Genomic DNA, 252,634 nt, shown 5'->3' with positions numbered 1-252,634 from the left:
AGAGGTCATGACTGCATATGCTGCGACCCAGTGACCTGACTCCAGTGGGTTAGATAATGACGGCCTGGGGGAGTGATGGGCTGTACCAGCAAAGTTGTTACTGACACTAACAGGGTGACAGTGGAGACGGCAGGCTTGGGTGACATAACCGAAATCAGCAGCACAGTGACGACTCGAGCCCGGAGCCGCGGAGCGTCGGCTCAGAACTGACGGGACTCAGTCTACGTCGCTTTGACTGCACGTCAATTACACTGAGTTTGATGAAGTCAAACTCAACTTGGCATCAAGTCTGATTTCAACACACATATTGTGGTTTTAGATGTCATGAGAAAGAAATCTGGCAAAAAAACTAAAAAATCTGTATGAGATTTCTCCAGACAGGTTTACATTCGCTGCTGCACGAAGCCAAACTGTGAAGTGGTTCGATTATTACACCAGAGGGTGCAGAGGTCAGTCTGAATGAGGGTAGAGGTTGGCCAACAGGGAAACTGAAACTCAGAGTATGAGTATGGAAAACGCTGACATGTCAGAATGATGGAAAAACTGAATGTGATGTTTCTCAGGAAATCATAAATCTGTTAAGAAGAGGCGGTTTAGCACTTTTAAATTGCTACTACATAAGAAAATTCTGTTGAATTCAGTTTATTTAAATACCACCAATTGGCAAAAAAAATACAAATCACTTGTACTGATCATGCATGTAGCAGCAGTGGACAGGAAATACCTGGAAGGAACCTCCAGCAGAAGCTGGCCCAGAACAGCTGGCCAGCTGCCATAAAGTCAACTGAGACAGAGCAGAATATACAAAAAGACAGAAGAACTGATGTAGGAGTATTTTCAAAGTCTTTAAAAGTAAAAAGTTAATAGTAGGACAGGCAGAATGTTTAGTGGAGAGAAAAAAACCAACAGAATATTCAGCATAAAGTTAAAATTTCAAATTGCAACAAGTATTGCAAATTGGGGAGTAGTAGAAGAAGAAAGTGAGGAAAAATGGTCAGCTTGTCCTCCAGAAGCCAAAGCCTTTAGCAGGACAATTACTGAGACAGCTCAAGATAAACAGGAAGATAAAAACAAAGATGATTGTTCTCTCTGCACTGCAAAAATACCTTTGTAAGGTTTCTGCAACATGGTGGTAAATATGCGCACACATAAGGACGTTATTCTTGTGTGTGTAGCATGAAATCTATAAAATGAAAGAGATATATATGTGTCTTGTCCTCGTGCTGGTGGACTGGTCTGTCTCCACCAGGTGATTTTTCTGTAATTCTCGGTACCAAACCCAGTTATGTGTCTTCAGTCTGGAGGATAAATCTTCAAAAAATTGACATAAAGTAAATGGATGCAACAAATCAGGCTTACAGCAGAATAAAGCAGCCAGTTTACTGAAGAACAAACCAGTTCGTGTACTGACGAGACCACATGCAGCAACAAGACAAAGAGGAGCTGAGGGAGTTTATGACAAAAGGAAATCAACTGGGTGGCTGCTGAACCAGATGCTGGTGGTGACAAACGCAAACAGCAGGACCGTAAATAAGGGACTGTGCTGCCAAAACAAACAGGAAATGACTGAGCACAAAATGAGAGCAAGAGTAAAGAGAAACCCAGAGAATCGAACTCCAAGCTGGAGCTTCGAACCCGAAGCTCCACACAACAAGTGTTGTGACCACAACAAAAGCAAGCAGCTTTTGGCACATAAAGTTAGGAGTTTATACATGGAGGATTAACTATGACCAAATCAAAAGTGAAGCATGAAACCAAATTACAGCGTGTTTAGAACATGCTCAGTTTTATAGGCGACAAACTCTGTTTTTCTTGACGGTAATTGTTCAGAAGCTGAATGAGATGTGGACTTTTCCTCTTGTGGTGCAATGAGACTTCACCCTACAAGTAACTATATTCTTACAATCCACTACAAATGTATCTGCAGTCTTTTTCACATTTTGTCATGTCACAACACAATCTTCTGTGTATTTTTGGCAATTTATGTAACAGAGCAACACATAATGGTGCAATTTTGTGAAAGGAAAGAGAAATTATATAAAAGTTGGCATCAACTGGAGCTGTGGACATCTGTAGCACCTCCATAGTTACTCTTTGGACTGTTTCTCTGGGTAATATGTTGGTACATCTGTCTGCTATTTGTTGTTATATTTGTGGTTGTGCAGTAATCTTTCCATTTCCTGGTGATTGTTTAAACACTCCTCTGTGAGATGCTGCAAGCTTGGAATATTGTTTTATTCCCAGTCTTCTCCCTGGCCTTTGGTCTTCCAGGAAAAGAGCTTCAATGATTTCTGTTTGTTCAGTGCTGATCCCAAACAAACCTCCTGAGGCATTCACAAATTTACACCGGGAATTAAATTACACACAAGTGGAAACTGTTACTAACTGGATAAAAAAGTACATTCAATAAATAAATGCTTCTAGTCACATTGACCACTCAAAAGTGCTTCAATCCAGCCACAAACACAATCACTTCAATTATAGTTCATATGAATGTAGCCACGTCATCTATCACTGGGATGCAAACACACATGGGGACATAAATGACTGACAGTGTGTTTTAAGTATCAGATTAAAGGGAGTGAAATACAAATGCAAGCCACTCTCTTCAGATTTTCGTCAGTCTTCCTAATTTGGAAGTTTATGTGATAGACATTGACGTTTCTGGCTGTAAAGAGGAATAGGTAGAAATATCTTTGCCACGCACTGTAAACGTGACAATTTTCAAAGCACCATAAGCAACAAAAAAACTGTTTCACACAGGATTTGTAAAGTATGCTTTTTAACTACGACTAATGAAAACATTTCCAGCTCCGCTTTGCTTCTGACATGACCTACACTACCTGGAAACGTTCTGCTCACCGCTTGAAGTTCACAGCCGCTGATCGGCGTACTCCAAGGTTGGAGCCTGAGGTGAATAATTAACCCCTAATTCTGCTGCTTTCCTCTGCAGGTGAAAGCTGCTTAGATAAAATGACCTATGCGTGCGTCATACTGAATTTCCACATCTTGCGGTTGCTGGCAAAACTCTCTCAGCAGCAGTGTGAGGGGTTTGAGAGGACCTGTTGTTTCAGAAAAACTTGTTTCATTTTCTCTTTAGGGAGAGCTGAGATCCAAGCTGGGCTTCCAGACTGAACGGAGACGATCGTGGTCAAAATAAGAAAATAAAAACAATGACAATGTTAGTACTATTTTAATGTCGAAAGAAAATTACATATAAAAAGAACCATTATCGAAGCATGTTTCAGTAGCCAGACAAAACTTTCTGATCTGTTTGTAATATAATGGAGCAGAAGAAAGTTTAGAATCTAACTGGGAGTTTTCTGTGTGCAGCTCCCATTTTGTGCAGTCTGTTTACGTGCACGTTACACCGAAATGTTAAATCCTCCTGCAGCTCACTAAACTACAACTCTGTGTAAAATGTCTTGAGTCATCCCTCATTGTAATTCATCTTTACTTTCAACTCTAAAGCTTCAAAGCTTTTATTCCTGATAGACTCTATTAGTTTGGCTTTGGTTGCCGCAGGCTTGGACTGAAAACTGGACACATTTTCCTCATTCTGCTTTTACTTCCATTACATTTGTATTGTCTTACTGAATTTCTTCCCATAGAAAGTACTCCTGACCCAGTGCTTATTTGTTTATCTGTGCTTTCTTCCTGTCCTCTCAGCCTCCAGTCAGTCATGAGAAATGGCTGATCATTTTTGTCTCAGGTTCCGATGGAGGCGACCTTTTGTTAAAATTTAGTTGTTCCTCATATATTTGCTCGACGTGAGGAGATTCTGCAAAATCAACATCCAAATGCAATCAAATGTCTCCCTTTAATACAGTTTGTATTAATTGAGATTTTATGATTAGCTGAATCCGACTGGGATGTATTAAAACCGGATTGTAAGGTAAGATTTCAGATTTCTTCTTTTGTTGTTCTGTCACACTTAAATGTTGTCAGCATAAACTGAATTGTGTTATTATACACAGATAGACAGAGAAAACACAAATGTGGTTTGGCTGAAGGTAAAATAATGGTGATTTTTCTTTTGTACCATCAGAACTTCAAAATGAAATAAAAACATTTAAAGAGTACCTGCCTGGTAGAACAAATAAGAAGCAGAGTTATTAACATTTCTATGGCTTTGGGACTCCAGAGAACCACCATGCTGACGAAAACAAGGAACAGTGGTAAAACTTCCCAGGAGTGGAAAATTGCTCCCAGAATGCATCACCAGACGGTCACCAAAAAACTCAAAATAACAACTACAGCAAGCTACACTTGCCTAAGTTAAGGTCAAGGTTCATGGGCAAAAATTGCACTGAAGAATCCCAAGACCATACCTGCTGTAGTTTCAAAACAACATGAAGTCCTGAATTGACCCAAAAAGTTCTTGACAATTCCCAAAACATTTGGCAAAAATATTCTGTGGACTGAAAAGACAAGTTATACTTTTTAGAAAGTGTTCATACCATTTACATCTGGAAAACTAAAACTTACACAGTATTTTTAAAATAAAATAATCAAACATGGTGGTGGTGGTATGATACTCTGGTGAGTATCTGCTTTATTAACTGGAATTTACTTTAACTGATAGAAATATGAATCTGCTCTCAATCACAATATTCTTAAGACGAGTAAAGTAGTCTAACATAGCTCATCAAGGCGACGCCTCTGTGATTCAGACCTTCTCAACAACTCAGCTTTCTTGGTTTTGTTCAGCGTTATGAACACTGGAGGAAACGACCAAACGAGATCAGCATCATCCCAGGACAAGATCGAGATGTCCTGTGAGGTAAAGAGGACAGGCGAGGACATCCAAGGACAGCGGGGGACTGTGACATCAACGGTTCCTCTGTGTGACGCGTTTGGACTGTGACTAGTTTGGCCCCAGTGGAGAGGCTGTGGTAAATAATGGAGTTGATGGTTGCAGTTTCTATCAGCTCCATGTGAAGTCAGCGTTCTGTGACACTGGAGCTGTTATTTGACACGATTCCTCGTCAGGAAATGATGCGAGATGACAAGCAGATCACAGGCTGTCAGAGGATGATGATGCTCTAATTTCACAGGTTCCGGGTTAACACAGGATGCTGTGAAAATGCAGGTAGCACTGATTCATCAACACTGAAGAATCCAAGACAAAGATTGTAATATTTCTATTTTTTAATTGGCAGATTTTTTTCTGTTTTTCTGTTGTTTTTTTTTTTTTTTGCCTTTGCTGCTATTTGACTATTTTGTCTTCTTACAACTTGCTGTTTTTGTAACTTAAAAAAAATATTATTTCTTTAGTTGTGTCTTCAGTCAGCACTTACTATCTGACTCTTTTCAGTTTACATCAATTAATGATAAATTGGACTTTTGGAGCTACAGTGCTTTGAGAACGTATTTGTTCCATTCCACCTAAATGTTTCAGATATTAAAACAAATTTTAATAACAGACAAGAATAACATTAATAAATACAAAAGCAGTTTTATAATGAGGATTTCCTTTGTTAACGGGCTGTTGAAAGTCATGTAAAAGCAACTTTTTACAGGACGTGCAGGGAGCTGGTTTAGTGAACCAACTCCTCCCTAAGATCAGTAGCTGTTAGCAATCAGTAGCTATTAGCAAGCAGTAGCTGTTAGCAATCAGTAGCTATTAGCAATCAGTAGCTGTTAGCGATCAGTAGCTATTAGCAATCAGTAGCTGTTAGCGATCAGTAGCTATTAGCAATCAGTAGCTATTAGCAATCAGTAGCTGTTAGCGATCAGTAGCTATTAGCAATCAGTAGCTGTTAGCGATCAGTAGCATATCATATACACACAGTTTTAGTGATCTTAATTATAATGATTTTCCACTTACAGTTCATAAAAAAATATTTTTAAAATTAGAATATTACGTCAAACCAATAAATAAAACCATTTTTAAAACCAGAATGAAAAGGTTTAAGATCTGTTTAAAGGTTGTTGTTTTCAAAAGGCACAAATGAGACTCATCAGATATATTCTAATTTGCTGAATATGACTGTAATAGTTAAATCATGAACACTAACCTTGACTTACTGAGGCTTTCTGTCACTGATGCAGTTATGGAGCAATCTTGGGAGGCCGGCCACTTCCAGGAAGGTTTATCACCGAGTACCGAAGTTTGAAGAACCGTTTCGTAACATTTCACAGAACAACGGATGTCAGTGACTTAGTTTTTCCTCTGGCCTTGAGGGAAAAAAGCAAATAAGAAGAATTGAAGATAATTTTGTCAACTTCATGTTGGCAGACTTTTACTTTTTCTTCACAACATTGCATTTACTGTTTTAATTTCTTTAATTATAATGGGTTCTGCTGGTTACTTAAAAGCAAACCTCTATTAGCTGTTTATGTTCATTAACAAGTCAGCATTAGCACTGTAGCACAGCTAGGGGCTGCAGGAAGTTAGGAAATTAGCTTTTTTTTAAAAAAAGAGTAACCTTTTGTCTGAATTATCATTGGATGGAAATGGATAGAAAAAGTCAAGGCAAGCAGTTTCTTACTCTCAAAATGTACTTTTAAAAAACAAAATTATTATGCTCAAATACCCATGAAGAAGAACTGCCTTTATTGTCTGATTGTCATGAATAAAGTTGATTCAGGAAGCTTGCAGTTTAGTTATGCAAAAAAATACAAAAGAAAAATAGAAAAACAAAGAGATGATTGAATGTGAAACAATAAGACTACAATTACAATAAAATCTCATCAATTAATAGGACTTGGGCATGATGCATTTTAAATGGATTATGGTGAGGCATTATGTGTTTCTCTCCCAAGGGTCTCTTCAAAGCTTTTCATATTTGTAAAATGAAATGAGATTATTTAAATAAAATTTTTTGAACCACTTTTCTCTCCCAGACTCACATTGAATCGCAGAAAGGCTTTCAGCAGTAATTTGACGAAAAAAATGAAAAACAGCTGCTGACTGAATTGCATTAAATATGCCTGAAGTGCAGGGCTCGGTTCATACAAGGAGATGTGAGTTTTTTAAATATCACTCAGATTTGTCCGTTTCTGCTGTCCGTTTCTCTTTGGTGTGACGATGCTGCCCTCTTGTGGTTCAAATAGACACTCCATCCTGTTTCGGGATTCGTGAACGTATGATCAATTTTAAAAACCTAATTTTTCATCCACCGTGTGCTGTTCACTTGACAAAGCTTGCTTCCAACATACATTACCTGTAGGTTAAAATAACTCAAAGCAACACATGCTGTCATGGTCCAAAGAAATTCAAGAACAAGTCAGAAACAAACCCAGTCTTTATTTTTTTGTGTTTATTTTTTGACTATACTTAATTCAACTGAAAAATAACAAATTCGCGCAAAAAAATAGCTTAAAAGTGAAGCAATACATTTCACACTCAAACACTTCCGTTATTCTCTTTGCTAAAGTTTTACCACCAGATGGCGACATTACATCCATCAAGAAAAAACAACTTAAACATTACCGAGGCAAATAGAGTAAAAGGAATACAAATATTGCAACAAAACGGGAAGGAACGGTACAATATCTATTTAAACACCCTAATCATTGTTAATTAATGATGAAAAAAAGTTGAAGAGTGTCTACTGTATCATTAATGTTTTACATATTACAAGATTTGACCCCTGCAAATCCCTTAACTGATCCCGACAGAAATAACATCAACTCCTTAGCTCATGTAAATACTTTAAATAATCTGTGTATACCTAAACTATATAAAACAAATCACACTATAAATTTTCATCAGCAATTTTTCTACAAACTTTTCATAAAAGTAACATAAAACTGAAGTGCAGAAAGTTGTCTTAATCATATTCTAACCATTGAATGTTTTTAAGGTATTTACATCTACTGCAATGTTGAAAAACAAAACAAAATGACTAAATGAAGCATAATTCCTCACAATATTTTCATTTTATTGAGCTGGCTTTCTTTTTAAACAACCTAACTAAGGAGGTGAAATCCTCCAAACAACTCGCTGCCTGCCTGCGTGAGGGCGAACACGAGGATTATGGGTGATCCTGTCCCTCATGTGTGGTGATGAAGTTCAGGAGGTCGATCGCCGTCACAACGCCAAACCCGTTCCGCCTCGGACAAACTGAACCCGCCGCATCGTCTGCACAGAAACGTCTCACTGATAAGCAAACTTCCCTCATAAAATCTCTTTCAGTGAAACATTAAGATGTGATGTACAGGTAGGCCAAAAATTATTCATACACCTGGCAGTTTTAAATTTAAAAAGTTCAAATTATTTTCGTTCAACGAAGGACGTTGTTTTTGACAGGAAATGAGGCAAGCAACCATCAAAGGATTTTACAGAAAACAACGTGAGAGGAGAATTCATTAAAAGAAAAAAACAAACAGTTTTTATCCTGTTTTTTAATGTCAAGTGAAAAATCCTTGATAGCCTCCCAATAACTGCCTCTCTGAAATTCAAGTTTCGATTCTGTTTTACATCAGTCAAATGGAAACATGTTGGTCAGATTATAGTGCTACTTTCAACCTAATGCTTTTACTGACCTCAAGCAAATTAGATTTTACTTTAAAATCTATTTAAACAGATTAAAATGATGACAGATGGTCAAATAATCAAAAATATTCATCTATTCCCAAGCATTTCCAGTTATAGGCAATAGTGGATTTTAAACACACAAAAAGTCTAATTTTGAATGAATTTTTTTTCCACAAAGTTGCAAAGGTGTAGTATTTGTAGAATTATGTAGAAAACATACCGTAGTCGTGCCAGTAAGTGGACACAACGTAGAGAACTTAAGCTTTCAAACATGCTGGTTTGTTTTATGCCATTGTGAAGATGAAACAACTAAAAATATTCTTACGCTGGGTCTGATCATCCACCACCAGGGCAAAGTTTTGAGTTTTGAGGATGCAGGATAACTTCCCCAGGTCGTCCGTCAGGCGCACCTAAAAGCAAACATGTTATAATAAACATGTTAGCCGTCCATGATCTAGAGGATTCAGTGTCTCCACCACCAGTCTGACCTGTCTGAAGTCCTTGAAGAGCACCATGCTGACTGGATCCGATAGTTTGACTTTTCCATCCTGCACACTGGAAAGAATGGTTCCCAGAGTGACCATGCCCATGATCTCACTGCAGAACCACATGAATCAAGAAATACTCAAATAAAATACTTTTTTCTTTCTTTGAAAAGACGAATCAAGTTGGAGACAGTTTCATAAAAGACACAACTTGATTCTAATGTCCTCTGTGCTATTAAACGATGAAATACCCTAGGATTTAATACAATTTGATAAAATAATTCCAGTCAAATAAAATCTATGCAACATACCCAGATTCACTGACGACTGGAGCCTGGTCAAAAGCCTTCTCTTTCAGGATCTTGATGACTTTTTGGCAGGGCAGTGAAGGAGCAAAGGTGAGCGGAGTGGAAAGGTGTAAACTGTGGACTGTCACGTTCCACCACCTTCAACAGAAATATATTTAAACATCCAGCTGTCCCATTGCAACCAAACGGGAGAGATTTTGTTTTTTCACTCTTACCAGGGCTTGATCTCATTCGGACTCTCCAGGAAACCTTTCTCACACATCCACTGATCGCACAGGAACTTCGACCTAGAGATTAAATCCTGCAGGTAGTTTTTTTTTTCCCCCATTCTCGAGCTAATAAACTACAAGTTTAGTATTTACCGGACAGTAGATTGAACCACATTTATCATCATGATCCAGGTTATCCCACAAAACCTTTCATCATCTTTTTTTTATTCTACTTTACTAATTTGTGCCTTACAATAAATAGTAAATTACCACCTTAACATGCAAAATGTATTTTCTTTCTTATTAGTAGTACACATTTTTGCAATAAGTACAGCGTCAATGGACCAGTTAAATATTAAGGTGTTTATTGTAATTTAAAAGAAAAAGGACAGAGTCATCATGACTAAACAAACTCATATTTAACTTAAACTCTGAACTGTTCTCTTACATTGTAAAGCTTTACAAGAAAGGGATCAATTAGTGAAAGCCGTCCCCAAAATGATGGGAAATACCAAAATGTTGAGCATCAATTCTTAGCTATGAATGCAAACAAAACCTTTAGTGACATCTAGTGGCAAAAATTGCAACCAATAAAGGCTTCCTTGCTCATTACTTTTTCCCATCTGTGTCAAATACTGTGAGAGTTTGAAGATTGAAAACAAACTGAGAAACTTCAAAACCAGAATCAGATTTAAACTGTTTAGATATATTCTTGACACAAAACCACTCTAAAAATAAACAATTAGAACTTTAAAAATACAGATGTGAATTAATATTCACTTTATCTCCGGTTTAACAGACTGTGGGAGATGATAATAGAAGTCCTATTTTAGAGTCTTGGCTATTATAACATTGTTTATTCTCTTACATGTAGTTGCGAACCGAGTCTGGCAGGATGACCACGCAGCGCTGTCCCTCCTCCAGCTGCCGAGCCATTTTCACTGCTGCCGCCATCGCTGAGCCAGAACTCCCACCTGCATCATCAACAAATTTAACTATTAATGCAAAGCAACACAAAAAGTCTTTAAAAAAAAACTAGCATGCTAAGCTGAACAGTGGTCAGAACTCACCACAGAGGAGGCCTTCCTCTCTTATTAGTTTGCGTGCCATGTTAAATGTTTCCTTATCACTGGCTTTGTACCACTGGTGGACAAGCTGGAGGTTTGATGAAGAGAAAAATGAAGTTGTATTTTAGCTGAAAACAAATTAAATTTCCAAATTCACACCAGCACTCACGGATCTGTCCAACACCATGGGGATGAAGTCATATCCAATGCCCTCAACCTCGAAATGGGCACTTTGATGCTCATCTGAGTGAACCAGCATAGAGCCCTCAGGATCAACACCGATTATCTGCAAATTACAAAGGAAGCTCTTACAGACTTGTAAAAGTGTGTTTCCTAGGAAATCTTTTTTATTATTTGTGGTTAACAATGATAAAATCAAAGCAGCGTTCATTGGTAAATCATTATTGAGTGGGTTTGTGTGGGTTTAAGGTAGATCTTGCCTTGACATTGGGGCACTTCTCCTTCAGCTTTCGAGCTATACCTGTGAGCGTACCACCGGTCCCTGCTCCAGCTACAACCATGTCCAGTTTACCTGAAAGGAATATCACATTTCTCTCCAAGTAATTACCTGTCACTTAAAAACATGTTTTCATGTAAAAAAAATCTGCAGGGTTAGGAATTTTTGTTAATCTGTGATTTATATTTGGTGCTAGCTTGTTAGCTTGTTTAAAAGCTAGTCCTTCTTTTCTTCTGTTCTTTTCACACTGCATGGAGGAACTGTAGGGCAACATGCTAGTACTAGTCTTGATGCTATCATTATTATTTTAGCTTGTTTTACCTTTTTAGCTAATTTTAGCTTTCACATAGGTTTTTCACACTGCATGGAGGATGTTACTGTGCAGGTCAACATGCTAGCTTTCACCTAGGCTAGCATTTTGTCTAGCATTTTGACTACGCTAAAGCTAGCTTCAGGTTTTTTTTTAGCTAATTTTAGCTTATTAATTGCTGGTGGGATTTTTGCATTGACTGTAAGTTTTCACTCCTCTTTTACAGTTTTTATTTGCGTTTTGCAGGCTTTTTCTTTATTCAGCTGCTTCTGCCTGTTTCTTACATTTCTGAAAGTCTTCTGCAGTTGACCTCGAATGCTTCTTCAATTTTCACTAAAAATATGAAACATACAGCATTCACACTGCATTTTCACAGGAAATACACATTTTTCTAGTTAGATTTGTTATCTATAAGAGTGAATTCAACAATTAAATTTCAGTATAAGAAAATATTCAAGTTCAGGAAATGCATAAAATTTTTAAACTTATTAAAACTGGCTTGCTTAAGCTACAACAAATTACCGGTAGTTATATTTTCTTAATTTATCAAAATCTCATTTATGAGTTTAACTGGAGAAGAGTAGATTCAAATTTAATGAAATGGATCATAAAATTTCTGGACATAGTTTCTAAACACAGGACTACTTATTAATTTTTAAAACTAGCAATGCAACGACACAAAAACGTTTAGTCTTTTAGATGCTTTTTTCAATTCTGCAAAAAAGTATGAGCTGAAGTCTTAGTTAGAAAAAGTGAAAAGCTGGTAGAAGCATACTCTTCTCAGGCTTTCAGCTGTGAAGCAAAACATAATTAGAATATATATATCTATATAGATATAAACTTAGGGGAATACGTAAAAAAACAATAGTAGGTTTGACTTACTTTCTGATAAGATCCCACAAAAGTATTTGAACCCTGAACATGTAACTTTGTAAGACCTAAAAAGATCATTTCAGTTGTGTGTCTGCTGCATCTATTCTGAAATGGACTGGGCAAATAAAGTCGTTAAATGTTACACTGACATGTGCACGTTTCACAATAAACATATTTCAAAATAAAAGAAAAACAAACCTTCACACTGCTCCAGTATTTCCTCAGCTGTTGTATCGTAGTGAGCCAGGGGGTTGCTGGCATTACGATACTGGTCCAGGATGTGCGAGTTGGGAATCTCACTCTTTAGTCTCCAAGCTGTCCGTATGTGAGACTCCGGCGAGTCAAAAGCTGCAGATGAAGGAGTGCGAACAATTTCTGCCCCGAGAGCCTTCAGCACATCTACCTGCAACACAGGGGAAGATCAGCTGCATGCGCTGAGCGACAGTCTGCTTACGAATAACTTAATGCAGGAAACACTTACTTTCTCCATACTCATCTTCTCAGGCATCGCAATGATGCAGCGGTAGCCTTTCACAGCCGCTATGAGAGCAAGTCCGATTCCTAGAAGTAGACAGAACTGGTGGCTGACGCACGTCAAGTGTTAAAATCCCAGTTAGGTAAAGGATTTGTTTAGCCGGACGTACCTGTGTTACCGGAGGTGGGCTCAATGATCGTGTCCCCTGGTTTGAGGATCCCGGCTTCCTCGGCGTCCTCTACCATCCGCATAGTGATTCTGTCTTTAATGCTGCCTCCTGCGTTGAAAAACTCACACTTGGCAACTAAACCAGGAGACATAAAAATAATAATGTGAAACATTCTGTCATTTTCACTTTTTTTTATCCCAAATATTAAAGACGTCGGATTGTGAAACTGATGCGTCAACGCTGTGATTTCCTCATTACTAAGACATAGCAGAAATCCGCAGTGCTTCAACGTTGTTCTCAACAAGAGAACTAAAAATTTTCTTTTTAAAGGTGAAAATAAAATGTTTTTATTTTTTAGGAGGCATTGAAATAAAGCTGTATGAACAATTACAGTTTTAAAAGAATTAAGAGAAGGGGTAACATAAAACCATGGATTTTGATTAACCTTTTAATAAGAAACAGATTAAAAAATAAAATTTGCGATACTATTCTTTTAATGTATTTAATGTGTATTTTGTGGTTTTATGTGTTTTTAATGTATATTACTCCCATTCCCTGTCTTTTTTTCTGTAATCTGTGTAATAAGTTGCTATGCAAATAAACTGCCTTGCCTTACTGACCCAAATAAATCCCACTTGGAAAAGTTGCTAAGATTTTTACTTTTTCAAAACTTTCCCTTAATGAATGTCTTTTGAATTGAAACACCTTAATAAGATTTGTAAAGATGGGGCATCCTTATCTCCTTGTTTTATTTACACAGCTCTGGAAAAAAAATGAAGGGCCCACTGCACTCATTGGTTTTTCCACCTAATAAGTATTGTTGTTTCTAAATGAATATTAACTTGTTTTCTTTACATTATTTGAGGTCTGAAAGCCAGTACTTCATAGAATAAAAGAACAATGTTCATTTTACTCAACCTATAAAAAAAGTTAAATCAGAGAAACTGATCATTTTAAGTGGTCTCTTATTTTTTTCCAGAGATGTACATTTTCTTTTGTTTTAGCTAAACATTTAATTTCGTTTCTTTTAGTTTCCTCCCCAAGGCTCCAGGCATCAAAGCAGAGAGAGCTAATAAAAGAACAGCTTAATCTTCAAATCTAAATTTTTCACTTGAAGTTTGGTTGTGGCATCAACAAAGGCCAACAGATAACCCGGCAGGACATCTCCATTTGGTAAATATCACGCTCAATGCGTCCCTCAAACCGCTGCATGCACCAGCCAACTGCAATCTTCGTGACATGCACAAATTCGGGGTCAGATGCAGCGAAGCATCCAGTGCATGTGTATATAATTGCTCTGCAGCCATTCAGTTCAGTCAAAGAAGCATTGTAAAGGGACGGAAAGCAGATAATGCCTGTATTGTTCTGTTCGTTTTCTGGTGGTCTTCTTTTGGAGGAGGGTTTTTATTCTGGGTTAGGTGTTGCCGGGGCTCTCAGCTCACATGATTACATTTAAGCTGCAGAATGCATGCAGGCGGGCGAGCAAGTCTGAAAACTACAACTTTTGTTAATGTGCAAACAAACTCTGTGAGAATCTACTTGAATCTCAAGAGCTTTTGAGTGCCGCCCGAGCAGCTCAGGCCTCAGATAAATTAATTCTTGGTGAATAATTTGGAAATTCATCACAGTTAATATAATGATGACCCAACAATGTCATTATGACTAGTATATGACGGATGAGATAAGCTCTGATTCAATCTTCATACAGAAAAATACAGCTTCATGTCTAACAGTTCTCTCTCACCAGTTGAGTTGTTTCATGAATTTCATTAAAAATATCAGCAGCTGGTTGTAAGGAAAGGAGATTTATTTTAATTGGTCCCAAAGGCAGCAAACAAGTATTTCTTAGGAGGTTTAACGTAAAGCTCTTGCACCACATATGTCACACAGTATTCTATCTCATAGATAGGATTAACGCAGCACATAGGTCTGAAATGTAATGAAAAGCTACATGGTTTATCTTTTTTTTAGTTTAAATTGTGCCATCCATCTGTATTTAGTTCTTTGTAGACCCACTTCTCATTACAACTACAGCTTTAAGTCTTTAGGGACCAAAAAGGCCAAAAGGTTTGGTACAGAGCACCTACATCCAAGAGTTTCTGAGCTAAATATGTATTAGTGATCCCACCTGAGCCACGGATTTCTGCAGCTGCTCCAGACTTACCATGGGTCTCTTTAGTGGTCTTCAACATGCTGTTTGATCACTTATCAAACCTTCACAGATAAGATTAAATTGCACTCAGATGGCCTCTTTTTGCTTGCGAGATAACCTCTGAAGGCTTTGGATTATATCTAGGTGTTATAAGGAGTGTGGGTTGGAATGCACACCCAACCTTTTAGGTTTTTATTCACTAAAAACCGGAAAAACTTGTATCGTTTATTTCCTTTTCACATTTTTAAGGTATTGTGTGTTGGTTTATCACATAAAATCCTCAATGAAGATTTTGTTTGTAAAGTTCAAGGAGGGGTGAAAATTTTTGCACAGTGATATAAAATCTTCTATTTTTTGGCAAATTGTGAGGCAGCAGAGAAGATTCTCTACCAAGCATCCTGAATGTTTTCAGGTTTCACGTTGCGTTTAGTTTGTGGGTATGTTTTTCCTCTATTGGCCCAAGAAACAAAGAGCCTTTCATTTTCACCTTTCTCTCCATTGGACCTCACCACATCCTTAAACAAAACCCCTACAGTACCAGCACCCAGTTTAAGGCCATGATACGAGTGATACTCGATGTGTAAGAGGTAAGCAGGAAGCTAACAGGATGACTGTGTTGTCAGCAACTCCAAAAGCATCTTCATGTATTGTTTCAACTTCGAAGTGACTCTCTGAAAGTCACACAGGTACACTAAGTGGCGTTTCTCAAAAGGTTGGTGAAGAAATTTGTCTTTTGCTGTGAAATGGAGCATTTCCCACTCAGTTATCTCCATAAACTTAAATAGACTCTAAGGTATTTAGATTTTATTGGATTACTCATTTGTTTTGTGGTGGTAAAAGTTTCAGGTTGCATGTGGATCCAATGACATCTCTGCCGTCCTCCCAATATTTAGTGGGCCTCAAAACCCTTTCTAAAAGCTGATCTGACTCCTATGCGATTGTGTCATGTTGTACTCACACATTTCACACTTTAACCCAAACTCCTTTGGGATTTTGTTCAGGCGGACCAGAGGTGTGTATCCAATGTGTCCCAGGATGTTTGGGAGGATTCTTGGAGGTTTAATGCTGCAGCGAACAGAAGACAAATGACTCTACACCGTGTTCCAAATTATTATGCAAGTGATATTTTCTCAGATTTTCTTAAATGGTCAATGCAAATGATGGTCAGTAGAATTTTCAAGTCATGAGCTATTACAGTATAAATCAAATTTTACTGAACAAAGCTCCCCATGAGAACAGTAGTTTAAAAAAAAAACCCTCAAAGGTTCTGGTTAGGGGCCCAATAGTAGGTTCATGCACCACAAGCCTCTGGAGGATCCTCCACCTTGAGGTTCCAGCAGCTTCAAATAACTGTTTGCTGCTTTGTAAGGGCATTTTGACAGCTGCTCTCTTAATCCGATGAATTTGTCTAACAGAAACCTTCCTCATTATGTCTTCATCTGTACAAACCCATCTTTGTTCTGAATCAGTCATAAATCTCTTCACAGTACGATGATAACACTTCAGTTTTCATGAACTATTAATGTTTTCATACCTTGTCATACTGCACTACACTATCTGATGATTTTCGACAGCAGAGATTCTTTCCCTTTCCCATATTGCTTGAAACCTGTGGCCTGCTTAATAATGTGGAACATCCTTCTTAAGTTATTTCCTTCAATTGAGCTCACCAGACAAACTAATCAAGCCAGCTCTCTGAAATTAATTAAAGGAATTCAAAGAGTCCTGACACACAATACCATCTATACATTTAATAGCACAAGAAAACATTTAATCTTTATGACACTTAAATCCAATTTGCATAATAATTTGGAACACGGTGTAATAACAAGGTTGACAGTTTTCATCACAGTGTACCATTAATATATTTCATTTATGGATGCTGGGATGAGGACAAACAGGAGTTGCAAGACTGTAGAGCCTCACCTAAAACAACAGATTTCACATTTATCAGTATTGTTTTGTATCATTGTCTTCTTCTCATGAAAATATTAACTTAAGACAAGAATGTGGCTTTATTCTCACACCTTTATATTCCTGACACCTTAAAAAAAAAATAAATAAATAAAGCAAATCGTCTCCTCTTTAATAGGCTATTTTTGTTTTGGTGTGACTCTTACCGTGGTGGTTGGCTGTGAGGAGACTCTGACATCGGTGTGCCCAGCCTCCAGGTGCACCTGCTGGGTAAATCAGGACGAATCCACTTTATCTGAGCAGCCGTCTCTTCTGCCTTTTCCTCTTTTGCACCGTTTTCTTCAGACGTTTGGTGGGATTTGTCCTCATCGTCGTTGCAGTCATCTCCTCTGAGAGCAGACGACTTGTGCGCAGTTGGGGAAATTTCAACAACTCCGTCCACGGGACACTTCTTCTCTGCATACAGCAAGTTTCTTTCGTCTGTGCCTGGAGTTTGATCATCTTTCAAGCATTTGCTTCCAGACACAGAAGGCATGGCTCGCCTGCAGCAGAACGTTGCATTAAACTTTAAAATGCAACAGAACATACTTTAAACTTTATGGCCAAAATTAAACTCATCTTAAACTAACAACTTCATGTTACAGTCAGTAAATCAGAATTATTTTTGCATTTGAAGCTGCACCTTTAATGCAGTGTATTTTATACATATTTGTATAAAATACACATATGTAGCATTTGAGGTAAAGAAGACGGTGTGAACAGTTTATCCAGTTTTTAAAGCAGGTAGTTTCTCTCTACATCAACCTTACAGGTTTTAAACATCTAATTAAACGGGGAGAACACAATTCAACCAAATTGCACAAGTTTTAGATAAAGTCTCAGTAAATTCTGCTGCATCATTTGTTTTCCAGTGAAGCAGTGAAAGAGGATACTCACAGGAGGCTGGGCACGACTGACACACTTCCAAAGGCTGCTCCACACAAAAGAGGATCCTTCCCAGACTTTGTGTGTGTGGGGGGGCTTGGGGGCTGCATGCAGGGGACCAAACCACTGATGGGGGGAATGCAAGTTTTCTGCATTTCAACACTTTACACCCTCTATTAAAGAAGGAGATTTTAAAGAATACTGCTGCATTGTGCAGGACGATTTCACTCAAAGTGGGAAACTGAGGTAAAAATCTCTTGGCTGCTTAGATTCAGGGGGCTCCTGACTCCCTGTTCCCCCCTCCAGCATTTCCACTCATGTGGCACCATGAAGCAAAAACTTTGCAAACAATAGTTTTGATTTCGAGGATCTCAAATCTTTCTGAATTTATGCCTCTTTTGGAATCAATTTACAGCTTAGAATATTAAATATTGGTTTGCCACTCATAAATAATCTCAGATTTGGAAAATACATTTTTAATACTAAGTTTTAGTTTTTCTTCAGTTTATGTTTTATTTTTCTGTGAATTCCAAAGGTATTTTATTTCAGGTTTATATATGACAACAAAGGTTCATGTTTGCCAAGTTTAACATCATCATCTTATGAGAATGTTGTGTATTTTGGACTGAATTGTAATAATCCCTCCCCCAGTTGCAGTTTGTTTATCATGCTGTTATACCAGCAACCTCTACAAAATTGTTTTAACAAATATTTGTCCATTTCAGTGGCTGGAATCCCACCACGCTTCACCACTGCGCTGAGAGCCAATTGGAGTCTCTGCAGATAAGAAGATGGACATTCGCCATGGACCTGAAGCGTGTTTAAAAAGTTTCCAAACAATTGGGAAGTGGACCCGCAAAAATAAGTCCTTGACTAATTGATTAGCGTGAGATTAAATCAAGATCAGTGAAATACCTGAATGTCTTTGATTACCAGTCACATCAAATAAAATGAGGACAATGTCTGAATTTATGAGACGTGTAATCATTTCCACACATGAATCAGCCATAAGCATCCGAGTGTGTAGAAAAGTTTATGTGGTGGTTTAGATAAATAATCCCAACTCAATGCAAATAAAGTTGTGAGGCTGATCGAGTGATCTGAAGCAGAGCCACTGAATACAAACGCTCCAAATCAAAACTGGACATCAGGGTGTTGGTCATTTCCAGATGCATCTCAACATATTTGAATTATTGAAAAATTAATTTATTCACTATTTCAATAAATCTCAAGGATTTATTTCTGCTAATTTTGAGAATTGGATTAGTGAATAAGACCAAAACACATTTTTAAGAAGGAATGTTATGGTCAACACAATTATGCCCAAAATTAGTCCAGCAGGCGGTCGATGAAACCTACAAAGAGGGAAAAAAGGACATTGATAAAGAATCTGGCTGTTCGCAAAGTGCTGTATGGAGGGATATTAATGGAAAGTTGTGTGGAAGGAAAACATGGGGTAGAAAAAGAGGACAAAGTAAAAAGAAAAAATATGAGCACAGCCAATCAAACGTTCTCAACAAATTATGAACTTAGACAAAAAACACAAAAACTTGTGTTTTGTTACAGAATGAATGAGTCAGCACACGTCCTTTTTGAGTACAAACTTTAAATTTAATGAGGTGAAACGTATTTTCACAAATCTTGAAAACCTGCTGCCTTGTAATAAATCCAAATGAGGCAGGGTACAAACTAAAAAAAAAAAGAAAAGCAAAAACAAAAAAACAACACAGTGATGGATTCAGGGATGGAGAGTTGAGTGGTCGATGCTTGTGGCTCAGAATCGTCCTGAACGCTCTCTGTCTCTGGACCGACGCCGCTCATGGTTACGGCCTCCTCCTCCTCCTCCTCCTCCACCACCACCTCCTCCGCGGCCTCTGTCCCGGTCTCTGGATCGGGACCGAGACCGGTGGCGGCTGCACGTGTAAAGAAGAAGCAGAGGAAAAAGCGTCAATCAAAACAACTTCACAGAGAGGCAGGTAACGTGTCTTAATATGGAAGAGAAGTTTTCACCCCTTCCTGCGGCGTCCATAGAGCTCTCTCCTGAGTTCACGCGAGATTGGTTTCAGATGCATGAAGTTACAGAAACCTCCACGAGTGCATTCCCTGCAAAGAGAGGGACGGCCACTTAAAATGAACACCTAAAAAATAAACAACTTTGCGATATTATTAAGTGAAAACATACACTAAGAACAACAGATGGTAGAAATGGGGTTATACTATTTAAGCAAAAACACAAAAACACTCAAAGCACCTAACTGCACTGCTGAATGTTGATGTCCTGTTTCTTAGAGATGTGCTCCTGCTCCAACACAGCTGATTCAAATGATGAATCAGCTGTGTTCATCATTGCTGATTGAAATGTAAATTAATCAGCAATGTTTGTGTTTAGTCAACTTGGAACAAAAAGTTGTTCTAAGTGGATTAACACTGGGAACAACTTTTTGCTGAATTAAAATTGTTCGACCAACCATCCTGAGCAATGCATCATCACCATTGAGGACCGTGAGGTCGACTCATTATGGCCTGTTTTCTGATTAATCAAGCAAGGCTGGAAGCTAAAGATGACAGAGCATTTGCATTTGTAGTCTATAAAAAATTTCATGCTGGTTTTGTGAACTCACAGGACTTTCAAGGAAAAGATAAAGACTCTTCTGGTTATAGAATATTTGATATTACTTTATTTTATTTAGCCAGAAGTTAATGTTTTTTTCATAATCAAAATCTAACATTATGAATTATGTGAGGGGGTAAGTTTTCAAAATGTTAATTAATTTTGTATTTTAGGCCGGCAGGTTGTAAAACCTCTAAATCTTATGGTGCAGGAAGCACAAGTTGTGGCCCAATGCAAGAAATTAACTTACCAGAAGGATTGTTTTGATGTCTGTAATGTTGCAGACCCGTTTTTAGGCTCTGCTGGGTCATGCAGGACTCACCCCATCTCATACTGGCGACAGCAGGCCTCTCTGAAGTCTGTGACGGGAGAGAGCTCCGCGTGGATCGGCTGCCCGTTGAACCATCGATTGTTCAAGTCGATTACAGCCTTCTCAGCATCCTCCTCATTACGGAACTATAATACAATCAAAGGAGATATTAATTAAAAAAAAAAAACAACAAACAAAAAAAACAACATGTTTGAGTCAAATGAACCTTCACAGCAGTGCAAAGACAACAGTACGTGTTCATTTTAGAACAATTTTCACCTTCACATAAACATTTCCCACAAGATGGTCCCCAAGGTTGTCACAAACGTTCATTTCCTCCACTTCTCCGTATTTTTCTTCCATCTCTGTGAAGACTTCCTGCAGTGGCAGGAAACAAGAAATTACGAGTTAAATTTTGAGCTCTACGTTTATGGGTTTATGATTAATAAATGTTTCTAAAACTTTGCAAAGAATATGAGTCACCAGTTACCTCAAAGAACTCATCATAGTGCTCCTGCATCTCCATGTCGCTGACGGTACCTGGTTGTTTCAACAGAGAGTACTAAATAAAAATTGATTATTGAAACTATATTTACTACATGTGAGCAGAAAACCTCTCGCATGTGGAAAATAATCACCTCTGGTGATATTTTTGCAAACCAGCACTTGTTGCTGAACAAAATACATCATTATTTCAAACTAGATACAGTTTGTTGTTATGTCTGTAAGCTTAACTTGTATTACAAAAATAAAATCAACTTTCAAATCCAGAGTTTTACCAGCTTTGGGTTAATTTGGTTAAAAGCAGAATCAGATAAAATTATTACATTTTAAGAGTCTGTTTTAAACCTTGGGAGAGAAAACACAATGTCCAGCATTCACTGAAAACAACATTACAGTTAAATACGGGCTCACACCAAACATTTTCAGCATGAATAAAATGTACTGTTAATTCCCGGGCATTTAATGTCGTTTAATATCTTACAGAAAGATGGATGACACAAAAAAACCTCAGATACTTTTACTGCATTTTAATTTTTTACTTACAGGTTAAGCCATCCAAAGACTGAGCGCTGTTCTGAGGGTTCCTGTAAATATTCAGCAGGGCAATTGTCTGAAAAACAAACAAACAAAAAAAGAAAATCACATTTAAATACCGTACATAAAGCCAAACATCAAACTACAAGAAATGCTTTTTACTTAAGTGATGTCTTTCAGAGCAAAATCTAACTGTGTAATATTATTATCGTAATACAGAATTAACAAAATAGAAAAGTTTCCCCTCATCCTTCATGTAGTTTTTCTCACTGCTGATTTTAGGCCATTAGTTGGTCTTTATTTAATGTTGTCAAATTATAAGCTTTGGGTTTTTTTGTTGTCAAGCCACCATCTGATCCTATACTGTTACGTTATTACTGGTATTTCACATTGAAAAATGTATGTTCTGTTACAAGTGTCTCAACTTCATGCTGTATATGTGGAAGAATGTCAGTAAGAGGCATTTACCTGGCTAAATGTTGGCTTGTTGTGTAATCTGGAGCAGCGGTCGCCATGTCGGCAGGCACCAATTTTAAAGTAAAACGAACAGTTGACTCTGGAAAGAATAAAGCAAAAACAATAAAGTTAAACAAAACACAAGAGTTCTACAGAAGATAACACAAATTAAATATACATATACAGTTAAGACTTTATTGTAATATAGTTTAATTGCTATTTTTGTAACATGAAGACACTAAATTATGAGAGAACAAAATAAAAAAAAATAAAAAAATGGATGCATCTACCTGCTTCATTTTATAAGGATAACTGTTACCTTATTTTTAGGTCATTAGTATAACAACAAGGTACTGCACATTTATGCAATAGTACATTATAGGAAGTACTTTTCTGGAATAAGTGTCCAAATATGGAAACAAATGGCTCAGACATGGTTCATATTTTAAACAACAGCGATTGCAGTTACAGGTCATTTTAGTCTTATTTTACGTTTCCATTCATACTTTTGAGGACTAACTGCTCAAATTGATTTCGTAAATACTAGTTTTACTCAATTTAATAGAAGTAACCACTGTATTCAAAAACAAACTACTAATTTATCCATCATTTTTTTGCTTTCCGAGGCTCTTTGAGGCAGTTTAACAACAACAAAAGAAGATTTTAATGATTTATTATTTTTTATGTTTACTATAAAGACCCGGGAAAAAAATAACCAATATTTTTGATTTACAAAAATAAAGACGATAATTACAATTAGTAGTTTTTAGGTGCGTAGAGAATGTTAGTGAGAGGTTACGATAATGTATAAAAAGCTAACCACGAGCATCACGTTTTTTCTGCTACAAACAAAGAAATGCTTGACGTTAGCACTACGGGACCTAGTAGCTTGAGTAAAACCAGTCTTAATGCTAAATTAAATCATTTTTATTAGTCAATAAAAGATTGTGATTTCTAAACACCACTTTTCATTTACCATCTCATTCAGACCAAAAGCTAACTGTCGCGTTGCGACGAAATTTAGCATGCTAGCGCTAGTAGCCACGGCTAATATATTACTACGCCTTTTCAATAAGAACTGGGTGAGTTTTGCATTGATATTCAAAGCTATTCTCATTTTAAAAACTTGGACGATGAAAATACATATTAGTTAACCAAGCACTTATTAATCACTTACTTATCTTTTTCTGTCCCAAAAATGGACGCCAGGTATTCTGCCATCTTGGCTCGCCTGGCTATTCAAATCAGGCTACATTGACTAGTACATTTCCGGCAGGACTTCTTCACAATAAAAGCACGTTGACTGTCAACATTCGATTTTCACAACAAAACGACATTTAAAGAAACAGCATACTGAAAAAGATAATATCAATGATTGAATCATAATGTGAGATGTATTTTGTAGTTTACCTCGATGTGTCTATGTACTTTTTATTTAACCCAATGTTGTTTCTACTTTAATCCAACCACCGTTACCTATTTTTACTGATTATGGAAAGGGGCAACAACAGCTAGTTACACAGTTAAATTTTCTTGCGTAACCTTCAAGAAAAAAAATACTTTTAGCTGTATTTTTTACTGAACTATTATATATCATTCTACTTGAGTTGTTTATTTATTTATTTTTTATATAAGTACAATTCTGGACACTGTAAACTACAGTATACATTATTGTCATTGGAAGTACTTTATTCTGATCTACAAACAGATTACCCACTGTAAGTATTAGTTTCATAAGTTTTAAAATGAAAAGTTAACTTGGAGAAGTGCTTCTTCTGCATTAATTTGTCATATAATTAATGATTATATGTAATTGTATTATTATTTTCATTTTCATCTTTAAAATACCAAAATCTGCACACAGCTTTATATTTTTGTCTAACATGACTTCAAAATACCAAATCAGATGTTATGATCCGTTACTCAGAAATTAAAAAGATCTTTTAGGATTTTTTTTTTTACTTTCACTTGAAGAATTTCTTGGATGGTTTACTTTGTATTTGAGTGTGAATATGTTGAAGTAGTGCTACTCTTGAAAACAACTTCTGAATACATTAACCACCCCTGTTCATAGACTGCTTTTTCTATCCTTTTTTATTTTTATTTTACGTTATTCTTTAAATTGATTGTGCTTTCCAAATTTCTGATGTACATTTAAGCTGAGCATTAGCAATAACATGAACAGGATTGATTAGTTAGTGGATGTGCATACATGTTCCAACTCAAAATAGACATTCCAGGAATGGAGAATACTATGAAAATAAAAATAAATAGATGTTAACACATAAAAAACTGATACACATTTATTTCAATTTTAAAAGTGAGTATTTACATGATTCACTGGGAAAAAAGAGCCATATATTCATATAGGAATCCATAAAGATATACTCAGGTGGCGGCCTGACATTTACAGCTTAAAAGAAGTGAAACATCCAAATATCTCTAGTTCAATATGCAACATGGTCAACAGAAACTAAACCTTGCTTGTTGGTTGTACTACCTTTTTTGGCAGAACAAGTGTTACATGGTGCATGTGTAGATACTCTATATATCATTGGAATGGACTTGTAGGATCATACAAGTGCTCTGGTGTTGCTTTTTAAATGTATTGTGCTTTGTTTACATAGGTTTTCATGTTCCAAGAGATGAAGTAAAAATGATTCTTTCTCATGCTTCCAAGAGAGACAAGTGAAAGTCAGGCATTCAAGATAGTCATGTTTTTTTTTATTTCATGCTTCTATTAGAGACTTAATGTATGAATTTTTGAGTTTATCTTTAGTTCATAGATATTATAGTGTTTTAGACTCTTACAACACCAACTGATATGAGGTATTCCTCCTGTTTCTGGAAACTAATAGTACTTTACATTTTAAAATGGCAGATTCAACCATCATCTAATTTAGCAGTATTGTCAGGGTGGCGGTGTCATCATGCTGTTCATCAGAATGAACAGGTGGTCAGGTGATTTGATGGGAAGATGGATGGAGCTAAATGCAGGCCTATCCTGTAAGAAAACATGAAAATGGGAAGAGATAAACTTTCCAGATGAACAACTCCCTAAACACACATTCAGAACAGTAATGGTGTTAAGATCAATGTTTTAGAATAGACCAGTCAAACCCCTCCTGTCTTTGGATGTGCAAAGCTGATAGAGACATAACAAAAACACATGCAGCTCGAACTGCAGAAATAGGTTCTACTAAATAATTTACTCAGTGAGACTGAATCCATATGCATTGCGTATTTGTTTTAGCTTTCAGAAACCCGTCCTCTCTTTCCTCAAAACAATTGTGCAAAATAAAATCCCAATATATAACATTCATTGGTGTGGTTGTTACATGACAATATTTGAATGGGCTAAAGAAGACTCTTGTGAAGCTCTTTATAATGCATAATTATTACACATAAGCTAAGCCAGACAAAAGCATATGTCTCTTTTAACTACCTGTATTTTGTTTGCAAGTTTTGAGCTCAGTATTACCAGTTAGTCTCCGCCCCTCGTTTCTGTAGCTGTGTTGTTGGCCCAAAAACTTGAAGATACGACACGACCTGGTGAATTTTGGACTTCTGATTATTAAAAGTTAGAACTTTAAAAGGTACTGATATTCGCAAAAAGTTTATCTGTTCGGATGAGTTTTTTGTAACATGTGAGTGTAATGATAGATGGCTCCGTTTAGTCGTGCCCTGACTCTTCCCGCTATTTTACAGCTGAATTAGCAAAGCTAACCCTGTTAGCTGCTGAAAGTATAGTGAGGGTAGTGGGAAGAGGCCGCCCACCTTCCAGGCAAGCACTATTCGGGTAACTAGCACAGCCCTACCGACGCTGGGTAAACTCAGACTACCACAGACAGCTGGTGTTGAGCTTTTGTCGTCCTGGGAACACAGAAAGCGTTGAAACGAAACGCTAGCTGTTAGCCGAAGGTAAAGCTGAGCCGCCGCTGACCCCCTCCAAACAGACAGTAGGTACTCATGTCGATAAAATTAAACGAATTTTAGTTTATACTTCCGCATTTCATGACAAACTGCTCCTAATTTAATAAAATCGGTAACATCACGATGGATTTTAGGCAATAGTTTTCCTGTAAAAAAGCGGTCTGTGTTGTTGATCCGAGCGGCGGATCTCGGAAGTCTTGTAACGCTGTAAACCTTTAGCCAGGATTTCCGGCTCCTTTTCATTTGCCCTATGCTGTTTTGTTTCCGTTTATTCTATTTCCGTTTTAAAAGTTTTCTACATCCAGAGTTATAGTGTCGTTTAACGTAGCCGCGCTGAAGTTGTAACCCTTCCGGCGTTTTTAATTTATTTCAAACGTAGTTTAGCACTGGAGGCAGCGGAGGATGGACGGTTGTGTAATGGACTGCCTCGCCCCGCGCTGCTGTTTTGTAGCTAACTTGTCCAACACAGGCCTGCTCCAATGTGGCCACACGTGTAGCCTGCTATCTGAAATAGACTTTTGTACATTCTTATTGCACTTAATTGGGGCTAATAGTTATGTTTAGATAGTGTTTTTTTGTTCGAGGCCTAACAGTTGGCCCTGAACCCCACAGCCTCGACCTCGCCTTAGCTAACGATGGCCAGGAGTGAAGTGTCCCAGGCGGCCAATGAGGAGGCGAGACCCAGAGGCCCTTTTAGCAAGGAAAAAATTTAGCTGCTCATATAATTATGTTGTTAACGTGTGAAAAGTTGAGGTTTGAGAGGTCGTTCTCTGTTTAAGCTGTCAGCTTTTACATATATTATACTTCAACTAATGGTGCAAAACTTCAACTAATGGTGTTTTAATTAATCTTCCAAACCTTTCAGATTTTATTAATTGAATTTAAATTGTATTCTACTCTGTAGCTGCTTTTGAAGTAAGATTTCTCTATTCATGCCTTTTGCCATGAGATAAAGTACAAATAAAATCAAAGCAAACAAATGAACAATCTCAGTACAATTTTGAATACCTGAGTTTTATGTATAAATTTTGAAGAAGCTTTAATTTGCAAAAGGATATTCACTGTTTTAAGAAACCTCTTAACTGGAAAATGAATTTTTCAAAGCCAGGAATGTGTAGTTACCACAGATAAATGCATTTCCATAGGAGTAATCACACAGGATGAAGATAGAGTCAAAGATTGGTCGTTATTGTAGTGACAAAAACTGTAAAATTATTTTTTTACACGTCTACGTATCATTGCATAAATTCTAAATCAAAACTAAATTTTGTAAAAAAAAAACAAAACAAAAAAAACTGGTAAACTTTGTAGGTAAACTGGTAAACTTTAATACTTTATAATAAAGTAGTAAATCTATACATTTTGTTGTTTGTTATAGATTAGGTATAAGTCAATGAGTGTTACACAGCTTGATAGCTAGGGTCTCTACAGGGCTAACAAAATTTATTTAGGAAGTCTTGAATTTAATCATAGCTGTTTTTTGTCTTAAAAAGTCTTAAATGAGCCCAGATTTCCCATTCAAGATCTTTAATTATATTTAATTGTAGACCATAAAATTCTACATTTGTACATTCTGTTCTTATTTAATTAACTTTTTTTGTTTTGAAAAATATTGCAGCATTAATTTGTTCCACATGCTGTAATTGCGGCTAAAGAATTTGGCCGTCGTTACTCTGATAAAACTTCAAGGTTCTTGATATAGGGCAATAAACATTCTTGTTGGAAGGACATTAGGCTTTCTGATAAAACCCTGAATAAATTACTTCTCCTAGATTTGGCCTAAAACAGTTTCTACAGACAAATCAAATGAACGCATTCTTGTTTAATATTATCGACGTGGCCCTTTATCATAAAGTATTGCATATTTTTGCTTGATTTCAGAGAGCAGTCTGCTTGAATCCATTATAAAAGCTAATGCACACATAGTTTGAAGGCACTGAAGCTTAATCAATTATAAGTTCTGGAGTCACATGCAATAGTAGAAAAACAAACCTCAGTAACTTTTTTCTTTTCAGCCAGCTTACCTCTTATGCAGAGCAATATGTGGAGGAGGGGCATTTCACCTCCTTTTCAAATGACTTGAATCCACAAAAGCTGCATGATGAAAGTTTTTGATGGTTTTTAAACCTTGTTATACCTTCATACAATTAAACCCTCCATAGACGTCCTACTCAGAACTGGGTGCAATAAGAACTAAAAGTATCACCCTCATATAGTAAATTGCCAGTAATATGATATAGGGAGAGCTATTATGGGAATCACTAGAGGGCACCATAGTTCAACATAAAGAATTGTTTCAAATGTGAATCTAAATGATGTTGCTGAAAAATTTAATGCTAAAAATTACTTATTGTTGTTCCCTAAAATGGGGTTTGTCATAGTACTGTATAGCTTGTTTTTGAAATGTATGAATCAGTTGATTTTAAAATAAATTCTCTTGTAAAAATCAACTTTGTGATAGTTGATTTTTACAACTATCGCTCTTTTTTAGTTTTGATTTGATCATTTTTGTGTTAAACCTTTAAGTGAAATGAAGCTGAGTAGAACGTATTCTCTCTGTCTTCAAGGGATCTGCAACTCAAGATGTCTAAAAGCGAGACAGAAGAGTTGATAGAAATCGAGATTGATGAACGGGAGAAACAGGCCTGCCTAGAAGAAGGGTAAGCTAAAAGATCACTTAAAACTTGTGCAGAGCCTACATGTTTTCATTCTCATTGACTTGCATTTGCAGCATTGAGGAGCAGACCATCACAGCTTCTGATTTGATTCAGCAAGATATTGACATCAATGAGCCCATTGGCAATCTGAAGAAGCTTTTGGAGCCTCGCGTCCAATTCTGTCTGGATGGATTTGACATCTGCTTACAAGACATTCAGGTAAGAATGGTGTGGGATTAGATCGTCTCATATTTTGAAGCAAATATTTTGTACTTATTTGTTATTTTTTGTTTTTCAGCTTCACCCGGATCACAGCCTCTTCGATCAGGGGGTAAAGACGGACGGCACAGTGCAACTCAGCCTGCAGATCGTTGCCAAACCAGGTACTAGTTCAGCCAGAAGTGTTGAACATGAGTGTTCTAAAACCCAAATTTCACTAAATCACAATGTGTGGCATTTGTCTTTGCCCAGGGGAGGAAAAGCTGAACATCCTGGAAATAGTGAAGCCGGTAGAAACAGTAGAAGTTGTGATTGACCCGGATGCGGCGGGAGAAGATGGGTCGTTGGTGGAGGAGGGACAGCTCATCGCAGTAGAGCGGTCCTCCCTGTCCGATGAGACGTCGGAGCAGGTGACACGCTGGGCCGCAGCGCTGGAAGGTTACCGCAAGGAGCAGGTTCGGCTTGGAATACCGTACGGTGAGAAACGCCTTCACTAAAACCTTTAATCTCACGAGCCATGGCTGTAAGGATCCTAACGCCCCTGCTCTTCCCCAGATCCTTTGCTCTGGACAGCTGACCAGGTGATCCACTGGGCTGTGTGGGTCATGAAGGAATTCAACATCGATGAGATGGAGATCGGCAGCATCCACATCCCTGGCCGAGAGCTCTGCAGTTTCAGCCAAGAGGAGTTCCTTCAGAAAGTGCCAAACGGAGAGATACTGTGGAGCCACCTGGAGCTGCTGCGCAAATGTACGTCACAACAAGCCTCTGTTAGCTCTAAATACTGGAAGGTTTGTCCATTGTTTGCTAAATATTCGCCTCTATAAAGAGAGTAATTCTTTATATTTATGTCAGACGTGTTGGCCAGTCAGGACCAGTCGGGCGGGGACGCCACTGTCACTATAGATCAACGTAAGTGTTACAAGTGATCCAGTTACACTTACCTGAGTTTGGTTACCTGAGAAAATAAATAATAATAATAACTCATAAATATATTAGCTGCACTGTGTCTGATCACTTGTTTGTCTCTGTAGCTGTTCAGATAATTCCAGCTCAAGTGAGCACGCCCACTGCTATAAAAGTACTGAAACACAACCGGGGCCCCAGAGCGCCCAGAATTTCAGGAGAGGAGCGCAGTTCCCCCGGCAACCGCACAGGTAACGTCTCACACAAACTTCAACATGTATATAGTTTCGTTTCCCATTGAGGAGTTACATCAATAAACTTATACGTTTCTATATTACTGAACTACGTTCTACAGATAATGCCATTAATTGGCTTTATTACTGGCCCTCATATAGAAATGATTGTTGCTAATTTCAAAGACTCATTTTATTATTTCCTCTATGATGGCCGCTCTGTCTCCATGGTTTCCAGGTAACAACGGTCAGATCCAGCTGTGGCAATTCCTGCTAGAGCTGCTGACGGATAAAGATGCAAGAGACTGCATTTCCTGGGTCGGAGAGGAGGGAGAGTTCAAGCTGAACCAGCCGGAGCTCGTGGCGCAGAAATGGGGCCAACGCAAAAACAAGCCGACGATGAACTACGAGAAGCTCAGCAGAGCACTGAGGTCTGATTCTCCTCATTTATTTCATGTTTTTCTTTTTTTAGATGCCCTGGGTTATTTTAGATGTATTTTACCTTGAACTTTAGGGGACTTCCAGGAATTGAACTTTAACCTTGGTGTCAAATTGATGCAGAAGTATATGGCTTACTTACGTAACAATATTTGAGGAAAGAAAAGGGTTTTCCACAGCTGAACCCTGAAGGTCTGGTAAAGACAGGATAAATCATAGGAGCGTCCGAGAGGCCTGCCGTGACTCAGGCGGGAGAGTCTACTGTCGGAACAGATAGTAATGATGCAATCCACAAATCTGAGCTTCATGCAAGAAAGGCAAGGGTTTTGCCTCAAATCATACGGGGCACACAAAAAAAATAAATGCGGCGCTCTTCTTATATGTGACTAAAACGTTTTGCCTTGTATGAAAAGGTTATGTGTAGAGCAGGGGTCTGCAACATGCAGATCCACCCCTCACTGTGGCCCAAAAATGCTAAAGATCTTAGCTTTATTTCAAATGTAAAGGTAACCAAAAATGTTGCAGTTTTTCTCAAATAAGTTATTTTTCAGCAATTAAACCTCGGGGTTGTAATGGTTGCTGACTCAGGTTGAGGAAAGTTAGCAGATTCCCCTTAAATATTCCCCCTTCAGCATCATGCTTTGAGGAAGCATTTTCTCCACCACGGCCAGGCACGCTTAGATTAACGCATATTTCTTCTGTTTACTCTTCTGCGGATGTGACGGAGCCTCGCAAAGCAGGTGAAGATGACTCCAGTAAATCTATTGGACAAGTTAGACTTGTTTAACCCCTTTACAATTTTCCTATGAGTAAAAGTGAATCTTAAGGAAAGGAGTGATTGTGATTGAAGTATCACCTGAAACTCTCACGTGGTTTGTTGAGTAAATGTCTTGGCACAGTTTACTGATTTCAGATAATAGATGAGGGTTTTACTTTAGCGAAGCCCATCCCAGCTGCTAATAAATAAGTTTAAAAAAACCCACAGTGCTTGTTTTTATATTGGAGTGGAAACTTTTCCACTTCAGTGGGCAGGAGTATCTTTACTGTTTACATAGGGTAAAGGTGATATTACTCCAGTGAACAAAGTCATACACAGTGCCTTAAAGCTGCACTATGTAACTTTAATAAAAAGTGTTTTACATATATTTTTAAAACTGTCACTATGTTGTGACAGTATAAATAAAGCTCCTCCACTTCCTATCACTACTTTTGCAGAACCTAATAATCCAGGAGCACTATAAGAAATATGTAAAACATATATATATTTTTTTTAAAATAAAAGTTATATACCGCAGCTTTAAAAATAGAGTGGAGATGCACACTGTGTTTTTTTTTTTACTGATGATCAACTTTGCCTGTTGCGGTTCAGGTACTACTACGACGGGGACATGATCAGCAAAGTGCAGGGCAAGCGCTTCGTCTACAAGTTTGTGTGCGACCTGAGGACTCTGATTGGCTATAGCGCCGCCGAGCTCAACAACCTGGTGACGGAGTGCGAGCAGAAGAAACTGGCTCGCATTCAGATGCACGGCCTCGGACAGCCCATCACCACAGTCACGCTGGCCACCACACTAGACAAGGACAGCTGAAGGAGGCCGGGGCGCTGGCTGGAAATCATGCATCCCTTTAGACACAAAGCTGATCCCCGATCAGTGTGGATTAAAAACTTTGTTGTACACACAGTTAAATTCAGCTTAGACTGAGGCAGGTGATGTTTTCTTTTAGCTTTTCACTAACTCTACCCAACAGAGGCAAGCTCAGGATGAGGAAAGAATGTGTTTATAATTACAGATTGTCGTGTGCATGGCTGAATGAGTGACTGAAACTGCTATTAGAGGCTTGGTGTTGTGCGCTTCTTGTCTGTAATCCACTGTATATACAAATATGTCGTGTTTTTTGATAGCCACGAAGGCAAGTGTATTTTCATAAGACCCATTTTGTATTTTATTTAGTGCGTTTCCCTGAAGTGCTGGACCCTTTTTTTGTCCACTAGAGGGGAATAAAGTGACAAACATTTTCTATCAGCTTTGTGTGAACTGTAAGTCTTTTCCAGATAAGCCCACCCCCACTTATGCCCCACAAAATAATAAAAAAAAAAAACAGCCAGTCATATGTACATTCAAAATTTATTTATGGAATGGGGGATTGTAGAAAGCTTTTCTGAGTTTAAGCAAATGTTTCAAACCACACGCAAAAGGAAGCTCACTAAAACAATGAAGGGGGGGAAAAAGCATTTAATTAAACATTCACCTGATTTAAGAGCTTCAGTTGGTGTCTGTACATTTGCAGAGGTGATATGTGTTGTATTTTGATAATAATGCAATATATGCATGTCACATTCATGGTAACTATTATAATAACTTAAGGGGAGCTGAACACGTCTTTCGCTTTGAGGAGCATTACAACAGATATGCAAGGAAAGAAACATTACAGCACTGTACATGTATACACAGCAGATGTAGAAAAATAGAAAGGGTTGATTTGGTGAAGGAATGTTTGTGGTGTAAATACAGAACCGTCTAGAGAACATCTGAGCACTTACCAGTAAGTACTACCCTAAGTAATGTCTGATTAACAACTCCTGCTCTGTACAATATTGCTGCCAGATCTGAAACCAAAAGGGTTGATGTGAGGAGTTGGGGGATTTTTAGACGAGGACAAAAGAGCAGACAACTGGAAACCATCACTTCAGTGGCTCAACAACCCCAGATGCTCCGTCGGCCTAGTATTTACAATCAAGATATTAGTTAAATCAGGAATGATATGCTTTACTAAAAACAAAAACAGCTTTCTAAAGCTGGACATGAAAGGGATAGCTCAGGATCCAGGAGCGAGGTTCTGTTCCAGGTTAGAAACAGATAATATCTTACTTGCAGTATTTTGCTGTTTTTACTGTTTGTGTCTTCATTTAGTATCAATCCAGGTGATTTGATCATCGAGGCTTAAAGCAACTCCAAAACTTTAAATACATCAACAGCATAAAAAGAATAGTGCAAAATGTTGATTGTTAAACTGCCTCACTTTTCTGACCAGAAAAGCTTTTACACGTTCCATTCTCAGTACGTGTTTCACACAGGAAGGTCAATGGTGGCGCACCGCCTCCAATATCCACCTCTGAGGTAAATAATCAATCGCTTTTGTAGAAATACCCACCGACTGCAAATGTGACTACGGCTCAAATATGTACGGTGTACATAAATAAAAATAGTCAAATACATGATTTTCTCACAGAAGGTTTAAAAGCATAGAAACATATTTTACTGTTGAATTAAATTGAATTTTTACTCTCCTAATATTACAGATGCAGAGCTGCAAGAGGTCCTGCAACACATAAGCAGCTCAATGTTTCTCCTTGCTGCTGCGCCTGAACCTCTGTTCGTATTAGTCAATTTAAAGAGTAAAACTTGATATTTTCATGCTTTTTATTCAGATTTCTTCTGAGACCTTTGCTGTGCGTGTAACAATGCTGATCCTGAAGTTGTACGCATGATTCACACGAAGCATGACGGGTTAGAGCGAGGTGAACACTAAATTATCTACAGCAGGTAAGACACTAACTGCTTATGATCTTTCCACAGAACCTCGCTGTAAAATCCTGGACTACCCCTTCAATCTTTGTTCTGAAGCAAAAGAAGACATCACAAAGTGCGGCGACAGTCGGCATCAAAATCAATATTTGGTGATAATAGTCAGGCTTCGGAAATGACGAGTGCATAGAAACGCAAACAGTAACACAATCTTCTTCCTTTCAGATTCTAGTAGACTTCATATTTTACACGAGAAGAGAGCATTTGGCCCATGCAGCTAACGCAACAGTGAAGCATGGAAATGAGCGGATTTCAATTAAAGCAAGTCTGTGCGACGACAAAGCAGAACATATTCTCAATACTTTTTTTTTTTCTTTTTCTCCTTCATATCACGAGATCACAAATTTGACACTGGAAATATGCAATCCTGCTAAAATATCTAGAGGGAGGTCCGCTCTCAGGACGTCCGCATACTTCAATAATGCCATGCACTACATTTACTTACAGCTAATCTCTGGCTTATTATATTACACATGAAAAAAACAAAACATTAAATATCATCAGCTTTTAATATATTTTGATTGAGGATATATTTTTTCTTTGTTTTCTGCTTTTTTATGCAAAACCTACCTGAAACACTTCAGTCGTGCGGCGAGGAGCTCTAAAAGCCCCGACCTGTTATCTGAGTGCAGATGATGATATCATATAAACACAAAGGTATTTCCTGTACAAACACCACGAGGAGTTGTGATTGGCTGAAACGTGCAGGTAAACCAGGGTACCTTTGTCTGCTTGAGTGGGAGTGGGGGGAGGGGGGGGGTATTGATTCTGTACAATCAAGCAAGAAAAAAACAAAGATTAAAAAGATATTCGTTCCATGCCAGCATCCTTTGGCCCAAACCCCTGACTGAGACATGCAAAAGATTGATCTTTTCTGTTTGAAACGTTAAAAACCGGCTTTGACAGCCGACCTCGTGGTCCCTGCAGGGGCTGAGGGCAAGGGATCAGAATGGAAGAGAGCGCGACGGTGACCGTGTGGAGCCGGGCGGAGCACACCTGAAGGAAACGTCAGCCAGCGGCCCTTCAGTTTTGCATCTGCTCGAAGAATTTGTAGGTCGGGTTCTCGTAGCCGTTCTGCTGCATCTTGGCCAGATGACGCTCCTCGGGAGTCACTGCTGCGTCCACCTTCAACAACAACAACAACAACAACAACAAAAAAACAAAGAAAAAAAAGGGAGTTTACGAAGGAGGAACTTCATAGAATATCACATCATGTAGGTTTTAGCCTTTTACCTCAATTACACCGTGATGGATGGAGGTGTATTGCTTCTTTCTCAGCATCACCAAAGTAATGACAATGACTGTCGCTATGACGACCCCTCCAACCATAAGCCCGATGATGGCGCCCTTGTTGGACCCCACGTCCTCAGCAAAAAACACCTACAGATGAGATGTGTCAGTCATTTATCGGTACAATGGGACTGACTGCTACAAACATACAACATGTTGTAGCATTTAAACACCTTCCTTGTATTTGCTAAAGTGACATTTAAAAAGTCTTTACGATATGGATGCGTTGTCGCAATCGTTGCTATCATAGGATATATAAAAACTTTTGCCAAAAAAATAAAGATTTTTTTTAAGTAACAATAGTTTCTACCCCTTTATTCATTTATTGGGTTTAATTTTTCTGAGCTCCATTTTTCCAGTATATGTACTTTAGAAAGTGCATTTCCAAAGTAAAGGAAATGCACTTTCCAAAGTGCATTTCTAGAGTAGGTCATTTCTACTCTGGGAGGCAGGAATGACCTGTTTGCGATCCCTACCAGTTTTTGATGGTAAACCTCGTATCCAGCGCTCTGCCTCTCTTCGGTGTCCATCCGCACCTCTGGCATCTCTTCTGGTTTCAAGGCAGAAACTGAAATCAGACACATCAGTTTTACTTGAAAACAGAACGTTTCACTAAAAGTGTTTTGTCGCGGACCTGCTTACAGAACCCCCACCCCCACCCCCACCCACAAAGCAACAACATAATGATTGACAAGGATGGTTTTATAGTTTTAAAGTGAAAAAAGAATCCTTCAAGCCCAGAAGTAAATTTTTTTCTAGTCTCAAGATATGAATGCAGTAAGGCCACATAATCAGGTACTTTCCTGAACACCAGGTACTTTCCTGAACACCAGGTACTTTCCTGAACACCAGGTACTTTCTTGAACACCAGGTATTTTTCTGAACAAACAACGTGACGAACTTGATTGGCTGGAATGTACACATAAATATGACACTTTGGTCCGACGGGTCTGAGTGGAAACTATCTCCAAACAAATTAAAAAGGATCTGAAAGACTTGCCTCCAAGTCAGTTGTGTTTCTTTTGTTTTTAGAATGTCTAGTAAAAACACAGTGAGAAACAGAGACAGAAAATAAAATCCAATCTCATCAGTTTTTATTGGGGAAACTGCGGATAATAGACATTTTAAATATAACATGCTTCTTTATGCTTGCACATTGTACCCACCAGCATTTTACAACAACAAAAAAATAAACATTTTAGTTATGCAACGTGTTGCATGATCAAATTAGGGTGTGGAGTTTAGTAAACTGTAAAGGTTTACTGCACTGTAAACTATTGCACCTGCAGATACAGTTTATATCTACAGATTTCTTTCAATTTTGGGAAGATAAGAATTACATGTATCTGTGAAACAGCAGTTCATCAAAAAGTTGTTGAGATATTTTAGTTTATGACAGGTGAACAAATCCCTAAAATAATGATTGGTAAAATATTTACGTGTTTTGAACCTTTTTTTTTTCTTTTTTTTTGACATAAGCTACTTTTGGCATCAAATATATATACTGTATATAAAGAGAAATTAAAAAGGGTGTTGCAAACATAGATACATACCAGGGCGTGTCGGGAGTCCTCTGTCTGGATTGGGACGAGCATCGACAGGCTCAACTGCAGAGAAAAACAGAAAAACAATGTTGAATTGGACTAAACTGAACTTCTGATAGCTGTTGTGGCTTCACTACTGTCTGTGACTTTATGCAATTCGCAGCCTCAGGGAATCATGTGGTTTGTAACAATTACAACCTGCATTCATGAATGCGACTTGCAACTCTAAATTAAAGGCGCGTCGTGTGGTATGTTGTGCTACTGACTCTGGGTTTTCCATAATAAAAAAAAAGTTTTACAAAGACACTGAAAGCATAAGAGAGTCGGCAATGGCGACGGCCGCTCAAACAGTTGCTTGTGTGGGAGAGAGCGGCAGAAATGACAAGTAATGACACCTAAAGTTCAACTAACTGAGACATTATACTAACACCCGAGCAAACCATGTAATACTAATGAAATGTGCTGCTAATATAATGCTGCTCTTCAAAGATGCTGAATTTTAATGTAGTCCAATTGGGACAAGTGCTTACTGTAAAAGATTGGCTTCAGGGACATAAAAATCCTGTTAAGTACATTTAATCTAATGTTGTTTTTTAAAAATTATTAAAGAAGTTTACCATTAAAAGTTTTACTTCAACTAGACCCCTTTACGTTAAGCATTACCATGGTTCTCAGTGTTTGGCTGGTTGAAGCTCTCCGGGTGAATGAAGCCCAGTCCGTCCAGGCCGGGTTCCATCGGAGCAGAGCTGTAGGCCTGATCTGGCATCAGCGCGTCGTTGCCATAGCTCACCCTGCCATCCACCTGCAAACACACAGGGACATTAATCAGAATGCGTAAGAGTGAAAGGCTTTCCAAATCTGATGAGTTGTCCCCAAAAGATTGAATCACAAGAATGATTGATGGCCTTAAGAGCCAAAAATTACACAAAAACACCGAATAAATTCTCCTAAATCTGTGATCCCACAGTCTGATAGATTTGTTTGGGGCTCAGCTTATATTTTTGTGCACCCACCACGTCAGCATTTAAGTTTCTTTGTGCTTCGTGACTTTGTCCCAACTGTCATATTGTTTGGCTTTAACGCTATTTATACATGCAGGAGGCATATGTGAGTGGGAGCAGCCTGACTCACCCGCCCGTCGCTCTGCAGGGAAGAGACTTGCTGAGACAGCTCAGACTGGACTCTCTGCACTATAATCGCTGGAAGGGAAAGAAACAGAGTGAGCATGGAAGGCAGAGACAGTGGGATAAGTGGGTAAGTGAGTAAAAGTAGCTAGCTCAGTTAGCATGGTGGCGCCATGCTAACGGAACCAAACTTATGGTTGCCTTACAGCAGGTGATACGATGTACAATGACCTAAATTAAGATTCTTTCATCCTGACCATTTGTCAATGTAACATCAATATTTAAAAAGACATAATGCCTTATTGTTGCTGCAGGGTTAGCATGACCTCTTCGCTCTCCAGAGAAAACGTCTAATAAATTAGTAATAGCAATGAGAATCTAACATTGGATTCATTCTCTGTCCTTACCAAATCTCCCACACGCATCACATATTGCGCGCCTGATTCATCCACCGCCTGAAACTTTCACAAACCTCCTCGCAAAGTGACTAATCCACCCATGTGGAGCACAGTGTTGTCTCAATGTCTTTTTGCGGCAAGTTAACCCCATACTGTGGCACAATTTTAACACGGTTGAACTCTAAATTGTCTGACTGTCACTTCACTATTATTATATTGGACTCCAATTGATTAAGCACAGGGAACCAGCATAATCCTGTATCAGTGAGAGCAGAATTTGTTGTTTTCTGGTTGTACAGCGAAAAGATAATGTTACCTAAGTTGGTACCTAATCCCTTCCAAATCAGATAAACTCTCTCGCTCAAGTATTTATATACCTTGGGCTTTATTTTTTACATCTTATTACAACCACAATGTAACTAAAACCACAGAGTCAATACTTGATACTCGTCTGTAGCTGCAAGTCATTTGGGGTTTACTTCGACCGACTTGACTCATCTAGAAGCTGATTTCTTCCTCCCAAATTAGCTCAAACTCGATGAGATTGGATTGAATTGGTTTTGAGACTTTGACTAGGCCGTTTGAACACAAGAATGTGTTGATCTTATCCATTCCATTGTAATGCTGACTGTCTGAACGTGACCAGCTTCAATTTCCCTGCAGAAGAAATCTTCACCACAGCATAATTCTGCCACCATTGTGTTTCATGGTTCAGTATTTTGAACAGAGGCAAAAAAAATGTTAACGTTGCTTTCTTCTGACCGGAGCAGCCTTCGGTTTGTGGTGTCTCCTTCAAATAGAGGTCCGTGGGCTTCGTTTCAACAAAAAGGAAAGTCTTTTCATAAAAGCCTAATTTGTGGCCTGTGTGACTGACATTTGTCCAGTTGAGCTGTGGATGTCTACAGCCTGTCATGTCTTGGTGCTTTGACAGCGATGTTGTAGTCTTAATGTTTTCAGATTATGGACTGTGGTATATTTATCTGTAAAAACCTTTAAAAAGAAGGTATCTAATTCACAGCTACTTCCTACATTGTATTTCTATCACCTAAAATCTTTTCTTTGTTTGCTTGGGATTAGCATCATGTCAAACCAAAACAAGAGTATTTAAGGATTAGGCTTGTGTGTCATTTTGGCTCACAGCTAATTACTGCAAACACTCAGTAAAAAAAAAAGTGTTCTCCAAATAAATCTCTTTAAGTGCAGAGAATTTGTGTGACAAAGTGAGTCCAAACGCCGCCATTAAGAACACTTACCAACTTGTTTTTGGATCTCAGTAGCCACACTGGGCACCTTGTAGAGCAGACCTAGAGACTGATTCATCCTCTCATCAATCACACGAAGGTGAGTCAGAACCTAAAGGTCAAGAGGTGAAAAGAGAGGTCAGAGTCAAAACTCCAAACCATGTTTTCCACCGGAAAAAAGCAAGTGGTTGTGGTGTATAGGTTTCAGCACCTGAGGGCGGATCTGAGCAGCCTTCTTTGGGTCGACGGTGCGGACGTGTTCGTAGTGTTTCAGTGTGTGCTGCCGGTCCTTCTGTTCTGCACGGACGTACTTCTTCAGCAGGCTCAGCACCTGTCGGGGCTGTCGGTGACACCAGTTATTAAACATGTACGTGTTTATTGCCAGTTTTTGTTTATTAGGGTACAAACGGAAACTCTACACTCTGATGAAATGTCTTTTAAAAAGTGTTCACATTCCTGAGACTTTTACACATATTATCACATTACAACCACAGACCTCAGTTCATTTAATTGGGATTTTATGAAATAAGAACAAATTTCATACTAATAAGAACTAAGAACTAATAATAATACATAATTGGACATACAGTCTTAGTTGCAACAAATGGAAACCTAAACAGGTTTCGCAGACACATTCCCTGTCTCTGCTAAAAAGAAATATTCCCACAGCATAACGCGGCCACCAACGTGTGAGATGGTGTTTCTGAGCGACAACGTATCTTTACTTTCAGTCACACATAATGATTTGCTTGTAAATTATGATATTTCATTTTTGGCCTCATCTAACCTGAGGATCCTCTTCCATATGCTTCCCATCCTAAAACCAATTGATTTCATGGGATTTCAATTAAGAGTACACAAATGCACGCCACACTTTTGAGATAGTCACTACTATGATGATGCACGACATTTGTTTTGGTCCATCAAATAAATTCCAAATAAAACATGCGGACGTTTGTGGTTGTGAGATGAGTCGGTGCAGAGAGATTAAAGACGAGCGATTCCTTTTACAGGCAGGTGTAATTAAAATGTGATTCTGCGGGTGTGGCGAGAAAGTGCAGACGTACCCGTGGAGGATTAGCCTGAAGGGCGCTGAGATAATTTTCCAGAGCCAGGCGCCTGCGGCTGTTGAGCAGGGCCTCCACGCGGGCCATGTGCGTCTCCACCAGCTGCTGCCGCTCCTCTGCAGCCTCCTGCTCCAGGGCTTCCACCTTCTCCTGGAAGTGCTGCATGCATGACACATTTCAAAACCCAGTCGGTTGGCGTCAGAGTTTCTGCAGGTTTCACCAACTCAAATTTAAGACCCTTTAAGATATTTTTACGGCCATTATGAATTGAATTTTAGACCCATACCTCCACAGAAATGAACAGATTTTGTCCAGCCAACTGCCGATAAATTTGCACTTACCCATGATAGATGCAAAAAAGCTAGGTAGCTAGTAAGGGTATATTAGCTGATAGTAAGTGGTAGCTTAAATCGCATTGAGTCACAGGAAGTAGGGCTGCATCAATAAATCGGCCAAGGTTTCCTTAATTCTGGGAGATCGGTGATCAGCTTATATGTGAAGCCGATCAAATCTACCTCCACAAAGGTCTAACATGTTTTGTTCTATTGTGAGAAAGGTTTGACTGACGGTTGACAACTCAGTGGCTTTCTTTCTATGTTTAGCAACACAAAAACATTTCACACGAAAACATCAATATTGGCAAAAAACGGAATTGGCAAGTCAGGGTTTTAAAGATTAATAATCGGCCAGAAAACTGCAAACCAATTTTGCCTGACAGAAAAGTCCCACAACACATAAAGAAATACAACCAACATACAAGATTAAATAGTCCTCTTAAAACAAAATGTAAGACCTGGGAATAAGCTAGAAAAGGCTAACTTACTTTTTTTAATATGAGTTTAAAACATTTTAAGGCTTTAATTTTGGATACTTGAATTTAAGACTTTTACAGGATGCATGGACAGCCTGGTGTGATGCCAGAAGAATGTACATTTTTAACTGGGGATAAATCCCCTTTAAAGTTTAGATGAGAACAACTTCTTTACAGTCCATTTCCTTTCGTGCGTCTGCAACTTTGCTTTCATTTCACTGAAACAAACACTTGGGTCCCACCTGAATTACAGCTTTCTTGTCCGAACGAGGAAGGTTCTTCACTTGTCTCTCCGCCTCCTCCCACTCCCTCATCACCTGAGAGTCAAACAATTTACGATCACATTCCTTGGCACCGGAATAAACCGTGCGATGGTGTTTTGGATGTGTAGTCACACACCTGAGACATTTTCTCACGGTGTTTGGCTTCCAGGCTTTCTTTGGCTTTTCGGAAATCCGTGTGCTCGTTGTCGTCCCCGGGTGATTCAAGGTACTGATCCACCGCATCCGGAGGACTGGGCGCTATGGTGGGCACTGAATGGGGGGGAAATGAGAGGAATGAATCCAGAGTGGACTTTATACTGTATACAAAAGATGGTGAGGGAAGTTAGGGGAAAAAAGTATAATTTATCTTCACTGATAAGCAATTAGTCACATAAAAGCAGTCATGTACACATCTTGAAGTATTTCACAATCTAGCAATTGACACGAAGGCTAAAAAGAAAACATCTTTGGGTCTCTGCAGACAAGCTGCAACACCCTGACTCAAGATCAGGACAAACTGCAACAACAGTTCTGTCACTCACAACTTCTTTGAGCTATGAGCCCTCAGCCGACACAAACAGAGAGAGAGAGAGAATAACAACAGTAAACTCTGCAGAACAAAGCATGCAGTCACACGAGTCGAAACACATGCAGACGCAGTCCAGGCTTCTTTGTCTTCATGCCGGAAGAAGAGTTAGTAATTTAGGTCAGCAATAATTACACGAGATGGATTTAAATATAAATTGTGACTGTCAAAAGGGCTCTATCCTTGACTGACTCACTGCTTCCTTTTCACGCAACATCTTAGCACTGTTCTCCGACTTTAGAGTTCAAATGTCACCAGCCCAGTTGCTGACTGTGTTTTATAGAAAAATGGTTGTAAAATAATACAGTTGGTAAAAGACATTCACATTCACATTCACAATGAAAAATGAACATCGCCCTCCAGTCTGGAACACCCAGACACAGAAACATGAGGGGAAACAAAAATTCAACCTTTTACATGGCTTTATGGGAGATGTAAAGAGGATGTGGTCCAATTATATTGCGTTTGGAAGGTTTTATGAAAATTCTACATGTGATCACAAGTTCTAGACATTGTACAAATAATCCCATAAAACTGAAGAGACATTTCCAGTACTTCTTTTTGAATAATCATGTTACAGTGAATTACAGAAATTTTCTTTTTCCAAGTCGTGATATTTTGTGATCCTGTCGGGTGAAGTTATTTCCACATTTTCAATCCAATAGCATTCCAAGACTGAACAATAGGCTTAAATATATATGTCTGGGTAAAAAAAAATTACGGAAAAAAGTAAATATTTGTAAACTGTTTTGTTTGAAAGAAAGATGTTGTAATTTTTTAATTCTGAGTCTTACAGAGAGTCTTCAGGGTGAAGGGGAATAATAAAAACAGCAGCTGAAACAGCAGTCAAATTTTATGAATGATACATTTTATACAGCAGCCAAAACAGCTAAGTTTTGCTTTAAGTTTTTACCTACACATCATCATCTGGAACTGTATGCAAGTAAGTTACGAGTCAAACAATCAACAAGTCAAAAAGCAAACAAACTAGCATTATCCTAGTTCTTCAAACTAATGAAAATAATGCATTGCTGGAAAAACTGGCAAGGAAAACAAGGGAGATTCCAGCAGGAGGAGTGTCTGCTGAGTCAACAAGTGTAATGTGATGATATGTGGTGTCTTATTTCACCACACTTATATATACACAGTGTTGATTTTATGAACTTAAATGACATATTGGCCTAGTTCTAAGAATTAGCAAATGCTTAAATTACGTTTCCTAATATGTGGAATAAATTAAGGAAAAGTAAGGAAATTATCATTTCTTTTTTTAATTTGAACTGTACAAAGGAGTGGGTCAATCAAACACAAATTGTAAGATGAACAAACATTGACTGTGGTTTTTTTTTGTTTTGTTTTTTTTTTAATACAAATTTTGACAATTATGGGAAAATTAAAAACGTCTCATTTAACGGGATGAGAATCACGTGTCGCTACCTGTAAAATTTCAAAATTCCAACTGTACTACAAGATTAAGATTAATCCCCTTAGATTAGTTGGGATAAAAGAAAAAGAATGCAGAAAAGCATGATGGATGATGGCATTTCATGCTCAAGACAAGACAAGACTATACACAGTCAGAGCTCTGAGTGGTTAGGAGGCGTCAGAGCGACTATAGAGTATGCAAATAAGAGGAAATAAACGGTCAGCAGCGGTAGCCTGAGGACAGGGATCAGGCTGGTGAGGTGGACACTTCGTGGTCCAGCTCCAGTCAGGAAGGACTTACACGAGCTGCTACACACAGCCAGGCAGTACTCCTCCGAATTAAAGTTATTCCTGTTGCCCCCGCAGCCCCCGAAAAGGAAGGGAGCACAGCGGCCCTTTTTGGGGACGAAGTACCAACGTTCCAGCATGGCGTGACACGGGCCTGAATCGGCGCGGGCCCAGCATACCGCTGAGGTTACGTACACACACACACACACACACCCACGCACGCACACGCAGGCACATTGGAACAAACGTCAAAGCAGGAATGGAGCTTCTGAATGTGATGGAAAACGTCAAAATGAAATAAAGTGGATCAACACGAAGGAGGCATCCAGTCTCACGTCCTACCTCGCACAACTTCCTCAACAGATTCAGTAGTGGTCGTGGTGGTGGTCGTCATGGCGACGCTGACGCTGCGCTCATCGCTATCCTGCTCATCGACGTCGTCGTCGTCTTCCTCGTCATCTTCATCGCCGTCTCCGTCCTCGTCCCTTTCAAAGGCTTCTTCTTCCTCGTCCTCGTCTTCCTCGTCCTCTGTGGCAACCGGTTGCGTGTCCACTGGGCGGGTCATGCTGCCGACAGAGGAGCCGGGTCAGTGTTTGTATGGGCAGACGGATGCAGATGTGTGCAGGTGAGTGGCGATAGGATGTACCTGTTGTCAGAATATTCGTTCTCAGCTGCGCCCCACCAGACGTCAGACTCCTCCTCATTTTGTTCGGCGCTGTCCGACTTGCGCTCTTCCTCCACCGGGCAGCAGACAAACTCTACACCTCGGAAACGATCAATGCCGCACGGCAACAGCATCCCGTAGTCATGGAGATTCATTGAGCGGTCTCCACAAGACTGAATAAAAGAAGTCTACATTTAGTGAACTGCATACAAACAGTCTCCAAAAGCTACACCACATAACCTTGAATTAAGGTTTCTGCAGCTTTACCGATTCAAATTTAAGACTTTCTAAGACTTTTTTAAAGACCATTATGAATGGAATTTAAGACCTGTATCGCCAAAGAAATCTATTACTTCATCCAGCTAGCTGGGTAAATTTGTACTCACCCATGACAGCGGCAAAAGAGCTAACTAGGGAGCTAGCAGGGGTACATTAGCAACAAGTCACATAATGCAATGAAGGTGCCTGACAGAAATGTCCCATGAGAAAAATACATAGAATAAATGAGATTAAATAGTCCATTCGAGACAAAATTTAAGACATATTAAGGGCCAACTTATATTCTTCTAATGTATTTAAGACATTTTAAGGCCTTAATTTTAGATACATGAATTGAAGACTTTTTAAGGATGTGTGGACACCTTGTGGAATCATTCTAAAAGCTAGTCGTTGTGACACTTAAAGCCTGCATAAGGTTATAATTCCAACATTTATTAAGAAACTCAGTAAGTGACATACAATAGAACGTAAAATTATTTTAAAAAGATGAGGGGCACACATATCAGCAAGACAGTGGCAAAGAAAGTCTGAAACTGATAAAAGTTACAGGCTGGATGAAAAAAAGCAAAACAATATAAGATAAGTGAAGACAAACTGTGTGAAGCCAGGCAGCGCCTGCTATCCACCCTCACCTCCTTGGCTACAGTGTGCCAGTGCAGGTGACTCTCACACTTGTTCATTTGCTCCTGGTGCAGAAACTTGCACTTGTCGGGAACCAGCAGGGCGTCGCTGACAAACTCCCCGACTGCAACACAATCATGAGGTTACTGTTGGACACTCATCTCTTCAAACGTTATCCCTCAGCTGCAGCATCCCAGCTGCTTACCCAGGCAGCGGTACGGCAACACGATGTGTGTGTAACTCCGGCAGTGCTTGCGACCCGTCTTGCACCAGTTTGGAATGCGGGTGGGTTGGTTGGACTCTACAACATTTGTGATCTGTAGATCTGGGTACACCTGATAAAAGACAACAAGTTTTCAACATTTTATATGGCATTATCTGTATTGTTGTTCTTTAGGTGGGGTCTCTGTTCATCCTTGTCTGTTCCCAATCTATCTGCAGTGACATTCTGTCTCAGTACCTCTTGGCAGTACTGCAGGATGCCCTCCTTGGTGCCAATGCAGCTCTTGGTGCGAGATGGGTCAGACTCCCATTTCCCAGTCTGTACGTTGATGTGCATGTTCAACTTCCCACAGAACATGGCCACCTGAGGCTCAGTTAGTAAACCCACAGAGTCATCCATGGGCACCTGAATGAGAAAGACGGCAGCAGTGAAAAATGTTAAAGCTTCTGTCAGTTTACCACTGAGAATTAATAAGTATCAACACTTTGAGCTGCAATAAGCTGGTTGCTAAGTGCTCACACCATTCAACCTTTTGATTCAATTTCCTAATTTCGCATTCCTGCAGACACACCTGCCATTATATGTGGAGAATAATCCGAGCAGGATTTTCTTGAGATTTGCTTATTTGTATTCTATAACTGAAGCCAGAATTTGCAGACAATAAAACCTATTGGAATGGCCTAACCAGAATGTAACAAAAGATTTTTCAGAGAATGAAGAATGATAGATAGTCCGATCATTTTGGAGATCTTTTGCAAGTTAGAGTGGGCAAATATTACCAAGTAAAGAAGAGAACTGGATGCTTAAACTGAATCAAAGGGTGCGTCAAGAAAGCCTTAGTGTAATGATTTACAAGGTTTTAAACTAGATTATTGTACATTTTCTATTTTTTCATAAGCTTACATTTTACAGACTTTTTTTTTTCCAGCTGAATTGTACAGATAGATATTTATCAGTAGAAATGGAAGAAATAAGTGTCTCAGCCAAGAAAATTAAGCCCTTTGTTCTTTGGAACCAAGAGATAAAACCAAATCAAGGGAAGATGGTATTTTTTTTATAGCTATCTTAGAACCTTCAACAATAGAGAGAGTGAAAGTAGACAACAACAAAGCAGCACTGCTCCACAGAGCTTTAGCAGACAGCAGCGAACAAAAAGGACAATCACCACAACCATGAGTAAATAAACTAATCTATCCATTTACAGACCACTAGATATGTGCAATGATTGTGTTCCTTTTGAGAGTTACTTTCCAGACCTTACAAAGCTTACAAAGCTGCCAATGTTTTGCCAGACTGGTGCCACAATCTGGCAAAACATTCCTAACTATGTGTGAAATAAAAGTTGAAGTCCTCTGCCTGAAAGAATCAGCACAATATTTCCCTTCTGCAAAACATCGTTTTTCTCTGAAGTTCTAATCTAACATGAAAGGCAAGTTGCATCACTGAATCGGATGTGTGGTTCAATTTCATATTTTACAGTTTATATTTGTTTTCAGCTGCCAGTAACTCCAGCATTCAATGCTAAGCTGTTTTGTTGTATTCCGTACAGCATAATAGCTTTCAAGAAAGAGTCCTCTAAAGCATAGGTAAACACTAAAATGTAATGTCAACAAAATTCTCTTGCCTTTTCTGCACAAATACAACTTGTCAGACTGGCTTTTGCATACAGCCAAACAACAAACGTGGCGGTTTGGGAGCAGCAACAACAGCCTTTGAAAGTTGAAGAAGTCATGTTCAGTAACTGCTTTCACTGTGTTTGTGGTGGTTTTCCACTGGGTGCCTTCTAAAAATATAAAAAATAATAAGCCAATCATTAAAATGAAGTGGTGCAGCTGGATTACAAAAATCAAAACACATTCCTGAGCTTAGCTGCCAAAGAACATCTATAAATGTTGTATAATGGTAACGATGAAAATTAAAAACAGTAACAACTCTTCTTGAGTCACACCATATAAGGTGTTCATCCCTTTTTTGTGTTTTTTAAAAAAAAAAAAAAAAAAACTTTTTTAAGACATTCTTGCTGTGAGCTTTTTCAGAAGAGTGATTTATTTTTCTTTCATTGGTCTTTGTTAGCTGTTGAACTGCTCTGAGTTATCCAAGCATAAAAGCTAAGTTGAAGATGCGGGTACTTTATCTGTACAAATACACAAAACACATTTGTTCAAATGCATTTGTAAAAGTTATTAAAAATACCATGGGGACACAGTTTGATACACATTAAATGGCATTTAAATGGCCATCAACAACAGGATCTTTAGATGGTTCAGCACAGAAGCTTCAGCAGATTATTAACTGAGTGGTGATGAAAACTGTTCTTAACTGTTTATCTTCCGTTCATACTATTACTTTCAGGTCTGACTTGCTTGATTTTAACAGTTGCACAACATTATGTTATCAGAATGAGGCCTCAGACTTCACTGATAAAATTACAACAAAGAAAATAACTAAGACTAAGAAAAAGCGTTCAGGAAGCTTGGGACTAACAGGTACCGAGGTATGGATTTCTCACATCGTGGAAATCATCTAGTATTTTTTTAATAAAAAGTTATTACTTTTCTTTAATAAAACTGAAAAGTAAAAACTACTTCTAATTACTCCTGGCTATAAGGATTAAATGCAATATTAATTCATTTATTTTTTTCTTGGGAACCTGACATGCTTCGGCACAATGCTAATTGACACTTGTGGCTGGTTGATTAGCTGGGCTACCTGCTCTGGTAGCATGTACAGTGCTGGCTAATTAACAGACATGCTGCTAACTGTAGCTTTAAGATGGTGCTACCTTAGCGGCCTTTGGTTGGCCTTTTCTTCACCCGCAGTGATATTATCGCTTGCAATAAATACACAAATACTTGGTAAAATGGTGTTTTAGGTTAATCTGAAACATAGTGTTTTATTCAGGTACTAGAAATAAAGTTGAGTTTAATATTTTCATCTTAAGATTTCTGAAGCTGTTTGGCAATGAAACAACTTAAGTTTAGTTTTTAAATCACTTTAACAAATTATCATACTTCCCTACTAAAAGAATTTTTAGTGCATTAAACAATAATCATCACAAACTAATCTGTCAAACTGGCATAGAGACACTGAGTGCATGGTGCTCACATGCAGTTAGCAGTCCAGTTAATATAGTCTTAGCAATTCTTTGCAATGCTGATATTTCATACTGTAATGCTGTAATAACAATAAGTCTGTAATATAATGTGCAGCCTCACTATGGAGACACTTTAAAATGTTCTGTCCTCCTGATATTTTTTGTTATTTTTGTGAATTAAAATTATGGCTTCAATTAGGTTTTGATAAAGCTTTTGTTTTTCTCTACAGCTTCACATTTACTAAACTCTTGCATTAACATAGTAATACGTATGCAGATGTTGGACTTAAGTGGAGAGATTATTAATAAATATTTTAACCAACAATAAATAATTTCATGTTTTAAAGAACGCTTTTGCTCCTTAGAGGAGATAGGCTTGATCTTGCACATGTAACGAATAAACTTGCTATATAACCTCAGATGTTTGCAGTGCGTACATGTGCACCTTGGTACATTAAAAGGTGAACTCCTTGCTGAATATCAAAAGAAAGAACAATAAAATGGTGAGTTTTTAGAATGAAAATTTTTAATTGTGCTTTAATTAAGGGCAGGCATTTTATATTGAGTGACATTTATGTTTGGTGGGTGGAGATAAAAGAAAATCTTAAACTTCACTCCAGAATAGTGAGAGTTTGAGACAATAAATGTGTATTACTGAAAAATTACAACAGCAATGCCATGTTAACGTCTAGTAATGTACGGTTTAGGCAGGCAGGCCTGAGCAGAGCAGCATCTCTGGTCCAGCACAGCAGCAGCAGCAGCAGCACGGGAGCTACAGGCGCCATCTTGCTGAGTGAAACTAATCGGTCTGCATCTTTTTTTTTCCATTCTGCTCAGCAGTTTACCACTAGCCCGCAGCTATCTCACAATAGCTTAGGTAAAACCCTTCATGCTGTATATAGTAACAGCTGGATATTTCCAAATAAAAGTGAAACGTCCGTCGTGTCGTGTAACCTTCAAAAGAGCAAACTGACGTAGAAATCTTGTTTTTGTCCTAGCAGGAGCCCAAGCTGTTATTAAAGTTTATAGAATAAAGCTAGCAGACGTTAGCTGACTTGACTCCTGCATTTGAATCTGTTTGGGAAAAATAACATTTATTAAGGAGTATTTGTGAGCGGATTCCAAAATATTTGGAACCAGATTAAAAACATCCAACACGGCAACAAAGCCCTAGCTGTCAATCACTGACATCTAACGGTAGGCCTGGACATTGATGTGACTGTTTATCCTACGCAGTAAAACTGTGTGGTCTAACAGGCCTGTTATCTATATGAGCTCCTGAAAAAAAGATTTGAATGCTTAGAAGAAATCATTTTGTAAGCTTAAACATAAGTGGATACCGTTTATTTGTATAGTAAACCGTGTTACATCTGTCAAATAAATAAGACAGCCTGTATTTTTTATCTTTTTGTACAGATCTACGGTTTAGCCGTTACATCTATATTATCGCCGTTATATTAATGCGCCACATCGGTTTGCTCCGTGTTCCACCGTTTCTATCGACAGGCCCGCCGCAGCCTATCGGAGCCTGGGAACAGCTCGCCAACACCCCGCCACAGGCTGCGGTTTCTCCGCTATATGCTCACCTCATATGAAAGCGTCAAGGTCGCCACCAGTAAGAGCAGAAACGCCGTGTGCTCCCCCATACCGGCCTCCTGATATCTAGCACCACCGTCGTGATCACGGATTGTGTCGCTTGGATTAAAAGAGAAACGTTTAAAGAGATTTAAACGTGTCAGCCGAGGCTCTCCGATCCTCGTGATTCTTCCTTGTTTCTCCCGGAGGTGGCGGTGGTGTAAAGCTGGAGATTGTGTTGGGATTGGAGCAGGGAGGGAGGCGGGGGGCTGCATTACATTGTGTGTGTGCGTGTGTGTGTGTGTGATGCCAAGTATCTGAGCAATAACCTTTAATCTGCAGAACATTTTACAGTGAAAACATTATTGTTTAATTTTGGAAGGACTTTTATGTAGATTTAAAACGAATGATGGAGACCACCCTCAGAGAAGCCAGTCAGTGAATAACCGATCGGTGTATTTTTACATAATGAAAGATTTAGAGTTTGAACGAGCAGTTTAATATGGAGCCCCAAGCGTAGTGTGTAGAAAATAAATAAAGTTAAGTGCACTACAGACGTATTGCTTTTGTATAAATAAATAAATAAATAAATCTCTCGCTTTCCCAACTTTTCTAGCTATGAACCAAATTCTTGGGATGATAAGATTCTTGGGATGATAAACTTTGACTTTTCTCCAAACTTCCTCAGACCGACAGCTTTATAATTGACTTTATGCGAACCTAACACGTTAAAACGGATACACAAGGATTGGTTTCGAAATCAAACTCTATCTGGAAATCATACCTGTACTTGCGGCATTATAAACCAACCGAACACCGAGCTAATGCAAATTTATCACATTTTGCTGTTAAATTGAACCCTTCATCATGTCTAAAAAACAATTTTGATAGATCAAAAGACTGAGAACCTGGTCTTGCATAACCTCGCCCCCTCTGCGGTTACAGGGAAGGATACGGGATTCACTTTCGATAGTCCTGTTCGGGTAATGTTTTTTTCTCTCTAGCTTTCACTTACTTAAAAGTGGGAGTTCTTGAACTTCAGAGATCAGTGTGCAGAATGCTGCATCTGAGAAGGATTTGACTTTCCAACCTCAAACCAGGAGCGCTCTCAAAAACGAAAACTGATTGGTCCAAATAACTAGATTTTAAAGGGGCAAAAAATGGGACTCCATCATGCGCCACTTTTTCTTGTCGTAATATTGGGTAAGTTAAAAAAAAATTTATATAAACATTCTTATTCTACAAGACATTTATTTTTTACTTTTATATGTTCCATCTGATTTTATGAAACAACATTTTATAGGAATAATTTTCACAGACAGACTTATTTTGCAGTCTACTATTGCTTTATAATATTTGTGTTTATGCAACTGTCACTCTAAGAGTGCCAAGTAATTTAGCATTCTTTAAATTATATTATAATTGATGAATGTGATCTAACAGTTCCATTTTGTTCTATTTACAGGGTCTTTCTTACAAACGACACAAGGTTAGTTTTTTTGTAATAAACTATTAAGAATTAATTCTATTGTTTGTGAAAGTGACTTTAAATTGGATTAAGAGTTTTGCAGTGCTATAGTTCTATATGCAATGCCACAGTTTATACTGTTAAACATAGCACATCAAAGAAACAGCAAACTGTCCATCCTTTCACTCAAACAAGGTTTTGAAATGTCAGAGAGAGTTTGAGTTCATACCAGGATAGACTTTAGTAGATGTATGTTATTGGCTTGACAGTTAATCTTAGTTTTATATTTTTATGCAGGTCATTTAAACCAAACCTTTACTCATGGCATGTCAGCATGGATTAAGTTGCATGCAGTTACAAATTGTGTTCCTGTTTACGTACCTTCAACTCCAAATCGACGATTCCGTTTGGTTTCCTTCTCACTGCTCTCCAACAGGAGTGCAAACAAAGAAAAATAGGATGTGTCTGTAAATTTGCTTTAGTTAAACAAATAAAAAAGGGCCACATTCAAAGACAAATATTGTTCAATTGATAACAACGCTCTTGATAACAAGTATTTTTTTTTTAAATCCAGTTATACATCAGTTAATGTTATACCGAACACCAAGAAGAGATTCTAACCACATGGTGATGATGAAAAGAGGGTTATTTTTCAACAATTCTGTCAGAAAAAAGACCAAGAAAACAAAAGCAAATGTTTTGGTGTTTTCTTATTAAAAGATTGAATAAATGTTTAATTTTGCTCCGAAAAATATGAAGTGTGTGTTTTGCAGAACTGACTATTTGGACTAATCATTGTGTCTTTCCTATTTTAGATGAAACAGCCATTACTGTTGAAAGCTGTCAATATACTGATGTTCTTCTGGAATGCAACTGCTCAGATCTGAGAGGTGAATTTAAGTGGCAAAAAGATAAAGCAATTTATCTAAATGGCAGCCCTACAGAGAGCTACAAACACAGGATTAAAACGTTTCTAAATGAAAGCTCCACAAACTGCTCTATCCTTCTGAAGAACATCACAGAAGAGGACGGTGGCGAATACCTGTGTATTTTAGATGGAAGAGTATATACCAGAAAGTCTGTGACGTTACGTAAGTTATAATTCTTTACCATTTATTTTGACCGATATTGAGTTTTCTTATGTTTTGTATTTTTGGTTTAGCTACTTTCTTTGCCAGGGCAATGATAAATGATGTTGAAATGTTTGCTTGGTAAAACATCGACATTGTTGCCCAGACTAAATTTTTTAACAACCTTTCTATTCTCTTTGCAGAAGTCAACACGAACTCAACAGAATGCCAAGGTTAGTTCTTGTAATAAATGGTCTCAAAGGTTGTGACTGATATGATTCATTGCTGATGCCAGATTAAAATCCTTTCCAATATTAAGCCCATATTTTAGCCCATAACAGGGAGATCTCAGAGAAATAGAATACTGTGAACAAGTTCAATGGCGCCGACTCTGAGTTTTGAGTGTTTATTATCTGTAAGCTACGATCCTCAAAGTTCCACGCAATAAAAGCTTAAAATAATTCACTCTATTTGTAGGGAAATTTGGATAAATATGAGTTTCACTTTCAGAAACAAAAGTGAAAGGATATGAAATTATTGAACTTTCTCACTATATTCCCATTTACTTGTGATATACGTGTATGTTATACAATTTCAAAATAAAGTGTTGATTGTTTTGAGTAAAAAACACAGTCATAAAATTGCAAAGACTATTTGTTATGTAGATAATTTTTACTCATCTTATTTCCTCCTGCCAGACTCATCAGTTATAGCTCTTGGACCAAGAGAAACTCACAAAGGTCCTTCCACAGGCCGTCGAGAGGTGTATTTTGCATTCATCATCATACCTGCACTTCTGCTGCTTGGCTGCATTTTTGCTGTTTTACGGTGAGTGTTGCAGAGTTCCAAATTAACTAGCTTTTAAAAGTCTTCACTTTTTAATTAATTATGTCCATTTGTATTTTCTATGCATACCGTAAACAAAATGCAAAACTTTATAAACTAAGAATCTGCCCTGGTCTTCACATGCTACCAAATGTCTGGTCTACAGCTGCTGAATCTCAGATCTAAGCATACACAGCAGCAAAGCATTGTAATGGAAAGATTCAGGACACTGATACTAGAAAATGATAAAATAAAATAAAAATAAAAAACATATTTAATGTTACAGAATATTTGTTGTAAACTTAGTTTGTTCTGCAATTTTTATTGAATTTCTATGATTATTTTAAATTGCTCTTTCTAAATTAGGATTTTCATTAATCTATTTTGAGAAATTGAGCAAAACAGTGAACATCCAATTTTTGGTTAGATTGTTAAAAAGGACAGTTTCATAAATGCACAATTGTAAGATTGCACTTACAACTGTCAGGCAAATGTAGCCTGTGCTTTGGTAATACCTGAGACATTCAGCATTTTGAGAAAGCAGAGAGCTGCTGAGAACGTATGAGTGATATTGAGGCTCTAGCTGGACACCATGCAATGGTGTAAAATGTTAATGTAGATAAGTAAAATAAAAAAGTGAAATGTGTTAAAAACAATCAGAATTGTGGTATGACTACATTTTGTGGACAAGTCAGCATGATTGAGGAGCTGTACGATGTGAACTTGTTAATCTACAGTTTCACTTTGTTTTTGTCAAAGTAAAACTGAAAAACAATTCAGTTTTCATACTTATCTATCAACAGAAAACAAAAAAGGAACCAGCTACCTAATGAACAAGAACCAGCTGGAGGCTGCCTCTTTGCAACATCTGAACACCTGGTTCAGATGTTCTGATGGGAAGCTCTGATCTCCCTCAAATCAGTCAAATGTTATTTGGACCTGGAACTTAAATCCACTCACACTGTCTGAAGATAGCAGTGATAAGGAATGCTGGCAGCCACCCCTCATTCTTGCTCTCTGCTACAGACCAGACATGGACCAAGAATAAGAAAGGTGACCTCCTTTGTGCTGAGCCTCCAGACTGCCCTGATTTTGATCTGACCTATTATCATCAGGATGTGTCTTAACAAGCGCCATCAAAAAGACTGCAGACGTGACTATTTTTAAGCTGTCTTATAAGCTTCCTACACTTTGTTGTAGCTAAACACCTGACAACGGGTTTGTTTTTTGGTGTTTTTGAATTCTCTTGGGAACAATAGCAGGAACATTTGTAAACTTTAAAAAATCGCCAGCCAGAATGTGCAGCTCTTTCATTTTATTTTACATGGAGCTGAGCTCTTATAATAATGTTTGCTTTAGCTGGATGTAGAAACTAAGTCTGATCATTGTAATTAAAATGTATATAATCAAGAGGAATGCAAAGCAACTCTATCTCCATTTGATCAGAATTATTCCATTTCACTTAGACTTAATTTCTATCTGTATAAATGTGCAAATGTGTAACAAATATTTTTAGGCATCATGTAGATATTGGGTGATTAATGTTTCTTTCTTTCCGCAGATGTAATCATATGTAGCGACATATCTTTGTTCTTTGTTAACGGACATTAACATTTGTTTCTGTCTACGCTTTCTTAGCCTATATTAGGCTGATGTACATAAGATATTGGTTGTTTTTCCTTTCAGTTGAAAGTATGTAACGTTTGTAGGACATTGAAGAGGTTTGATACCTACTGCCAAAGAAAATCACTTCTATTTTTTTATATTTTTAAAGAGGATTTTGAACAATAGGAGCTGGACTCCAATAAAACGGCACTGAGAAAATAAGATACTAAAATGTTTCCTCTGGTGGGCTTCATCAGGGTCAACCAAGACAAACTGCTAATTCAAGCTATGGATTATTTTTTTTTTTTTTAAAGGAAGTACGTTAGACAAAATGTGAATAAAAGGTCAGAGTCAACAAAATATTTAAAGGAAAAGCTCATAATGACTCTTCCTCTTCAGAAGCAAAGGAAAATGACCTTTTGTCCCTGGAATCCTCTCTACCAATTGTCTTTTGTTTTTGCTTTCCTGTTTTCAAGTTAATGTTCAAATGGATATAACTGAGGAAAGGTGCTAATTAAGATCTAGTTAGATTGAATGTAACAATGTTCAGTTCACCGAGGGGATGCAGCTAGCAGCTAAAGAAATATACTGTGATTCCCTCTCCCTAAAATGTGGTCAGACTGTCTACTGTACACTTCCTTTGTAATTTGGGATTTGAAACACTGATGTACAAAATGTATTTATAAAAAAGATTTTCAAACAAAACTTAATAGAAAAATGTTGTTGGTTGGTCTTATTTCCTTTTATAAGCTTTCATTTCCTTTATATATAACACCAAAAATGCTTTGAGACCTGACTCGCTTCCTTTATTACATAGAACAAGAAACAAGATCAGCAAATTGTACTTACGTCTCCAAAGAAATTATTCTGCTACAAAAGAGTTTCACAGATTTATTATACTGAGACAAATGATACATACTCAGATCTTATTCTTACACCCTCTAATATAATCCATCATAAATCATATATATAGTAAATACAATTTATTTGTTAGTGATTTATTCTGTGAAGGCGTCAGAGGAACCAAGCAGACGGGTCTGGAAGAAAGATTTGGAAAAGATGGTAAAAGAAGGTCAGGACTTCAATGAGAAGCATATTAAACCTTTTGGTCTACATTGTGAATATTGTGTGTTGGAAAAGATATAAAACAACATCTCTCGCTTTGGACATGTGAGAAAACTGTTCAACCTGTCATCTAAAACTGGAATGAAAAAGTGCAGCTCTTAGAATTAAAATATACCAGAAAAAAAAGAAACTCATAATGTATGGTCATTACACCTAAAGCGAAGAATTTCAAGCCTTTATTTCTTCAAATTGCAATAATTATAATTTATAGAGAATGGCTGTAAAGTGAAACCTGTAGTATCTTTATGTTGCAGTAGCATCCCCAAACTGAGACCTTCATGCTTTGAGTGACCCACACATCCCACAGCTACAGTCCACCCTTAAATTTATCTGTATCATGTATTCCAGTTAGTAAATTGAGTTTCTGAAATAAATGAACTTAATATAGCAATAGTCTAATTTAGTATATATGACTGCAAATGTGCTTATTTATTAAACATGCAACTCTACTTTGAGTGTGATAACTAGGACTTTACTGATTTCGGTGTTTGGAGTCTCATTTAGGTTTCCATTTCAACCTCCTCTGTTTTTCATTTATTTCAACTTTCCTACTTCAGTTTATCTATATATTACGTAATTTATTCATCTCCGTGTGTTATCTTACAATAGTATTGTTTTCCCGGTATTTCTGTTGTGTTTCTCATTTATGTGTCTAATACTTCACAAATACAAATCCAAAAAGTGTGGAGTGCATTTGTATTCAGCTGTTCTGAATCAATAAGCTGCAGCCACACCTTAACGTTTTTACAAGCTTTTCTCATCAGGAAAGAAATATTTCTGCCCACTTACCTTAAATAATAACTCAAGCCCAGTCAGATCAGATAGGTTTATAGTCAGTTCTTAACACGCAATATAAATCATGTGAATGCACTTTGATGTAAAACATTTCTTTGTAGCTTCTTGTTTTGGGAAGGTGAATCATAGGATTATCTTGCATTTATTACCGTCCATCTTGCTATAAACTCTGAGCAGTAGGAAGTGAAACTTTTCCCTTGTTTACTGCATGTAGGTCAAACTTTTTCTAACTGTGGTATCTTTTTACTGGAGCATTTCTGTGTTTTACTCTTGGCAATCTGTATTACGGTAAACATCGGCATCTTTTCTGACCAATGCTGTCTTCGTCCGGCCTGTCATCTTAGATTGGCAGCCATTTTTTGGTTGCAGTCACGTTGTATGTTGATTCCAGTTTCAGATGACAGGTTGAACAGTTCACTCTCATATCCCCACAGCGAGGGATATTGTTTCATGTCTTGTCCGACACACAATGCTCACAATACAGGGCAAAAGGTTCAACATGCTTCTCATTGGACCGGAACACATTTTTTTTACACACTTCTCCACAACTTTCTCCATGACCCGTCTGCTGTGTTCCTTAGTCCTCTTGATGCAGTTTGTTCTGTAACAAAACTCTAAGATCTTCACTGGAAACTGTAATTAATGGAGAGAGTAAATCACAAACTAATTCACAAGGTTTACTTTTTACTTTATTAATAATGCTTGTGCTTTATTGTTTTTCAGGGCATAAGAAACAAGCATTATTAATAAAGTAAAAAGTAAACCTTGTGAATTAGTTTGTAGAAAGTATTTCAGGGCTAAAATTTTCATTGGCTCCTAAGGCAAAAGAAGAGTCATGTGTTTTCTTATTTTTCATTCCACACTTGGTTGGCCATGACCTTTGATTTCCTTTTTTATTTACTTCCTCAAAAAATGCTACATTATCTGACTGAGGAGTTTTTCTTGGATGACCCCGATGAAACCCACCATCAGAAGCATTCTAGTATCTTTTTTTTCACAGTTTTATTGGAGTCTAGCGTTGTTCAATATTCTCCCTAAAAATATTAACATTAACATTAACAATATTATTAAGTTTGGCGGTAAAGAGATCAAACCTCTTGAATGTCTTACAAAAGATATATACTCTCAGTTAAAAGAAAATTGAATACCTATATACATCAACCTTATGAAATGTAGAGCTAAGAAAGACTAGAAAAAAATCAATGTTATTTTTCATTAAACAAAAAAATATGTGGTACTCCATATGATGACATGCATGAAAACAAATAACCCAATTTGTTACAAATGTACATATGGAAATTAAGTCACTGTGACAAAAGTGATAAATCTGATCAAATGAAAATAGATTAGTCTCCTGAAAATGTACATTTTAAATACAGTGATCAGAAATAGTTTTTACATCTAGGTGAAGTGAACAATATGGTGTCAACTCAGATTATTGCTGTAAAACAAAGAGCTGCACATTCTGAGCCAGTAAGTCGATTTTTCTCAGAGATCAACAACCTGTCACAAAATCAAAAAGCAAACACAATGAGCCACTCAAAGAGACATTAGGTGTTGAGCAACAGGATGCTGGTTGAGAGCTTGTTGTGTCAGCAGTCCTTTGGTCGGGCTTGTTAAGACACATTCTGATAATGACAGATCAGTTCAGGATCATGAGAGTCTGGAAAGACTGACTGTCAACTAGCTTTCTTGGCCAGTGGCAAGAAAGAGAGTTTCTGCCTTTTACCAACGTGATTCACCTAATCTGTTAGTGGTCATATTCTGTATCTGATTTGATTTATAATAAGTTACACTGAATCGTAACAGAACAATTATAAAACACCTGATATTTAGCACCAAATCCAAACATGGAGTGTTTGGGTTTGGAGGATGTGACATAAGTGCTATTGACTCGGGTATGATGACAACTCTCCTAGAAACAAAAGTTGACATATCATCTTACTTCACCTCTTTCCACTATAGCTTCTGCCTTTGTTTTCTGTCAAAAGAGAAATCTGAAAAGGTAAATGATGCTGTTTATTAATAACAGGTTTCAGTGTTGCATAAACACTGCCATCAGTTGAACTGGATTAACTACTAACGAAGTGTGGCAATAACAAATTTTTGCAGCTCAAAGGGCATTGTAGTTCATTTTTACAGCTACGTTACAATTTTTAGTTATAAATTATGTTTGTAACTTGGGTATTCATGTTTGTTCAATAAATTAAACAAACTTTTTGTTTTAACTTCTCTAAAAATTTAATTATCTATCATATTTAGAAACAACGTTTAAAATAAAAATTCAATTAAAAAAAATAATATGAAGAGCAAACTAAGGGTGCAAAGGATTTTTTACTAATAACAGAAAATATTTTTTCTATATTTATGTTTAAAATAATAAAAATAGGTTGCTGATGTTTTGTTTTCATTTTGTACAAAATTTACATCATTTTATGATGTGTTGGGTAACTTTAAATTTTTTCTTTTCATTTTTTTCATTAGAATTTCTACATGTTTTGTAAATCTGGGATGCTTTGACTAGACAATAATTATTAAAGACATTAGGATTGATATGGAAATATCATAAAAGCAATTCTGACTAGTCAAACTTACAGTTCGAGATATTTTCTAAGTTAGTTTTGTCTAGTCATTGTTTGCATACACGATATCTGTAATTTATATTTCACTAGTCAAATCTTATATTATTTTTTATATGTCCTATATTAAAATACATCTAAGATATCTTTAATATTGACGAAATTTTCAGATATCTTTTTAGGAATTATGGCTACTCACGAAATCTGCAATGGACCAAATGGATTTACAAATTAATTGTAAATCTTACATCATTTATACGTGTCAGAATTTGTTTACAGATATCTCAATTAGGTATTTTGTCTAACTAAAATATAATATATTACAGCTATAATATAGTTAACAATTAACTAATAATAGTTTATAGTTATAGTTTTATAATTATATAAATAATTAACTCTTATTAACCAATTTCACTTTTCTGGAATTTGTGGTTAAATTGATTGTATGTTTAACGGCTTGCCTTACCCCGTGTAGTTTCTCTTTTGCGTCATCTCCGTGTCTCCATAGTATGTTTTCAAGGGGGCGGCTATTCGATTAGCATGGAGGTAGTAACTGAAAAACGAAGCTAAAAGTCCAAATGTCTGCGGTTTAACAAGTTGGGACAAGGCATTTATGGCAAAGGTAAGACAGTTAGGATCACAGAAATGTCAAGTTGTTGTCACTAAGAGGGGGAAAAAAACCCCAGGATGGTAAATGATAATGCTAATGAAACAGTTAGCTTGGTTGAATGGAAGTAAATATGGGTTTATTACCTTAAACGTGAGGTTGAATGTTTTTAGATTATGCATTTGTACCAATGGGGGTCCACTAGTTACGTTTTTAAAACAAGCGTCATAGCAAGCAACTACATAAAAAGGCTGTTTTGACAGCGACTGACATCTGAAAGCACTTATCATCGAGGCTTTTATTATGTTACATCAAAACATATTTAACATTAAATGTGTGAAGCTTTTGAACTGTTAGGCGGTCTAATGCCAGTTTTGTTTCCAATACATAATGCAAGTATCTCAAGTCATCAGTCTGGAAAAGTATGGAAGTTTATAGCCATCATTTATCCTTTTATCCATCTACATGCATTATGTGGTTTCTACAGAATCTGCCATCATTCATTCATGTAGTTTTGGCTATGATCCATCTCTCCATCCGCTCATCTGTCCATCTGTCAATTAAATCACTTTTTCAACAATTCATCCATCCATGGATCTAAAAATCGGGCATAAAAGAGAGGAGGCACTATGAATTTTGGAAATTTGAAGAATGAATGTCAAATGAATGTCAAAAATGTTTCAGAGCCAGACACCAGCTGGTAATTTGGTATCAGTTGGATAAAATAGCTGTTGGCTATTTAATATTTGTTCTCCAGATTTGGAATTTTGTGTCATTCCTAGATTTCTTTTTATTTGAAGTATGCGTAATCATCCTGCGCTTCATCAGGCAACAAAGAATTAAAGATTAATTTTGACTGTATGAATTATTGAGGTGACAGCTTGAAATAGTTGAGTTAAACTTTGACCCTACAAATATTAGAGCACATTGATGATGTGGATTCAGTCATTCAGAGTGTGACAGTAATCAGTTCTGAAATAAAAGAATAAATAAGATAGAGAAACAAGGAAAGTTAATCAAAGTCTTTGACCATGAGTCTATTTTTAAGTTGATGCTTAAAATGTTCCTTTTTGATTGCGTTTGTAGTTATGTGTGTACTGTAATATATTGATTAAGTGTATTATCCTTCAACTATGTTAGCTTGGTCTAGTAAATTTTCCTTTGGATTGGTTGTTTTCTATCAGGTGTCTCTGGCTGATTCTTTATTTTATCTCTTATATAAATGTTTCAGGACTGACTGACTTCAAACCAGCAGAACACTGAACAATGGGCCAGAGAAGGAAAGTTGGATCTACGAACACTCCCTCATCTCAGAGTGAATCTGCAGACGCTTCCAAGGTCCACAGCCGGAAGCACAACATTTGCATGGTGTCAGACTTTTTCTATCCAAATATGGGAGGAGTAGAAAGTCATATTTACCAGCTGTCTCAGTGTCTGATCGAAAAGGGACACAAGGTGGTAATCGCCACGCATGCCTATGGCAATAGGAAAGGTGTCCGGTACCTGACCAACGGCCTGAAGGTCTACTACCTGCCTCTGCAGGTGATGTACAACCAGTCCACAGCCACCACCTGCTTCCACAGCCTCCCTCTGCTGCGCTGTGTTTTTGTCAGGGAGCGCATCACCGTGGTGCACGCACACAGCTCCTTCTCTGCTATGGCCCACGATGCACTGTTCCACGCCAAGACATTGGGCCTGAACACGGTACGTGACCTGACGTCTTGGATGTGTGTTGGTTCATCAGCTGCAGCTCATTTATTGTTAAAACTAAAATAAAAGAATAAAAGAATCAAACAGCAGTTTTTAGTGTCATCAAAGTCTAAGATAATCACAAAAGAAACATAAAATATGTAACAAGCTTTTTAAAGGAAAATTACAGTAATTGTACTCTTGATACAACGAAGCATATGATCTATTAATTCTGTCTGTTTCTACAAGAGCTGGACTTTAGCTCCTTTCTGGTCATTTTATTGAAGTTTTGGTCTTTTCAGTATCTTACCTTTTCTCTGGACAATCTAGATATCATGTATCTTAGGGTACTTTCACACCTGATAGTCTGGTAGACTTGGTTCCATTGGTGTCCAAATTTGCAACATTTGTTACATTTTCAGGTGGTTCAGACTGCACTGTTTCAAATTAACTAAACCCTTTGAAAAACCTGTTTGTTCCCGTCCTCACCTGTGGTGGCGCTTCAGAAACAACCACTGAAGCAAACAACATGAAAACCTATGAAGAAGACACCGATAAGAACTTCTTTCTTCACGAATGTACACAAATGGAGTGATGTCAGATTTTAGTGGCCGCCGTCTCTTTTGTCTTTGGTAAAAGACCACAAGATATTTACTCCACTAGCGCTAGAGACACACACTTGTTCTGGTTGTATTTACCCAGAATGCCCTGCGCTTATAGTCCACATCTTGTTTTTGGCACGGTCTCTGGTCCTCTTGGCATCCACATATGGATTCGAACTGCACCAGAGTTCACTTCAACCAAACAGACCTGGGAATTTAGGCTAACCAGAGTTTGCGAACTAGAGTTCAATTGTGCATTCTCACTCGCCCAAGTAAAACAGACTTTATTGGTAAATGAACCAGAGTTTGATTAAAGCGGACCAAACAGGGCCTTAGGGTGTGAATGCACCCTAAGTTAGTGATCTACATTCACTGAGGAATATCAAGGGACACTGCTGTTTACAGTAACTGACATTGGTAACTAACATAAAATGCTGAAACATTTTCTTTGTTTTAAAGAAATAATACATTCTTTCTCTCCCACAAAATAAAATGTATCCTCTTCTGCTAATATCAATAATGCATCTTTAATGTTTGCTGGAAGGCTGTAGTTTTGATTCCAGGAAATTGTAATATTTAAGAGAAATCAGAATCTGACCAAACTCTTCTCATCGCTGTTATAAACATTAAAGCCTTTTATTCTCTTCAGGTGTTCACTGACCACTCTCTCTTCGGCTTTGCTGACGTCAGTTCCGTGTTGACCAACAAGCTCCTGACCGTGTCACTGTGTGACACCAACCACATCGTGTGCGTCTCGTACACCAGTAAGGAGAACACGGTTCTACGGGCAGCACTCAACCCAGAGATTGTGTCCGTTATCCCCAACGCCGTCGACCCCACAGATTTCACCCCAGACCCTTCACAGCGTCCACCCGACCGGATCACAATTGTTGTCATCAGCCGGCTTGTCTACCGTAAAGGTACAGCTATACTGAGGGTCTTCTTTGGGTTATTTCTGCCTTCTTTGCTGCTTACAGTCTATAAGAGGCTTTGTGAGCCAAAACTCAGTTAAAGACAGTCAGAAAGTAGCTGACTTGTCTCAATATAAACTCATCTGACGCCTTAATTGGGACTTGAAAATTAAAAAGTGGCCAAAATGACTGGCACCTCAAAATTACTGCCATGTTCTACTTTGGCTCTGTCTTATTCCATTAGTTTGCAACTACAAATGGTTGCAAACTATTAAAAAAATTAGAGGTGCTGAACATCTACACAAAGCTTCTAAAATAAATGCATAAAATTTATTAAAACCTGCTTATAGCAATGAGGAATAATAAACGTTAGGCTTCCGTACTCCTGGTTTCTTTCTGCATGCGTGGGTTCTCTCCGGGTTCTCCGGGTTCCTCCCACATTCCAAAAACATGACTGTCAGATTAATTGGTCTCTCTAAATTCTCCCTTTGTGTGTGAATGGTTGTGTGTCCTGTATGTTTCTGTGTTGCCCTTCGGTCTAAAGGTTGTCTTTGTTTTTGAAGTGCATGGGTACGTGTGTGATGCAACACAACTATGCCTTATACAAGATAGTAAAATAACATTTATTGAAGGGTTTGTCAGGTCACCCTTCAGTAAGGGGAATTTTGATCTGTGTGTCAACAGCCTGGAACTCTTTCAAGAAATTAGTGATCTGTGGCACCATTTCAAGTCTTGTTGCATGGAAATAAATATGCGTGGGGTGTCCTGACTTGTGAGGACATTAATGTCACCAGGTGTTCGAGTGAGAATAAACCTTTTGACTTGCGCAATCCAAAAGTAAAGAAAATCTTCGAGCACGGGATAGATTCTCTCAAAAAACTTGTCTTACATTGACCGTAGCTGTAGCTGTAGATGTAGATGCAGCTACATCTTAATTTTCTCACTAATAAAGACAAAATAGGGGGAAATAATTGTATTCTATTTGTCCTTTGTGAGCAAAATATAAGTTCAGCTTTTTAAAAATATTCCTTGTAAGTGATAACACCTGCCACAACTTTTGAGCTATTTTCTCTCATAATTTATCGACTCGCCTGCATTTAATTCTTATATGGGTCATATAGACGCCTCTCATTCAATAATGTCAATTTGATTTAAACTAACTTATTTTATTATGCTGTGATAAACAGTTGAAGTACGTCCACAACATGCTAACCAATGTTACATATATATATGTATATTCATATTGTGTGTTGTGTATGTGTATATAACCTGCACTTTAACTCGAGTCAAGCACGGTCTCAATCTCGTAGTAATCTGTTGATGACAATGACAAATAAATCTTATCTTATCTTAATGTTAAAACAGCAAGACAAATGTGGGAAACCATGGTAACCAGTGAGCATTTAAATGTCGGTCCGGTTCTTGCTGCAGTCGAGTTGCACACGCATGACACATAACCCCTTTATTCTGATACCTTTAATGTGAACATAAATGTATTAATGCAGATTAATGTTGATGTTAGGGACTCAAATCACAGTGTGTGTGGACTGACAAATATGGGTATTGGCAGAAATTTAAATGAAGAAATCAAGAATGGAAACCCAAAATCCAGGATCAGAGAATCTCAAAATAAAACTGGTTCTTCTGCCCGACAGCATTATACAACAAAGGACAAATTCTGCCCTACACATTCTCACTCACCTTTGCTAATTGTTGGCACTTCCTGACTGTTTCACAATCTTATAATGCCACGTCACCCACTACTTTTACAAGAAATATGTAAGTGAACAGGCTTATCAAAGTGCCTTTCATTGTATTAATTATTACCCTAATTTGTTGCTGCCAACGGTATATTTCATTAAAGAGTCATATTCGATCTGCTATCTCCACGTTTCTCTCTAATCAAGTTGATGTTTAATAATAATTAACCTTTGTTTAATGTTTAATGTTTGGTTGATTTTCTTTAAACTAAGAAACATAAAAGTGGTGAAAGCACTTTCACTAATTGCGAACCTACACTGGCATTAACAGCCGTAAAAACATACATGCCTTTGTGTTCCAACTCAAACTTGACATTTTGAATCTTTATCTTTCATCGGTGATGATGAATCAGATTGTGTTGGTGTTGGAATACAAAACATCCATGAATTTTGAAGACGCTTCGTCTCAACTACCACATCAAGCACTTGTGCAAGAACTGACTTGTGAATCAACATTAGTCTTTCTCTAGAGGTCTAAAAAAAAACACCCCATGTGTTAAAACTTAAATATATAAACAACGTATTTTCCGTGCCATCCTGTCAAAACATGTAGGACCCGTTCTGCTCTGTTGCCAAGAGCTTGTACTTGATTGGAGCGTTGAACCTGATCCAAAATCAACTCAAGTCCACTCAAAGGTGTTCATATCCCTTGATCTTTTTCAACTGTTCTATGAAGACATTGGAGATTTGCTACAGAACATTAATGAACGAACACCATTGTGAAACCTAAACCCACATGAAATAGGTCAATGATGAGATGGGGAGAGGTTTAATTAACAGGTTTGGATATTTCACAGAGCTCTGCTCAGTGAGCAGTCTGAGGATTCAAATGATGTACTTTTTACTGGAAACCCAGCTAGATGTATCTGTCCACCTTAACCAGGGCGTCCATGCATCCTTAAATAGAGTATCTAAAATTAAGGGCTTAAAATGTCTGAAATTCATTAGAAAAGGGTACATTGGCCTTAGATATGTTAATCACAAGTCTTAGGTTTTGTTGTAGCAATGCTGTTTAATGTCTAACGTGTATTATTATTTTTTTTTACCTTGCAGGACTTTTCTATTAGAAAAAAGTTGCTTGCAGACATCGTCATTGAGTTTTGCCACTCAACGCAGCTAGTTACCCCCTAACTAGCAGCTAATATTACCTTGCTAGCTCATTTTTAATTTTTTTATTTTTTTAAGTTTGGTACTATGTTAAGACTGTAGCAATCTATATACAGTCAGAAGAGCACATCCGCTGCCAAGAGCGTCAAGCATATTCCAGAAATATGAGTTCTGTTAAGTTTGATTGTAATACATCAGGACCAGGAGTGAGATTAAAAATAGTAAAGTTTTGAAATGGGCAACGCTGGAGCAGCTGCAGAGATTTGCAGCTCAGGTGGAAGAAAGATTACACTTTGGATTGTTCCACCTTACAGAAATCTGGCATTTATAGAAGAGAGGCAAAACAAAATGAGAGATTATTGTTGTAGAGCCTTTATTTCTGTTAAATATGATGAGTTTTACTTGTATCTAATGAAAACATGATATTAAAGATTAGGATATTATAAATAACAATTTTTTGCCACAGAAATGTGGGCTAAATTAAAAGTATATTTCATATCTACTTAAAGGTTCTTATTTTCAAAGCATTCTATTTATCTGACAAATGAGCCTCATGAGAAAACATATAGTAATTCACTGAATGTCTACCTTAAAAATAATATTATATGCTGAAAGTAGAGGGCTGGTTAGCTTTAACTGAGTTCATGTTCTGTATCCATATTCAGGAATTGACCTGCTCAGTGGAATAATCCCAGAACTTTGCCTCAAACATCCCGATCTGCATTTCTTAATTGGCGGCGAGGGACCGAAGAGACTCGTGCTGGAGGAAGTGAGAGAAAAATACCAACTTCATGACAGGTACTGCTGGACGGTTACAAGTTCTGATATCATCCAGGGACAAGAGTTCACTTAGTTTTGTCTGTTAAGTCAGTTTGCATTAAAATCAATTCCTAGGAACATCTCTCCTAAAAATGATAAGTGCTACTTCTTTTAGAAGCAACACTTTATCTCCTGGTTAGACCTGCTCTGTCAGTGCGACTCAATACAGTTTGAGCTTAAATCTGTCAATGCTTTTTGGCATTTAATCAAGATAAGCATTTTCCCAGAACGGCTTTTGAGTTTTTCTTGGCATGTCTTGGTGAGACGGATCGTAAGTCCATTCATGGTCCTCGTCAAATTCGTCTGAATTCTGTTACCGTTTTCCTGCAGGGTACGTCTGCTCGGTGCCCTGGAACATAAAGACGTGCGAGGCGTCTTGGTTCAAGGTCACATCTTCCTCAACACGTCGTTGACCGAGGCCTTCTGCATGGCCATCGTGGAGGGAGCCAGCTGCGGCCTTCAGGTGTGCTCTCACTCAAAAGCTTTTTCAGGGTTATTTTAAATCGGAAGGATTTGCCAATAATGATCCCAAAGTCAGACTAAACAAGAAGTGGTTTCTCTTTCAAAAGAAAATGGAATCCCTAAAAGAAAACGCAATTCCATGTTTGATGAAAAAAGCAGTTTTGTGTAGTCTTGTCCTTTAGTCTGTTTCACTTTTGTTTTTAGTGTGGTTGTGTTGGCACGTTTCCCATCATTGTGCTCCACTCTGGTCAGGTGATGCAACAATTAACGCAATAATTCATGTGAGCACACAATGCAAGTTGAAAATGAATGTTTTATTGCTCTCCATAAGGACATCACCTTGCTGCTCAACTTTAGTGAAATATAGAAAATATCAGAAAGTAAAAATAATAGAATCTTTAAAGATTTAAAGAGAAAAAAATAAGCGATTTCTAATCTGCTTCAGCCAGGTTCAGTCATAAGCTACACTCGCATAGATAAATACTAAAATTATCATTAGAGTACAATTTCTTTTGTGTGTGTGGGGATGTGCAAGTAACAGGAAGTGCAGTTATGTTCAGATTAATAGCAATCCAACACGAATAACCAGATCAGTTATTGTTTTTGGGAGAAATTCCATTTCTACAGGGTTAATCACTTACTAATAAGTGTAGTAAAGTGATAGAAAACCAACAGATTCAACAGTTGTGACGTGGTCTGGCTCATCCTGTCTAACTGGATTCTTTTAGTGAAGTGGTGCTCATTTAAAAACAAAAGATGTGTGGAGTTTAATCAGTAATGTGATTCGTGTTGTGGAAAAAAACAGGCGCCAGTCTGATGATCTGCCTCATTTACTTTATCTGTCTCCGGAGTAAATTGGGTCGTTCCACGTTTTACTTTGAAGAAGCCTGATTTAAAAAGTCGACTAGAGGTAATTAGATGTAGGCGAGTGCAGAAAAAAATTACGGTTGCCCTGCTGAAACGATCTCTGCAGTTTTAAAATAGCGGCCAAAACCAGGAAGATGGCAGTGAGATCAAAACGCACAAAAACGTAGCAAAAATGGCAAAAACTCAACTGCTGGTTTTGCGACAAAGTGATTCAATACGGTGTGCTGTTGTCTAATGTGTTCTGTAACAATTGTAAGTGACACCAGGCCGTCCACAAATGGCTCCTGCAAATCCCATTCATGATGGAAAAAAACTGCATCATCATCCTGGACTGGAATAACTGGTCTGGTCTACATGTTCCCGTAGACCCGACCCTGGAAGCAGCTGTTATTACCCAATATTAGTTTAATAATAAGCTGTAAATATGTTTTCAGTCAATGCAGTATCTATTTCAGCTTGTAAAGAAACATTAACACATAGTTTCTAAACAGTGCTATTAGGCCTGTCGCGATAAACGAGAAATCGATTAATCATACGATAAATTAAAACTATCTACGTAGGGCTGTCGCGATAAACGAGAAATCGATTAATCGTATGATAAATTAAAACTATCTAGTCATTTTAATTATCGCCGTTATCGTCTCTTCCAGCCTTTTTCTCTTTCTGTTGATGACGCTAAATGAAAAAAGGCTCAACTCCGGTGCTCTCCACTGACCCTCCCTTCCTCATATCCGTAGTGTAATGCCCAGCGCACACGACACCATCTTAGTGCTGTCAGTCGATTGTCGGCCCATTTTCAAAATCTGAGATCACACATTAGCCGACAGAAATCCTAGGTATAACGGTTCCATCGGGTTCGATGTGCCGTGTGATGTCCAACAGTGGGCACAACATAATGGCTACAAGTCTAGCTAACTAATTTTAAAACTAGGCATTAATCAATGCTTTACTACAATCTATCAGCAACGCATGTGGCTCTAGTGTCAGCGTAACGTCCTGACTGAATGAAAATCATTACAACCGATTTTAACGAAGAACAGCTGAAAAGTTACCGGGTTCATCAACGTAGCGATTTTGCTCCAACTCCTCCCCTTGTCATTTCTATATTCTTTGCACCAAATGTTTTATAAACATTAATGTTGTTTCCACATATCTTCTCCAATGTCCGTTGGACTTCAGGTTGCGCCGTGTCAGCTGTTTGGGATTCCCCTCGGTAATTTCCCCTCAGAAAGCGCGGAGCAGAATCCGGCTTTCTGATTGGCTACCTGTCACATTCAACAGGCTGCGTTAACAATCCCAGTGGGGAAAACCCCTGAATTAGATCGGAGCGGCCACAACGATCTAGCGTAACAGGATGATGACAAGAGACAATCTTAGAACTTTTATTGTTCTAAGATTGTCTCTTGTCATCATCCTGTAGTGTGTGGTGTGTTACGCTAGATCGTTGTGGCCGCTCCGATCTAATTCAGGGGTTTTCCCCACTGGGATCGTTACCGCAGCCTGGTGAATGACAATCTTAGAATAATAAAAGTTCTAAGATTGTCATAAGGGGAAAATGTAGGTGTGAACTAAGGTGTAGTGTGAACTATTGCATCAGGTAGTCGATGTGCCCATCTTCTCTATTTAAATCTAATGATTACTGAAGGGCAATATGGTAAACAGACTTCATAATCTGCACTCTTTTGGTTAATGCAGTATTTATTTACACTTTGGCTTTATGTTATTTTGTTTTTATTCAAGTACATTTTTGTTAATGGAGACTGAGAATCAATTTTATTTTTATTTTTGGTTGTTTTGTTTATTTTGTTTATCAATTCCAGTGTTGGGTGTTCTTTTTAAAATAAAGTGCATCTATCTTTGGCAGGAAATCGCATGCATTATTACGTAATTTCCATTAAATCAGTGTAAAAAGGTTTTCAAACAATACTATCGTCTATCGCAATAGTTTTTTGAGACAATTAATCGTTGAGCAAAATTTGCTATCGTGACAGGCCTAAGTGCTATAAATACTAATAATTTGTGCATGGAATTAGAATCTATTTTCAGCTTGATCCAAAATTTTAAACGCTGATATTATTTTGAATATGAGTGTATGTAATGATTTAACGAAGCAGCAACATAAATGATTGCACATCTCAACAATCAGCTATTCAGTAACAGTGAAGGTCAGCTGTGCATATCCAAACACCGGAAACTGGATTATGCAAACGGACATTTACGTCAGACTATCAGGGAGTGTTAGAAGAATTCTTTTATTTAGGTTTATCTACTTATACATTTATTTTGAAAGGTTGTTTTCATATTATTATTCTGTGTGATTTTTACTTAGCTTCTTACTTAGTTTATTTTCTTTGTAGTACATCATTAACTGTTTTTAGGATGTTTGTCTGGAGGCTAGAAACATTTACACATTCCTGTGTCCTCAGCTGATTTGATCAATCTACTATACATTCTTATCTTTTTAGCTACTGTGGTCCTTGGCTGATTGTTTTATTAGCTTCCTGTGAAACTGATTGGTAATGGTCAGCCTCGTGTCCTTGTAAGGGCATGTCAACAGAAGGTTCCAGATCATCCTGTAGTTAAGGTCTTTGATTCATTGTGTGAAAAAGCCAACCTCCTTCTTTGTAATCATAATAAAAGGCAGCTGGGGACTGAGAGCAGACGGAGTTAACCACAGAGAGTGTTTGACGGCGGTTCTCCGCGTCTGGCTCAGCTTCCCTTTGTGTCTCTGGTTGATTCCTTGCAGGTTAGGAACTAAAATAGACCCAACAGGGAGTAATAGTCTGACGGCAATACCAGAGGAAATGAGCCGTTTGGTGGCCAATCTCTAACATGGGATTGTTTATCATCTGGCGTTGCAGATGATAAATGTTGCCATTATAGCACTTATCTTTTAAGTCCCATGTTTTAAGTATTGCAAAAACTGTCTCTAGAGCATCCGGTGACTCATTCAGATTGACTTAAAACTGTTCACTAAGCAGCAGTGGACATATTGCTCAATCAAGAGGTCGCCATACTTTTAACTGAAAAGCTGATCTAGAGGAAGGAAATCAAGACGCATGTGTTGCAATAAAATGACAATTTATTGGAAATCTATTAGAGACTTGTTCTGTTTTATTATGCTGGGTTATTTTGATAGTTCTTCTGTCTTTCTTGTAATGTGACATTTTTTTGTGAAGTTACCACTAAAACCTCCATGTATTTCATTGGGTTATTATGCGACAGACCAACACAAAGTGGTGCATGATTGTAAAGAAGAATTTAAAGGATAATTATTTTTTGTTTATAATTTAAATTAATTTCTGAAAGCTGTAATGTTTGTGTTCAGTATTTTTGCAGAAGTAAACCTCATTTCTCGTGTAGCTGCAGATCTTTTGGGTTATGTCTCTGCCAGCTCTAGACTTACTATATAGACTTGACATTTTCACCATTCTTCTTTGCAAAATAGCTGAAACCCAGTAGGATTGGATGGGGACCATTTTACACATGACGTTTTACCACAGATTCTTAATTAGATCTAGCTTTAGACTTTGACTGGGCCATGCTTCGGTAGGTTTACAGATGAGTTGTACTTGCTCCACTGATGATGGTTCACCTATGTCCTCTAATAAGGCTGTAAGGCAGGTGTGTCAAACTCATTTTCATTTTGGGCCACGTCTACATTATGGATGTGCTCCAAGGGCAAAATGTTGCAGAATGTATTGAGAAAACTTTCCATTAAACTGCTAAAACGTTACAGTTTTCTCTGTGATCGATTAGCGCTTCTTAAAACATAGCAATTTCTAGTGTCTTTTTAAATTGGTGTAATTTGAATCTGTGCAAATAAAAACTGAATTGACGGATAAAGTAATATTTAAGTACACAACTGTTATCTTACAGTTTAATTTATATGGCCCTTTAATATTGAGAGGGTCAGTTTTGGACGGTGAACCCTGAGTGTGACACATGTGCTCTAAGGCAGTGTTTCCCAGTTCCAGTCCTCGGGGCCCCCCTGCCTGCATGTTTTAGATGTGCCTCTATACCAGAAGAGCTGATTCAAATGACTGCATGACATCTTCTGCAGCCACCAGGTGCTACAGGAGCCTGTTAATCACCCAAAGATTCAATCCAGGTGTGTGGCAGAAGGGAAACACCTAAAACATGCAGGCATGGGGGCCCCGAGGACTGGAATTGGGAAACCCTGCAGGCCTCCAGGCATTTCCACTCCGATTACACACAGGAGAACCCTGTTCACCAATTACACAACATTTACATAAAAAGTGGTTCCTCTTGATTTTTATTTAGAACTGTTACAGTAAAGGAGGTTATGACATCTGCTCCGTTTTTCCACTGTATTAGTGTGACGATATATGATACCAAGAAACCACTTTGACTCGTCCGAGGTATTGACATGTCTGACTCGATGAGATCCTGAACATGTTTCTTTTCCGTTAGGTGGTGAGCACTCGTGTGGGTGGAATTCCTGAGGTGTTACCCGAGGATTTGATCACACTGTGTGAGCCGACCGTTCGCTCCTTGTGTGCCGGTTTGGAAAAGGTCATTTCCGAGCACAGGTCAGGCTCGGTGCCCTCACCCGCCTCCATCCATTCTCGGGTGAAAAACCTCTACACATGGAAAAATGTGGCCGAGAGGACTGAAAAGGTAAGGCTGTAAAATAACGCAACGTCCTCTGGGAAATTCCAAGTAAAGATAAATGAGTCTTTGCAGAAAGTGGCACGCACGCTAGCTTGTTTTAGGTTGGTTCTTGTTAGAACTTGACATGAATGCGTGCAGCTGTTGACACATTTGCAGACATGCAAGTAATCATTTGTTTTAGCAGTAACATAATTTCACCCCTTCCAAAAAAAAAATTTTAAATCTTTTTTAACACATCTTTACCAAGGGTCCCAATAAATGTGGACATTTCTGGATAATACGGCAAGAAAACAAAATTGGGTCAAATTGAGATTCTAAAGATTGAAATTCAGTTGATTCAGAGCCAAATCCTAAGAGAAAGTAGACGGCTGTAGCCATAACAAAGTGGAAGTAAAGATTTGTTGGACTGGGAGTTCTTTCATCACACGCATTCGTTCATAACTTCTGAGACTATACTTCATCATATCTGGCATATCATATCAGATATGTTTTGTTTGTACAAACAACAGGTAAAGGAAAAAATAAAAACCATGTTGTAACCAATGGGCATAAAATCCATGAAATTATTTACGAATATGTTTTACAATATAATTTCACTACAAGGACATTTTCCTGGATAAGACACATTGAGACGTCACATTTATTAATTTTTTCATCCCTTAAGAAACACGATATTTTTTGAAGATAATCGGGTTATAATGATCCAAAATGACTTTTGCTTTCTTGTAAGTACAAAGGTTTCCTGGAATTATGCATGTGCCAACAATGCTGCCTTTTGTAATGAAAACTCACACTTTACAAGACAAACGGAGCCGTCTGAGTCACAACTTTCCACTCTGGGTGGCTGGCTCTGTTTTTCCAACATGATTATGATGAGTGGATGATCTCATTTCGCATGCCTACTGTTTATGTTCTCCTTTCTGTACGTGTGATTGTTTATATAGCTCACTGACAGATAAAGGTAAATGCTCTACAGTAACTGTCACTGTTCCCTTTGACCCCCCAGGTGTATGACAGAGTAGCGGGAGAAGAGGTGCTTCCACTGGACAGGAGGTTACGGAGACTCAGGTCTCACTGCGGCCCTGTTGCAGGCTCCATTTTCGCCATTTTTGCCGTGCTGGACTTCCTGTTCCTGCTGCTCCTGCAGTGGTTGGCACCCGACCGGCACATGGACATGGCTGTGGATGCCACAGGCCCAAACGGGCTGTGGAAGGAGAATAGGAAGGATAGTTATGCTGGTTGCTAATGTGCCATGAAGCGAGTAGCGGAAACAAAAACTTCTTATCTTCATCTCTTGTTGCCATGTTGCAGGAATCCAGCCGACGTTGTTGGGACAGCTACTGAATTCTGGAATGTGCTCAGGAGAATCCTTAACGGTGTTTACATTTTATTAACAAAAGGGAGTTTGTGTTAAAGGTGTTTTGGCACTTTTTAAAAGATTTATACAGCCATGTGCTTCAGTGGAAAAAAGTCATTTGTTTCGTTATACTTTCTTTTCAAATTTAAAGAAGTATAAAGAAACTTCTTTTAACATTAATTTAAACTGGTCTTGGTTTGTAGTTCTGAATTTTTTGGGGTGGTATATTTTCAGAATTTATATATTTACAACTCCGCAGCTTGACAGTTTATTTCTAATCTTTATTTTCATTCCTCTGTTGTCTGCTTTTTTACGTATTTGTTGAAACCGTCACTATGTCATCACACTGTGGTACGAAACAGATAATCTGAAAAAAATCGTGCTCCTCTGTCTTCTCCCAGTGCTCCTAGTGATGAGTACAAACAGCCAATCAGAGCCAGGAGGCAGGCCTTAGCGCCATCAATCACAAATTAGTGTGGCGCAACTCATCCTCTCTCTGTGACCCTCTGCTGCGCTGCTGCTAGCAGAGCCTGTTATGAATGCTCAGTATAGTCAGCATGGTCACTGATGATGGTGGCTTAATGGTTTTCCTGTAGCTGTAAGTTGTTTCTCCCCCATTAGCACGTTTAGCAGTGAGCACGAGGTTGATTGACAGCGCTAAGACCCTCCTTCTGTTTCGAAATGTTTGTTATTGATCATGTAGCTCCAGGAAGAGGTGCAGGAGTTTGATCTTTTCGCAGATTATCTTTCTCATAACCTACCACCACGACTTGGTGAAATCATATTATTTATAATAGTTATATACTGCAGCTTTGGTAACAATTTAGTTGACGGGTTGTGAATAAAACTGTCATGACACCGTCATTAAACTTTAAAAATTTTGTAACTTTATATTATTAAAGCTAACGTTAAGTCAGTAATACTTTTATAACATTTATGTCAGATCATGATTTCTTGGTTAATGACAAGTTGTCATAACAAAGATATTTTCAATAATGTCAACTTTGTATTAAAAGTGTCATGATTTACTGACAACAGTCAAACATTCATAAAGACTTCCTCATGTTCATGACAGGTGTTATGTAATGTTTATGACGGTGTCATGACAGTCTTATTCACAACCCGTCAAATAAAATGTTACCGCAGCTTTAGCTCATCTTTAGCCACATACTGCCCAAGAACTGCACACTGGTCTTAAAATGAGCACAAAAAAGCAGGGAGAGTCCAAAGGAAACTGTTGATGAATGTTCAAATAGTCTTGGTCAAACTACTGACCAAGACTGCTGTAAAAACTTGAGACAGAAATCTGACTCTCTGGAAAAGAAGCATAAAGAACTCAGATTTTAAACTTTTGCACATTGCCATTATTGCACAAAAAGAAAGGGGAATGGAAAACACATTTAAATATGCAAAGAACAAAAAAAAAAGCTGCAGTATATTGTATTCTGTTACTGGTGGAACTTGTATGATTTATAAAATTTACTTTTATAAAAAAGCTTCGTCATGAGAAGGATTTTTTTTTGTTCATTTGACCTAAAAACAGTCTCGGAAATAAAAGTACTTTTACATTTAAAAACTGTTGCTACCTGTCTTGTTTTATTTTTATTTATTTTTTTTAAGTTCAAAGATGCTGTGCCAGATGAATGCATAAAGTTAAAACAGTAACCTGAAAGAAAGCCTAAATTTGATGATCATTATTGATGCGTAAAAGCAATAAAAGAGGGTGAAACATACACAGGCACTAATACTTTTAATAAGCGCTGTAGGTTAGAAAGCTACATCCCAGGCTTTAAATCAATCAATCAATCTGATAATGCTCAGATCATTCAAGAAGGTCAAGGTAACTCTGGAGGAGCTGCAGAAATCCACAGCTCCAGTAGGAGAATTTGTGCAACTGTCAGTCATGCACTTCATCCGAACTTCTACTTGCAGTTTCCCTCAAACCAGGAGAAGATGTCGAGGAAAGTAGACGTCAATTTTACGGCCCAAAAACAAACCACTAAAAGTGTGGCGTATAACTGATTCTGCACATCATCATGAGCGAACCACGCCCATAATGAGTAGTTACAACTTAGTGGTTGTAGCTTCATGCCGTGGGGATGATTTTCTTCAGCAGGCACACAGAAGCTGCTCAAAGTTAAACTGATGTGCTGGGCAGCAAGGCCCGAACGGACCAGCTCTCCACCCAATCTGTGATTATTTTTGCAAGGCCTTCTACATCTGGTTGTGTAGATTCGTTAACTAATATTGTCAAGCCAATAATATAAAAACATCACTTTCTCATTTTACTGAAATACCAAGAATTCAAAGAATCTTTTTGTTGACCCCCACTCCCAAAACCTTCACAGCGTAACAGAGTTGCAAGAGTGTATCAGCTCCCCTCATTGTGCCTATCGACCCCCCAGACTATACACATATGTTAATCTCTTCATGTGCACATGTAGAAGTTTGTCTTCGCTGATTTTTACTGTGGCAGCTGGAAAGAACGTAGTTACTTCGTGTCACCTGGACGGGCTTTTCTTTAGCCAAGCAAAACAATGGGGGATATTTTCCACTGAGTTCAGGACTTAAAAGCTTTCATTGCTTGACAATTACAATCTCAAAAGACTTGTCAGTCACTGTGGGGTTGCTGCTTGTTGTGTTTACAGACCGTCTTGTTTTTTTTGTCACAGATATGTGCTCAGACAGAACTCCCCTCCACGAGGCGGCCTATCAAGGCCGTCTCCTTCACCTCAAGACTCTCATGGCTCAGGTAAAAAAACAGTTCTGTACTAGGAATTATCTTTCAACGACTAGATGGATTGGAAAAAGATGACAAATTTATACTTTTGCCTGCCGGACTTCCAGGTAAACACTCTCACCCTGGATGGAGTCTCCTCTCTTCATGAGGCATGGCTCACAGGTCGCTACGCCTGTGCCAAAGTCCTTTTAGATGATTTTGTGTAAATGTAGAATTGGGTCCAGTCACAAGACTACAAACACTCCTAATTACCGGGATTGACATAACAGATTGGTTCTTTTAATAATGAATTTGAACAGTTCATTTTGTTGATATTGGGTTAACAAATTATAGAGAAACAAAAGTAGAGGAACCACTTTTGCTTCTTGCCTCAGTCTCGACTTCTAAGTATGGACTGCAATGTTTAATGGGGTTGTGTTCGGGATCCGTGTAGAACTTCATTGTTACCCATTGTAAAGTCAGTTTATTGTGGAGGATTTCGGATCATTGTCTTGTTGCTCTTACCTGGGGTCAAGTTTCGACCATACCTGCTGATTTGAGGCTGACGAACTTGGTGTTAGCCATCTTTTTTCATTCATTTATCCACTTAAACCAGTAAAACCAGAGATGAAATGAGGTTGAACTATGTAAACATGTCAATTTCAGTCAAGCTTGTTTATTTTTCTTGGTCTGTAAACTCAAAGTTTGTGTTGACATTAAATTCACTTCAGCACAATCATTTCATGCAATGACAAATGTAAACTTTGATGGATGGTGAACCTCTTGTGCGTCTTTATCCAGTTAGGGTTCCAACAAAAACACACATCAGCAAAAATCTGTGACAGGCTACCAAGTTTCGGAAAAAACCTTCCCAACCCTAAAATCCGTGTTTGAAGTCTGTATTCCTGCCAGGAAATTAATCAGGCGCTTTAAATGACCTTTATCACTTCTTTCAAGATGAGTGATCTTGTGTAAATGTAGAGTTGGGTCCAGTCACAACACTACAAACACTCCTGATTACTGGGATTGACACAACAGTTTGGCTCTTTTAATAATGAGCCAGCTTCTGTTACGGCGGAAGCTTGTAAATGGCTGCAGATGGCTCACAGTGCAAGTTTGTAAGGGAGAAGTATTTGTAAGGGAGTAGGTTTTTAGCGTTCAGCATCTGCACATATTTTTGAACTTGTGTGAAAAAACGACAAGCCATGACAGGTTTAAACTTTTGCATCCTATTCTTATCAGTTCATCTGGAGCCAAAACAATTTTTGTTTAAATGATCAAAATTCCAATTTAATCGCATTCGTGCCTATGGTGGCTGTAAGAAAACTGTACCTGTTTCAAGAATTTATTTTAAGACCCAAAATGGTTCTTCCTGTAAATATTTTTCACCTGCTTTTCAAACACACACACACAGAGTGTATTCAGTTCATCTCAAACATTTGAAGGTTTCATAAACACGCTTTCAAAACAACAAAAGTCCATCTGCACATAAACGATGGAAGTGGAAGTATTTATTTGTATTTTTATTATTTAATATGTTTCTGGTCAAAGAAAGATGCGTTTAAGTACAACAAAGTTTTTCTCTTTCATCCAAACGCTTAAAATTCAGAATGTTCAAGTATCTTCAAATGTCTTATCATTTTCTGGATTTAAATAATAAATACTGTAACTTTGGGTGAAACTTTCGGGAATTCTGGTAAATAGATTTCTTTTCCCTTGCCAGGCTCAGGCACTGTCAGCAGATGGCGCTACACCTCTCATTAACTCCTGCAGCAGTGGAAATGTAGCTTGTGTCAGACTCCTCTTATAGCACGGAGCCTCCTTCCACACCAACCACCAGCTGGCTTCACCCATCCACGAAGCCGCTAAAGAAGGTGTGTGGGTGTTAAAAGCGATGAGCATAAAGGTGCGATTTGTTTTAGCGCAGGTTTGTGAGACCGTGTCTCTTTCTGTCCAGGTCACAGAGAGTGTCTGGAGCTGCTGCTGCTGCTGTCGAGCGGAGCCCAGATTGATTTTTGAGATACCAGGCGTGGATCTTATCTTATACCCCGCTGTACGCCGCCTGCAGGGCTCCGGCAGCGGAGTGTGTGGAGCTGCTGCTGCGTTCAGGTACCTGAAGAAACTGAGTAACGAGGAGGAACCGTTTGCAAGGCCTCACAAGTTTACTTTTTAGCTTCTCGCTCATGTAAGCTTGACTTACGGTCAAAATTCAGTGGGAAAAAAAAAAAATTAAGACAAAAAAGTTTATGTTGGATTGTAATCTATAAGGAATAAGCCTGGATGACTTTAATGAGTCTCTGACGTCAGCAAGCATGTGGCAGACAACAGTGGTAATGAACCTCTCTTTTTGCCAGGAAGAAATATATATTTACTAGGTGTGAGACTTTAACACGTTCATTTTGATTCATTAATTACATTGATCGTAATCATATTTTTAAAACTTATAAATGTCACTCAAGAAGAAATTCCACATTATTATAATGTGGGTGCTTGTAAGTACAAATTTGAGGAAAGAAATTCATTTAATTCAGTTTGGAATAAGACTTTCACATAACAAAATGTGCAGTGCTGTGAATACTTTCTAAATTCACTCAATGTACACAGTGAGCTCAAATAATTGATTACTGCTATAGCTCCATACATTACCGCTTATAGAGCAGAGACACTCACTGCTAATGACTTAGCTTTTGGCTAGGAGTACTTTTATGAGGAAATTCAAACTAGCACATCCTCCTTTTTAAAGGGATGATACTATGTATTTCCCAGGCACATAGTGCCATTTTATAGCCCAATCAAATAACTACGTTACCTTCAGTTGTTATAAAAATCCTGTATGTCAAACATGATTTAAAAGAAATTTGACTTTGAAATGCGTCACCTTGAAATTGGTGACAAATTCAGCAATTTCAAGGTGACACTTCTCTTGAAGAATTGAGAATAAATTGTTGAATTCGAAGCATTTGCTCAGTCAACATCAAAATTTCTTCTCTGACTTTAACCATTATTGTTTTGAAAAAAACAGTTTAAAAAGATTTTCGACACAGATATTGTTTCTGTTCCACTACCGGCTTGTTTGTTTTAAAAAATTCAATTCTGTGGGATTTCACAAAATTCACTTGTGATTTATGAATTGCTGACAGGAGCTCAGAGGTCATGTTTGTGTGTTTATGACAGAAATGTCCTGTAAAAAGAGGCAGTAATGGTAGTTTTTGTAATCGTTTGTCTAGGTAAGAGAAACAAATGTACACAGGGTTAGAAGATAACATAAGGAAACACTCAGATAAATGAGCAAGTCTTACATCCTGAATAATTTGAGTTGACATGATCATTCGGAAAAAAAAGAAAATGTTAGTTAATAGGAGGAATATTGTTAGTTATCTCATTTTGACATATTTTAATAAAAACAAGGACTATTGTCTGATTTCTCGATTAAATTAAGTGCAATTTTGCATTCCTCCCCTTCCCCCGAAGACAATGACGTATTTCTGCCAAATTGAGAAAACTGTTGTGAAATGAATCCCTGAAGAAGACAACTCTCTGCGGCCGTCCAACAAAACTTCACATTCAGTCGTGGCTTTGGTTCCCGCTGCTGCCGGAGTGATTTTCAGCCGTTATGTCGTCTAATAGTCCGGCCACCCTCCATCCTTTTCCATGGAAACAGAAAGCAGTGCTTCACAGTTCACAGTAGTGTACATTTCAAAGCTTTTCCAGAGCTGTCTGATGTAACGAGAAACCCTTTAACGTTGTATTTATAGCTCTAATTAGAATGTCAATGTTTTTACTCCATCATTACTTACTGTACATGCTTTAATTTTCTCAACACAAAGGGTTGGGAGGGTTGCCCGTACTTCAGATTGATTTTATTTCGTCTTCATCCTGATATTGATAGACATATTTCTGTTTGTGTACATGTAGGTGCCGACGTTGGCTCTGGATGTGGGCAGATCAGCCCTTTGCATGCTGCGGTTTGTGCTGGAGAAGCAGACATTGTTAAACTTCTCCTGGACTTCGGGGCAGACCGAGCCAGCAGGAATGCAGAGGGAAAAACTCCTCTCGATCTGTCGGCACCAAACAACGCGGTTCGATTTGCTCTGGAGACGAGAGGTGTGTGGAACGATCTGCTTGCCGTTATGAACTCCCTGAGAATTAAGCTTAAACATGGTTTTCTCTGTCACTGTTTTAGCTCCCTGCTCTCTGTCTGAGCTTTGCCCTTTCTGCATTCGCCGCAGTCTTGGGCGACCTCGTCTTCGCAGAACCTCCAGCCTCTTCCTTCCTCACAGTATCAGGAACTTCCTCCTCCACAAATGACACTTCTGTTTGCTACATAGACCTCCAATCATCGATTGTCCGTGTAAAATAGTTACAAAGGAATAATATTCTCAAGACTACAACTGCACATTTGTATATTTTAGGACAAAATTGCTCTTAAAATCATATTTGATATTTAAGCTGTACTCACAGGTTGCATTTTAAATGACTCAGACTTAGTATGTTCGTACTTCGAGTAAATCTGTCTGTTTAACATCCATCTCTTTACAAAACCTTTAAAAGGTGAACACAGCCAGTTGCATATCTGCATGTTCCCTCTTTTCTTCTGTGTTGAACTGTTTTCTGAAACCTTTGTGGCTCCGCAGGGAGCTGTCTGAATGTCAGATAAATCACAGTCTGTTTTCGCTGGAGAGAAGAAGCCTGATAAAATGGAATAAAGATTTTGCTGAGTTTTTAAAATCGTGAGGCTTTTAGCGTTATGTTATATCTGCAGTGCGGCATTTTTGTAACACAGGTTCGTTAAACACCTGATTCATCCCTAGATTGTTGCCCAAGGAAGGACGTAATCCGTTTAGATAAAAAAAACAGCTTTATTCCTACAATTTGTTTTCTTAAAATGTTTCACAGCTGCCTTTGGCTTCAGTATAACCTTCTGTCAGCATACCAGATGCCTCAACTGACTGCTGCGGTACACACATGCTGTTTTCAAATTGTACTCGTCTCAACCATAAACCAAATTAAAAATGGTAAACATAAAGGTCAAGATCATGACAAAAGTAATGAACCATGTCTGGATTCAGCAGAATACTGTGAATTTCATGTACTTGTACTATCTTACCTTTAAGAACACAATCAAAGATGTCTAATAAGTCATAATTAGTCTTTATTTCTCACAATATCTGTTTAATTTTGTCATGTTTTCATGCAGATAAAAGTGTGAAATTAGCTTAGAAGATACAGCAGGAAGGAAGGAGGGTTTGAACAAAGTCAGGACCCGTATTCCCAATGACTCCTAACCCTGAAAGTACTTCCTTACACATAATTTTTTATATATATATATATATATATATATATATATATATATATATATATATATATATATAAAGATATATATATATATATATATATATATATATATATATATATATATATATATATATATATATATATATATATCACCAGAAGAGGTTCAATGGATTTGTAGTGATGAACAGAAATTTGTTTTTCCTAATTTTGTAGGTAAAGAGGGTGACTCAGTACATCAGCCCTAAACCCAAAAGAGCTTTGAAAACATGCAATCCAATTCTAAGAGTAAAGTTCATTTCTCACAAGAACCAAAAACTCAAGTAAAGTCTCAAAGTTGTTTCTTTTGCTTCTGTGAATCAACTGAAACCCAGCAGTTTGGGGTATCGATGCCATACAAAATCTTGACTGCATTGCGTCGGTGGAGTGAAACAGATGCAATCCGTTCCTGTTCTCTGCTTATTAAATGCACTGCTGCTGTAGTCTTGGTAACAGGCAGCTCCATTTATTAAGAAATAACATTAGATCTAATTAAACATGGGAGGGGGGTCTCGAGTGAGATTCAGTACGACACAAATAAGTGTTATTTTTACAGTGCTGGACTGTGAAGGAGTAATCTGATTGAGAAAAGTCACAGTCAGGTCTAGAGATGTGGATTTAGTGCTCAGATCAAATTGACCAGATTTACAGCATCCCAAAGTATTCACACTCATTAAGCATTTTCCCCATTTTGTCTCATTTCAACTACAAACTTCAATATATCTCAAAAGGATTGTGGGAAACCTATTAACATATAATTTTTTTCACAATTATGCGGAAAAATGCAATCACATTTCACAACTTTTACTCTGACATCTCTAAGTAAAATTAAGTTAAACTAACTGGCTTCAAAAACCAGCTGCTTATCTATTACGAGTGTACAGAAAAGCAGCCAAGAAGCCCGTGGTAACTCCAGAGGAGCAGCATAGATTCATTGGTCAGGTGGAGGCAGGGCGGTTTCTGATATAGGTGACCGGGGCAAGACCCTATAGCGCCTTTAGGGTCTTTCCTCCTTCTTCCCCCCTCCTCCCTCGGTTGTCAAATCAGGTTAGTGGTCAACCAAACCCTCTGAAAATATAGCTACCTTGTGTGGATGTTACAGAAAGAGTCATAATGTGATAAACAGTTTTTTACTTTAAAAAAAAGTCTGTTTCACTTAGCTTAGAAGATACAGCAGGTAGTTTACGCTCATGCGTTAATTTACCCTTCTCAGTGTCTGACAGGAGGGACGCCCGTAGAGGTGGGTAAATTTTGCCCTGTGTATTGACCTGAAGGCATTCCGTCCGGCTAAACTGTGGAACAGATTGTTCCCATCCCCCCTCCCACACACACACACACACACAATTGCAGAAGTTTGTGAAATTATGTTAGCTATAAACAGGGCACTTGTTTATAGTTAATAGGTAGAGTGCCAGACCAAAACAACAACAACAACAACAAAAAAGCAGATGTAAACCGCACTTTTCATAATTGCGTTTGTTAAACATCCATTGACTTCCAATGTCCATTATGTTGTTATTATATTACCTGAAATTTCTGACTCTAGCCTGGTAAAAAATGTGAAAACGAACAACACGTGTTCATACATTTTCAAGGCTCTCTATTCATTGAACTATATTTAAATGATGGATGTGGGGAGAAACAACGGCCTCAGCTTTCTGCTCCGCGTTACACTAAACATCCTCCAGCAGTGATACTGATTGCTAACAGCTACTGATCTTAGGTAGGATTTTGTTCACGCAACCAACTCCCTAAGGCGCAGGTTGCTACAATTGATAGTAGCCACACAGGCACACCCGCTAGAACAAGGGTGGGCAATCCTGGTCCTCGATGGCCGGTGTCCTGCAAATCAAAGATGTGTGTGAGAAATTCAGAACACCTGGGGGCATTGCTCTCATTATATCTGGTACCACCATCTTGCTAATGTGTGTGTATTTTATTTTATTATTTTTTCAGATTTACACCTCTCTCAACAAAGATTTACAAACAGAAACAAAACCCAGACTGAGGCTTGTAAAGGGGTGAAGCGTGAGCCGTGTTTGGACGCTCTGTGTTTGGTGGCTGGTGTTGCTCAAGGGGAATTAATTTCCAAATGCCACTCTGAAAGGTCACCTCAGCAGAGACCTGAAAAATACTGTCCGGGCAGATTTGAATTGACAAGGCTTTAGCTAAATAGCGGAGAAAAAACCCCCTCAACCTTCAGAAGAACTGCCTGAAAGAGATGTATGCTGCTTTGCTATGTGTTCTTCTATTTCTGTAACCTTTGCTGGAGTCCCGATTAAAGCAAGAAGACCTGTATTTCATTGGTGGATGAAATCAATTTGGGGGTTTTGTTTGCCTTTCGCAGCGAGGTTGCCCTGAAGTTACAAGAAGATGGTCCGACCAGTCAATGTCTGTCATTTTTACTCTTGAGAGTGATTCAACACTTTACTTTACAAATCCATTCAGATGTGCTCCTCTGCGGGAGAAGATAAGACAAACAGCCTGAAGGACTGTCTTGTGTAAAAAATCAATTCAGCTAAAAGCTTATTTAAAAAAAAAAGAAGTAATTATTCCTGTATCACAGAGACAGCATCACAGTGAGTCTCTTAAAGTAAGATGAAGTACAGACAAATTTGACAGAAACATCTTTATAGATTTTAAAATTGGTCTTACTCTAATGGCATACATTTGATATGTATATTTTTTTAATCCTGTGAATAACAGAAGGTTTTTACAAGCGCAGGCTGAACTGCTGCAGGATGGACGACTTGTCACCATTTGTTTGGTGTTCATGGACAAAATCTCAACACAGCGGCAGAGAGGAGGGCGTCTGGTTTGGGAACCGGCAGGCCCCATGTTTGGATTTTGCACACAGTGTTGTTCTGTTGGCATCGGTTCAGGCATCTGCTCAGGGAAACTTCTGGGCACGTCTCTGTAGGTGTTTACTCTTCGTGTCCCATTTGAAGCCGACTGAGAACTGGAAATACCCTGGAAATACCCTGGAATCTCCAGAATATATCCTCAAAATGCAGGCAGTGAGTTCATGTTAAGCCTGTAGATTCAGTTCAATTAATCAGTCTTTAATGTTTTCTGTGTGCTCTGTTTTTTTTTGTTTTTTTTTTTTAAGTTTGTCTTGCATTTCCTCTAAACTTACAAACTTCAGCTAAACAGCAAAGACCAAGCAAGATCAGATTTAATTAATTCTGCAGGTGCATAAAAACATAAATGCAAGATTTGACATGCATTTTCCCACAATTAAAGTCTATATCTTCTTTTTTTCCTTATTTCTTTCATTCTTTAAATTAGATTTCTCATTTGCAAGATTACATTTAAAAGGCACAATCAAGTCCATCATCTACAACCATGACTGTGGTCTGTAGATCAGAGCAAAAACAAAAAAGTCCCCACAGGAGATTAAGATAATTATCTGTAGACATGTAGATGTCAGTCAGTGCATAAGAGAGATAATGTATTCCTGCAGCATTAAAGGTCTTCTGTAGTGGAAATGAGGAAGTAAAAACAAACTTTCTGAGCTGGATGTCAAGTCAACCAAACTTAATGTTGCTCATTAATGACAAAAAACCCCCAAAAACTATTATAACTTAAATGTGCATTGAGCCAGAATGATCAAAACAAAGCCTGTTCTACTAAAAAAAATTAATAATAAAAAAAAATTAAACGTTTCAGTTTACTGTCAATTTGTAAAGCTACATGAATTTGACTATCTGGCTATAAAAAACTAAGAAAATCTTCAGTTTTCATGAGCAGCAATACAGCAACCCTCAACAGAGTTCATGTTGATACACTGTTGGCGCCAAAAAAAGGGCTTTAAAATTATATGAGATTTAGGAAACTCCATCTGCACAAAACAGTGCAGATGATGGTAATACCAGTCCCCTCCGCCCCCCATCAACTAAACAAACTCCCTCAAAGTCTGACGTCTGCAGACACAGATGGCTCTTTTAAATCAGGATGATTTTTATAGCTTTATAGCTGCATTTCAGTAAACGGCTCCTTTTTTGTCTTAAAGTTGCGCTTTCAAATCTCCCTTTTAGAAATAACACTCAACGTCTTAATATTTTAAATGTATTTTAAATGTTTCTCTTATCTCTGTTCCTTTGTTTTCTGTGAAGCACCTTCTGTTGCCTGTCATATAAACGTTGCTTTACAAATAATCATCTCTTGTCTAAGGAATAAAATTTTGGTGCATGTAACATCACCTGAGCAATGAAAACCTCAAAATGCCTCAGGTTAGTTATTCATGCTCTTTACTAAGTGACATATTTCTGCAGCTGTTAGTGTGTCCTTTCACAAGTGGAAGACATTATTTCCAGACTACTAACTATAAATGAATTAATTTAATATCCGGTTTTAGATATTGTTCTCCTTTCAGAAAAATTGGACACATAACCATTTAGAGAGAATTTCCTAAATTGTTTCCACCTCTTTGCCTCATCCTTAAGTTGTAAAACATGTTCAGTAAGTCGGATCATAGAGTTTAAATTTGTCACTATATAATTTATGTGGATGGTTTTTGCAAGACCCATATGTTTTTTTTTGGATGTTGAATAATCAACATATATGTCAAAAATGTTTTGTAGTTTCTTTTTTTATTTTGCGTCAAATGAAAAAGGACTACAATGTGACAATTTAAACAATGACAATAACAATACTCCACAGAAGTAAAGCCAACAAAGACATCATAAACTCCATCACAGTTAGGTCCAAAATGGTCCAACAGTTTTGTTTTTTTTTAACACAGAACATTTAATAATTAATAACAACGTCTCAGGTGCAAAGAAGAAAGAGATTTCCCTGTTTTTGTTTTTAATTGAGATGTTTTAACTCATGGAAAATCTTTTATTTTGTTCATGATAAAACAACCGTTAATTAATCAACTCTGGATCTTGAAAATGTCCCCACACCAATATATTAACCCATATTTAAAAATATAGATTACCATTCACTTAATACGAGCTGCTTAGAAAAGATGCTCCACGTCGTTTTTGGGACGTGTAAACTGTAAGCAACCGCAGCGGATGAAATGGTTTAAAACACGGGTCAAAAAAAACTGTCAACGAAGCTCCAGCAAGGCCAAAGCTGAAAATCCACTTTTGGCTTTTTAAGCGACCACTACATCAAACCAAAACATGCAGAATAAAGGAACAATTTGTCTGGCTTATCAATATGAGAGCAATAAACACCCCTTTATTTGCATTATTTAAACCTCTTGCAAAACCACAAATGGCACAAACAGTGCTGTTGGATTTAAGTTTATATGTAACATTCAAAGAATACCGCCAACAAAAATGATCCATTCCCACCATGGACTAGTTCACCAACCAGTACCTAACATCAGCTTTACTGACGTTACTTTCCTTTTCCGACAAACTGAGAATAATTTACCAACTCATCCAAGAGAACCAAAGGTAGCAGAGTCCTTGTAAAGCACATGTTGTGTTTGATTGGGGGAAACGGGACTCCTTCAGACGGAGGTCACGTTTACACTCGTGCTGCTTTGACTGTACAGTCGTCTGGGAGAGCTGCAGCACAGCAGCTGGTTCCTGAAGTGCTTGCTGAAGCTCTTGCTCATCAAGTAAAGCGCAAAGGGATTCACGCAGGAGTTGGTGAAGGCCAGGATGCGAGCACACACGCTGGCGATGAAGTGAGCCAGCGACGTGTCCACCTGGTCGTAGTGGTAGGAGCGGTAGAGGTAGATGACGTGACTGGGGAGCCAGCAGAGAGCAAACAGGCCGACGAACACCAGCACGGTTTTGGCCAGACGCTTCCTGGACTTGATCTGACAGTAGAAGAAGAAGAAGAAGAAGAAGGAGAAGAAATTACACTAGAGCGTCTTCAGTAATTGTGTTACCACTTTAGCTTTAATTGGTTGTCATGAAATATTTGCCTACACACTGATATCCAAGTGAGGCACACCTGTCACTCAGCGGAAAATTGGAGCAATTTATTTTAATTGTTCACATTGGATGAATTTCAGAGAAAATTGCCAAATTATACATCTGAAAATCAAGCAAAGGAGAGCATCTGACCATTTTTAAAGGATGAAATCGTAGTTTATTGAAAACGGCCTACACAAATCCCAGAGTTTGACCTACATCACTGGAGAAGCCCTGCTGAAAGGGCTGCATTATTTAACCCTGGTTTTGAAGCCAACAAGAATAAATTGTTCTCCTAACATTGCACTAAAAATAGTTGTCAGACGAGACTATAAGGGAACTTTTTAGCCTTCATGAAAAAACAGGATGTTAAATAAGATGCTACATTAAGGTGCACATCACCCAGGAAGCAACATTTCCATGTTGAAACATGGCGCCGGCAGCATCATGCAATCAGCAGGAATGGTTGGAGTTGATGGGAAGATCGATGGAGATCACAAAAGCAGAAGTTATTTTTAGCATGAGACTCGGGTGGAGTTGAACTTTCTAGCCGGAAAATGTACCTGAAAATGACAAATAAAATGGTGTAAGCGTATTTATGTGTTAGAAAACACAACAGAGGATCTGGACTTGAAGCTCAATGCTCACAGATGTTCTCCACCAAAACTGACTGAGCTTGAACATTTTTGCGAAGGTGAATGTGCAAAACTTGCCTTATGTAGATCAACAAAGTAGAGACAAACCCAAACAGACTTGCAGATGTAATTATAGTGAAAGGTGGTTCTTTCCATACTTTCTCTCTCTTTTTTTTTTTGCTTAAGATAACATTTAAAAACCATTTATCCTTTCCTTCCCTCTTCAGCATTATGCTTTGCTTTGGGATGGTTTGTGATGGATACAATGCTCCCAGTCTATATTTGCCATGTGCACACAGGCAAGGAATCTGATTCTGATTCCACTTTGCTCTCAGAAAAAAAAGCATTAAGAATATAAACTGATTTTAAAAAAAACTCCCTAGATACCAGCGGGGGGCATCTTGTATTCTCGGATACAAGTTGCTGAACTGAGCTTCCTCCGCAGAGCGGCTGGGTCTCTCCCTCAGAGAAAGAGTGAGGAGCTCGAAGTGGAGCTGCTGCTCCTCCACACTGAAAGGAGCCAACTGAGGTGAAAATAATAAGACATTTTTTTCTTCCAGAAATACTTAGCTAGTAGCTATTTGTTCTTTATAGTCTGGACTAACACCGAACAAAGTCTTGGAGATTTTCAATTAACTTGGAAACAAGACAACTACCGGAGGGAAGAAAATCTTCTTTACACCTCCTTTGAGATCAACTCTTCAGACATCATCACTTCTTTGTATAATCCATAGACAATCAAGAGCGTAAAGAGCAAAGCAGGCTAACCGTGAACCTTCTGGACTGAGAGGATTGCGAAGCAACCAGAGCAACTGGAAGACTCTGACAGAGACAATCTGTGGTATAGAAACACTGGCAGGCTGGTTTTCATGATTATTTCTAACAGATCATTTCCTCTTTATGTGATTTGCACAAGGAAATTAGACACAAAATAACCGTCATTCCCTGCAGGTGCCTTAGCATATTTTAATTGGTTTTATATAGAATATGTTTGTTGCCACGTCCATATAACAGCTAAAAACAGTCAAAGAGGTGTTTTTTTTAAAGGAAATTATCTGAGTTTCTTTTTGGTAAAATAGCATAGTGGTGCACCTTTCCTTTTTTACATCGATGTTCACTCTGTCTAACTTTTGCTTTCTTTGTTTGAGCAGCCTTCCTTTTCTATCGAGGGAGAAATTTGTATTCATCCATCAGATGCTGCTGCTGCAGCCAATATCAAAAACAATTACTGTTGTTTTGGGGGCAAAGCCTCTTGTCTGCAGTAAAGCGAAGAATGTTACTTTAAGTATTCAGTGAAGAAGCTCCACTCCAGACACGGCCTCAGACTCAACAATCAAAGAATAAAACTTGCAGTTGTATATTTTATGAAGGTAAATGTGCTGATAGTTGCTTCTTGTAGAAATGAGGGAGGATGAGACAATATGAAGTTGTGTTGCTGTTTGATAGAATGATAAATATCTTCTGCAATTTAACAGTAAGGTTTAACAGCAACCTCGTGTTTATATTAAATCCCAATAAAGATGTTCTTTAAAAATTTATCCTTATGGCAGCAGCACAATCTTGCACTCAAGGTTGCTAAGCTCTCTAGAGATTGTATGGATTTGTCTTTACATTTTTTTTCCAGGCCTGGATGAGTTTGAAAAATGTGTTTTACGCATTTGGTTTTATATGTGTGTTTATTTTTACTGTACTTTATTTCTTGGTGAGTGTAAAAAATGATTTAGTATTGATTTATAATAAATTGATGTGCTTTGCCTTTGATGTGATTCATTGCATTTTGAGATGTTAGTCTTCAGTTTATTGTCTTTTCACGGTCAATAAAAAGCCATTTGACCTCCCGCTTGATCCTTAAACAACATAAATTCAAACTTTTGCATTTGGACTAAAATGCCAAATTGCTATTTATTTTTTTCCAGCTTACTCAAACAAAATTCTTAAATTGTCTTTCAAATGGTCTGCATTTTGTCCAGGGCAATCTATTCTCTATTTTGAAAGTTACAAGATTTTTAGAGTTTGAAATGAAGTTTAGAGAAATCAACCCCTTTGATTTGAGTTAATTTGTAAAGTGATAAATTCTGGTCACTTTCTTTTTTCTTTGAAAATCCTCCAATATTACCGATTAATAATTTCTATAAAGTAAACAGAACAGAAACATTTCTAAAGCTGGTACTTTTCTTTTACTCTTGTATAACAAGAGCTGCAAAGTTTTTGGAAGAATTGGGTCCTTTAGTAACATCCTATTTATACCCAAAGGAAGCAAAGACATTGTTTTCTGATTAAAACTTTAGAGAAAATCTGATCAGCTGCGAAAGAGCATTGATTTGAAGAGCACTTTAGTTTTGTTCTGAAACATTGATAGAGGTACAAATAATTGTGTCAAATTCAATTTAATTTGATTGTTTAACTAACAGGATAAATGTACTCAAATTAAATATTGGATTTCTTTTCAGTAAGGGGTTTTGCTGCAGCAAAAAAGGTGACTTTGTTTTGAGGGTTTTAAACAAGAGCTTTAGTTTTTGCTGCTTTCAGTGTTTATTGTATTTTTGTTTCATTGATGTGTCAGCTTCATCTTTTTTTTTATTCTACCAAATGCCATTTATTTCAGTTTTCCAATCATCTTGCAATTGTGTTCTATTCTCGTCTTAATTCTCGTCTTTTTAATATTTTTTTAAATCTGTAGTAGGTCCTTTTTGAACAAACTTTTCTTTATAAGTCTTCATCAGTGGTGTGAACAACTTCGTGAGAGTTTTGTGTGAAATTGTGTCCTGTGTATTTGTTTCTTTGTGTCATGTAGATCACTTTTTACCTCTGAGAGATGAATATTTTTGTCAATGTTTTTTGCAGTTTGTCTCAAGTCTTTGTTGTGCACAAGAGAGTTTTACGTCATCCTAAATATCTGATGAGTTACAAATAAACACGGCCATTTACTAAAGTTTCCCTGCGGCGTCCCGATCCACACCTGTTTGTGGAGATGCAGGTGTCCCTCTGCAGAGATGTCTGCTGAGCTGCGGATCAGGCTGCGAGCGATGAAGCAGTAGTAAACAGAAATGATGAGCAGAGGGATGACGTAGAAGACGAGGAAGGAGGCAGTGGAGTGGATCTTCGGATGCAGCTCTCCGGCGTGCGGGTAGGGGGCGCACGTCACAAACGTCACGTTGGTGTAGCTGGTGGTGAAGGTGTGCAGGTCGGAGAAGACGGCCTCGGGAATGGCCAGGGTGACAGAGAGCAACCAGATGGTGCCCACGCGCAGGCCGATGCTCAGAGTGGCGCTCGATCTGTTGATGTCCAGCGGTTTGACGATAGCTTTGAACCTGAGAAACGAAGACCAGGTTTTGGCTGTCAGCTTTTTCTCAAAATCAGACAGATTCCTGACCTTGAACTGAAAGGAGTTGAAAATTTACCCTGAAACTAAAAGTCAAGAGAACAGTCAATAAGAGTTAGCAATCAGTTAAATCCAGATTTTGGTTTATTGGTCCAATTTCGATGATTGTTACAGTAAAAGAAACATCCAACAACAACAAAAACCAACACCCTTGGTATAGTGCAAAACCTAGTTTTATTCTACTAATAAAGCTGTATTGGTCTCAGGGGGCTAATAAATTAGTTCCAAGTTTTCACTTCAACCTAAATTGGAAAAGCAGCAAAGGAAAATTACTTCAAAGAGCAGAACCATCTGAATCTGTCAGCTTTCACCCCACAATAAAACTGAAGAGACTCCATTTTGTGGTTGAAATGTTGCCATGTACAGTAATAAAAGCGGCTCGTGATTCTCCTCTGGCAATTGCCACATTTCCAGGTGGCTGATATAAAAACCCACTTTGAGGACATTTTTTCTATGTCCTCTGTGGCTTCACTGCTTGGTCCCTTAAGGTTTTCTCATCATAAAGTGGAAGAGATTGGGAACAACACCTACTCAGACACAAATTGGTCGGCCACATAAAATAACAGCGCGACATCAGAGGATGCTGTTGTGCATCATGACGAGAGGTTAACAAGTTTCTGCCGGACAATAACTGCCGGACTCCAAACTTCACGTATTCTTTTGATCCAAGCTGTTTGTGTGCGTTGAAGTCTTCATGTAATCAGGTCCAAAAGCAGGAGGAGGTTTTTAGATTTAAGCATAACTCAATCAAACATTAGCATGAAGCTGGCAGTTCGAGTCATGTAGAAAAAGAGCTCATTTGTAAAAAGCTAACTTCACAACAGAGGGAATCAAAGCAAGCTTTGAATGACAGGAACAGTAGGCTATCTACACTGCATGTGGAGATCATCTGATTAATCCTGACTGCTGGTGAATGTCCAATCCAAACACACCTGCCTAACTCTGATATTTCCTCTTCTCAGAAGAACAAGATGGCAGTAGAATAAGGCTGAAAACTCTAAAAGCTTTTGACATGTTATTGCACTTTATCTCCACTAAAAGTGAAGATAGAAACATCTCTCTGTCATGATAGCTCTATGTGTTCACTCTCTCTATATATATATGTATATATGAGCTCCACAATCGACAAATCATCTCTGCACTTAAAACTTCAAAGCTCTACCGACCTTAGTTTTCAATACTAAAAAGAAAAAGGTTTTTCTTCTTCTCTTTGTAAATGAATGCTGTGTCTCTGGACTAAAGAATCAAAACAAAACAACAACCCACATAAGATTGCTTTTGCAATACTTGCAGGTGTTTAGGTGGCTGTGCTTGGAATTTCTTCTTTAATCTTTTCAAAGAATTACACCATGGATTATCAGTTACATTGGTCTAGCAAATTGACATTTATTTAATAATCTTGAAGCAGTATGCATATTAAATTGTTGGTGTTTTGTGATAGGAATAAAAAAACCCTTTTGAAATTATAAAAATAGATACAGTAAATAAAATGTTGTTTTTAAAAAAAATCCTGGGCTGGTTGATGGATTCCTTTTGTTGTGTAGTAAAACTGACCTTTTCCAAAATGAATCCAATTTTATACAAACATTTGGTTTCAGTAAGTGGCTGTTTCAGCGTAACATGTGAATGTTTTTGTGTTTCTCAAACAAACTGTATAGCATGGAAATAGCTGCACTTTCAACATAAACTGCTACAAATTTTGAATTAGATTTTTCTATAATAAGACTGAAAAGTTTATGAACCTTTATTTTATTTTTAATGCCAGTTTATTTGGTATTTAGACATCAGTGTGCTAAAACAGACGTTTTTGCACAGTTTCTGGGAGCAGAAGGAAAGCCTTTTGGATGATTGCTTCCCTGGAGGATCAGTCTGAAGGTTTATGGATCTTCTCAAACAATTTTTAATGAAACAAAATGATTCTGACAGAGACCTGTATTTGCTCCCAATGGCATACTGAGAACTTTTCCAGCTATCCACAGTAATATAAATGAATAAACTATGGAAATACTTGTGTTTCATAGAAATCTTCGTCTTGATCTATGAGGTGATGTTCTGGAAGCAGAGCAATGTTGAAATATTTGATCTAAATACTATTTTTCCTGTGTAACAGAGAATGGAGCATGTTAAAAAGACTAGCATTTCAGATTAATTTTGGGCCTTGCACTGCTGGAGGTCCGTTCCAGTTAGAATTTTGCAAAGCGTGATAAAAAAATGAAATAATAAAAAAAAGAAATTGCATGTATTATTTGCCTGGGAGATTGCTGCTCGGCTTGGCTGCTAAAACAATGAATAACTCCGCTGAACAAAATCAAAACGGTACCAGAGCAGCGGTAATCAGAGGGAGGAATCCCAGGCAGCACTTGTGTCTTTGGGCAAATAGATTTATCAGCCTAGATCTGGAGAACTGCTCATCAAAACTAATCCTGTGAATGTCTAAAATAGTGCAGGTATGCTGCAGTATTCTAACAGAATTAGTTTTACTGAGGTCTACATTTATATATTCTATTTATTTAAATAGAATCCCGATTCAGTCCAATTTGAACTGAAACTGAACATTTCACTGAAACGTTAAGGACATTACGTAGGTTAAATGCTTTGTGTTGACAGCATTGCAAAATGTTAGAATGACTGGCCAGGGAAAGAAATGGTCTTTAATGAGGAAGTGTCAGAGTTCAAAAACTGCATTGCTCTATTTATGATTAATAGTCGCTACCATTTACCTGTCAGGGTCTGCAGAGGAAGATGAAACTGTAAAATCTGCAAATCTACTGCAGAACCAACGAGGAAAGACGGAGGCTTGGTGGTTCATCCTATTATCCACCACTGATGCTAACCCCACCCTCCTTGTTTTTAGCGTTATAATATTAGATATGTTCAGGAGAGGAAAGGATAGACCTTGGTATGGTGCAACATTTCAGCTTTTTAGCTTGTGTTTCATCAACTTTATTATATTTGATATTCTCTGTGGACCGTTTTAAAGCTTGGTCTGTTTTCCTGATTGTTTTTCAAAGTTGTGGATTCAAATCAACATTTACATGTATTTTTTTATGTACTTAATCAGTTTTCTGTCTGTTTTATGTATCGGCTTATTAGAACAAGACAATCAGAATAGTGAATTGTGACAAGTTAATTTCACATTTTCCTGAATAGTTGTCTAGACAGTAACTTGCCCTTGGCTAATTTTTAATTATTGTCCCAGTAAGGCTCTTCTATTAACAAAGCAGTTTGATAATGAAGCTTCACTTTTTGAGAATGTAGTCATGCCAAAAAAAAAAAAGATACCGGATGAAAAGACTGTAAATTTAAAAGTGTGGACACTTTGTGAGACTGAATAATATTTTCTAACATAATAAATGATTTGACTTTTATTTGTAATATAATATAATATAATATAATATAATATAATATAATATAATATAATATAATATAATATAATATAATATAATATAATATAATATAATATAATATAATATAATATAGTATAATATAATATAATATAATATAATATAATATAATATAATATAATATAATATAATATAATATAATATAATATAATATATTTTCAGCCTAAGCAACATCCCCAGTTAAACCTCAACATGCTTTAGTCTGGCAATTGGTCGCCTTCAAAACTTTCTGCCGGCGCTCTTGCAAATGTAGTGGATTAATATTATACAGTGTGCTGTGTTATATATAAATAGGGCTGCGAACAGCTTAATTTAAACATAGCGATGTGTAAAAATGACATTTACAAGTTGAAACAGCCCATATCGCGGCTCCGTTCTGCGCGGCAGGTTACCGGTCAGCGGAGAGCGCAGTCAGGGTGAACACGGAGACCCCCACGGAGGTGAGCTGGATGAAGGGGATCAGCTTGCAGCCGACGCGCCCGAACAGCCACTCGTCCACCAGGTAGCGGCTGGCGTCCACCGGGGCGCAGGTCACCAGCAACACCAGGTCCCCCAGAGCCAGGCTGGACAGGAACAGGTTGGGCACCGTGCGCATGGACTTCACCAGCAGACACGTCTTCATCAGAGTGATATTCCCGACCAGACCCACCAGGATGATGAGCCCGTAAACGGCTGCGATTGCGATGCCGGGGAGCCAGACGGCGTACTGGTAACGCTCCGCGCTGGAGTCCCAGAGCACTTTGGAGACATTGAGAAGCAAAGCTTCGCTGTCCTCCAGCGATGTAGTCAACCGATCCTCCAGGGACATCGCGGCTTGAGAGTGAAGGACACAGACTGATGAACTGCTGATGGTTTTCCGGCAGCTTTATAAACTATTTGCCCTCCTACAGGGTCGTGCGTCACTCCATGGAGCATGGGATGGATACTGGAGGGATGGAGCTAAGAAATTTGTACTTGTATGAAAAGAACTGAATAAATTTAAATCGCAGTTTTCTCTATAGATAGACTGAAAGAGAAAAATACTGTTTACAAGTTCAAATGGTGAACTTGTACCTTGCAAAAATAGTTTTGCAAGGTAGTGTATGCGCCAGATATATAAACATGTATAAACGTTCAAGGCTGAAGGAGCATTTTTAGCCTTTCCTATATTGTAATTATTTTATTTTTTTTGCTCCTTCTGAGCCTCTGAGAATTCCAATTTCCTCTAATGCAGCTGTGAAGAATACTTTATCTTACATTTAAACAGTGAACGGAAGCAGCCAAAAATCTCTCTGTTGTATTCATGTATATAGTTGTTTTGCGCAGACAGGGATACATAAAAAGTCAAATCCAAGATAAAAAAAATATACATTTTGTTTTTTTAGTTTTTTTATCTCGGACACACAAGCAAGACGTTAGGGCCACTTTGACTGTGTAGCTGTTGATTCAACTAACTCTCTCTGGTGTAACTCTATCTGGTTGATTGTCCCTTTGAATTAAAGATTTTTATTTCATAAAAAGTGTGTGGAACAGCAAGACTACTTTTAGGTTCATCTACCTAAGCATTCTCAAACTGAAAAAGGAGAGAGAGACAAGTGAGTTTTAGATTTACTTGCAAGCAGAATGGACAGGAGCGTGCTTCAGTTACAGTCTCCTACCCACTCTAAAACAGCTCCTGTTAGACCCTTTCTTTTTATTTCCTTGGGGCGGTCCTAGTTACATAGCCCATTTGGTTATCTTGAGTTAATAACATAGCATAGCTGCTTCTTCTGTTCTCATGAGTCACCGGTGTGTTGCACCTACCAGCTGCCGTAATGTAGAGTGTAAAGTTCAGAGTTCTTGTTTACTTCCTTCTGTAGAAATGATGCAGGAACTGATGATCCCACAGATCCCACTTGTGGTCTCACGCACAGTTCCTCTGAATATGGTTCATAAACTTCAACCCATAACCATCCATTGTTTATTCTGCCATGTCAGTTATCACTCTTGCTGCAGACCATCTGGTATCAGCTCCCAATTTTGACGTCTTCCTGCAAGCATCTCTCACAAGGCACACATTCCAGAAGCAAACAGACATACAGTATTTATATTTGTAATTAATTTAAACCTATCAATTCCCCCCTGTAATTACAAATAAAATACTCAAATTCATAAAGCACTTCTTTTTATATGTTCAGTTGACAGATCAAATAAAAAAAAAACTTTAACCATTATCACATTCAAAGTAAAACGCTAGGTAAAACACATATAAGCATTTACTGTTTAAAATATTTTTCCAACAAGCAGGGGTACATTTGGGCTCTGCTATTTTCCAATAGGGACATTTCTTTTATTTTTATTGAAGAACACAGATTTTGAATGAGACAATATCCACATGATGCCAGAACAGCTGAGCAGCTGAAAAACTGCAATGACAAAGCAGAATCAGAGAAAATCAAGATGCAATGTTTTCCGAGGCATCTTCATCCGTCACGTTCCACTCTGCGTCTGAGTGGATTTTCCACTGCTCATTTCCAACTGTGGCTGCGATCATGTCGGAATAAATGTGAAACCGCTTCACTAAGCAATCACACACGTCTTCATAGCCAACAGTCTATAGGGTCATTCTGTGTGTAGAAAGCAATGAGCCAACTTGTCATATACAGTCTTATCTTCTGCCTGTCCAGTTTTCCTCATTTCTGCTGATTAATTGGTGGATGTGATCCATTCAATTTGTGTTTCTATCATTATAATTATACACCTCCAACAAATGGAAAACACAGGAACCCTGTAGCCACCTGCTTCATAAACATATTAACAAGGTTCAAAGTTTTCTTTTAATGTTAAGGATATGCAGATCTTTAATCATTAGCTTGTTCTTATTTCTGCTTTTATCTCAGCTTTATTTTAAACAGATCTTGCAATAAAAACCCAAAACAACCCAAACAGGATCAAATGTAGTTGGATAAATCACATTTTAGCGTAAATCAAACATTGAATATCAGTGTGAATTAACAGTCCAGTCTAAATTACCTTTATAGAATAAATTAGATCTTACTGGTTGTTTATCTAAAACCTGAGTGCTATAAAACTGATGTGTAACTTAGCCAAATCCTGATATTTTGTCTAAAGCTCATCTGTTTTCTTCAAAAAATTTCTTAATCCATTCTTATTCTATTATATTAGCGCTCTGGAGATGGCTTGCACAATATTTTTCACGTACAGTTCCTCTGTCTGTGGTTCATAAACTTCAACCCATGACCATCCATTGTTTATTCTGCCACATCAGTTATCACTCTTGCTGCAGACCATCTGCACCAAAGATAAAATTTCTACGAGTTTTATCTTTTCCGACTTTAAAATATGATAAAATGAGTCATTTAAATAATGCTCACTTCTGTTTTAATCAGCGAGAACCCTCAAAAAACAGAATGGTGGTGGACATAAAAATTGGTTTGGTTAGCCATTCATTATTTGTGCCTTTATTTCTTTATCCCATCCAAAGTTAATTATGTTTCAGCCCTAAAGTCAGACTTCGGTGCGCTCTTCTATTCTTCACGCACCAGTTCTTTTGTTCAGAGAGGCTATTAAACAAAATATGCTCAGGAAAAATAAAATTAACGTGCAAATTTGTTTCTCACACTTAATGCCAGGTAAGTAAGCATCTCATTATGTGGAGGGGGAAAAAAAGCAAAGGAAAAATTATTAAGCACCAGAAAGTTGCAGTTTTCAAATTCTCAAAATAACTGGAATTCTAAACTAAATTCAGAAAAAGTCAGAACTGCAAGTTCTGATTAATTGAAAACAATGAATAGTGATTATTGGCTCAGTGTTTCCTTGTAATTTCACTTTATGTCTGAGGTGATTACGTTTTAATAATACAACCCAAGGTGTCTGTTACTGATGTCAGCCATCTGAGCTTTTGTTTCTTTGTTATCTTTGAAAATGCAATTTCTGTTGACTCCCTTAGCCAAGGAGAAGCTATTGCATTTTATAAGGACAACACAGCTGAAACTTTTAATCAAATGTACTCTTCCAGTTCCCATTTATCATTTAACTCAGTGGATGAGTTGGAAGAAAACTCCCATTCTAAAAATTCAGACACCATAGATTCCAGTGCTCCCATTAAAGTGAAAGCTGTGTTTGGTAGAAAGATGTTTCCGTGGGTAAACGCTCCACTAGTAAGAAATTGTTGGACCTACAGCCATGAAGAATGAACAACAGGAAACTGGTTTAAGGACTTTAAATCACACAATCCACTGCATTAAAGTACTTCCAGACGATGCATGTTATTCTCCAGGGACATATGAAAACATAAAATCAGGTGATGCATCCTGGAAATGTAGCAGCTGAAGAACATTTCCAGGACTAATGTCCCAGCAAGATCTAGAGAAACTCATCTAGGTATTTTTCTTTAGTCATGCTGATTGCTGCAGCAGTGTCCTCACAGTCTGTCCAAAACATTTAACCCTCCGCCATCCAGAGCACAGCTGCTGGTGTCCTCAGTAAAACCAGGAAGATGGAGCACATCACTCAAGTTTTAAAGTGCTTACACTGGCTCCCTGCAGCTCAGAGAAAAGACATCAGTTAGTTTATGTCAGTGAATGGCAGAGGTCCAAAATACATAAAAGATCTGCTGCTGTTGTATCAACTTTCCAAACCTCTGGTTCTTATCTGCTCTGCGTCCCCAAAACCAGAACCAAACGCCGAGAAGCAGCATTCAGTTTCTATGCAGCACTTCCACAAACTTCCATAAAACTGCAAAACAGCTGGAACACTGAGTTCCAAAGTGAGGCTCAGGGGCCATTTGTGGTCCTCTGAAGGATTTTGTGTGGCCCCCTGACCTCAATGCAAGCACAGGTGGTTGAAGAAGATGGACACTTTTTCATCTCGTAGAGCAACATATTTATAAATATAAGTATTTTACAGATAATTAACATTGTCTTTAAAAAAATATGAGGCACAAAAAACAGATTCCCATTTATTAGCAACTTTTCTGCAATCATTTTATCTTCGGAGTCACCAGAACCACAACTATCGACCTCAAACTCAAACTTCAGTCAGCCCGAAAAAGAAAATAATCAACCCCCAAAAGTTAAAAACTTGGTGCCTGTCTTATAATAACGTAACTGTGCAAAACCTTTTTTATGTTTTCTATCTATACTAATTTCAAATTTAATTTAGATTACTATTGAGCTGATAAATCTTAAGAAAAAATAACTAAAAATCTTTAAATACTTTTTGTGGCCTGAAAGTGGTTCCAACTTGACAATTTTGGCTGTTGTGGCAAAAAGTTTGGACCCCACTGTTATAAATCAAGACTAAAACCCACCTATTTGAAGCTGCCTTTATAATATCTGGAACATTGATTAATATATTTGATGATGATTATTCTTGATTATTTTCATGATGGTGTTTGACAAAAATGTAATGTTTGTGGTTTGCCTCGTAATTGGAGGACAATTTTTAACTAAGGTAAAACAAAATCACTAATTATCAGCAAAGATTTCTGTAAATTTCCATTTACAGAAAGAAGTGCTACTTTAACTTTGTTCATGTGAACTTATGCATTTTTAAAATTAAAACGTCTCCATGGACGCAATTATTCATTATCCGGTATTGAACCAACCAGAGTGCAGAGTTAGACAAACGTCAAATGGGAGCCAAACTTTACATGAAAAGACTCTGCTGACTCGATGCACCATATTGTAACATGCAAGTCTGCACGTCCTTATGGACAGGCAGGAAAGTCTGAAATTTTATAATCAATTATATGTTGTATAGCCTTCGATATGATTCAGTTCGGAAAAAAAGATATCCAGCAGAAACAGCTACACACCCACACACACACACACACACACACACTAAGAACAATCCGTAGAGCCTAATTAGTGCTGTGGAAGGACGCTAGACTACCTGAAGTGACCCTACACATGCTGCATCCAAAAAGGCCCTGAACTGGATGTGAACCCAGGATATTCTTACTTCCATCTGAACTAACTACTGTCATGAGGCCTTCAGCTCGCTCACAATGAAAATACAAATCTCTAACCAGCTGCCAAACACCTTCTTCTTTCACCGGTCGTGTGCATGAGATGCCGTAAATAAGCTGGACTGAAAATGAATCAAAGAAGCCAGAAGAAAATGATGCAAAAATAAATACGCAGTCGCTAAACAAGTATTCACCTTCTTGGATGTTTTACCATTTGAATTGCCTGGAAACATCAATTATAATCAATATAATTAGGCATTTTGGATAATTCTTCATCAGACTGAGGTGTGGGCTTTGACTGGGCCACTCCACAGTTGTCTTCAATCCGTTTCTGTGTAGCTTTAGCTGGAGGCTTCAGGTCATTATTTTGCTGGCACATAAATATTTATTTATTACTCAACAGAAACCACTGAGCTTCTTTAATCACCTTCTTTGTGTCTGCCATTTTGGTTATTCTTTGGTCAATTTAAATGATGGCCCTTTGGGCTCCAAACGACTGTTCATTTCTTATCATCTGTAGCTTCATGTCTTAGTTTGACTTGGAAAAACCCCCAGATAATTTGTATGAAAATAAATCTTTTTGCATTTTGTATGTGTGTCTGTCTAATTGTATATTTTTGTTCTGAATACCTGCGTTTGTTGCTCTGAAACTGAATCGAACTAAATTATGTGCAGGTTGGCATTCCAAAAACTTATATGCTTCAGGGTGGATGGGCTGATGCAGGTTAGCTCTTTCTCACTCCGTTTCCTAAAATAAAATCACATTTTCCTGCCTCGTGGAGATATTTAAAATGCCAAAGGGTTCACGCAGTCTTTCAGAATTTATTTTTTTAGGAAATGTTTGGGTGACCTGTTTAAAGTGCAACTTGACTCTCCTGCTCTGAAAATGAAAGGTTCAGCCCCCAAGGAGCCTGAACTGAATGAAGTGGGTTTGCAAAATAATGAAGGCATTCAACCACTCAGTTTATTTTAAAACACACACGTCTGGATGCACATGAAACAATTTTTTTTTTAATTCTCATTGAACTCTCCTCAAAATATCATTTCATAGAGGCCAAAATCTTCACTGAACCTGAAATTTTTACTAAGCAACAGTAAAAAGCCTGAAAACAAAGTCAGAGCAACGAGGACGAATCTTAAAGGATCTTGTCTGGACTCTTGCTTTCAAGCAGTTCTCCTCTCCAACAGGTGTCATGGCATTTTGCCTGCTGGTTGTTGTCATCTTCTATCAGATCAACTTGTCACTTTGGAGGATGTCCAGAGGACTTGGCAAAGTCAGGCTCGCAGAAGCCTCAGAATGGCTCCAGTTCTGCTTCAGAGCACATATTCACACAGGGAAACGTGGGGTTGAAATGGAGGCTTCTCTTACTATTTGAGTTCAGGTTTTAGAAAAATCACCAAAAATATTTTAGATGTGAATTTCTCAGGAAACTAACATGATTATAATTGTATTCAGACTGTATTCTACAAGTCCTTGAGAGATTTTTCTGGGTATTTTAGCTTTGCCCTACAAAATACTCTACATGTTTACTGAGTGTGTGAATTTGTAATCTGTAGCATCTTTCTATAATCATTAGAACTAATTGTAAACATGTGTAAAAACTCTAACATAAACCTATTTATTATTGTAATCACATTCAGAAAGTATCAAACTTTAAAAATACCAATGTTAAATGCAGATCAGAGTGAAGTCAAGTTTATTTGTACAGCATAATTCATAAGTCTTTCACAGAATAAACACATTGTACAATAACCAATTATGAAACGTCAAAGGCCGTCATCAAAATAATTATCACCAGATATAATGATCATTGTTTGAGTTATTATGAATCAAAGGCAACTAAGCAGGCGAGTTTTTAATCTTGATTTTAAGGAACTCAGTGCCTCAGAGCGCTTGATCGTTGTCAATAAACCTTTTAACTGGTGAACCCCAGTATTTTTAAATTATTTTGCTGATGAATGGAAAGGTTGGAGACTGCCATGTAATTCTGCAGTAGTGTTTACCAACGCATCTACTCACTTACTGAAAAAGAGTAAAGCTGATTAAAAGTTTCAGCTGTGCTGTCCTTAGGAGAGAGTTTTGCAATAGCATCTCTTTGGCTTAGTGAGTCAACAGAGATTGTACTTTCAAAGATAACAGAGAGAGGATTAGATAGGGCGACATCAATTTGATGTCGCCCTATCTAATCAGTAGCAGTGTAAATATTTACACTGCTGCTGACTATCATGTCCAGACTGAGTCCTCCATTGTGTGTTGCTTGTGTAAAGCGTTGAGTCAAACCAAAGTTTTGAAGTATATCGCGCAGTTTTTTCCCCCGTCAGCATAGATGCTGAAGCCTCCCACATTTATTAAACAGCCATAATCAATGGAAATAACAGATAGAAGGTCACTGAGGTCATCTTAAAAAATGCCACATATTTTGGGTTTTATATAAAGTTAGAATCAGAGCTCGTTTCTGGCCTTTTAACTCAATTGATTCCCAGAAAAGAGTCAAACCTGCACCTTTTTGCAGTTTAGTGACTCATAATAAAATAAGGTGGCAACCCCTCCCCTGCGCTTATACTTTCTGTTCAAATGCACAAAAAGTGGCCTTCTGCTGTCACTCAGTTTCCACTTGGGCAGCATGTCAGGAAAACAGTGAAGGCTTTATCCATCACGACTGACAACAGACTCAAGCACACGGCTAACACCGAGGCTGTGTTCAGGAAAGGAATGAGTCAACGTTACTTCTTGAGGAAGCTGACATGCTTTAATGTTTGCAACAAGACGTTGGAGATCTTCCAACAGTCTGTTGTCTCCAGCACCATCGTTTTTGCGGCTGTTTTGTGTGGGAGCAGCATCGGGGCCAGAAACACCCACAGACTGAACGAGATCATCGGGAGAGCTGGCTCTGTGATCGGGCTCAGGCTGGAGATATTTGAGACTCTGGTGGAAGGAAAAACACCGAACAAACTATTAAGCATGAAATTCAAATATTGACCTCTTTTGTGTGTTTGCTTCATTCTTTTGTTCTGTGGCCTCATGAAACAACACATGGTCATTTTGGTCCAAAACCACAGCTGCTGAAGACTATTTCAAGTTGGAGAAGATCTGCAGTAAAAGTCACGTTTCTTCTGCTGTTAAAACTGAAAATGGATCTTTGAGCAGAGGAATGAATCATAACATATCACTGCAAAAGTATAAAATCTTAGCAACTAGTTTTGGTTTAGTTTCTAATGTCTTAATACACTTGAAATGGCACAAACTAACTTAAAAGTTATTTTTTCAACAGGATATAAAGGCTTGTTTTAAGTAAATAATTCATTAACATTGATGAAAAAGTACTTGTTCTATTAGCAGATAAACAGGAAAAATGTTTTGATACCATTAAATCATCTGCCAATGGAACAAGACTGTTTTCATCAATATTAAGGAATTATTTACTTAAAACAAGCCTTTATATCTTTCTGAAAATGTATTTATGAGTTTGTTTTACCTGATTTCAAGTTTACTAAGATATTTGCTCTAGAAACTAGACCAGAAAATACTTGATGAGATTTTGTGTTTTTGCAGTGATGGCAAAATCGATACCTAAATGGTTTACCAGACAAAAAATTTACAATTTTCCATGTCTGCTTTCAATGAGGATACATTTATTTGATTGCATTTTAACCATTTTTAGCTGGTATACCAGTGAATGTGCACTGCGCTGTGTATTCGTCATGGAAGAAATAAATGTGTTCTGACTCACCAATTGTATGCTGAAGAAATGACGACCATCTGTTTGGTTGCTTTACCTTATATGTCAACTCTACAACGACTGCTGAGATGCTCTTGTTTTCTCCAGGCCATCATCAAGATGTTCTGGCTTTATCTCTTTGCCAGACGCAGAGCAGTGATTCATTCTCTTTCTTCTAATGATTCACATTAATGGCTGCTTTTTTTTGGTCCACTGTAACCGTTTCTCTCCAGCTTCACTCTTGATGACGGCAAATATTTGTCGTTTCTGTCTGTAGATCTCACATTTTTAGATTTCCATTGGAGATTAAGAACCTACATTCCTACTTCTGATACATTTTTGTCTTTCTTTACAATCTATTTTCTGCCTTGACAATGACATCTTTATTTGTCTACCCTATAATTTTCTTTTTTTTTTTGTGTCCTTTTTATTTTCTTTGCACTTGCTCCATATTTCAGTCTCAGCTGTTTGGGACGAGCCAACATTTGCTGCCACAACTTTCATGCTGAATGACCTTCTTGAAGGGAATTGATGGAGCTTTTTGAGGCTTTAACGGACAGCTCTCCTGCTGGGGTTGTGTTTCCTGCCAATCAGCCAGCTGAAACAGCCCATTAATGTCTGTAAGCACTCTCCCTTTTACTTCGGTCTCATTTAGTCGGACTTGTCCAAGCTTTTCATTCAGCACCGCAAAATGGAAAAATAATTACTTAAATGCTATCATTACTAAAGAGAAAGTGTAACAGAGAACTGTGAGCCGATAAATCCATTAGCTTTGTGTGATGCGAACATTTTACTGAGACGTTGACTTTTTACTGTTGTGGTATTCCCAGCACATCTTCTGTTTTTTGGGGGTTTTTTTGTTTGTTTTTTGTCCCAATGCATTATTAAAATAAGAAAATCACAATTCCATGCTTGTACAATGTTTCCCTGCCTCTTCAGTGCCCTACATGCATAATATAATGTCAAGGTACCCTGAACTTTTTAACATTTGTCATGCATGTCCCCCGAAAGCCAAATGTCCTCAACTCGATTATATTTCAAGCACTATGCCAACACAAAGAAAACTTTTTTGGTTAAAAAAAATAGATAGAAAAATGTCACTGTTAGTGACAGAGAATATTTTATAACACTATTGTACCAGTAGAAACTCTAACAGGTGTCCTTCGTTGCTTGTCATGTATTTTGCTCCCTATAGATTATTTTGCTTTCCAGGCTTTGCTGTAGAGAAACAAATCCCCCAGCATCATTCTGCTACCACTATGCTTCATCTGTGAGGATTGTTTTTCTCAAATCTAGTGAGATTTGAGAAAAAACTCACCAGAAGCCAGTGTACCTCATTCTACAGTTTGTTGTCAATATCAATGTCAATTCATATTGACAACAAGAGCTTTTGTGTTTCAATTCCTCGTGTAAAATTATGGAACAAGTTAAATGAGTGTTAACCTCTTACACCCTAAGCGAGCCGAGGTCACATGTCAGCTGGACCCACCGGTGGGTCCGTTGGGTTCTAGAGGTTAAAACAAAGTCAAAATTTAATACAATTTAAAAGGAAATATAAAGAGGTCATTATCACAAGATATAGAAATATGGGTGAGAGTTAGAGTTAGTGTGTGTGTAAAATGAGGCTAATGCATATGAGTGTGTGGGTATATATTTAGACATATGTAGACCCAGGTAAAATGGAAACTTAATTAACCTATGCTTATTTTTTATTTTCTTTACTTGATTTAACAATGAGGGTCTATTTAAAATATGGTAAGAGTTCATGAGTTTCTTACTTCATCCGACTCCTTTTCTAGCACTCTAAGATCACTGTGGTACAAAAATATGTCTTTTGCATTGCTTGTTCATGTGTGTGATTTTATACTTCTATCGTGTTTGAAATAAAATAAATAAATAAATAAAACTTACATAGCACATAAAAACAAGAGATTTTGGCCAAAGTGCTCCATCACTCGTTTGTTTTTGGATTTTATTTTGTAACCTGACTCTGCTTTAAGCTTCTCCACAACGTTTTCCCGGCTTCTATTCTGTCTTCCTCTGTTTTCTCCAATGTTCTCTAACAAACCTCTTTCCCAGAACAGCTGAATTTACACTGGCATTAAGTTACACACAGATGCACTGTGTTTAATAATAAGGAGATTTGGGCAGCGGCATCAGACTCTGTTTATCTATTGTTGATTTTGAAATACCTGAATGAATTATCTTCATTTGGCGTTTCTGTCTTTTTTTTTGTGGTTCCTCCTCCCATGTTTTCATCTGCACCCACATTTTTTAAAGCCTCTTGCATATCAAGCTGGAGAAATGTACAGGCTTTATTTTCTGCAACGTTAGATGGGACCAGTTTAGTCCCACATCATTTTCTCATATAAATGCAAATTGAGTTTTCTTCTCCTTCTTTTCTTTTATCTCTCCAGATAAAACGGAAAAAAAAACACGCATGTCCGTGCATGACTCCAACTATTTTAATTTGCCCGACTCTTCTGTTGGCTGCATCTGAGAACTTTTACTCAAAAATGCCAAAAAAAGAAAAATATTTTGGAATAAAAATAAAATCTTCTAACTTGTCCGTAATTTGAGTCTGAGAAAAGAGCAGCTTTAAAGTAAGACTGTAAGGTGACTTTTATCTAAACACATAAACAGAGACACGACTCAAAAACACAGATGCTGATCCACTGCTGCTTTCTTTTTTTTTTTCAATAATAACCAGAACTGCAGCTCTTGCTCACATTTTCATAAATACCCTAAAAAGTCTTAACTTTCTTGAAATCGCTTTGCTTCAAGTTACATTTTTGGAGCTGAGAAATTGCACTTAGCCTTGAAATATTAATTACCTCAGTATTCACACGGCAACCTTTGCCGACACCTCTGTATCAGCGTGGCATTCATCCTCTCCTTTTGTATCCGTGTCTTTTCAAACAGAAGCTGCTTTCAAATTAAAATATTCAAAGCGTCTCTTACAATCACAGCCTTGACTCAGATAGATTTGTGTTGGAAATGGCACAATGAGGCAAAGTTCTGATGCATACGTGAGATGTCTGTCTCCTTCAACAAGAGAATATTTGTTGATTTGCAGTTGACAGAAATTTTTTTTAGTTATTTTTGCTTTATTTATCACTCCGCATGTCTGACCTCAATGGGGAAGCAGAAAACATGAAGCATTTGATGAAATTAGGGAGCTGGGAGCCTCGACGCTGCAACATGTAGGGGAAAAATGAAACTTTAGGTCTTTACATAAAACTCTATGAACTGGTGGGATATGGTGGTGGCAGCATCATGCCAAAAGATTTGAGGCTGCCATAACCAAAACAGTGGTTTTGGCTTAATACAGTTTCATGGCACACTTTTCATATTTCAGCTTTTCCCCTGCACATTTTTTAAGCTGTATATTTTTTTTGTGTATCACACAAAATGCATCAAAATCTGTGATTACAACAGGGAAGCATACAATTTCTTGAATTTTTAAAAAGAATTTTAATTAAAGACAAACATCGGATGAGAAAGACCAGATAATGTAGCTATGAGAAAACCTGGACCTTCTAATAAATATGACATATAGAGAACCTCTGATGCTTGAAAGAAGTGTCATGGTGGCAGCAGCAGGAGAAAAATTAGGTCTAAAAACTACAAGTCATTTCAATCCTTCAGACAAAAATGACACAAATACACTTGAAACAAGGCTCTAGTAATCAGTACAAAAGGCTGTTTAAAATCCAATCTCATTAAAATGCAAATTTATGATGAGAAGCTCTTATTTTATTCCACAATTTTTTGCCTCACTGTCATCTAAGATTTAGGTTACATCCTTGGTGAGAACATCTTGTCTGGGAACTTAATGTGTCGCCTAGCTGGTCCTTGGATGCCACAGTAGATGTTCTATAATAGCTCGAACTTAATTTTTGCTTCCAATTTAATTTTGTGACAGATGCAAATGTAGATTCACTGGTTGAAGTCACAGCTACAAGAATTACATAAAAAAAAATCCAAGAGGAATATGATCAGAATAAATTCATTCAGTTTAGTTTGAATTCAGAAGGTAACTAACTAAATTCAGTCCAGTTGTTTCATTTTAAACCAAGTTTCAATCAGTTTTATTTTAATATCGAGCCAATTCATAACTAATATCACAAATGCAAGGACATGATGAGGCTCAAATACCTGGCACTTCTAATTAGAATCAAATTTTGGTCTAAATTTGCTTTCAATCAAGGCAACGCCTTCTAATCCAATCACGTGCAATTACATAGAGGCCAATTAAATAGCAGCACAGTAACAATCTGCTTGTCCTTCTCTTAAAAACGGTTTGCTCTTGTTTATCTGGGATATTACTTGCTTTTTTAAATGGTTGTTATTGTTTATAAGTTTGATGAAAGAGCTTAGGAAATGTGCTCTTCACTATTCAAAATTCAGCTAGGCATCCTTCACTTCAAAGGCTGAGTAAATGAGATCAGATCAAAACGAAACAAAACCAAGTTAAACTGGAGAGCAACTCAACTTTTAACATTGTGGGAAAAGAGGGGATGACCTCAGCCATTTCAGATCTGTTTCCGTTATCCAGCTTGAGCATATTAATTATTATTATTGTTTTTAATATTAAACTCAATAGGTTAGGTTAGCTTTTTTGATACAGCTTCAGAAATACGCGGGAAAGGTTGCTTCTAATAAAAACTTGTATTTGATGTTTCTGATTAATTTTTCTGTGGTTACTTTTGTTTTCAGATTGTTTTGTGTTTGCAGTTTTCAGAGCTAACAAATTACACAAAAGTATAGTTTTATATGACTGTAACCCACCACACACAATGAGAACAATATCTGCGCCTTTTAAGAAAGAAACCGGCAGTTTTTCTTCAGCACCATGGACAGTAGCTGGTTGAGACTGTAGGCCTCTGGCGCCACCTGCTGGAAATAATTATTTTTGATGGACTGATTTAAGATTAAGGTTACCGTAGATATATATTGTAAAACAGGAAATATACACAGATTAAACCTTAAAAAAGGAGAATATTGTAACAACAAATGAGAAATAATGAAAGGGTGATCTACTGAAACTGAATATTTTATTTTTTATGAGAACAAAATTAACAGGCTCTTTCAGCATAGATCAAAACCAAATGGAGAATTATTCGCTGACACACACACACCAGATAAAGAACATCAAGTTAAAAATAAATACACAGGGATTTTTTTTTTTTTAATCTGGTTAGTGAAAATAAATTATTCATGAGTGGTTTAAATAAGGACAAGTTTTAATTTATGGACTATTTCAAGGCTTTAGAACTCAACTAAAAAGTTACAGTAAAGTTTTACTGAGAAAAACAGCAGATAGGAGACTACTTGACAAACAAGTAGAAATTAAAATCTGCTATACATACACCTAAAAAGAGATAAGAAAAAAAAATCTTCACTTCCTTTTGTCAAACTCTCATTTGACTATGAAATTGGTTGACTGAAACGGCTGCAGAAGTAAATTATGTTGAATCCAATAGAGAACAAAGTGCTGGAGGATACTCCAGCTGCTGCAGTAGAAAAATAAAGTCAGACTAAAGGTTTCAGACAGATGAAAAGGCGAACAGATGATAAAACAGGACGACAACAACAGCTGCCAGGGAAACCCACAGTTCATCATATTAAGTGCTTCATTAAGTGCTCTGGTCTGATTTGTTGGTTTGTTTACTTGTTGGATATGCAAGGATGTGCAATATGTGTTTTTATTGATCAATATGTGTATTTAGATTTTATTGTAGTACTAGTGTTCAACATTGCTGTTTGGAGTGTATTTAATTTATCATTTTTAGTACACGGTGTCCAAGTTAAATCTCCCATATGGGGACAGTAAAGCATAGAGCTATCATTTATCTGTCAATAATGCATTATGCACAAGTAACTTGTAATTGAATTAAAAAAGAAAGAATGTGTTTATCTAAAAACAGAATTAGTGTGAGATGCTAAAAAGAGAAGGGATGAAAAGAAAAATACTGAAAATCTACAATGAAGGTAAATTATATTCTAAAAATAGATTGTGTTTAATGCACAAGCAAAGTTAACCAAAAGGATTTTAAAAGGATTTTTGGTTGATACGCTATAAAATTTGTCTTTAGAGATTAACATGCTTTAATAATAGATAGATGGTCCAAACATCTTTGGGGCATTTTGTCACCTTCTGTCACCTTCAGCCACTTGTTTTTGCTTCCTGTAAGCCTTGTCACAAACTGCTATCAGGACGTCAAATGACTTTGTGGTCGATTGCTTTCTTAGTATTATTCTCCTGTATAGGCCAGATTTCAAGAGAGCAGAAGTTACCCTGATCACATCTGAGCTGCGGATCTCTAGTTCACATCCATAATTCAATCCATCAGGAAGTATATTCTGTTCCAGAGATACTGTTCGTCTTCTTGCTGTTCCTCTATTTAATAATCTCCTCACCCATCAATGTAGATGGATTTCTGTCTTTCGAAACATGCTGTTGTGCCACAGTCTTCATTTCCATGCTGTTTGCTCACTAATGTTCTCAAACAAATCTACACAGCCCTCACTGAGCAGCTAGATTTGTTTTAATTAAGTACTTTAATTACTCGCAAATGGACAGTCTGGAGATAACTGGTTGCACTGGATTTTATTTAGATGCACCAGAGTAAATGGGGAATAGAATTAAAATGCGGCAAACATGTGAAAAAACATGCACATTTTCCTTCCAGAATATTCCAAAGTATCACGAATAAACATGGCTTCGTGTAAACCATCTCCATCTCCACCTGTGTGTTGGTGGAGCTCTTGGAGGCGGACCACCTGCACGTCCCATCATCCATCCATCACTGCTCCCATCCAATCAGCTGCGGCCTGATGGGACCTGCTGCGCAGTCAAACTGTTTTTCTTCTCTCATCCTTGGATACCTTGAGAAGGGAGCACAGACCTGCCTGTTTTCCGTGGCCGTGCCGCTTCTGGTACCCCGACCTGGGCCTGATGGAGAACACCCGCTGCTTCGCGAACCGCTTCTCCGACTACGGAGGCGCGCTGCTGCCGGGCCAGAGCGCCGAGGCCGTCCTCCCAGCCGTCGTTGCCAAAATTGACAGGATCCTAAAAAAGATCCCGGTCGACATCAGCGACTGCGATGGAGGGCTGTACGACGGGCCAGCCGGAGTCGCTTATATGCTGTACCACGTCAGCGAGTGTCCGCTGTTCTCCGAGCAGCGGGACGTCTACCTGAAGACGGCCAAGCAGATCATCGACGTCTCGGTGAGGTACGCGGACGCGGAGCCTGACCAAAACATGCGAGCCGCCTTTCTGCTCGGCGGGGCGGGCATCTACGCCGTGGCCGCGATGATATACAAGTCCCTGGGCTTGGCGGATTTTGTAAAGCCGCTGACCAAGTTTCGGAACCTGTGGGAGGTGTGTGCGCCCATCAATTTCCTGGAGTGCGGCTCGGACGAGCTGTTTGTGGGGAGGGCGGGCTACCTGTGCGCCGCTCTGGTCCTGAAGCAGAAGCTGGGCTTTGAGGTGAGGCAGACACCCCGGGATGGCGCGATTTTCACCAAGCAATCCTGATAATAAACTTATTAATATGCCTTATTTCACCGTGACTGACCGCTAATATCACACGCAGACCTGGAAACATAGACGACCTCAGCTTTTGCTGTTTAATTTATTCCATCAAAAGTTTATGAATTATATTTTTAAATGAGAAATCATTTCCTTCAAGCTGTAGTAGAATAATAGAAAACTGTCTAATGAATTGAAAGTGTGGTGTTTTATAAAGATGGCAATAAGGATGTTAACACGAATCTTCAGTTTGTGATGTTATTAATTTTCTGACAAACAACAGGCTGTCCCTGGGATAAAGATCGAATTGCCCCAACTCGTCATTTGGGACAAGAACATTTTATATTATTAATGTTTGCAGCACATTAGTGATACAACATTTTATAAGCGTATATTTAAATCAACCATGTCATTTCTCTTGCTTCTGGATGTCAACGGTCAGCTCTAGGTTTGATGCCGACCACACATCTTTGAGTGACATGATTTATGTCGTGTAAGTCATGTGATTTAGTTTGTCACTCTTTCAAATAAAGACAATTGTAAAATGATTTTAATTTATCCTCTTCCAAATGACCTGATGAGGCAATACGGACAAATTCAACCCATGTGTCATAATCTGTGATTGCAGAAAAAGCAGTGTCAATGCTGTGAAACACAATTTTCCACACAAAAACAACGTTAACATATAGAAACAGAAGACACCCAAATGGACCCAAATACTAAATTGTGCAAAAAGAGAATTTTGCATAATAGGTCGACTCCCTTTAAATGTTATATTCCCCTTTGGGATCAGTTACATATTTTTAAATTTGAATTAAATTTAAATGGGAAACGTGAAGACGAAAGAAGAAATTCATAAGTTGGCAAATGCCTTTTGATGGTCATGTATCTTTTACAACATTGTGCTACATTTGTTTACTTGTTCTGAGTTATTATGGCACTGCACAGGTGGACAATGTGACACAAAGTCTCTTGTGGCTGAAGAGTGAGATAAATGGTCTCAAATGACTTACATGACCTTTGTTGCTGACATAATAGATACCTGATGTAATGAATGATCTCAATTAATGCAATATTTGTAAATGATGCTGCATTCTAGAGTAAAATAAAGCTGTAATTAATCACAGTCATACAATCTGGGGATCCTTCTAGATGCAGTTTCTTGGTTGTGATTTTCAGTTTTTAAACAAGAAAATGACTAAAACCAAAATATTCAAGTTTAAGCTTTAAGATGAGTCCATAAGACACTTTGTGACATCAGTGTATGTGCATTTGTCTCATTCATAGAGTGACTGGATGCTCTGCATTAGTATAAAACAGACAGCAGTTTATAACACCCCGTCTCACAGTTGTTCCTTTTTGTGTGACTTTTTCACATCATCACACCAAAATTCCCAACAAGATAAACACAAACGCGTGAACAGAGAGACGAGGAAGAGGCTGTATCACCTCTTTTACTCCCCCTCCAGCCTGACACTACAAGACATAGTATACCTTTGACATCCTTGACAGTTTGCTACCTCAGGTGACCTCAGGCGCTCTTTTGTTTCTGGCCTTACCAGCAAACTATGAGTCAGTAATGGTGCATCTCTCCCAGACCAAATTTGACTTCAGTCTGTTTTATTAATCACTCTTGTGTCTCAGAAAGTCACATTGCATTCTGTGGTTTGCTGGCAGAAAGAAAACAAAACATTTTTAGTCCTTTTACAGATTTTGAATACAAATTAATCCAGCAAATTATTAAAGATGTCTTTGTTATGCAGATAACTTAAGTGTTTTTCATTTTACAGATCTTGAGCAAAGATCAGATCAAATCTATTTGCCAAGCCATCATCGAGTCAGGAAAACAATACGCCAGGAGGAAGAGGAAGCCTTTCCTTCTGATGTATTCATACTATGGAACAGAATATCTTGGTAAGAATATCTGGAACAGCACTGTGCAAAATTCTCAAATCATCCCTCGTTTCTTTATATTGTTCCTCCAAAGTCATCAGGGTTTCGTGCAGTTTTTTTGTTTTTAAAACGATCCTCAGATGATCTACTTATCAGGATCAACAGTGAAAACTTTGAACAGTCCCAATTGTTTAATCCATTAGGACTGCGTAAAGGTTTGAAAGGTTTTTCAGCCTGATCTGGTTACACAGTATCTGGACTCTGACTTAAACAGGGTGCTGTTCTGGTGCAGTTTTATTTTTTTATAGATGGTCTCACATTTTCCTCAATCGATGGTAGATTGTATGATAGTGAATGTGTCACCAAACCATGATTCTTCCATCCTCCATAGCTTGGAATTACGTTGTTTTCCTGGAAAGGTGTATTTGGTTTATGCTAAACACGTCGTCTGGTCTGGTCTACAAATAATAACTTTTTTGATTCATATAAAGAACAACATTTTTCTAGAAGTTTGGTTCTTTTTCTACATTCTGCCATTTTGCCTAAATGTTTTAGAGCAAATATTTTCTAAGAAAGTTGCACATCTCTAGTCGTTTTCTGGTCAACAAATAAAGTTAAAATTGGTATCAAATGTCCAAATGTGTTATAAGAAGGGTGTCCAAATATTTTACACATGACTTAGTCTGGATCTCTCTCTGGCTCCAGAGTTGTTGTGCTAACATGTATGAAGCTAACTGTGCTTTTCTTGACTGCATCCGATGAAGAGAAGCATCAGGGCTGGAGATCCTCAGTAACTTTCAGGCCAGCACAGAGTTCGTCGTAAGCATAGCCCTGCTGGTCACCTCTGCATGGTTTCAGCGCCGATGGAAGATAACAGAGTTAAGAAAAAATAAAAGTTTTTAAAGATCTGCATGAGTTAAACTTTGCCTGCCCTAAAACATTTGCTCACTGTTTACTGCGAAGTCTCAGATATGAAAGAAGATTGTAGCGTTTGACGTTTCCCAGAGAGCTGTGGTTACCCTGCATGCATTTAGTGGTCCTGATGACTTTGGGATTCACATGAATTAGATCCACTTCTCACCGGTCTGTTCTGATTTAGCATGGGGGAGTGATTTGTTTTGGCTCAGATGGTTGTCGCAGTTTGTAGGTCAGCAATATTTGATTTTTATACTTAGCGCTGTTGATTAAAGAAAAAAAATGAGTAAGGAAAAGTAAGGCTGATCTATACTGAAAATAAATGCTATTATAACTATATAACTTCAGTCAATTAGCCGTGTGTACTTGCTAAACACTGTGGTAAATTTGCCCATTAAACTGCTTGGAGTCACAATGAAAATGGTTTTTTTTAGACAACAACACAGAGCATTTGCTGCATGTTTTCCCCTTCTGTCTTCCTGTCAAACTGCTGTTCAAAAAAAGCTAATTTTTGAGAAAAAATAAAAATCCACCACCATATTTATAAATAATTCTGGGCATAATTGTATAATTAATTGTGAGTACAAACTTGAAATATCAAACAAATACACTTTGTCTACTGAAGATGTTGTGTCAAGTACTCTCCCTTTACTAGTTGACATTTTTAGTGCTTTGGTTCTTTTCACCTTCAGTCAGTTTGTATGTGGTACCTCCTGTTTTTGACGTCAAAGCCAGACGTGTTTCACTCTTCAAAGTTCTTTCTTTGCAGCCAGGTAGAGCAAGGTCAGTGAATCACAAGAGCCAAAGGGAAGCCTCCATGCAGTCTGTTTTTGCTCGTATCTTTCAGGGTTGTGCCTGTTTGTTTGCCCGGCATGGCGTCGGCCTGCATGGCTGGTTTTGTTTGGCGAATGTTTTTGACCCGCTCCTCGCCCTGCTTCCTGTCAGGTGCAGCCCACGGCCTCTCTTCAGTGCTGCAGATGCTGCTCAGCTACCAGGATGTCCTCAGCGGGCCGGAGAAGGACCTGGTGTGGCAGAGCATTGACTTCCTCATGACTCAGGAGCAGAACTGCAACTGGCCGGCAGAGCTGGGAGCAATCATCGAGAGGGAAAACGAGCTGGTGCACTGGTGCCACGGCGCCCCAGGTACAACCACTGGTACTGATGCCCAGTATCACATTCCCTGTTACTATAATGTTTCCACTTCATCCTGCAGGCGTGGCGTATCTTTTCGCAAAAGCCTATCTGATCAATAAGAAGCCACAGTATCTGGACACGTGCATCCGCAGTGGGGAGCTCGTTTGGCAGAAAGGCCTGCTGAAGAAAGGACCTGGCATTTGTCACGGGGTTGCAGGCAGCGCTTATGTCTTCCTCCTGCTTTATCGCCTCACAGGCAATTCCAAATACCTCTACCGTGCCCAAAGGCAAGCAATCGTTTCTCCTCTTTCCCACTGGTGTGAAGTCTACAGGCTAGAAATATCAGAAATTCATGAGTCGTGTCCCAAGTTGCCAGTAAAATTTATTTCTCCAATATGTTGGGAACTGATTGTACCACATTTCAACTCATAGTGCAAAATAGCAAAACTTTCTTTTTCCCTGGCTTTCATTTTAGTTTTCACAACACAGATTAATGAACTGAAGGTTTTAAAATCACATAATTATGTATTATATATATATATATGTAATTACATATATAAGTTAAAATTTTATATAAATCTCCAATGTCCAGAAAATGAAATGCATATAATTAGGAGTAGTCTCAACATCTTAGTCAAATCAGTTTAACAGATCTTTACTTTTCCATCTGATTTTTTTTATGTGTTCAAACAAAACTGTTTGCTGTAAAGACAATAATGTGTCAGTGGTAGTTTGTAAAAATAAAAAATCAAATACATTTCCTTAAATTTCATTTACTGCCAATCTATCTATCACACGATGATGGGTGGAGATGAGCACTATAACTTAAATTTGTTGATGACACCAAAACATTTCCAAATTCACTGCTCAAGAGTGAGTTTGAGCATTCTTCTACCGTTCAAATTGTCTGTTTCTTAAACGATGTTGGAGTCAATTTTATCTCCATTCATTCCAATTTCTGTAGCTTTGCTCTTGAATTTAAGCCCTTGTTTCATTTTAAGATTATCTATTTATGCTTCCTTCAGTCTCACAAAGTCTGCCAAGACCAAAATGCTTAATAACAGCCTCTCACTATGATCCGTCCACCTCGGAACTGAACTGTGGATATTTTAGATAATGTTTCTCTTTGTCCTAAAGTGCAGTGATAGCTAAAGAAGTAAATTCTGGTTCTGTCACACTATATTCTCAGTAGGTTGTCCAAACACTCTAAATGAGTTTGAAATTGATTCTTTCTTCAGCAGCAGTGTCATGGAGGTTATTGTGGTCGAGCATATCAATTATTAACCAATTCTAATTTGAAATTTGTCTGAGGTTGCCTGTGTTTGGTTGTCAGGTGATGGACAACTTGTCGGATTTTTCCTTTGACTCCTCTGTGAGAAAATAGTACGTATAAAAGAAGAACACTTCTGGATTCTGGCTTTAATATTTCACTCTGCAACACTCAGAGTTTACCAAATATTTCTGTAACCAATGCCATCAGCATGGTTTTCAACAAGGCTGCAAAGGTCTTGAAATAGCTCTTTATGGGGCGTGCTGTGGTGGAGTAGGGGATAGCATGACCCACATTTGGTGGCCTTGAGTCCTCGACGCGGCCGTCACAGGTTTGATTCCCGGACCCGGTGAAATTTGCCGCATATCTTTCCCCTTTCCTGTCAGCCTACTTTTCTATAAGGGACACTAGAGCCCACAAAAGACCCGCTGGAGGGCAGAAAAACAAACACACAAAAAAGAAATAGCTCTTCATATTTAGCCATACCGATATGTTTTGTGTTATTCCTGGTGAGGAGAAATCTTTTTGTAGGTCATCTGTTAGAAAAACACCAGCTGGATCACTGTCTAAATATAGACAGATTTCATTGATTTTCTTGGCTTCCTGTGACTTTTTGTATCTCCTTTTATTCATGTGTACTTCCTCCACTTTTTACCCATAGTATTTAAACTAATTTGTGTCGTTTTCCTTGTGTGTGAGGAACACGTGGTATTGTGGTTTACATTTCATGTCAGTAGGATCAATTAGAATGTATATTTACTATGAAAAAAGTGTTCTTGTGTTTGTTTTCCCTGGTAAAGTAAATCTGAAAGACACTTATATTACTCATCATTTCATCATCCATCTCTTTCTGTGTTCTTCTCTTTGTCCCACAGGTTTTCAGAGTTTATCTTCACCGAGGAGTTTAAGGCGGGCTCCCTCTCGGTCACCAGCATCTACAGCCTGTTCGAGGGCCTTTCCGGGACCGTTTGCTTCCTGGTCGATCTCCTGCAACCAGACCAGTCAGAGTTCCCTCTGTTCAGCGTGTTTGTGTGAACGGATCCAGCATCGCACTGTTTCCTGACCAGAACAAAAGTTAGCATTTTTACACTTGACGCAGTAACATGCACTGTAAAACAAGGACAGTGTGTGAGTGGGTTTCAGTTGGAATAAAACATTTGATGCAGTAGCAGAGAAAGTTTTTGCTTTGCGTGGACGTACACCTTGCAGGCTTTATCAGAATCACCACTAACATTTTCTGTTTCACTTCAGTCAGCTAAAATGAGGCCTCACAGCCACTTAAACCTGAGATACATATTTATAAGTTTCCTTTGGATTTCCCTTATCCACAGAGTCTAATAGAATCTCCTCAGGTTTGCTTTAGCATTAAAAAATAACAGCAGCTAACGTGCATAAAAGAAAACAAATTTGCTCAATTTGTGAGTAAATATAGTTCAAATGTTCTGAAAAATGTATAGCTGCAAAATATATTATTAAACATATTTACATGAGTGAAAAAAACAATTAAATCAATCCGTAAACACCAGCAGCATGTACATTTTGCTAAAGGAACGGTAGTTAGTGGCTAGCACAGCTGCAGCGCTAACGCAAGTTTGCATATAAACAGAAACAAAAGCTATTTGTTTTTATTCCTAAGGCGTCTCTGTCAGTGATAAAACATTTCCGTTGCTCCTGGTGGCATAAAATTGCTGGTAAATTGCTAGCCACTACAACGATAGCACTAGCTAGGCTATTAATAAACTACTCAGCTGAAAACCACTCAAAAACCCCAATAACATTTTTAATAATTATTATTGTCTCTTGTAATTATCTTTCAAAACCCCATTCAGAGTTTTAACTAAAAAGGAAAAGAAAAATTTAAAGTGTGTGTACCCTTAATCTCAGGACAGAGATAAACATGTGCACTACCGACAGTCTAAAGTAAATGAAATCACAACTAAGTCACGCATACGCTCAAATATATATATATAAAAAAACATGAGTCACATAATGCCTTTGAAGTATACACCAGCTAAGCATCACGCAATGCAGTTAATTTAAGTCTTTAGGGACATAATCTCTCAATTTGCTGTTGTCAAAACCTTAAATATTTAATGAATAAAAAAGTGGTTTAATGACACCAAGCTTTCAGAGTTACTGATATATGCTAGAGGTACAGCTGGTAAATGTTGAGATTAATATCTGTTCATTGTTGTAACAGTTTCCCTTTGTTCCGTTTCACTTGTGTGGCTGCTGTTTATGGTGCTTGCAGCTCTGTCGGCCACCGTCTCGGGACTTTGAAATTGTAAGACTTTGAAATTTGTTTCACCCTGTGGAAAATGAAAACAATCTGTTCTAGGCTGTAACTTTGTGATGAGAAAAGAACAAAAAGAAAAGTCTGGTTTTCTTCTTATTTTTCTTCTAAGTAAATTCCAGAAGTGACTTTTTTCCAAGCTGTGTTACCGTCAATAATTGATGTCTTTTAGTTGTCATAATGTGGCCTTAGAAAAATCATTATCATTAAGTCGAAAAATACAAATGGAAGATGCTTTGGCCAGCATTTACTGTGTGAACAAGTGGCTCACGTTATTAAAAGAAAAAAAAAAAGGCCTGTAAACAACAGCAATCCAAAGCAGTTTCTGATGCTACATGTGCCTGTCGCTCCATATTTCTAAGCTACATGAGTGAATGAATGTTGTTGCAACTACAGTCTAATCCACAGGATTATTAAGTGTCCAGATCACAAAATAAATTAACAAAAGGAGATGGATGCTTTGCTTTATTCTGGCAACACATAATCTTGAACACAATGACATGCTGTATATGTGCTAAAGCATATAAAAGCGTGGTTTTGTCAAAATATGTTTCTGTAATGTTCATTGAATAAAAATATGAATGGCTCTTTAAAACAGAAGTTGAATCTGAATAATTTTGTTCACTTTAAGCAAGTTAATTGTTCCTTTCTTTTATAATTTTGGGTGAAGTAGAACCATATTATGGTGATCAGCAATGTGTCTCCATGGGTCTGATTAGTTTCCATGGTAACCATCGGTTGTATTGGACGACAGGAGGGAAACAACCTTTATTGTCCTGCAAAGGTGAAATTCAGGGTTAGTGTTGGATGGGGGTTTTCACCGCAGTTTCTGTTACATTGTTGTATATCATAAATGCTTGTTTAGTTATTAACAAATATTTCTGAGAATATAGACATTTAGTAATCATAGTTAAGGCATAATTTTATAACTAATGCTATCCGTATTAAGCATCTGTAGATCCCGATGAGTCGTTCTATAAAGATTTGACACCTAGAAGGCAGATCCATTAAGGCTGGAATCCATTATTTTCCTCTTTTCTCTCTTCTGTTTCCCCAAGTCCACATACAACTTTCTGAGGACAGCCCAGATCTGCCTGGATGAAACTACACAGAAATGTTCAGCTTTGAAATTATTTTTGTAGCTTTCTTATTTACCAAACTGGTTGAACAAATTCGGTATGAGTTGCAAGACTGACAATATATATTAAAAAATTGTTTTTACGTAAAATTTATCAGTACTAACAGCTTCTACAGAGGGCCTAAGATATAAAGCTATTACCAATAAATATTCACAGAGTCAGATCAATAAAAAGTTGACAAGCAGTTGAGTAAAGCAGGAGTAAAGTCATCAAAAAACACCAAACACAGACATGCCAAGGACATGATGAGACGCTTAATGAAGAAACTGACTTCATTTCACAAACTATAGTTTTGGTAAAACTATAGTTTCAGTGTAGTTGAAACTAGCATGACCAAATACCTCAGAAAATCTTTGGCAAAAGCAGAGACACCAAGATCCAAAGATTCAAAAGAGCTGAAGGTCGCTATTACAGCAATCTGGGGTTCAGCATCAGCTGATCATGCCTTCATGCCTCATACTAATCATAAAGTAAATATTTCTGCAACACAACTGCTGTTACTGGTCTTATGTAATAGTCCTATTCACTTTTTTTTTTTTTATAATCTGGGTTATTGGTTTTCAAGCTCTGTAAATCAGTATAACTCTGAACAATGCGTCTACCAAATCATCTTCACTGTTTGTACCTAATTACCAAACTCAATTAATTTGCTCGAGTTGTTGAAAAGCAGACATCACTGCATATCATCGCATCAACCTCGGTGTCACACAGCGCCCCCTGCCGTAACTCTTTGGTATAACCTCGGCTGAGGACGCATCTCCTTCCTCAGTTCGCTGATTAGCAGCTGCTGAGGCGGCGTTCCCGTATGCTGGCTCGACGCCGTCCGCACGGCTCGGTGGTTCCCGTAATGGACGCGAGGACCCGGGGCGAAGCAGCGCGCCGCATCCCCCCGGATGGCGGAGTGGAGTGAGTGAGGATGCGCTTTCCCAGCTCCATCTTTGTGTCAGTGTCTCTGTTCACGGCCGAGACCACGGCAGCGCTGTACCTCAGCACCACGTACCGCTCCGCCGGAGACCAGATCTGGCAAGGTCTCACCCTCCTCTTCACGCTCGTCCCGTCCGTCCTGGTGCAGCTGACCCTCACCTTCATCCACCGGGACCTGAGCCGAGACAGACCCCTCATCCTGCTGCTGCACATCCTGCAGCTCGGTCCCATTGTCAGGTCAGCGCTGGTGGCATGTTTGCCTGTGGAGATTCAGTGGGTTCCTCCAGCTGTGCGCCGTGTCAGGCGGGGACATGTCCCCTTCAGTGGCGTGTGTGGGCGTGCGTGTAGGGGTGTGTGCGTGTTTGAATCGTCTCTAAGCTGCTTCAGTTTGGATCTAGTTGCTGAAAATGCTCTGCGCACACGTTGTTGTTGCCTGCATCCCCTCTCCGCTTTTGTCTGGTTGTCCTCATGTTGATGCAGTACGATGCATGTGAGTGTCATTTTGATCGGAAGTAAACATCTGATCAATAGAGCCATCGATAAATTCCACATTCCCCGTGACATTTGACAGCTAAGTCTTCACACCTTCATCAAAATCGCCCACTCAGTGTCTGATCCATGTCTGAAAATAGATCAATTCAGCACCACGAAGCTCAGCAATGATGAAGGAACCATTAAACCAAACCTGCATCTCTGCGGTCTGACTGGACCATCTAGTTATAGGAACATGAGACTAATCTTGTTTTTAGAAAAAACCTCCCTGTTGTCCACACACCCCCACCCCAACTCTGTGATCAATGTGCAAACAGCAGTAGATCTACTTTGGTGTAAAACCGACTCACCCCTCTAATATCTATAGGTTGCACTGTGACAGCTGACTTGGCTGATTTGCAGAGCCACTAAAAGTATTTTGCATCTGCTTTGGTTATCTGTGTTTAAGCGTCTTCAGTGGCTTTTAAAAGTAAGACCTTTTCACATTTTTAATGGTACAAACAAGATTATAATTTTGTGGGATTTTATGTAGAATGCCAACACTAAACAGTCTTCAAACGTGAAAGAAAAAGATATACAGCACAGCTTTTCATTTTGTTTTTACAGTTAAAAATCGAAAACAGTTGTTTTTAGTCCCCAAATGAGTTCATACTGTGGAGAACCAACTTTTGTTCTTCACAAAACAACAGGTTCTGTGTAGAACAAAAGTTACACAAAACTTTACAGTGTTGACAAGCTGCTATAAATCCATTCTGAATTTGATAGATTGTGAAATGTTCAAATCCTGGGAAAATATTACAAAAGCTACTTTTATTACACAATACAGACCACAGGTTTGAGATCTTTATTTGTAAAACCACTCATAACTCTACTTCCCATTTGTGGGGTTACTTTATGTGCACTTTATGATCTATTGCATGAAATTGTCGTGAAAAGCATGAAAGTTAGTGACGTAAAGTGACAAAACGTTGAGGAGATGAAAGGTTATGACTGTTTTTATAAGACGTTGTAACAACCTGAAATGCTACCAAATTCTAAACTTACCACATATTATGAGTTTAAAAAGTAACCTATTCATCTGCAAAGTTTTCCAGCTTTCGAACTATTCTTAACCATCTTTAAAATGCCAATTTACATTTTGTTGAATTCTATTTTAATTAATGATTAACTCATTTTGGGGCTTTAACTACTGTTCCCAAATAAGTAGTTTTTTAGCTTGTATTTGTTCATTAGTTTTCTAAATTTACAGAGGAGAACAGTCATAGCTTTTAATTTACCATAATCATGAAATATAAAACAATACTGCCCCGCCCCCACTTGTTGCTGATCAACCGAGAGAAGGCTACTACACGAGGATAATGCGTTTATTGTAGATGTTTCACAGTCATGTTGTGTACAATAAACTTGTGTAGAACACCAATCCTTCTTAAGGTACATGTTTGCTTTTGTTTTTAGTTTTTATTTTCAGTAATGGGGATAAAAAGGTAGTTTTACTTGTGGTTTCTCTACCAGCCCACTCTGACTTGTGCTCTCTATCTATGTTGGTGTTTGCACTAGACAGCGAATATGGTGCAGTAAATAAACAAACTTTACAAAGTTATAAAACAACTGGCTAAATGTAACTATTGTTACCACAAATGGTACACAACTCAAAACTGAATGTGCAGAATAAAATTTAATCTAAAAAAAAAAAAAAAAGTGCAGCAGAAGCATCTTAAGCTTTTTTTAACGTTTAGTTTCTGCTTTTTAAAATGTTCATTTTTGAGAAGAACATTTCTTTTCTTTTTTTTTTTTTTTTTACCCACCAGGGGTCCTTTTTGTGGGCTCTAGTGTCCCTTTTTTTCATAGTAGGCTGACAGGAAAGGGGGAAGGAGAGGAGGGAAGACATGCAGCAAATGTCGTCGTGTCCGGGAATGGAACCCGCAACGGCCGCGTCAAGGACTGAAGGCCTCCAAACGTGGGGCGCGCCAACCTCTACGCCACCGGAGCACGTCCCAGAAGAACATTTCTTTATAGAAAATCTTTTCCCATTTTCCAGAATTGCAGCCTCTTTTGAAAACATTTGTTTTATGACATACCTGTGTCTGCACAGACAATGCCTTTACCCTTTAACTGCCACCCCAAATACTATCACATGCAGGTCAATGGGTCCAGCGTCCCCATGGCAGTAAAAATTTAATGTTGGGAAGATATTGGAGAATGAGGAGAAATATTAGTTTTTCAGGGCTTCCTAATCATTGTGTTGTACTCTTAAAGCTGAGTTGTGAACATATGGGAGTTGTAGAGCCCTAAATTACATTAGTTTCATCTAGCAGCTCTGAAACCGACACTGTTTGCAGTCAAACCTCTGAAGTATTTGTGGGGTTATGACTCTACATCTGGAGAAACTCTCTGTGTGATTTAGGAATCAACACGGCTGTGTTGATGACTCGGTGACAACCTGTTTTGCTCTCACGTTGTTTCCCAGTAGCAGTCTCTGTCCCCTCCAGTGCTCATTGAGTCATTACTCTTCAGACATTTACATCTTGCCTGGGTGAAGCACGGTTCTAAGAATAGCGCATGTCACTGCAGGCTGCTTATCACCGACAGCACAAGCAGAGAGGGGAATGTCTATCTCCGCTGCGAACAACCAAAGCGCGTTTTCTTGTCTTATCCAGACACAACAACGCTGAAATTATCTTCACCATTTTAACTCTGTCACTGCAGCTGTGACACCAACAGTTGTTGGGCTGGACTCATAAAATGGCCTTTTCTGTTCTGTGAATTATTTCTAATTAGTTTTCTTTCTTCACAAATGTTAATTTCGTCTTTTAGATGCTACATACAAAAATTCGCTTAAGTTCATCTTGATAGTGCAGAAGTCAGATAAAATCATTTCAGTACAAGGTTCGCAATCTGTTTACATTTTTCCTCTTGGAGCTTTAATCAGTTTTTAAGCCCTTCGTAGCACAAAGTCCACAATTAAAGGAAGTTAGTAAGGAAAGTGAGCAGAGGGACAAAAGTTGCACCGGAAGATCACCTTCACAAACCAACTGTAGAAGCTGCATTTACAGCAAAGTGACTTTGACTTAGAGTTGACTGTAAACGTGATCCTGACCAAAATATCTTTTTAAAGTCAGATTCAGGTCATGAGGATATCTGAAGGACAGCGTCTTTATTCACATCAGTTCAGAGGCATAACAGTGCTAGTTCCTTTTACGCCGGACAGGATTACAACTTAAGATATTGCGATAAACGATAATAATATTGTTGTTTTGAGACCGTTTTCAATAGAAAGGTAGCGGCATGAGAATGTACATGTTCTGAAAGATCAATACACTTTAGATTCTAACATACATACAACATTGGAACTGGAAGATATTTTAAATATCCCAAACAAATAAATAAAACAACAACAATAAAAAAACAATTAAAATGAATTATAAAGTCTCTGTAAACAAAATTGTTCCTTCAAAAAAGGGCTTGATGAGACCAAAACACCAGACTGAAGTATTTTGTCAGCCAGTTTTTGGTAGAAAGAGAAAAACAATAAATTATGAAAACAGAAATTCTTGAGCTTGCTTTAATTTATCATGCGATTAATTGATTTATTGTTTATTGTGACATGCTTGGGTCCTTTCTTATTTTTCCCTCATGTACTTCCCTTCTTCATCGTGTTCAATACTCTTGAGAAACTTGAACATTTTTTATTTTATGATGAATGTGAAGCACTTGGAGCTCCTTGTAACGTTGAATCTGAAAAAAGAAAGTTAAACTTTTAAATGAATGTGTGGAACCCTTGTAGAACCACAACAAGCTGAAACCCTCTTCCAATCCGAATGCTTTAAGTGCTCCAGTCGTGTGTCTGATTTTCCTGCCGTGTTTTTGAACAGATAAACATTTGGTCTCTCTGTAGGCCTGTGGCTTAAATCCTGACGTCCTGCTGTTTCACTGGCTGCTGATCAGCGCCACTCGACCGTCAGCTCGTTTCCCCGCGTTCTGCTCTTCAGAGTCTTTAGTATTGCATTGGAAATTTACTGACTCTCCCTCACACTGATGGCTCTTTTGACCTCCATAATGACAAACTAGTAAGTGCTGATGTAAATGACCGTAGTGGTAACGTTACCTCAGGCTTATTGAGCCTCTGCAGCATCTCAGTGCTGCAGCGTTTCACTATGTCTGTTGTGGGGAAACACTAATCAGCACTGTTGGTGTATATATTCATCATAAAAAATGTGAATTACTATATTATTAAACATAAGTAAAAATATTATCAACTCTGGCCAATGTTACAATTTTTGATTGATTTTTTAAAAAGTATTGATTGATCTCAAAACAGCTCAAAGTGTTGTGTTAACTTCAACTTCTAAAGATACACTGTCAATTTGGAACCATGCGAATATTGTAAGTGAATAATTTAACACTGAAACAGATAAGCCTGCTATAATAAGTAGCAGATCAATTTATCATATGATAAATTAAAAATGTAAAGCATTAATAATAAGTACTGCTTGAAGAAAGTGTTAAAAGTATAAATTTAAATATTTTCCTCATGAAATACTTTTAGTGTAAGATAAGGCAGAACAAAATTCAACATCCGTTTAAATGGTTTACGAATTGTTATTGTTCAAGCTTCTAATACTTTCTAAACCATTAGTAAGCAGTCAAAATCGAGCTATAAGAAAATTTTCACTACTTGATTGGAGGATCATTAATTGGTCCAAAGTCGTCACTCACAGCTTCTTTTTCACCCTTTAAATGCGAACGCTATGCAGAAATGCTCAGGTCTGTACAGTCATGCAGCTTTCAGCTCCTTCACAAGAACGGTGAAAATCTGTAACCAGTTGCCAAAGACTTCCTTCATTCACCATTCTTGTGCACGAGATGCTGCAAATAATCTGAATGAACTAAAGCAGAGAAGAAAATGTAAAAATAAGAATACATGTAAGCAGAAAATGAAGCGTAATCAATCCATGATAAATTCTCAGAAGTGAAAGTGAGAAAAAAATAATATCTAGCAGTTATGAAGCAGCCGACGTTTTCTCCAAAAACAAACCTTTACTATATGAACTCAAAGTTGCCTGAATATTTAGCTTCTGCTGAATCACTGAACTAATATTTAGTTATATAACCACAATTTCTCAAAACTGCTTCTCGTCTGTGTTGCAAATATTTAAATTGCTTCTTTTAGGAAGTGATTTCAACCCTGACCTCACAAGTTTTCTAAGAGATTTGACGGACCACTCTATAACATAAATATCATTGAAACACTTATTTCAAGGGAATTTCCTCCTCAGCATAAGGCAGCATGGACATAATTCCAGTCTATTAATGGTTTATAAAGTGTTCAAAACTTCAATAACCAAACATTCTCCTTTCTCTTTCATCTGAAGGGAAGCTGCATACCTGAGGAACATTTTTTTTCTATAAAAGGTTTCACAGATGACAGTACATACAGCAGGAACCAAGTAATATTTATAGACAGTAATGATATGCAACAGACTGAGTAATTCAGCATTAGTTTGTCATTGCCTCTGCTCTCTGCTGCTCCAGGTGTCTGGAGGCGTTCTGCATCTACGGCAGCGTGGGCCAAGTGGAGGAGCCCTATGTCAGCATCACCAGGAAGAAGCAGATGCCCCGCGAGGGTCAGTCGGAGGAAGTGGAACGGCAGGTGGGTCAGGCCGAGGGGAAGCTGTTCACACACCGAGCCGCGTTCTCCCGCACCTCTGTGATCCAGGCCTTCCTGGGATCGGCTCCGCAGCTCACCCTGCAGCTCTACATCTGCGTGCTGCAGCAGGAGGTGTCCATCGGAAGAGGTGAGGAAGAGGAGTAGGTGTGTGGAGGAGGAATTAGTTCAAGTCTGTCGCAAGTGTGCTACAGTGTGGGCTGAGCTGGATGTTGAGTCCAAGTGGAGTTATGTAACAACCCCACTGGTACAGATGATGAAAATGCTGCTTTTCTCTCTTAAATGCCTTTCAGGTGAAAACCTTGGAGCAGGGGTGTCAAACTCCAGTCCTTGAGGGCCGCTGTCCTGCAGTTTTTAATGTGCCACAGGTACAAAACACTGGAATGAAGTGGCTTAATTACCTGCTCCTTGTGTAGATCAGTTCTCCAAAGCCTTGCTAATGACTTAATTATTCTATTAAGGTGTGGTGCAGCAGAGGCACATATAAGAGTTGCAGGACTGCGGCCCTTCAGGACTGGAGATTGACACCGTCCCTTAGAGAGTCAGACTATAACTCATAGTGTTCAGACACAAACTGTACATGGTACTTTGTCTCTGACGTTGAGTCCTACACTTTTAACAGATTTTACCTTCCTCTTTTTCTCCCTCTCTCTGTAAGGCACACTGATGGTGATCTCCCTTCTGTCCATTGTGTATGGAGCGCTGCGCTGCAACATCCTGGCAATTAAGCTCAAATACGATGACTACGAGGTGGACATCCGACCCATGGCTTACCTCTGCATCTTCCTGTGGAGAGGCTTCGAGATCGCCACGCGTGTGGTCGTCCTAGTTCTGTTCAGCTCCGTCCTGCAGCTCTGGGTCCTGCCTGTGGTTTTCCTGAATTTTTCGGTTTTCTTCTTCTACCCCTGGATCCTCTTCTGGCAGAGTCACTCACCGTTCCCCGAGAACATAGAGAAGACCCTCACCAGGGTGGGGACCACCATTGTGCTGTGCCTGCTGACGTTTCTTTACGCAGGCATCAACATGTTCTGCTGGTCGGCCGTGCAGGTGAAGCTGAACGACCAGGACCTCATCAACAAGTCCCAGAACTGGTATCGCATGGCCGTGTACTACATGGTGCGATTTGTGGAGAACGCCTCGCTGCTCCTGCTGTGGTATATGCACAAAACGGACTTCTACGAGTTCATCTTCGCGCCTCTGCTGGTGCTGCAGCTGCTGCTGGCCTACGCCATGGCCATCTTCTTCATGCTGGTCTTCTACCAGTTCTGCCATCCGTGCCGGAGGCTCTTCTCCTCCAGCATGACGCAGGGCCTCTGGGATTGCTCGTCCGTCCTCTGCGTCTTGTGTACCTCTGCTTCCCCTCACAACAGGCCAATGGGGAGGGCGGTACTGGAGACATCTGTCCACCAAGAACCATCCAATGACCAAGTTCCCGACACATCCAGCAACAGCGCAGACGACGTGCAAAACGACACCACATATGATGTTCTCAATGACACGATCTATGACGCTCCTAATGTGGAAAACAGCATCAGAGGTGGAGTCAACGGGGATGTAAGCCACACAGTGTCCTGCAACGTCTGAAGCATCACAACGGTCCCAATGTGCCATTCAGCAAACTTTTCGTAACCTTTAAAGTGCCACATCTGTCCCTCTGTTGGTCTTACAGCCCTCTGATCTCATATTTCAATGTCTGCTTTTAAAAAAAGACAAATATAGATTCATTGTGGCTACAAACAAACAAATATGATGATAGCTCATATTTCCAGGCAGCACCTTCCTTCCTGCAGCATTTAGGCCATGCTGTGTGGGGATAACCTAGAGCCAACGCATTTAATCTGATTGTATTAGTGTCCCGTTTTGGCATGGATGCATGCAGATGTCCAACCTCAGATGAGGTGCAACAGCTTTTAAGAAGAAAACTCGCCAGTTTTATGGCTGCAAGCAATCAGCTTTTTTTTACTCCTCCCATAATAGCTTTACGGTTATCACACACTGCTTCTGTGATGTGCTCATTCTTGATGGTGAGATGTTTCACATGCTATAGTAAAGCGTAAAGCACAGGCATTTCCAAGAAGCATTAATATGTATTTTGCACGTTTACATAAGAAAATGTCTTTTTACTCAACTGTCGAGCAGCCATAGTGACGTGAAATGCTTTTTGTCTCATCACTTTGGATATTCAGAGTGCACAAAATAGACTAATTGTACAAACGAAAAATCACAAAAAGTTGTTTGTTTTCAATCTTAAATGTAACTTTACATTGGAGAGAATCAGTGTCTTTGCACCGTATCTGCAAAGGAATTGCCAGAATGCTTCTGTTCGTACAAATACGCAGCCTTTAATGCCAAAAAATAAAACATTCTGAGACACTTGAAGTGTTGCATAAGATAAATGCCTAGTTAAAAATAAATCTAGATTTATATGTGAAGACTGCACCCGTTTTGTTTTCATGCTGTGCTGACATCTAGTGGTCAATTACTCAAACTACATATATATATATACAGTTTGATATATATATATATATATATATATTGCTTTAAGTAAAAGAAAAAATTTACACACACTAGTAAAATATGGACAATGGCATTTATTTACTGAACATCAATAGTTCTGAAGCTGCTTTCAAGGAATTTAACCCAGAAAATGAGAAAAAACCTCTGAACTACATGCACAGAACAAATAACATCAATATAAACTAATAGAAAACACTATAGTAAATTAACATTTACAAAAACAAGACTTTTTCTTCTACATCTTTTTGCAAAATCAGAATTTGAGCTGAATGTTTTATGAGACATCATGACGTTTAGCATTTTCTAAGTATAAATAAGAAAGTACAACTATTGCAAAGAGGCTTGAGCCCAATTAATGTTTCAGACCGTCATTTATTTTGACTGAAAATAAATTCTACCAGCCCGGTTTTCTGAAAATAACTTTCATCCACACGGACACCAGTTCACATACGCAGAGCTGCCCGAGGGCAGAAATTGAGTCCTGGGAGGATTTCGTCTCATGACCTGGTGTCACTTTGATCTCGGCTTCGGAGCTGACGGCGCTTGGAGGGAGAGCGTCTGCAGCTCGGCGCCGCTGTCACATCGCCACAGCAAACACACTGACCACACAGTACATGGTGCGGTTCTCCCACCGGACCGTGCAGCTTCCTGAAAATGCAATAACAAAAAAACCAGCCGTTTAATGGAATATATCCTATTTTAATTACAAAACTTTTGCCTTTAAACAGAAACAAATGCTTAGATGGCTACAGAAAATAGCAACGTTAACTAAGCAGTCTAACTGCAATCAATGCAAGAAGTTTGTGAGACAATGTGTTTTTTGATGTAGTTTGTTTCAAATTATACAATTTGAGGTGAAATCAAAGAAAAGAGAGAAGAGAACAGCTTGTTTGAACATGGCTGGTTTACTTCCATCCTTAAGAACTTGTTATTGATCATGAATCACACAAATTTAGCATTGCTTCTTAATTCTCATGGCACAACTTTTTACTGAAATAACTGTTAGCTTAATGCTTTGGAATTAGTTTGGTTGGTTTTGGTCTATGATTTCAAAGATACTCAAATAAATCATCAGCAGGTGGTTTTAGCACTTAGTGCCACACAAGCCGGCTCTACTGTCTCCTACCGTCTGTAGTGGTGTCCCAGTAGCAGGAATTGGCTGTGTGAAGACCTGCACCGCTCTTCTGCATGATGGTACAATTCACTGAATCACAACAAACAGTGTTACACATATGCACATTACACCTTATGTATTTAACCGACTACAAGCTTTCTACATCATTACATGTGAATAATGCAAATGGTGGCTCACCGATGTATTTGAAGGGGCGACCCTGCTTCACCAGGTGAGTCAGTGAATGCTCAACGATGTTGGCGGTCCACTGGTTCACCTTGTTGTGGTTATAGTCTGTTCCACCAATCACTCCTTCGATACACTGAGGCAAAGCAACAACCAGGGGGATTTTCACATATGTACTGCATTCGAATAAAGTTTGATACTCATAATTTTAAGGTGTAAAATCTTACCTCCTTCACCAAAACACTTGTCTCGTCAGTGTTGAAGTTGCCCTGCGGGATTGTTTTGAAAGAAACAATGAAAGGAAACATGAAGTTGGTTTTACAGAACAGCAAACCACTCTTTTTTTATTTTATTTAGTAGTATAGGTTGAATGCCATATCAACTATACTATTACTGAAACAAAGTCAAAAAACAGCACTGTACAGTACAGTTAATTCAGTTTATATGGAATTTATTTTCTCTTTGCTTCATTAGCAGTTGTTAGACTTTGTAGAAGAGAAAGAGAAAACTGATGACAATCTTTAAATAACAACTTGACCCATAGAAATAATTCACAAGGTCTATAAACAGCCAGACATGTTAAAATAATCTAAAATGAAACAAAAATTAATAAAAAAAAAAAATCCAGATTAATTTATTATTATGATTTTGACACAACACAAAGGTTAAGTTGGCTTTAAAATTAGCAAAACATTGGTCATCTGAGTTTAAAAATCCCATGTTAGATTTGAATTTTATACTACAGATTAGGGTATTACTTAAGGCGACATTTTTTTTATGATTCAACCACAGATCAACCTTAAACCCTGATTTGACACCGTTAAGAGGCCAAAAAGGCACAGAAATAACTGCTTTGTTCTGAGTATAAATGCAACATCAAGTGATTTATTTTCAGTTTAGTTATACATTACCCTGTCTGTATTATTTAATTAAATCATTTGGCAGTATATGTATGGCCCATCAGTTAATACACCTGTGACTGTCTTTTTTAAATATCGTAGATGTTAAACAAAGAGAAAATGATGCTGAGAGAGTAACCACACCCATCAGCTAACTGACTGCGCTAACAGCTAACTGCTTTGACAAACGGACACGGATTTAAAACGTTAACCGTAGAGCTTTTTATAAATGTAAAAGAATAAAAAATAACTTCACATCATCCCCAGAGGTGTACTCCTCCATCCCTGTCAGCATACAAAACACCGCCTGTCTCTTCTCTTTGGGATGATCCCTGGTGATTGCTGTTTTTCCTGTTGAAACGCTTCTTCTACTTCTTTATGAGAAGTTTACACCGAGTGTTGGCGCCGCCTACTGGTCTGAATTATTAGTGCGTCGTGGGCTGCATAGGTGTCAGGGATTTGTAAACTCCGTTATGTCTCTTTTTTCAGTGGAGTGAGACTCTGGCTATGGAAAAAAAAGTTTATAATATATATAAGTTAATTTAATTTGCAGTTCTGGATTCTTACTTTTGAGTCTGATCAAATGACCACCTTTTTAAGGGAATCTTCCAAATCTATATCACATGAAATCATTTTGTAATTGCTCCTATGCCTGAGGATCCTTTAGAGACACACATTTTAACAGCAAGTATTGGAAATGAAGCACCAAGATCTTTTTCAGTGTCTTTAATTAAAATTTTCATCTTATTTTTTATTTTATTTTTATTTTTTTAAATAAACGTTCCATTTAAAGTGCCTCAGTTTGTTCTGAAATATCTCTTTTAGGACAACCATTTAGCTAGGAATAGAATAGAATAGAATAGAATAGAATAGAATAGAATAGAATAGAATAGAATAGAATAGAATAGAATAGAATAGAATAGAATAGAATAGAATAGAATAGAATTATCCTTTGCTGAGTGCATATACAAGATGAGAGAAATGATGCTTCTTCACTATCATTCAGTGCTTGCATAGTGTTAGATATTGCTGCAAAGGTATTGACTGAATGAATTCAATAGGCTTTCTTTCCCAACTTTCTACCATTTGGCACAATAAACGTAATCTGACTGTATTTTATAACCAGGAAAATATAGAATGTTTGTAATTGAATTTATGTATGATTTGATATGTTTCTAAACGTAAACTGGACCTGTTTGTCTCATGAAAGTGCCTTGCAATGGAATTGGTGGTAAATTAGAGTCCAATTAATAAACTGAATTGAAAAGAATGGAAACACTTTGTATGAATTTTCTGATTTGCCATTATTATAAGAAAAAAACAACTATTTCCAAAACATAAGCAAAAACAAATATATTTAACCACAAATCAATAGGCACACCATTTAGTTACAACAAGATGTCTTTGATTTTTTTTTTTTTACATATATACATGTTCAAACATTTTTAGTTTTTTTAAATGCTATTTATAATTTATAAAGAATCATGATTCAAGAGGATTGCAAATATTTTTTTCTTTTTATCTAAATTCTTACTGTTTTCAGTAAATAATGATTAAACAATATGTATTAACAAACTATCTATCTATCTATCTATCTATCTATCTATCTATCTATCTATCTATCTATCTATCTATCTATCTATCTATCTATCTATCTATCTATCTATCTATCTATCTATCTATCTATCTATCTATCTATCTATCTATCTATCTATCTATCTATCTATCTATCTGTCAGAGAATAAAGTAAATTTAGGACAATAACAGTGAGAAGCCAATTTTTCATCAGCTGTTCCGCGATATGTGAATGTAATTCAATAAGAGCAGCTTTGAGAGAAGTGCATTAGATCACGGAGCTCTCAAACAAGGTTATTTCTTATGTACCACAGAGGCAAACGAGATCAATATCTGTTGATTTCATCTGTGTCTCACAGCGCTGTTTATCTAAACTGACCAGTGTTTCATCCGGATCTCCAGTCCCCACGGTCACTGTGCGGCTGGCAGCTCCACTGAAACAAAACCAGACTCCCAGCGGATGGCAGCAGGGAAATCCACGGTACATAATGTGGGCTGTGACAATGAGGAGATTCCCACAGCTCTGCAGCGATCTGCTGCTCTGAGCGAAATTATCTACGGATTCATTCATAAAGTCCGCAAACATGGGAATAAAATTGTCGCATTGGCAGAAGAAGAAGAAGAAGAGGAAGAAGAAGAAGAGGAAGGGGGTTGGGGGGGGGGGGGACACACACACACACACACACACACATCTGTGGGGTTGTGTGCGTGCCCCTCACACGCACGCACACACACTGACACGCACACCACGCCCCCTCCTGTCGGGAACACCCTGGCGGTGGATCTCTGCCTTCAGACGGCGCTGAGACGCACCGACAGGCGGACACACTCGGCGCGATTCCCGGACTGATTTCCTCAGCCTGCCCCGCTCCTCTGCTGGAGAATCCCCGCAGCCGCCAGGTAAGGCTCCCCTCTGCGGGTCAGCCCAGTGCAATTTTTATTTTTATTATCAGGTTTCTTGTGGCCAGCCGCTGTCGCCGGTTTGCAGGTTCTGGTTTGTTCTTTCTTTCTTTTCGTTTTTTGAGTGATTTCTTGTTTTGGGTAGAGGAGGAAAGGAAGGGAGGGGGTGCTTTCCGTCCATCATCACGACCTCGGTGGACCGGGAACACATTACTGGGAGCAGACAGCCCACTTCCCCTGCAAAGTTAGGCGCGTTTAGGCAGGTGCAATGCAGCAGGAAAGCTCTTTTTCCTGCTTTCAGCCGCCTCCACTGGCTTCGAGAACAGAGGAACCAATGCATTAGTACAATACTGATCCGTAGCACTTTAACTTCTTCCACGCAGGGAGATGGAGGTGATTACATCAAATGATAAAAGTGGGTTTAAATGCCAGGACAAGAAGAAGTGAGCACTATAGAAGGTGTATGTCTGCTTGTTTGATGCTGACCCTGCTCATGGGTTCTCCAGGATGTCCCGGCTCTCCTCAGGGGTGAATGGTGTTTCTGGAAAAGGTCACATGTACATGCTGCTGCTGCTGCTGCTGCAGGGTTAGATGACACAATGCACTGAGGAAGACACAGGCTGACCTCATTCCAATTCACAGGTTTTTGGTTCAAATCGGCAGATATGATGATGTGAGATGGGAGGTGATGCAGATGTTTGTGGACTAATTGTTCTTGATTGAAGCCCCTGCATATGATCAAAAAGATCAGGATTTTACGTTAGGTCAAGCTGAATATTTAGTTAATGTATTTTGTGTGCAACAAAACACTTATCCCGTTAAAAAGACGAGGCGATTTGTTACCTTCAGAGCCAGAATTAATCCAGATTTACTGAGAAAGGATGCAGAACTGTTGAGTTTTTGTTGTTGTTGTTGTTGTTTTTGAGTATATCTTTCTTACTTTCACCTCTGATCTCATCACTAAAATTAAAACATTTTTTCTCCACTTGTAGTTTAAGGAGTTGTGAATTACTCTAGATGGTTTTTATATATACAGCCTTTTGGCATCAAGCATTGATCTGTATCCAGTCTGAGCTGCCATGATGAAGTAAAAATATTACAAAGATATAGTCAGCTTTTCCAAGTAGCTATTTTGCTTGTCAGATGCATTTGGCTGCTGGCCTAAGTGGGTACTTACACTGAGTGAGTAGCTACAGAAAACATGTTACTGCAGTAAGCAAAGTGTGTATGGTTATAGCTCACGCTCAGTCAGACTGGATGGAGAGCTTGTGTGAACAGTTTTCAGGTGCTGCCACCTATTCTCATTTGGATTTGGGTCTGGACTTTGACTGGGCCATTATAACACTTGAATATGCTTTAATCTAAACCTAATCTAACCTCTCTCCTTGTCTTGAGTGTTTTGCAGCCTTTAACAGACCACTCATGCTCCCGTCATTGTTGACTGCAGCTTCCTTGTTCGCACTAGAGGAAAATAAACCCACAGCATGATGCTGCTTTGGCTGGTTATATATTATTATGACCTAACTTTGTTCTGTTACCTTTCTAGATGCCATTTGCTTACAAGATTTCATTCTAAGACCTTTGATGCTGACATGAATCTACAAATAATTCACTATTTAGGTGAAAACTGGTTGCACTTGATTTTATTAGGGGCATAAGATTGAACACATTATGCACACAATGCTTTTTCTATTTTTTATTGATGAATAAACATTTAAAAAACATTGTTTCCTTAGCTTTATCACATTAAAGATAAGCTCTTTAGAAAAACTAAAAACCTTTCACTTGCAATGTAACAAAGTATGAAGAAGTTTAAGGATATGAATACTTTTTTATGCCACTGGACTTAAAGTGCTGTCATAATATTGTGTGGCATTACTCTGATAACGATAAAAGTGACGATAATAAGAACTATTTATTACTCCTTTTTACATAAAGAACCATGATTTGTATCACTAAACTGCTCACAGTAACAGCATTTAATCATATTTTCAAATGTATTGACATGTAATGATATTATCATCGAACAAACAGCGGTGAAAATACCAAAGCTAACAATTCCCACAGATAGCCTTGGTGGTTTTAAACATCATCATGACAACAATAAATGAAAATATGACGTAGTAAATGATAAACGAGCTGATAAATATCCACTCTTTTTGTGTAAAGTCCTTGTTTTTCTGGTTCAAATGATCTCTGCTAAAATTTACGCTGCAGTGAATTTCACAAGCAAGAAGCCAGGGCTCGGTTTAAGATATCCTATTATACTGTAATTTGTCACAGTGGCACTCCTCCAAATTGGTTCATTTGGCTTCCATAAGCAAAAAAGATGCCGTATCTGCTGAGGCTGTTTTTATCATTGTCACAGGAATACCTCCCTAATGATAACTGAGCCTTTGCACAGCACTCAGGCTGGAGGCAGGGGGAGAGAGGGTGGGGGGAACAAATGGATGAGTAAAGCAGCATAGAAAGCCAGCGAATGCAGGGATTCCCTAATTTCTCTCCATGCAGCCAGCAAGGCTCAGGCAGTAGAGCGAAAAGAAACCCCTGGGGAGAGCAGTCACACAGCATTAGAGGGCTGCATCTCCACGATGAGGCAACAGAGAACGGAGCCCCTTCAGCACCACAACGTGCGCTGACAGATAGAGACGCAGTGTTATAGCAGAGGTTTCAGGCTGCAGCTCACCCTGTCAGACTGATGCTGTGTCACAGGTAATCCAGGCGACGGAGCTGTCCGTCACGTCAAAAGTCACTTATGCTTTCTGTTATCTGAGCAGCCATAACAAAATCTCTTTTGTTTACATACAAACAGTATATTAAGGTGTATATACGAAGGAAATCTGAGATGCACCTCCCTGCACATGCATGGCACAACATAAACTTAAGATTGACTTCTGTTTATTTCTCAGTAGCAACATTTTCCCAGAAAATTAAAAGAAAAAAATAATTGAATTGAATTAGCTGGTAGTCCAGTTTAACCTCTAGCAGTATCTCAGCTCAGAATCTAAAGTTGAATTGAATATGTTTTAGGCGTTGGATCAGGATTTTGATTCACTTTGTGCTCCATTGTTTTGTGAACTGGTGAATAATTTGTGTTTTAAATGTGCATCTGTTTTCACGTCTGAGATACATGTGCAGCAGCCTCTAACACATGAGAATGATCTGCTAAGAGACAGATTAGATCCAGATTAAATCTGCTGATAGCCTGAGCTTCTGTATCCGTGCTAATCAGAGCTGCTGTGCTGAATAAGCTCTGCTCCCCGGAGTGCAGTGTTTTGTGGGGTTTCCCTCCCTGCCTCCCACTCACTCTGAAGCCGTTCCCGTCCATCGCTTCACAAAGTGTGCTGCATGCCGATTTTACATGCAGCCTAAAGCTCCATTTGGGCTCAGAAATACATCACACCTCCTTTGAGCCTGGGCCGCAGCGAGGCAATCAGTGGGAAACCTATCGACACGACACCCATACTCATACTGCTGCTAAAAGAGGAGAAAAACCCCCAAAAAACTAAAAGCAGAAATGCAGTTTGGAGAAAGAAATGGTTTGGTTGAGTAACAGATTGCAGTGATGTCAGAGGGCTCTGCTTTCCTTTTGCCCTCCTTGGACCTGGAATATGAGGACATTTACCTCTATAGGTGCTTCAAGCAGCAGATATTAAACAGCCGATAGTAAAATCCTAAGTACGTCCAGATATATATATCACATGAAAAATATTTCTAAATGTAACTTTTGGTACTTTATTGCCGTTGGATGCCTACCAGGATGTGGTGAGTGGAAAAGTCAACACAACTCTGGTGCACTTCAACAAGACATTAATTATGTTTTCTGTGGATTTGAGATGCAGTAATGTCACGTCTAGTCAAGAAATGTTTTTGGAGAGATGAAAAGGTGCAGTAATAACAACAATGAATGTGAGAAATAGTTTTAAAATACACCACATGCAAAACATTACAATGAATGAAGCCATGCCCAAACAGCCTAATAAATACAATTATGTTACATCAGACTAAAGGAATATTTTCTTTGAAGACAAAAATATATGTTTAACATTAAATCATACAAAAATGCTGTTTCAAAAAGTCATATTACAAAAAATTATTATTTGGAAAAATTACAATGATATGCAATTTAAATAACAATTGATACACATTTTCAGATTCTCTCTTTATTTTCCATGTCCAAAATGTCTGACTTGCTCTTTCTGAGCTTCAGGATCTCATCACTCACATCTAGATCGGAGGCTGGCACCAGAAGCAAATAAAGTTCATCCAAATGGCCAAACATATTATTGGAAAGCAGAGTTTAAATGCACCTGGTAGATAATAATAACTCATATTCAAGTGAAGATTATGCTAGAAAGCAACACTTATAGAAATAGAAAATAAGCATTCAAGACGGTTATGGTGACGTACTCATTTACAGGAAATGCGTAAGTAATAAAAAAAAAATCTCTGGAACATTTCTGGTAGTTGTAGCTAAATAAGATATGAACTAAATCATTGTGACATTAAGCAGTAGAAGAAGCTGAGTTTGGAGCCACAGGGCAGGAAGCTGAGAGGAAAACCAAAACAGAGATTTATGGATGATGTGAAAGAAGACGTGAAGTTAGTTGGTGTGAGGGAGCAGAGGATGAGGCTAAATGAAGACAGATGTTTCGCAGCAGTGACCCCTGAAGGAGAGAAATCTGACAGAGAAGAAGAAGGAAGATCAACCAAGCTAAAAGAAATTGATGCTGCAATCGCAGCACTGCATTCTGCTCCATCTTCCCTTTCTTTTCAATAATAGATTCATCACCAGATATTTTTCTATCAGCCAACAAATATATCACTAACTTAAATTTCAACTTTTAAAACCTTCTTTCAATTTTGCAGCAACCAACTCCCCTAAACCTATAGGTGCAATTTGGAGTAGTGTGTGCTTCTCTATGTCACTAACCCTAACCCTATACAACAAATCATGTGCAAGGGGTCTAAAGCATAAAGTAACAAAGTGCATTTATTGTTTACGAAATAGAAAGAGAAACAACCTTTATTCTCCCACAAAGGGAAATTTGGATGGAACAGCAGCATCAGATATAAAAGTTCACACCAAAAAGTTCTGTCAGTCTTAAACACATTACATAAAAAAAACAATGTATGAATAGTTTTAAAAGATCAGACTGAATTTTGTCAGGTTTTCTCTTCCATATGCGATGAACAATTATTGATGCAGTTTTAAATAACGACTCTGTGAACCTTAGTGTTATAATCTTGGAAAATCATCTCTATTTTCTGCCAGCCTCACCTATGTTTGTTCTAGAGAGCAAAGCTTGTTCTCTGTGTGGGTTTATTTACCAACCTTCAACTTTATTAGGCTTTAAACTGATCCTTATTTTCCATTTGCCCATATGACTCATGCCATAACTTTGTTTTTATTGCTGTTTTATTAAGACTACGCAGACGTTTGATCTGTTTCAAAACCTGTATTTAGCCTGTGTGATGTTGTATAATTTAAGGAGTGATTCTTAATAATTTCTTATTGGTCATTGTTAATAATGTTCAGAAGAGTGTAACATTTGTCCCTGAGACATATTCGTCTGGTTATCACCCATACAAGCTGAATCAATTAATAGTTGTAAAAGGTTCATTTCTAAGGCTGGATGTAGGATTCAAAATTAAATTATCAAATGTTTTATTCATGCAAAGAGTTTAAAAACATAGAAATTTGCAGATTTATAGTTGTTAGGAACGTGACTTTGGGGGAAACAGAAGACATGCTTATTGTATAAGAGCAGTGTAAGGAAATTCTATTTTTATATGATGGCACACTTCTATATGGAGATCATTAATCTTTGCTCTGTTCTGTGAACTGTCTGAAACAGTTTATAGAAGCAATAATCTGACAGATAAAAGGTTCCTTCATTTGCTCTCTGCCGAGCTTCAGGTCTGACTGCAGAACAGCAACATTAAAGGTTGTGATGTGCACATAATTTAGTTTCGATTGCATGTAAAGAAACAGAAACTACTTGGATCTCTTACCTTCTACAAGTCAGATGACAAATAAAATATCTCCCTAAATTTTCCTCTAATTATCTCAAAAGGACAATAAGACAAATGTACATTTTATCCAGATTATTCAGCAAGGCTTCAATTGTTCTAGTCCCCTCTAATTACATTATTTAATCGATTAAGTTAAAATGCACAGTTAGATCATGAGGAAATGGTTTTGCTTGGATTGGCTGAGGGATTTTAGCTAATTATTATTATTCTTGTTCATTTCAAACCATTCATTAAGTACTGTAATATAATTTTGTGACTGACATGCAGAAAAAAACTTAGATGTTGACCTTGAATGTTGGGAACAGGACGTGTTCCCTTGTGACAGTGTTTACATTGCAGTCATTTGCTCTGCATGCCTACGTAAAAAACGAATCATCTCCAGGAAACCTTTGTTATTTTATTTGCCGTATGTCCCGTTGACATGTTTCACCCACTGTTTTTCTTTCCAAATATTTGTTATTCTTCAGAATCGTTAGTTCATTTAAAATCAAACAAGCAGAGTCAATTTATCTGACTCTTTGTACTTCTGCGGCCAGAGTTTCTTCGTTTTCGGCAGGGATCGGGGATTTTCCAAACTCAGTTACAAATGAGTGTTCCAAATACATGAAAAAAACTACCATTAAACTTTGGTAGACACCTACAACAACAAATCAAAATGTTGGGAGCGTTGTGTTTAAAACTGCTGCTAGCTATAGAATTAATTTGTCTATTTTAACCCTAAACTTTAAAACCTCAACATTCATAAAAGTGAGAATACCATGAGCTCAAGTATCACTCAGAGGCTGTTTGTTTGCCACTGAGTTATTTATGAGTCAGTGTGCTGTATTGAACAACTTGTTTCTAAATCTGTTCATAAAATCAATGTCGGTATGTTAATATCACCAGGGCTTTTTTTCTGAGTCTGATTCCAGTTTGCAGCGCTGCAGGTAAATACTGATCTGAGGTCAGCTGGTCAGGACTGGAGGGGATGTTCACAAGCGCTGCATGTTGATTAAAACAACATTTCTGAATTATCCCTGTGTTGTTTGGACATCCTTTACTGAAAGAATTGATGTGACATTTTCAGAAAAGGCCTTTAAACACACAGGTTAGGCTTTGCATTTGAATCAGTCAAATCCATGTATAATACATAGTTCAGCCTCTATACAACCAAATCAGGGCTGCACAATATAAATAGAGTATGTGATATAGTTGGTAAATGTCACAATTAAAATATGACTTAAGTCTACAGTAACAGCGTCAATCTGCGTCATCATAGTGCTGCTTAGAACCACCAAATGACCCTAAATGTTGAGTCTTCATGTCAGTCCCAGTTGTTTTTTTTTATTTTTCTCACTATCTATTGTCAGTCCTTGTGAATTCCCAACATAAGAATATAATGTGAGTGTTTTAACTTGATTTGAAAAGCTTTTTTGTGAACTCCTGCAACAGAAATTTGTTCCCGTATTATTAGTGGGATTGTGAAGTTTTTGAAAATTAGATTTGTTTTCAGAGACATAATGATGTGGTAGCATGTTGGCTTCTTTCACAGAAAAACGTTGAATGTGGCTCAGCCTGGTTGAAAACCAGAACCACTTAAAAAACACGAATCGAAATCAGAGCCTTAGATCAGATTTTAGCTGGAGTCGCTTCCTCTCTGCAGCCCAGCTCTTTTGCTCTCACTTCTTGTAGCTTTCATGCTTTAATAACAGGATATTTCACAAACTGACAACTTTTAAGTCCTTTTTCAGAACTTCAGCATTTACAAAGGACAATAACGAAATCACAAACTGAGTTAAGACTTCTCGTGTATCTTTGTGACGAATGTGCCAAGAGCTGATTAGAAATCCTGGAGCAGCTCTGAACTTTGGATTATTTTTTTCTTTCTTATGTGAGGATTCAGTAATTGTGTCTGGTTTTGATGAAACACAAATCACAATGACCTTTCTGTCAAAACAGTCAAGCCTCTAAATGTTACTCACCGCCTTTTGATTATTTCATAGCTTGCAGTTGATATAAAATGGTTTACTCTGAAGGCAACCATACAGAACTGAGACTCTAAAATTCTAATTAAACAAACCTAAAAAAAAAAGTCTAATTGGTAAGTAAAGTGATTAAAACAGAAACATATGCTCTCGGTTTGATTTTGCTTAATAATCAGAGGCTTCAACGTTGACCTGCATTGTGGAAGTGTGTCCTCCATGTTTCTGCCTGCTGTTAAATAAAATATCCTTTCAGCCTAAAATTTTACACACCGTTCAGTCATTCCTCTGTGATTTATGCCAATATTTCTGACTTTTCTCCATTAGCCTGCCGTTGTTTCAGGAGAGCTGCACATTGTGGCGGAGCTGGAGTTATGAAATATTCAGTCGTGTTAGTGAAAGGAGAAGGAGCTGAATGCAGCCCGAAGGTCTTCTTCTCTGGCAGTGAAGCTGCAGCAGCTGCAGTTGAGGCTACGACTAAATCTAGGTTAATAACATCCAGCCTCGATATCAGAAGCTCTTATTTGTTGTTTTTTTAAAAGTAGCAAAAAAAAAAAAACAACATATCTGACTAGATAAAACTAGGGTTTCTATTAAAAATGCTTGTGATAAAACAACATTTCGAAAATCCCAAATTCCTAAAAGAGCTGCGTTTGTAGAGTTGAGTTGGCTGAAGATACTTGTTTCCCAGCAAACAGATTTCTAACGCTTGATCCATCTCACAGTTTATACTCGAATCCCAACGTGTGGAGCCAGCAGCAGACTGCAGCTTCCAGGCTGGACTCTGTTTTGGCAGAATAAATTGGCCGGTTTCAGACTCAGGAAGCGCTGATTACACTGGAGAACGGAGGTGGAAAGGTCAACACTCATCCTCGGCGTCTCTGCCTCGGCCAGAAGGAGGCCTCCCCCTCTTCTTAATTAATCAAATAAACACAAACAAGCTGATTTATCAAGACGGCTGCACGCCAGAATTGAAATAAGATAGTCATCATGTGTACTCTGACAAGCACTGGCTGTACACAGCCTTCATTTTGAAGTTAGAAATTATTCTTTTGTTCAGTTCTAAAGTCATTACCATTGGCAAATAACTTTCCTCACTCGAATGTTTCTGATAAAAGTAGTTTAGTGTGTTGCCCGTTGTAAAATATCTTGTTAATAAATTTTCTGCTGGAAACTGAAGCTATAGTTTTGTTTATTTGTTGTTGTTGTTGTTGTTTTTTTCACAAAAAGTAATTATTACCAGATGATAATGTTAAAATGTCTGGTATACATATAATCGCAAGCTGCATTTATGAAGTCAGCTGGAGGCAGAAGATGTGCTTGCAGCTTTTAGAGGTGTGTGTGTGTTGACCCGTTTCCCCAGTGGAAACGCTATAAAACAAAATAATCTTGGTGAAATATGGTTAACATGGTTTCTACAGCTTGACCCACAACTCACATGGTGGATTAAGATGAAAAGCAGAAATGATAAAAGAGAAAACACAATGAATAAAAACCTTTATTTTGTTGTTAAAATGTGAAAAGCTTCTTAAAATATTATACTTTAGATATTTTGTTCCCTTTTAGATTTCTTTTATATGCTTCGATATGCCATAAATAAATAAAAAGACTGATTAAGGCCAAAGCTTCTGGTCCAATAAGGGGCTTGGATATTTGTTTACGTGATTCTGTTTCATAATGCCCAAGCAACTTTATTTCAAAGCAGCCATTAACATTTAAAGTGTATTCAGGAAAGCATTAGCTTCATGCAACAGTGATCCAGGGCCACAAAGAGTAGAAAGGAAGACCAAAAATACTGCTTTGTCTTCTTTGTTTAGTATTGCTTTCACATACTGTTTTGTTTTGAGGTAAATAATTTAAACTGAGACTTTTACAGTGCAACTCTTTGTTCTGGTTATTACTGAGTACCTTTCTAAATGTCTTCCTGAAGTTCAGGTTGCCTTTCTCTTTTTGCTGGTCTTTTAGTCCTTCACTCGAACGCAATGTAATAAACAAGCATTTATTTCATGTCACTGCACTTCCTTGTTTGCTTGGATGAACAGAAACACTTTTTTTTTGTAATTTTCCCCTTAATTAGAGGCTGAAATCACATCAGCAGACGCAGCACGCAGAATTCAGCAAAGTAAAGGTTAGAGAAGAGAGAGAGAGAGAGGGAGAACAGCTGAAAGGTCATGTTTGGATATGTTATTTAGAGCTTCTGAAAATGTTGGTTTGCTTTTCTTATTTTCTGCTCCATTTGGCCCGACAGAAGAGAGCAGAGGCCCGGAGGCTGGATAGGTCATTACTGACGAGCGCTCCGGTGAGAGTTGTAATGCTGCAGCAACAGTGACACGTGGGTTCAATAGCTGTGAGGGCAGCGTTTTAATTGTTAGCCATTGCCCGTCACGAACATACCATTAACAAAAGAGGCCTGGGGGCTGGGAAAATAATAATCTGAAAAGAACTCCATTTTCTTACAGCAGGGCTGCGTTGATGCAATCCACTGAAATTAGAACTGGCCCTTATTGCTTCATGCAGTCGTTTGCTATTTGCTGTTTTTGTACTCGGCATGTAGGTTTGATCATGCATGCTCTCTTTCCAGCAGGCCATGGATGGATGGATGGATGGAGGGATGGATGGATGGATAGCAACAGCTAATTCACAGCACTTGTCCCTAGATGGGCTTTTAAACCTCTTAAAACTATAAAAAAATTGAAGTAATAATCATTTTAAATAGCGCAACATAATGTTGACAACATATACAAACAAACAGTGAAACATAAAACACTAAAAATGGATACAGTTTTGTTTCTTATAACCAGAGTTTTGTTTATTTTTTGAGCGTATTAAAACTGGACAGTGACTGTAAATCAACAGGAAGGGAGTTTCTGTTATCATGTTAGCTCCTCTAACATTATCATCTGGTAATTTAATCTAATTGCTGATTTTGTCAGAAGAATACTTGTTTTCTGAATTGAATTGAATTGTTAGATAAAAATCCACTATCAGCTATCAGAGGACCATTTTACTTCTTGTTTTAAGACATGTGTCTGCATTTGAGTCACTATTTTATGTCAGAGCCATAATCCCCAGATGCACAGTAGTGCACGAGTTAGACTTTTTTCTGCTTCAGCACACCTAAATTAAAAAATATATATAGTTTGAACCTTTTCTTTCTGTGCTCTTAACTTTTCCCAGGTGGCTGCGCGTTTTAGAAACACTCTGCTGGTTCTGGTTGCTCTGATGATTTCTGGTACATATAGCAGCACTTACTGCCTTTTAGGGGGCGTGGAGATAAACCTCCATCTCTGGACTTGAAGCTCTATCGGGTTCTGTTTTGCACCTTCTGTTCAGCTTCTTCTGTCATGTCGCAAAAATCATGAAAGCCTTTGCGGAGAAGCTGGCAGAAGATGTGCTGCGTATTCCTAAAGTCTCGCCATGACTTTTTAGCACAGCTACGAATCCAGCCGCCTCCTTTCAGATGCTCTTTTGCACGGGAAAAAACTTCTGGCAAACTCTGTAGAGACGAAGAACATCTGAGTGAATACGTGCGCAGACGGGCGAAAGCTGCTTGTAAGGTGAAATCTCTTTAAGTGGCAGAACATTTATTGATCCTCACCCCCAGTCAAAGCAGACAAACTTGCCAATTAAGATGTTAGATCACACATATTCACTGCTGGCCTCCTTTAATTCTTCCTGCTGCAATCTGGCGTCTTCGCCCTCCTCCTTCTCCTCCTCCTCCAAACAGTTTTGTAATTAGAGACAAAAGGCCAAATCTGGCAGGGAGAGAATGCCAGTCACCGCTATGCCAAGTGTCGGCCTTGACGCAGGTGAGTTACTCATATTACTGTCTAATGCCGCTTCATTACCTATAAGACAGGCGAGTAATTAAGGTTTCTAATTGGATTCTGATTGACAGTACAGGGTATGATGAGTCATTGACATGCAGGGGGTTCAGAGGATGAGGAAGAGTGACGATTGGCAGCGACATGAACAGTGAGTCTGACAGGTCATCAGTGCACTGCAGCGCCGCAGATATGTTATCTGCCCTGAGGTGATGTGTTTGTGTGTGAATCTGTCAAATCCAGACAAGGCAGGGGAGTGAAGCAGTGAGATACGATTAAAATGAAAGGTAGGAATACTTTCCCAGCTGGACAAACAGGCCGGATCCAATAAGACGAGAAATGGAAAAAGGAAATCTTCTGGTCAATTTCAGCGCCCGCCGGTGTGAGACGTCTCATCTTTTGCTTTCTGCAGAGATGGTGTTTGTCGACTGATTTCACCTAGCTGGGTCTATACGGCTCCACATCCGGACACAGGAAGTGGACTACATGCAAAGAGAGAGAGAGAGAGAGAGATGCCGCAGAGATAGCAGGATACATCTTATTGGTCACGTTTCCTTTAAATCGAGATAAACAGCCAGAAAGCATTTCTGAACGTGATCTCTTTCAGGCTCCTCACAGCATGAGGCTTGTTTTTCTTCTCGCTGCCTTTGAGAGAACACTTGTCTTCTCGAGGCTCCGCTGGTAAATCAGACGAGCTTGACTCTGCATTTTATATCCAGAACTCAATCTGAAGAGCTCCATGTTTCTTTGCATCCTGTTACAAAGAGTCTGGACTCGGGGACATCCTTTATGTTCAGGTGTTGAGCAAATGTGCTGAATAGTAAAACAAAACTTTTAAGTACGTACATAAAAATCTTACATTATTACCAAAGAAGTCTATTTATAGCAGCAGAAATGGGTCTGCTTTCATTTCTGTTTGTTTTGCTTTGCAGGTCACTGCTCCCATTAATATTTAACTGGATGCTGCAGACGGCTGTTATGAACAGGCTGGGACGTGCCAGTGAATAAACAGAAGCATTTAAAACTGGAAAGCGAGATGAAGTCATGTTTTAAAATGACTAGATTCCCTTGAAACATTCACATTCTCAGACGGACCTGAATCTGTACACGTTTGTCTCAAGTAATTTTTCCAAATGTGTTGAAATAGAAACAATTTAAAGTTTCGACTCTTTTTCCTCTCTGTACTTCTTAGTTTGGGGACTAGATATATTTGCAGTTATCTTATAATTTATTGATGTTGAAAAAATATATTGTGATAACAGTTGTGGTTTTTACGAAGCCCAGGGGACATGGGAATTTTTTTTTCTTTTGCGTTCTCTCGCAATAATCTACTGATCAGTTATTCGGCACAATTGAACACTTTAAGCCCTTCTTATGGTGGCTGCCGTACTTTCTGCCTTAATACAAGGTTATGTAAGGTTTTTCTGTTGTATGCTAATATCTCCTTGTGAAGTATCTGACATTTTATATCTTTCTTTAGGATAGAAAGACACCACAAAACTATGATATAAACAGAAACTTTCTGTAAGTAGGAAAAAACTAAAAATACATCCAAACTATTTGGACTATTTCTGAGTTATTATCGTAGGTAATAAGTCATCTGACAGTTTTGATTGTGTCTCTGTTGTGTTCGTAGTCTGAATGGTTTAAAGGGCTTTCAGTGCTGTTCCATCTTAGCCTTAACAGACAAACATGCAATTTGTTATTATTAATAATAATAAACACATTTTCACTAAGGATCTATAAGATGAAATGAGTATAATTATTAATATGACAGGAACACGCGGGTTTGACACCTGGGCGTGTCGATGTGGGCGTGGCTGTCATTAAGTCTGAATGGGAAAGTTACTGGCCTGCTGGTTTGTGTGTATGAGGAAGCGGGTGAGCGGGGCGGTCAGTCCTTGCGAAGTTTGGAGCATAATAATCAAAATGCAATAAATCGATAATTGTGGCAGAACAAAGAAATAGTTTGGAATTGATTGATACACGGACAGATGAGATTCCCCGAGTTAACCCAGTGCGGCTGTCTACCATCACTAGTTTGCCGTGTTTTATAATAATCAAACATGTTTATTATTATTAAGTCTTTGGTACAAAAAGCTGATTGAAAGTCGATTTATTCACTGCATATTTATGTCTGTTAAGGTTGAGATGGAAATGAACATGAAAATGGCCCTTTAAACCATCCAACAGAGACGCAATTAAAACAGTCAGATGACTTATTACCCCGCGATAATAACTCAGAAATAGTCCAAATTAGGATGTGTTTTTATTTCTTTCCTACTTACGGAAAGTTTCTGTTTACATCATAGGTCTTTGGTGCTTTTCTATCCTAAAGAAAAAGATACAAAGCATCAGATATTTCACAGAGATATTAACATTCATGGAAAAACTTTACACAACCTTATATTAAACCAGAAAGTATGGCGGCCACCGTAAGAAAGGCTTTGGTGCTATCATAGATTTATGACAGTATTCAATTGATCAGTACAGTATTGCGAGGGAATTCAAAACCTTTCGCGAGGGAACAGAAAAGAAGAAAAAAAATCCCCATGTCCCCTGGAGGGCTCCGTAGGTTTTTCATGAAAAGAATATCTCAAACTAATGATGTTAGAAAACTTCAAATATTGACAGCATGTCTGAGATTGTTATTTTGGTCTTTTAAATATTTTTCTCCTATTGCCGATTTAATATCAGCTTGTTAGAAAATATGACTAAATGCAGCTGTTATGTACTGTTTTATGGAGCCTGTAAAATAGTTAATGTGTTTTTTTGGAGACTTTATCTTGAGCTTTCCAATCATTTGCTGTCTGGTGACTCATTGCTACAAAAGACTGCTGCTTTACGTCTTATATTCATCAATATTTTTTCTTGTTAATATTAGTGCTTATATTTGGCTTGAATTACAAATACACATTTTAATGTATGTATTCTTTGCTTTTAATGTAATGAGGTTGCCTGTCTCGCCCAGGTCTCCCTTGTGAAACAGAAATCTGATCTCAGTTGGACTAACCTAGTTAAATAAAGGCTAAATAAAAAAAAATAAAGTTAGTGCTAATTCAAAAATCCAATCAAAAGTACGTTGAACAGCAACGATGGATGTTTTATTGCCGGTGGTGATTAAAGGCATGTGACAGCGTAGGTTGTTTGTTAAAGCAGAATGTAAAGATCTGTAATACATTATCCAGTGTTTGGTTTGATATCCGTGTAAGTAGCTGTGAAGTGTGTCGATATTGACCTGTGGATGAATAATTAACGTTTCCTACCCTAAGAGCCAGTCCATTATCTGTATGTGTGGAAAACCTTGTGCTCTCTGACTAAAGAAAGACTGAAAAAGCTCACTGTTTAATGGTCTTAAGAGACACATTCTGCCGCTTGCGATCACACTTATTTGTGCGTTGCATTAATGATTCAGCATCCAGTGAATCGCACTGTAAATTACAGGCCATGCTTTGAAATATAACATTGCTAATGATCACTTTCAGACAGTGAGGATTAACCAGTGCAGCTGTATGAAATAATGAAACTGTATAATGTTTGCCATCAGTCGCCAGCCTGCTTTCCCTGTCTTTAGATGCATTCAATTTAATTTAGTTTATACCTTTGTGGCTGGAGACATTTAGGGGAAAATCTTTAACCGCTCACAGATAAAAACAACCTTCTAATTCACAGTCAATGAGCCACGGTTTGATTTATGTGCATTGTCTCTAAGGCTAAACAACCTGGAATCATTCTAAAGCAATAAGAAGACTGGAGCAGAAGGAGGAATAAAATTTCAGCATGACCTACATTTTCTCATAAACTACTTACACATCATCTAATGTCTCAGTCTTGCACTGTGCTGAAAACAGTGACCACAAATGAAAAATCTACTTGTTTTCTTGACACATTTGCAGAGAAAAATGTTTTGTGAAAGCTTTTTTTGTCGATTCAGAGCAAATAAAAAATCGGTATAAACATACTCTAATAATGAATCTGGACTGAAGGCGTGTAGTTAATGAGGTAAACTTTCTGATTTCTGCTTGTTCCATCCATCCATCCATTTTCTAACACCCTTGTCCCTAATGGGGTCAGGAGGGTTGCTGATGTCAATCTCCAGCTACGTTCCGGGCGAGAGGCGGGGTTCACCCTGGACAGGTCGCCAGTCTGTTGCAGGGCAACACAGAGACATACAAGACAAACAAACATTCACACACACACTCACAGAAACCTAGGGAGAATTTAGAGAGACCAATTAACCTGACAGTCATGTTTTTGGACTGTGGGAGGAAGCCGGAGAACCCGGAGAGAACCCATGAATGTACAGGGAGAACATGCAAACTCCATGCAGAAAGACTTCGGGCCAGGAATCAAACCCAGGACCTTCTTGCTGCAAGACAACAGCTCTACCAACTGCGCCACTGTGCAGCCCATTTCTGCTTGTCACTTTCCAAATCTTTTTGCTTGGCAGAAATACCTGAGCATTAGAGGGGCATTTAATTTAGCAAGTTTCCATGGTAAAAGTAAAATAAATATGTGTTTGTGTATAACTCTCAAGAACAATTACAGCTTGTGGCTTTAAATATAGAAAAATATATCTAAAACTAGTTTCCAGACCTGGAAATACATTTTATTTTCAAGAATTGCTGGAACAGAATACAAGAGGAAGAAAGGCTAAGAGGAGCCGATTGAAACCAGATATTTACATACGTAGTCTAAAAGAAACATAACTTTTTCACTTCACTCTCACGTTACATCAAACTAAGCTCTTCTGCTTTAATGTATGTAGGACTACCAACATTATTTATATTTGCAAAGAAAAAATTTTTTTTTTAATAAACCTAACCCTGCATTTTCAGCTTGCCTTGATGGATCAACATATGCTGAGTAAAACAGTGTCATGTTTACGTTTTGTAAACATGACAGTGTTTACAGTGTCATGTCCTGTCAATGTTGACACAAAACTTCCAGCTTGTGGCAAACTTTATCCCCGAGAGTCACACACATATGCTGGGAAAAAAAAGGATAAAACGACAAACACCTTGAGAGAACAGATGTTTGTTGTTTTTTATCACAGCAGCAGGGAAGAGCAAAACAACGTGGCCCGGGGGGAAAACACACATTGCACAGAAAAAAAAAAAAAGAAAACAACTATGATTTTCAAATTTAATGATCTGTGCTCTACTTAGCTTTAAAATACTACTCAAACAGATTAATCAGAACATTTCTTGGCTCTTTTTTTGTTTTGTTTTTTAACTGCATTGCTGGTATTCATCATTGTGAATAAAAGAATCATGGCGCTCTAAGGTGGAGAGATGAGCTACAGGAAAGCCGGGTTTGGCTACAAGGGAACACATGTTGGGAGGATCAGTTTGCTGTTGTTCTTTGGTCTTTGTGGAGGATTCGGCAACAATAAAAAATGTATTAAAAATCAACAGGCTTATCCCTCAGAGAACATGAGAGCGTCTTCAGTTCAGAGGCAAAGTGCTCTGGTGGGTGAATCACGAACAATGACAGTTTTGTTAGAGGTGGGGAAACAAACCTGTTGTCATGGTTCAGCGTGGCTGAACAGAGTTTGGGTATAATGTTGGCAAAATGTTCAGAGAGCATCGCGTCACCTTGAGTTTCAACTGCAAGGTTGCATTTTCTTTCTTCAGCCTTTGCTGACTGTTTTTGGTGCACCGATTGCTAATTTTTCACTCGTTCCTGCTTTGCTTTACTGCCGAGCAAAGACCAGCTGTCTGCAGCTCACCTGCGGTCCTTGCTTGGCAGATTGATTCTGCTGCCTGTGAGCTCGGCCACCTGCAGAAAACGCCACACTGACAGCTGGCAATAGTTACAAAACACCAACGAGTCGGCTTTCTGGCCCCACGGACAGATGCTACAACACAGATCAGCGGCAATTTAACCAATATATGCCAAAACAGCGTAGATTTTCATTAGTGGAACAGGTGAAAACCAGGATGTTCAAAAAGCTGAGAGTCCCCGTTGTTTGGTGCAGATATAAGGAGAAAGTGTGTTTCCTCGTCTGGGACGTTTCGCAGCACACTCGTGTTTACTCAGGGCAGAGCAAGCGGACCGGGGAATGTGTGTCATGTGTTCTTAGGGAGGGCACCGTCAGGACAACACCCCCCCACACACACGCACACATATAGACTAATATAGCTCCTCTGTAATATGAGAGAAGCTCGGATAAATATTAGTTTCGCTTTATTGGCAGTGTTTACGGAGCGTTTTTTCATGTATGCCCGGACAGTCGGGAGAATCGTGCGGTTCAGCAGACTGAGGCAACGTATCTTTGTCCAGGTATTTGCTTTTGCTTCCTGCTTTAAATATTCATAACAAACTTTATTAGCTGTGGTGCTTTGGATTACCTACCAAGATATAAACAAGCAAACAAAAAAGCTTTAAAACTCACAGAAATACATTTCTACAAACACCTACAGACAATCTAATAATTATAATACAAAATGTAGGACCTGGAAATGGTTCAGTATGTTAGAAAACTTCTTATTTGAAACAAAAAGGCTGCAATCAATACTGCTGCTGAAATAATATATTATTATAGTTGTGATAAAACTTTTCAAAACTTTTTGGAGAGCGATTTAAGTAATTATTACCCGTTTATAGGTTTGATGGTTATGTTACAAAATCAACTTTATAAAATACAAAAGATGCACTGTTTACTGTTGCATTTATCCCTTGTAAATAATCAGATATAAGCCCCATTTATTTCTGTAGAATATGCTACATTTTGTCATTCTGCTATTTAAAGTGTAACATAAGCAGCAATATGATTTCTGATTGACTATTTTTGTTATTCTTTTATTTTCTGAAAACAGGTATTACCAATTTTGGTTCCTCTTTAAGCACAAGAAGATTGTATGATATAAACAGAAGTTTAAATGTTTTCTGACATCCTGTTACGATCTGTTAATACTTACTAAGTGCAGAAGAAGCAACATCATGAGAGAGCTTCCTTTTGTGTCTTATTTTAGTGATTAATGTGGTTAGCAAAACTAACACAGCAGGCTCTGAGTGCACTCACTAGGGAATGCTAACCTTTACCTTAACTTTGAGATTACCTGCCAATATTTCTGCTTGGACCGTAAGGATAGAGGTTTAAAACCCAGCAGGAGGAAACAGAGCAACTTTGCTCAGCCTCTCATCACCAATGTTAAGTCTTGCTCTCTCTTGCTCTCTTGAAGCCTAAATCAACAGCTGGCATGTCCCAGTAGTTCAAACAAAATATGTTAAGTTTATACTTCCTCTCTGTGGTTTCTCTCACGTTATATTAAAATGCACCGCAATAGTATGAACGAATCCCCACAGTAACACAGGAAGAGTGCTGTTGCTAGCCCAAAATGGCTAGCGACAGCACTCGATTCGATCTTCTGGTTTCACAGGTCAAGGCAGATTAAGCTGAAAATAATCTTGAGTCTAATTAATCAACTGATTTCTCAGTGAGTGTTTTGTTGCGAGCTGATATTAGCTTGGTTTCAAGTCAGACTATGTGCTCCGGTAGCTAGCCTGCTATATGAAGCTTGAAAAATCTGGTCACTTTGTCTATTGTTTTGTGATTTTATAAATAAAATTTTAAACTCAATGGACAATTTTACACGTTCTAAAACTTTTTAAAACATTGGTACACCTTTATTCTAACAAGTGAACCACACCTAGTCTAAAAATATCTTAAGACTCTTTAATTTATTATAATAAATCACGTGCTTTGTTTTATAATACAAAAACTATTTCCCTATTTTTTTCCAAAATGCAACAAAAATGGAAATAAATTTGTAATTTAACTCTTGGTGATTTAGAAAACTGGTACAATCACATCCTAAATTATATCCACATACCGTACATCCATCCTGAGCCCTGGTCCAAATGACGGTGTGATGACAGAACATGCAGTCAGGTGAACAAATGTTCTCTGCTATGAGTCGTGTGATGTTCTGACAGGAAATGACATACAGTAAACCTGGTGGTGAAACATTTATCAGTGCACCAGGTACTGGATGCAGCTAACTTTAAATTTTAAAAGCAAATTTTTTTAATCCTCATAAAATCCTGTCTTTCACACAGTTTTTCTGAAAAACATCAAGTCATTTTACCACAGAATGCTCAACCAATCTACCTAAAATGAGCTTCTGGTGTGGGGTTGTTATTTCATGGAGTGTGTCTTCACTTATGTTTAGGTTTGGGTGGAACTGGGAGGAAACCGGTTTTCCTATCTTGAGTCAAACTATTGCAGGTTTATAGTTTAAACAATCTTTACATTATCAACTTTTTTTTTTGCTTTTTTTGTATTATTTGCTCACGTTTCATTGAATTCATTCATGCACTGATGACAACATTCATGGTAAGATAAGAGCTCTTTCTTCCCCTCAACATTGAAATAATAAAAATGGCTCAAATTGCTCTTCTATTAGAATAAGAGTGGTTTCTCTGAAAGTTTTTCCTTCTCACTGCTCCTGCTACCGGTCATAAACACATCGCTCTGCACTCACTTCTGGTTTCTGGCCTAACTTTTAATATTCTTGGAGAGCTGCTTTGGATGAGCGCACAGCTGCTGATTGCTGGTAAAAGGTTTGAAGTGTCTGAATGATGACATTTAATTTACCTGACCTTTTCTAGGCTGGAAACAGCTAACAAGATAATTAAAGACCAAGGGGGTTGGTAAAAAGTATCTGAAAGCTCAGACTTTCTCTTTTTATTTGTCCAAACATTTTCAACTTGAGGCTTTTTAATAAAATGTCTGATAACTCTCCTATTTCTCCTGGATATAATCATGTTTGCTTGCTAAAATAATCCATATGTGACTTGCTGTATGTAGTTCAAGTGCTGCTATGGCTGAGTGCACTCTATCAATAGCCTGTATTTAGAGCTGTAATAAAATTCAGATCTGCAGGATTCTCAAACCCCTCTTGTTTTCTTTATGCGCCCAGCACCGCGAGCTTCAAAAGAAAGATGTCTTCATTGGGCGCAGAGCAGCTTAAAATGCTCATAATCACCGATTTCATGATGTGCCTTTGGCTGCAAATGAAGTTTTGATGATGCAGGTTCATTAGTGCTAATTCATGTAAAGTGAAGGGAAGAGGCAAGAGAAGAAAGAGGATGAATGAGGAGTGGAGGAGGCTGGTGTGAGCTTATGCTGATACTTGCTCTCCGTTGAATTTTTATTCCTCAACTTCAATTACCCAGGCTCAGGCAGGATTTTTTTTTTCCTCATAAATGCTCTGCTGCTCACGTTACTCTGTTGGTTTCAAGAGACATTGATGGTAAGAGAAGGTGATTTTTTTTTTCTTCTTCTTCTTTTCCATCTGTTTATTTAATCAGGAACTGTCGCTCCAGAAACATTATTCTTGATTTGTTTTCTGACTTAAGACACATTATTTCTCAGAGATGAGAATCACTCATAATCACTATTATTGAGGTGCTGTGGAGCTGTCAGATATCTACCAATTACTATCAGTTCCTCTTTTATCAGCAGTAATCAAAGCCACTCACCATTCCCTCTCTACATGAAGGAGGGACGTTTTTACTGCTTTTCATTGCTCTCAGTGGACCATGTGCAATCAAGATTGCTGGCTGAGACGGTGAAAACATCCATCAGAGGGTTAATTGTTCAGTTATACGGCTTCCCAAATGTTATTGCATTGAAACAAATATGCTATGCAACCAACTCTTTGATTCTTAGGTTTAAGCCCTGAATAAAAGATACAATATCAAGGTGACTATTAGCTTTTTCATGCAGAAAAAATGTGTTGGAAGGTGTTTCCATTATCAGGATGAATGTTTCAGAGAGTGGAGAGCTGACGTTTTTACAGTGTTTAGAAGAAAGTTGGGAAGCATTAATCAATGGCTTTGATCCGGGTTTTGATTAGTAAATAATTTAATAGCTGCAGTTTCCAACAAAGTGATGATCCTGAATCTGAAGTGAAAAAAGCAAATTGTGAGAAAGTAGTCATAGAAAAGAAATGAAATGCATCTTCACTACCTTTTCTGAACCTTAAAATCTTTCAGGTCTGCCAACTCAGCAACATAAAACTCACAAAGGCAAAATCAAAACATAGAGTTAACTCCAAATGTTGAAATATAGCATTCAGAGCTGCCTGTCTTTTTTTTAAACTCTGATCCATAGACACTTGTTGATGATGTATGTCTTTCTTTCTCTGATCTTTTCAGGATTTCATTCATGTCTTAAAGTTTTCCTTCTGGACTTCAAAAGCAAACACTGCAGCACCTAGACCTTTTAAAATCGGAAGTTGGACAATGCCAACAGCAGAGGAGCCACGCGACTGTTTGCAGGGCATCATAGAGCCCAAGAGTATAATGTAGTCCTCACTGACTCCTTCTTCAAAACAAAGTCACTGGGCTGATTTGGGCTACGGAAGAAATGGAGAAAGCTGTTGAGGATTTAAATTTGTCCTTTCTGCTGGAGCATGAAAGGGAAATGATCCTGAAGGTGCTGCAGAAAGACGAGAAGCTGAGGAAACGTGAGGAGAAAAGGATACGGTGAGGACTTTAATGCCCAAAGTCTCTTTACTTCTCTTCTCTGTGTGCTTATCTCCTTCTCTTCTCTGTCTGCTTTGCAGAAAGTTAAAAAATGACCTGCTGGAGATCAAGCGAAAAGGTTCCCGCCGGCCGCAGGACTCTGAGGAGCGGCAGTGCGCTCGCTGCCTCAAAACGCTGGGGCTGATCTTTGACCGTGGCGAACTCTGCGATGAATGCCAGCTGCGCGTTTGCAGCGACTGTCGTGGAACGATCGCCGGCTCACGCAAGTGGAGATGCAACGTCTGTGCCAAGATTTTGTAAGTGTGTCGGCCATAGAGAGGCAGGACAGAAACTGAGAGGAGGGATGGACTCTACATGTGTGGTTTTGATTAATGATCCTACATCTGCATCCATTTGTCAATCAGGGCCTCGGGGGATTTGGCGCTGTGTTTAATTCTGAAAAATAAAATCCTTACAAACCAAAAAACAACCATTCATCAAATGTTGACAGTTTCTCAACTTTATAGACATCACTCATTAGTTGTTTTATAGTTGTTGTCCCAAATGCATGTAGACCCTTAGGTCTTTCCTGATGATGTATTTAATTTTATTTATTTACAGTATGTTAGTACTTAATGCATTATATATTGGAGGCATCTTTTATATTCAATAAAACACTTTAACAAACCTATTTTTATAAGTTTCTGCAGATCGAATGTTGAGTAAGCACTTCCAGAGGGCTTCACCAGACATGGTAGGACAAGAACATGGGACTTTTCACATGTCTGACGTGTTGTTGACATGCTGGCACAAGCAACTGTTCAAAAATGTGTAACATATAGAAAATCATAGGGTTTTTTTTTGCCTCCAATAGCCCTCAGCTTTGTGATAGAGAAACATTTAAATGTTGAATGTTGGAGTTTGATTATTGCTGAGGGAATTAATCCAAGGAAGCAGATCTGGATCAGAAATGCATCGCAGCTTCATTCTGTCCTGAAGTACATTCCTGCAAAAAAAAGCAACATTTTTAAAATAACTTTTGAACCCAAAGTTAGAGATGCAATTTAACAAATAACAAATTTAAAGTTTATTTGAGAATTTTTTTTTAACAAATCCATTACAAAGACGAACAATATTTCTACAGATTAATTTTTGAACCCAAAGGTTTTTCAGTTTGCATCATGCCTATGAAAGCACTCCTTCACTCCTTGCAGCATGTTGCGGGTTACACCTCATGTGTAAGGGCCTTGTTGGTTTCTGTGTTGCTAAATCTGCATTCCCCACGTGTTGCACAGTCACACATTATAGCCACTCAGCCTGAAGGATTGCCAAAATGCAACAACCCTCATTTATCTTCATTAAGTTCTGGTAATGTTGTCTAATGCATCACTGATGCATCTTCTGTGTCTGCTGGCCTCCACTCTCTGTTTTAAATGACTGTTTGAATATCTGATCATTCATGATACCTCCATTTATGCCCTCTGTTGCTTTTCTCTGTGTTCTAGTTCTTTGCATGTGAATTTGTAGACATTACGCAGCCTTGATCTGCAAACGCACCGATTCACGTTCATGTTAGATTATTCCTTCTGGATGCTGCAGTTTGTCAGTGAGTGTATTTAGTCTCTTTTTTTCAATATGCTAGAAAACATATGTATCATTAGTGAAATCAGCAGAGCATATATGTCCTACTTATGAGGGTGGGGATAAATCTCCACACTCAACAGGATGCTAAATGGAGCCTGAAATAAAATGCAAACAGATAATTTAGGCTATTTAGTGCAAAGATATTTTTCTGTCCCTACTGACTGAAAACTCTGTATGCAGGATTCAACATCAATCATAAAATGTTTGTTTTTATTTTTTATCAAGGACTCAAAAGGCAAAAGGTTTAGGTGTTTATTTAGGGTTTTTTGAATTTATAGTTACAGTCTCTTAAAGAAAAAGAGGCTGTAAATATAAGGTTTCTTATTTTCCATATTCTAAAAGGATTCATCTGAAGTAGATAAATATGAAGCCAAAACGAAGAATATTCTCCAAAAAACCCAGAGTGAGCACAACTAATTATTTCTTTTATTTACACCTATCTGGTCTGTTGTAGTTTTAAAGTTTTCTGCTTCATCTTATTGCACTTTTTATTTCTGAAAGTGTGGGTCAGCTGTGGTTTGTTTCACCACATTCCCGTTCATCTTACTCCGGTTGTGTCAAACGTGGAGAGATTTATTGGTGCTTCAGTGAACTCTGTTCATGATGATAGATTTTTTTTCATATCTGCCCTGACAGCAGCTTTTTCTTAATGCTCTGCATGTGGACAGTGTGATACGTTACAGTGACAACCACCAACCGTGAGCCGCAGTGACCAGACTTCAGTGTCGCTGCAGTCATTTTTAATACCAGCTCAATCTAAGCACATCAAATGGTTTGTAGATTTCACAAAACAACCGAATATAATGCATTTTGCACAGTGATTTTATCCAGATTATTTATTTTAGTAGAAACAGGATCAAGACATCGGTCTCAAAAATGCTTACTAGTTTTAACAACCTTAATTTCCGCTTCAGCGTAACATGGACAAGATTTTTTATACTCTATTTTTTTTAGACTTCTTTAGTTGTATGAAATGAAATGAAATGAAATGAAATGAAATTTATTCGAACATGATACAAATATAAAAATAAAATAGTGCACAGTAACAAGAAGTGCATAAGAAAGAAGAGAAAATACAGATTTTTAGTTTCAGTTAACATATCATGCTCAAAATGGTCAATATGTCATTTAAATAATTGAACTAATGTTTGTTGCATCGGCGTGTTAATAAAAACTAACATAAAATCACCATTAAAATAAAGATTAAACATGATAAATACCTTTTTTTGAGCAACCCTTTTCTCCATCTTTTCATTTTTAGATTTAATAATGCTATGCTTTAGTTTTCAAAGCACACTCTGTCCAAATTCTGCATTTTATATTTTACATTTTTCTTCTCGGTTTCGGAGTCATGTACTTAAAAACAAATCATTTGGCAGTGCCTGGTATGAGTAATGACAGTGAGCCCTTCTGGAAGGAGAAAACCCTTTGCTCGGCTCTCACCCACAGGTCTTTGTGTCTTGGATTGTGTGTTTTTACAACAGGGAGCTGAAGGTGGTGACTGGAGAGTGGTTCCTGGAGGAACGGTCCAGGCGCTTTGAGCAGAAAGCGCTGAGCAGTGACGTCATCAAGCATACCATCCTGAGCGCCCCACCAAGTAAGTCTGGTTGCTAATGTCTGAAAGACAACACCATAAAACCATAACTATAACCATTAAGACTGATGTGTGCTGGACGATTGCAGATTTTATTAATTAATAGAGTTTTTGGTCACAAGGTGCGGAAAAAAAGTCTACAGAAAACCTGTCAACATCCTCTGATTTAGAGAAACCAGACACTCCAAAATCCAACCGAAGTGCAGTACGCAACATCATGGATGGTGCCAGAAAGAAAGGGTAAGAAAACAGCACAAAGATTTGTGTGGAGTGAGGCTGGATGGAGTGATGAGCAGTCAGTATTTTATATCCTTATGATTATATTCGAAGGGCTCACGATGCATTTCCACATGAAAAACAGCCATGATGGAGTCCAGACCATCACCGCATTGAAAATCTTTTAGATGTGTCTGAGAAGACTTCCTGCAGTCTCCCATCATCGACATAAAACATGGAGAAGAAAATCAATGTAGCTCTGGCAGGAAATAAGTGTTGTGACAATGCACAGTATTAACCTATCTGACCAATGACGGTCAATATATGTCACTATCAACTACAGATGGACCAATAAATACAAAAGTCTCTGACTATTTCTGTGCACAGTGTACGAACCATGCAGACAGGATAATATAACCTCAAATCTAATCAAATGGGCTTTGAGCTGAGTGCACTCTTTAATCTAAGATCCTTTGAAGTGACCAAATGGACATTTATTTGATTTGTCAGAGGCCTGGAATGTATTTTAAAATACATTTTCTGAAGCAAAGAAACATTAATTGGATTCTGCCAGCTGTGATCACTTCTAGTCTTGGCTGCAGTCTGGTGGTCGTTTTGTGACGCAAAACGATATTAGATTAAACATTTATGATCTGCTTAATCATAAATGTTTGGTCGGGTTTGATGGCAAAGAACTTTGCACTGAGCTTTAGCTATTCTCAAAAGCAAAGAGATTTTTTTTTTTAGAAGTAGTCCACTTTGACATGTTTGTTTTTTTCTTGTTGTAATGAACTTGCTTGTTGCCTGGCGCAGCTGTGTTTTCATTCGTGCTCAAACAAACTTTTCCAGAAGTCGTAAAATTTCAGATGAAACAAGCCCAAGTTTGAATTTTATAAAGTAGAACATGATATAATAAATATATAACACATCACAATAAAAAAAAATGCGCTGATTGTTTTGCACATTTGTAGTTTCATATTCAACTTTTTTTTCTCCTAAAATGAAACTATCTGCCGCAGGAAACCTGCCAGTGAAATGTTTTATACCTGCTTTGAGAGCTGACAACTTTAATGTATTTTTTTATATTCCACTCTTAGTGCAGGAGGAGATTGTTCAGCGTAATTTTGATTTGAGCATAATCTGTCATATTTAATGGGTGATAACTGGCTGAAACGATGATCATAGGGTGGGATACAAAATGTTTAGAAGACAAATTGCGCTTGATATAAGTTAAATATACATTGCATGACATCCATACCTCCTCTGTCTCTGGCAATTTGTCCTAACAGGGTCATGGAGCCTGGTGTCTCCAGTAGCCATTGGTCACCTTGAACGGGTCAAACCCAAACAATCACACCTAAGGCATAAATTAACCCAGAATATGCATATTTTGAACATACATTATTATGAAAACTCCCCAGGCTGGGCTTTAAACCTGGAACATAAAATAACGTTGTTTACCACCAAAAACCATGAAATAATATCACATTGCCTCACACAGCACAGCATATCACTGTATAAAACAACATTACATGGAATGTCATGGTATGGCATCACGAAGAACAGCGTAGCAACATATAACATAACATAGCATATTGTGCAGCATAACAGATTCAGTAAATGTTTGATCCTCTAGCAACTTGGCAGGACAACAAAACAGGCGCTGTGAAGAGAAATAAAGGTATGAACAATAATAATCCAAGAAAAATCTTCGTTTTTAAATTCCTTTGGTATAAAATATGATCTCTGTAGGACTCTTTGATTAGGGACAGCGTTGTGGGAGGCAAGAAAATATAAAAGAGTTTTGCCATTGGCTGCTGTGGCACTATTTCCAGTCCCCCAGTTTAATAATAACTAAAAAGAAATCTTCCCTCTGAGCTCAGAGTCGGCTCACAAGCGTCTTTAGATGGAAACAGCTCTCTGGATGCAACCAGATGAAAAGCAAATTGAGGCACAACATACATCTAAAAACTACCAACAACAGAGGGGGGAAAAAGTAGGTGAGAAGCAAACATGAAAATCATCTCTTTAAGTTTATAGGAAGAAACCAGTCGGCAAGAAAAGCAAATAAAAAACATGGAAATAAATCCAAACAAACCTCAAGATTTTAATGTTAAAACTTACTTACTTAAGTCAAACCAGCAGGTGAAGCTTCAAAAACAGACAATGAGTCTCATTATGAAGCTGAGAATTTCCATAGTTAGAAGAAATTATCTTCTGTACTTAAAGGTATTAAAATTTTATGGTTGTTTGCAGCTGATGAATCTGCTAGCTCTACATCTGCCGTGTCTTTAAAAATCTTGCCACATCCTTCTAAATGCTGATAAAACCACCTCGTGTCTGTAAGTAGATGGAACAATAATTGTAATTTGATAGAAATTTAACTTTATTTACGATATGTTTCCTCTGGGGAATCCACAAATCAGTGTAATAAAGTGAAGACTGTAATGGCTGTGAAGTAATGGACACTAGTCAAATCTGCTTCATTCGCACAGCAGATTACAACCTGTATGTCTCTCGGTGTGCGTGTGTGTGTGTGTGTGCGTGTGCGTGGGTGTGTGTGTAGACGGATGAAAATTGGTAAGAAAGGCAGCCGCGCCACCCTGAAACCAGGGAACGGAGTCGACAGTGTCAGCACGAAGTCGTCTTCAGATGGAGATGCTCAAAGCGTTCGTTCTGCTCAAAGTCAGCATTCAAACAGGTGACACACACAAAAAATATCATTTAGAAGGACAAAAATAAACAAATATATGATTTTGAAGCTCTGTCAGCATTAAGTGTATCTTTCTACTTGATAACATCAGAGGCTTAGATGATGTGTTATTTAAGAGAGATCGATTAAAATTAAACATTTTTAATGCCATAGTTTATAGAATAAACTTCACAGAAAACATTTAATTAAATCAATTGGTCTCCTGTCCCACTGAGTTTACTCCATAAATTTTTAGGTTGAAGTCATTCCACGAGCTTCATGTTCTTCTGATTTATTTATTCATTATTTGCATTTCACTGGGTCCAATTTTGCAATGTTTTGGATGCAGTGTTTTGTAGGCTGTTATATTTCACATGTATTGAATTCATGTGAAATATAACATGAGTAACTTTGATGACCATACTTTAGATGGTGGGAGTCACCATCATGATGCGAAGGAAGGAAAAATAACTAAATAAATCAGGTTAAATGTCAAGTTAGTGCCTGAAATTCAGCCTTTTTTTAAAAAAACTTCAGTTCTGAGTTTATAAGTGTTTAAATATTCAGACATAATTAAAACTGAAGCTTGTCGTTTGCTATACAACGTGTGTGGTTTATTTGCAACTAGCTCAAGAGGATATATTTAGTTGTTAATGGAGCGTATTCATATATTTAAGCATGAATAGCTTAAAGAAAGTCCAAGTTTAAAATTTGTGCTTCTAATATCTCCACCAAATAAACTCTTAAAGGCAGATATTAAATTGCACTCATGGATGACCAGAGCTATGTGAGCCCATCATACTCATTGATGTTTAACTGGTATGTGTCTTGTTTTTAGGAGCATTGCAGTGGCGTTGGAGTCCTCGGGTTTGCCCACGGTCCCCAACAATCTCCGTTCCCAAACTCCAGATAAATCACCCAACCCCAGCAACAACCGGAGGGTCAGGGTCAGCGACAGTAGCACCCGAACAGACTCTCAGCGCCAAATAAAGTGTTCAGGTTAGCGTTTATTCCAGCAGCTTGTGTGTTTGTTTTTGAACGCAGCCCGACGGAGCGGAAAGCGTTGCCAGTGTGCGCTCCAGTGAGGGTCTGCCTGAGAAGGAAGGGACGGGACTTCACCTCGCAAACTCTGGCACACCGACCATCTCTGTTTCCTGCGCATCTGTGTCGTCAGGTAGCAACACGGACCTGTTTGTCTTCACCTCACATCCATGCAGCACGACTCCCGCTGCCGTCTCACAGCGCCCACAAAGCACACACTCAAACATTTTGATAAGCGGCTCACAGCGTCATGAAGTGCTAGAAGCAGCAGATCACTTCAGAGGTGATGCTAGACTGTCTAAGTTCACCTCAGAGAGAGACGACTCGGCGTGTTCAGTGTCTTAGGAAGGACAAAATTAGTCCCTCTGCTGAGAGCAGAAGTCACGTCTCTGCAAATTACACCATTAACTTCGGCTTCTTCATCTCTCATCTCTGGAAAATGTAGCTGCTGTTTTTCTGTTCTTTGAAGTATAATCTCTTCTTCTTCGTCTCATTCATTGTCAGAGCCTTTATCTCAGCTTCTTACTGGAGTGTGTGAAGGTTTTAGGATGGCTTTGATTAGTGCCAGATCTCCAGTCACCACCACAGATGTCAGGCGGTGTATGCAGAGCTGTCAGGACGGAGGGTGTTCTCTTCTGTACTATTTTCAGATCAGCTCCTTAGTTTGATTTAATTAACAGACTATGTGATTAGTAATGATTTTGGTTCCTCTGCAGGAGTCGTCTGATCCTCCGCTTTGTTTCAGCAGGAAGCAGCTTGGGTCAAAGTGTTTGATCTCGTATAATTTTAAATTCTAGTTTCCCTTTTCTGACATGTACAGAGGAATAATTCAGTAGTTTCAAGAGGAAAAAAAACAAGTAGACTGAGAGGAAATCAGTTTTAATTTTGTTTTTTTAAGTATTGAGTGAGAGCCTGAGGGCAATTAGCTTAGCAGAAAAAAATAAATAAAAAATTCAAGGCAGGAAAACAGCAACAGCTCCCTGCAAAGATCAGGAAATGTCCCATGTGGCTCTGAAGCTCAATAATTAACATCTAGTCTATTTAATCTATTGTTTAAGCCTCATTGAAGCCAAAGACCATAAAATCAAATGTAACTAAGCCTGTTAGTCACATTAAGTGTCTGATTTAGTGAGGCATTTTACAGTTTGTTAATCATCAGCTTCATGCTTTAAGGTTTGAGGTAATAATCAACAACAACAACAACCTCCTCAAAGGTTGTCAACTGAAAGAGAGAAAATGAAGACTTTCAGGAGAAATTATTGCTTTTACAAACCAATGAGCAACAAAATTTGGACAAAAAATTGCAAAAAAACACCTTGTGTGTCAATGTGAAACTGATTGAAATAAAGAAATAATATATATATTTTTTTATTTTATTTTTTTTAAAGTGTTTACATAAGTATTTACCCACGATAAGTCATATTTTTTAAATTTTTTAATAAATTTTGGAACACATGCTGCAGAGTTATTCTGTCACACGTCTTCAAAAAGCCTTTTAGAGTTTGTTTTCAAATCAAAAAACGAAGGACCGCAGCGCGTTAGATTTCTCCAGAGCAGAGGAAATGGGCTGCCAGGATTTTGAGAATCAATAAGAAAAAGTCCCACATTATCAGATTAAATGTTTGATAGTTAAAGACCTTTACATTTGAAATACCTTTTAATTTTTGCTTGAATTTTTTCTTCTTTTGACCTACTAAACTTGGAATGCTGCCTCTTCGTTCGTTGCTCTGCCCTCCCTCCCTGCACCAGATCACAGCCGCTCAGAGATGGACCTGTCAGCTCCGGGATCGGACCACAGCGACGATGGCCTAAGCCTCAGAAGCCGCTCAGTCCCCGGCCTCAACGAAGCGGTGAGCGCCGTCGCTTTGACTCATCTTTTCTGCTCAGTGATCCCAAACACTCTGATTCATCTGACTCTGAAGTTAACAAATAATGAATATTCAGTCCACACCTCTCTTAAATCCTCACCTGCGACGTACTTTATTGTGTAACCGCATCAAACTTGGGATGTGTGGGCCGATAAACTCACTGAGATCCGTCAGCTGTGGGCTTGAATGCTAATTTCACATCAGAGCTCACTTCAAAGAGCATCTAAACAGATGTAGTTTGCAAATGGTGAAGGATGAGGCGGCCAGCATGTGGCACCGCTTTGTTTTTTTTTTTCACGGATTTGCATTTGAAGCAGTTCAGAGAAACACTCACTGATTCTGTCTTCCTTTGCCCGCTCTTCCAGTCAAGCTCTCGAGTTTACTGTAAAAGCAGTGACGTCGTGGTTTTAAACACGTGAAAATCAGATTACTACACTGTGTCTGGATTTGACTGATTGAATTTACGGAGGCCGGGCCCGGGCTCCGTCCGCCCACTCAGCGATGTTTGGATCAGACCTTCCAGATGTCACGCTCATCTGAACGCCATCTCTTGCAGGAGTTTTCCGACGAGGACGCAGAGGAAGACATTGATGCCCTGATGTCGGCACACAGCCTGTGTAGGGGCGGACGCCTTAGCAACGCCGCATCAACGGTAACGCTGAGTAAAAGCGAGCACAAACAAAGGCACACAGCCTCTGGAAAGTCCTACATGCTTCCCTACCACTCAGGCACGGCCCTGGTCCTTCTGCACACATGCCCTCAGAATAAGACATTCCTGCTTTCTCTGTGTTGACTGTGCTAACACGGGATGAGCCATGTCAAGAAAACCTCCCACGCTCACAAACCTGCTGCATTTAAGCAAACTGACGTGACGCACTTGAAGTGTGAGATGCTGGAGAGTTCCTGCTTTGTGTCATCAGAGTGACGTGCGTGGTGAAAACATGCTTTCACGCCGGTTCTGCCAGTCTTATTTGTGGAAAATGTATAAATGTAGGTCCTAAAGGAATGTCCTGTTTCGACAGGATCTATTGGTGCAGATGTTCAGAGGTTCACCAGATGTTTGATACAAATATGGCAAATAACAGATATATCATGTTAAGCTGATGCTTCAAATTATTTGGGTAACACTTTATTTGAAGTGAAGCAATAAGACTAACATTAACATGAATAAGTCTTCATGACTGTTTATGACTGTTGTCATGAAGTGTCTTTTGGTAAAACATGACACTTTTAATGCAAAAAGGCATTCAAAGTGTTAACGTAGCCTTATTTGTCAAATAACTACATTTTTATCCAAAGTTGCATTAAAAGTCAATTAAAAGAATCAACTTTGCAGTAAAATGTCATTATTTACCGAAAGACATTTCCTGATAACAATCTTAAACATTCATAAAGACTCCTTCAGGTTCATGACCCCTTCAAATAAAGTGTTACTATTTTTGTTATCTATTGATTCTTTACTTGAAAGCGATTTGTATACATCGTCTTTAATATGGATTCACACCTCTGGAACTTTTATACTGAGGCTGACCACCCCAATGCCACACTGCACTGGTACAATAATTCATGCAAAATTAGCCTAAATCAAGTACTGAGTACATACAGTATAACTCAGTGCGATGAGGTTTCTGTATTAAAAACTGCAAATATGTGAAATTCTTAATTTTTTGTCAGCTGTAAGCCATAAAGCGGTACAGCTATAGCCAGAATTACTTAAATAACTAACATTTTCTAGAATATTCTGATTCATTGACATGTATGTGCGTACGATGTATGAAAAGTATCCAGTAAATAACTACATTTTGATGTGTGCTTCTTATCTCTCTGACTTCTCTTTGGTTCAGTGAGAACAGAAACATTTCTCCACTTTTCTTATCTTGCTGCTTGTTTGCGCTGTCCATCTTTGCTGATTTCCAACCGCTCTTAATCTCTGCGGTTTGATCTGATAATCACCACGGTAACAGTGTGTGCATGATGGGGGTTTTCTGGTGTCAGTCTTGCTGTATTTTCTGCCTATTGCTTCAACAACCTCTGCTCCTTTCCTTTGGCTCTCTTTCCGCTCCTCCCGGCCCGTTCTGAATCCAGTCCTCCACTCCCGGCACAGAAAGAAGGTGGGGGTACCTAAACATCCCCGACTCGGATGCTGAGACTGTGAGTCTTCGTGTTTCACGTTTCTGCATGCTGCTGTTTTCCTGCTACATTAAAGATGCAGCAGTGCCGTAGCATAAATAGTGCACCCATCGCTCAATAATGTATAAAAACCTTTCCTGCATGCACCTGCCTGGCTCAGTGGACGTTTGTGCTAATATTTATCTCTATTGTTTCCCTAACTCCCTACAATAGAAAAAAAAAGTCTTCATCACAGTCAGTAGCAGGAGAAAACACAGGAAGCAAACTTCCCTTTTTGTGAAAAACAACATGGATTAATTCCAGCTGGGCTCAGACGGTTTTATCTCCTCCTGTTTACCGGCAGTCAGTCTTATTCCAGAGTTAATTACCTGCTGTTACCGTTGAGGTTTGGACTCTTTTCTTCATAGAAAAATGAAGTTTGCAGGCATGCATTGTGCAAGAGACACCATTAGGTTTGTTCCTTTGGTTTCAAATGGGTAAAACTCAGTCAACACAGCATCGCAGCTGAGTGCAAGCTTTCTGTTAAAATACCACATGCACTGCTGCAGTTTTAACTTTTTCACATTGCTTTTACGTAGCTCCATCATGGTTTGCTATTTTTGTTTCTGTCTTTTTTCTAATATCTGTATCATGTGGTTAAGTAGTGGTGTGGAAAAGGGTCCGCTCCCCTTTAGGTTTTTTTCACTTTTTGCACTTAATTGTTTCAGATTGTCAAATAAATGCACATTACAATCTGTAGTTTTTCCCACTAGATGGGAAAAACTACAGATTGCAACGTGATTGTAATGTGGACTGTAATTGGCTCTTAATAACCTTGGCTAAAATGTTAAAGAACCAACTAATGTTATTATAATAAGCAGTGGAGGCTTTAGCAATTTCTCTTTCATGGAATAAATGCACTGAAAAATAAATTGCAGATAAATGACAAAAATTTTTCTGTGGTAAATATTTATCAAAAATGATTTTTTTTTTTCTTTTCAGAAGATGATATAACATTTGCGGCTCTGAATGATTTTTGTTTAGCTGAAATGAACCTCTGGTTTCTTGTGTACTGCTAATAAATCTCCTTATTTGTTCCTTTCTTACACATTTCTTCATCTTCCTATCAAAAAAAAGATTTTATTTACTGTAGTTTATTACATTTTGTAGTCCTGATAAACACAGAAAACGTCTAATTTTTAAGCTATTAGCTGAGGTGATAGGAAATTACAAAAACTGGACCCACGTGCGTCTCCTCGTCTCCCTCGTCTCATGTCTTATCTGTCGTGTTGGCATCACAGAGCAGCCTCAACAGCATGATGAGCATGTACAGTGAGACGGGCGACTACGGAAACGCCAGGGTGAGCGGCGAGATTCTCCTCAACATCAGTTACAGCTACAAAACCGGCGCCCTCAACATTCTGGTGAAAAAGTGTTACAACCTGGCAACGGGAGACGACAGGAGGCAGCGCACAGACGCGTAAGAGCTCTTGGAGGTTTTCTGATGACAATTGATAATATTTTGCTCTGCATAGAGTCATGTCAGTGTGGCGTATGTGGGGGGAAAAAAAGGAACGACTTTGTTTTGGCAGGTATGTGAAGACCTACCTGCTTCCTGACACGTCCCGCCAGAGCAAGAGGAAGACGAGCATCAGACCCAACACCATCAACCCGGTTTTTAACGAGAACCTGAGAGTCAGTCACAGAAAATCATCCCGGTCGAGTCTGAATAACAGATTTCAACAAGCTGCTGTTCTCCTCCGTTTTTCAGTACGTGATCAGCCACTCGCAGCTGGAGACTCGAACCCTGCAGGTGTCTGTGTGGCACCATGACCGCTTTGGATACAACAGCTTCCTGGGAGAAGTGGAGCTGACCTTTGACTCCTGGGAGTTCGACTCTCAGATAGAGGAGTGGTACTCTCTGCAGCCCAGGGTAGGAGCCAGCGGCAGTACACGTTGTTACATATGATCTTCCTTTAAAGCAGCTTCAGATGCGTCAGGATATTTTATGCATGTGTGTGCAGGTAGAGAGCAGCACTGACGCCACCATGCACTACAAAGGAGAGCTGACTGTCGTGCTGAAGTACATTCCTGCAGAGAAAAACCTCACGCTGCCTCTGGACCAGGTTCAAGGTTTGTTTAGCACCGAGCTGAACTCAGTGAAATCACAGGTGACAGAAAGTGTGTTTGGATGTCCAGAAACAATTATTGTCAAAATCTGAACCTATCATAAACCAGAAGGACCACAATTAAATGACTTTAAGGTCATCGCAATGGAAAATTGTGCTCCAAAACTGGCATTTCAAACTCAGCTAAAACGTACAGCTGCGCATCTCGACACACTAAATTTCTTCTGAGAAAATGTGTTGTGATCAGTAAAAACGATTGAACTTTTTGGCAAGAATAATGGTGGAAGGAGTCAAGATGGAGCTTTTTAATCCTCAGTACTCTGAACTGGTTAGCATGCTGAAGGTCTGTTCCACTGCCAGTCGCACAAATTGAACTGTTTCTTAATTCTTTTCCTTCCCATTTACTAAACAGCTGAAATTTGGGAACAAATCCAATCGGATCCCAAATGATCCCAACGGATCCAAACACTGATGAAAACCGATTAAGTGTTTGGACACTTTGCTCAATAGCCATGTCTGCACCAATAAACGGAGCTGTCCTCCATGTTCTCCCAAGATGATTGATCAAATCTAGCCAGATTTACATCAGAAACTTGTTAAATGTTACAAAAAATGTGATGCCATTGTGACATGCTGCCATCCTGCTTTTAGTCAATATGTATAGTTTTGACTGTGGATTGGAGCAAAATCTATAATAGTCACTCAAACTTTAACCTTTTCTCCTTGTACAAAAATAGTAAAATAAATCAATAAGAAAATAATATGACAATCACACCCATAATGAGTTTATGTGAACTGCTGACCAGAATTGCATAACTTATAAGAGGCTGGGATTTAAATTAATTTTAGTTGGAAATAGGTAGCCACTTTCTAAGCTTGTTTTTCTGGAAGTTATTATTTCTTTTGCTGATCTATAAAAGGAAGCTCCGAGGGTGAGAACGCTGTTTGGCAGCGCAGCAGAATCTTGTAATAATGAGTAATCCACCAGCCAGCCGATCATTTTTAACAAGCATGAATGCGGTTTTCTCCTGACCCAGTCTGAGCTATAATTAAACACTCGCTTCCATCTGATCCAACGAGTCGCTATTAAAAAGTTGCCTTTACTTGCTCTCATTTCATCACCAATTATTGCAAAGCCGGGGAAAAATAGTTGAGATTATTTTCTGTTCCTTATCTTCCAACATCTTGATGGCTTTTAGCAAGTAGGATGTGAAAATGTTAATTTGTAAAACACAAAGGACAAAACTCAACTCAAAAAAGGTTTTCACACCTGCATATCCAATTGCTTTTTTTCTGATTAGCATCATTTTGAAGGGATAATTTAGTTTTGAACTTTATGTAAATGAGGTACTTAGTCATGAGTTTCACCTGCAGCTGACTGCAATCAGCATCGTCTGAACAAACTGGACAAACTCTAATCTATTTCAGTAAACAGGTGCTGAAGCTGCATACACACACACATCCACGCAAACACAGACATAATCCTGAGTATACACTCCAACCACCACTTGACCCCTGCTAGTCTTTTTTGTGGATTGCTGCCCTTCAAAGTTTCATGCAAAACTAATTTATCAGGATGAAATTGATAAATAAAGTCATACAGTAACACAAATTTACAGCTGCAGCTGCAGCTGACCAGAAATTAATCAGAAAGGTGAAAGTGAGAAGCTTTAATTGTTTTAGGAAGGCTTTCAGACAGTGACCTTGTTTAAGATGGCACAGGATATTTCAAACTTTTCCGCAGTTCGCCCACAGTAAATTAGATACAGCTGAATACTCACCCACCACCTGCTGCATTTAAAAATGTAATTTTACTGTAATCTTCAGCTGTCTGTGTTGACAAAAATTTGCCTACTTTTGTTTGCAGCTGCGGATTTGTTTGTTTGTTTCCCTGGGAAATCTCACCGCCCTGCTTCTAGATATGATTCAAAATGAAATGTGATGAAAACTGTGCAATGAGTATTCTGCCTTGTTCAAATAGTCCAGGTTCAGGTTTGGCACATTTTATCTATTAACAGGAAATGCTAAATGACTGAAACTGACCATTAAAAAGTTTACATGCACAGGAGATGTTGTTTTGCGCCCTTAAAGAGATATTTGAGCGTTTCCTTCCCCAGGGCAGAAAGCTAACACAGCAACTTTAATCATTTTCTAAACTACTGAATTTATTGTGGATTTTCTTTTGTTCACACTGGTCAAAATTATACATACTGGCTCAGAAATATAAATACACCCCCACTAATGTTTTTTTAAATGTCCCTTACCAAGTTGCACCTTGATTATTTGCTTTTAGTTGACATCAATGGGCTTCTGGAAAAATTCTGGATGGATATCTGACCACTGCTCAAAATAAAATAAACCACTGAAAATACAAGTCCAGTCGTTTGGAAGTTGGGGCTTTAGGAAGACATGTTTTATCCTGATGGTTTCTTGATTACTATAACCAGCTTTTTGTTGTTTTTTTCCATATCAGGGAGACATTTGGGTCAGATTGATACAATTGTTCTGTTGAAACACGCTGGTTTGTCCTCCATCAATACAGAAATCTCTAACAGGATAAAACAGGCTGACAGTAACCTTCTCAGTCCAAATCCCCGACCTCAAACCTTTTACAAATCGAAGATTCATACCAGGCATTTAAGCAATTTAAATTAAGCATGGAAGAGTTTTTAAATATTCACACAGAATTATTTTAGCTCCTTCTTGGCGGCTTTAAAGCATTTATTTAAAGCTCAGTGCATTGAGTTCATCTATGTATACATTTTACTCTTTTTTTATATATTTCAAACCATTTCTAGTTCTTAAAAGTTATTGAGCCATAAAACTGTATGTTCAGTATCATCTCTTTATTTATTTTGAGAATCAGAGATTATTTGAATATTATTATTTAGATCACAATCAGTGGGTAAAAATATTAGGTATAAGTTGGTATCTGTCAACCTCAACAGAAGCATTCACAGTGAATCTTTTTTTTATTCCCAGAGACAAATGATAACATTTTTACTTCTTAAATTCAAACAGATTAATATTCAGACTTTGGTCATGTGTAAAATGCTCGCTGGCTGCTTGCTACCCAGTCCACTCTTAATAATAGGGGTATTGTTTCACCCCTCACACCTCTGGATGCCATCTGTCACACTCTTCCTTTGATTTATTCATCCAGACATCCATCACATTCACAGCTTTGATTAATATGGAAAGGTTCAAGGGTCATCGGTCATCCATTTGCTGACTTTCTTTATGAAGACGCTGTGAAATATTAGACCTAATGTATGTCACAATTTCCGTTTACTTTAGAGCTAAAGTGCAGAGCTCCTGAGTAATACTTTACACCATTTTCATTTCTCATGGGACCTTTAAAGCTTTTAATCCTCGCGTTTATATGTTTACAGGCATCTTAATTATCAGCTAAAGTGATCAATGGGTGTGAATGTGTCTTTAGTTTGTGTTTTTGCTTTCAGGTGTAGAAACGTTGAGCCCTCCGAGAACTGTCAAACACATTTCTTCTTGTAGGTTTTTATTTATTTATGACTCATTTTTGAGTTGTCACCAGCTAACAAACGAACTCCTTCACATCTGAGATCAAATCTTTCACATGCAGCCTTTTATTCCCAGTAGTCTCTGAAGTATGGCACTGAAATCCTGCGTGCTGACAAATCTGTTTTCTTCCACTTTGTCTGCGTCTTCTCGTGGGTTTGCAGTGAAGAAGAGCTTCCTGAAAGGCAAGAAGACGAGCAGCTTCACGCTGCCTAAAGGGGGCATGGTCGAGCTGCTGGTCAAAGGGGCCAAAAATCTAACAGCGGTCAAGTCTGGAGGCACTTCGGATCCTTTTGTGAAAGGGTGAGATGTGATGAAAGGGTGAGATGAGATTCAGGACACGGCTTGGGATGTTTGAGGGGAAACATTTACTGTTGCTCTTACGGTCAGACACATAAGGGTGTTTACATTTATTCTGCATAATGGATGCATAATTATGAAATTGTCAGTCGTTATTGTCAAGACAAAATCTTAATATATGCAGGATTCCTGTGGAAGAGTAGATATTATGTAGCTTGGAAAGTGGAATTGGATTTTATTACTAAAAGTCTGGATTAAAAAAAAAAGAAAAGTATGGAAAAATCATTGAGTTTCCAGACTCTGTTCTTTACTTCATTGTCTAATAGGAGAGATTCAGGTTTTCTGAAAAATAAGACTTTTACACTCTTAATGAACACGTATTTGTTGTAAAAACTCCACCATCCAGTTCAATTTTTACTAAATTACTAACCTGGTAAATATGTTCAAGTTACAAAAAAAAAAGATGTTAAATGTACCTTTACTACTCTGATTAATCAGTAACCACCATTGGTATTTTGTTGTTTCATGTTTTTATAGAAAAAACATTTAATGTGGGTTATCATGAGTGTTTTTTAATAAATTTATTTATTTTGTAAAAAATCTTTTTATAAAGCGTTTTTACTGGCCCTGGCTTCTCTTTTTCTATTTTTCCTTTTATGTATTTTTGTGACATATCTTATGTGATGTGTCATTATTTCAGTTTTCATTTTTTGCCTTTGTCAATTGTTTGTCTGTCTGGTATATCTAGTCCTTTTTCCTCTTCTATGCTGATTATCTCAGTCTATGCTTGTTTGTGGTTGCCTTGAGATTAGTTATCTATTGGTAACTTTGAACATTAACAACTTTTTGTATGTTTTCCTTCAAACTGTTTAAAGTTTTAAGACTCTGTCACTTCATTTTTTCATCTTTTGATTCTTGCTTGCTGCTTCAGACAATATTTTTGCCCTAAATAATCTTTACTTTGTGTTCACTGACTCACTTTCTGATAACAAATGTTAAGACTCGCATAACAGAGGCACTCTGGTCCGTGTTCAGCTGTGCATGCAGCACAGTGGAGTAACGAGAAGTTGTAAACTTTCTCCCACAGATACCTCCTCCCAGACAATAACAAGTCAACCAAGCACAAGACGGCGGTGGAGCGGCGCACTGTGAACCCGCAGTGGAACCACACCTTCACCTACTGCGGCCTGCAGGACGGAGACCTCAACAACATCTGCCTTGAGCTGACCGTGTGGGACAAAGAGGCTTTGTCCAGCAATGTTTTCCTGGGAGGAGTCAGGCTGGGAGCGGGGACAGGTAGGAGAGGAAAACACCAGCTGACTTCTGCTTGATAGGTCGTATGCAAAACTATTCATACTACTTGATCTTTTGGGGATTTTTAGGACATTATAAGGTGAAACGTCAGTGTATTTTATTGGGATTTGATTCAATAGACCAGCATGAATTAACAACATTATTATGTGGATGGAAAGTTATATATATTTTTTCAGAAATGTGCCTTTCAACCCCTTGAGATATTCAGCTTTGCTATTGTGCAAGCTTTTGGATATGTTTGAGAAATGGCCTGAGCTGCCAAATTGGATGGAAAGCAACTCTGAACATCAGTATTTTAAGTATTGCCACATACTCTCAGTTGGATTTGGGCTTTGACTAGGCCACATAAATATGCTTTAATTTAAACTACCATACTACTTGGGGTCAAAAGCCTGGTAAGTGTTTTACCAGTTTTCTTCCAGGATTTTTCTTTATATTCCAATCAAATCTGACCAACTTCCCTGTTTCTAATGTAGAAACTCATCACCACTGTGTTTCAGCGCTAATTTTCCACCATAATCCATTTTGCATGTAATCAAAAAAGTTTTTTAGTCTTACTTGAGTCATTTCTTGGATACTTCTAACTTTTACCCAATTACCCAATAAGTTGGCTTACATGTACTTGAGTACAATTTCTAAAAACTGCATAAAACAAAGTAAAACACGTAATGATTTTTGATGGTAAAATGTAATAAAGTTATATTGAAAATTAGACGCAACATATTTTCTCTCTTTAGATCAAAACTAGGAGCAGATTTTTTAAACATGACTTTAAAACATGTGACATAGTTTGTTTTATACCTACTGACATAATTTAATCAAAACCATAGAAAATTTAAATATAGTTTTTTTTTTATTATTTATGTTCAACTGGAACACATTACTATCCCCTGGTATCTCTAAATGCTCTAACAAGCTGAAGCAAATATTTGTCTCGTTTTCCTCAAGGCAAAAGCTACGGGAATGAGGTGGACTGGATGGACTCGTACGGGGAAGAGCAGCAGGTCTGGCAGCGCATGATCGAAAACCCAGAGGTTCCTCAAGAGTGCACTCTGATGCTGCGGTCGAGCATGCGCAAGAGCAACACATGAACTTAGACCGAAGCACAACGGAAGAGCGAATTACAGGGAGGGAAAGAAGCGGGGGAAATGTTCTGAAGTTGTGGGGAGAGAGCTGGAGAGGTCGATCGGTCAAGAAAAAAAGCAATCAGTGACTCAGCTGGAACCGCTCCTCTTTGTACTTTCTTTCTTGTTCAGATCTCCTCTCCTGTCCACCACAGCCAGTCATGCCTTACTCTCTCACTCACATGTGCCCCTCTTCCCTCCCAAAGCATCTGTCTTGACCAAGCACTGCTGCCGTTTGCTGCCGTTCTTAGGAAACCCGTGTTGTATTTAACTTCGTGTAACTTATAGATAAGCACATGGTTACTCCTGATGTCTCTGTCCTCGTCTCATCTGTGGGTCATTTCTGCATGTAGTAACAGCTAATCGAAATGATTAAAGGTGTATTAGATGAGGCATTGGTTAATGCTATATATAAACATTCCCTCTATAAGCAACAAAGTGTTGTTGCTTGTATATATCTCATTGACAGTAATGCATACTGAGGGGAAAAGCAGCTAAATCTTTTACAAGAGGACATATGATACAGATATTCATACACCCTCCTTTCTAAGATTAATATGATTCTGGACAGTAGAAGAAACCAGAGAACTTACTGTAGAAAACCCGAGCAGATTTGTGAAGAACATAATCATCTTGTATTGATGCAAACTGGAGCCAGAAAAACTTAAGAGTTTTTCTGGCTCCAGTTTTGGAAAATATCTTGGAAGACCTTTTTTTTTTTTTTGTTCTTGTTGCATTTGATGATGTGAATTAACTTGACACAAATTTGTCCAGACAGTAAAAATAAAAATAAAAATGCCAGTGTAAAGAAAATACAAAATGTTAGTTCAAAATTTCGATGCTGGGAAAATTGCCAAGTGAAGAACAGCGAACAGCTCCAGCTATCCAGGAAACAGAATAAAGCCAGTCAATTCTAAAAGTGCTCAATGCAACTTTTCTGATTCACTCATTATTTTTCACATGTATATTTAGATTTTTTTTTCTTCAAAATTTAAATGATAGTTTTCACAAAATCCTGGACACCTATGGTCCCCCTTTGGATCCTGTCTTCTGTTTACTTTGACATGAGCTCTTTGGTAAAGTTCAGGTATTATTTAAGATTTTGAGATGTTAACCAGCTGCTCTTGGTTGTAAAACAGAAACAAAAATACTAAGAAACTAATTACCCCCAAGAAAGCAACACCTTAATCAAACTAATTATGATTTTTCCTATGAATTTTCTACCACTACTTCTTAAGAATTTGCAAGCTAAATCATGAGTAGAAAACAGCAGTTCTAAAAAGTAATTGCAGAAATTTTGCCAGGACTTCAAACCACGTATACACTCTTTAATAATCAAAATGAGTTCTGTGCAGTAAGTAATAATGTAAGCATAATTAGCAATGGAGTAAAGATGTATTATGTCTATTAAATAAATTCTTTTGCAGCTGCTGGTTTATTTAACAGTGGGGTCAAGAGTAATCCCTTTACAGATGAGTTTATCTGCTTTCCCCCTCTGGTTTAAAGAAAATATATAAAATGTGGCACAAAATTCCTGCCTGATTAGGAAGTTTAGACTATCTTTTTTTTTGTTGTTTTGTAAATTTACATAACACTGTATCAGTGTGTTCATTAGGGTAGAGGAACAAGAAGGTTACACAAAGCACTGATGCGGACATAAACTTTGCACCTAGAGGAGGAGGCGTGATCTGCAGCGTTTTCTCAGGAACCCTGAGCTGGGTCTGCGTGTTGCAGAGTGAGTCAGCACCAACGTGAGCCGCCGTCATCTCAGGGAGGGGGGGGCCAATCATGAGCCACTGATAGTCAGACGCTGACCTTGTCATTGCTGCCCGGGGCGCTGTGATCATTCGTTCTGTGATGCGTTCGGCAGCTCACCGAAACTTTTCCAGATAAAAAACAAAAAAACAAAAAAAAACACCTACATTTCATGCGGAATGCTAGTTGTATTTCCCAGGTCTCTGTAAACGTCTGCTCTAAACTCCCAGATACGAAGTAATGATAACTAAAATTTATGTGCTGACCATTTAGCATGACCGAGAATCTCATGCAGAGTCTCAATCCAGAGGAACATATTTATGTACTGCATGTACCATCTCTCTTGTGTCTGGTTCTGATCAACAAACTCACCTTTCAAAAGCTTATCTTCTCCAAAATGTGCTTCAAGAATATTTTGAAATAAATGCATCTTTCCATAGTCTGTAAGATGATTTTATTGCTTTATGGAGAATATTACTGATATTAAAAAAAATATCTGATTGATTGGTGCTTGTCGTGTTTTTAGGTGGTGGTTAAATGGGAACAGGTTTTTAGGCTTTAACCCAACAAGTCTGGTGTGACTTTTATTTTATTTTATTTATTTAGCTCCAGTTTTATCCCCAGATCACAGCACAAGATGAATGCATAAAAAGGTCACAATCATGCATTAGTCATGTAACCAAAAAAAGAGAAAAGGTCTGATTCATTTCTCAGTACATGGAGATAGCTGATCCCTTAGCTATAACCACCCTGGGCAGAAAAATGTCATAAACAGCATACCGATCTTTTTCTGAGCATGAGGCAGGCAAAATGAAGAAAGCCCATCCTGTTATATATGTGGCATGTTTGACATTTGATGTATTTAATATTTGCTATTTAAAAACACAGGAAACTCTTCGCTGCCTTAATTAGCAGGAGCTATTTCTCGCTCCAAAGTCATTCTTTCATCTGGAAAAAATATTTGCCACACTGTTCAGTTGACCTCTAATAATGTAAAGTTGAAGGAAAAGGACTCGTGAATTTTTACAAATAAAAAACTCTGTGGCATCCATATTTATTTACCACCCATCACCCCAAAGCACCTACAAAATCCAGAGGAAAACTAATTGCTTTCAGAAGTCACCAGATTAACAGACTCCACCTGGGTGACATGATATAAATCCAGCTGGTCTGTGAAGATCTGGAAGGTTTGTTAAAGAAACAGCATCATGAAGAACAGGAAACACAATAAATAACGTTTGTGAAAAGTTTAAAGCAGAGTTAGGCTGCAAATCAACCTTCCTAGGTTTAAGAATCTAAAGACAAAAAGTTTAATATCTTAAAATAATGCGTGGCCATGATCATTCGCCCTAACTGGGCCATCAATATTCATATCTTTTAGTGAGTCACTTAGAAAGTTATCCAAGGCTCTGAGGGCAAAATTCTCTTTTATGTGCACAGTGTGAAACTGGGCTTTAGAAGTGGAAAGGAGAGAGACATTATGGAAGAAAAAAACTCCTGCTTACCAAAAATTATATTGTGGAAACAGCTGGTATGTTGAAGAAAGTCTTCTGCTTCAATGGAGCCAAAGTAAGACATTTTTCAGACATTGGTGTAATTCTACCACTAAATATCTTCTTTAATAGATAATAGAACACGGTGGTGTCAGCGTCATGCTGCGGATGTGTGTTTTTTCAGCAGCGACGGGGAAACTGGTTTGAATTGCAGTCATGTTGGAAGAAAACCAGCAGGAAGCTGCAAAAGACTTGGAGTGGGGAGGACTTGTAAATACTTCTTTTATCTTTTGTTTTATTTCCTCTGAAATTTATATATTTATACTTTATGCTTTCATTCTCAGAGTGCTGGAGCTAACATTTAAATTCCTTTTTTTTTATTTTTCTGCACACAATCTTGGCCAACACAGCTGATTGTGAGTTTCATCTTCCTGCAGAGCAACAATCCTAAACCTGCTGCCGGAGCTACAATTAAATGGTTCAGATTATCTGTTGAAGTGGCCCGAAGTCCAGATGTAAATCTACTTGAAAATCAATTTCAATTAGATTCATGGTGGCTCATTTGTGCTTTTCAGTCACATAAAATGCACTGAAGCGTTTGTTGTACGTTTACGAGGCACAGTATCAGCCAAAATGAGAATGCCATAAAAAGCAGAGTTTTAAAAATTATAAACATGTTTCTGTACCAACCATTTCCGTTTAACACATGGTGAGTCAAATACAATAATTTTTTGATTAATGAACCCAAATGACATCATGATGACGGAGATTTCTCCACAGAAATAAATTAAACTGACTCACAAAAACAAACATCATCACCGAGAAGCACAACCTCCGCATTACTCATTTTTTATTAGTTTTATGAATTCAAAGTACATCGCAAAGTAAGATGCAAGATATAAATATTAGAAAGAATAGAAATTTTCCCAAAGTTTCTTTTTTTTTTTTTTTTTTTACAAAATAGTAAATCATATTTCTGCTCTGAAAAAAATGTATAAAAAAATAAAATAAAACACACAGTGCCAGCCCTCGATGTGACTGCAAAGCACTGTATGATCTGTTCAGACCAGCTTCAGATCAGCAACATGCCAGATATCTTTGATCATATGCAGAAACACACATAAACACACACTGGGGACAGGACAGGAGGAGTTCAGAGAGGAGGCATAAAGCATAATGATCTGAGCTGTGTGTGAAGGGAAGCTCCTGTTTTATGACTGACAGAACTGGCCCGCCTCCTGCTGTAACACCATCTCGTCCTTGCGGAGCGGGAACGTGTCGATGGTGGTGAATAACTCAGCTGCCGTGATGGGGAACGGGTAGCGCTGCTTGTCTATGCCCTGCTTGTCCACCAGCACCATTTGGAACGACCTCTGAGGGATCCGGAGCAGTATCCTAGGAAACGCACATCGGATTAAAGTCATGTGTGCTGAGGTTACACACGAGTGCGTGCGCGTATGTGTGTCAGTACCTGATCTGCAGGGCCAGTCCAGGCGGGAGAAGCCTGTGGCGGATTCGGCCAACTTGAGCTGGATAAGTCCCAACCAGCTCAATGACGGTGACGTGTCTCAGGTCCAGTCCACACTGAGCGGGCTGGAACAAAGATCCACATGTTACACAGCTACTGAGTCACATGGGTGTAAGAAACTGGAGATCTTACTAGGGGTGAAGCGATTAATCACGACAAAACGATTACTGAAATAATCGCTAACTAATTTAGTAATTGATTTATTATTAACTGGAGTACAAAAACACAAAAGAACAACACAGTTAGAGCCTTAAGGATGCCAAAACTGTACAAAAAAAATACACATTTTACATTTAAATAAAAACCCTTTTTGCTCTGAACATTTCCTTTACCCAGAACTCCTCAAGTGGCCTAGTTATAGCTCTACCCGGTTCACATTATGAAAAAATAACTTCTTATTAAAGACCATTTGGAATCCATTTATTAATCTGTAATCCAAAAGGAATTATCATCAGAAAAGAAAATGTTGTTTTTTTATTTAATCGCCTGCTGTATTTAAAGAAATGTTGACAAAGAAGGAAAATGATATTTTCATGAGAAATGTTCTTCCACTTCTTTCACTCATGAAGAAAATCTCATTAAAAATGCCGTTGGATTCTGCAAGATGGTTTTAATCTTCTCTATGTTACTAAAGAAAATTAATTTTATTTAAAGGATGTAAAGCAATGAGCTGCTGCATCCTCAGAGCTGAATGAAATCATGTTAATAATAATTTGCTTAACATAATGCCAACTATTAACACTCATTTTATCTAGTCAGATGCAGCTGGAAAACAAAGCTGAACTGTTATATTTCAGTCCTATAATTAGCTCCAAATAATTGTGTTTAACCAGCTGGACATAAACCTGCTGGATAATGCCATAATAATACCGTCCACAATACCATAATGTTGTGTTTGCTCCCCATCTGTGACAAAGAGACAAGTACATGGCTGAGCAATTATTCCTTTATTCAAACAGAAACATATTGCATAACACAGCAAAAGCCAATAATTTTATTTATTTATACAACTGTGGGATTTTGTCACATAAATTATACTTAAAAATGGGTTGTGCTTTGTTGTGTGAGGGTTTTATTTGTAGTGTCATCAGAACAGCATTAAAGCTGCTGCATGTTCAAAGCTGATTATCCAAACTGGCACTCACAGAAATTATTATGAAACTCACTGAACCTTTTATCTGTCTGTCGTCTAAACCGGGTCACTGGCGCCCATCGCCACTGGTGGTTGTATGAAACTTACGACATCGATCGGTCGCCAGTCCATCACCTTCTTGCTGCAAAGCTACAGAGCTAAAACCTGCGCCACATTTGCATCACTTAACATGATGAAGAAAATTGATTTTTGCAACACATTAATAATTCAGACGTAAATGGATGAAATAGTGACAAGTCATCAAACGTCACAACAAAAAACAATTAGCAGTCTGATTTCCGCCCAAAACTTGATAAGCTCAAAAACTAAGATACCCATGTCATGTCACTAAACCTGCTGTTAGTAAACTGATCAAAATGTGACTCTTTTATCACTTTATCCATCTGTTGAACATGCCTAACCCGTCAAGATTTACCCTCATTTTATTTGGCTATTAATTTCTGAAAAGTTTGGCATTTCTTGTTTCTAAAAAAGAAAAGGCTGGAAACATAAAATTTATTCTTTCCATGCTTGGACAGAGAAACATGATTTGTGTGTGTCCTGAGACGGTCGATAGCTGGTTTAATTTTCTGCCAAAACTAAAGCAGCAGGATTTGTTTGCTCTGTTTAAAAAACAAACAAACAAACAAAAAACTAATACATGAAATTACAGTGGATGTTACACTTTTAAAAAATTAAATAACGCTTGCTTAATTTGTTTTAATTTTGGTTTTGATATATATTGTTTTCCACATTTTAAAAATGTTTATATTGTGTGTGAACCTTTATACCTAATGTTATTGCTACACCTGAGTTTCCCCTTTGCAGGCCAATGAAGGCTGTTTCTATTCTACTCTATCTACCAATTGTTTGAATTGGAGAACAGGTGTGTGGTAATTTATGTGCAAATCTTATGAAGTGTCGATTTGGACATGAGCACAGGATGTCCGTGCTCAGTCAAGAGAATGAAGGAGTTTTTCACACAATGGCATCAGTAGACGGTGGAGTGGGCTTAAAGAATACTGAAGTGTTGATAGGGGTGCAATATATCAGACAGAGGAACTCTGCTGTTTAGAGTTGTGAAAATGCGTGGCATCATTATGATCTGTGTAGTTCTGCACCATATTGAAAAGGTCTGTGGGGTTTTATTTATCTTTGCAGAGTGATGACCTCATATGGATCTGACGCCTAATTAATCCAATCAACTCTGAGGGAAGATATTGCACTTACATAAATTACTAATGTGAGGAATCACATGTAATTATGTGTCTTAATTCTTAATCCACACCAGGTCTGTCAAATGATTCCCCTTGAAGAAACTCTCTCTAGTTTACAATAAACGAGGCCTAATCAGTGTTCATTTTAGGCACATTTTTGAATTATTAATTAAAGAGTGACCCAACAATCCCTTTGTTTTTAGGAATAGTTTAAAAATGACTCAATATCAGATTGGAAATCTAAAAACAATTTGTTATAATCAAACTAGAGGACTAGCAATCGGACTGACCAGAGGTCCCCTTAATGAACTAAGGCTGATTAAGTCTCTGGACTCATAAGCTGAATCTTAAAGGTCAGAGGTTTAATCAAAGCTCTGACTTAATGGTTTCTGACGCAGTGGAGGAAAACAACACCAACGGAAAGCCACCACTCACAGAGCTGTGTCACTATCATTTATTCATCGCTGAGACATTTCCTGATCATCAGCATGACACCCTCTCCGTCTTCTCAATTGTTCTGCTAAGATAAAAACAACGCAAACACACCACAGTTGTCTTTATCTGCACTGCTTTCCTGCTCCAGCACCCAGCTCAGTCAACTTGGATTTGGATGAAGTTGTGTGTGTGGGGGGGTGCGTGTGTGTGTGTGTGTGCGTGTGTGTGTGTGTGTGTGTGTGTGTAGGTGTGCGTGTGCGTGTGTGTGGGGGGGTGGGGGGGGAGTGTGTGAAAGCGTGTGTGCGCGTGGGTGGGTGCGTGTGTGTGTGTGTGTGTGTTTGGGGGTGTTGCTTGAAAGGCTAATAAATGGATTCATAAATACGGAAGCAAAACATATTATATCTACAATTTCAGTATGTTCTAGTTAGTTTTATAAATGCACACTGTAGTTCCTGTTAGCTAAGATTTCCCCCCATTAATTACCGTTTTTATTTATTTCAGTTAACAAAAATGTTTTCCCAATTTCAGTTTTGGTTACTTCGTTACTTTTACTTAACTATAATGACTTTGGTCCACACGGTCTCCAACAGTCGGTCCAAAGTCAATATTTAGTCTTTCGGCTTGGTGTTCAAAAAAAAAGCACAATTCATATTCTTCCACCAGGGGGCGCATGTTGTAGTCCACTATTGTGTACAGACAACCCTTTCTCACTCCCAACTCGTCATATATTGACGCGTGGGACGTCCTTCCGCGTCAGATATTGACGCGAGGGGTTTTACCTTATGCCTTACCGTAATTTTTTCCCTAAACCTAACCAATTTGCGGGGTTTTGAAGTTTCGGCAGTGTTTGCGAGGACCCTTCGCATGAATAATCCATGTAAAACATGCGACCTTCCGAAATCGTCAAATTCGTCAACATTTTACGGTGAAGGAACCTGCCCAAGTCGTCACATATTGACGCGAAGGGTAGCCCCTTCGCGTCAATATGTGACGCATGGTCAGACGGCGTCCCAACTCGTCAATATATGACGAGTCGGGTGTGAGAATGTGTTGGTACAGATTAACTCCCCTTCATCTGTTGTTAATGTCAGATTGCCTTCGTTTTCCAATCCTGCTTTTATATGCAGTGTGTTATTCTCCCCACGAATTCATTAGTGATTGGTACAGTTTATAAATAGTTTTCTAATGTGATTTATCCTTATGTCCTGTCTTTGCAGGAAGGTTATGAGCATATTGTTAAGCTTCTAATTGGACGCTCTTTAACATGTGATAAAGAATATCGTTGCCTCACAGCTTGACCTCACCCTTCTGTGAATTCCCTTCCAAATTGTTCAATTGTTTAAGAGATAAAGGACATTTTCATGTCTCAGTAGCAGCGTTTTGTCATTCACAACGGCCTTCAGTTGCTACAACATTAGCGGCTTGATTTGTTGCCCCCTGGAGCGCAGGTGACAGGAGAGGGGCAGGAATGCAGAAAGGCCATCAAACTTGAAGGTTGTAGCTGCTGACAACAGCTTGAGACGCTGATGTGTGTTTCTCGTGTGGAACCCGAGGGCATCAGTCAGCATGCAGCGTGTCCGGGAAGGCAGCTGCAGTGAGAAGGCCGAGGTGACCGAGGGTGGGATGGAAGGAGATCACTTGGCTTCGTAAATCAGTTTGAAGAAAGTTTCCCCTAAAGCAGCACTGTAGAGAGCACTGCAGTAGACAAACCAAAGTTCAAGGCTTTTGTTTCTTTCCTTCATCACCTGTGACGTTTCTGCACAAAATTGATCTTTATGATTTTTCTCTCCAGATAGGGCCTTCTTGATATCAGAAGGTCATTTTTTTCATACAGGTAACTTCATGTAGTAAAAACATCCACACTGAAGAGTGTTGCAGTTGGTTCCATCAATTAGAATTCAGCCGTCGAAAAATGTCCGCCACCAAGCATAGAACTGTCACTTTCAGGTTGCCAGACCATTTCACGGTTCCTCTCTAACAAAGATAACAAAACGCATTACTGTGGAGTTGGACAGCCTGAATTCACAGAGGTTAGCGAGCACAACCACCTGCAAATGTCTGCAATGTGGGACCCCAAATTTTGGGACCCCAAATAAATTTTGGGGTCCCAAAATTTATCATATTTTGGGACCCCTTCTAAAAATGCTTGCAATGTTTCATTTTAATAGTTTAAGCACCATATATATTACAATATACATTAGTATTCACAGTGGAAACTGTCTTAGTGTAGTAGCTGAGTTAATTTTATTTATTTATAATCTATTTTATTTTATGAACCTTCTCAAAACATTTTTATTTGCTTTTCTTAGTTCTGGAATTGTATTTTATTTTGGCGGAGAAGCTTTTATTTTTATTTTATTTCCTGTTTCTGCGTCATATCCTGTGTGTTCGCGCTGCCCTCTTCAGTTCGCGCCAAGTTGCGCTGGGGAGAGGTAAGCGTACAAAGCTGTCTTCTGTTTGTATATTCAAAATGTCTTAAAAAGTATGTTTGTCAAACTCATGAGTTATATGTTGTTCCCCAACTGTTTTATGTTAAGCGCAGCACTGTACTGGGTATTTAATTCCCACGTTAATTACATTTATTTAGTTTATTGTACCAATGTGGTTATTTTTGTTCCTTTGAAAGGTTTGCGTGGGAAACCTTAAGGTGCGTGGGAAAGCCAGAGCCCAAGAACTGTGCTGACTGTAATCTTGTTTTAAACAGGTATGTGAGTTGCTTCAAAATGTTATATTAATGTATTTGTGCATTTTCATATTGTAATGGGAAATTCTTTTTGTTATTAATTCAATAACAATTCAATTGTAACTAATGGGCAGATTATTTTTGTTTGGTTTCATTTTAATTGTCTTGACATTTTACTTTATTATTTGTGAATGTCAGAAAATTTTGGTTTGTTTTAAACAGTCCTATTTGAGTTCGCGCCAAGTTGCGCTGGGGAGAGGTGTGCGTGGGAAAGCCAGAGCCCAAGAACTGTGCTGACTGTAATCTTGTTTTAAACAGGAATAAAACAACGCAGAGCTGATTCCTATGGAAGCCCATTTCCGCCATGAAAAAAAAAAAAAGACCAACAGGAAGTCATAATTTCGACTTTTAAAGTCATAATTATGAGATTCAAAGTCATAATTTCGACTTTTAAAGTCATAATTATGAGATTCAAAGTCATAATTTCGACTTTTAAAGTCATAATTTTGACTTTTCCGCCATTAAAAAAAAAAAAAAAGACATACAGGAAGTCATAATTTCGACTTTCAAAGTCATAATTACGAGATACCGGAGCAGTTGGAGACAAGCCTCCTTAGAATAAGAGCGTGCTCCAGCTCCCAGTTAAATATGATCCTAAATTCAAGGTCCAACCTTTGCTACTGCGTTAAGAGTCAGTAAAAGGTAGGTTCGCCTTTTTTGATTTTGTTTAGATCCCTTCGTTTTGATTGCTTTTTGATCGTGTGGTGTTATGTATATCGTTCGTTGTTTGAGCAACATGAGCTAGCTGCAGGTTAACCGTCAAACGTGCTAACTTTGTTATAGCATATTTAACAGGGTTTTTTTTAAGTAGTCCGTTAATTAGATTGTTTTTATTTCAGAGTGCGATAAGAAGTTTGTACTCCAAAAATTCAATAAGTTAATATGTATAATTATTTTGTGGCATAAATACAAGCAATAGCTAGTAGGTTAAAACAAGCTCCACAGCTCGTTTTATGCACGTTTTGTTAAGCATAAAGTGATTCACTATCTTTCCCGTTAAATTGTTTTTGTCAATACATAGACAAGAGTAAAATATGGAAGTACAATATGCATCAGTTTTCAAACAGTTTTCTTAGCAGTTTCATGTACACTTATGCTAATGCTGGAGATCTACAGCTTTACATTGACAATATTTATAAAAGCAATTCAAAATAAGAAAAATTGAAAAACAAGGAACTTAAAAAATCCCCAAAACAGGCAGGCCCTGTTGAAAATTTTAACTCCTCAACTTTACTCAACTTTCAGGATACCTACAAAAGAGACAGAGGAGGTTCCTTTGACCTGAACCTAAACCTAAACAGAGGTAAGTTGCAACTCTTGTGAAAATCCAATTTATCATATTATCTGTTTAAATGAAAGTAATTAAGATCAAAACTGAAATCATTCTGATGATGTTCATGCACTTGACTCTTTTATAAAGATGGGAATTTCATTTTGAGAATTGTTCAGCCATTGAAATATTTTAGGGGAAAAATGTAAACAGAACTTTCAGACCTAAGCTCTACACTTTGCCATTTAGTTGTGGAGACACTGGTAGATTTTTCTTTATTACTTTTATGTAGTTTCTTTGTGTATTGGTTTATTATTGCAGATCTGTACAGCTGTTTTGTTGTCTATTGTCTTTATTTTAGCAGGAGCTTGAGTCTAAAATACAGTTTCTATCTGTGTTGTAGGGTTGGACAATAAATCAGTTATATGTATCACGATACACACGTGATCAATATCAATAGATAGTAAGTCTGATAGAATATTCAATAGAATATTCTCTGAACTCTGATCCAGAACCACATACCATTCTGGAGGATGTAGGCACAGTCAAGGCTTCTCAACCTCTCAAGGCTAACTCATCTAGGTTGATGGCATCATTTAGCTCACTGGTGAACTAGCAACAAGCTGTTGAGTAACTTGCGGAGCAGCAGTTTAATGTTTCACCACTGTGCCTCATAAATGTTCTTAAAAAACATTATGGTGTGAAAGCTGTGGATAAAATGGGAAAGGTCACATCACCAGTTTGGTAGTATTTCAGATATAAAAAAAGAAAATTGATATAAAATAATAAAAAATGGTTGTATCGTGAAATGTTTTTCAGTAATATCATTCAACCCTATTCTCATGTTCATAATAAATTTTTTGCAAAGTTATGTTTTATTAGACATTATTCATTAGTTATTGTGTGTAATTGTCACAGGATGGATGAGATATATGACTTCTTAAAATCACGGGATGCTTCAGAGGAAGTCATACGACGACTGCAAAAGGATAAGGTAGCTAGCTTGCTAAGGAAATCAGTACATTTAGAAGTTATCATACAACACTATTATAGAGACATGGTGAAGACAGATCAGTTTTATCATGTGGCTGTTTTTACTGGGTTTTTCACCCCATTTTTATAGGTTAAATAACTGTTTTAACTTTTGTTTTCTAGATTGACTCCAGTGTCCTTCTGCTCATGACAGATGAGCAGCTTAAGGAGTATCTCCCATCTTATGGTGACCGACTGGCACTTCTCGAATATTGCAGACGAAGGGAAAATGATCCTGCTGGCCGGAAATCAAAACTTTTTGACCGATTGAGAGCCAAGATTTCAAGGAACAAAGGCAACGATCAAAAGCAGATCTCAGAAAATGTTAGCATCAGAAATGCTCAAAAAACTGTTCGAAAAGTTGAGATAGGATGGATGAATTCTCGAGATGGGAAGTTTTTTAAAGTTCGGACAAAGAAAGGTGGTGGAACAAGAAAAATTTATGTGTCAAAGGAATGTTGCAAAAATGACTTAATTGAAAAGGCAGTGGGTTTGTTTTTTCCATCTCAAAGAAATTGTTGGGTAAATTGTATTATTGATATTATCAAATTATTTGTTGTTCATGTAGTCTTATAGTTATATCTTTATAATGTTTTACTTATATGCTTTTACTTCATTTTAATTTTAGTATAAAGAATATTTCTGTATATTGAATAACTTTGATTCCTTCCTGAGGCCTTCCTGAGAGAAAGCAGTGACAACCGCTTCCTCTCCTTGACCTGTTAGATAGCAACAAAGCCGTCACCGTGAAGACATACAACTTGTTCTGCTCGACGCCGTGCCTGGAACAGAAGAATCTAGTGTGTAGATAACATGTGTCTAGATAGTGATTGTCATTAGCGCTGCAACTATGTGATGATTTGTTTTCCCCGCCCTTTGAGAGTTGCAGCGCCCAATGTGATAGGGATCCTAAATGCAATAAAAAGAGAGGAGCAGGCATATGTGATTTCAGAGCGGTAGGAGATTGTAACTGAAAGCACATCTCTGTCTGTTCTCCTCGCGAGTACAAAGAATCCATCTCTCTTGTCTTTCTTGTGTTTAATTAATTTTGTCTTTGATAGGTGTTTGAACCTGACAGAAATTCACATGGAAGAATTACAGATTTTGAGGTTGACATGACAGATTTCCAGGAACATTCACTTGATGAACATATTACAGTTGGAGAACTTTATGAGCAGACAAAACTACCTGTTTTGCGTTTTTACCTAACAACCAAAAAGAAGGACACTGGCAGCGACTCAGAACCAGACAACCCCAGTGGAAATGACCAAGACACTTTAAGGTTTTCTACTCACTCTCAAGTTTGCACACCACTGACTCAATCCAAAGCACCAGACAGCATTGATGCCATATATGTTGGAACCAGCAGTGTCCTGACAAACAGCAGCAGTGATAATGTTCACCCAGTTTACTCTACTGATGACATGGGTGATTTGTCCAATGTCCAAGAGCTAGATGCAGGAATCAATGGGGACATTTTAGCAGACAGTGGCACTGTTACCTTTTTCACAGGACACATTTCTGACACAGATAGTCTCAGTCTTGATGACACCCTTCCTCTGTCTCCACAGCCATCTACTCCAGTGCTTTCTTCTTCACAATTCGATTCTTTGAACGAGCCAATTGTTCAGAGAGAAGGGATTAAGAAAATCCTTGTTCTTCACCGTGGCCAGATCCTGAAAGAACTAATTTCACATTTTTGTGATCCAGGTGTCACTCAGGAGGACATATGTATTCAAGTGGTGCTCCCTGATGGAAGGAAAGAAAAGGCTGTTGATGATGGAGGAGTTTTGAGGGATGTCCTCTCAGAATTTTGGCAGGACTTTTATGAACAGTGCACAATGGGTAATAACTCTAAGGTGCCCTACTTGCATCATGATTTTGGACAGCAACAATGGGAAAGCATTGGCCGAATTATTGCCTTTGGCTGGCAAAAACAGAAGTACCTGCCTATAAAACTTGCTCCAGTAATACTGGAACAAGCAGTTCTTGGTTCTGTAAAGAGTCCTCTTGTTGATAGCTTCTTAAGGTATGTTACAGAGTACGATCGGATGGTGTTTGAATCTTGCCTTTCAGATTTTCAGAGTGTTGACAAAGAAGAGCTTATGGAAATCATGGATATCCATAACTGTCAAAGAGTACCAACAGCTGATAACATAGAGCTAGTACTTGAGGAGCTTGCCCACCAAACTTCACTCAACTTCAAGGTATTCAGAGACGGCCAGTTGCCCACACATGCGGTTGCTACCTAGAGTTGCCAGTTAATTATAATAACTATCCAGAGTTTCGACACAAAATAAACAAGGTCCTAAAAAGTAGTGTATGGGTGATGGATATAGTCTAACAGACTTCAGCTGAAGAACATGTGAGTTTAAGGAATCTTTGGTAACACTTTATTTGAAGGGGTGTGCATAAGACTGACATGACACTGTCATAAACATGACATAACATCTGTCATGAACATGAAGTCGAATGTTTATGACAGTTGTCATGAAGTGTCATTCGGTAAATAATGACACTTTTAATGCAAAGTTGCTCTAAAAGTTGCATTGAAAGTCCATTAAAGGTGCCAACTTTGCATTAAATTATCATAATTCACAAAATCATGCAAAGTTTTATAGGAGAAAAATCTGTTTTCCTGGTTAGACAGATCAAATGGAATACTGTGTAAATCTCACACAAGACAGCATGTCTGCTTTTTTGGAAAAATCGAAATTATGACTTTAAAAGTCGAAATTATGACTTTGAATCTCATAATTATGACTCTGAAAGTCGAAATTATGACTTCCTGTTGGTCTTTTTTTTTTAATGGCGGAAAAGTCAAAATTATGACTTTGAATCTCATAATTATGACTTTGAAAGTCGAAATTATGACTTTGAATCTCATAATTATGACTTTGAAAGTCGAAATTATGACTTTGAATCTCATAATTCTGACTTTAAAAGTCGAAATTATGACTTTGAATCTCATGATTATGACTTTAAAAGTCGAAATTATGACTTTAAAAGTCAAAATTATGACTTAGAATCTCATAATCATGACTTTAAAAGTCGAAATTATGACTTCCTGTTGGTCTTTTTTTTTTTTTCATGGCGGAAATGGGCTTCCATAGATTCCAGAGTGATTCCAGTGTGATTCTTTCTACAACCGTTAAATTAGCACTACCGCAGAAGTTAATGTCAACAGTCTTCCTTCTCTCCACTGTTGGGTAACATCCAATAAACACCAAGAAAAATGAATGGCGCTCCTGGATTGGCTGCTTTACAAATGTGCCAGCCAATAGAATGTCAAGGAGCTTTGTGTTTCCGTTTCCCAAGATGCCTTTTCTTTCTAATATTTTAGATATGCTGTATCTGCAAATAGGCAGATTTTCTTTGAATGATTTGATAGTTATGTTGCACAAATTAAATCCGTGAATAGGTGCGGTAGCAAATAAAAATCACAGCATGTAGTGAGTGTATGTTCCCACGTCACGTCATTCAATCTGCACTGGACTTGCCCACAACTTGAGCAGATATAACCATAGACTAAAAACAAACAAACTACATTGCATTGTAAGTCGATCAGCATTTTTCTCCTCCTCTTTCTTTTTGAATGGACAGTTGACAAACGAGGACATTGTTTCCATTTATAGAGACAGAGGGAGAACTACATGCCAGAGTGGAACACTGTGGTCCAGCTGACACAGGAATAAAATGAAGATGGTCACCAAAAAGTCCAAAATCGGTTTGCATGAGCCCTAAAATGACACAGTGTCACTGTCTAATCTTAACAACTACTAACTTGGAGAAATTATACTTTTAAAAATTAAATAAGTAATCAAACAGTCTTTAGAAAGTTTTCAAATATTGATAGTTTAAATCAATGCAGACGTTTCCAGCATCCACTCCAAAGTAGAGATTGGTTGATTTTTTTTATTAATTAATTTATTTATTCTAAATAAATATTTAAATTTATTCATAAATAAATTTATTTTATTTATTTAAAATAAATACATTTATTATTTATTTACCAATAAATAAATAATAAATTACATTAATTAATTAATTTAATTTATTTATTTATGGTCACCAAAAGGTTATTTATTTAAATAAATACATTTATTTTATTTATGTAAAATAAGCAAATTTATTTATATAAAATAAATAAATTTATTTATTTATTTATTTTAAATAAATGATCAAATTTATTTATAAATAAAAAAATTATTTATTTAAAATAGATACCTTCTTTATTTATTTATAAATAAAATATTTATTTGTAAATATATTTATTTATAAATAAAATATTTATATATAAATATATTTATTTATAAATATATTTGGCCTGGAGAGACAGGCCAAATATGTCTCTCCAGACATATTTGTCCCACCCACCCGCAGTAAAATTGCATGTCTTTACAATTACAATACAATCAATCATTTTAGATTCCCTTATTTTCCAACTGCTGGAGGAACACAAGGGGAAATAAACAAAATACAACCTCAAATGAGTAAGTAGACTAAAGGAACCTAAATAGAACAAAGAAAAATAACTAGAAACAAGAAATAAACATAATTAGAATCACTAATGAAGAACAGATGTGGAAAACAAGGCAGAATTAAATGGAAACAACTAAGGATCACCAAAAGAATCTGAGGAGGACAGTGGAGGAACAGCAGCCTTGGAGGACAATGGCGGCGGAGCGGAAACCTAGGAGGATGCCGGCGACATAGTAGAAACCTCGGGGAACATTGGCAGTGGCCGAGAGACCAACAGGACTCGCTATGAATCCATGGAGGACAGCCTGGAGATCAACAGGACTCGCTACGAAGCCCTGGAGGTCAGCCTGGAGATCAACAGGACTCGCTACGCAGCCCTGGAGGTCAGCCTGGAGATCAACAGGACTCGCTACGAAGCCCTGGAGGTCAGCCTGGAGATCAACAGGACTCGCTACGCAGCCCTGGAGGTCAGCCTGGAGATCAACAGGACTCGCTACGAATCTCTGGAGGTCAGCCTGGAGATCAACAGGACTCGCTACGAATCTCTGGAGGTCAGCCTGGAGATCAACAGGACTCGCTACGAAGCCCTGGAGGTCAGCCTGGAGACCAACAGGACTCGCTACGAAGCCCTGGAGGTCAGCCTGGAGATCAACAGGACTCGCTACGAATCTCTGGAGGTCAGCCTGGAGATCAACAGGACTCGCTACGAAGCCCTGGAGGTCAGCCTGGAGATCAACAGGACTCGCTACGAAGCCCTGGAGGTCAGCCTGGAGATCAACAGGACTCGCTACGAAGCCCTGGAGGTCAGCCTGGAGATCAACAGGACTCGCTACGCAGCCCTGGAGGTCAGCCTGGAGATCAACAGGACTCGCTACGAATCTCTGGAGGTCAGCCTGGAGATCAACAGGACTCGCTACGAATCTCTGGAGGTCAGCCTGGAGATCAACAGGACGCTAATCTCTGGAGGTCAGCCTGGAGACCAACAGGACTTGCTGAATCTCTGGAGGTCAGCCTGGAGATCAACAGGACGCCTAATCTCTGGAGGTCAGCCTGGAGACCCACAGGCCTCGCCAGGACTCTCTGGAGGTCAGCCTGGAGATCAACAGGACTCGCTACGAATCTCTGGAGGTCAGCCTGGAGATCAACAGGACTCGCTACGAATCTCTGGAGGTCAGCCTGGAGATCAACAGGACTCGCTACGAAGCACTGGAGATCAGCCTGGAGATCAACAGGACTCGCTACTAAGCCCTGGAGGTCAGCCTGGAGACCAACAGGACTGGCTACGAATCTCTGGAGGTCAGCCTGGGGATCAACAGAACTCGCTACGAAGTCCTGGAGGTCAGCCTGGAGATCAACAGGACTCGCTACGAATCTCTGGAGGTCAGCCTGGAGATCAACAGGACTCGCTACGAAGCCCTGGAGGTCAGCCTGGAGATCAACAGGACTCGCTACGAATCTCTGGAGGTCAGCCTGGAGATCAACAGGACTCGCTACGAAGCACTGGAGATCAGCCTGGAGATCAACAGGACTCGCTACTAAGCCCTGGAGGTCAGCCTGGAGACCAACAGGACTCGCTACGAATCTCTGGAGGTCAGCCTGGGGATCAACAGAACTCGCTACGAAGTCCTGGAGGTCAGCCTGGAGATCAACAGGACTCGCTACGAATCTCTGGAGGTCAGCCTGGAGATCAACAGGACTCGCTACGAAGCCCTGGAGGTCAGCCTGGAGATCAACAGGACTCGCTACGAATCTCTGGAGGTCAGCCTGGAGATCAACAGGACTCGCTACGAATCTCTGGAGGTCAGCCTGGAGATCAACAGGACTCGCTACGAAGCCCTGGAGGTCAGCCTGGAGACCAACAGGACTGGCTACGAATCTCTGGAGGTCAGCCTGGAGATCAACAGGACTCGCTACGAATCTCTGGAGGTCAGCCTGGAGATCAACAGGACTCGCTACGAATCTCTGGAGGTCAGCCTGGAGATCAACAGGACTCGCTACGAATCTCTGGAGGTCAGCCTGGAGATCAACAGGACTCGCTACGAATCTCTGGAGGTCAGCCTGGAGACCAACAGGACTCGCTACGAAGCCCTGGAGGTCAGCCTGGAAATCAACAGGACTCGCTACTAAGCCCTGGAGGTCAGCCTGGAGATCAACAGAACTCGTTACGAAGTCCTGGAGGTCAGCCTGGAGACCAACAGGACTCGCTACGAATCTCTGGAGGTCAGCCTGGAGATCAACAGGACTCGCTATGAATCTCTGGAGGTCAGCCAGGAGACCGACAGGACTCGGTATGAAGCCCTGGAGGTTAGCCTGGAGACCAACAGGACTCGCTCTCAAGCCCCGGAGCCAGGCAGGGAGACCAACAGGACTCACTACAAAGCCCTGGGGCAGGCCAGGAGGCACTGCTGGCCCCAAGCTCCTCATCCGACGCCTAACTAAAATAAAAACAAAACTAGAGTTCATAATAAAACTCTCACCTGGCAACAAAGGAATCATCTGGTGACGAAGGAGACCTGAGTTCGGTGGCCTCAAGTTCCAGTGGCACCGCAGTCCTGCGGGTCTCAAGCCCTCCTGCCAACATTTTTCAAGCATTAAGCTCTTCCGCCATCAGCCCCCTAGTGTCAAGCTTCCCCTGACACCGCAGTCCTGTTGTCCTCCTGTTGTCCATTCCACTGCCACCGATAATCAAGCGTGAAGCCTGGAGCCCTTATGACACTTCTTTACTTAAAAGTAGAATATTTCAGTCCAGTATCTGAGAGTGTCAATACAGCCTCCGATTGCACGTTTAAATATAGGCACCTGCTCTTGTGGCTGTTCTGAAACTGGCTGGATGTTTCCCTGGGTTTCCTCTTCTGATCTCTCCTGGTTCAGCTGTTCCAGATTTTCTAATTCAAGCTGCAGCTCAGTGCGCATATGCTCCGAGGCAGCACTTTTCTCCTCCACGGCAGCCTTTTCCTGCTCCAAGGCGTTGATTATTTTCTCCAATGCTGAGCTTTTTTGCTCCAGAGCAGCGCATTTCTGCTTCTGGGCCGCGTTTATTTGCTCCGAAAAGAGGTATTTCTCCTCAAAAGTGTTTTTTTCCCGCTCAAAATAGTTGCCTTCCTCTTCCAAGATGTCGTTTACCTGCTTTAAAGTAAAGATTTCCTGCTTCAGGGTAATTCTTTCCTTTTCCAAGACAGTGATTTTCTGCGCCATGTCGGTGTTTCTCTGCCCTAGAGCAGTTTTTTCCTGCTCCAAGGAGTTGTTTTTCTGACCGTGGGCATTGTTTTCCTGCTTCAGGGCAGTGTTTTCCTGCTTCAGGGCGGTGTTTTCCTTCTCCAGGGCGGTGTTTACTTGCTCAAGGGTGTTGCTTTTCTGTCCGAGAGCAGTCTTTTCCTGTTCAAGTGTATTGTTTTCCTGCTCCAGTGTATTTCTCTCCTTTTCTAAGGCAGTGATTTTCTGCTCCAGGGTGGTCATTTCCTTCTCCAGGGAAGTGTTTTTCAGACCCTGAAGGGCAGTGTTTTCCTGCTCCAGTTCAGTGTTTTTCTGACCCAGGGCGGCGATTTTCTGCTCCAAGGCAGTGGTAATTTGCTCCATTGTGGTGGTTTTCTGTTCCAGAGCAGTTTTTTCCTGCTCCAGAGAGGTGTTTTTGTGCCACTGTCTGGAGTTTTCCTGCTCCAGGGCTTGAATTCTTTTCTCTAAGTCACATATTTCCTGCTCCAAGGTGGTGTTGTTCTCCAACAGTTCGTTACATTCCTCCTTCCGGGTGGCCATTCTCTTCTGCAAGGTGTTGTTTTCATCCATCAGGGCGTAGTTTTCCTTCACCAGGGCGAACTTTGCTTGCTCAAGGATGATATTTTTATGTTTTATATAATTTTTTTTATGCCCCAGAGTATTGATTTCCTCTTCTAAGGTAGTGATTTTCTGCTCCAGTGTGGTGTTTTCCTGCTCCAGGGCAGTATTCCTTTGCTTTAAGGCAGTCTTTTCCTGCTCTAGTGTATTTCTCTCCTTTTCTAAGGCAGTGATTTTCTGCTCCAGGGTGGTCATTTCCTTCTCCAGGGAAGTGTTTTTCAGACCCTGAAGGGCAGTGTTTTCCTGCTCCAGTTCAGTGTTTTTCTGACCCAGGGCGGCAATTTTCTGCTCCAAGGCAGTGGTAATTTGCTCCATTGTGGTGGTTTTCTGTTCCAGAGCAGTTTTTTCCTGCTCCAGAGAGGTGTTTTTGTGCCACTGTCTGGAGTTTTCCTGCTCCAGGGCTTGAATTCTTTTCTCTAAGTCACATATTTCCTGCTCCAAGGTGGTGTTGTTCTCCAACAGTTCGTTACATTCCTCCTTCCGGGTGGCCATTCTCTTCTGCAAGGTGTTGTTTTCATCCATCAAGGCGTAGTTTTCCTTCACCAGGGCGAACTTTGCTTGCTCAAGGATGATATTTTTATGTTTTATATAATTTTTTTTATGCCCCAGAGTATTGATTTCCTCTTCTAAGGTAGTGATTTTCTGCTCCAGTGTGGTGTTTTCCTGCTCCAGTGTGGTGTTTTCCTGCTCCAGGGCAGTATTCCTTTGCTTTAAGGCAGTCTTTTCCTGCTCTAGTGTATTTCTCTCCTTTTCTAAGGCAGTGATTTTCTGCTCCAGGGTGGTCATTTCCTTCTCCAGGGAATTGTTTTTCAGACCCTGAAGGGCAGTGTTTTCCTGCTCCAGTGTGGTGTTTTCCTGCTCCAGGGTATTTTTTTCCATTTCCAAGGCAGTAATTTTCTGCTTCAGAGCAGTTTTTTCTGTCTCCAGGATGCTGTTTTTCTGCGTCAGGGTATGTTTTTCCTTTTCTAAGGAAAAGTAAAAACCCCCTGTTTTCTCCAGGGTGGTCTTGTCCTTCTCTGGGGCAGTGTTTTCCAGACCCTGAAGGGCGGTGTTTTCCTCCTTCAGCGTGGTGATTATTTGCTCCAGGGTGGTGCTTTTCTGACCCAGGGCAGTGTTTTCCTGCTCCTGGGCAGTGTTTTTTCTCTCCAAGGCACTATTTTTCTGCTCCAGGGTGGCGATTTTCTGTTCCAGATTGGTCTTTTCCTTTTCCAGAGCGGCGTTTACTTGTTCAAGGGTGGTGCTTTTCTGCCCTACAGCAGTTTTTTCCTTCTCCAGGGCAGTTTTTTCAATCTCCAGGGCAGTGTTTTTCTGGCCCAAGTCGGTAGTTTTCTGCTCCAGTTTGTTGTTTTCCTCTTTTAAAATTTTGTTGAGGTCCAACACCTTTTTAAAGTCCTCCTCTTTCTCGCTAAGCAGCATGTCTTTCTCAACTGTGGCTTTTTGTATGTTTGTAAGTTGGATCCTCAACTCCTCATTTGATTTTATTAGAGTCTGTCTCTCTATTGACATCATGTTGACTTCTTTAAGGATCCGCTGGAGCTTTAGGGTCTCTCTTTCTAAGGCTTGTTGTTCACAAGCAGAAGTCGACGGCATACTGCTTTCACTCATTGTTTGTTGTTTTTTTTCTTGACAATTCCAAAAACTTCTAAATGTTTTTCTTTATTGGTTTGTTAAGAGTTGACTTTTTGTCTTGAAAAGCTTTCCGTTTCAATCTTTAGTTCGGAGACAATCCTTCTATTTCCTCTCGCTCTCTCGTCTGAAATGGTTATGACGGTAGATTTCAAGAGTGCAGCTTTTTGATGCACCCCAGTGCATCACTCTTTGTGACATCATTTCGTGTGATGTCACAAATTGATGTCACCACCTCGGCAGAACAACTAGAAAACTGCTGAAGTTTGAATCAAAACAAACTTTATAGCTGAATGCAGCTCGGCTTAGCTGATGGCTATTGGAGACAGTTGAGCTGGTAACATATTTCCAAGGCTGAAATACGCACTTGAGAGACAGCGACTCTTGAGGACAATGGACTAGCACAGCAGGGTACCAACGGTGAAAAGGAAACATTGCGCCCGAAAACAGAAAAAGGGGAAACGGGCGGGCCTGTTGACCCACATGATGCCAAGGTAGCCACTAATTCCGACTCCCTTTCTGGCCAATGGTAATTACTGAAATTCGTGGTTTGGGTAATGTTATCATTTACCAAAACTATATGAGTTACAACATTTAATTTCCCTTTGGGATCAGTAAAGTTTAATTTTTAAGGCAAAATTTTAGCAATTTTTTTTCCTCTTTTTGTACAGTTTCTAGTGAAAATAACTTAATAATTAGACAAAAACTGACCAATAAGCAACTTTTAAGCAAGATATAGAAGCTTGTTTAAGTAAATAATTCCTTAAAATTGCTGAAGAATTATTAGTTCGATTGACAGAATATGATACTTAAAACAAAACATTTTTTCCCCAGTTATAAGTGAAATAATCTGCCAATGGAACTAGTATTTTTTCATCAATATTAAGGAATCACTGACTTAAAACAAGCTCCTATATCCTCCTGAAAAGTTACTCATGAGTTAGTTGTGGCTTATCTTAAGTGTACTAAGATGTTTGCACAATAAACTAGACCAAAACTACTTGGTAAGATTTAGTGTTTTTGCAGCGAGGGAGCTGAAAACAATTGGAAATCATTTTTATTTCCAAAAGATGTGAAAAATTATGCTAAGTTATGCACTAAAATAGGGCATACTGAAGTTCATAGTTATAATGTGGCAGGGTGCTCCATTATGGTGCTCTTCTCTGGGCCTTTTCCCTTCATAAAGAAACTTTCCAAAGACACCTGATCTGTTTCTTACTCATTTTGCTGCTTATGGCTCCACGTTTGTGCGCAAGACGTAACCAAGAGAATCCGGTTGAAGGATTTTCAAAATAAAAGATCCTCCAGACTCGGATAATACATTAAACAGAAATATTTCATTATTTCTTGTGCGGGCCGGTACCAATTGGTTCATGGCCCTGGAGTTGGGGTCGACTGCTTTACGTTACAGGGTTTCCCCAGATAACTTGCTAGGTTTGAAACGGCTGCCGTGTTTTTGAGTTAAAAACTGTTAAAAGTTGACAGGAAATTTGAAAATATCCCTGGATAACTATGTGTTATTGGAAGATTAATAAAGTCTTAAAAAATGCAAACATTAAAATAAAAACTAAAGTTAGTAGGTGATAGTTAGCCTTGTGGGGGTCCACATAAAGCCTTGTGACCCGCCAGGCTTATAATACTCTGAGGAAAATCCTACATCAGTAAAAACATCATGCAGTCACTAATTATGAAGTAGGCAAGAAGCATTATATAATGAATCATCAAGCAAATACACATCCAATACGTTGAACAATGTTAAACTTACAATTCATCAAAGGCAGCTCTAAGCATGTGGACTTTTAGCCTGATTTAAAGGAAGTCAGTGTTTCGGCTATTTGGCAGTTTTCTGGACGATTTGTCTGGATCTTGGAGTAATTTCAGTTGGCCGGAGCCTCTTGGGGAAGGTTCACCACGGTATCACGTTTTCTCCATTAGTGGACAAAGACTCACACTGGGGTTCACTGGAGTCCCAAAGTCTGAGGTCTGATTTTTTTTTTTTTTAAACTTGTCCCAGACGGACAGGCCAGCTTGGAAAAGGGTTTTGTCCCTTTATGAATAAAATTGTGAGTTGAATAAAATAATTTGACTTTGGCTACTCTTTGAAGACATTGTAAATATCTTTATTTTAGGCCACCTGCCTAAAATAAAGCTCTGAGTCATTTTTTGCCAAAAGTGATTTATTGTTTTTGTCTTTTTTTTGTTTTGTTTTGTTTTTTTGCCTAAAACATCTTTTGGAAAGAAAGAGTTGCTGATTCCTAAGCCACTGAACCCTGGAGAAACAAACTCCTTCACTGAGTAAAAATAAGTTTAAATTTAAATCTGCTGGCCGTATGATTCATTTGGGGCTGAACAGTACACTGATGTGTCGGCTTTAGATCTAGATGTCTTTTTTTTTTTTTTGCCAGAGGTTGTTTATGTTAATCTCTAAGCAAGACAAAGTGAGGGACCAACTGGGCTGGAGCGTCCGTCCACTACGTCTGCATGGATCCAGTCAGAACACGTCGATCTGACGTCCGGTGACTCCTTCACTTCTTTCCCCCCACTTGTAATATTTATTCTCTTCTTTTTTCTCTGCCATTATCTGTAATTAATTTATGTCTGTGTTTTAAAAAAAAATTAATTCAGCTCCATTTTCCTGCATCGGATCGGTATCGGCCCACGGTACACCTCAGATATCGGTATCGGAAGTGAAAAAAAAGTGGATCGGTGCATCCTTGCATCCAGCAAGATACTTTTTCACCTACCTTAAGATTATTCTTTATCATAGAAGGTATCCAACCTACTCTCTGTTCCTCCATACCATCTAAGCCTGAGGCAGGAGTTGAGCTTAAGAGGCCGTCATCACATCTCTGCACTGGAAGAAACGGTTAACTCCATTAGATGGAATCCGTAGATGTCTCGGGCCAATGACCACTGCAGGGGAGACGGATGTCTGCCCCAGAGCCGTAAATCTCCGTGCTCTGCTCAGCCGCAGACGAGCACTGTGGCGAGGATTTGTTTCATCTCGTCCCACTGGGGGAAACGGCGCAGCTGAATGACGGGGCTCATATTGACACCGCCGTCGCTCGAGCCCTAAATCTCTCTTCAAGTTCAGCCGTCGTCCCGGCGAAGACCTCGCCTGTGGTCAGCGCGAGCCCTAATGCGCACTCGCATTCAAATTTTCATAATTGTTATTTCCGAAGAGCAGAATTAGCGTGTTGTGTGTGACCTCCAGTCCAAACCCAGTAATCCATATAATAATATGAAAGTGTAAGAACTATCCATCCATCCATCCATTTTCTATACACCCTTCGTCCCTAATGGGGTCGGGAGGGTTGCTGGTGCCTATCTGCGTTCCGGGCGAGAGGCGGGGTACACACCCAGCTCAGGTCGCCAGTCTGTCGCAGGTGTTAGAACTAGAATGCATTAAAAAGTGGTTCTACAAAGTATTTTTCAACGGAGCCTGAATACAAATGCATACCACGATATTCTGATTTTTATTTTGTAAAGATAATTTTGAAAAACAGTTCCTTTTGTTCCCCCTTTTTGTTTCTTCAGCTAGTTTTAAATAGTTTTCACGTGTGTTTGCTTGTTCTTATTTGTTATTATTAGTTAAATATTGATTAGAATTAGTTTATTTTTTATTAGTTATTGTAGTTTGTTCTTTTATACTTTGGTTAATTTTTTTTATAGTTTAGGCTACATAGAATATTGTGATTGTATATTCATCCTTTGGGTAATGAATATGCAACAGAGGATACTATTTTCAAAATATTCTTCAATTATTATTGATCAACCGACTGACTGTCTTTTTTTATGGGCTAGCGCATAATTGCCACCAGGAAAGATTTGAAGGGCTGTAATTTGCTGATAGCTCCTGGGAACTGCTTGTGAGTGTGTGTGTGTGTGTGTGTGTATGTGTGTGTGTGTGTGTGTGTGTGTGGGTGCGTGGGTGTGTGTGTGTGTGTGTGTGTGTGTGGGTGTGTGTGTGTGTGTGTGTTTGTGTGTGTGTTTGTGCGCGCGTGAGTCGTGCCTCACCTGCAGGTTAGTCATCTGGAAACGGTAATTGTGATTGGCAGCCGTCGGCGCCGAGATAATGAGGAGCCGCCGCTTCTCGTAGAACTGGTCCAGCAGCGCCGCGGCCGAACGCACCCCCACATTTATGTTCATGGCTGTGATGACATTGAACACAAAATTAAGTCAGTATATGAGAAAGAGAGTACATGAGGGTGAAGATTTATTAGCATGCACTGTGTGAGGCGTTGCATAATTAAGGCTGACGATGAGGAACTTCTTCCTGCCTCACAGACGAGCGTGAAACAGAATGAACTCACTATGGATTTTGTTAATTGATGGACAGGCTGTTATTTTCTCCTCCACCGAGCCTCCAAATCCATACAGAAACTGCAATATCAGAAATGACTGACACATGTAAAAAAAAAATAATAATTTTAAATGCTGAATCTGGATCTACGTTCCAGGACTTCTCCAAATTAGCCAGCCTGCAGTTTGCGCTTAATCTTCGGCTGATCAACGATGGCACTCGCTGTGCCTATTGTCAACGCTGTCGAACTATTCATTTATTAGTTCTACCAAATAATTAACCTCACACAATGCGACGGCTCATTTATTTGGTCAATAAATATCATTTTGAAGGGGGGCAAACCTTGGTTCAAAGCGTGGGAGAAAAGTAGCGGCTTATAGTCCGAAAAATACGGTAGCCTACTTAACACATGCAAGAAGAGATATAATATAGCCTACTTATCTTAAATTTAAAACAGCTTTGATTGTTTGTGTGTTGAGCCGTACATACGTGCACACGTTGTGTCTAAACCAGACCAGGAGAGTCCAGACTGACACACTCTGGCAGCGCTGCCCTGCAGCTCGAAGCCGCCGGTGCAGGAGAAGTGACAAGTAGCGCCGTAGTTGTCTCCGTCACTGTCGCACTTCATGTAGCCGTTGTCTGGAGGGAACAGAGGGCTGCAGCGACGCACTGTGCAAAGACAGGAACATAGAACTGAAACAGCAGCCAGGATTAAACAGGTTAGCGATTAAAATTATACTTTGCATCCAAGTTGATATACTGCGATCTGATTTTACACGAAACACAAATACTGAGAATTGAGACTTTTTCTAATAATTCAAACATATAAATTTTATTTTAATCATATACACAAAACAACAACAACAAATTAATCTGCAGTGACAGTTTTATAATAAGCAGTCATGGGTATTTAGATTCTGTAAGACTTTGAATTGAATCTATAAAAACTAAGACATTTATCATGTCAAAACAGTTAATGAGCAATACCAACTCTCAAATTGTTTTGCATAAAGTACAAAACATATATTGAAATTGGTCAATTTCTATAAATATATAATCTTATATTGATATATATTTGTATATATGTAATAAAAAATCTCTCATTAAATCCATGAAAATGGTCATTATTTCACAAATGTAATGTTTCCCCATAAAATAAAGTACTTGTGTATGTCCTTTTGTCTTATTTGGCGCACTGACTGACATTTTATGGACATTGAATAATAAGGTAAATACTTTTTTACAGTGGAGTAGGTTGGTTTGAGTAGCTTAATTTCCTTAATATTTAAATAACCTTCATTAAAAATCAGCTTTTTATGTCCTCTCAGCTTATTGCTATTTGTTATCAACATTAACTTCATGATCTGAGACATTTAGGTGAGACAAAAAAGCTCAAATACAAATCTGTGGGGCAATCAGTGCATTTTTCTGTAAGTACATAAAAAAAGCAGGTCTATTCAAGCTGCTTTCTCAGGCTCACCTCGCACTCTGATGGTGAAGTGGCAGGACCCTTTGTTCCCAGCCCGGTCAAACACACTGTAGGACATCTTATGAAGGCCTTCTGGGAAGTCGGATTTTGATGGCTTCCCTTTCAGGGTCACACTGCAAAGCCCGTGTTGAGTTTTAATCTTATACTCTGATCTCTGACCAGTTTTGAAACAGGATTTAAGCTGACTCTGAAGAGAAAAGGTCTTAAAAGAATCAAAGGGTTACAGCCGGACTGACTCTGTGAGGATGCCGTCTGCAGTGTCGATGCCCTCAGGTGTGTCCCAAGTCACCCTCGCCGTCAGTTTTCCTGGTTCTGCCCACTTATCCTTGACATTGGGACACTTGATTTTCGGGGGTTCAATATCTACAAACAGATAAGAAAGAGATCTTTATCTAATCCTTATTTCATCCACATGAGCGTGCATGGTTTACCGATAATGGTAGGAGATTCTTTTCTTAACCTCTGAAACAGCAGCACATAGTAAAAAAAATAACAAGACAGAATTTAGCCTTCTGTCTTATGCACATAAATGTCACTGTGATAAACAAAAGTGTTCAATTTAATCACATTTTGTCAAGTTTTAACCACTAACTTCAATTTTATGTAATAGAGCCAGGCAAAGTAACAATAAAAACAATAAATACATGTTTAATGTCATGTTTAGAGTCTCCAACTTTGCATGTACAGAAATAGAAATTCTTGCCTACGTCTGTTGGCAAAACAGCTTAAGCTCCGTTACATTGAATTGATAGCATCTGTGAACCTTTCTTATCAGAAATTATAATTTGAATATAGGCCAAGACTTTGACTTCACCATTTCAACTCATGGTTATGCATTGATCTAAACAAATTTATTATAGTTTACCCGTGGTGTAACAGAGACTTTGCTCTGTAGAGTTAGAGGTTATGGTTATCACTAACCACATTTCTATAAAGACCAGACGTCTTTGTAGTTTTGCATTTGTAGAATCCTGTTTACATTGCCTTATTTTTCATAGCTTTCTACTACTTTGTGTCGGTCTATCACATCAAATCCCAATAAAAGTCACTGCAGAAAGGTAAAATAAAATAAAAAGTCAAATTATTTTTGTGAGTTACTGTAGCTGAAGTTGCTACATGACAACATATTTAATTCAAAAGACCAAATACAAAAAGTCAGGTATATTAACATATTAACTGCAAGCAATTTATTTCTCACTATTTAGTTGAATAAATAAAAATGTGCGCGTTTTTAGATGGTTTGCACTGTCACCTCGTGGAATAGGATTTTCTTTTTTATGCTCTCTGTGTCTCAAAGGGTTCATTTTATTTTCTCCAGCATGATTCCACACTCTGAAAACATTCATGTTCTGCTAAATGCAAATACAAATTTGACTGGGTGAGAGTGCATTCTCATTTGTCTCACTTGTCTTTGTGCTGGAGTAAAAAAAACCCAGGTGGTTTGTTGCATTAAACAAACATAATCATTCAGGGAAATGTTAGCGAAATCAGAGACATGTCAAAAGAACCTTCCAGTGTAACACAAAAGCAAATGAATCATATGGTGAAAACATGGATGTTTCTTAGTGTCCTTGTAGACAAAGAAGTAGAAAACTCAATGTTAAATCTTCAATGCACTCTGAGTACATGCTGGCTGTTGTGCAGTCTGTACACGCAACAAAAAAAGAAAAAAAAAAACACTCTGCAGTTGCAAACCCATTCTTCCACTTATGTCTTCATCAAAACATAGTTCCTTCATCTCTCACTCATTTTCAGCAAGAAGTGAAAATAGTGTAATCTTCCAGTGAATGGAAAAGAAAAACGCTGCCTGCCTGTTTCAGTTTTTCTGTGAAAGATGTTTGTTCGTGTCTAGAGGCCTGCTTTCTTCCAAGCGTCAATCAGAAAATCAGGAGGAAAAGCTCTGGAACTGACAAGGGGTTTCAAGGAAAATCTGTGAAATCTTGTAGAAATCCTCTGGCTACGCTTAAAGCATCAAACTAAGCAAATACAAACATACTCTTACCAATGCATGTGGGGACTCCAGCGCTCCACACCTTGTTGTACTGGCAGACGGATGTTTTCTGGCCTTTCATGGAATATCCTGGAGCGCAGAAGAACTCGCAGCGAGAGTTGTAGTAGGAGCCGTCCGAGCATTTATAGCCTCCGTTAGCCAGCATGTAGAGCTTTGGGCAGCGGATCTCTGTGAGCAAAAACAAGCTCATGATAAAGACGCTCTACCAGACTATGTGTTTTTCTAACATGTCTGGTAGAATTCAGTAAACTAGAATATCATTGAAAAGTCCATTTATTTTTGTAACTCAATTCACTAAACGAAACATCATATAGATTAGTCATGCACAGATGGATATTTCAAAATCTTTATTTCTGCTAATTATGAAAAACATCTAAGATTACAATACAGAAACAAATCAATAACAAAACATTATTGGGTTGTTTAACAACCTGCTTAAATAATGTGATTTATGTTGATTACCTCCACCTCTGCATTGCAGTGTGCTGCAGAAATTCAGAATACAACAAAGAAATGCTCAAACATTTACCGCAAAAGCTGCTTTAAGTATAGTGTAATGATGAGGCTCTGGAGTGGAGCTTTGGAGGAAAATCTAATTAAAATTGATTCTTACTCAATCAGTCAGACTTAAAACTGGAACTGCTTTGATGGGGAGAAAAAAAAAACATCTATTGAGACATGAAAACTACTTTCCCAGAGTGCTGTCTTCCAGACAAGAACTGTTTCCTGCTGTCTTTATGATGGACGGCTTGTTGCTGAATGATCTTTCCCACAGCAAATATTAAATTGTCCAAAAGTGTCTGTCCACACCTATTACCAGCATGTATATAAGCTAAAGGCAGCCTCTCTGGAGATCCAGAACATGTCAGAGCAGAAATGGCTTGGAGATGATGATAAAGCAGGACATTACAGTTTTAAAGGTTACCAGGCAATGGGGATTTGTTTTTGTTTTTGTTTTTGTTACGTTACTCTTAGGTTGCTGCCGCCTTGAAAGCTTAATATCCAGTTTGTGTTGATATATTTGTTATCAACACAACAAATATTATGACACACATATGCCATTAAGGACTTCAGTATTCATGTAAACAATTGCTCATCTTCAAACTCATCTTCCTTTTGGGCCACATCTACATCATGTTGTAACAGAATGAATTGATAAAACTCTTTAGCAAAATGTTAAAGTATTAGTAAATAACTGTGTCTGCATTCGATAAGTTCTTTCTAGAAGTAATTAATATTGAACACTTCACACGGCTCACTACCTCGTGATTCTTTTTTTGATTTTTTTGGGAAGCTAATTTAGAAATATTTGCAAGACATTTTGCGATATTTATGCTTATATCTGGCGGTAAATGTGACCTTCTTCTCCTCGCCATATGGATCACAGGCTATCTTCCCGTCAAGTCGGCTGAGCCAGCGGTGTAGTAGAAGTAAGAAATACTGCCCCCTAAAGGTGGGAATAACCAGTCACATAGACTCAATGTTTTTGACCATTTTTGTGGAAAACGTGTGGGGATCTGTTAATTTTGAGTGAATTTCCATTATCTCAGAAACTGAAAAAACTGGAGGCAAAAGGATAAAAAATGTTTTACTTAGATTGGTAAAACAATACTTAAGCACACAACTGTTATCTTACTATTTCACATAAAATGCTGTGGTGGGCCAAATTTGAGTTTGACACAATATTTTTGTAATTTTGGAAAGTTTTTCTTATTTAGGAATATTGCTAGCTCTAATGATGCTGCAGCCTTTGGCACTACAGATCAATAATCTATATTCTTCTGCTAAAGAGAGGCTCTCACGCCCTCAGCGTCCCACATATTTTCTGTGGATCTCTTTAGCAGTCAATATTGCTGCAAACTAGAGTAAAGCCTGTTTTCTGCACGCTGTGGACACACATGCCCTCTGTCATGATAAAAGTAAACCAAACTCATCAACACTCACTAAGTCTAACATCAATAAACTCTGCATCTGTACAAACAAGCTGAATCAATGAAGTAACCTTATCATCAGACAAATAAACGATTGACTATTTTGATCACCATCTGGTTTAACGTTAATCTTTTATAATACCATAAAGTTAAAGCCTGAACAAACAAAATACATTTTAAAGCATAATTGGAGAAACTATAACCTGCAGGATGTACCCAGCAGGAGAAACAATCACACCTGCTGTGTCTGTCTCCCTGCTTCATTATCAGTCATCAATTTGCTGCTCTGCTTGAGAAACATGCGCCATGACAACAACATGGGAAAAGGTTTGTTTGTGAAAGTCTCACACTCGGGATGTGTGAATTGGCAACACGTTATCTGCGACAGTAGACTTTAAAAAGCTGGCATTCACGCATACACAGTGATATTTGCTTCACTGGGATCATCTAAAATAACACTGGGTGGGCTGGCCTTCAGACGTAGCCAACAGCGATGAGTTGTTTTAGTTAATTTTGGTTATTTTTAAAGTTTGCCTGGTGAATTACATGCTTTTGAACACGATAAAGTCAGAAAGGAGAACGCAATTTTTTGAGCAGAAAGAAAATCAAAAGCTTCTCAAATTTCTACTGAAATAAACCCAGAAGTCAACGTTGAATTAATTCAAAAGGTGAAACACTTCAGAAACTCAGACAGCAGAGCAACATCTGCTGCAAAAACGAAGCTTTATTTTCCCACAGGTGATGTGCAAAACCAATGAGGTTCCCTGGAGAAACTGAATTTTTGAACAGACAGGGTCTGAATTTCCTCTGCATTCCCAAAAACCTTTCATTTCAAATGCTTTTCAGAACATAAGAACATTATTGCTACCTTATCGTAGAAGCACAGACTGATGCAACAGATGCAAATGAAAATGTAAAGGTCATTATTCACTGTGATGTTCGCCTCTGAGGATTAATAATCCAGTCACATTAATTATGACATTATTTTGCAAATTAGTGACTTTACTACTTTAATTGTGAGCTACTTCACAACCAAAACTGTGGCTATGATCCACGATTGGCAGATTATGCACTGAAAAATGATGTTTTGTTCCTCAAAGTTTTTAAATGCATAAAAACAAAACAAAAACAACATCTTTTTCAGTCTATAAACATATCAATAAACAGCATGGACTCTGATGCTTTTTCACAATCACATAAAGATTAGGGAATTTAAATTAATCTGTCTACCAAAGAAGCACCTTTTCCCCCTTTTATTTTATGTGTTATAGAAAGTTGAATAATGTTATTTCATGTTAATTTAAAAAAATAAATAAATAAACATCAAATTATGCACTCCAGTTCTTAAAGAAAACCACAAATCAGTCTAAGGTCCTCACATCTTCACTGTTAAGTTATTCTGATTTAAAGGAGCGCTGTCTTTGAAAGGTCTTGTTTCTATAAATTCATTTTAATTTTATTGCTTCCTGGTATCCTCAGTAACCTGAGTGTTGTTTCTAGATTACCTCACCACCTGTTACTCATCTCTTGCTTACCTCCTCTCACCTAATCATTTCTCCCAGTAAAAATAGCCCCTGTTAGTCATTCAGTTTGTCAGATCCTCAACCATTTTCTCTGGCTGTTTGAAACTTTTAACTTTTATGTTTGATCTTCTGGATTTTCTCCTCCTACAGCAGAAAGATTATTGAATCAGTCACGACACAGACATGATTATTGGGTTAATAATAATTACTGTCAAGAGAGGTGGATATGCCTCTTTAAGGCTTTTTTTGTAGTTTCCACTATAGTGATAACTATCTCTAAGGGAGAGTCCATACACCCTGTGTGAGCAGCGCATTCGTGAGTTTGATTGACAGCGCTAAGACCTTCCTCCTGGCTCTGATTGGTTGTTTCTGACTGGGAGCGGTGCATGTCTGTACATTGGAACGGTACCACAGGAGCTAATTGTTTTCCACAGGTAATCTGTCTCATGTTATACTGAGAAAACATAGTGACAGTTTTAATAAAAATAATAATAAAAAAATAAATTAATTAAAAATCTATTTTTATTAGTTGCATACTGCAGCTTTAAGACAGAGAAGGACCCCCAACGTGGACGGGGTGGTTTACCTCATTTTGCTCAATATTTATCTCCACCTCAGTGGAGGGGTTTGACTATCCTTATAATCCTGAGAGTTTTTCCTCCTACTATTTTATGTAATTGCTAATTAACTCTAGCTGAGGAGTTAGGTTGTTCAGGGACCTTGAAAAAAAAAAACAAAGTCAGCAGAAACTGAAAATGGGGTGAAGGGGCTTGAAAAGTTAGGTTGCTTTCTTCCAATCACCTTAATTTCATGGACCACCTGGTGGTCCGGTCTTTGATTCTGAGGTTCACCCACTGAGCACAGCCCAAAAAGATGAGAGCTGACTTACTCCACATAGACCCAGCATCTGCTGGGAGGTGCATCAAGGGTGGTAGAGAAGGGCAGCAGTCAATTTTCTCTCTTGCGTTTTGAAGTGGATTTATTTGTACCGTACATGGGAGGTCCAAATTACAGAACAGCTTGTGAATGCACGAATTATGTAATCTGCATTGCTCAACATTTAAAGGTTTTTTTTTTTCTTTTTGCTGTGCCTACACTTTAATACTAGAGCAGTGTATTACAAACTAACCAAAGAGGTGCTGCAAAAAAACAACAACAACATGGTTTTTGTGGAAAATTATAATCAAAATTAGTGAACAGCGATGGCCTTATAGCAAGGAGAGAGAGAAGAGCTAAATTATCTGAGGGTTACAATAGTCAAAAATTAGTAATAAATATAAAAGGCCTTCCTTTAATGACTTGAAGCCTTCTGCACAGGACATCACTAGTCTGTCAAACCACTGTCTTTAAAAATAAAACTTTGGTTTGCTTACTTGGAAGAATGAGCTAATAATGAAGGTTTCTGAGCAGGTGCTTTTCTTATGGAACTGATAACGGAGGTTTCAGTGAAGATGTTTGTCCAACAGAAACTCCTTTGAACCGGGTTGGATTTAGGGACAGAGGTACCAATTAACCAGAAATGGGAGAAACTGAGAGAAACTCCCTACAGGAGAGAGATGGGTGGAAGGCACCGTATACGTGACCGAAAGATATGTAAGCAGAATTGTATGTTTAAAGTTTCACTTCTTCTCTCTTGCTTTTCTTTTCTCACACACTGATCTCTGATACTTACTCTGATTTTCTAAATAAAATATCTAAAGACGAACGCGCATTTCTCTGATTGATTCAGTGTTTCGCTCTTTCCCGAAACGAAAAAGATTTTTCCTAAACACTCCTCTGTTCTAATCTTGGGACACTTTTCTTTCAGTTTCTTTCACTTTTAGGTGATTGCAGAGAGCTAAAAGTAATTAGGCCTAAAAAATTATTTTCAGGCATAATTTTGTCAACAATTACTTTGCCAGAGGTTTTCTGGGCTTCGATCAGAACATTAAGCCAACCATTTTAACATTTTACTGTTTCAAGAATTTGCTTTAAATATATTCTATGTGGTGGCTGAGTTAATGATGAACTCATTCTTTCTGCTTGCACCTGTAAATACACACATCCTGTCGTGGCAGGTGGCTGCTCGCACTGAGCTGGAGAGTGAGTCCTTCAACTGGATCTGTTTGTCTTGAGGAGACATTTGTTCCTGAATAGGTGCTAAATAAACTGAACTGAAATGTTTAAAACAATGCCCAGCTCCTGCTGCAGCAAACATTCCTGAGAAAACGATGCTTTCTTCAGCATCCTCTCTCTTCTGAACCCTCTAAGTTGACAGCTAACATAATGTTTCCCATCAGAGCCATAAAATGTAACCATTTAACATCTGACCTGGAATTGTTTCTTTTTCTCTCTTTACTGCCCTCAGATGACTTCATCTAGGTGCTCTGAAAGGTTGAAAAAGATCAAATGTGCATGCTGATGTTGGTTCTCACCCCGACAAGCGTAGTTGGAGGACCAGTGCTTGCTGGCCATGCACACCACCTCTGAATTCTGGGATTCGTAACCCCTTTTGCAGCGGATTTTACAACGCGTCCCCATCACGTTCCTGTAGTGCTCCCCTCTGGGCGTGCGGCAGCTCACGTCACCATGCTTCAGCTTAATGGGCGCACACCACGGGGTTCCTGAGAGCAGAAAAAAATAAATAAAAAGACAGCGTACTGGGTTCTCACTGGGTGCATCAAAGCAGGTACATGACTTGGCCTTTCAGCTGGAGAAGCTCAATAGGAAGCACTTACCTGCAGACTGTGAAAGCTTAGAAAGAGTTTCTTTAGCAAAGGAAAAGTAGAGAGAGGAGAGCCACCTATCTGCATGAGCACAGGCAGATACGGTGGATTTCTCATTACCTTCTCCGTGACTTCCAATCATCCAAAAATGTCTCAGGAGAGGGATCAGAAGATAGCTTCACCCGAGGAAAAGGTTTAATGATGTGTGAAGAGCTCTTATGGCTGCTAGAAAATAACTGGAAAAGTCTCTCTTTGTTAACACTGCCACTGAATTATAGGTACTCACACCTTTACTACATGATTTAGATCATTTCAATCTAATAGTTCAGAATTCAAATTAAGTTGGTTTTCAATGCAGACCGCATATTTATCATGAATCTGTGATTTTCATCTCAGTTGTGAGACGAAGAGTATACGTTCACAAACATCAAATGAGTCTCTTACTGCTCGTCTGGCTGCATTTATTCAACTAGTCCATGTCTAGAAAGCCGTGTAAAAAACTTCTTGTCTGTCGCCAAGATTTGCAGGGTCATAACTTTCTTATTTCAATACAGGAAAAATAAAAATCTGCAGTTTATTTCCTGCTGGCTCAGGACAAACACACATATCAGCTCAGCTGGAGAGGAGAGAGGAGACACAAGGTTGGGCTTAAAGCCATTTCTAATAAAAGTGAGGGTCCAGCCTCCCTTACTGTTGCACTGTGGACATAAGTGTTGATAGTGTTTCCACAGCCACTGAGTGAAAAGAAAACAATATTCAAACTTTAACATGAGGGGAGAGTTTTAGTTGGCTTGAATGACTATAACATCAAATGGGTGTCAGTTTGCAAAGATGGCCAAAGCAAATGTTTATTTTGAAATAAAATGCTCCTCTTTAAATCCTGTGATGACTTATATACCTGTTTTGTATGTGTTCCTATTTATCTATGAATGTAAGGTACTGACTTTTGTTTTTTCAAAATCAAAAATGCTGGAAACAAACTTTGTTTAAATCTTTTGGTCTTGAGCAACATGCCCCAGGCTTTCTGGAAGTCTTACATAGTTGTTGTTTTTTGTGTGTGTGTGTGTGTGTGTGTGTGTGTGTGGGGTCGGGGGGTCCAGTAAGTTACTTTAAGGAAGATTCACGTTTTGAACATTTATAATAGGTTTTCCACTCACCATGGATGCTATTTTTGCACAGTTCTTTCTTGTTGTTGAACTTTGTTCCTTATTATATATATATATATATATATATATATATATATATATATATATATATATATATATATATATATATATATATATATATATATATATATATATATATTTTATAAGTCAGGCCTGCACTCCTTTAGATATTGTTGTGGAGGGGTCAGTGATCCATTTGAGCTATTTTTGTGCATCAAGAACTTCTTGGAATATTCACCACAGTCCCATGTTTTATCCATGTGAGGACAATGGCTTTCATTGTATTTCAAAATGCTTTCATAACCCTTTCCAGATTACTAGATGGCAGCGATTTTGTTTCTAATCTGACTTGACATTTCACTTGACAAGGGCACAATGTGTTTCTTTTTTGGGTCTTTTTGACTACTTTATGCTGTCAGGAAGGTTCTGTGTGATTTCCTGTTTCTCCTGGTTTGGCAGTGATCAGATCTGGCTGTAAATTATTAATGAAATTGAACCAAAAAATGTAATAATCAATTTTTTATTGATGATCCAGCTTAATGTTGTCATTTTTACTTATTTGTATGTGTCTCTGAATCTCCTTTATACTAGGTTTCAGAAAAAAATAACTGGCTAGGTTCATTTAAAGAGCACAACCTTTTGTAAAAATAAACAAAAGTTTTACTAGACCTCTGAGGTTCTGCTTATAGTTCTGCATTTATTTTTACAGCATAGTCACCTTTATATCTACGAGAATACCAGTCCTCGTCGTCTCCGTAACCATAGTGCCCTGACCCTGAAAGTGAGAGAAAAAAAAGAGAAAACTACTACAAAGAGCTACTACAAAAAGAGCACAAGATTAGATGTTGAGCAATCCCTCAAAGCTTTTCTCTGGACTCATTAGAGTAATGTCTGCTGCTGCTGCAAAGCAGACAAAACAAGCAGAGAAAACTTGTTCAACTTTCCATTTTAATCAGACTGCAGGGGGGATCTTTTGGAGAGAACACAAGGAAATTTACAAAAGATCTTGTTTCCTCTAATAAATAAACATTTTTTGAGAAAATATTCATTCTGAAGCCCCCTTGCTAGTCCTGATGCAAATGGAAAAAGTTCTACTGTTACAGAACCGGAGTTGAAGTTGAAACCAGATGTTGGCAGATGCTATATGAAAGATGCATCACCTTTTCGTTTCCTCACTGTCTAATATTAAAGCAGAGTGAAAGCTATATGCTGTAGGTGAGTTTAAAATGTTCTAAATGCCAGAATGACAAAACATAGATTATTTATTTGATCACTTTCTTCAAAGTCAGTAGTTTTTAGACACTGTAGCAATACTGATGAACATTCAGAAAAACCCCCAAGTATAAGTTACTACTAGGTTAATTGATAAAATGCCAACTAAGAGACATGGATGTATATATTAAGCCAAAAAATCAAATTTGTTGATTCTTCGGGGATATCTTGGAAAAATCAGCCAATCAAGACCTCCTCAATTATCATTGGTCTTTGGAAAAAAAATTTCCAGATGTGTGATGGTGCCACATCCATCTGTTCAAGAAAAAGGTATAAACAACATAGGAATGTCCAGCACACATCATTCAGGAAAGACCTTGTGATAAATGTGTTTTGGTGAAAGATTTATGGATCATCCTTAGAACAAAATGGTTGTTCCTGCTGAAACCGGCATCTTGTCCTCAGTGAAAGAGGAAGAAGCCATTATTTTAAAAGCAGCTTTAAAGTTTGAAAATAATGGATCCAGTGAGCAAAACCTAATTGTTGGAGAAATATTCTGTACCAAGCACGTCTGGCAAACGAAAATGGCAGAATCACTTTGTTTTGTGGGAGCTTTTTGTCCTGCAGGAGAAACTGGTCCACTTTGTAAAACAAGTGCTATCACGATGGAAGAACGTTATGTAGAAATACTGAAATGACATCTCAAGACATTAAGCAGGAAATAACCTTTTCCACCAATCTGGTCCCAGTGCCTTACTGGTGCTCTGGCCCTGTTCTTCAAAACGCCTCCAAGTCCTCAGAGGCTTTATTTTGTTTCATTTTTGCTCCAAACAATAACACTAAAAACTTAAATGAGAATAAAATGTCAAACGACTGTCTCTGGTCTTCCTTTAGTTTATTTTAAATCACCCTTTGTGCAGTTTAGTATTTTTTGCTGGAAGACCAATATTCCAGAAACATTTGTAAGAAGATTGTGGAAATTCATAAAATTCAGAATGTCCCACAGTTTAAAAGGATATCATACAAAATGCAAAAGAAATGAATGCTATCTTCTGAATTTAAATAAGGTTACAAATATATCTGAAACTGATTTAATTCATTATTCGTTAATCTGGCATTTAGGAAATAGAGAGCAAATAATCCTACTTCACCTAAAGCAGGAAAAGATTATTCTGATTTAATGTTGGACAATAAGAAAAAAATGCTGTCTCTTTGCTATATGTCAAAGAGACAAAGCATATACAAGTTTGAGATTCAAACTTCATACCTACCATAGACCGTTCTGAGTCACCGTCATCTGGGAACACAATCACTGAAAGGGAGCAACTGATAAAGAAATTTTTCAAGGCTGTGCGGTCGCTGGAGGACACATTTGAGAGGCAGCGGTGAAAGATTAGAGTGAGAGGACATGTGATGACAGAGGAAAACAGTTTTCAGAAACAGTGGTTGGGGGCAGATGAAGGAAACACAAATAAGAAGATGTTGGTACAGAAGGAGTTGAATTAGTGAGGAGGAGTGAACTGTAGAGTGAATATGGTCTCTGTGCTGCAGGATAAGAGAAAAGTGTTCGGCCCCACTCTGCTTCCAGTCAGTGAGCTAATCTGCTTTCCCCCACCCGATTTCTTATGATCCCTTACAAAAAAATCCCATGAAAATCACGTGATCGTATGTGGATCACATGTGGCTTTCACATGTGATTCACACATTTCCACATGTGATCATATGTGATCACATGAAAATCACATGTGAAAACGTGATTTTTTTGGTGTGATTTTCACATGTGAAAATCACGTGATCACATAAGATTTTCATGTGATCACATGTGGAAATGTGTGAATCACATGTGGAAATGTGTGACCACATGTGATCACATGTGAATCACATGTGATTTTACCACGAAACGTTCCAAAATCAGATGTATTCATGTGCTTTCACATGTGATTCACATCATTCACATGTAAAATTTGTGTGAACCACATGTGATTTTCATGGGATTTTTTTGTAAGGGATGGCTTTTCTGTAAGTTTACCTGAAACCTTTCTGGGACAAGATTCAGTCATCACCTCACACACACACAAGCATTGATCCATTTTAGTAACTGTGTTTGTGCCTCGCTCAGATATTTTCCCTAACTCTAACCAGTGTATTCCTAACTCCAACTTTAACCAAAACATAATTCACACCATTCACACTGGTGACTTTGGGCCCCATAAGGAGCAGTGGGTCCTCACAGTGTACTGTGTAGTACTCGCTGGAAACATGGGCCTATAATGCTGTAACAGAAACACATTCTTTCCATGCTTTGAGGTTTTCATCATGGCATGAACGTCATGAAAACCCAGTTACTGAGTCAGACTTACAGCCGGCTAATGGGGAAACTACTGCAAAGTTTCTGCTTCATGGTGGAGCGAAGGAGGGAGGTATAAGAATCCAGTTGTACAGTGGGCTGTGCAGCTGTGTGTTTGTGTGTGCTCACAGTTTAAATGAAAACCACTCAGAGCTGAAAGACTCCAAACTGGATCTAATAAGTATAAACATCAGTCGATTTATTTTTCTCTAAACTGCCTTCCTACATCACGTTTTCTGTATGCTTTGGCATCAAAACCACATAAAATACACTTATGTGGTGTCTGTCAAGTACAAACATATTGTTGACATGAAGTCCTGACACTCAAAACATGATACCAAAACCAATATTGCATCTGTGAACTGATATGATCAAATTTATTGTGTTGCTCCACTTAATACTGTCACTCATTGCTGAACTATACAAAAAAAACTTAAGAATAAATCTTTTTTTTTGATTGTCACTTTGAGTATTTTGCAACAAAAATAATAAGCTACTGAGATCCGTCCGTTGGAGCTGGACAGTCGCTGGATGAAGAGAATGGCTCATCCTGCAAAGGTTGCAAGTCCAACACATGGAAACAAAACCAGTCTCACACACATAGACATGAAAACATTTTCCTGTTTCCTCTAGAGTCCATTCTGTACCGAGTCTAATTGCTATTCGCGCTCTCTCCAACAGGTGGCGTGGATTTGCCTATGTTTGGATCTGTGCTGACACAGCAGCCAAAAAAACATAGATTAAGTCCAGTTGATCCCGTTCCTGCTTGTTCATAAATAGTTTCTACATTCTAATGAATTCAAGGCAAGTATGAGCAATCTGAGACTCCTCTTCATTTGTGGATTGTGAATATGTCAGGATAATAAAGAAGAAATGAGCTGCCAGCATCAACTTCCTGTCCGTCTCTCCTACATCAAAGGAGTTGTTTGCGCAATCTCTGCCAAATCTTTAAAGGTGCTGAAGCAGAAGGAGCTTTTCCTTCCCACCCTCCTGCAGTAACCACAGTTAAAATAACTGAGCCCGATTTTCCAATCAGCTGCTCTCTTGGGGCTTTTAATGTGAACCATCAGACCTTGGAAAGAGTTTGTTCTGGTTAAACGTTGAAGCATTTAGCCAGAACTAAAAGGTGCAAAATCCAACGTAGTCATTAGTACCTAAATTAGTATGCCATTTATTCAGCCATTAAAAAGTTGTTCTGTTTTTTCTCTCCTTCAGCTGATGATTTTTCAGCCTGGTCACTGTTAAGGTAAAAATGGGTATTTGAAAGAGGGGTGAATACTTTTTGTTCTGTCTGCAAATACTTTTTTGAAGCCAAAAGAGACCATTTTCACACAGATTTGCTTTGTTCCTTAAATGTCTTGTGATACTTAAGGATGCCGCTTGTTCGTTATGCTCCAGAAACGTGGGAACTCGCCACAGAACAGCTGTCTTTTTAATGAGATTAAATTACACACAGACGGGTTCTATTTACTAATTACACCTATGAAGTGAATTGATTTGGTTGCACTGGATTTATTTTTGATTGTTCTATATTTTCTTCTATTTTCCATCATTTTACAACATGAACATCTTAAAAGGATCTTGCTTCACTGAGCCATTTTTTATGAATGAATGCTCCAAAGTCTGACTTTGAGTGTTTGAGGGTCACATTTCGCACTAAAACAAAACTCCATCAACAATATCCCATTTGCTTCTTTGCTGTCCAAACAAGCTGCAATAATTATTCAATAACACTTTGGGGTTGCTAAAATTTTTTCTTTTACCATTTTTGCGATACAGTATTCCTAATTTAAATCAGCATCGCAATATTAGTGTGCATAATAGCACAGTTGCAGCGGACTGCTGGCATCCAATATTTGGAGGAAATACTGTGTATTTCAAATGTCAAGCAAGCAGATTCTGCATATTTGGCTCGCTGATTGAACTCTCCCTGCCCACAAGGCAAAGAAAGAAAGGAGTCAGGAAAATATGGGTAGATCTTGATTGATATCCTTTACTTTCAGCAACAATTGTGTATCATTTTTCCTTCCACTTCACAGCTGTGCACTATTTTTCTGTAGCTCTACCAAGCAGAACCCCTCCCCTCACAAAAGAATAAATAAATGACAGTTTGCAAAAACGTTGTCGTCTTAACCCAGCCTGTGCACTCAGCCAGCCACAATCTTAGATGAGAGACATAATTTACCACCAGCACAAACCCCAGCAGCCCCCCGTAAAATAAACCCCTCATTAATCCAAACACGCGTTTACACAAGTACAGACTGGAGTCCCGGCGACCTGATGAGCAGTTTTTAAGTCTGTCTTCATGTTGCAGCCTGTATGATCTTACAGTGGTGGTGAGCTGCTTTCCAACCACCTACAAGTTCATAGCCACTGCTGCTGCTCAGGTCCACACACACACACTGAACTTCTTTCATACTCACATGAACTCTGAAGTGACTTCATCTGCTGCAGGCTCTCTCATTTGTCTATGTGGAAAGCTTGCATGCGTTCATATGTTTGATGCATAAAACATGTAATTATGTTTTATGCTTCAATGATAAAAAGATGCTCAGGCGTGACAAACAGAGATAGGAAAAGCTAATTAACAGAAGTGCAAGCCATCTAATTACTGCTGCAGAGAAACGTTAAGACTAATGAGGCTTTCCAAGAGAAAAATACTTGTTCCATAAAAAGTTACTTGAGACTGTATGCAGAAATGTTCTTTGTTTTAATTAGAAATCTCTTTCTCACTGTCTCTGATAAAAAGTGTAAAGAGTAGGAATTTAAAGGCTGAAAAAGTGGAGCCACAGACCTGAGCTCTGTGCAGAAACGTCCTCCAGATGCACACTGCACTCCCCCCACTTTCCACCCCCAGCTTCCACGTAAACACACCCGTGGTTCACCAAACTCAGACCCCCGATCACACAGCCGCAAAAAGCCCCCCACAATCTGTCCAGCTCTGAGCCAAAGCTACCAGTGCTTCACATTTTCCCCTCCAGGCAGTGTGGAGATAAGCTAGTGGGTCATTTGTGGATCATTCTTCCTCTCTCTCAGCAGGGTTTGTGAAATGTTGAGTCAGCTCTTACCTTCATATCCGGAGCAGAGACAGATCTGGACGAACAGGAGACCCAGTGGCCACAGCTCCATGTCAGGACGGGCAATTTTTAACATGTAGGCAGGAGGAGGAGGAGGACAGCTTGCGAGGAAAACTCTCAGCGCATTCCTGCTTTTTCCAAAGAGCCCGCCTCTTGCTCCAGAAACAAGGGAGGATTCTCTTGAAAGCAGGCAGGGCATCCACCGGCGTTGAGTCAGGGGCCAGGGGTAAAGACGGGGGAGCAGGGGGAATCAGGGCCAGACATGAACAACCACACATTCAGCTGCAATGCAGCAATAAAGCTAGAGTCTAAACATAGAAACAAGTTTAGCATTATTTATGACAAAAAAAAAAATTTGATTATTACATTCAAAAAATATAGACTTTTTTTTCTTGGGTCAGTCAAACCCAGAACTATTCACACCACTGGCAGATTTAGATTTAGTCATTCAACAAAGATGATTTCTGATAGGAAGAGACAGACATCCTTCAGGGGAAAATAAACTCCTTTTTTAATGGCTTAACAGCTTTTTGAACATCTACAGGTATTTTAACAGTTTACGCTTTCACAAGAACTCCTTGAGGCTGACAGGCCACCTTGTCATCATCCTAATCTCTTTTTTTTTTCCTTCACAGACTGACAAGGCTGGACTCCAAAATGTTAACATTACTTCCAGTCAAAAGAAAAATGTTCTCAGAATTAAAGGATTGCTTCATATTTGAACTCCACAATGTATAAAATCACAATTTTTGTTTGGAAAATTGCAATTTAGAAAGGAGCACAACATGCATTTTTTTGGTAAGCTTTAACATTTCTGGTGTCATGCAAAAAATCCCTACTTGCTAATAACATTATGTCCTTCATCGTTCACACCTGAAATGCATCTTGGTCACTAACAACAGGGGAAAGTTAACTTACAATAATCAGCAAAACTATTAGTATGTCATGTTTAAATAACACCGTGAAGACCTACATTAGGCCTAAGTAGACGAATAATTTTGAAATTAACTGCATGACAAAAGGTGGATCCATTTCAGCTTCTCTTTCCAGTTTCAGACTCAGTGCTTTGAAAAATATCACGTCACATTCAATATCTGTCACATTTTGTCACAGTACATGCAAAAACTTAAGTGCATTTTATTGATAATTAGTACATTTATGAGGTTGTTATTCTGAGTCAAGTTTGTATTTTTAATTTTGTTTCTGTCAAGGTGTGCACAGCTGATTATTTCTTTCTTTTTTTTTTTTTTTACAAATCTGCTTCCTCTGACGATTCTTCTTTTACTGCATTTTCTTTTACCTGCCAGCTTCCTGAGCTTCAGACTGCGTTCAACAATAGGAACATGACTAATCATGCAGGGAAGTAAAGTGACTCACTAAAGAGACTCTGCATCAAGCAGATGGAAACGGAAGGAGTATACAAGAAGCAATCAAGCAAGAGAAAACAGCTTTATTGTTCTTTTACAGAAATGTAGCTTTATTATAAACACACAGCTCTGATTTGTTTTTCTTACATCATTCTTTAATATATAGATGCTTTACTATAACTGAATTGAAGTAGCAAGCAGTAAAAGCAGCAAATAAAGAAGAAAAGGTGGCAATCTTAGCAGCAGAAAATTGGAACAATACTAGTGTTTCATATGTCAAATATTTTGGATATAAAGCAATAAAGTAACTCTCACTCTAATAACCTGAACTTACTTCAACTGCACTTACTGAAACATCTTGCAGTGAATTACGTTTGAGACAATCCTACATTAAATAGCATAGTGCTGACTACAGTATCAAATATTCATCACAAGTGCATCTCAATAAGTTAAATTTCTTTAAAAAGTACACTTACTTCAGTAATATAATTTAAAAAGTGAAATTCAAGTATATTATGGATTCATAACCAAGGGAGACATTAATCCAAAGCCCAAAATTCACTTTCTTGGAACGTTACATAAGAACAAAAAGGGTTTTGATTTAGAAACAAAATATATTAGAATAAATATTAGTAAGTGTATTTTAATATCTGTTCATATAGTATATAATAAAAATGTTCTGTGTCCAAGCATAAGCATGGAAAGTTATGTGGAAGGAAAATCTGATCAATTATCATTAAAATATGCAGAAGTAAAGGCTAATGTGCAATAAATTCATGTTTTATGTTTTCCCCTTTGAAACAAATTGCTGAAATATGTTGACTTTTCTATGATATTGTGATTTATTGAGAGAAAACTTGAGCAATGCACTACAAACAGGCACAATCTGATGCATTGCGTGATGTATTCCTTGCTTTTACTGTTTTCCTGGTTGTGGGTCATCTAGTGGAACACCAGCAACTGCAACTGATTGAGTTTGACACGCAATGAGGGTAATTATTGACTCAATGTATTTGCGCATTATTAAAGTGCAACAATACTGATGTCCAGCAGGAGGCAGCAACAGAACATGTTCAAAAAGTAAAAAACAAACAAAACAAAAAAAATAACTATTTCCTGGCTCTCTTCTAGAAAGTGAAAGTCCAAGATGGCCACAGATGAGTGTCCACCTTAAGGCATGGGAGCCCCAGTTCAGAAACCAGTATGTATCACCATGGCAACAGTATCTGCAGATGAGGCAGTAGGAGTCACTGCAGGTCCAGGTACTGAGGCAGAACGTCGTTCCAGAACTGCTTGGATTCTTCTGGTTTCTTCTCCTCTCCGTCTCTCTGTTTGCTCCTCGGAGCAGGTCTAGGAGCTTCTCTCCGTTTCCCTGAAAGAGAAGAAGAAGACGGTGGCTCCACCCCCTTTGAGCTTGTTGATTTATCTTTCTTCTTCTGTTTCTTCGCCGTCTCTTGCACTTCTTCCTCATCTTCTTCTTCTTCTTCTTCTTCTTCACCCTCTTCTTCTTCCTCCTCGTCTTCCATTTGTTCTTCTTCCTCCTCCTCCTCCTCTTCCTCTTCTACTTCACCTTTCTCTGTTTGTTCTTCTTCCTCCTCCTGTTCGTCCTCCTCTTCTTCCTCATTTTCTTCCATTTGTTCTTCCTCCTCCTCTTCCTCTTCAACTTTATCCGTTTGTTCTTCTTCCTCCTCTTCTTCCTCATTTTCTTCCATTTGTTCCTCCTCCTCCTCTTCCTCTTCAACTTTATCCATTTGTTCTTCTTCCTCCTCTTCTTCCTCTGCTCCTTCTTCCTCCTCCTCCTCCTCCTCCTCATCTATTTCTTCCTCTTCCTCACTCTCCTTCCCTTTTTCCTCACTTGATTCTTCTTCATGGTCATCTTCACTTTCTTCCTCTTCCTCAGAAGCAGAGATACTTTCCTCTTTTCCTTCCTCATCTTCTTCCATGCTTTGCTCTTCCTCCTCACTTTTGCTCTCTTCATCCGTTCCTTCATCTTCCTCATTCTCTGTGCTCCCCTGTTCCTCTTCCTCATCCTCTGTAGCCTCCTGTTCAGCTTCTTCGTCACTTGAAGAAAGCTCTCCTTCCTCCTCTTCATCACTGACTTCTTCCCCCTCTCCTCCACTCTCCTCTTTCTCAGTTTCCTGCTCTTCATCAGACTGCTTTGATTCCTCACTTTCTTCTTCCTCCTCCTCCTCTTCACTCTCACTATGCTCTCTCTCGGATCCTTCACTGCTTTTTTCTTCTTCATCCTCACTCACCTCACTATCTTCCTCTCCTTTACCCTCATCATCACTTTGCTCTTCACTTCCACCTTCGTCCTCCTCGGCTGCCTCACTCGCCTCAGAGTGACTCACTCCTTCACCAGTTTCCATGCTGCTCTCGTCTTCCTCACTTTCAGCATCCTTTGTGTCACTTTTGTTACTTTCTTCACCTTCTTCCTGAACGCTGGAGCTTGTTTTTCCCTCGCTCTCCTCTCCTTCTGACTCACTATCTCGCTCATCATCGTCTCCAGGTTCACTCTCCCCTGCAGCCTCGCTGCTTTCTCCTTCCTCATCCTCGTTTTTGCTTTCCACGTCACTTCCCAACGCTTCTTCATCTTCACCGGTGTTTGTTTCAGTCATCTTGGAATCATCGTCCTCTTCAGAGCCTTCCTCTTCTCCTTCTTTATTTTCAAAGGTTTCTTCCTTCCTGATCAGTTCAGCCGGTTCCTGCTCTGATGGATCATTGAATTCCTCCTCATGTGCGTTGTTTCCTAAATCTGATAAGATACTCACTTGAGCATCCTTCTGTGTGCTGTCGTCCCTTTCCTCTGAATCAGAATGCAACGTCGCAGAGAAGGACGGGTGCATAGTTGCGCTCTGCTTTGCGAACTGTTTGACTTTCGGTGTTTCAGGTTCTGGAGAGGCAGCTCTGTCACTGTCGGCGCGGAAAGCCTCCACACGAGTCACCGCCTCGCTCAGGAGGCCGATAGCTGCACCTGCGACCCCCGCAGCAGGTAGAAGAAACGCCGCATCGCTCAAAATCTCTCCCCAAGTCTGTTTTCCTTCCTGCAGGTCTTCGTTCTCTGTCCTTTGAGTTTCAGGTGCAAGTGTTTCCGCGGGGCGACGGTCGGAGGATTGCAAGGATTTAGCTTTGCTGACGGAAAGCGCCCTGGTTCTTGTGGGGCTTTGTGAGGAAAGTGCACTGCTCGAGACTTCAGAAGCATCATGATCTGAAGAGATCTGGCTGGAAGCCTGGGTTGTTTTAATCCTGGGTTTGGCTTTGCTGTTACGTTCCGAGTTCACATCAGCACCGTCTTCTTTCCCTCTTTTTCTCTGTTTAACTTTTGGTTCTTCTTCCTTCTCTTTCTTCTTCTGTTTAGTTAAATTCTGTCTTTCTGATGTTCTGCCTTCAGTTTCACCTCTTGTGCTTTTTGCATATATTAACCCATCCTTGTCACCTTTTTTGTTGCTTTTACCTTCAGCAGGTTTTTCTGCATGCTTGCTTTGATTTTTGTCTGGTTTGGGTTTAATCACCTTCACAGGTGTCGATTTCACACTTGAACTCTCAGCCTGAGGAGGTTTAGTAATTTCTGCAGCTTCAAGTTTTTGTGATTTTATAGGCACTGCTGTGTTTTGAATATTTCTCAATGTGCGTTCGACCTTTTTCTTTGTTGGATTGGACTTGAGTCGCCTTTTGCCCTGCTGCTTCTTCACTTCTGCGGATTTGAGATCAGTGCCTTCATTCTGGATCACAGCATCGTCCTTTGAGATGTTTTCACTGATTGTTTCCTTATTACCTGTAACCTTTAGAGTTGAGCTGATCTTGCCTGAAGAAGATGACATGTTCCTTCTTTTTGGAGTCATTTTTAGTTCTTTCTTAAAAGAGTGCTCTGTCAGTTGATCTTTTTCACCTTTTTTACTTACTTTGGTTATTGTTATCGACACAGGTTGTTGTGTTGTTGCACTTTTCTTGTCATGTTTTGTCGATTTTATCCTATAGAGCTTGCTTTGGCCGTCTCTTACTTCTGGAGGTTTGGTTTTGCTGGTGTTAACGTTCTGACGGTCTTGAGATGTGACTCGGGCTTTTTTCCTCCTGCTTTCCAGTGACAACTCTTCTTCCTTTCTGGAGTTGGAGCCTGCCAGAACCTCTGCTTTGAGGTCTTTGGGCGGGCTTTGGCCACTCTTCTGGTCTCCATGAACCTCCGGCTCTTTGGCAATTTGAACTCTCCCAGTTCTGGTTTCCTAAAAGACAGCGTTGAATTTTTTTTATGTAGATTGTAAAAAATGTGTAAACAGGAAGGACAACACAAACCTGAGCTACAAATTTTGCTATTAATGACTGAGCTAAACATTTTAATAATTTCAATATAATCTTTAACAAATCAATGCATAAAATATTGTAATTATATATACATTGTTTAGAAAATACATTAAATCGCTGGGGTATATTTTAAGAATAAGTGCAAAGAAACTTTTGTGCAAAAAACTGCAGCCTTGTCTCTAAGCTCCTTCGATGGATTATCAGATGACGTCACGCTGTCAAGTTCATTGTTCGTGGTATATAGTTTTCACAAGTGATTTTCATATTCATGGGAATTGTCTGTTTGGGTGACCTATAAAAACTAGTACGTATATTTATTTTAACCAGCTAAAAATGTTTCTACTACAACAGTGCAAAATTCCCTGCAGTCAAAATGACTGCTAATTGTGACCAAAATAGGTAGAAATGATCGTACTTCGCAGAGCTCGCTGTTCAGTTCATGCAGGGCGACGTTTAGTTGTGTAGGTTACGAATCAGGACTTTGTGGAAAAATGCCAAGAAGATAGTTATTGCTGAGAGAAATGGATGCCGCTAAATACAGCACAATTTGGGGTGAAAAAAGAAAAATGCTGTAACAGACCTTAAACATACAACTAGAACTACGAAAGGATGGTTCAGATCAAAACATTCCTCAGGGATCGGTGCAACTTTTAGATGTGTCCCTGGTCCAGCACACCTGAATCAAATGGCTGAATTACCTCCTCAGCATGCAGTCGAGTTCTCCAAAGTCCTGCTAATAACCTGACTGTTTGACTGAGTGTTTGAAGACAAGACAATAAAAGTTGCAGGACCCCAGCCTTGGAGGCTTGGACATGAAAACTGGTTTAGATTCTCACTTTTATAGCCAAAACTATAAAAATATCCTAAAGTTTGACATTAAAACAGTATTTTACCATCAAAAATAAAATATTCGCTGTAAACAGTGGATGATGCAACTCAGGTCCTGCGTTAAGTCTTTATATTTCCTATTTCTTTAAGGCATGACTTTCAATGTTCGTCTGCAAAGGATGCTGCCAGTAATGATTACAGGACAAACATCAGGTAAAAGAAATAAAAGAAGAAGAAGAAAAATTCAAAGGAAAACTTTGACAGACCCTCCAAAATACCAGGCAAACTACAAATGTCAAGACGACTGGAAAAGATTACAAGAAAGTGAAGCAAAATGCAAAGAGGTTATCTGTAGCTTAACGTTTTGTCATTTTCAGACTCTATTTGGCTTATAATCCATTAAATTTAGCACTCGTGTGCAGAAGCAAACACGTCTGTCGCTGCTGTACATTCACACCCTCCATGTGAGACAAGACTGGGTCACTGGACGCCACGTGTTGGATAAACCTGCTGCACAACAACAACGCAGGAGACTCTGTCACTGCTTGCTTCAACGCTTGCTGTGGAAACACTGATGAGATGTGGCAAGGTTGCTGCCAGCTTTTCAAAAACACTGTGTGTGTGTGTGTGTGTGTGCGTGTTGGCATGTGTGTGTGCGTGTGTGTGTGTGGGCGTGTGTGTGTGTGTGTGTGTGTGTGTGCGTGTGTGTGTGTGGGTGTACATTCCTGAGTCTGAGTAAACTCACCCTAAAAAGCTTAATGCCTTAATGCTTAGTGCTGAAAACTGAGAAATCACAATTCAATTTAACATTTCACTTCAGTTTTAAACTGAGAGGAAAACTCCTGTGCACCATGTGCTTTCCAGAACACACAAACACTCACGCGCATGTACACACACGTATACGGTATATATGCTGAGGTATGCAGATTTCCTGGAAAAGTGGGTGAGCGTTCAACGCTGCTGTTTCCTGCCCTGAAGTGCTTGTAATTTAGAGGAGAAAGAAGAAACCAGAAGTGGATAACAAAGCTCATCAGAGTGGGTTTTAATGGATGCTACATCCATCTCCTCCATCAAACATCACCTTGCGTAAGCTAATAAAAACCTCTTCTCTCACCATATATGGCAAAAAGTCCACATGGTTTCTCTCATCTTCCACATCTTGAGAGATTAGCTGTCCCCTTCGAGCTTCTCCCTCTGAAACAAGAAGAAAGGACTTTATTGACTGCAGATACTTTAGTTACTTGCTAGACGAATATATTAGTTCAAAATACTTGTTTGAGGTCTTTTCCGGTCCAGGTTATTATCATAAACACGGATGAGGGGTCTGTCAGGGCTGCAGGGTTTGTTAGGTGGGAACGCGTCAGACGGATTCTCATTTAAGGCTCTGCGTGCTGCGCTCCTCTCAGCCTTTTCAGAATAGGCAGGACTACTTGAGTTATGATTAGCTCTAGACGTGGACGAAGATACAGAAGAAGGCAGCCTTTTGGATTTGGACCTGGAGGAGACGGCGGTGGAGGCTCTACTCCGACATGAGAGAGATGATTGTGAACGTGGGCTTGACGGCTTGGAGGATACGGACTGAGACCTGGGGGATAAAAGCGGGCTTGCTGGTGCCGCTTTGGGGGAGTGGGTGGGGGCGGGAGCATCCTTTAGAAGCTGCTTCAGGTTTGGGATATTTCTGGATGTCTGCCAGGAGGTGCTGAGGAAGCCAGAATTAGGACGAGGGGGGTTCTGAGGCAACTCTCCAAACAGCTCCACAAAGCTTTTCTGAAAGGGCAAAAGAATCTCAGAGTTAAAGGTTTGAAATTCATCTTTGTAGCTTCCACAGCAGTCAGAAAAGCTGTGTAACACTCCTCCCTGCTGGAGCTAAACTGTGGCTGCAACCAAACGAGAAATATTTCCAGGTTTTATTTCAATTAGATTTTGTGGCATTACTATTGTTGTTTTGGTTTTTTTTATATTATTGAAGTTATTTTAGCAGGAACAAGCAGTCATTACAGAAGACTTATATTTTTTCAGACGTGTTTCTGGACAACCCACATGATTGTGCTCTTAAAATGAGCCGGGAGGCGTTAGGTTCTCACTTGTTTTCTGTGGCGAGCCCGAGCGGCCAGCGCTGAGAGAGGGACGACTGGAGCTGGGTCCATCGGAGAGTCTTTGAAGAGGTTTTCAGGGTCGTCTGAATCCCAGAAGAAGTCTGTAATTGCAGCATCCTTCTGTGACTCTCCACCCTGACTCTGTGTTGCTGGTCTGGGGACAGCCAGAACCAGAGTGTGGTGACCACCGCAGGACACCTAAATATATGAAAGACACATAATAGTACCGTTGATTACAGCGCATTCACTTGCGGGATTGAAATTGCACATTTTGAGATTTATTGTCTTATTTATTGTGTTAGCCTTTAACTTTATCACACTTTGCCACCTTACAACAACCTACTTTTGTAATATGGGGATTTTGTTTTAGGGCAAAACATCTGTGAACATCAATCAATCTCAAGTCTTTCCACTGATTCTCAGACTTTTACTGGGCCGTTCTAACACACTAAAAATGTTTTGAACCAAACTACGGTGTTGTAGATCTTAACTTTAGATATCTATTTCTATATTTTAACTCTGCTTCAAACTTCTCCATAACGTTCCCCGCTGTGTTTCTTGGAACAAATGAATTTATACTGAAATTAAATCACGCACAGTCGGACTCTATTCACCAAACACCATTTGTATGCAATTGACTGTACTGGAGTTTATTTTAGAGCCATCAGGTTTAAAAGTGTCGAATACACAAAGAGACTATGCATAATTTTATTTAGTAAAAGCCTTTTTAGCCTATTGATGACTTTCTTTCCACTTCACAATCATGTACTACTATTTTTGCATTGGAAAGTCACAAAACAAATCAAGAAATTATGACGGGGATGTGGCTGTAACCTGAAAAAACAAGTGCACAAGGTGAGAATATGTTTTTGAGGCACTAAAACAAATAATTCTAATAATAATTCTGACTTTTTAAAGTGTTTTTCCATTGATATTTTTAGTTTGTGAGACTCCTAACTTACTGATTGCACGCTGTACTTCAGGAAACGGGTGCACAGTGTTGGGCTGAACTGGTTGATGAAGTTCTCCTGCTGTAACCCCAGTTTTCCATAACGGCCATCACCAAATGTGTAGAGCAGTCCAGCATCTGGAGAGGAGATAGGCCAATTTGAATTATTTGACAACAAAACAAGTTTACAATTAAAAGATAATTTAAACAAAAACAAAACAAGATCAGCATTTCAGGTCATTTATGTCGTTTTTTCTGATAAAGTAGTCGGAGTGCGGTAACACCAAAGTGAATTTTTTTGTCATTTTGCAACAACTTTACAATAACACGCTGACTGCTCACAATCCCTCCACATAACTCTACTTTAAAACATCTGATCCTGCTGTTCCTGCCGTTCGCAGCACATCAAATGTGCATGCGGAGCTACAAAAGTGAAACAGGAGTAGCATTTTCAAAATGACAAGAGTGATAGCTGGTTTACTCGTAATCACAGCAGTGTGGTTTTCTCCGCAGGCGATGCGTCTGGCGCTGCTGTTGTGGAAGCGCTCCAGTGGTTTTGGCAAATGAAGTTCGAACTCAAACGTCCCGTGGCCCAGCTGACCGTACTGACCTCTGCCAAACGTGTACACGTCCTCCTCTGGCTCAGGAACACAAATATGCCAACACAAAAGAAGAGAAATTCAACCAATCACAATTAATGGTCAATTTACTTATCTGCTGTACGACAGTATAAATCAGTCGTGCTTGATCTTGATTTACCGGTTTACTAATTCTCATTTCAGAACGATAATTGCACTTTTCATTCAGTGAGGAGAATAAAAATAGTGAGCAAAGTTGAAGTGATATTTGCCAGCAGTTTTTTGAACCATCGCTTTTTTTATTCAAAACAGGAGAATTCAGAGAAACAGGGACATTCATAAAGTATATATAATCATTTATTTATTCATGATGAAATAATTGCAATCTGAATGACGCACTGACCGACTGACTGATTAATTTAGAGGTACTACACATTTTAACAGTTTTCTATGTTATTTTATGTAATAAAACATATAGTACAAGGAATATGTTGACATATTACTGTTAGTAAAACTACTCCCTTTCTAAACCAATTTTTCACAAATTTTAAATGTTTACATGCATTTTAAATCACCAGGAAGACAGAATTGTAATTTTTTTATTTAACCATAAAAATGTAACTTTACATGAGGCCCTATTAAAACCAGACGAGTTATCTAACTGTAAAGGGAAAGAGATTTTGTCTTTTCAGTTTATGCTGTCAACACACCTGTTAGTGCCACAGTGTGCTCCCCTCCACAGCACACCTGAATGACACTTCCCATAATGCCTTGCACTTGCTGGGGGACTCTGTGATTAGCCAGCTGCCCCACCTGGACCCCGAGTCGTCCATTTGCACTTTCACCAAAGGTGTAAAGTCCACCGTGCGCTGAAACAGAATTACTGATGGTTAAGAGTCTGGTCTAACTGGGTCAGAGCGGGTCTGGGTTTGGTCGAGCAGCGTCGTACCTGTCACAAACGCTGAGTGGCGATGCCCACAAGATACCCACATCACCGCCTGCCCCACATTCAGCTCTCTAGGTTCTGCTGCAAACGCCTGGTCCCCTAAACCAATTTGACCCACGGAGTTGTCTCCCCACATGAACAGCCTCCCTTCCTCTGCACACAAACACAGAGTAGAGCAAATCCAGCTCAACACCAGTCTACATGTGTTTCCTTGTATGTTTTTTCCTTACGACAATCAGACCTGTTAAGGCAGCTGAAGTGCTGCTGCCAGCAGCGAGCATTTTGACCGGTGCCGACTCACAAAACGGACGCAGCAGCTGAAAGGATTTAGTGTTCTTCTTGTGGCCCGAGCCAAGTTGTCCATTCTGGTTCCTGCCAGCCCCACAGACGCTGTGCTGAACTGAAACAAATTGCAAAACAAGACCCGGTTCAAAAACAAGGCATGTAAGAAGCTAAATATTTGGCTTTAATGCGGAAATCTGACAAATTGTGATTTGAGATTGTTTGTTTTACATCTTACATGTGCAGACAAGTGTGTGATCTCTCCCACAGGCCACAAGCTTCACCTTTTCAGGCTTCAATGCTGAGAAGTAAACAGCCTGTTATACGATAAGGTAAGTCTGGCAAGGGCAAAGTACTTTATATTTGAATTTTTACGATGTCATGACTGTATGACTGAAATGTCCCCAGATAAAGCTTTAGTCCTGAGACAACGTGTTACATTTACAGAGCCTTGAACATGTCTTACACCTTGAACTGTTTTGCACCTTTTTTCATCACAAGCAAATTTATTTTCTGCTTGTGACAATAAGATGTCTCAAATCAAACCTTATTACACATATCATGTAAATACAATCAAAATATACTTTTCAAATGATAATTTCATTTATTAAGACAATAAACCTATTCAAACCAACCTGGCTCTTTGTGGAAAAAGTAATTGCCCCCAAATAGCTGGATGACAATGCTCTGCCCCTTATGAAAATAACATTGATCTTTGCCTTGGGGATTTCTGTAGCTGCTGATACTGTCGGTCACTCGACAAGACGCGTGGAGGAAATTAAACTACATTCCAAAAGAAGATAGTAACGCACAGTAACGCAAAGTGATTTCGATAAGTAACTGTAGTCTGACTACTGGATTTGAAATAGCAGCACGTTAGATTACTCGTTACTGAAAAAAGTGGTCTGACGTCACTGTTCATCCTTGTTCTTCTCAGATTTATCTTAGCTACACTGGATGATTTCAGAGAATGTATAACAAGGTTAAAGTCATGCCACAACAAATCAATTAGATTTATATCTGTACTTTGACTAGGTCACCCTTAAACCTGCATTTAAAAAATAATTGATCATTGGGAGACATGTTGGTGTGCTTTGGATCAATGAACGGCTGAATAAGTCCAGTCAGCTTAATGGTTGTGAATTGCTGGCCATTGTTCTTTATGATTTTCATGGAGAAAGCAGAATTAATGGTTCCATTAATTGTGGAACTGTGTTAATTAAGTTTTCCAGGTCCTATTGTAGAATAGTGTGGACTGAGTATCATCAACAATAGTGTTGACCTCGAAACTCTCATGGATCTCTATTTATTTTTTGTGTTTTATTAAATTTTGTTTGATTATCTGAAATATTTAAGCATGACACAAAGTAAGATGAGATGAAACCTGTAAGCATGCATTTCTAGTTGTATGTGAAGGCGGGTTTTATTTTTCAGATTTTTTTCCTAAAACACAATTATACTCTCATTTGTGTTGAGCTGTTAAATAAGATCCCCCAAAATAGAAAATATATATTCCGTGCAAGACGCTATGTTGGTAATAAAAACTTACTACATTTGGTCTGTGTGGATACCTTTCACAGAGGTGGGTTTTTTGGCATCTGCTTTTATCTTCAGTCCCAGTTGGCCACCAGTATTACCACCAAACATGAGCAACCTCCCATTTTCTGCATAATTATAACACAAGTCTGCTTTTATTTACTTGTTTTCAGCAAAAAAAATACACATCCTGAGTCAGAAATCCGCCTCTGACTGAAATGTTTGTATATGTGTGTGTACCTGTGATCACAGCACTGTGCTCTTTGCCACAGCATATCTCCACTGGACGGTCATTTTTCAACCAGAACTGACTGGGGACATCGTCAGCAAAGCTGCTCTTCCCAAATGCGAAGATGGCTCCGGTTTCTGAAGGGGGTGGTAAAAAAAAAAAAGGAAAAAATGAAGTGTGTGTGAATCACCTCTCTGCTGCTGCTGCCCTGACAGGAACAGTGCTTCAAATATAAGCAGGTCAGCAAGTTAGCGCAGTTGTCTAAGTTAACACCGGCCAAATCCCAGCACAAGCTGCTGTCAACTCTCAGGAGATTTAAGCAGCAGCGGACAGAAATAGCAACAGGTTTACAAGGTTTGCACGGTAGAAATACAGAAACTGACACATTAAAGAAGAGAGGATGTCCACTCCTACATGTATATCATTCTAAGTAGGCTTGGTGCCTCTCACCAGGTATGTCTGCATCGGTCCGGCCAGGCATGTCCTCCGTTCTCCCGGTCTGCGCCCCGCAGCTCTGTTCAGACTGCTGCTGTAGATCAGGGAGAGCTCAGACTGGACTAAGCTGGACTCGTGCGACCCATGGATCTGAAATAAATAAATAAACGACTATATTTACTAGTAAACATAACTAGTAAACTATTATGTTTACTAGTGCAAAATACTAGTAAACATAATAAACAACCTTAAAATAAAATTAAACTAATTCAGAGGCTTACAGTATTTTTAATCCTAAATGGTAGAGAAAGGAAAAGTTAAAAAGTTCTTTTACTGGCTACTGTTTAATTTGGGGGACGGGAGTCGCTCATTTTCAACGCTTAAAATGTTGTTTTTTTATTTGAGAAACCTCGGACCAAAAATATGACTTGGGGATACTGAGCCAGTGGCGGCGCCAGGGGGGCGCTAGGGGATGCTATATTTTATATTCATTTTATTTTAATGAGGAAAGATGCGGTGATGAATATCAGCCGTCAATCATAATGACAGGCAGCTCTCGGTGTAACCGCGGATTTACAGCGAACACTTTATACAAGGTAAGAAGTTTAGCATTCATATACTTTATAAGTAAGTATGATTAGAAAGATATCAAATATCGCATTATGGAGAAGATAGCGTCTAACCATCAGTAGCCTAGCATGTACAGAAAAAATGATTAGCGTCTTGTCTTCTGTACGTCTTCTCTCCGGTTTAAGGGGAAACGCTGTTTATGACATAGTGAAATAAATCATGTGGTGTGGATTCAGGCAAAGTCGGTAATTTCATCAACACGTCAGGAGGGAGAAGGTATGGGTCGGTTCCTAAGCAAGCGGTATTTACAGGTTCCTGTAAATACCGCCGTCTATGATCCCCAAAGAGGTGTGCTACCTTCACAGACAAATTAGCTTGATTCCAGCAAGTAGAAACCATGAATAAACTGACAAAAACAACTCTGAAAAACAACTTTAGCCGCTCAGTTCAAAAGAGATCTGTCATAGCATCCTCAGTAAAATGCTTAGCTTCCCCCTTGGCACCTGCAGAAAAAAAAATTCTGAACCTATTCAAAGTAACATACGGGAGGTTGAAAAAGATAAAAACCTCTGATAATAAAAAATTTTTTCGCTCTCCGTTGCACGATGGCAATGTCATGGCCATGTTGGACCCAGACGCCGCTACATGTGCTCGGAAGTGGGTCCGCTCCTCTTCCTTTAACCGGGAAGACGATTGGAGTCATCCATCCAACGACAGGGTAGGCTGGCGCCTCTGAAACGTTATTGTTGTGTAATTTTACACCACTAGAGGGCGGTGTTGTATCGGTGACAGGAAAATCTCAGTGGAGTTTAACCCATACAAATGAATAACACAACTAAATACACGTATCGTGCTGCTAAATGTCTTTACGTAACTTCTGGTTACTGTTGTTAATAAAAGGCACTCTTTCTTTGATATTGACGCTTTTTTTAGCCATCATTCTGCCAATTAATGACCTTGCAGTGGTTTCACCAACCCTAAACTGAGCACTGGTTTTCTAGCTGCAGCTGGGACATGATTATGATCGCTTTTCGGTGATCAGTTCCCAGCTAAACTGAAAGCAGCCCCAATCAGCAGCTGCCGGTTAAAGCTCTCTTAAGCTCCACCCACTCATAGAACCCCAAAGTCTCCCCAGCGATTAAAACGTGCGGACCCCATGACTCACTGATCCAAAAAGTCGCTGATCCTTGCGCTCTTTTTAATTTCCTCTAAACTGCGATGCCTTTAAATCTTTTCTCAGTCAGCAGTTGCCTTTTAAAATGTTTGAAATCTTTTCATTACAACCCGCAAAGAGGATTTAGGTAAGCAACTCCAGTTTATTTAGAGGTGATTGCTCTAAAAAAAAAAACAGACAAACAAAAAAAACATCTTTGTCATAATTGCGTGGTTGTGTAAGTCTAAATCCTACATTATTGCTGCCTTTCCAGAGGTGGAGCAGCTTCCTTAAACTCGGTGAGCTTAAAAGGTCGCAGTTGTCTCACACTTAAAGATTTCAGCTCCGATGAAATCAAGAGGCTGCTGTGGGTATCAGCGGACCTCAAGCATCAGATAAAACATGGAAAGCAGGTATTTAACTAAAGGGAACATTTTTGTTTTACTGGTAAACAAGTTCATATTTGCTTTATGGAGTTTGAAAGAAGCCAAATGCTATTTCTATTTCAGTATCTGCCTCTTCTGCAAGGAAAGGCGATTGCAATGATATTTGAGAAGAGGAGCACCAGAACAAGAATGTCCACAGAAACAGGTGCTCAGTTTGTATATCAGCATCTACATGTGGATTTAACAGAGAACTGTGTTGCCTTTATTGCTCTTAGCACAGAAAATAGCGTAACAGCATGTGTTCTGGTGGTGCTCTCTGCCCTGATACTCTTACTGTATCGTCATTGTCAACAGAAACAAAAGATCTGCTGAAAGGCACATTTTCAGGGCAGGCCTGTGACAAAACGCTGAGCTTCGTGGCTGCAGAAAGGGGCTTCATTTTGTCACACAAGATACCGCAAACCGCAAGTTATCCTGTTGTGGTTTTGGAGTTTATGTCAACACAAAGGATACACGTTATTATTCTTTTAAAATGAAAATCTAAAAGTGTCTAGCACTTTTTACTCTGACGCCTGCAAATAAAATCCAACTGATAGTATTGTGGAAACACTAGAACACTTGAAGTTGTTCTTATTTTCAGATTCAAATTTGAAAGCCATGCTTCATTTTCATTTTCTTTACCCTGCTACAATAATGCAATATTCTCTGTTGGTCTTTCACAAAATAAAAATCACAGAAAAACCTATTGACATTTGTGGTTGTAATGTGAAAATACAAAACGTTTAGGGGTTATAAATATTCTTGTGAGACCTATTTTCTATTTAATGTGTAGCGTGTACGTTCAGAGTGTTGCTGTTTTTATGCAATTTTTTCCCAGTACCTATGAGGCGATTCTGAAGAGAAAAGTTTATTCATATTTCAGGTTTTGCTTTGTTGGGTGGACACCCCTGCTTCCTAACCTCACAGGACATCCACTTAGGAGTAAATGAAAGCTGCACCGATACGGCAAGGTAACACACACACGCACACAACTATATTATGTTAACTTGTGGTGCTGCTGTTTTTACTGAAAGCGGTGTCTCCTATCTTTCTTCATAGGGTTCTCTCTGGACTTTGCGATATCGTTTTGGCACGGGTTTACAGTCACTGCACACTGGAGGAGCTGGATCGAGAGGCTTCCATCCCCATCATTAATGGACTCTCTGAACTTTATCACCCCATCCAGATTCTGGCAGACTTCCTCACCTTACAGGTGGCATTTTCCCCCAGCACACTACAACTTTTATATATGATAAACTTTTTTAATCCCTGCTGTTTTCTTCTAGGAGCATTATGGGTCTCTTAGTGGACTTACAGTGAGCTGGATTGGAGATGGAAACAATGTCCTCCACTCCTTCATGATGACTGCTGCCAAACTGGGGGTTCATCTAAAAGTTGCCACACCAAAGGTCCGCCTCTCCTTTCAGACCATCATGGGTTCTGATGGGTTTTTCTGTCTCACTGAATGCACTGTTCTCCACAGGGTTATGAACCAGACAAGGGTGTAACTGAAGAGGCGCAGAGGCTGTCCAAACAAGTGAGGTTCCAGACTGCTTAAAGTCATTTATCGGTTAACAATATTCACCCTGAGTTTTCTCTAATCGCGGTTCTGTCACAGCACGGGACCCAACTTGTTCTGACCTCAGATCCGATGGAGGCTGCCCATGGCAGCAATGTATTGGTCACCGACACCTGGGTCAGCATGGGCCAGGAAGAGGAGAAGAAAAGGAGGCTAAAAGATTTCCATGGCTACCAGATTACAATGGAGGCAAGCAAGAGGCTTGTTTTATTCAAACTTTCAGCTAAATTACTCTATAGTGCCTTCTCATACATATCACTTGAGCCTTTTCCTATATTTTCTCATGTTACTACCACCAAATGTTGATGTATTTTATTGGGATTTTACATGACCTGCGATATTTCTTTACAGCTCAGTCAGACTGATGGAGAGGGTTTTTGAATATCAATTTTCAAGGCTTTCCACAGTTTGTAACAGGTTCCTGTCCAGGACTGTATTTAGCTCAGGACTGTATTCTTCCTCCAGAAGAAAACCACCCACACAGCATGATACTACCACCACCATGCTTCACTGTAAAATTGAGGTGTTCAGGGTGCAGTGTTAATTTTCAAAAGTTAGTTTGAAGCGCCTCAATAATTTTCTCGGTGACTTGTCTGAGTTTTTGAATGCACAACATACTTTGTATTTTGTCCTTTTCTCTTTCCAATTTTGTGACAATTTGTGAAGGTCTGTCACATTATATCCCACTAAAGTGAGTCGACATTTTTGGTTGTAGTTTGAGAAAATGTGAAAATCCCAAACTTCATCAAGTCTGAAATTATTTTTGGACGCAAAAATCCAATGCCCATTAATTAGTTGCGTCACTCCAACAACTTCAGAAAATATTTATTTTCATTGTTTACAGCATGATACTACCACCACCATGCCTTCACTGTAAAGATTGAGGTGTTCAGGGTGCAGTGTTACTCATTTTCCTGAGGCTGAGAATAGGAAATGGACCATCATGGTAAGATAGCAGGTAGATATTTCACATTTACTCCTCATCATTATTTATGGTTTCTAATATCAGCCGTTTTACCTTTTTCAGGGTTTGATGGTTTCTCTTTTGACCGACTACACTCCACAGATCTCTATGCCAAAGTTTTAAACTTAAGGTGGAATTTATTTTGGACCTACTGATGAAGCAACATGTGTTAGCAAAATTTGTGTTTACTTTTATAATTGTTATATTTATTAACAAGGAAACAGTTTCTGAGTTATTACAATTTATTTCCATCTATCTGAACTCGATGGAGGGTGCCAGCAATATATTAAAGGATTGTGTGAGTTGTGATTGATTCATGTTGTAGTAAGGTCACAACTTTATCCAAAAGCGTTAAAATCCATTTTGAGAGATAATTTTGTTAGATTAACCTGAGTTCAGTTCAGACGTTGGTCTGATTTGTTTTGTGCAAGTGCGACACCAAGTGGTCAAAGTCAGTAACGCGTCCCGGTGTCTGATTGGAAGACGGTAGATGACGTGTTTTGCTTGGGATGGGAGTTACGGCCCTTTTCCTGGATCCTAATAATATAGCTTGTCTCTGGACAACATTTTGGTTGTACAGTAATCCCTCGTTTATCGCGAGGGTTACGTTCCGAAAATGACCCGCGATAAGTGAAATCCGCGAAATAGAAAACTTTTTTTTTTTTTACAATTAGCAACTATTACATGTATACAAATACAGTGACTCACGTGTAGGCCGTTTCACTGCTCTTCAGACTGGGCCGCTGCATCCTGACTGCGCTCTGCAGTGTTCTCTTCTTCTGAAGCCCGCGGTGCAGGTGTGTTTGTCGGTCCAGGCCGTTTCGTCGACATTATGGGTTTAGGAGATGTTCGAAATTACAAGATAATTTGGCCAACTTAATGTAAATTTGCCAAGCTGTTTGATGTACGTACACATAACTGCACGAGACGACAAAATGATAGCACAATTCGTAGCATGTTTTGATACAAGAAGCGGGAGTGAGTTTTTAGCGAATCAGAATGCAGAGCACAATGCACCAAAAAAAAAAAATGCATTATGAAAATCCGCGAAATAGCGAATCCGTGATAAGTGAACCGCGAAGTGGTGAGGGATCACTGTATAAAATAATTTTCCTTTATAAGACTGCACAGAGACGCACAAGACAAACAACCATACATGCACACATTAATACCTAAGCGTAATTTAAAACTAAATTAACCAGTCATTTATGATTTAAGATAAACACTGAAATACAGTGTAAGTTGTAGAAGTTTCCAGGGAAATGTTGTTAAATTTGTGTTTATTTACGGAATGTTTTAGAAAAAGTAAAAATACAAGCACAGTTTTGGAGGATTTGTTTTCATGTGGACAAGGCCTAAACATTAAATTACGGTATACCTTACTGTCTATTTGAATTTGCCTGCATAAAAGAAACACGATTAAAATAACACAAGCTGTCTCCCACATGGGAACCCTCATTACACTTAATTACCGGTAGTGAATCTGTCTCTCCTCTTCTCCAACTTCAGTTATTTCACTATTATCTCATATCTGTATCATACAGATATAGGATATTTGCACTATTTTTTATACAGACTGTGTGCTGTGAGCATGTGAAAGCAAAAACAAATTTGTTGGTTATGCACATAAACTGATAAATGACAGCCCGCACATATGTGATGAGCTGGCAATTAGAACCGGCTCAGTTACGAGCGGCACACTTGTAGCGGGAAGCTATGATCTCCCTGTGTGGTCCAAACGAATCAACCGATGCATAACAGTTCATTCATAAACAGATACCTCCGTCAACATGTACCCATTCATAAACATTGTTTTATAAACAAAGCAACCGAATCACACTGCCTGTGGTTCTTCTGAAAAAAAGAATCAAATCCCATTTTTATTTGTTTAATACACAACAATGATAAGACGTAATTTAATTAATCCAATTCGTTAAAAACAGGGTTATAACAGTACTGGTTTAACGGCGAAGCGAAAGCAGAGCATTTTTCCTCGACGACCACCCACACAGTGGCAGCTCGGAGAGGGAGCTGGAGCTTAGGGTGGGAGGCGGCGGAGTGGAGAGGAGGAGGACGCCATTGCAGCCACAGCTGGCCGCCCGAGATAAATTTCATACCATCCCAAACTCTTTCCATATTCACTGGCTTTCCGGTTTTCCTCTGGTTCATCCCGCTTTTGTCGGGTCTCGAGGAAATACAAAAACAAGATGGTCGTTTCGTCTTCGCTGACAGTCGAAATGTGGAGCCCCAGCGCCGAACAAAAGCAGGTAAAAGAGCCGAGTGCAGGGGGGGACAATGGGGAAAGTTTTAGCCAAACTTAGCTAACTAAAGGTAGCTGTACCGCTATGGAGTCTGGAGCTGGACATTATCATTAGTTCAGAAAACTAAAAAATAAAAATAAAAAATCACAAACGCCGCGCTTTGGGGTTCACTTTAACTACTATTATTACGTAAAGTTGTATTTGTATACATACACAGTAATTAAAGATCGGTTTCCGGCGTAAAATTGTGCCAACATATTGAGATTTAAAGCCTCAAGTTTCGTTCGAGTTCAATCTTTGGGTGCTAGTGATTTACAAAACAGTTTACATGCTGCGTTGTAACAGCTATACAATCTGTGATTATCAAGCGAAAGACACAATAAAAGACATCTAAAAGTGTGTGTAGCTTTTAAGACAAAAGCAAAATTAATTCACCATCTGCAGTGGGTAAGCTGGACAAATTTTAGTTTGATGCTTTCACGATGTTTCGTTATAAATTTACCAAAATCTGAAATAACTAGTCTGTAAAGAAACGCGGTCAAGCTTTATCTAAACATTTATTTTTCATCCAACCATCCACCCATCTATATTAGAAACTTGAATAACTGCTGTAAAATTTTCTAAATACACAAATTTATAAGAAAAAGTATATGGGGGCGTTTATATTCTTTGGCGTTGTTTTGCTCAAATATACCGAAGTGTGTGAAACATCTCATCAGATTGTATTGCTTCGATGAACCACATGCAGTGAGTGACTCACTACCTTCAAACATGTTGCTTATTTTGAGTACAAATTTACGGGTTTTAGATTAGACTTTGCTTTTTTGATTTTCACAAATATAATTTTAACTAAGGCAGCACAGTTTATCAAAATTATATCATCATAGCACTATCAGTGTGTGCAATATTTATGTCGCAAAGGACAAATTGGAGTCCTTTGCGACTGGCTAGTATATTTCAAGTGATATGAAGTTGCATCTCACATGCAACTAATGTATTATTTAGCCAGTTGGACAGAGTCTCAGGGCAGCAGATGCTCACACCGGACACAAACTACATTGCCCAAAATGCAGAATAGCACAGAATGTAGGAACCATGGTCGAGAAAGAGAGGGAAGAAGAAAATATGTGTCGCAGCTGATCATTGCAATACTTACCGATATTACCAACCTTAACCTAACAGCATCTTTGCTTTTGCCTTTTCAGTTTAGACCTCCATGTTTCTCTAGAGCCCCAAAAAAGTCAAATAAAACTTTGCTAATTGCAAGGGCCTACATGTTTAGATTGGTGGATTTGACCAGTTCATACTTACTGCTAAAATATGTTAAATAACACATACCAATCATAAGTTCTTAAATAGAAGTCATCTGGACTTAGGAAATGTTCTTATTAGTTTTTATAGATTCTTTGAAGGCTTAGTCATGTTAGTAGGGTTCAGAGGGCTTTGCTTTCAACTCTATGTCTTCTATTTCAAGCAGAAATATTCTCAAATAATACTTTTCTGGTATATTTGTGTAATTTTGAGTTCCTTCTCTTCAGACCTCCCCAGTTGCCTCGCTCTCCGGTGGTCCAGTCTCTCACCATGAACGCCAGTAGGAACTGCACCTCAGTGGGGAACGGCGACGGTCTGGCAGTCCTGGAGTCGGTGTCCATCTTGACCATCACGCTCCTGGCCTGCCTGGGGAACCTGCTGATCGTGGCCACCCTCTACCGCAGACCGTACCTGCTCACGCCCAGCAACAAGTTCGTGTTCAGCCTGACCCTGTCCAACCTGCTGCTCTCCGTGCTGGTGCTGCCGTTTGTGGCAGTGAGTTCAGTGAAGCGAGAGTGGGTCTTCGGGGTGGTGTGGTGCAACTTCACCGCGCTGCTCTACCTGCTCATCAGCTCGGCCAGCATGCTGACCCTGGGAGCGATCGCCATCGACAGGTTGGTACCAGATCAGCCTGGAGTTGCAGTCGGGTGAATTCTGCTGCTGTTTTTATGTTTTCTGCATTTTGCCTGAAACAATTCTAACATATATCTTATTAAAGTGTCGCAGATGGTATTTGTGTGTATTATATTAACCTAAATCCTAAAACTCTAAAATCTAATTTGCTCACACATTTTTAACATTTTGATGGCTTTTTGTTGTGTTTTTTTGTTTTTTTGGTTGTTTGTTTTTTTGACCACACACACACAAATTTGAATGTATTTTAATGATATATTCTGACACAAAATGTTGCATAATTGTTAAGTGGAAGGTTAATTTTGAATAGTTTTGAAAAATATTTATTAAAAATACGTGGCTTGTATTTCCAATCAGCGCCCTTTAGTCTGATACCCCTAAATAAAATCCAGTGGAACCAATTGCTTCAACATGTCACCAGATTACTAAATTGAGTCGACTCATGTGCACAATCGAAATCCAGCTTTTCTGTGAAGCTCTCAGAGGTGGTGGCAGCATCATGCTGTGGATATGTTTGGGGTTTGTTTAGTTTTTTTTGGGTAGTTGAAAGTGTGCAGATCAGAGTTGATGGGAAGATTAATTGAGCTAAATTCAAAAGAAAACCTTTTAAAACCTTCGATGAGGCAGGACAGGACAGCCACACTAAACACACAACTTTAACTCCAGTGAAATAGTTTGGATCAAAATCATAGTTGTGTGTTAGTAAGCTTTAGTGCAGACCTTAATCTAACCTGACTGAGTTTGAGCTATTTGTCAGGGAAGAATGGACAAAGCTTTCCTCTCTAGATATTTGGTGCTATTAGAAACAAGTATGTTTAACACCAAGTCTCTTTGTGTTGGTCTGTCACAGAAAAATCAAAATAAACTAAAAATGAAGTTGGTGAAGATGTTCAAGGGCTTTGATTGCATTCATAGTGCATAGGGCAGCAAAACGTGATATTTGATTTAAAGTCGCATGCCAGATTTCTCATCCTTATGTATTTTGTTTCTACTTTTTGTTTTGTAAGTGTGCAAAGCACGTCGACTCGCTCTAGCTTCCTCCAAGTTTAGGCGCAGAACGGATTTGTGTCTTTTGTCTAATGGGAAATAATAAATTAGGAATCAAAAGCTCCTTTCTGTGTCACTCAGACCCACTGACCAAACGGAGTCATTTCACAATCTATTTTCCAGGATTTTTGATTTTTCTCTGTATTAAGCATTTGAAAGTCTTTGTGAAACTCCTGGAAACAATCAACAGCTATTTATTTTACTTAAAAGTCTCTAAAGAGAATAAAGAGGTTGCTCATTAGGACTTATTATTTACATGAACTGTACTTTATTTGAGCCAAATTTAGCATTTAAAGCTACTTGAGATAACCTGTGTATTATTTCCTCGGAGCTCACAAAGCTGTGACTGTAAATTTTCTCAGGAGCTCAAGGTCCACCGTGTTCTCACTGTTTTCCTAATTACCCTCCACACCTTTGGGGATTCCTGGTTACACAGCAGCTTTTTTATTCTCCTGCCAAACTCCCGTCTGTCTGTTGTTTTCATCTTTTTCCAAAACGCATTACAGCGCTGTTAGTTGGGTTCGTGCAGCTTTCGGCTCCTGTGTCGCCCTCTTCCATCTCAGCAGTCTCTGAGGTTTTACGGACCCGCAGTCTCCCCCGAGAACCACACTCAGCTGCTGTTTGTCAGATTTCTCCATCTTGTTCCCATTTCATCCTGGCAGGTACTACGCCGTGCTCTACCCGATGATCTACCCCATGAAGATCACAGGGAACAGGGCGGTGGTCGCCATCGTCTACGTGTGGCTGCACTCGCTGGTGGGCTGCCTGCCGCCGTTGTTCGGCTGGTCCTCCTTCGAGTTTGACTGTTTAAAGCGGACATGTGTCGCAGCCTGGTCCAGGGAGCCGAGTTACGCCGCCTTCTGGGTCACCTGGTGCATCCTCCCGCCCTTCTTCATCATGCTGGCCTGCTATGGAGTCATTTTCCGCGTTGCTCGCATGAAAGCCAGAAAAATTCACTGCGGGACGGTCGTTGTAGCCCAAGACGACTCAACTGGAACTCAGAGGAACGGACGCAAGAACTCAAGCACTTCAACTTCCTCTAACGGGAGCAGACGGAGCCTCGTGTACGCAGGGAGTCAGTGCAAGGCCTTCGTCACCATCTTGGTGGTGATCGGCACCTTTCTCATAACTTGGGGGCCGTACGTTGGGGTGGTGTGTACAGAGGGCCTGTGGGGTCAGGGCAGCGTCTCTCAGGAGCTGGAGACTCTGGTGGCGTGGCTCTCTTTCTGCAGCGCCGTGTGCCACCCGCTCATTTATGGCCTGTGGAATAAAACGGTGAGGAAGGAGCTGCTGGGGATGTGCTTCGGCGATCGTTACTACAGAGAGTCGTTTGCCACAAGGCAGCGGACGTCCCGACTCTTCAGCATCTCCAACAGGATCACAGGTGGGACAGCAGCAGGCACTTTTGTCTTTAAGGTCATATATTTTAATGAGTTGGATGTTTCTAATTATCAGTGCCCTCATGATGTGTTGACAATGTATTTTTTTTTAAAGTTAGAAAACAATAAGAGTGAAATAAGTGCAGCAAGTTCACAGGTGCCGGTTTTTCTGTTTACTTTTATTTTATAGCATAAAAACGAGTTGACCGGACTGCTTCAAATTTTAGTCACACATAAGATCAAATAAAATCGTGCAGTTATTTTTATTATCCATTAAAATATCTGCAATAAAAATATGCAGTTTAAGTAATGAAATCCATTTCTGCTCTCATCCTCTGCTCAACTCAAAAGAACAATGAAATAGTAACACTATAGTAAATGATCCTCGTCTAAGCTGTGTAAATATGTATCGTTTTGGAGCAGCTATGGCAAATTCCCCTTAAATCACTTTCAGTCTGGAAGCAGCCCAGATGGAAAATGTAGCTCACTAATGCCTGTTGATGCAAATACGACACAAACCAAGGATTTGCTTCCACCTTGTGGTTGCCTAATTACTTTATGGCAGGGGGTCAAAGGTGCCTGGATGGTTTAAGGAGTTACATTTTAGAAGTTACATTTGGGTATAAGAAAAAATATATATATTTTTCCTGTATTAATCTGTTTATCCAACTTTAGAGAGCTGTCAGGTATTGCCTTTAAATTAGTGGATCTAAGAAACCAAAAGCGTTGACTCAAACCAACTCACCCGTCTTCACCGAGGTTCAACTTTGTCCAATCTTGGTTTCATTCACACAGCCCAACATTGGTGTCAGTGAATCTCTGCTGTTCAGTTCAGCTGGCAGGAAGAACTGAAAGTCATCTGCAAACTAATGAAAAGAAGGGTTGATTTAAAAAGAACTGTGGTGGACTGAGTATTGAGCCCTGGGAAACCCCAAAACTGGTACCAACATATGTTGCACCAGAATATCATATCGAAGTCCGCTGAACATCAACCTGTAAGCTCCTATGAGCACTTGACTAATGTGAGAACAAATGATTTCTTTGTGAGTACGCGTTTTGTGAATGTGTTTGTTGTTTATTCAGACTTGGGTATGTCCCCGCACCTGACTGCAATGCTGGCCGGAGGAGGACACCTGTTGGCCCAAGGAAGCAGCACAGGAGACACCGGCTTCAGCTTCACTCAGGACTCAGGTAGGCAGTACACACACACAAGAAACACACTCTGGCTTTCATCCTAAAGGATGATACGATTGATGTTCACATCAATCTCTCTTATCCATGTTGTGGTGCACACAGTCACGTTGTAACTCCAAGCTGTTTCCAGAGAGTCAGGAGCGTAACACTGTCACCTCTCCCTACAAACGTTACTGTACACTTGACACAATGCAGTCACGCAATTCTCATTCTCTAAGCAAACACCTAAACCCAGAGAGGAGTGATGCGTCACTCCAGAGATGACGTCTCCTCTGCTCTGGAGTCCATATAGATTCACTGAGAGCAACTCATTCTTTCGCAAATGATTAGAGAATCAGTCTGGATTCCTAATGTTGCGTTTTAGACATGGTGGCTATGGAAGCAGTTGGATCACCTGAATCCAGTCATTTGGATGAATGAATCAGTACTTTAAGTAATATATAGTTCATGTAAAAGCGTTTTTTGTTTTTGACAAGAAACAGAAAAGGTTCTGTCGTAATATAATTTTATTAAGTTTGTCAGTGTGGTGGTTTTTGTTATGAAAATCAAAACAAAAAAAATACCGTTCCTCTTCATATTTAATAAAGATAAAGACAGAAGTGTCCTAAACCAAGAAATAGGCTTGTCACTATGTCAAATCTTTCTGGATGATAAATTGTCCCAGAAGTTATTGCAATAAACAATAGCATTGCTGTTTTGAGACCAATTTAAAGTAATATAATTAGTAATGGCATAAAAATGCAAGTAAATCCTTTCAAAGATCCATGGACTTTAATTTCCTATAAACATTTAACATCAGAACTGGAGTACATTTTAAATATTCAAAATAAATAAACAAAAACAACCGAAACTGCAAATAAAATGCAAACAAAAGTCTCTGCAAATAAAATTGTCCTTCAGTAGAGGAGCTAGATGAGATCAATGCACCAGGATGAAGACATTTTGTCATCCAGGCTTTGGTAGAAAGAGAAAGACAAACACTGATGCAAATTGGAACTACTGAGCTTGGTTTAATTTATTGTGCGATTACTTGATTTATTACTTACAGGCTGACCACAAAAAATCTATTCCAAGCCTCTTTGTTACATTATTGTTAAATAAATTAAAATGCTTAGCTTATAGAGTTCCCTCTACCTCATATTCCAATTTCTTATTTTAAATCCTGTAAATTGACAAAACAGTTTTTACAAATTTATCTATCTAGCTTGAAGCAAATCTAATTTCTACCAGAACTGTAAGATAATTGTGGCTTCAGGTTGCTCATGGTTCCTCATACATTCCTGTGTAACAGCTCACGTTTCAGCTGAAGAGCTGGCATTCAGGGTGGGTAAGATCAGGCGCTTTCTTGCTTTGCTGTTTTCCGACTGGGAGATAAAAAGGATCACAGGGCGCCGCCCTCTTTGCTTTACCTGCAGGCACCGATGTGATGCTGCTGGAGAACTCCTGCACAGACGGCTCCTCCTTCCCCTCGCAAAACGGGAATCCGTCCGGGAAGAGGCGGAGTTCGGTCACCTTTGAAGACCAGGTGGAGCATTCCAAAGGTATCCCATCAAATAAATGAAAAACATGGCTACACCAAGCATGAATGGTGTTTTTTTTTTGGAGGGGCGGGGGGTTGAGGTTTTTCTGAATTACTTGTTATTTTTTCAGCTGAAAGCACGTCTTCAGCTCAAGTCCACGCAGAGATTCACAAATCTCTCGACTCGTTCGCTTCCTGCTTGGCGCAGGCCATCGAGAGCGACGCCAAGCTCGCGCTGTTCGAGCAGAGTCTAGCGCCGCAGGGGGGAGGGCTCTTTGTGACGAGGGGGGCGCAGAAGCCCCGATACCCGGACGGTCAGAGACTGAGGCTGGAGAGCATCGATGAAGGCATCGTCAAGGACGACAGAGAAGAGGAGGAGGAGGAGGAGAAGCTCCTCTGATTGCTGAAGTCTGGATTCTCTGATGTTATTGGCAGACAGGGAGAGGCACTTTTTCACTCAAAGGAACACTGTCAGTGTCCGGGCGAATTTTTCTATCACGTTTGTACTCTTAATAGGAATTTTGTACTACGGTAACCTTACATGGTAATAATGTTTTGCTACACAATTTTTTTTATTATATATTTTTAGTATCTTTATGTGCTGTGGTCAGTTTGAGTAGAAAAAAAAATAACTTGAAAAAAAAACAAAAAACTAGTAATCTGTCACCTCAGATTCAATCTGCTACGGTTTCTCTCATGCAAATGTTTACGGTCCAATTAGGTTCTGTTGCAGCAAAGCTACTCGACCCAGTTTTAGGTTTTCTGTGCTTGATGACTAAAGGATTCCCAGCGAAGGTAACCTGATCAGCACTGACTGGATAGACTATTATGTTTTTATGATGCTTCTAAGCCTTGGGAATATAAATGTATTTATTTTTTTTAGGTTTGATCAGTATCAAAAAAGTAATTTATTGATTCAAACTATTTTATTCATGCGCATTTTTTCTAAAGACCAAAATGAAATCCTCATTCTGACTTCAGGATAAAATAATCATGAATAAATTTCATTTTTATGTCAACTTGGCTGCTTAAAATAAAAAACAGCTTTTCAGTCAAACGTAAAGCATTATGGATGAATGCGCCAATCAGGCATAAACTCCTTATCAGTGCACTCCTGACCTCTATGGATTTGACTTGTTTGTCCAGTTTAACATGATTGCATTGAGATCTGGGGACATGGAGTCCAAGTAAACCTTAAAGTGATTCCTCAAACCATTCCTGAATCATTTTACCATTTTGTGTCAGGGCGCATTATTCAGGGAATATTTCTTCCACCCTTATTGATCTGCAGCTTCCTATGCAATCCATCTGCTAAACTGAGCAACACAGGGCAACTTTGACATCCCATGTGCAGCTGTGAACTCTGGTAAACCAGGGTTTCTTCCCCGGGCCTCTTTTGATGGACACTTGGGAATGATATGACCCAGTTTTGTAGCCATCACAATTCAGTTCTCATCAGACTGTCAAAGGCTGAGTGTTTCCTGTTTTTCTGCTCTTAACACATCAGCTTTGAGGAAAGTCACTTGTTGCCTTACTTACCCCACCATCTCTTCTTTACTTTTTTCAGCTTCAATCAGAATTTCAACATAGTCTCATAAAATAGACCTTACGTTAGGTTTACAGAAACCTGAACTGGTCATATAAATGAGCAGATTTACCTTAAATGTTGAAAATTATTGAAGATTATTTTTGAAAAGCCTAAAACTTTAAACGTAAGAAATATGTAAAAATTGTCTTGATTTCAATACAAATCCTTTAAATATATTTGCGTCATCTTGATCATATTTATGATTTGGACTTTAATTACAGTAAAATGTAGTTTAATATCAGGCCAAACTAAGGCCGTAAACGTTCCAGTTACATCATATTGTTTCTTTATTTAAAGACAAATAATCAAAAATTAAATCACAGCTAAAAATTAGTCAGTTTCATTAAAAAAAAATTGTCTGTTTAGTTCAGTTTCAGTTTTTTTTTTTAGTCCATTCAGGCTCAGATTCAGCATGAGGACGTGCTGCTGTAGCAAGTCCTCATGCCTCCCTTTACCTTAGAGAAGAAAACTGATGCTGTTCAGCAGCAGAGCAGACAGAGGTACTAAAAAAATTGTCTCTAGTCCACAGGTGTCAAACTCCAGTCCTGGAGGATCGCTGTCCTGCAGTTTTAGATGTGCCACAGGTACAAAACACTGGAATGAAATGGCTTAATCACCTCCTCCTTGTGTAGATCGGTTCTCCAGAGCCTTAATGACCTAATTATTCTATTCAGGTGGTGCAGCAGAGGCACATCTAAACGTTGCAGGACAGCGACCCTCCAGGACTGGAGTTTGACACCACTGCGTCTAGTCAGTCCTTAAACTGATTGCTGTAGCCAATATTTCAGATTTAAATTATGCTGAACTGATGGTTCACAGTCAGCTCACA

The 252,634-nt window shown here is 38.7% G+C and overlaps 16 protein-coding genes and 1 long non-coding RNA gene across 27 annotated transcripts; 9 read left to right on the top strand and 8 right to left on the bottom strand.

Moving 5' to 3' along the window:
* Positions 1 to 7,267: 7,267 nt before the first annotated feature.
* cbsb (cystathionine beta-synthase b) lies at positions 7,268 to 19,268 on the bottom strand. Of its 2 annotated transcripts, XM_044130929.1 has the most exons (15): positions 17,841 to 19,268; positions 17,111 to 17,446; positions 15,949 to 16,055; positions 12,839 to 12,973; positions 12,676 to 12,755; positions 12,393 to 12,597; positions 10,995 to 11,086; positions 10,724 to 10,840; positions 10,558 to 10,642; positions 10,356 to 10,461; positions 9,494 to 9,565; positions 9,282 to 9,416; positions 8,974 to 9,082; positions 8,811 to 8,895; positions 7,268 to 8,089 (listed from the first exon to the last, which is right to left on the bottom strand). In XM_044130929.1, exons 1-15 carry the CDS (start codon positions 17,981 to 17,983, stop codon positions 7,983 to 7,985), a joined length of 1,914 nt encoding a protein of 637 aa, XP_043986864.1. In that variant the 5' UTR covers positions 17,984 to 19,268; the 3' UTR covers positions 7,268 to 7,982. The 2 variants fall into 2 exon arrangements, with proteins under 2 accessions (XP_043986864.1, XP_043986865.1); XM_044130930.1 differs by lacking the exon at positions 17,841 to 19,268 and having other exon boundaries at positions 12,839 to 12,946; positions 17,111 to 17,129.
* Positions 19,269 to 19,417: 149 nt separating this feature from the next.
* On the bottom strand, positions 19,418 to 23,542 carry u2af1 (U2 small nuclear RNA auxiliary factor 1). Its single transcript, XM_044130931.1, has 8 exons — positions 23,421 to 23,542; positions 22,256 to 22,343; positions 21,797 to 21,863; positions 21,240 to 21,289; positions 21,029 to 21,127; positions 20,762 to 20,895; positions 19,839 to 19,931; positions 19,418 to 19,741 (listed from the first exon to the last, which is right to left on the bottom strand). The coding sequence occupies exons 1-8, from the start codon at positions 23,462 to 23,464 to the stop codon at positions 19,603 to 19,605; spliced, it is 714 nt and encodes a 237-aa protein (XP_043986866.1). The 5' UTR covers positions 23,465 to 23,542; the 3' UTR covers positions 19,418 to 19,602.
* Positions 23,543 to 25,740: 2,198 nt separating this feature from the next.
* gabpa (GA binding protein transcription factor subunit alpha) lies at positions 25,741 to 32,653 on the top strand. 4 transcript variants are annotated; one of them, XM_044130926.1, is made up of 10 exons: positions 25,741 to 25,839; positions 28,744 to 28,836; positions 28,908 to 29,052; positions 29,132 to 29,216; positions 29,305 to 29,529; positions 29,608 to 29,802; positions 29,908 to 29,964; positions 30,087 to 30,209; positions 30,430 to 30,622; positions 31,999 to 32,653. In XM_044130926.1, exons 2-10 carry the CDS (start codon positions 28,760 to 28,762, stop codon positions 32,216 to 32,218), a joined length of 1,320 nt encoding a protein of 439 aa, XP_043986861.1. In that variant the 5' UTR covers positions 25,741 to 25,839; positions 28,744 to 28,759; the 3' UTR covers positions 32,219 to 32,653. The 4 variants fall into 4 exon arrangements, with proteins under 4 accessions (XP_043986861.1, XP_043986859.1, XP_043986862.1 ...); XM_044130924.1 differs by having other exon boundaries at positions 25,755 to 26,202; XM_044130927.1 differs by lacking the exon at positions 25,741 to 25,839 and adding an exon at positions 25,972 to 26,164.
* Positions 32,654 to 32,736: 83 nt separating this feature from the next.
* Positions 32,737 to 51,005, bottom strand: LOC122839399 (amyloid-beta A4 protein-like). Of its 2 annotated transcripts, XM_044130922.1 has the most exons (18): positions 50,721 to 51,005; positions 46,278 to 46,445; positions 46,023 to 46,152; positions 45,829 to 45,941; positions 44,900 to 45,090; positions 44,596 to 44,819; positions 44,267 to 44,434; positions 42,091 to 42,224; positions 41,934 to 42,008; positions 40,881 to 41,039; positions 40,025 to 40,153; positions 39,826 to 39,925; positions 38,182 to 38,249; positions 37,714 to 37,852; positions 37,060 to 37,113; positions 35,983 to 36,074; positions 35,450 to 35,596; positions 32,737 to 35,341 (listed from the first exon to the last, which is right to left on the bottom strand). In XM_044130922.1, the coding sequence occupies exons 1-18, from the start codon at positions 50,982 to 50,984 to the stop codon at positions 35,240 to 35,242; spliced, it is 2,457 nt and encodes an 818-aa protein (XP_043986857.1). In that variant the 5' UTR covers positions 50,985 to 51,005; the 3' UTR covers positions 32,737 to 35,239. The 2 variants fall into 2 exon arrangements, with proteins under 2 accessions (XP_043986857.1, XP_043986858.1); XM_044130923.1 differs by lacking the exon at positions 44,267 to 44,434.
* A 9,651-nt stretch (positions 51,006 to 60,656) lies between these two features.
* Positions 60,657 to 76,573, top strand: piga (phosphatidylinositol glycan anchor biosynthesis, class A). Of its 2 annotated transcripts, XM_044130921.1 has the most exons (8): positions 60,657 to 60,798; positions 62,015 to 62,238; positions 62,326 to 62,487; positions 63,724 to 63,994; positions 67,518 to 67,650; positions 68,002 to 68,134; positions 73,435 to 73,641; positions 74,642 to 76,568. In XM_044130921.1, exons 2-8 carry the CDS (start codon positions 62,050 to 62,052, stop codon positions 74,879 to 74,881), a joined length of 1,335 nt encoding a protein of 444 aa, XP_043986856.1. In that variant the 5' UTR covers positions 60,657 to 60,798; positions 62,015 to 62,049; the 3' UTR covers positions 74,882 to 76,568. The 2 variants fall into 2 exon arrangements, with proteins under 2 accessions (XP_043986856.1, XP_043986855.1); XM_044130920.1 differs by having other exon boundaries at positions 62,015 to 62,487; positions 74,642 to 76,573.
* Positions 76,574 to 77,843: 1,270 nt separating this feature from the next.
* Positions 77,844 to 82,695, top strand: asb11 (ankyrin repeat and SOCS box containing 11). The gene is given in 6 exon segments (XM_044130919.1): positions 77,844 to 77,894; positions 79,435 to 79,585; positions 79,669 to 79,754; positions 79,757 to 79,820; positions 81,627 to 81,815; positions 81,895 to 82,695. Coding segments are annotated over 6 exon segments (651 nt in total). The 5' UTR covers positions 77,844 to 77,858; the 3' UTR covers positions 82,020 to 82,695.
* A 4,920-nt stretch (positions 82,696 to 87,615) lies between these two features.
* Positions 87,616 to 97,156, bottom strand: LOC122839396 (gastrin-releasing peptide receptor-like). Its single transcript, XM_044130918.1, has 3 exons — positions 96,735 to 97,156; positions 92,516 to 92,867; positions 87,616 to 88,824 (listed from the first exon to the last, which is right to left on the bottom strand). Exons 1-3 carry the CDS (start codon positions 97,148 to 97,150, stop codon positions 88,510 to 88,512), a joined length of 1,083 nt encoding a protein of 360 aa, XP_043986853.1. The 5' UTR covers positions 97,151 to 97,156; the 3' UTR covers positions 87,616 to 88,509.
* Positions 97,157 to 110,983: 13,827 nt separating this feature from the next.
* Positions 110,984 to 120,518, top strand: LOC122839394 (lanC-like protein 3). Its single transcript, XM_044130915.1, has 5 exons — positions 110,984 to 113,506; positions 115,339 to 115,462; positions 117,302 to 117,499; positions 117,570 to 117,777; positions 119,636 to 120,518. The coding sequence occupies exons 1-5, from the start codon at positions 112,973 to 112,975 to the stop codon at positions 119,793 to 119,795; spliced, it is 1,224 nt and encodes a 407-aa protein (XP_043986850.1). The 5' UTR covers positions 110,984 to 112,972; the 3' UTR covers positions 119,796 to 120,518.
* Positions 120,519 to 122,974: 2,456 nt separating this feature from the next.
* Positions 122,975 to 131,646, top strand: xk (X-linked Kx blood group (McLeod syndrome)). Its single transcript, XM_044130914.1, has 3 exons — positions 122,975 to 123,353; positions 129,141 to 129,403; positions 129,932 to 131,646. The coding sequence occupies exons 1-3, from the start codon at positions 123,109 to 123,111 to the stop codon at positions 130,855 to 130,857; spliced, it is 1,434 nt and encodes a 477-aa protein (XP_043986849.1). The 5' UTR covers positions 122,975 to 123,108; the 3' UTR covers positions 130,858 to 131,646.
* Positions 131,647 to 131,849: 203 nt separating this feature from the next.
* LOC122839395 (dynein light chain Tctex-type 1-like) lies at positions 131,850 to 134,402 on the bottom strand. The gene is made up of 5 exons (XM_044130917.1): positions 134,246 to 134,402; positions 133,318 to 133,359; positions 133,103 to 133,226; positions 132,917 to 132,994; positions 131,850 to 132,438 (listed from the first exon to the last, which is right to left on the bottom strand). Exons 1-5 carry the CDS (start codon positions 134,282 to 134,284, stop codon positions 132,368 to 132,370), a joined length of 354 nt encoding a protein of 117 aa, XP_043986852.1. The 5' UTR covers positions 134,285 to 134,402; the 3' UTR covers positions 131,850 to 132,367.
* Positions 134,403 to 136,374: 1,972 nt separating this feature from the next.
* sytl5 (synaptotagmin-like 5) lies at positions 136,375 to 180,582 on the top strand. Of its 4 annotated transcripts, none has more exons than XM_044130912.1 (18): positions 136,375 to 136,464; positions 158,453 to 158,782; positions 158,863 to 159,078; positions 161,890 to 162,002; positions 162,122 to 162,239; positions 164,782 to 164,916; positions 165,746 to 165,848; positions 165,952 to 166,081; positions 167,698 to 167,798; positions 168,373 to 168,468; positions 169,902 to 169,967; positions 171,227 to 171,405; positions 171,518 to 171,620; positions 171,697 to 171,858; positions 171,950 to 172,058; positions 175,756 to 175,894; positions 176,979 to 177,187; positions 178,154 to 180,582. In XM_044130912.1, the coding sequence occupies exons 2-18, from the start codon at positions 158,664 to 158,666 to the stop codon at positions 178,294 to 178,296; spliced, it is 2,241 nt and encodes a 746-aa protein (XP_043986847.1). In that variant the 5' UTR covers positions 136,375 to 136,464; positions 158,453 to 158,663; the 3' UTR covers positions 178,297 to 180,582. The 4 variants fall into 4 exon arrangements, with proteins under 4 accessions (XP_043986847.1, XP_043986845.1, XP_043986848.1 ...); XM_044130910.1 differs by having other exon boundaries at positions 165,746 to 165,854; XM_044130911.1 differs by lacking the exon at positions 136,375 to 136,464 and adding an exon at positions 154,447 to 154,570 and having other exon boundaries at positions 165,746 to 165,854.
* Positions 180,583 to 182,415: 1,833 nt separating this feature from the next.
* On the bottom strand, positions 182,416 to 222,869 carry srpx (sushi-repeat containing protein X-linked). 2 transcript variants are annotated; one of them, XM_044130907.1, is made up of 10 exons: positions 222,629 to 222,869; positions 216,720 to 216,776; positions 214,545 to 214,733; positions 208,668 to 208,844; positions 206,902 to 207,028; positions 206,657 to 206,778; positions 205,666 to 205,845; positions 204,891 to 205,024; positions 183,049 to 183,170; positions 182,416 to 182,972 (listed from the first exon to the last, which is right to left on the bottom strand). In XM_044130907.1, the coding sequence occupies exons 1-10, from the start codon at positions 222,834 to 222,836 to the stop codon at positions 182,789 to 182,791; spliced, it is 1,500 nt and encodes a 499-aa protein (XP_043986842.1). In that variant the 5' UTR covers positions 222,837 to 222,869; the 3' UTR covers positions 182,416 to 182,788. The 2 variants fall into 2 exon arrangements, with proteins under 2 accessions (XP_043986842.1, XP_043986844.1); XM_044130909.1 differs by lacking the exon at positions 216,720 to 216,776.
* On the bottom strand, positions 187,480 to 204,378 carry LOC122839389 (girdin-like). The gene is made up of 2 exons (XM_044130906.1): positions 197,894 to 204,378; positions 187,480 to 187,863 (listed from the first exon to the last, which is right to left on the bottom strand). Exon 1 carries the CDS (start codon positions 200,850 to 200,852, stop codon positions 198,141 to 198,143), a length of 2,712 nt encoding a protein of 903 aa, XP_043986841.1. The 5' UTR covers positions 200,853 to 204,378; the 3' UTR covers positions 187,480 to 187,863; positions 197,894 to 198,140.
* On the top strand, positions 189,175 to 191,835 carry LOC122839391. Its single transcript, XR_006372038.1, has 4 exons — positions 189,175 to 189,274; positions 189,878 to 189,935; positions 190,821 to 190,896; positions 191,058 to 191,835. It is a non-coding gene; the product is annotated as an uncharacterized LOC122839391 (long non-coding RNA).
* A 1,203-nt stretch (positions 222,870 to 224,072) lies between the features above and the next one.
* rpgra (retinitis pigmentosa GTPase regulator a) lies at positions 224,073 to 237,704 on the bottom strand. The gene is made up of 14 exons (XM_044130905.1): positions 237,320 to 237,704; positions 236,198 to 236,332; positions 235,759 to 235,884; positions 235,554 to 235,646; positions 234,221 to 234,283; positions 233,942 to 234,100; positions 233,704 to 233,853; positions 233,465 to 233,623; positions 232,658 to 232,813; positions 232,190 to 232,314; positions 231,216 to 231,425; positions 230,403 to 230,898; positions 230,246 to 230,325; positions 224,073 to 228,224 (listed from the first exon to the last, which is right to left on the bottom strand). The coding sequence occupies exons 2-14, from the start codon at positions 236,226 to 236,228 to the stop codon at positions 225,252 to 225,254; spliced, it is 4,821 nt and encodes a 1,606-aa protein (XP_043986840.1). The 5' UTR covers positions 236,229 to 236,332; positions 237,320 to 237,704; the 3' UTR covers positions 224,073 to 225,251.
* A 179-nt stretch (positions 237,705 to 237,883) lies between these two features.
* Positions 237,884 to 241,394, top strand: otc (ornithine transcarbamylase). The gene is made up of 10 exons (XM_044132552.1): positions 237,884 to 238,053; positions 238,180 to 238,318; positions 238,415 to 238,496; positions 239,214 to 239,301; positions 239,390 to 239,543; positions 239,617 to 239,739; positions 239,814 to 239,867; positions 239,949 to 240,210; positions 240,803 to 240,855; positions 240,937 to 241,394. Exons 1-10 carry the CDS (start codon positions 237,971 to 237,973, stop codon positions 240,994 to 240,996), a joined length of 1,098 nt encoding a protein of 365 aa, XP_043988487.1. The 5' UTR covers positions 237,884 to 237,970; the 3' UTR covers positions 240,997 to 241,394.
* A 1,290-nt stretch (positions 241,395 to 242,684) lies between these two features.
* On the top strand, positions 242,685 to 250,836 carry gpr161a (G protein-coupled receptor 161a). The gene is made up of 6 exons (XM_044130902.1): positions 242,685 to 243,140; positions 244,673 to 245,059; positions 246,788 to 247,509; positions 248,588 to 248,695; positions 250,114 to 250,239; positions 250,349 to 250,836. The coding sequence occupies exons 2-6, from the start codon at positions 244,716 to 244,718 to the stop codon at positions 250,615 to 250,617; spliced, it is 1,569 nt and encodes a 522-aa protein (XP_043986837.1). The 5' UTR covers positions 242,685 to 243,140; positions 244,673 to 244,715; the 3' UTR covers positions 250,618 to 250,836.
* Positions 250,837 to 252,634: the final 1,798 nt, after the last annotated feature.

Source organism: Gambusia affinis, linkage group LG11, assembly GCF_019740435.1.
Source record: "Gambusia affinis linkage group LG11, SWU_Gaff_1.0, whole genome shotgun sequence".
NCBI lineage: Eukaryota > Metazoa > Chordata > Actinopteri > Cyprinodontiformes > Poeciliidae > Gambusia > Gambusia affinis.
This window is presented reverse-complemented; position numbering and strand designations above follow the sequence as displayed.

What these genes read in the sequence shown, in the direction of transcription:
- u2af1 (XM_044130931.1), bottom strand. Translation starts at nt 23,464, where the DNA reads ATGGCAGAATACCTGGCGTCCATTTTTGGGACAGAAAAAGATAA. An exon ending in TTTGGGACAGAAAAAGATAA is followed by an intron (nt 22,344 to 23,420) that starts GTAAGTGATTAA and finishes TATTCTTTCCAG; the next exon opens with AGTCAACTGTTCGTTTTACT. An exon ending in ACAAGCCAACATTTAGCCAG is followed by an intron (nt 21,864 to 22,255) that starts GTAAATGCCTCT and finishes TTTGTTTTTCAG; the next exon opens with ACAATTGCCCTGCTGAATAT.
- LOC122839399 (XM_044130922.1), bottom strand. Translation starts at nt 50,984, where the DNA reads ATGCAGCCCCCCGCCTCCCTCCCTGCTCCAATCCCAACACAATCTCCA. An exon ending in CCTTGACGCTTTCATATGAG is followed by an intron (nt 46,446 to 50,720) that starts GTGAGCATATAG and finishes TTTCTCATTCAG; the next exon opens with GTGCCCATGGATGACTCTGT. An exon ending in TGTTGAGGAAGTTGTGCGAG is followed by an intron (nt 44,435 to 44,595) that starts GTAGGACGTGAG and finishes ACGTAACCTCAG; the next exon opens with CGGTATGCTGGGCCCGCGCC.
- cbsb (XM_044130929.1), bottom strand. Translation starts at nt 17,983, where the DNA reads ATGCAGAAAACTTGCATTCCCCCCATCAGTGGTTTGGTCCCCTGCATG. An exon ending in AGAAGATGAGTATGGAGAAA is followed by an intron (nt 12,598 to 12,675) that starts GTAAGTGTTTCC and finishes CCTGTGTTGCAG; the next exon opens with GTAGATGTGCTGAAGGCTCT. An exon ending in CCATGGTGTTGGACAGATCC is followed by an intron (nt 10,643 to 10,723) that starts GTGAGTGCTGGT and finishes TCAAACCTCCAG; the next exon opens with CTTGTCCACCAGTGGTACAA.
- piga (XM_044130920.1), top strand. Translation starts at nt 62,050, where the DNA reads ATGGGCCAGAGAAGGAAAGTTGGATCTACGAACACTCCCTCATCTCAG. An exon ending in AGACATTGGGCCTGAACACG is followed by an intron (nt 62,488 to 63,723) that starts GTACGTGACCTG and finishes TATTCTCTTCAG; the next exon opens with GTGTTCACTGACCACTCTCT. An exon ending in GAGCCAGCTGCGGCCTTCAG is followed by an intron (nt 68,135 to 73,434) that starts GTGTGCTCTCAC and finishes CTTTTCCGTTAG; the next exon opens with GTGGTGAGCACTCGTGTGGG.
- LOC122839396 (XM_044130918.1), bottom strand. Translation starts at nt 97,150, where the DNA reads ATGTCCCTGGAGGATCGGTTGACTACATCGCTGGAGGACAGCGAAGCT. An exon ending in ACTGCGCTCTCCGCTGACCG is followed by an intron (nt 92,868 to 96,734) that starts GTAACCTGCCGC and finishes TTCGTTTCTCAG; the next exon opens with GTTCAAAGCTATCGTCAAAC. An exon ending in ACCTGCATCTCCACAAACAG is followed by an intron (nt 88,825 to 92,515) that starts GTGTGGATCGGG and finishes TTCTACTGTCAG; the next exon opens with ATCAAGTCCAGGAAGCGTCT.
- xk (XM_044130914.1), top strand. Translation starts at nt 123,109, where the DNA reads ATGCGCTTTCCCAGCTCCATCTTTGTGTCAGTGTCTCTGTTCACGGCC. An exon ending in CAGCTCGGTCCCATTGTCAG is followed by an intron (nt 123,354 to 129,140) that starts GTCAGCGCTGGT and finishes CTGCTGCTCCAG; the next exon opens with GTGTCTGGAGGCGTTCTGCA. An exon ending in GGAGGTGTCCATCGGAAGAG is followed by an intron (nt 129,404 to 129,931) that starts GTGAGGAAGAGG and finishes TCTCTCTGTAAG; the next exon opens with GCACACTGATGGTGATCTCC.
- LOC122839394 (XM_044130915.1), top strand. Translation starts at nt 112,973, where the DNA reads ATGGAGAACACCCGCTGCTTCGCGAACCGCTTCTCCGACTACGGAGGC. An exon ending in CTATGGAACAGAATATCTTG is followed by an intron (nt 115,463 to 117,301) that starts GTAAGAATATCT and finishes GCTTCCTGTCAG; the next exon opens with GTGCAGCCCACGGCCTCTCT. An exon ending in TACCTCTACCGTGCCCAAAG is followed by an intron (nt 117,778 to 119,635) that starts GCAAGCAATCGT and finishes TTTGTCCCACAG; the next exon opens with GTTTTCAGAGTTTATCTTCA.
- LOC122839389 (XM_044130906.1), bottom strand. Translation starts at nt 200,852, where the DNA reads ATGAGTGAAAGCAGTATGCCGTCGACTTCTGCTTGTGAACAACAAGCC.
- gpr161a (XM_044130902.1), top strand. Translation starts at nt 244,716, where the DNA reads ATGAACGCCAGTAGGAACTGCACCTCAGTGGGGAACGGCGACGGTCTG. An exon ending in GGAGCGATCGCCATCGACAG is followed by an intron (nt 245,060 to 246,787) that starts GTTGGTACCAGA and finishes TCATCCTGGCAG; the next exon opens with GTACTACGCCGTGCTCTACC. An exon ending in CATCTCCAACAGGATCACAG is followed by an intron (nt 247,510 to 248,587) that starts GTGGGACAGCAG and finishes TTGTTTATTCAG; the next exon opens with ACTTGGGTATGTCCCCGCAC.
- rpgra (XM_044130905.1), bottom strand. Translation starts at nt 236,228, where the DNA reads ATGCCTGGCCGGACCGATGCAGACATACCTG. An exon ending in CCACACTGCTGTGATTACGA is followed by an intron (nt 232,315 to 232,657) that starts GTAAACCAGCTA and finishes TCTCCTCTCCAG; the next exon opens with ATGCTGGACTGCTCTACACA. An exon ending in GGGCTCGCCACAGAAAACAA is followed by an intron (nt 230,899 to 231,215) that starts GTGAGAACCTAA and finishes TTGCCCTTTCAG; the next exon opens with AAAAGCTTTGTGGAGCTGTT.
- srpx (XM_044130907.1), bottom strand. Translation starts at nt 222,836, where the DNA reads ATGCCCTGCCTGCTTTCAAGAGAATCCTCCCTTGTTTCTGGAGCAAGA. An exon ending in TCTCTGCTCCGGATATGAAG is followed by an intron (nt 216,777 to 222,628) that starts GTAAGAGCTGAC and finishes TCTCACTTTCAG; the next exon opens with GGTCAGGGCACTATGGTTAC. An exon ending in GGACTGGCCCTGCAGATCAG is followed by an intron (nt 182,973 to 183,048) that starts GTACTGACACAC and finishes TGCGTTTCCTAG; the next exon opens with GATACTGCTCCGGATCCCTC.
- gabpa (XM_044130926.1), top strand. Translation starts at nt 28,760, where the DNA reads ATGTCTAAAAGCGAGACAGAAGAGTTGATAGAAATCGAGATTGATGAA. An exon ending in GCAGATCGTTGCCAAACCAG is followed by an intron (nt 29,217 to 29,304) that starts GTACTAGTTCAG and finishes GTCTTTGCCCAG; the next exon opens with GGGAGGAAAAGCTGAACATC. An exon ending in TTCCCCCGGCAACCGCACAG is followed by an intron (nt 30,210 to 30,429) that starts GTAACGTCTCAC and finishes CATGGTTTCCAG; the next exon opens with GTAACAACGGTCAGATCCAG.
- sytl5 (XM_044130910.1), top strand. Translation starts at nt 158,664, where the DNA reads ATGGAGAAAGCTGTTGAGGATTTAAATTTGTCCTTTCTGCTGGAGCAT. An exon ending in CCGACTCGGATGCTGAGACT is followed by an intron (nt 169,968 to 171,226) that starts GTGAGTCTTCGT and finishes TTGGCATCACAG; the next exon opens with AGCAGCCTCAACAGCATGAT. An exon ending in GGTACTCTCTGCAGCCCAGG is followed by an intron (nt 171,859 to 171,949) that starts GTAGGAGCCAGC and finishes ATGTGTGTGCAG; the next exon opens with GTAGAGAGCAGCACTGACGC.
- otc (XM_044132552.1), top strand. Translation starts at nt 237,971, where the DNA reads ATGCCTTTAAATCTTTTCTCAGTCAGCAGTTGCCTTTTAAAATGTTTG. An exon ending in AGCTGCACCGATACGGCAAG is followed by an intron (nt 239,302 to 239,389) that starts GTAACACACACA and finishes CTTTCTTCATAG; the next exon opens with GGTTCTCTCTGGACTTTGCG. An exon ending in CGCAGAGGCTGTCCAAACAA is followed by an intron (nt 239,868 to 239,948) that starts GTGAGGTTCCAG and finishes GTTCTGTCACAG; the next exon opens with CACGGGACCCAACTTGTTCT.
- LOC122839395 (XM_044130917.1), bottom strand. Translation starts at nt 134,284, where the DNA reads ATGCTGACAGGGATGGAGGAGTACACCTCTGGGGATGAT. An exon ending in CAAGTGTTTTGGTGAAGGAG is followed by an intron (nt 133,227 to 133,317) that starts GTAAGATTTTAC and finishes GCTTTGCCTCAG; the next exon opens with TGTATCGAAGGAGTGATTGG. An exon ending in CTGGGACACCACTACAGACG is followed by an intron (nt 132,439 to 132,916) that starts GTAGGAGACAGT and finishes TTGCATTTTCAG; the next exon opens with GAAGCTGCACGGTCCGGTGG.